The following is a 282,418-nucleotide window of genomic DNA, read 5'->3' on the forward strand; positions in this document are numbered from 1 at the left end:
TCTCAATGGTCCTGTTAAGAGCAGTGTGTGCAGCTCCTATCAGACACTAACCTTGCGTTTCTTCTAATCAAAGCACTTGAAGACATTGAAAAAGACTTCTAGTCGCTTGTCATTGCTTAATGTTGTTGAAGCTGACACCCTGGGATCCTTCAAGAAGCTGCTTGATGAGATTCTGGGATCAATAAGCTACTAACAACCAAACAAGCAAGATGGGCCGAATGGTCTCCTCTCGTTTGTAAACTTTCTTATGTTCTTATGTTCTTATGTCCGGTTCCTCGCAGCTGATTGATCTCAATGTCAGGTTGGGTTTCTTACCCAGATCATTCCATGCATTCTTGAAGAACTTTTTCCTCAACACAGAGACCTTGAGAACAAACTCCAACAGGTAGACTGCGAGGAAGCTAGCGTCCATGACTGAGAAGAACCAGCCTGGGCAGGGAGAGAGGAGAGAGGAGAGAGAGAGAGGAGAGAGAGGAGAAAGGAGAGAGGAGAGAGGAGATAGAGAGAGAGAGAGAGAGAGGAGGGAGAGGAGAGAGGAGAGAAGAGAGAAGACAGAGGAGAGAGAGAGGAGAGAGGAGAGAGAGGAGGGAGAGGAGATAGATAGGAGAGAGGAGAGAGGAGGGAGAGGAGAGAGGAGAGAGGAGAGAGGGAGAGGAGAGAGTAGAGAGGAGAGAGAGGAGAGAGGAGAGAAGAGGGAGAGGAGAGAGAGAGAGATTATGTTATTTCATCTTGTATAAAACAGTATAGTATAGTTTATAAAATACAAGCAAGAAGGAACCAAAATATATTGCTAGTGTTGACATGAGAAAACAAAGAGTCGATCCACCCTCCAAGCGATGGTGCTTTCACGTGGAAAGCCAGTCTGGACCACTTAAATACCACAAGCGCTCTTGTGGGTGTATCATGTCACCAGAACCCCTTGATGGAATTAAGCCTTATTTTTGCACAGTAAAAGGGAAGCCTCACTGAGGGGCTTTAAGGTAATATGGAAATGTTTGCCTTTTGTTTCTAGTCCTTACCTCCCCGTACTGCCACAATGTCGAAGGTCTGAGCCACCAGCGTGCCAGTGTTGAGCACCACGATGCCCAGGATGAAGTTATCGAAGTAGCGGGAGTTTGTGAAGAGGCCAATGATGTGGTACAGAGTCCGGCACCGACCAATCAGAGTCTCCAGCCAGCGATTCAGCCAGCGGTACTTGTAGTTCGGGGGGCGGGACTTCCTGCGGGAACCTGAACCACAGAACAACCTCAAAGTAGAACACGCCCTCAATATAGCAAGCGTGTGTTTCTCTGTTCAACTGGTTTTAGCTCACAAAATACTTTCAGAAATCTGACCCGGTTTCCATTCTGTATAGGTTTCAATGATTTTGCCGATAGGATTAGTTCAAATATGTATTTAAAAATAAGAATAATAATATTTATTTTTATGTATGTATTTTTTTGTATAAGTAAATAAGAACACAAGGAGACCATTCGGCCCATCTGAGCTTGTCTGGTTCCGAGCAGCTGATTGATCTCAGAACTTTGTCAAGTCGGGTCTTAAAGGATCCCAGTGATTCAGCCTCAACAACATGACTAGGTAACCCATTCCATCCCCTCACCACTCTCTGTGTGAAGAAGAGTCTCCTACCTTCTGTCCTGAGTCTATTTCAACTTAATTGCCATCTATCTCTATTTCTGTACTGTGCTTAAGGTTAACTGTGTCAGCTCCTTTTAACATTTTACACTTTTGCCATAGAAAACTCCCTATTCAGCCCTCAGTCTCTAGTTTCAACAGAACAGTGTGTTACTGGATCTGATACAGCGTTCACAGGTAAAAGGCTTTCATTATATCTTTAGCAGAGGTTTCTTGATTAGGGAAAGTCCTTGGCACACTTTCTCAATCTGATTATCCCGGTTACTCTCTGATGAAGCCACTCGCTGACATGCTTATCTCCTCAGGAAGGGGAGCCCTCTCTACAGCTCTGGCTTGCACTGTACCTGCGCTTGGTTTGAGATGGTGGGCTGCGTGGTGAGGGTGGGTCCGGATGGAGGGTCTCCTTTGCTGGTAAAGGTTGGGGATCCCCGACGCAGCACTGGAGACCCCAGGAACTGCCAGGGAGTTCATTTCAGAGAAACCTGGGGAGGACAGTCAGAAGTCTTGAGCCATTGTACAAGCAATATTCCCCCCTAGTGATTCTATTAAACAGTTTTATACCGTTACTAACTACAGCAGAGCACCGTGACTACAGTATTAGTTTTACCTGAGAAATCTCGAACTGAATCAGTTCATCTTGTGTTTAGGTATTGAAATGGTTGCTTGAAGCCTTTTTTTTTAAACCATTAGAACTCCCCAGTGTTCTTGTTCTTCAGTGACATCACAATGGAACCCAGTGGATCGGTCACAGGTTCCGGAATGACGTAACCAAAGACAATGGACAGCAAGTTATCATCTCGCATAGATTTGATTGGCTCTTGTAATGCTGAAATGTGAATTTCCCGATTATCCATAATTCTGTAGTTAGATATATATATAGGACGTTTCGGACAAAAGCCCCTCAGCTGTGTAATAAGAAAAGTAACCAGTGCAGTAAATATAGTATTTTTCAAGGTGCTATAAATAAAGGGTACTTTTTCATAAGGGGGAATTCTATTTCAATTATTTTCTTATAGTTCTGACACCACACAGACAGACAGACAGACGCAGTTTAAATGAGACTCATTCGAGACGCGCGTCATCAAAGAAAGGGTTTAATAATTCTCATTAAGGGGGGTTTAGTAAAGAGGCGATTGATGGGATTAGTTTGGTTTCCTGTCTGTTCTGAGAATTCAGACTCTCTCTCTCTCACCCACACACGCAGAGACTCGCTTCACGACCAGCACAGAGAACAGAGTTTTACAGATCTCTCTGGACAGAACAGGTGCGGACCGACAGACGGACAGACACACAGACACGCAAACAGAGATGACTAGCTGACAGCACAGGTGACACGCAGAGGTCCGACAGAGAGACCGCGATCGAAACGTGAACACCACGTACTGGTACGCAAATCGGACAAGCGCGTCGGGTCACGCAGTTAAAAACTACGCTCAGCTTGCTTGAAAATGTATTTATTTATTTATTTTTTTGGACAATCTATTTTTAATGTAATATAATGTTTTAATATGTTGTTCCTGCTTCCTTACTCTCTGTTTTATCAGATTAGTGTAAGGAATTCGCATAACTTGCTATTTATTTTCGTGTTTGGCATACCTTTGCAGTTTACCTAATCGCAGCTTGACTTGTTTAGCTGGAATAGAACCGGTACGTTCTCGTACCTCCAGAGGCTACATTACATACAGTGCACGCTTTTACTTTGCAGAATTGTCAAGGTGAGAATTTACTTACTAGTATTTATATATATACTGGGACACGTTTATATATATAAACGTGTCCAAGTCCAAAAGGGTATGTTTGTACGGTTAATTCTTCTCGGTTTCCTTGCTCAGCGATGTCTTCCACCCCGCTTCTCCCCCTCGCTTCTCGCACCCCGCCCCGGCTCTCTCCCCGAGGGGCGCAGCCGCCGGTGATCCAGCTCCAGATCGGACTGTTCCGGGAGCTGGTCTCCATCCCGCGGCCACAACTCTCCTTCAAGACCGTCAAGAAGCTGGCCTTGGAGATCATCCAGAAAAAGGTCAGACCTGAACTCAATGACTTATACTCATATGAATCAAACCTGACCCTTCGTCGCTGTGGGCCACAGTTACCAGGGCCTTTGGCACCAACGTGATCTATTCTTTCATGTTCTAAAGCAAATAAAACGGTTTCAGTATTTGAGTAAAAAGACAAGAGGCAGTAGAAAATAAACTAAGAAACCAAAATGTGATGCAGTGCTGTAACTCTGGCTCCCCAGTAGAATGCAACGGTATAATAATTAGAACTGGACAGTAGCACTTCATTTGAACCCTCAAACATTAGACGCTGTTTCTTTAAGGGCTGGGTTCCTGCTAGCTCTGATAGGGGGCCCGATGCGGTTTAATTTTCCGTTGTTGCACTGAAACCACAATCGCTAAGCTTGTGTAGCAATGAGAGCTTCATATGCATCACAATGATTCACTTTCCCACACTGCCCTTTACTACAGAGAAGTAACAAATGCACCGTTGGGACCCTTGTACACGTTTCCCGACAGTAAAAGCACAGTAAAGTGTAATAAAGCACAGTGAAAGTATGGTAAAGCATAGGCAAGCATTGTAAAGCACAGAGGTCTGGTAAAGCATAGGCAAGCATTGTAAAGCACAGAGAGATCTGGTAAAGCATAGGGAAGCATTGTAAAGCGCAGAGAGGTATGGTAAAGCATAGGGAAGCATTGTAAAGCACAGGGAGGTCTCGTAAAGCATAGGGAAGCATTGTAAAGCACAGAGAGGTATGGTAAAGCATAGGGAAGCATTGTAAAGCGCAGAGAGGTCTGATAAAGCATAGGGAAGCATTGTAAAGCGCAGAGAGGTATGGTAAAGCATAGGGAAGCATTGTAAAGCACAGAGAGGTCTGGTAAAGCATAGGGAAGCATTGTAAAGCACAGAGAGGTCTGGTAAAGCATAGGGAAGCATTGTAAAGCACAGAGAGGTCTGGTAAATCATATTTTAAAAAAAGGTAAACTAACCCTTATAAAAGTTTCCCATAGTAAAAGCACAGCAAAGTGTAACAAAGCACAGGTAAATCGTGGTAAAGCATAGGGAAGTCTCGTGAAGCAAATAGTTTAGGGTTAGGTCTGTGCTCAAGTGTAAAAAGGGGGGCTTTTAATCTGATTGACTCTAAGCCAGCTCAGGTCCGAGTTGTAAGTACAAACACACTACAAGATTAGTGCTATTGGTGTCTGTGAAGCCATCCCTTAAGGTTTAACACTTATGGAAGTCATGAACTAAATAATTCGAATAGCAGGGTCTGGCGTTGTGAATGAGCTGCAGGTTTAATGGTGTAGAAACAGACTGTGTTTTCAAAGTCTCCCTGGACTACAGTTATATCAAAGAGCAATGCCATGCCAACAAATAACTTTATTTAGTTCATAAAACCTTTGAAGAAAGCTTTGTGAGTAGGCGCCTAATTGAGTCAGGAAGTTTGCTGTTTTCAGAGTTTTGTTTTGCTGTGCGCCAAAAAATATTTTCCACTGTGCATCCCTCCCACCCCCAAACCACACACACGCACACGCACACGCACACGCACACACGCTGCCTCCCAGTCACCAATGACCTGGTGACCTGAAACACACAGAACATCTTTAACATCACAATGAATCTTAAACAGCCAAGAACAAGATTATGACCTGTATTGTAATACATTTAAAAAAAACTATTAATATTATTATTTATATATTATTATTTATTTGGCAGATGCCTTTATCCAAGGCGACTCACACAGGTGTTACAGGGCAGTTCAGGGTTACAATGCAAGATTCATATTTAAATACAGTGTAGTTTACAGTAAGTGCAATAATAATACTACTAGAATACAATATGAACTAGGATGCAACAAGTTAGGATGACAGCAAGTTACATTTATAATTACAGGAGGCTGTGTGGTCCAGTGGTTAAAGAAAAGGGCTTGTAACCAGGAGGTCCCTGGTTCAAATCCCCCCTCAGCCACTGACTCATTGTGTGACCCTGAGCAAGTCACTTCACCTCCTTGTGCTCCGTCTTTCGGGTGAGACGTAGTTGTAAGTGACTCTGCAGCTGATGCGTAGTTCACACACCCTAGTCTCTGTAAGTCGCTTGGACAAAGGCGTCTGCTAAATAAACAAATAATAATAATAATTACAGAGTAGTGCATAGCTGAGGACCTAAAGGGTTAAAAAGTGAGCCTAGTTTTAAGAATTTAACCATGGGTCAAAAATAGGAATAAGTCTTTAAAATCTTAAGAGATCGATCAGCTGCTATGTGTTTAATAAGACACACCTGAGCTTGTTACCTGGATTCTGGCTAATCAAGTGCATAGTAAAACCTGGAATGGACGAAGGTGCTCTGCAAAAGGATTCTCATTTCCATCACTGCAGTGCATCTTTTAAACTGCAGGTGGCGCTGTCTCTATGAGATTCTTTAAAAAGAAAATCGCTAATGCAAAAAGTTACGAGTGTGTCCTCAGAAAGATGAAGGATTTGCAGTGCTGTTTTGAATGCATTGTGGATGGAGCATGGGCTAGGTGTTGACAGCCTTGCTGTTCTCTGCAGGCTCCAGAGTGTGTCCTCCTGGCTCTGACTGATAAGATCCTGCTGTTCCGACACGCCCCGAGCTCGGAGAACGTCCTGCAGCGGCTGGGCGGGAGCGATGTGATCCGCGAAGGGGACCTCGTAGAGGTGGTGATGTCAGGTACGGGGGGAGACACACCCCACAATCCTGCCCGTCTCCGAGCAGCGACTACAGGAAGGGGTCCATTACCAAGAACGTACAGAAGTCTAAACGCTAGCCAGCCGATAAGTGCTTAGAGTTTTATCACTGTCACAAATATGCATGTCAAATCTAGTTGTCTTTTTGTAATTAGTAGTAAGTGTACTGGAGCAATCTAGGTAAAGTACCTTGCTGAAGGGTTCAGCAGCAGTGTCCCCCACCTGGGATTGAACCCACAACCATCCGGTCAAGAGTCCAGAGCCCTCACCACTACTCCCACAGTGATATTATGCATAGTGACAATGTTCTTACTGTGTAAATCTTTTTGCATGATATATGTAAGAAAAGGGTTAGGGTTATATCATGCAAAAAGATTTAAAATGTTTAAATGGGTTGGTACGAGACTGCCCCCTGTGGTGCAAATAAGGAAGTGCACAAAAGGAAGGACACCAGGCTTGTCACTGCTTGTGCAAAGAAGCCTGGCTCTTTTGCACAGGAGCTCAGATCAGGGCAGAACCTGTTGAAGCTGTGGAATGTTGAGTTCTCACGGAATGTGTCAGTCAGTTTGCCCCTCCCCCCTCCTTCCCCAGGCTCCGCCTCCCTGGCTGGGTTGAAGCTCCGCCCCCACGTCTTGGCTGTCCACTCGTATCGCTCGCCGACGTTCTGCCATCACTGCGGAGAGATGCTGTGGGGACTGGTGCGCCAAGGGTTAAAATGCGAAGGCAAGTCTGGAGACTGAAGCTCTCGGTCTGTCTCTACGCCGCCACTGCTAGATCCTGGTGCAGGTTTAGCTGTGAAATCCTTGTGTTGCAAAGGCAGTTTTTAGCGTGTGTTTGTGTGGTTTAGTATTGCATTTTATTTGTGTGCTGGTGTGATTAATTGTGACAGTTTGTGTGGTTCAGTGTTTGTGTGGCTTTGTTGACTAGCAGTGTGTGCATCTTGGTGTGTCTTCAATAGAATGGCTGTGTGTGTGTTTGTGTGTGTGTGTGTGTGGGTGTGTGTGTGTGTGTGTGTGTGTGTGTGTGTGTGTGTGTGTGTGTGTGTGTTTGCATGCCTGTGTGTTGCATGCCTGCGTGTGTGTGTGTGTGTTTGCATGCCTGTGTGTTGCATGCCTGTGTGTGTGTGTGTGTGTGTGTGCGTGCGTGTGCATGCCTCTGTGAGTGTGTGTGTGTGTGTGTCTGTGTCACTGGTGTTTGGTTCAGCCCTGTCTCCCCCTCTCAGGCTGTGGTCTGGACTTCCACAAGCGATGTGCCTTCAAGATCCCCAGTGACTGCAGCGGGACCCGGAGGAGGTGTGGACCCAGCCTCTCCCTCATCCCCACGGGCAGAACCAGAGCCGCCTCGCTGAGCACCCAGACAGGGGGCAGCCTGGAGGAGGTAACGGGTAATGCAGCCCGGGACAGACAGGCTGATTAATTACAAAACCAGCCCAGCAAACCTCTATCCAGGAATTATTATTATTATTATTATTATTATTTATTTGAGAGATGCCTTTATCCGAGGCGACTTACAGGTGTTACAGGGCAGTACAGGGTTACGATGCAAGCTTCATATTTAAATACAGTGTAGTTTACAGTAGAATACAATATGAAATAGGATGCAACAAGTTAGGATTACAACAAGTTATATCTACAATGACGTAGTAGTACAATAATACATTAGCTGAGGTCAAGCAAGTCCAGTACATAGTAGGAGGGGTGGATCAAGAGATCTACAAGCGCAGTCTAAACAGACGCAGTTAAATCTGTTAACTATTTAATTGATAGCCTCTAGACCGAAGGAAAAGCCACCTGCAGTTAGGTATCAGGACTCCCATTGTGTAGAAGTGTGAGCCATTCAAGATTATCCTGTGAGCCTTCTTAGTAATAGTTAGTTCTACAGTAGAGAAATGCTGTGTTTTAGATCTTTATTTTTTCGTATCTTTTCATGATCATGTGTTTTCATTTTTGACTGTGAAATCAGGAGCTGCCCTTCATGGGGCTGGTGGCTCCAAGCGATCAAATACATTAAAGGAATTCTGTCCTCCGATCTGTAGGGGGAGCTGTTGTCTTGACGAGGGAGCATGTAGTTCGACAGCTGGTTACATTACCTCTCCCTCCCCCCTCCCAGATCAGCCGGTCGAAGCCGAGCCGTCGCTCCAGGGCCCCCTCGTGGGGGGGGCGTCCCGTCTGGGTGGATCACCGGGAGCCGACCCGGGTTCAAGTGCCGCACAGGTTCCACATTCACACCTACACGCGCCCCACTGTGTGCCAGCACTGCCAGAGACTGTTGCTGGGGCTTTTCAGACAGGGCCTGCAGTGCTCAGGTGAGGGGGAGACCTCTTTCACACAGGCTGCGACCAGCTGAATGGTACTGATAGAAACTGATCAATACACATTTCGTTAGGAGTCTAAAACTATAAATTCAGCTCTTAGCGAGAATGGATTCAGTTGCAGATCATTAAAAATCCTGGACGAGACCGATGCTGCTTTAAATCCCTCCCCTCTCCTGTCGCTCCTCCAGATTGCAAGTTCAACTGCCACAAACGCTGCCTGCCTCTGTTGCCCAGCGACTGTGTGGGAGAGAGAGGCTCCTTCAATGGCGAAGGTAAGAGAGGGTCCCGAGACCACAGAGAGAGGGTCCTACCAGCTATAGAAACCACTGAAGCTGCAGGCTTGGCAAAGGAAGGTAGCTTTTTAGAGGATCTCCGAAAGATCCCACATTTCCAAGGTGTTCTACTCAGAGGAACTACAGAGGAACTGACGGATCAGCCAAACACACCAACCCAGATACAAGATCCAACGCTGGGAACTTCACCACATAAACACGGCAGCTCTCCTGGCTTAGATTGCTTTTCTTATTGTTCCTCATCTTAAAGATGTCGAACATTTACTAACGCAGCACACATACATTAAACCATTAAACATAATACAAGCGTCAGGCGTCCAGCGAGCTCAGAGCGGACACCTGCATGGCTGGCCCTTGTCCTTCAGAAGCTGTTAGCTCTCTGAAATCCGCTCTCGAGTTCCTGGTTCGGTTCCTGGGATCGGAGGACGTCCGCTGAACCTTCAGATCCCCTGAGCTGCGTAGGGAATTCCACACTGATGGAATGTAATTGGACAGTCTAAATTAAGTAAGCACACAAATAAACAGCTAAAATGATCATACAATCCGATGCAATCTCTTGGTGTCTAGTTGCAGATGCTGAAATGACCTCCTGTCCGTCCTCTGATGCGGAGGAGGATCTAGACCCGCCCTCCCACAGCACCCTATTGGTGGATTTGGACGAGCAACCCAGCTTTGAGCAAGACCCATTCGCTGAGCCCGGGGGGGCGGAGCTACAGCCACCAATCAGGTAGCAGATCAGAGGTGGAGGACTGCTTATGACATTTTAGGATGACGCTGTTAAGATCCTCCACAGTTTAGATCATTAAACTGGTTGTTTCTCAGCCGTAGTTAAAGCACAGCAAAGTATAATAAAGCATAGTGAATACACTTTAAACATAAGCAAGCATTGTAAAGCACAGAGAGGTATGGTAAAGCATAGGCAAGCATTGTAAAGCACAGAGAGGTCTGGTAAAGCATAGGGAAGCATTGTAAAGCACAGAGAGGTCTGGTAAAGCATAGGGAAGCATTGTAAAGCACAGAGAGGTCTGGTAAAGCATAGGGAAGCATTGTAAAGCACAGAGAGGTCTGGTAAAGCATAGGGAAGCATTGTAAAGCACAGAGAGGTCTGGTAAAGCATAGGGAAGCATTGTAAAGCACAGAGAGGTCTGGTAAAGCATAGGGAAGCATTGTAAAGCACAGATAGGTCTGGTAAAGCATAGGGAAGCATTGTAAAGCACAGAGAGGTCTGGTAAAGCATAGGGAAGCATTGTAAAGCACAGAGAGGTCTGGTAAAGCATAGGGAAGCATTGTAAAGCACAGAGAGGTCTGGTAAAGCATAGGGAAGCATTGTAAAGCACAGAGAGGTGTGTTAAAGCATAGGGAAGCATTGTAAAGCACAGAGAGGTCTGGTAAAGCATATTTTAAAAAGCATGGCCAACCATAGTAAATGCATAGTATAACTGTGGTAAAAAGAGGAAAACTGCAAAATAAATTCTGGGTCAGCAGCCCCCCCCCATTGTAATGCTGTTGGTTTGTTCCTAGCCCGTGCTTCAGCAGTAACATCCCTCTGATGCGGGTGGTTCAGTCTGTGAGGCACACCAAGAGAAGGGGCAGCGCCGTGCTGAGGGAGGGCTGGCTGCTCCACTGCAACTCCCAGGACCTGCTGGTGAGAGCGAGGCAACAGCGCTTACTGTTCTCTCCACATCAAACACACCCTGCCCTGAAAAATACCCCTCACGCCTCCCAGCCACCAACACCGTGCTCCGGACAAGAAACCCAACAGCGGCTGACCTACTAGAATAAATTAAAAAAAAAAAAGAATCTGACTGCTTGATCATTGGGTTTGTGAAACCAGCCTGTAAGCACCAGTGCACTTACGCAGTCATCCAATGCCTAATGACTGTCATTTGAAATGGAGCATTATCAATTTAATCAATTTAAAAAAAATGGCACCCTAAATCAGTCTGCAAATGACGAAGCCGTCTGTCTCTGTGCTGGGGTTTTAGAGCTGGGTTTTAGTGCCAGTTCTTACTGTATTGAATGGCTTGCACTATTTCTACACTTGCTTAGATTCACGAGACACATAATTCATTGACATCTCATAAACCAAGGTCCTATTGGAAGTGACTCTGCAGCAGCAGTTGTTGATGATGCAGAGTTCACCCCCTAGTCTCTGTAAGTCACTTTGGATGAAAGCGTCTGCTGAACGACTCATTAATAATGAAATCCCCTTCTCTTCACTGTAGAGAAAGCGACATTACTGGCGTCTGGACAGCAAGTGCATCACTCTCTTTCAGAATGAGGGCGGGGCCAAATACTACAAGGTAAGAGGGCGTGGGGGCAGGGCCAAGGATTACAAGGTAAGAGAGCGTGGGGGCGGGGCCAAGGACTACAAGGTAAGAGGGTGTGGGGGCGGGGCCAAGGACTACAAGGTAAGAGGGTGTGGGGGCGGGGCCAAGGACTACAAGGTAAGAGGGTGTGGGGGCGGGGCCAAGGACTACAAGGTAAGAGGGTGTGGGGGCGGGGCCAAGGACTACAAGGTAAGAGGGTGTGGGGGCGGGTCCAAGGACTACAAGGTAAGAAGTGTGGGGGCAGGTCCAAGGACTACAAGGTAAGAGGGTGTGGGGGCGGGTCCAAGGACTACAAGGTAAGGGGGCGTGGGGGCTGAAATACTCAGGACAGCGGCTTTGCCTGGTTTGTAAATGTTCTTATATATTTTTGAAAGGGTTTTTTCTGACCTCTGCAATTTGAATATAAATACATTTTGAAGAGTTCCTTGTATAATAAGACAGACCGAATGATATTTTTTTATAGAGCAATACACTTTTTTTATGCTCTTAAGCCATGTCGTATCTTGACGCCCTGTCCTGTTTGCTGCTCTGAGATCAATTAGCTACAAGGAACCGGACGAGCTTAGATGGGCCGAAGCTCATTTTTCTTATGTTCTTATTGGGAGCATTCAGTCATTTAATCTGGTAATAAACTCAGGAGACACGAGCAAACTGTTGCAACACCCTCCAACAAGTATTGGGACAGATCAATGCCAGGGAGACTTGGGGTAGGGCATGTGTTGCCCATTTTACCCCCACTCAGCTCCATGGCTTACTAAACATCTTGGGACCATTGATACAGAAAGACAGCCTTCCTAATAGAGCCCAGGCTATTCATTTAGTATTTATATACCACAGGAGGAGCAGTGTGGGATATTGTACTCTATTACATGATGCTTTCTATACAGAACCACTAAGGAGTTTTATCTAACACAAACTGTCGTAAAACTACATTGCACCATTCAAAAAGTCAAACTCACATTCAGGACAAGAAACCTTCAAACAATGCTTCCTGTTTAGTAAGGAACAGAAAAAACCAACAGCATACTAGAGCAATTTATAGACTTGTATCTCAGAGTGCACAGACCCAAAGCAACCTGATATAGCTGTTTATACTCACATAGTACCCAATGCAGAATTACTGTTACTTAAAATAGAGAGTCGACGATATAAAGGGAAGCACGGCACATTCTAAACATATGGCCGTGTAACAGATTAATTGCCCCATGCAGCGTACAGAAACTGCATTATAGGGTTAAACTTCACCCCCTCTTGTCTGCAGGAGTTGCCCCTCTCTGAGATCCTGCAGGTGCATGGTGCAGAGGAGTTATCCGTCCTGCCAGCAGGGGGCAGCACTCACTGCTTCGAGCTGGTCACAGACACCCTGGTCTACTGCGTGTTTGGAAGCCGGACGCATTCAGCACAGGGCAGCAGAGCCCCAGATACCAGGGCCTGGGAGAGGGCAATCCGGCAGGCACTGATGCCCATCCACACCCCCTCCAGCACGGGCACAGAAGGGCAGGGTAAGGGGAACAAGAACAGCACACCTTAGAAAAAGCTTCCCATAGTAAAAGCTAAACTAACCCATAGCAAAGTGTAATAAAGCACAGTGAAAGCAGGGTAAAGCATAGACAAGCATTGTAAAGCACAGAGAGGTCTGGTAAAGCATAGGCAGGCATTGTAAAGCACAGAGAGGTCTGGTAAAGCATAGGCAGGCATTGTAAAGCACAGTGAGGTCTGGTAAAGCATAGGGAAGCATTGTAAAGCACAGAGAGGTCTGGTAAAGCATAGGGAAGCATTGTAAAGCACAGAGGTCTAGTAAAGCATAGGGAAGCATTGTAAAGCACAGAGAGGTCTGGTAAAGCATAGGGAAGCATTGTAAAGCACAGAGAGGTCTGGTAAAGCATAGGGAAGCATTGTAAAGCACAGAGAGGTCTGGTAAAGCATAGGGATGCATTGTAAAGCACAGAGAGGTCTGGTAAAGCATAGGGATGCATTGTAAAGCACAGAGAGGTCTGGTAAAGCATAGGTAAGCATTGTAAAGCACAGAGAGGTCTGGTAAAGCATAGGGAAGCATTGTAAAGCACAGAGAGGTCTGGTAAAGCATAGGGACGCATTGTAAAGCACAGATAGGTCTGTTAAAGCATAGGGAAGCATTGTAAAGCACAGAGAGGTCTGGTAAAGCACAGGGAAGCATTGTAAAGCACAGAGAGGTGTGGTAAAGCATAGGGAAGCATTGTACAGCACAAACTACCATACTTTTAAAAGGGAGCTTTGAAGAAACCAAAACTTTGAAGAAACCAAGTCAAGCATATAAACTGTACACGAGCTGAAACGTTTGTCTTCCTGACAATTTCTCGTAGGTTTTATTTTCTGATTGATCACATTAGCACATATTATAAAGCTGTACCCTAAAGGAGTGCAGCAGCATGTCAGTGGCATTCATCACGGGATCATTCACAATGGCTATCCCATGTTTCTGTTCTTTATCCCTGCAGTGTCCAACATGCAAGCCCAAGAGAATATGGTAAGTGTGTTTTTTTGAAAGGTGAGGGATAACGGCACTAGCACAGGCAGAGAGAGAGAGAGAGAGAGAGAGAGAGAGAGAGAGAGAGAGAGAGAGAGAGAGAGAGAGAGAGAGAGAGAGAGAGAGAGAGAGAGAGAGAGAGAGAGAGAGAGAGAGAGAGAAAGAGAGTCATCTTCTAAAGGATTCAGTGAGCGTTTCAGACTCAAATAGAATCATCTTCTAAAAATAATTCCCAGGGTTACAAACCCAAGACTGTAACTCCCTTCCCTGCCATTCAGTACTGGGTCTCTCTCAAGCAGACAGACAATTGTGCTGAAATGTGTCGTTGAGGTGGATTATACAAATTCCCAAAGGGGGCTAAGCTGAGACCACCAAACTCACAACCGTCCCCACATTGCCTCTCCCTCCGTCTTCATTAGCCTTGCTGTTGAGGGAAGGGGGTAGTTCGGTCTGCGTGTACCCATCAGTGTGTGTGCGTGTGTTCCGTGCCGAGACCCCGAAATCTCACACCGTTTTCAGTTCCCACGGATCACTAGTCATCCTAATAGTCACATATTTACAGCACAATAACGAGACAGCTAGTTATTAGCAGAAATGAAGCTGTAATTAGTTAATCTCTGTGCAGTGTTCATGGAGGATCTTGAATGCTTCTCAAAGCTCTTATTTCATCTTGCCTTGGCGTGTGTGTGAAGCTAAACCTTGCTGATGCTGGCTTAGTTTCTCTTTGTGTCAGCAGTATTCCAGCCAAGGTCAGTTCCCACATTCTCAGTTCCTTGAGCAGTAAACACCTCCCTCCGTCCTCTCAGCTGTGCTGAGCCACAGTGTCCTCACATTATCTGTTTAACCTTTCACCTTACAGCCCACCCCTTTGACGCTCAAGAAATTAGCATCACAGAGCAGTTCATGTCAATGAATGGATCCCAGGGATGGAAATAAGACTCCTATTGCATAGCGGTTTCACCCACTCCAGGTTTTACTACCAGTCTGATTAGCCACAGTGGGTATAGGTAACAAGTTCAGGTGCGTCTTATTATGAAACTCATAGTAAAAACCAGGCATGCTATGCATTACTTCCATCCCTGGGATCACTGCTTTGTCAAGTATCAGAGTTCATTTTTCTGTTTGTGATGTACCATAGTATTTCACCTGTGCTTCTGTTTCCACACCAGGACTTCAGCAGTGTCTACCAGATCTTTCCTGATGAGTTACTGGGATCAGGCCAGTTTGGAATAGTCTACGCAGGTAAGACCCGGACAGGGAATTGTCAGGCATGAAATTCATTCCAAAAAATCATTCTGCATTCCACTTATTCTTGCTAGCTTGATTAACAAACTGCAAACCATATGGAGCGCCCCTAAACCTTTATGACCTCAATCATGGGGCAGCAGTGTGGAGTAGTGGTTAGGGCTCTGGACTCTTGACCGGAGGGTCGTGGGTTCAATCCCAGGTGGGGGACACTGCTGCTGTACCCTTGAGCAAGGTACTTTACATAGATTGCTCCAATAAAAACCCAACTGTATAAATGGGTAATTGTATGTAAAAATAATGTGATATCATGTAGCAATTGTAAGTCGCCATGGATAAGGGCGTCTGCTAAGAAATTAATAATAATAATAATAATAATCAGCAATTATCAAATCAAAGCAAAATATATCTGAGAGAAATGCTTAACTTTGACTCTATTAATGCATGATTTACATATACTGCTAGAGCGCTCTGCAGTGTTGAGAGTGGAGCTCTCTTTCCTATACTACTAGAGCGCTCTGCAGTGTTGAGAGTGGAGTTCTCTTTCCTATACTACTAGAGCGCTCTGCAGTGTTGAGAGTGGAGTTCTCTTTCCTATAGACCTCTATACAGCTCTGCAGTGTGGAGAATTGAGTTCTCTTTCCTATACTACTAGAGCGCTCTGCAGTGTGGAGAGTGGAGTTCTCTTTCCTATACTACTAGAGCGCTCTGCAGTGTTGAGAGTGGTGTTCTCTTTCCTATACTACTAGAGCGCTCTGCAGTGTTGAGAGTGGTGTTCTCTTTCCTATACTACTAGAGCGCTCTGCAGTGTGGAGAGTGGAGTTCTCTTTCCTATACTACTAGAGCGCTCTGCAGTGTTGAGAGTGGTGTTCTCTTTCCTATACTACTAGAGCGCTCTGCAGTGTGGAGAGTGGAGTTCTCTTTCCTATACTACTAGAGCGCTCTGCAGTGTGGAGAGTGGAGTTCTCTTTCCTATACTACTAGAGCGCTCTCCAGTGTTGAATGGAGTTTATAAACCTAATGGAAACACAAAACGGGTACAATCTAAGAAACTATTTGTCAGCTGCAATTGTCTTTGCTGTTCAGGTAAACACAGGAAATCTGGCCGTGACGTTGCAGTCAAAGCTATCGACAAGGCCAGGTTCCCCAGCAACCAGGAGAGACAGCTGAGGAACGAGGTGTCCATCCTGCAGGTGAGAGACCCAGGCAGGGGAGTGATCCGAGAGCGCAGCCAGCACGGATCAGAAGCACAGGCACAGCGTGCTGCAGTGCATTACAGGGAACCCGTGTTTTGGCACAGTACTAGAGCATTTTGTTCAGGTTGGAGCCCAGCTTGTTTTCCACAAACAAAACAAAACATTGAACTAAATCATGAGACATTTCAACAGAGAAAGAAAGACTATGTAACCGTTTCATTGTCTAATACTGTATAATAAATTAAAACGTGCGTAGAAATACATTACTGTATTAGATTAGGTTACTAGTCTGCAGTGTTGAGAGTGGAGTTCTCTTTCCTATATTACTAGAGTGCTCTGCAGTGTTGAGAGTGGAGCTCTCTTTCCTATACTACTAGAGCGCTCTGCAGTGTTGAGTGGAGTTCTCTTTCCTATATTACTAGAGCGCTCTGCAGTGTTGAGAGTGGAGTTCTCTTTCCTATACTACTAGAGCGCTCTGCAGTGTTGAGTGGAGTTCTCTTTCCTATATGACTAGAGCGCTCTGCAGTGTTGAGTGGAGTTCTCTTTCCTATATGACTAGAGCGCTCTGCAGTGTTGAGAGTGGAGTTCTCTTTCCTATATTACTAGAGCGCTCTGCAGTGTTGAGTGGAGTTCTCTTTCCTATACTATTAGAGCGCTCTGCAGTGTTGAGGGATCTCATTCCTTGTTCTGTGTGTTTGTTCAGAGCTTGCATCACCCGGGGGTGGTGACCCTGCAGGGCATGTTCGAGACGGTGGACCACGTGTTCGTTGTCATGGAGAAGCTCCACGGGGACATGCTGGAGATGATCCTGTCCAGCGAGAGGGGGAGGCTGCCAGAGAGGAGCACCCGCTTCCTCGTCACACAGGTCAGTGCATCAACCACCTCTCCACACAGCGGCACTGCACTCCTACTGTGAATAGGTTGACCAGTCACCACTTTAAAAAATCTATATGAATACATGAATTGATAACGGCTGGTGCTCGATTTTGTGAGCGTACGATTTCGTAAGACTTTGCCCTCCGTGCGCTATATTTTAGCGGCTTGGAATTTTTTAAAAACTGTTTTATTAATGTTTTAAAATATCATTTATATGTGAATGGATTGCAACCGCAACATTTGAGACTGCTTGCTTCACAATGACTTAACGGGACGTGCGATTAGTCGACTATCAGTCGACTATAGCTAGCCTATATCTATATATATATATTGTGTGGAGGAAAGGTGTAGTCCAAGTGGGTACAGGACTACACCCCCCAGAATACACCTTAACTACAGCTGTTTCCCATCCCAACCCCGAGGCATTCTGGGGGCTGTAGTCCTGTACCCACTTAGACTACCCCTGTCCTCCACCAACTCTGCCTCAATATCTCTCTATACTATCTCTCTCAGATTCTAGAAGCTCTGAGATACCTCCACTTCAAGAACATCGCCCACTGTGACCTCAAACCAGAGAACGTGCTGCTGGCGTCCGCTGACCCCTTCCCACAGGTCAGAGCACACTTCCTGCTTCTCTCCCATTGGCTCTGCACTATTGTGATCTCAGTTACCTTGGTTCCAAACCAACAAACTTCAGCTGATCTTTAATTATTACATTGAACCGACATGTTCAATGAAATAATGAAGGACCACCTGAAGCAGACAAACATTTCAGGTAGTGCCTCTATCAGCGTCACCACTCAGCAAACAAAGGTAGCAGCCAAAATATTTATCTACTTGACTTCAGCTCTATTTGTCTGCCTCTCTCCCTCCTGTATCCCCTTTATCACCACCCCACCCCTCTTTCTCTCTCTCATTCTCCCCTGCGCCCCTTTCTTAACTGGTTAGCCATTGATGTTAAAGATACCCAGAAAACATGCAGGATTGTGGCTCTCCAGGACCAGAGTTGGCCTCCCCTGATCCAGTGCCTTCACCGTGTCTTGCTCCTTGCTCTCTCCTCCCAGGTGAAGCTGTGTGATTTCGGTTTCGCCCGGATCATCGGTGAACGGTCGTTCCGTCGGTCGGTCGTGGGCACGCCGGCTTACCTGGCCCCCGAGGTGATCCGCAGCCACGGGTACAACCGCTCCCTGGACATGTGGTCCGTGGGCGTGGTCCTGTACGTGAGCCTGAGCGGCACCTTCCCCTTCAACGAGGACGAGGACGTGAGCGAGCAGATCCAGAACGCCACCTTCATGTACCCCGAGCAGCCTTGGAGCCAGGTCTCCCAGCACGGTGAGGGGCTCAGCTGGGCAACCCTCCTGCAGGGGGACTCTGGGACCCCTCGGGGGCTCATTTCCAGCACTTCACAGCTGTGGCCAAAAGTTTTGGGCTGATATCTTTAATAAAGGTCACTTATGGAGCCCCTTTAGAGTATCCTGGACTGGCTGGTACAGTTGGGCTCAGCCCGAGAGAGTGAAGGATCGCAATGACCAGTAAGGTTGGGGAAGAAACCAATACTGCAGCAAGCCTATTAGATTTAGCTTTATACACAGCATGTGTGTTGTATGAAACTGGATAAATATGCTGCGTGCATTTCATAAGCAGTGATGTAAATGTTACTTGAATGTGTGTGAAGCCTGCTTGTTTATGATAATGGGGATCACAGCACCTCCACTCACCTCACAAATAAAATCCATTCCCTCTTCCATTCACAGCCATCGACCTGATCAACAACCTGCTGCAGGTGACGGTGCGACGGCGGTACAGCGTGGATAAGGCTCTCGGTCACACCTGGCTGCAGGTACACGACTATACCACCCGCTGTACAGTGAGGGGCTGCAGTGAAATGTTTAGCATCACCCTGTAGAAAGAACTCATTTTGCTTCATAAAGTTGAATGAAACCTGCTGACTAATGTTAGGTTTAATATATTGAATGACACAGCGCTTTGTAGTTTTCCATATACTTCATGAAAAAATTTAAAAAGGTGACATTTTGAAATCTGACATATAATACTACTGTACTACTAATATGGCTTCCGGTATCATTTTGTAGTTTCTTTGATTACATGATGTTGAATAAAAGATCTAAATTATGTTCATATAATTCTAGGCGATGCGAAACTTTTGGCCACAGCTGTATACAGTACATTGAAAAGAACATCCTTTTTAAATACAGCAGCTCTCAGAACGCCTCAAACACATCAACAACACTCCAGAACAGTTATTTCAGTTCACTTTCCAAAAAAGAAAAGCCCCCATAGACACCAAATGTTGTTCTTCTACAAAGAAAAATCCTAAAATAAAAACGAGAGTAAGTAAACACCAAGAAACAGAAGCCCCACTGCCTCTCCCTGTCTCTCCTCCAGTGTACCGGCCTCTGCCTCTCCCTGTCTCTCCTCCAGTGTACCGGCCTCTGCCTCTCCCTGTCTCTCCTCCAGTGTACCGGCCTCTGCCTCTCCCTGTCTCTCCTCCAGTGTACCGGCCCCTGCCTCTCCCTGTCTCTCCTCCAGTGTACCGGCCTCTGCCTCTCCCTGTCTCTCCTCCAGTGTAACGGCCTCTGCCTCTCCCTGTCTCTCCTCCAGGATTTCCAGCTCTGGTTGGACCTGCGGGAGTTCGAGACCCGACTGGGCCGGCGCTACCTCACCCACCCGAGCGACGAGGCTCTGTGGCAGAGCCACGCTGCAGAGAAAGGCCTGGCACACCCAGCGCACTTCATCACAGAGCAGAGAGACAGTGAATAAACCAGCTTTGAAGATTGAGGTTATAGAATCTATTCAACTGAAGTCTTTAAAATCTTCAAATGAGTCGACAAAGTTAACCAGAACCAATACTTTAAGAGCAGCACAGAAGCCAGGAGCAGAGGATTTGGAAATGAAGTGGAGACTGAGGGAAGGAGACGCTTCTTCACACAGAGAGTGGGGAGGGGATGGAATGGGTCACCTAGCCGTGTTGTTGAGGCAGAATCACTGGGATCCTTTAAGACCGAACTTGAGAAGGTTCTGAGATCAAGCAGCTGCTCGGAACCGGACGAGCTTAGACGGGCCGAATGCTTCTTCTCGTTTGCAAATGTTCTTAATGAAGCTTGCATTAAAAACCTGGAAAGAATGGAAATGCTTGCTACGTCATTGTGAATCGTATTTCCAACCCTGAGATTGCAACACGCATTCCCATACATTCAATCAGTGCACTGACAAAGAAATAAACCAACACTGAAGTGTATATTTGTTTAGATTTGTTTTTATTATCCAAGGTAGATGTTCATTATCTTTATTATTAAGGCTTCCGTGCTGTTACAATGGAAGCAAGCCAAGGCATTTGGGTAAAACACAGAAGGGAAAAGACCCAAGTAGTGAGCCATGAGTGTTGAGCAACTCCAACACTGATCAGATTAACGATGAACCACTGCAATGCGGCCTCATGAACAGCCTACTGCTACAGGCTTGGAGACCGTAAAAGAGAGGCAAGGAGATGAGCCACAACTGGCAGTGATAACCTACCGAAACATGGGGTTCAAATATATATTGTGTGGTTTGCCTAGAAGGGAGGGCTTCTTTGCTCAAAGTTCTCTGTACAGTATCTCTCCCTCTGTGCTTCCCCAATCCTCCTATGCTTAAGTAAACATGACTGTCAACCTGCATCGGATTGTGTTTAAGTAATTAGATGTGTGTGTGTGTGTGTGTGTGTGTGTGTGCGTGCGTGTGGCACAGACCTGTCGTCAAGTCCCATTTCAGCTTCTGAACTGCTGCGTTTCCACTGCCCTGGAACCTGTTCTCAATGAGAGCTGTGCAGTTCCAGTGAAATGTCTAAGCAAAGCAAAACTCAGACTGCTGTGTGGTGAACGTCCCTAATCGGCTTAATATATGATACTGCTGATGATGGCTTGCTTACAGGACACCATGCAGAATTTGAAGCCTCCTGCAGGTATAACTAAGTTGCTTAAGAAGAATAGCTTACAGTCTGAGCACAGTATTACTAGACAATGGAAACACTGCATCCTAACATTAAATCCGTCCTATTCTCAAACAACGGCTTCATAACTTCCCAGCACCTTCAAGCCACGCCCCCTTTCCTCTCTGGGGGCGGGTCTTATATCACCATTGGTTACCGTATCCTCATCATGTGATCATACATGGGCTGGAGAATTCAAAGCTGATCTCCATTCGTTTACTTTGCTTGACCATTGTAAAAGTGCAAGGTTCCTGTAACCAGGTTTACAGAATCTCATCTTCATTAAAAAGGACTTGACTGCAAGTCTAGATATATATATATTTCTGTGTTTATTGCAGCGAGGTTAAGGAGAAGTTACATAGATAGCATTTCTAAAAGAACACTGCATGCATCTGCAAAAATAATATAATCCAATGTTAGGCAAGGCATTTTATTTCTCGGTTTCCATTATTTTTTTTAAATCACTCTTAAACTCAGCCTGCCCTGATCACAGTTTACAGAATTTAACCAGCTAGAATTGCAATATGGGGTATTTCTAAAACACAGCCAGTATGTACTGTATATACCATATAAGCAGGTCCCTACTTGAATGTTGTAACCACATTATCCAATCAGAAGTAAATTGAATCTGCTTTTTACTATTTGATCACACAGCCCCTTGAATAAAGTAGATTTTTCCTGATGACATTCTATGATAATGTTTCTACATTCTAGCAGGGACCCCAGTAATTGCATACATTGGTGGTAGAAGTGGGATATTTCTTTGCCAACAGAATTGCTGGCAGCTATAGGATCACTAGACTTGTGTATTCTTTTTTGTTTCTTGTTCACTAAGGGGGAGGGCAGGTGTCTGAGCAGCGATTCTTTGTTTAAGGGTGGAAAGGGAGAAGGGGATGGGCAGGGAGAAGGGGGTTTACAAGTCGCTCTCTCCATAGAGTGCGCTGGAGAAGGACATGTAGTCGAGAGCCCCGTTGACAGAATCGGATCCGATGTACTTGGTCATCCTGCTGATGCAGTACTCTGCCTGCTCTGGGGGGAGCTCACGCCTCAGCTCATCCACCGTGATGTACGTCTGAGAGAGACAGAGGGGGAGAGGGAGAGAGAGAGAGGGAAAGAGAGGAGAGAGAGAGAGAGGGGGGAAGACAGAGAGGGGGAGAGAGAGAGGGGGAGAGACAGAAAGGGAGAGGGGGAGGGGAGAGAGAGAGGGGGAGAGAGAGACAGAACAGAGGGGGAGGGGGAGGGGAGAGAGAGGGGGAGAGAGAGAGAGGAAGAGGGAGAGAGAGGGGGGAGAGAGGGAAAGAGGGAGAGAGAGGGGGAGAGAGAGAGGGGGGAGAGAGAGAGAGGGAGCGGGAGATAGAGAGAGAGAGGGAGAGATTGAGAGAGGGAGCGGGGTAGAGCGAGAGAGAGAGAGCGAGAGAGAGGGAGAGAGCAAGAGAGCAAGAGGGAGCGAGAGAGAGAGAGAGAGCGAGAGGGGGAGAGAGCGAGAGAAGGGGAGAGAGCGAGAGAAGGGGAGAGAGCGAGAGAGAGAGAGAGAGAGAGAGAACAAGGTTTATCAGTAACACAGCCGCAAGCCAATACAATTGGTTTTCATACAGCGCCTCTCATAATGGAGTTATCACAAAAGGCGCTGAACAATTAAGAATAACCCAAATCAAAAAAGTCAGTTTTATACTGCTTTTAAAAATGAGCGAGAAAGCGATTTGGACAAGTGAATACTCAGGGAGCAAATTCCTGAATCTGGAAGCGTGATTAGAAAAAAAAAGTTCTTCCGCCCACAGAGACGAGGCAGAAAGAAGGAGCAGGGTCGGGGTCAGTTCCTGTTTTTCAATTCCAATTCCAATTCCCTTTTAATCAATTCCAACACATCGTTGATCGAAATTACAGTTATCAGTATTCTGTTAAAATGAGCTTCTCACAGTGGCAACTAATGACTTCAATTGAAGTTGCTGTTTGTTAGTTAATTAAAATTGGCTACAAAAGGAAAGCAGTTGAACAATCTCAACCATCATTATGTCTCTAAAATATCAATTCCAGTCCTTCGAAGGAATTGGAATTGGGAATTGATTTTAAAAAGGTATTGGAAACAAAACTGGAATTGACTTTCAACAGCCAGTCAAGTTGTCGGTACAATGAGAAAGTAGGACTTACTAGGCTGTAGAATTGCGGGGTCCCTATTAAATATATATCTTTAAAAGAGGGTTCCTCCAAACAAAAACGTTTGAGCACCGTCGGTACCAACGGCCTGGATTCTGATCAACTCAAGTGCTAAGAAACGTCCTTTGCTTAAGCCATGGTGGTAATCTTCCTGAAAGAGCAGTCTGTGAATGGCAAGGCGCTTCGCCTCTCACCTTGTCTGAAGCCAGGATCTTGAAGGAAGCCATGACCTGCTCGGCGGTGTCCGTCTCACCCGTCTCTCTGGTCATGAAGTCGATGAAGGCCTGGAAGGTCACGACCCCTGTGTTGTTGGGGTCAACCAGAGTCATGATGCGGGCAAACTCCACCTCACCCTGGGAGAGAGATGGAGAGAGGGAGGGAGGGAGAAAGTAAGTGAGAGAGTGTTGGGGCTACCTGAATGTTGTAACCACGGCATCCAAGTTGAGCTGCAGTAAATTGAATCTGCTTAAATACTTGAGTTACTTTTTACTATTTGATCACAGAGCCCCTTGAATAAAGTTTATTTTTCCTTAAAAAAACTTTTATAGATGACATTCTATGATAACGTTACTACTTCATTCTAGCAGGGACCCCAGTAATTGCATACATTGGTGGCAGAAGTGGGATCTGTTTCCGCCAACAGAATTGGTGGCAGAAATAGTATCACTATACTTATTTTTTTTGTCTTGTTCACTAAGGGGGAGGGCACGTTACTGAGCAGCGAATCTTTGTTTTAAAAAAACAATTAGGGGGTTTATTTTTCCCCCTTTTCAAATCAATAAAAATCAGAGCTTTGAACGTTCGATCAAACGGAGGCTCTGATACTGTGACTGGGGTCTTTGTCTCACCAGATCGTAGCCCATGGAGATGAGACAGGCACGGAAATCGTCTGGGTCCATCATTCCATTCCTCTTCTGCAGGGGTGAGAGGTCAGAGGTTAGGACTGGAACAGGCAGGAGGTAACCGACATAACTTACACACTTCCATAACTTACACTCAGTGTCTCAGAGTCTCTCAGTGTTAGTTCAGTCTCAGAGTCTCCCAGTGTTACAGTTCAGTCTCTCAGTGTTAGTTCAGTCTCAGAGTCTCTCAGTGTTACAGTTCAGTCTCAGAGTCTCTCAGTGTTAGTTCAGTCTCTCTCTCTCTCTCTCTCTCTCTCTCTCTCTCTCTCTCTCTCACCCGGTCGAAGTGGTTGAAGGAGGCTCGGAACTCGTTCAGCTGCTCCTGGCTGATTCCCTTGGCATCGCGGGTCAGGATCTGGTTCTCCACCTCGTTGATGGTTCTGGCGATGGTGGTGAGGAGCTGCTCCCAGCCCACACGGATGTGCTGCGGAGAGGAGAGGGAGAGAGGGGACATAGTTATTCTCTCACCTCCTTGGAGCTGTCTGTGTATAGATTCGTTATTAGTTTGCTTGCTGCATGAGAGGAGAGGGGAGCGCTAGTTGGGGAGTGTGTATCGGGGTACGTCCTTGTTGAAGGAGGGCAGGGAGGGAGGGAGGGAGGAAGGGTGTATATAGCGTGTCTCGGTACCTCCATGGTGTAGTTGGTGTGCTTGTTGTCGAAGATGAGGGCCTCCTGGATGAGCTGGTGGTCTCCCTCCAGCTTGTCGATGTTGGATTTGTAGTTGATGATGTTCTGCTCGTACTGCTTCAGCTGGTTCATCTGGTCCTCCAGAGAGCTTGAGATCTCCACCGAGATGTGTCCGATCTCCTGGAACACAGAACAGCACGCCAGGGTCACCCCACTGCTCAACTCCCATGCATTCAAATATTGTAACCAACACAGCTTGAAATGTATTCAGTGGCAAAAATGATCATGTTCACATTCGTTCATAAAACAGGATTTATATACGACTGGATCAAAAAGATGTAAAGCAAATCAGTGCACGAATGAGGTCTGAAATCAATAACACCCATTCTACTGTACAGTAGAGACAGTAACTCTCCTTAATAGGAGATTGTGCATCAGAGCTCCTTTCAGAGTCAATTAAAGAGTAAATGCATTGAAAGCAAACTTCTGTAGTAAATGTATTGCACTGTGAAGTGGAACACCAGGTCAGCGGTGTTTGTATCTGAGCTCCTGCTGTACCTCCATCTTGGTCTGGATCCAGGGTCCGATGATGTTGGCCTGGGCAGCGAACTGGCGCCTCAACCTCTCGTTGGCCTGCTGGCGAGCCACCTCCTCCTGCAGCATTTGGTCTCTGTGGGGGACAAGGTGCTTGACCTGCGGGAGGGAGAGGGACAGGGGGCGGGGTCAGAACGGTACTCTAACAATGGGGAGTCCCAGAGAGGGGGCGGGGTCAGAACGGTACTCTGTAACAGTGGGGAGTCCCAGAGAGGGGTCGGGGTCAGAACGGTACTCTGTAACAATGGAGAGTCCCAGAGAGGGGGCGGGGTCAGAACGGTACTCTGAAACAGTGGGGAGTCCCAGAGAGGGGGCGGGGTCAGAACGGTACTGTGTAACAGTTGGGAGCCCCAGAGAGGGGACGGGGTCAGAACGGTACTCTGTAACAATGGAGAGTCCCAGAGAGGGGGCGGGGTCAGAACGGTACTCTGAAACAGTGGGGAGTCCCAGAGAGGGGGCGGGGTCAGAACGGTACTGTGTAACAGTTGGGAGCCCCAGAGAGGGGACGGGGTCAGAACGGTACTCTGTAACAATGGAGAGTCCCAGAGAGGGGGCGGGGTCAGAACGGTACTCTGAAACAGTGGAGAGTCCTAGAGAGGGGGCGGGGTCAGAACGGTACTCTGTAACAATGGAAAGTCCCAGAGAGGGGGCGGGGTCAGAACGGTACTGTGTAACAGTTGGGAGCCCCAGAGAGGGGTCGGGGTCAGAACGGTACTCTGTAACAATGGAGAGTCCCAGAGAGGGGGCGGGGTCAGAACGGTACTCTGAAACAGTGGAGAGTCCTAGAGAGGGGGCGGGGTCAGAACGGTACTCTGTAACAGTGGGGAGTCCCAGAGAGGGGGCGGGGTCAGAACGGTACTCTGTAACAGTGGGGAGTCCCAGAGAGGGGTCGGGGTCAGAACGGTACTGTGTAACAGTGGGGAGTCCCAGAGAGGGGGCGGGGTCAGAACGGTACTGTGTAACAGTGGGGAGCCCCAGAGAGGGGGTGGGGTCAGAACGGTACTCTGTAACAGTGGGGAGTCTGGTAGGGCAGCAATGATACTCACAGCCTCCCACTTGTTGACGATGTCTTGGGGGGACAGGTTGGTGTAGGGGTTGATGCCGGACAGCTTGATGCCGTAGGTCTGTGCGATCTTCACAATCTCGTTCTGGATCCCCATGGTGGCCATGCGCTCCTTATCAGCCTCGGGCAGAGTGGCTTTGAACTGCTCGTGTGCTGTGATGAGACTCTGAGAGCAGGGGGAGGAGAGGGGGGTCAACACAGCCAACTACACCCACACACACACACACACACCCTCTCTCTGTGAACATGTGGTGCAGCTCTCTCTCTCTTCTCCTGGATCTCCTCCTCTGCACTATGAATGGATCCTGCAGCTCTCTCTCCTTTCTCCCCTAATCTCAACCCCCCTCGTCTCTTTCCTCTCTCACCTGAATCTGCCGTTATGAACATCTCTCGATCTCCGTCTCCCCCTCTCTCTCTCTCCCCTCCCAACTCTCTCACTGTCTCTCCCCTCTCTCTCTCTGTCTCTCTCTCCCCTCCCTCTCGCTCTGTCTCTCCCCTCCATCTCTGTATGCCTCCTCTCTCTCTCTCTTCTCCCCTCTCTCACCTGGATCTCCTCGATGCTGTGCACTATGAACATGTCCTGCAGGTCCTCCATGGCTCCATCCATCCAGTTGTTGAAGGGCGCCGCCCTCTTGGCGAACTCCAGGTACAGCTGGTCGATGGTCTCCCACAGCTTCTCAACTCGCTGCAGACAAGAACCATGACATCACCCCGTTAAAAAACCATGACATCATCCAGTTAATAACCATGACGTCAGAGAGGTGACATGAGAAGGAACTGAAAAGCCAGCAGGGTGCTGCCCTACCTCCAGGGAGTCTCTTCTCTTCTGGGTCAGGGTGCCCAGGCTGTCCCACTGGTCACAGATGCCCTGGCAGCGGGCATTCACAGTGGAGGCGTCATGATAATCCAGCTCACTGGAACACAAGAGTGGGTTAGAGAGACAAACCCCATCCCCTGATTAGCCAAGCCCCTCCTCCATTCGAGATAAGTTCCTCCTCCAACTAGCAACATGCCCCTCTTTCACGATAGTGCGAAAAGTCACCATCACCCATCTCCCCATCTCTCTCTCTCTCTCTCGATGTCCTGTGAGATGGAATGAGTGCCACTCTGCCCCGATTATAATCCAGGTCACTCTGAAAGATCCTCTCTCTTCTCTCACCCCCTCCCTATCCACTTTTCTTAGCCCCACCCACTTTCCCATCCTGTGTGCCTCCTTCTCTCTCTCTCTCTCTCTCTCTCTCTGTGTCTCACTTGAGCTCCTGTGCGATGGCTGCGATCTGCTCCACTCTGTCCTGGTGTGCTGCCAGGTCGCTCTCAAAGGCCTCGTGTTTCCTCATCAGAGCACGGATCTCCATCAGGGAGCACGACTCATAATCCTTCTGAGACAGCAGGCTCTCCTTGCCTGCAGGGGGCGAGAGCGAGTCAATACGGCCCCGTGATCACACCGCACCAGCCTGCTTACCCCATGCTACACCTCAATATACCCTAGGATAACAACAGTGTGTCCCAAGAGGAGCTAAAGGACAACCTCCCTCAGCCAAGCCAGTAGGAGATACTGTACACTGGCCTGGTCGATCTCATTATACCTGTATTTGAAATGCAGAGGTCAACTCCAAACTTGCAGGGGAAGCACTGGCAATGGTAATGTTAATATAAGGGGTGGACTCTAGTCTCTCTCTGGTCCCTATGGTATCTGGTCCCTCTCTGGTCCCTCACCGTTAGTCCAGGACTCGTGCAGGGAGCACTTCTGCTTGAATTTCTCAGCCAGGTGATCCAAGCGTTCCAGTCTGCGAATCTCAGTGAGCAGCCACTCCTCATAACCCTTCTCCACCTGCTCCAGACCCTTCCAGGCGTTCGCTATGTCCTGCAGGGGGAGAGGTGGTGGGGGGGAGGGAGTCAGACAGGGGGAGTCAGAGAGGGGTTCGGGGTGTGCGGTTTGGGGGGTCCTCTTACCGAGACCATCTTCCCCTCGGAGGGCATGAAGGCGGGCCGGTTGCTCAGCCTCAGCTTGGTCTGCAGGGTGTTGAAGTTGATCTCCAGCTGGCATTTCTCCTGCACGCGGGGGGGCTTGTGCACGCGCCGGTAATCCCGGAAATCCTCCAGCTTCTGCTGCATGGCGCGCATCGTCTGCTCCGCCACGCGGTTCTCCAGCCACGGGATCGTGCGCCGGATCCACTCCAGGAGCTGGAGACAGAGAGAGAGGGAGAGAGAGAGGGAGGGAGAGGGAGAAAGAGAGAGAGGAGGGAGAGGGAGAGAGAGGGAGAGAGGGGGAGAGAGAGAGAGCAGAGAGACAGAGAGAGAGAGTGGAGAGATAGAGGAGAGAGGAGGGGGAGAGAGAGGGAGAGTCGTGTCTTAAAGGATCTCAGAGATTCTGCCTCAGCAACATGACTAGGTAACCCATTCCATCTCCTCATCTCTGTGTGAAATAGTGTCTCCTTCCCTCTGTCCTAAGTCTCCACTTAATTACCAACTGTCTTCTGCTCCTGGTTTCTGTGCTGCACTTAAAGCATTGAACAGAAGAAAAGTTTGGGACAGAGAAGAGGTCGTTCATCCGCCCCTACTAGGGACATCAAATTGAAAAGCCTTTTTTTAAATATTCTCAGTGTTTTAGATCCTACTACGTCACCCGATAGGCTATTCCATGCATTTATAACTCTCTGTGTCACAAAGTGCTTCCTACCTTCTGTTCTAAACTCGACTCAGCTTCTATTAATGCCCTCTTGTTCTTCTCTCTGTGCTGAATTTGAAGTCATGGCTTGGGTTGACTTTATCATGACCAGTTAGGATTGTAAAGACTTCAAAATCAAGTTTTTTTGTATTTGTATTAATGGCTCAAGCCTAGAATTCTAGGTGATGCAAAACATGTGGTCACAGCTGCACACAGAACTCCTGTGAAAGGCTGGAGTAACCATGATCCTAGTTTTTTTTTTTGCAGTGCAGGGTTTGTTCCCAGTTTGCCCCCCGTACCTCGCTGGCCAGTTTCTCATACTCCTCCATCAGCTTCTCATTCTCCTGATTGACAGCCAGCACCTTACAGATTCTGTTAGCCGCAGTCTCAGCCTGGGGGGGGGGGGGGAGAAAGACAGGCATTGAGAAAACACAGCGCCCCCTACTGCACAGCAAACACTATGGCGCACAGCTGTGTTAAAAAGGAAAAACTGACAAACAGGTCTTGGTGTAACCGAAAGGGCGGTAGGGGAGGTCGGAGATATTATCACGTTTTAATCTATAACAAAAGGATCTAAAAAAAGGCAGACACATATCACAATAGTGCATGGGATGTTCCTAATAGGGCTACTTAATGATAAACTGTTTTATTAAAAGGACCAATCTTACATGAGATAGGGAGAGTATGCATTCATCCCTTCTTATACAAGAACCACCTGGTAAACTACAGTATACTGTGTTGGTCTTGTGTCACCATACAGACAATACGTACCTCCATTACGATACGCTGTGTAAAGAAATGATCCTGATTCACTCTTTCTCTCGCTCTCTGTCTGTCAGTGTGTCTCTCAGTGTCAGTGTGTGTCTCTCTCTGTGTCACAGTGTGTCTCTTACCTGTTCTGCCCCAGCGAAGGCATGGTAGAAACAGGACACGTAGGTCATGATGGCTTTCTCGTCGGGCTTGGGGGTGTTCACAATATCTGACAGAAAACACACACATTCATCACACAGCATGTCAGAGAAGGGGTTAAACTCCTAGCACGGTCACCCCAGAACCAGCGGTCTGCAAAGCTGCAAAACCTCGGAGAGACCACGGCCTCTACACATTTCTATAACTAACAGCTAATATGCAAGGACTTATATACACCACTGTGCCCGTGTTCCCTAATGAGCTGGCCTAGGGATCCAATAACATGATTATGGAAGTTACTAGAAAATTCTTTAGGGCAAAAATGTAATTAGCCCACCAGGGCAATTCAGGGATGGAAATAAGACTCCTGTTGCATAACGGCTTGATCCACTCCTGGTTTTACCATGAGTTTAATAACACAAGCCTGTGTTACATATACACTCCGGCTGATCAAGCGTGTAGGAAAACCTGGAATGGGTGGAATTGCTATGCAATAGGAGTCTTATTTCCATCCCTGCGATTAATCTGTTTCTGAATGTTTCATTTAGGCTTGCAAAACTAAAGCCATGGCATTCACTAATTGTTTTCCCATGGTTCTGAATATGCTTTACCAGACCTCTCTGTGCTTTACAATGCTTCCCTATGCTTTACCATACCTCTCTGTGCTTTACAATGCTTCCCTATGCTTTACCAGACCTCTCTGTGCTTTACAATGCTTCCCGATGCTTTACCAGACCTCTCTGTGCTTTACAATGCTTCCCTATGCTTTACCAGACCTCACTATGCTTTACAATGCTTGCCTGTGCTTTGCCATGCTTTCGTTGTGCTTTATTACATGTTGCTGTGCTTTTACTATATTGAACTCATATAAGGGTTAACCAGACTGCTCTCTGCTCTCACCCTCAGCATCCAGCATCTTGGGGATATCCAGGTACTTCTCAGCCACTTCGAAGGCAGTGTTCAGGTTACCAACTGGGTCATCCTGGGAGAGAGATGCCTGTTATTACTCTCTGTAAAAGCTGCAGCATCACAGCCCTGCCAATGGTTTAGAGTCGCTTTGTGTTTCTGTTTCAGCTGTCATGAACAGGCGCGCTGTGGCCTCAACAGAGCTCTCAGAATCATGTCTGCTACCCTCCGAGTACATCTGGCACACCAGAGTGTAACCATTAAACTGTTCCCCCCTGCAACAACCCTAGTGGGTGTAAAATTACATCTGTAGACATGATTTTGAGAGCTCTATTGAAGGCACAGTCATGCTTTGAACTTCTTTCTTTTAAAAAAGTGACCAGGGAAACAGAAAGTCATAGAAAGTGAAATACGTTCGTTAGAATTAATTCAAATAAAGCTGATTAACAGTTATTAACGAGCTAACTAGCATGTTGAAATTGAAAATGGTTAGTTAATAAATTACCCACAATTCAAAAACACCACTAAAAGAAATTATAAATTGATGACTTTTTTTTTTTAATTTAGTGTGTCCAGTTATAATTCCCCCCCTGATTTTCTCCCAATTTGGAATGCCCACTCGCTTTTCTCCTCCACGCAGCGGCCGTCCTCCGATCCCACGACCAGCCAGCTTCCTTTTTCACCCAGGAACTCGAGAGCGGATTTCAGAGAGCTGTCGCCCTCTGGAGGATAAAGGCCAGCCCTGCAGGTGTCCGCTCTGAGCTCACTGGGCGCCTGGCCAGCAGGGTCCGCTGTAGAGCGATGAGGAGAAACAGCCCAATGGCAGCGACAGAGCCAATGCGATGCTCCCTTCGGAGTCCCCAGAGAAAAATCAATGACTTCTAGTCAAGATGTTTGTCGCTGAATTCTACAAGGTTCTTATAGTAACACTGCTTAGTGAAGATGTTGCGACTGGTTTATCTAGTTAAGAGCTGGGGAGTGAGGGGCTTGCTTTTCAACTCTGATTCCATGTTTTCAATTTGTTAAGGCACTTTCTCGCACCCTTGTGACGCAGTGTTAGTGAGCTCGCTGCTGGCAGTGTAAGAGAGGCACCTTTCTCAGTTTGGAGTAGTCGATGAGGTCGGGTCTGTGTCTGTGAATGAGAGCGCACAGCGCCAGACCATCCTTCCAGCTGACAGGGGCAAACACGGCACAGCCAGGGAGAGGAGATCAGCCAGGGAGAGGAGATCGACCAGGCAGAGAGAGAGAGAGAGAGTACAGGGAGAGGAGAGGAGAGAGGGAACAGGGAGACAGGAGAGAAGAGGAGATCGACCAGGCAGAGAGAGAGAGAGAGAGAGAGAGAGTACAGTGAGAGGGGAAGAGGGAGAAGAGAGACAGGAGAGGGGGAGGGAGAAAGAGACAGATGGAGTACAAGCGAGAGAAATGTGGAAAGAAAGAACAAAGGGATGATAGTAAGAGTAAGAAAGATAGAGAAAACGAGACAGAGCGAGGGAGAAAAGAAAGGGATTAGATTGGAAGTCAGGTGAAAATAAACTGAAAAAAAGGTGAAAAAAAAGCATTTCTAACTGAAGACAGGAAGAGTCCAGATTCAAAGTGTTGAATCTACAGAATCACAATGAGAGGGTTGAAAAGACCAGGGGCAAAGGACTAGCAAGGAATTCTTTTAACACAGGATTTTAAAAAGTAACACAAAGGAAAAAACAGACATTATTATTATTATTATGAATTAGTCAATTTAGCAGACGTTTTTTTCCAAAGCGACTTACAGAGACTAGGGGGTGAACTATGCCTCGTCAACAACTGCTGCTGCAGAGTCACTTCCAATCGGACCTCATTTGTTTTACGTCTCATCCGAAGACTTCTTGTGGAAATGGTCTTGTTTCAAATTTTTTTTCAGTGCCACTAGCATGTGATCAAACTACATTTTACACTTCGTTTTTTCTTGTAAACAGGTAACTCTGTATGAGCCAACATCCTTAGTAAAGCTACTAAGGTGTGGCATCAACAGCTCTACTCAGCCCTACTGAGGTTGGGACCCGTACGTGCTGATCCTGTCTGTCTGTCTGTCTGTCTGCCTGCCACACTCTACACAGTAACCACGATAACTGCCTTGATGTTGCACCAGATTGCATGTGAGTGTAATTAGAACTGTTCAGCATTAAAACAATTATGAGGACCCTCTATAGGTCGGGAAAGCACACAGTGAAATAGTGACGGCTGACCTCGTGTCTGAGGTCGTCACATGACGGTGATCGTGACATCATCATGAAGGGAGCGGCTTCAGACGGATGGAAGCGCTTGTGATCCGTTCACATATAAAATGATATTTTGGAACTTAAAACACATTTTAAAAATCTAGCACGGTGTTTATGAGAAGAAGCCACGCCCACCTGATGTGGAAGTTCTGCACGTTGACATTCCTGTAGGGGGCAGTCTTCCTCTGGCACCACAGCAGCAAGCCCTCCTTAGCCGAGGTTTCTGAAAACACAGAGCGAGGAGAGCAGTCAGTGACACACGGAGAGCCGAATTCGCAGAGCCCTGCACTGCCACACAACAAGCACAGCTGGCCCGGACTTGAACTACATTAAGAAGATCAGAACATTCAGCAGCTCATCCAGTTTCGAGCAGCTGATTGATCTCAGAACTTTGTCAAGTCGGGTCTTAAAGGATCCCAGTGATTCAGCCTCAACGACATGGCCAGGTAACCCATTCCATCCCTTCATCACTCTCTGTGTGAAGAAGCGTCTCCTTCCCTCTGAGTCTACACTTAATTGCCAACTGTGTGTTCTCTGGTCCTGGGTTCTGTACTGCACTTAAAGTATTGGTTAACTAAGCCAACTCCTTTGAAGATTTTAAAGACTTCAGGTCATATCCTGCATGAGATAGCATTCGGTAGCCCAAGATCAGTGGTAACGCAGGTCTGAATACACCCCCCATCCCCACCCCCACCCCCACCCGTGGCCCCACTCACCCTCTACGGAGATGTCCTGGATGGCGAAACGCAGGATGATAGTCCAGATCATTCCCAAGGTCATCTTGCAGTTTCCATCAACGATCTCTGAGGGAGAAAAAACAGCAGTCAGTCACACAGCCATCCTTTATCATACTGCTGCAAACACACAAGACTGCTGGGTTTGGACAGACTATCAGCTGGCCTTCAAACATTACAGTTAAAACCCCCTAACCCCCTCATACCAACAGCCAATTATCCAACAGCCCACAGTTTCATACTGAGGTTCTGTTATAACTCAATAATGGAACGCCAAATAAAGCATGGCGGAGGAGGTAGTCTCATGCTGGATGTTACGATGGTGCTTGAGCAGTTTTTGGTGTACACAGCTCCTCACCCTCTGCTCCGATGGACACCAGCTTCACCCCCTTGCTGCAGATATAGTCCAGGGCCTTGTTGACGTTGGCGATCTTGTGGAATCGCATCTTACCCTTGTCAGGTTTGGGCAGCCTCTCGCCTACATGGAGACACAACAGTAAATCAGACCCGTGCTGTACAGGGCAGACAGACCCCTGCTACAATTACAGCCAGTACAAAGCGGACTGTTTTTGCTGTGACTTTTCTAACTTCCCTTGAAACACATTTTTATTGGTTGGATATACCAGGTACTAATGACAACCTTAAAACACGTTTTGATTTGATGAATATATATACTGTACTAAATAATTATAAAATGAGCAAACATACGTGTTTCGCAAACACACAACAGAAAATACAACAAGTTTAACTTGCCAGCATTCAGAGACCTTTTCTTCTCAAGATCTTTATGTACAGCTAGGGCCAAAAGTTTTGCATCGGCTAGAATTTTAGAATGGAGCCATAAATCAAAACAAAATAAACTATATGAAGATAATTTAGATCTTTTATTTAACATCATGTAATCAAAGAAACTACATAATGAGGTCGCAAAAGTCTACCGGAAGCCATAATAGCAGTACAGTAGTATTTCATGTTAGATTTTGAAATGTCACATTTTTAAATTCAGTTTTTCGTTAAGTATATGGAAAACTACAAAGCGGTGTGTAATTCAATATGTTAACTTAACATTATTCAGCAGGTTTCATTTGACTTTATGAAGCAAAACTAGAGGGTGATTCTACAGGGTGATGCAAAACTTTTGGCCACAGCTGTAGTATCAGGCACTATTCAATATCTGGACAACTTTCAGATCATAGTCGTATAGTTTTGTGTTTTAAATTTCTTGTTGGTTTAACAAGATCAGTAGCAGAAAGCGCCACAGACTAGATCAATAGCCTGGTTCAGGACCGGGCCAGAGTCAGATGGGCAGTGGAAACAGGTCAAGTCTTACCGGAGATGACCTCCAGCAGCAGCATGAGTTTGAGTCCATTCCTGAAGTCCTCGTCAATGTTCTCGATCTGCGTGCCGGCCTTGCGCAGGTGAGAGTTACACCAGGCTGTGAAAGTCTGAGAGACAGAGACAGAGAGGGGTGAGCGGGACAGCCATGCTTAACCCCTACAGCAGTGCTTCTCAAACTTTTTGGACCACGCCCCCCCTTCCTCTTGTCTGTGGTACTCGATGCCCCTCCCCCTGTCCTCCACACACATCTACATACACTGTGGGGGAAAAAAAACAAACAACATGCCTCTGGCTTCTCTGCTGCTGTTGTGTTTGTTTCTTTCGTACGGATCAGCCACCCATCCATCGAAACAAAAGCAAACTTAACACTGCAAATGATGTGTCCAGCACTCACTAATAAAGTAAGCTGATGAACTACGTACCTCACCATAGATAGCAGTGGACTTCGCCCAATGATACGCAAGCTTAAATAAAAAGGCACCAGTCAGATGCACAGCGCCCTCTAGCAACTTTGACAAGCCAGGAGGTGTCCGCAGTAAGATTTGCTTCAAGTTATTACATATAGGTTAAGATATGCGCGTTAATCAAAACAAAAAACTTCTCCCAACCCCACCCCCCCCCCCCGCCCCCCCCCTCCCCACGGGATACATTCTGCGGACGACCAGATCTATCCTGTCAATACATTTTAAACCTGTTTCGTGAGTTATCAAGGGACCCAGGGTACACCAGGGAATACCAGGAGAACACGCCCCACACCAGGGTATACCAGGAGAACATGCCCCACACCAGGGTATACCAGGAGAACATGCCCCACACCAGGGTATACCAGGAGAACATGCCCACACCAGGGTATACCAGGAGAACATGCCCCACACCAGGGTATACCAGGAGAACATGCCCCACACCAGGGTATACCAGGAGAACACGCCCCACACCAGGGTATACCAGGAGAATACGCCCCACACCAGGGTCTACCAGGAGAACACGCCCCACACCAGGGTCTACCAGGAGAACATGCCCCACACCAGGGTATACCAGGAGAACACGCCCCACACCAGGGTATACCAGGAGAACATGCCCCACACCAGAGTATACCAGGAGAACATGCCCCACACCAGGGTATACCAGGAGAACATGCTCCACACCAGGGTATACCAGGAGAACATGCCCCACACCAGGGTATACCAGGAGAACATGCCCCACACCAGGGTATACCAGGAGAACATGCCCACACCAGGGTATACCAGGAGAACACGCCCCACACCAGGGCCATGCCAAACCCAATCGGGGAGACTGTGTCTTTAAAAGCTGAGACTGGGGGATGGTTGGAATGCTCCTGCCCATGAAATTTGATGTAGCGTGGAAGGAGAGACAGGCGCACAGATGTCCCTCCTTCAAATCAATCCCTATGCCACACATAACCAAATTTAGACAAGGGCCCGGGCCAGGGCCGGGGAGCAAGGAGGCTAAATCAGTCCGCTGTGGGACGCCCAGGAACAGCTGAGAGAGGGGCAGGATTCCTGAGTCAGCCCCCCCACCCCTCCTCCTGCCAGACTCCCGCAGCGACATTTAGTTCCCTTCCACTGACTTTCAATGGAGACATTTTTGATAAAAATCAGTAAAGGAAAAGATTGAGTTCCTCCATCTGTCTGCACCTATTGATTCAATATTTTTTCAGTTCTCTAACCTGTGTTATAACTGCGATTTGTAAAGTTCAAAAACACTAAAAGAAACTTAAAATTCAGTGACAAACGTTTAGACTGGAAGACTTTTTCAATGTCTTGGATAAAAGTGTCTACCAAATAAATATTATTATTATTTATTTATTACAATTGTTACAGGATATCACATTATTTTTACATACAATTACATTATTTTTACACATTATTTTTACATACAATTACCCATTTATACAGTTGGGTTTTTACTGGAGCAATCTAGGTAAAGTACCTTGCTCAAAGGTACAACAGCAGTGTCCCCCACCTGGGATTGAACCCACGACCCTCCGGTCAAGAGCCCTAACCACTACTCCACACTGCTAAATAAATAATAAAATAACCTGATCACGAATGTGGGCAAAGTTTGATCAAATCCAGGCCAACAGTTCGAGATACAGCTTTTAGTACCTCAAGAATCTGTATTGAAGAATGACTGTACCAAGTTTCATCACAAATGAAAATCAGCAGGTCTAGTTACAAAAAAGCATGTTCTACTGTCTGCATTCACGGTATGTCGAATAATTTCTTGTAAGTTTTATAAAACTTATTACAAACTTTTTACCAGCTCAACCAATTACAAACTCTGACACAGATTACCGAGCAAGGGTTGCTGGTGAATGAATGGAAACCAGTAGGCTTATCAGTTGCAAACCCCCCCCCCCCCCCCCCCCCCCAAAAAAAAAACTGCTTCCTGTCTTTCAGGTGACACTATGGAAGAGTGTGGCAAACACACACCAACGAAATACATCTGACTGCAAAGCAAACAGAATTACTGAAAGAACCCACTGCCCCCTCTCACCCTCCTGGTCAGCTGTGCTCCATTCTAAACCTCACCTACATCTGTCACTGTGATGGATCATCACCCTTCACAAAGCATTTGGCTGTGTATTCATATCCAGGCAGGGTTTATATTAGCCGATCAGTCCACCTGCTCTCTGGTAATTGTTAGCAATGGGAATGTGTGCCTCGTGTCCTTTGCTTATTAACGAGGGGGCAGCCTGTGGTGCTTCAACCCTGGATCAGCATGGCTGGTCAAACCTGGGATGGACGACCTCCAAAGAAAAGCAGGTGTTCAGTCTGCTGGTGCTCCCTGGGATAAAAAAAAATCCTTCTACATGTTTACTGCAGTAATATTGCCTTCTTCCAAGGTTAGATTACGCATTCACCTTATTTTAAAAGGTTTGCCCTGTTTTTTTTAAAATGCTTTACCATACCTCTCTGTGCTTTCTTATACACAAGACAACACAAGCTAGCATCTTTTCTCTTGTTACAGCAAAGTGCGCTTGTCTGAAAGAGGGGTGCAATCTTGCATTTTGGGATAACTCTCGGTGCTGTAAAATGCTCTAGAAATTCAGTCATGTCTAATCAGGGTATGGACTGATCAAATCAATCCCTAATCATTCTCTAACACCTTGAAATAATCCAATTTTCTTGTGATTGTGTTGCGATAGCCCCAATGGTCCAGCGTTGCTTACTGTGTACACAGAAACCCAGACCAGCCACAAAACAACCCCACAGATTATACCCTGCGCCCTGGAGACCTGACCTGCATATCAGATCCACAGCTAACATTAGAGGAGGCACGTGGAGGAGGTATGGGAGAGATCCACTGAGCTCAAACACCCTCAAAACCCTGACCGGAGGAGAGCCAGCCAGCTTCACAACACTCTCCAAACGACCAGAGGAAGGGATTGCTTATTCACAAGCCCCTCTTTGTGGGATCTAAGCGGTGGACGAAAGGGGACCCCTTTCAGCCATGGTATGGCTAGCTAACCAATGTCTCAATGAGGCTGGCAGCCTGGACAGCCTTGCAGTGTTTATTATTAGGCTTTTCTAGCTAATAACCAGCAGCAAAACAGCCTGAAAATAAACTAGATGCCAAAAAAGGAGCTTTAGTCACACCTGAACATTTTGCTATGAATTCAGGAACTCATTTTGTCCTCTTGAGATCCAGAGATGGATTCATGTCCTTTCTCCCTCTCTCTGTGACTGCCTGGAGTCAGAGTTATTGATTTTTTTTTTTAGTTATTAAATTGATTATTTTTTTGCATCTTGTTGGTTTATATTTCCTTGTCGTCTCTGTTTATTTTTATCAATCTTCGTTTGAAATTAGTGAGTTATTTTTCACGGCTTGTCTTGCCTACAGACTTGTCTTCCTCAGTCGGTGTGATATTTCGGAGAGTTCAGTACAGAAGTGCTTGATGTATTCATGTTTGCTTACTAAAAAAGTGAATGGAGAAACTCTGCAGAACAAGCAAGAATGAAATAGTTTTGATCACGACTCTGCTCTGCTCCGGATAATCATGAAAACTCAACTCAACATACTTCAATAGCAATTATAAAGAAATAATGTACAGTTTCCAACATTTACAAATGGAAGATAACAGTAATTACATTACTGTGCCAGCAACACACATTGAAATGTTATAAAACAATACAAAAACATGTGTTTTCATTACTTTGTTCTCTCTCTCTATCTAATATAGGGTGAGCATTGAAATATTTAGGAACTCCATGCTTGACAAAAAGTACCAACTGCACAAAAGCAAGTCTATGGATACAACTGCAAGACAAAACTAATCAAATTACAGCCGACAATTTGAGAAAGTACCCAGACGCAATGCCACAAAGATGCCAAGCTGTTATTGAAGGTGGGCGTGCTAAATATTAGCATCAAAGACATTCAGACATCGCTGTGGTTTTAGTTTTGAATTCGTTTCATGCAAGGTGAGTTTGCAAACATGAATAACCAGCTTCTGTAGTAAATTAATATTTTTTTTGTGTGCAAAGCTCAATAAATCACAAATCTTGAGGTGTTAATAAATTTGCACACTACTGCATATGCAGAAAACGTGTGCCCTGTGCCATGCGGTCAAACCACCGCCTGCTCTATACCCTCTTTGCAGGAGATTCCATCTCCAGGGAAGGGTAATTAAGGACTTTGTTTCCAGTAATCATTTCTTAATGACTTGCACCTTAAACACATCTTTGAAACGCTCACATTAGAAATGTCTTTCTATGACGTCTCCACAGTAATATGAAAAAGCAGAAAAGGTCACTATTCTTTGCAAAGTCTTTCATTTGGAATTGTCAGGGAACGGAACTAGAAAATAAACTCGCCAGCCAGCAGGACAGAATCGCTCTGCTGTACAGACATCAGTTATACATTGCTTTCTGATTTATATCAACAAATATGAACATGGCTATTTCTGCCACTGTATACAGCTCTGGCCAAAAGTTTTGCATCACCTAGAATTTTAGGATTGAGACATAATTTAAAAAAAAAACAAACTATATGAACATAACTGATTTATTTTATTTAACATTGAGTAATCAAAGAAACTACAAAATGATATTGCATAAGTCTACCATAATACAGTATTTCATGTTAGATTTAGAAATGTCACATTTTTTCAATTGTTGTCAGTGTTTCTTGAAGTATGTGGAAAACTACAAAGCGGTGTGTAATTCAGTATGTTAACGTAACCTTATTCAGCAGGTTTCATTCGACTTCATGAAGCAAAATGAGTTCATTCTACAGGGTGATGCTAAACTTTTGGCCATAGCTGTACATGTCAGTTTGTTTGAAAACCATGTGCCCCACCATCACTAAATAATAATAATAATAATAATAATAATAATAATAATAATAATAATAATAATAATAATTTTAAGTCACGTTCCATTGAAAACAATATAGTCTTCGGATCACCTCTTTCTTCTCTAAGTGTCATCTCACGCAGTATTTATATTCCAACACATTCTAGATCACTTGTGTTACTAACATTGTAATAAAACTGGTGTAATCTGTATTAAGTGTTCAGACTGTGTTTTAAAAGGGTGCCATACCATGCGCATAATCTATATTAATATAACAATAAACATTTAGCAGAAGCAGAATTAGCAATAATGCTTCCTGATTGTATTCAGCTGGGGCTGTTAATTAGTCGATAATGATCGCAGTATTTCAGACCCGGCAATAACTTTGGTTTGGGTCCCTTACTTGCAGTTACAACAATAGCAGCGCATGACCCTGCCTGCTTCTGCAGCACGCTCCACGCTTCCAGCGCTATTAATAAAACAGAGATGGCAGGTTATTGATTATCACATTATCAGGGAGCTCTCAGCTGCCAGCTTCCCAGCACTGGAGAGAGAGAGAGAGAGAGAGAGAGAGAGAGAGAGAGAGAGAGAGAGAGAGAGAGAGAGAGAGAGAGAGAGAGAGAGAGAGAGAGAGAGAGAGAGAGAGAGAGAGAGAGAGAGAGAGAGAGAGAGAGAGAGAGAGAGAATGAATGCATCCAGACTTATAAAGCACTCAGCAGGGCTGACTTGAGAAATGTTAGAACGAACTTACTAAATACATTAAGAAAACTGTTCTTCTGCTTTAGAGGCAAGAACATGTTGGAAAACTGAACCATGTGGTCGGTTTTGTGGTTTGAATTCAAATTCAATGGCTTTGTTCGCCTTTATAGTGCAATTGTTTAACTAGACACTTTTTCAGTGTCTTCAATGTGAAAAAAAAACTTGTTTGTCATTGAATTTATGAAGTTCCTTTTAGTAATGCTACACCAAGCAAATCTGACCAATATTGCCTATACGCAGAATTGGTATGTATGGATTTTTATATAGTTATAATTCAAATTACATAAAAAAGAAAGTCTTAATTAGATAAACTAGTTACAGAATGTATTTAAATTATTTTTGTGAAAAAAAACAAAAAAGCTTTATTTTTCAAAACTTTAACAAACTTTTGCCAGTTGAACTTTGCATAACCCTAAAAGACTTCAAACTGCAAACAGAATATAAAAAGGGTGGAAACCCCCACAGGGAATAAGAGATGTACTATTTGAAGCTAGATGGATGAGAGGAGTAATGTATACACAAGAATTCAGTTTCTGTTCTGTGCCCTTAGAAATGCTTTAATATGGATAATTTGCAGGCCGCTGTAAAAACTTGTAAAATAAATAAATGTTACTGTAACGTTATTGCATTTTTTTTTTTTATTTGGAAAACATACAATAACGAAGTATGACAAAACGAAATGCTAATAAAACGAAGGCCTGGACCAAATCAAGACTTTGACCCACCCAAGAATTGCAAATTACAAACCTGGTACTGAGTGTTTTTTGTTTGTCCGAAGATTATTCCTTCTACCCCAGAAGGAACCCGCTAATACTGGGTTTGTAACTTGCGATTAGCAGGTGGGTCAAAGTTTTGATCTGGCCTAAATGACAAGGTTTTCATTTCTAAATTTAGCAGTGGAGAGAGTCACAGATGGCTTTCGAATCTTGCGTGAGCGCTGTGGTTTTATACAGTGCCACCAGAGGGCAGTGTGGAGTAATACAGGGGACCAGCAAGCACCACTGCTGCTAAACTCCTGTGACGTCACCGTGCATGAACTACAAGGCTACCCAGATGGGCGTTTACATTCCCTGAATAAATACAAATCCTGCGCTCTGAAACCCTGATTATCGCTGACCCATCCGACTGAATCTGAATTAGAATGTCACAATCCTGGCTTATAGCTTTTAAAAAGGACCCCATGAGGGTTGGAAATAAGACTCCCATTGCATAGCGGTTTGCTCCAGTCCTGGTATTACTATTATTAAGACACACCTGAGCTTGTTACATATAAGTTGTGGCTCATCAAGCTCATAGTAGTAAAACCTGGAATGGATGAAACTGCTGTGCAATAGGAGTCTTATTGCCATCCCTGCACATAACATAAGAACATAAGAAAGTTTACAAACGAGAGGAGGTCATTCAGCCCATCTTGCTCATCTGGTTGTTAGTAGCTTATTGATCCCAGAATCGCATCAAGCAGCTTCTTGAAGGATCCCAGGGTGTCAGCTTCAACAACATTACTGGGGAGCTGGTTCCAGAACTTCACAATTCTCTGTGTAAAAAAAGTGCCTCCTATTTTCTGTTCTGAATGCCCCTTTATCTAATCTCTATTTGTGACCCCCGGTCCTTGTTTCTTTTTTCAGGTCAAAGAAGTCCCCTGGGTTGACATTGTCTACACCTTTTAGGATTTTGAATGTTTGAATCAGATCGCCGCGTAGTCTTCTTTGTTCACGACTGAACAGATTCAATTCTTTTAGCCTGTCTGCATACGACATGCCTTTTAAACCCGGGATAATTCTGGTTGCTCTTCTTTGCACTCTTTCTAGAGCAGCAATATCCTTTTTGTAACGAGGTGACCAGAACTGAACACAATATTCTAGGTGAGGTCTTACTAATGCATTGTAAAGTTTTAACATTACTTCCCATTACTTTCAGCAGTTTAAAATCACCAAACTTTGTTATAAGGGTTTCTAGAAGCCTCTCCCTTTCACTTCTATACCCTAATTAAGTTTACTTCCACTCCGAAATACCTGCATGAGCTCACCCACCCCCCTCCCCCCCTCCTCCCTCCCCCACAGAGGTCCTGACGCTCAGAGGCAGTTTTTAGAAGCTGCCCTACAAGGACCTGGCTTCTGGAATAGAAACTGCCATCTGATCATCTGTTCTCTCTCTCTCTCCTATTTCCTTGCTCCCTCTCTGAGTTCCTGTCCTTTCAACCCTGAAATCTGCCCAGTCAGCACAGACCCCCCCTTGACATTTTCAGCCACACTGTTTTTTGTAAGGGGAGGGCAGGAGGAGGAATGCTTGCATCCAAATAAAAGTGGAATTTAGCTAACAAAAAGGTTACAATGTCCTGCGCATAGCTTTTCTTTATGTGCAACCGTTCTGTAGCAGAGCAGCAGACACGACCAAATTAGTTATACAGAACTTCAGAAAACTAGGTTGGAAAAACGTTTTGGTTTTACACACCGATGAAGGACCAGCAAACGCTGATCAACTTCACTTGTTTTTTTACACCTAAATAGTTAGACAGCTTTCAAATCTTTTTTGAAGAGAAAAAAATGTTGCATTATTAAATTTTTAATAGTTATGGATTAAAAAAAAAACAAGCTGCAGGTAATAGGACTGAATAGATAAACACTAAAAATCTACTGGAATACATATTATATATGTATATGCATAGACATGCAATTCAAAATATATTTCACACGTGCATTGAAAAATGATATATATAATATATACACACACACACACACACACACACACACACACACACACACACACACTTTGTATGACATTATGTCCTAATATATAATAATATTTATATGTAGAAATCTATTTACTTTCACATTAACATTTTGAACTACAGGGTGATTAGAAAGTAGGTTTACCACATCAATGATCTACATGGTGTGTTGATCACACTGTAGTTCTCTTATGGCTATAAATCAAACACACTTTTAAACTGTCACAGGTCCTACATGTCTAGTGGTCAGTATTATAATTAATAAATACACGCCTTCATTTATCATCATCAGGTGGTTTTTTTTATTCTTTTATTAGAAAATGAAAATTGCATTAGAGCAAAACGCCTTTGAAAAGCTGCCTGTCTGAGGGTACATTTAAAACATTCTTCTTACATTTGGTAACTTCACAGTGTTATAGCCAAACTGCTAGTCTTTCAGCAGCCTCATTTTTCCCATCTGTAATAATATAACACAAACTAGGGAAGGTTTCTATTTGAATGATTCCAGTGACGACGGTATGAGATCAAGCGAACAGCCGTCATGACAAGACCGGGAACAGTATCGCTAAACAAGAGGACAGGTGGTTCACAGCTCTGCTGAAAGGTCACGGGGTCACGTGACTTTTCTGGAACCAGGAAGACAATTTCCTAACAAGGGTCGCTCTACAGTACCGAGAGGAAACATTGGCTCAAGAGCTGTAACAATTGCAAACACCAGAAGAGAGTTGAAAACAAGATACTCAAAACTGCGTCAATATGTTTTTTAATCAGTTATCAAATGACACCCAAATGTTATCCATAGGGTCTATAGGAAGCTAGAAATCCATGACACACCGTCTAGTGTGACAGACAGACAGACACACAGACAGACAGACAGACAGACAGGGTCGGTACAGGTTCACATTTTGGACCAAAACACTAAAACATTCCAATACTGTTTTGAATGTGTTTTTGGTTTTATTTCTCGCACTACAGTCCCAATATGAGTGCTTTTATATATAGTTTACATACAGACCTGTCTGTCTCGCTACACTGCTTCAGTTCTGCAGATCTTTACTGGGGTCTTGCAAGAGTACTGAGTACCGAGTGGGCTTATCTTCCATAGCCTTGCATGGGAAAGATAACCACACTCAAAATAGCAGAGCAGTAAGTTCATTTTTAAAAAAAAAAAAAGTGTAAAGCTGTCCGCAGGCATTGAATGACGAAAAATGAATCCCAGGGGCCTGTTTTGCAAAAGAAGCCAAAGACGAGAAGAGCAGAATGCCTGTCTCCAGTGAAGAGGAGCAGAATGTGGAAGCACCGGTCTGTCTCCAGTGAAGAGCAGAATGTGGCAGCGCTGGCCAGTCTCCAGTGACGTTCTCCGGGCTGGTCTACAGAACTAATTGTGAGCGACAGAGTCTTAAGCCAGCATACACTATGTGGCCCATGTTGTGTGTGTTGGGGCTTTATAGGGATGCAAATACAGTCGGAATCTGTTTACACCAATGTGTTTCTGTTGTGACGATATTCAAAAAGACAGCACTGCATTTCTAAAGTTTATTTTAGCATTTCTAAATGCAGCGCTATTGAGCGCTCAAGAATTAAGAATGCTATACATACTAATGCAGAACCTTTTTAGGGTAAAAGAGTCAGAGAGATGACCCGTTCTGAAAGAGCCACAGGAAAAAAAGCACTCATTGGAAAAACGTTTAGTTTACTGAAAAACTGACTAAATAGCAGCAAAAAAAGAGAGATACACATAGTTAAGGTTTGACCAGACTGCAGTAGGTCTGTACTAAACATGGATCATGAAATCAATTTTAATGCATGCTGACTGCATCTGTTTCTAGCAAAGACTCCCATTTATCCTGCAGTCTGGAAACCTATAGGTGCCTTGAATAGTATACCATGGACAACAGGCATAGTATATTAGAAATATGATGTAGAAATACTGAAAAAGAACCCTCAGAAATTCAGTGACAAACGTTTCGACTAGAATTTTTTTCAATTTCTTTAAAGACATTGAACCCCAGTTGAAACATTTGCCATTGAATTTAAGTTGATTTTAGTATTAAATTAAGCACTACCAGAGTATGTAATAGCTATAGTGAGAAATATGATGTGTATATTACTTCAATAAAAAAGAAAAATATCAAATATTAAAATGTAAAACAAATATCAATAAAGACAGCAGTGTAATTGGGGGGTGAAACAGTGCATTGTGGGAATGCAGCTTGTGCTCATCAGCCGCAGTGCATTATGGGATACCTAGAAAGGAACGCCAAGCAGCCCTCATTAAAATGGTTCTTTTATTAACAGGATCTATTTTCTGAAAGATGACCTAGGTGGAGGATTAGGGCCAGATCACAACCCGGTGCAGCACACCTTGCACGCCAGAATGCGTCAGATGATTCGTGCCTTGTGGAAAGGGCTCCAACTCACGAGCTATTTAAAGAGTGGGGTGCAGGGACCTGGGCAGTGATACAGTAACAGACTACACGAAAAAGCGTGCAGACCGTTACTTAAAAACAAAATAAACATTAGCTATGTCATGCTTGTATTCCAAAGTTCATCATAGCTAATGGAAGGCATTGATGACTAGACTAGTTCTGTAACATCAGTGGCGCATTTTGTGACTGTGATCTAGTCTTGATTTTATGATATAGATTATATAGATCTGTTGCACGGGATATAGGAATTATACTGCTGATAGTGCAGTGAAATCTCTTTTACTACGAGGTCAGTAGCAGGCTACAGCACTCTATAGGCATTTTGAAGCATTACAGGTCAGCATTTTCCTTTTCTAGAACATACTGTATTATGGCCAAATGTTTTGCATCCCCTATAGAATTAACTAATTTTGCTTCATAAAGTTGAATAATGTTAAGTTGACATATTGAATTACACACCAGCGCTTTGTAGTTTTTCATATAGGCCTACTTCACGAAGAATGGACAAAAATTGAAAAATGTGACCCTTTGAAATCCAACATGAAATACGACTGTTACGGATTCCGGTAGACTTCACCCCCCCCCCCCCCCCCCCCCCCCCCCCCCCGCTCTAATTTCGTAGTTGCTTTGATTACATGATGTTAATATCAGCTCTAGCTGTATACGGCTCTGTTTAACAAGAGGTGCCAGTGCAAATAATATAAATGAAATAAAAAACACAGTTTAACGAGTAGAACGCTCAGAACAATCAATTCTGAAAATTAAAACAGCTTTTAAAAAGTACCAAATAAAAATAACATTAACTAAGATAACTCTATTACATTATTGAATTGCAACACAGCATAAAATACCCCCTTCAAATTATTATTGATTTGCACAGATTTTCACAGATATTCAACCTATGCTATAAACTGGAGCGTCTCCCCACCTACCCCCTTGGAATGGGTCTAAAAAGCAAAAGCAGGACTGAAGGGGCGACACTGCAACCTGTCCTGGAGATTAAAATAGCGTACAGGGTCGGTGGGCGGCTGTGTTTGTTTTTTGTATGTGTGTATTTAGAGCTAGGGCTGCCAGCTCCGTCTCACACCTCCGATGCAACAACCCTTCAGCTCACCTGCTCTGCAAACTCACCTGGGCAAAGCGCGCTGTGCGTGGACACTCCCCTATATCCAGCACCGTGCGTAACGAGCTCGGATCCCGAGCGCCTGTTTCCACCGCGTCCGCATAGATCTCAGCGCCCCGAAATAGATGCGGTTTTTATATATAACTGATCAGTCCAAGTGCTTTCCCATAAGGAGCCGTCTATTTTTAGCCACGCCAGTCAGAAATGTTTTTTTTTTTTTTTTAAAGTTTCAAATTAACACTGGAACGTGATTGGTTTACAGGGCCTACATACCGCGCGTGTGCGTAAGGGTTACACAAACGCAATTTAAATAACTCTGTTTAGTATTATTAAAGTATTGATCCACACATTCCTCTCTCCACAGATACTCTCGATCAGTCTGCTGCCGTGTGTATCCACTTCACTCTATTGGGTTCTGCGTTCTAACTTACTATTAGGTGTGAATATATTAACTTGAGAACCTTAGGCGTGTATCGACATTAATTGCCAGAGCGGAATGACACGGATTATATGGAGATAATGTAACTACTACTTCAGCCTATAGGCTCGTTGTTTAATACATGTCAAGGAGGCTGTGTGGTCCAGTGGTTAAAGAAAAGGGCTTGTAACCAGGAGATCCCCGGTTCAAATCCCACCTCAGCCACTGACTCATTGCGTGAGCAAGTCACTTCACCTCCTTGTGCTCCGTCTTTCGGGTGAGACGTAGTTGTAAGTGACTCTGCAGCTGATGCATAGTTCACACACCCTAGTCTCTGTAAGTCGCCTTGGATAAAGGCGTCTGCTAAATAAACAAATAATAATAATAATAATAATAATAATAATAATAATAATAATAATAATTATAAGTGTTTGACCACTAGGCTTGATATTTGAATCCGCTCATTTAAATTCACTAATATGAAGTATGCACAAAGGTAGCCCATACAGTGGTTCTGTTTAGGACCATTCGGTTCCTCGTCTTTAAAATCTTAAAAGGAGTGGACTTAGTTAACCGAACCACTTAGTTAACCGAAGCCTGCCTGCCTGTATCGGGGAGTTCTCTGTGTTTTGTGACGGTTCGTCTCTCGTGTTGATCTTAAGAAGTTCACAGATGCCCTCCACGACAGGTGGAAGGGCGATATTAATTTCACTGTGAAATGAAACATGCTCTATATATACGCACAGTGAGATCACTCCCTTAGCACGGCGACGCGGTTGTGTTTATGGAAGGTGCTGTAATGTTTCACAGCTTCGTGTGCGCAAAACTACCGTCGTGCAGGAGACATGCTCGAGGGGCGGGGGTGTTTACAGCTAGCGAGTGTGCTATAAACGTGTACATAGCTATAATTTACAAAGCGGGGAACCTGCTTTTCTTGCCAGCGTGAGCGCGTATCCCCGGACAGGACGGCAGGGAAAGGAGTTGCAGTCTTGGGTTTGTAGCCCTGGGAATTATTTTTAGAAGATGAGTCTATTTGGGTCTGAAACGCTCACTGAATCCTTCCTCCTCTCTCTCTCTCTCTCTCTCTCTCTCTCTCTCTCTCTCTCTCTCTCTCTCTCTCTCTCTCATTTAGGGGAAAGGTTTTTTTTTTATTTCCAACACTATATTAAGGAACACAACCCTTTTATGTTTGGTGGAAAGTTGGTAACTTTTAAAAACACGTAACTTTATCCCAACCTCTAAGTAACGCGATCTCACCGCGTGGCTCCTTACAGACTCGCTGAGCTGATGTCACTTCGGCCAAATTGTCACCTCAGCCTTACATTTTAATTTTTTTTAACGTTCAGGACAGCCGGCGGGCTGGGCCGGTGTAGACCCCTCCCCTCCTCTTCTGTAAAGAAATACTCTGAGCCCGTTTAAAAATGCGAATGCGCGACAAGCACATTTCAAACAGGAGCCGCGTCTTGTCGAAGACATCGAAACAGCTGATTGGATCGCTTTCTATATTTACTCAGGAGTTTACAAACTGGGCGTCTCGCCTCCTTTCAAAACCAAAGGTTAAAAAAAACACCTACAGAATAAAGAGGCTGTTGAATGCAAATCAGTACCCACTGTACTGTGAACGATTCATATTAACTCGGTTTTCTATTCGATTTATGGGTAGCCTACATTCATTTGTAAATACACGGTGAGGTTTATTAAAATAATAATAATAATAATAATAATAATAATAATAATAATAATAAAGTTTCCGAACTGTATTGTTAATTATTAATTTAACTAAACACATTTACAGATACACCCAAACAGTTCATAAAAGTAATGACCATCTGCACCACGTATTATCTCACACACACATTATATATATCGCTATTTACTTGTCTAAAGTTTCTTACTTGTATTTAGAATATATTTTAGATTTAATTAGATTACATATTATATATTAAAGCACAGATTCTGTAATTATTATTGCTGTCCTCCAAAGTGTATGCCTAGCACAGTGTATGCTGCAGTGTTTTCCTACAGAGTGCAGTATGTGTAGTTTGTGTGTGGCGATGCCAAGCCTCGCTCACCGCTCACCTTCCTCTGTTGTTTCTCCCAGGCCGGGTCAAGCAGATGATCGCGGTCCCAGTCATCCTCCTGGGTCATGTAATCCTCCGTCGACACCACATAGCTGGTGGTATACTGCACTTGGCTTTCGACTTGTGTCATTTCGCCTCTCTTCTCTCTCTCTCCCTCTACTGCCCTGATATTAAGTTCTGAACACAGAAGAACGCTAGTCTCCTATCTAGTTCAAACTCCAGCCTTCAGTACTCTGACAGCGAAATAAAAGACCCTCCGAGCTACAAGATTTCTTTTTTGCTTGTTTGTGGTGCTTCTCCTGCCCCGCTGGTGCTGCCCCTTGCCAGTCCTGAGCTCCTGGTCAGAAGTGACACACGTGACCGGGCCTCAATAAGTAGTACCCGCCCGGCTGCAGGGGATCGGGTTCTACCTTAAAATGGGCAAGGGGCGGGGTTAGAACGCATGGAGGCCACACCTCTTAAGGGGCTGGCTCCTGGGTTGAGTTAAAGCAGCTGTTAATGCCCCCCCCCCTATATGTGTAAACACCTAGCTGTCCATCACAAAGTGATGTCATGTTTGTTTGTGGCTTTACAATTTTGCTCTTTTTTTTTTTTTTTTTTACTTCCCTTACATGCTTTCTTTTCAAGAACCACTCTATAGCTTTGTGAAGTCTGGACAAGATTCTCTTTCTGTGTCAGACTCAGTCTAAAGGAGTACGGACTTTTGGTCAGGCCACGGGCCAGTGGTACTCAATTCTGCTCCTCGTGATCCAGTCCTGGTTTTTACTCCAAACAGGTTCTAAAATAGTTAACTGCACCTGCTGAGAGTCAATGAACTCCTTCCGGACCTGCTTGGAATGAAGACCAGGACTGGATCTTGAGGACCGGGGTTGAATACCCCGGTCACAGGCTAATGCCAGTGGAAACAGAGCTTTTGTGTGCTCACGAACACGGGTTCAGTTTCTAAAGCTAGAAACACAGCTTATAAAACCAGAACCCAAACCAGCAACATGCTACCCCTTGAGCTCTCTGTAAAATAACAGAAGCGAGCTCAATGCAAGAAACCAGACTAGAAACGAGGGCACAGATTATTTTTTTTGTTCCAACAAACTTTATTGACAGTAAAAGACAAAAACAAGGATAGATTTACCTGCATTCGTCTATAAAACAAACCATACCACAGTTAGGTCATGTTCATTTATCCTTGAAATCTAGTTGCGAACAGAACATTTTTGGTATTATATATCTTAACAAACGTGACCTAAAGATAACTCATGAAAAGGTTTCAGTATCTTCGAAGAGGCTGCGCTGAATAGTTGACAAGAGCACTAAAGTGAGAGTCGACCTCAGAAGCTGGCAGTTGACTAACCTCTTACCTGTACATTCCATCCCAGTGGCTCCCAGTTAAAGGTGTCGTTTCCCAGCAGAGACTGGAGTTCAGGGGTCGGAGTGGTTCACCAGTCCTCCAAGCTGCAGGGATCTTTGCAAAACGTTGTTGCTTACTGTGACTGCAAGGTTTCCAGCTACCTTTTAGAAATGAATCATGTATCCTTTACTGAGATATCTACATAATGCAGTGCTGCCCAAACACGGTCCTGGAGAGCTATCCAGTAAGTTTTCTGGTCACCCTAAATCGCTAATTTCTAAAGACTGGGAACACATGGAAGTTATTGATCAATTAAGCAAATAACTTGTTTAATTAAGGGAACTCTGGTCTTTGGTCCAGTTTACATGCTGGGAAAACGTCATGATTTGTTTACTGTCATGACTTATTTAAGGTGGTATGGTCTGGATTACAATTTTAGTTAGTTTTGGTTTATGTTTAGTTTATGTTTGAATACAAATGTAATACATTATACAAAAATCAAATAAAACATGAAGTTTCAAAGCAGGAATTGTTAAATTAAACAAACCAAAATGATCTAAAATTATAATTCAGCCGTACCACCTTAAATAAGTCATGACAGTAGACCGATAAGTCATGACATTTTCCCAGCATGTAATCCAAGCCATTGAGAGCTGAAAAGGGTAGTTCATTTTTTTGTACCAAACAATCTCTAAATGACTTCATTTAATGAATCACCTACTTGATTGACCACAGTGAAATTGTTCCAGGTGTTAAGAAATTGATGATTAAAGGTTAACCAAAAAACCTGCCGGATAGGGGCTCTCCAGGACCGGGTTTGGGCAGCACTGAAATAATGTATACAGGGGTGTCAAACTCAGGACGAGCTCTCAGTTACTCAGTGGGTCTAATTATCTGATTCATTTGACAAATGCAACACTTCTCTTCAGTCCTCAACTTGTTTTATAGGTTGTGTGAGCAAGTGTCCTATATATCAGTGTTTGGTTCACTCAAAATAATTAAACTTTTTTTTTTTTATCCAATTAGTGTCTGAGCAATAAAGCAATTGGGTTGCTTCACAGACAGAGAGCTTCCCAGTGTGTGTAAAATACTCTCTTGCATTAGGAAAGACAGAGAGCTTCCCAGTGTGTGTAAAATACTCTCTTGCATTAGGAAAGACAGAGAGCTTCCCAGTGTGTGTAAAATACTCTCTTGCATTAGGAAATCGGATGGGGAACACAATAAAAGCACAGGTAAGCTCTCATTAGAGCGATTCCCGATCTGTGCAGCACGGTTGCTTTGCATAGTTTCAATCCTGCTTGGATTTTGACATTACTGAACACCCCTCTGGCGGCCAGACGTTGTATTACAGCGTCACTGTCCTGGACATTTTTCTTCGCTTGTCACCCTCCAGTTTCCTCGAAGCTCCGACAGTGTTGCAGAAATTAAGAATCCGTGGAAATTAACCGAGACAAAAACGCTAGTAGATGCTTTCCTTTCTTTCTTTCTTAAACTTTACAAATACTTTTGCACTAAGCTGTTCCATTTGATTTCACGCAGGGCAGAATAATGTATTAAATCACTGTATTAGGAAAATAAACTATTTTTTTCTGGCTTTGAAATATAAATATTACCTTTTTTTAAAATGCTTTAAAATTTTACTGCTGTGTAAAACCGATTTATTTTCAAGCACAAAGTGGCTTTGTAGCCTAGAGACTTACATTGTTTCCATAGCTTTAGTGTCTCATCCTAAAAATAATATATAAAGTGGCACGGAGCGAGACACAGGCGTACACGAGGTTAGTCTAGGGGTCAGTGGTATCCTCACTCACTCCTGTATCTTTGCTGTTCTCCTATAGTAAACAGATCTGCAGCGTTGAAATTGAATGGAATTCTGAGGATGTACAGAAAACCCATATTTGAAAGATCTTGCTGTTAATGATCCTCGCAGAGGTTACAACATTCAGCCACTGTGTGGTGCTGTGGTCTATGGTGATAGCCTATTCAAATGACTAACAACATTTTTTTATATCAAATCTGAAAGAGAAACTAATTTACTGTAGCTGGGAAAAGGTACCCACTTCAGCTATAATATAAATAAACAAACAGTAAACTTATTTTAACAAAAGATGAGTATTTATGAAAAACTGTCTTCTGAAATATTGAAAACTCATTTTCAATATAGTGGCATTTCAATTTATGGCAAAAATAAATAAAACTTACTAGAGGGCAATGCGCCAGCTATCTTCTTGAAACGAATCATTTATCCTTTACTCAGATTACTGAAAACTATTTCATTTTGGGGGGGGGGGGAGGGGGGGGGGGGGGAGTATAAAGAGAAAAAAAAAGTGTAAAAAGAAAATTGCAGCTTTAGTCAAAATATTTGAATATTCCATCATTTGAGGGAGTAAAGATTCTTTTCACTGACCTTGAGATTGAGATGTATGAAGGAAAGGGGAGGAATCTGTGAGGCAGGCAGGCAGAGCCTGGGCACCTGGCACTGTGGGCAGCACAACTGCCTGTCAGTTCATATTCAGGGATTTCACAGCATGCAGCAAAGGAGACTGATGCAACAAGCTCTTCATCCGAAGGGGCTCTGGAGTGAACACATGCATGTTCTTGAATAGGAAATGAAGTATTGAAACACACACACAAGGTCCAATGCAACACAAAGCAGCTTTCAAGCAACATTTTGCAGGTGGCATTCTCGAATAAAGTCTGCTTTAGTTGTGCTGCACTGAATTGGTCACCTGTGACTAGCTGCCTGAAACAACCTGTGTTACATTGTCCTGTTGAGAGGCAGCGACGGCGGCTCATTTGCGGCGGTCCGGTCAAGGCGGCGGTGGGGGTGGGGGGGGATCTGTATTCAACGACCATCTGGACCCCAAAAACAGCGGCGACGGAACCTGCGCCTGGTCAACCACTATGATAGATAGGGCTTGAATTTTCCATCTCCATTTCACTGAAGTTACTGAACACTACAATACAGGTCACAGAAAACATGACGCGACCTTCTTTTGCAGTCATACATTTCCACGTACAACTGAAACCCTCGTATTAATTCCAGAAGAGGCAGCGTGCTCTTGCGTTTAGTTAAAGTAATTGTAGCTAACAAAATAATCTAATTTTACCTGTCATGCACTCCCCTATATAAATGTGCAGTCTTGAAAGAAACCCTACACTTCAATTTCCTTTAGTACCGACATTATCGTTATGAATAAATAAACACGAAAGAACCATGCATAACCACTCATCACTCCCAGACACAAATAATAATAATAATAATAATAATAATAATAATAATAATAATAATAATAATAATAATTCAAGCCCTATTTATAATACTGATCAGCATAGTCTTTATTATGAACAAAAAACAAAATCTCAAGAAGGTGATGTGCTTGCAACAATCTGCACAAGAAAAGCCTCCTCTTCCTCTCCTTTTAACTAACAGGTGCACACAATTCAATAAACACAAAAAACAAAATTCCCCACGGAGGCTAAGACAGTTCAGAAATCCCTGGTTAGCTTCGCAGACGGACCGTCCAGCCCAGTCTCAGAGAACGCAGGTCCACAACAAACCCAGGTAGGCAAGCGTGATGCACGGAGGGTGATGCACTCAGAGTTCAGTGAATGTCCAGTCCGTAAGCCGGCGAGCAATGTCAGATGAAATAATACAACAACGACAAACATTTACAGCGCCTTTGACCCCATGAACAGCTGTGCACTAAAAGCAGCTTTAAAACAAATGTGCTTTTTATTGCATGGGTCGTTCTGACCAACAGACAAGTCTCATTGTGGATTGAATCTGTACAAGACAGCTGCTGCCGGATCACAGACAAGTGCAAAGCAATTAGGGGTGGAATGATTCACTGTGTATCGATGAATCGCAATACTCTCCTTCCATGATATGAACCCATCGTAACAGAGGTAGGTATCGTTTGTATCGCGACACAAGACCAAAAGCACAGCACAGCTCGCAATGTGATTCCTGAACCAATAACAGGTGCGTTTTAAAGTTGGTATGAATACATATTGCCTAACCTAACAAAAGTAGGTGGGTCTTTAAATGATCATTTGATCTTTGCATCAGGACCAGCCCGTGTATCGGGTATACATATCGTGACAGAAGCGCATCGTTACACCCCTGGAAGTAATGACATGGCGGTGACCTGTGGACCAATCAAAACTGCGAACCCTCCCTGGGCGGAAACCAAACCAGCACAGCACTGGCTGTGCATCAGGGCATGAGACTGGAATGAAAGAAAAATACCCTTATTGGATTTGGCATTGTCCTGCAATTACCCAGAAGCACTGCCACACGAGCTATTAACTTACTACCCAGTTGTACTAAAATAAAACTTGCACAATTCTGCATGTTTTTCGTAAAGAAGTCTTGAGTGTTACCTTGTAAATATGTGTTCTGCACCACAGGACGTACGTGCATGTTTAAAAATATTGCATCCAATGAAAGCATATTTTCTTTAGGCATGATTATATTCATTGTTAATTATTATTATCTAAGATACTGCAGATTATTCTTCCCTGAGCTCCCCTCACTCCCCATCTCAGATAGAGTGTAAGTACAGGCAAAACATGAGTTAAACAGCATCTATCTAAACACTTGTTCACACACAGAGAGGTGAGGGGGTGGGTGGGGTTGCCTAGGCATGTTACTGAAGCTGAACGTTGACAAAATATTGAGATCAGTCAGCTACTAGAAAGCCGATGAGCTTAGACAGGCAGCCCCTTTCTTTCGTAAATTTGTTTCTTATGTTAAAACGTCAGAGGGATAATGATCAAGTTAACCTTGGGTCTTATATGATCTTTTAAGTACAGCTGTGGCCAACAGTTTTGCATCACCTAGAATTTTAGGATTGAGACATCATTTTTGTACAAAAATAACTATATGAACATAATTTAGATCTGGTATTTCACATCATGTACAGAAAAAAAACACTGAATTAAACTCCACAATATTGCTAATTTGGTTTGGAGGGGACTTCTTAAATTTAAGTATGTTGATAGCAAACATTTGTCCTTGGTCGCAAGTAGAGTCAAAATTCAATAAAACTAACGTGAGACTAGGGTTGGGGAAACCAATGATTCCAGAGAGCTTCGGAAAACCTCTCTTTGCACCAAAGGACAAAAAAAAAAAATCTACAGTGCTTAAAAGAAATAACTTTAGTTTATTTATAAAGTATCCCTAAAAAATAAGATGGGTATTTAATGTATTTAATGCATGAACAGTGATCTTGCACCAATAAAAACATGCACGGCTGGTTTCATAGACCTCGAACACAAAGCCACTTTTTCAGGAACAGTGGCTTGAAACCTGGTTCCGGGAGACCTAGTTCCAGACAACTTTGCTGCATCAAACCCCAAGTCTCCCCTGGAGTGCCGTGCAGTGGCCTGAAACCTGGTCTCCTGAAACCAAGTTCCAAGCCACACAGTGGCTCCGTGTTCCTGTCAGCTTTAGGTAGTCCAAGCCTAGTGCTAATCAGGGTCTGTGAAACGAGACAGAAGCGTTGCATGAAACGTTTCAGATTCTCTGCGGTACAGTGTGTGTGTTTGTTCTTCTCTGTTTTGTGCTATTTATTGCTGTTTCCTCTGCTTTTTCCAGGACAGGTTTTATCTGTAGAACACTCTCACATCACTGGCCCGATTCACTTTCTCTGCACTCAGTCCTGTTTCTCAGAAGTACCCTGCCCTATGCCGATATTTCTTGCAAAAGCGACGGCATTTTAAGCTGCTAAACATTCCCTGAACTAGTTAAGGGAAACTGTCAACCCTTGCTTTCTTAGCAATCTGTAATAATTTCAAGACTGACAGACACAGTTTAACCTGTGTGCTACTTGGGTAGTGTAGATGGGACAGCATGACTGATTGCATTACTCCTGTGATAAAAAGTCAGATCGATTTGTCAGAGCAGGTTAGAAGCAGCCGGCACCTTTATATTAGCAACACATGTCGACAAGGTAGTTCTGTGTAACACACGCAGGACTGGGGTGTACAGAAAGTGAATGTGTACAGCTCTGTGTTACCATCGACGCCCCTGGAAAGCACAACACATCGTCACCGCATCAGCACCACATCACGTCACAACCCCCCCGCAGGGGGGTCGCGGTTCTCCGGCGAGTGTCGGCGGAAATCGGGGGGACAGCGGCGGGCGGAGGGGTCTTCATACGGCCTGGGAGCCACCGGGCGTCGGAGAGAGGAGTAAGCAGCGTGAGGAACAGCAGCAGGAGGAATGTGGTAATCAGTAAAAAACCTGGAGAGGGAGAGGAAAGGAGAAGCAAAACACGCGCACACACACACACACACACACACACACACACACACAGAGAACCAAGTCAATACTGCGGGAACCCCCTCACCAGGGAAACAGAGAAAGAAGACTCATCATAAAGAGGGCTGCTTTCTCCGTCTCTCTCCTCCCCTCTCCCTCGGTGTGCACATTTAAAATAAAGAGCAGTACAAGTTGAAAATGCATTAACGCTCAATGAACCTGCACTACCCATTACGCCACGGAACACCGCGTGGCAGGAACAAAACGGAGATTCTTACAAAGGCCAGAATGGCCGATTTCTTATTACATTCTCCAGACAAATGGGGGATTTAGTCATCCTGACAGCTTTATATAGCAGAGTGTAAACACCTGGGAAACACGCCTCCTGCATACAGATTTCAAACCCCCCTGCTTCTACATCACTCCAGTTCCCTGCTGGGCTTACCTGGCGAGTTTCTTCTGGTAGCTGATGAGCTCCTCCTCTGCGGAGGCGGGGGTGGGCAGAAGGGCTCGTTTCCTCTGGTACTGGAAGCCCCTCTCTGCTCCCCGCTCCTGAGTCCCGTAGTAGGTGGCGGCAGCGGCAGCAGCGGCGGCAGCAGCAATGGCAGCCGCTGGGGAGCCTGGCTTCTCCTGCTGCTGGGCGTAAAACTGCGCCTGGGTTGCCTCAAACACTGCCTGGGCGGAGGGATCCGCCACAGGGACTGCGCTGCCAACTGCCCCGTAACTATAGGCAGGTTCTGTCACTGAGGCACTGTATGCAGGACTGCTGGCTCCCCCCGCTGTGCCGCTATAAACTGGGGTGCTGACAGTGGCGGCGTACCCCTGATTATCTACCGTGGCGTAGAGCTGGTTGGCCATGGCGTTGAAGGCGGCCGCGTTAGCCAGGGGGCCGTACACGTGGTCAGGCACAGTCCGGTAAAGCAGAGTGCCGTCAGCCCCGTAGGCAGGGCCGTACATGGAAGTGGGGTAGGCGGTGTAGAGGGAGCTGGGCAGGGCGTGTCGGACCTGGTACTGGGGAGGTAAGGGCACGCCGGCTGCCATAGCCTCGGCTTGGTTCTGGTAATGCTCCAGCACTGTCTGGGGCTGGGTCTGGAGCTGGAGCTGGAGCTGGGAGAGGGGGCAGTCTCCGGCGTAGTGCCCCGGCTTGCCGCAGCTGACGCAAGGGATTTTGCCCGTGGACGGGCGCTTGCTGGGCTGAACCTTGGAGAGCTCGACGGACAGGGGTCTTCCTTTGTAGCGGGTCCCGTGCAGGGCTTCGATGGCTTGCAGGGCAGCCTCTTCACTCTCCATGTGGACGAAGGCATAGCCTGCAGCACAGGGGAAGGGTTACAGAGGAGCGTTGCTGTGTTAGGGACAGGGAATGCTGTGCATGTTCTGCAGTCATCCAAGTGGTTCTTTACCTCTCACAGGTTGCGAACCTTCATTCTTTGCACAAAAATGTTCAGTTTTGAAAGGAGCACGTTATACATTTATCGTAAACTTTTTCATTTTAAAAAATGATATCTGGTACTGCACTTACTTCAAGAAATCTCAAGCCATTGCAAGCCATTCTTTCAGTAAGTGTTGCACTTGCTTGGACAGTGAAATTGTCGCCCAGCCCTTCGCTGACATCATGTTTTAAAATGAAGATACACGTGTGCTATAATATATGTTTCTTTGCACAGTTGTAGCTCATGGAAGTGCAAAATGTGTAAGATTGATGGAATTACAGTACTGTGGAAATGTATTAGAAAACCTCAAGATGTGTCTTTTATACACCTAATTTCCGGTCAGTAATCAGCGATATAGAAACACTTGTGTGAAAATGTTAGACCGTTTGGTGCTTTAACTAGCTTTTATCTTAAAACAACTTTTAAAAAGTCTCCTGCATTTTATCATTTGTGGCTCTGTGTTCCTTTTCTCTTATAAATGAATTGCCTATTAAAGTCATCTATTAAATTAGACAATTACTAATTTGCCTATTTTGACAATTTTCCACGATTTCCAGTTCCAGTGGTTTGATTTCATCTGCACAACAAATCACAACTACAGAAGCAATGGGGTGTTCTGATACAGAAGCAATGGGGTGTTCTGATACAGAAGCAATGGGGTGTTCTGATACAGAAGCAATGGGGTGTTCTGATACAGAAGCAATGGGGTGTTCTGATACAGAAGCAATGGGGTGTTCTGATACAGAAGCAATGGGGTGCTCTGATACAGAAGCAATGGGGTGCTCTGATACAGAAGCAATGGGGTGCTCTGATACAGAAGCAATGGGGTGTTCTGATACAGAAGCAATGGGGTGTTCTAATACAGAAGCAATGGGGTGTTCTAATACAGAAGCAATGGGGTGTTCTGATACAGAAGCAATGGGGTGTTCTGATACATAAGCAATGGGGTGTTGTGATACAGAAGCAATGGGGTGTTCTGATACAGAAGCAATGGGGTGTTCTGATACAGAAGCAATGGGGTGTTCTAATAACACACTACAATCACTTTAAAGACTTACCCCCTCCCCCCCAATACAGAAGTCAAAGACACTCTGAGAAAGAAAAACATTTCCCATTGAATGCATAGTTTCTTTTAGCCCAGCTACACTAGTAACCAAGTTTTAAAAGTGCACAACCCTAACGAACAAGACCCAAGGTCGTGAGCCCCCTCACCTTTGACCTTGTCGCACTCCAGCACTTTTCCGAAGGTCTGGAAGAGCTCCTGCAGGTCGGGAGCGCTGCAGAGAGCCGCCAGGTTCCCCACGAACACCTTGGTGGAGTTGCGGGGTCGGCCGCGAGACTCCTCCACCACCAGGTTGCGTCCCCGGAACTCGCGGCCGTGCAGCTCCTGGACGGCGCGCGCCGCCCCCTCCCGGCCCGCCAGGTGCACGAACGCAAACTGCCGCAGGACGCTGCAGCTCATCACCGTGCCGTAGGGCTCGAAGACAGCAGCCAGCTCGTCCTGGGACGTGTCGGCAGACAGGTTCCCCACGAAGATCTTCACCGTGGGGACCGTGTCTGTGGGCGTCAGGTCTGCGGGCGTCAGGGAGGCTCCGTATGTCATCCCAGCTTTCGTGATTCCCGCATCCATGCTTCAGCTTCCACCTTTCTAAATACAATAAAGGTCCATTACACAAAAAGAACAGAAGACCATATAAAAACGTTCGATCAAGAGGCCCGTCACAGTCAATGGCTTATTTCTTTGTATTGTGGCCGATTGATCTCAAAACCTTGTCAAGACAGGTCTTAAAGGATCCCAGTGATTCAGCATCAACAGCATGGCTAGGTAACCCATTCCACACCCTACAAATCTGTCTCCACTTAAAGAAACTGTAGCAAACAAAATTATTCCTTCAGTATTCCTTGGTTTGCACTTTCATCAGCTGCAAAGGTGCATTTTTTTTTTAAAGGAGCACATGTTTACACATTATTTTTACATACAATTACCCATTTATACAGTTGGGTTTTTACTGGAGCAATCTAGGTAAAGTACCTTGCTCAAGGGTACAGAAGCAGTGTCCCCCACCTGGGATTGAACCCACGACCCTCTGGTCAAGAGTCCAGAGCCCTAACCACTACTCCACACTGCTGCCCCAAGTTATGGTTGCACTTCCTGGGTCATTTCACCTGAGCAGTGGCTTCAGGGTCAAAGCATGTGACTGACTTGAGGGCAGCTGGTTGGTTTATGACAGGAAAGAAGCCATTGAAGGGGCGGGGTCAGTTTCTCCCACTCTGACTGAAAACATGGCTTGCAAACAGAGATTTCTTTAACCTAGTGTAGTACCACATATATGTTTTAAAATTCAAATACAAATGACATTGGATTGTTATTCTTGTATTTTCAAACACTTTCCGTGATCCCCATTTGTTTGCAAAAAAAACAAGTGATATACTGTAGCATGCGTCTGTACTTGTACCTGTGATTATTGCTGGTCTATTTAGAATAAATACACATCTTAATGTGGGGAGTTGTTAACGTTACTTTTTAGTGTAACTGTAATTAACTGCAGCATAAATTGTAACTAATTGTACAAAAATAGCATTCTAGGGCAGCAGTGTGGAGTAGTGGTTAGGGCTCTGGAATCTTGACCGGAGGGTTGTGGGTTCAATCCCTAGTGAGGGACACTGCTGCTGTACCCTTGAGCAAGGTACTTTACCTAGATTGCTCCAGTAAAAACCCAACTGTATAAATGGGGAATTGTATGTAAAAAATAATGCGATATATTGCAAGTCGCCCTGGATAAGGGCGCCTGCTAAGAAACAAATAAAAATTTCAGAAAACAATGCTGCGGTATTGCAATTATAATTTACACTAATAACAACCACATTTTAAGGAGGCATGGCATTTACTTTAAGAGAGGCGTTACTTTTCTGATGCCGGTTGTGATCACATGAATATGAATGAAGGCAGAGGAGCGGTCAATACCGTGCACAGGGTCACACGCAGAGAGGAAGCTGCGAGTGACTGCAGTCTGCAGCCGCTGTGGACAGAGCACACGCCACTAGCAGTATATTAATAATGCATATTAGACAGCAGGCTTGTATCCTACCTTTTAAATAAACTACACACTCAAATTTACCCATATCAAAATTTAGATACTGTGCGAGTGGCCGGCGGGTACTGTCTGTTCCGTACCTTGTCCAAAGAGAAACGTGAAACTGTCCCACGTGTCGAGATTCCTGCACCAGAGTGACCACAGCGAATAAGAAGACGTTTTATTTATGCGTGTTTAAAAAAAAAAAAACGTAAGCAACATTTAATACAACTTTTTAAAACGTTTAAAGCAGCTGTCTCCTTGTTACAGTATTCCAACTATAATTCAGGCATAAAAAATATACTGTACCGCACGCGGTTCGGGAAACAGCTTTAAAACAAAACAGAACAGTGACTTGTATAATTTCTGTACTTGGTTTCCAAGTAAATAAGGTTAGGTGACCGTCACAACCCGATACATTATGAAAATATATGCGCCACCAACCCCATCTTACCTTTAAACTTTCCCGTAATCCAAAATGGCCCGCCCGCTTAGTTCACTTTTTTTTTTTTTTTAGATGGATGGCATTCTAGACCAATCGGAAGGCGAGTTGGGTGACAGAGGAACGAATAGAAAGCGAGTATTTTTTTTAAGTCTCGCGGTGTTGACCCGACTAACCACGCCTTCCCCCAAGCGCAGGTCTGGTTTCCGGTTATGTGAACAGCGTAAAAAAAAAACATTTTCTGAAAGCCGAATATGATATAAACAAAACGTGCTTGTTTTCATGACAGTAGTTTTTTTTATTAAACTGATATCGGAAAGAACCGAAGCGAATGCATACCGGTAAGTTGCAAAGCACCGTTCGATAATTAAACTATGAAAGCTGTGAGGTGTGACTAGCGACTGCTGCAACAGAACAGAAAATTACAGCACCGTGATTTAAAATTATATACTTTCAATTTTAAGAAGAAGCCAGCTTAATGACGCGAGGATGTGGGCACATTAAACTAACGTGTTTGGATTATTAGCCTAGCTGTACAGCCGGTACAGTAGAGAATCTTGCAGAACTGGTTACTACACTAGCGATAAATAACATGCATACTGGAGACGAAGCAGCCTTGCAAAAACTTTGCTCTCACAGATGCAAGTATTAAAATAATAATAGTAATAGATACACGCTAAATAACTAAGAAACTTTTTTTTGTGCCTGCAGCCAGAATGCACCGATGAGGAATGCACATCTTTGTAAGTGCTGTTGTGCAATTTTAAGACGATTTCCCTGTACAAATCTGCACGCGAAAAGTCACACTTGATTGTGAGTGGAAAGCCTTCCATTCGGATAAAGTAGAAAGCCGTGGGTATCTTCCTATGAGTGGACCTGCTCAAGGACCTTTTGTTAAAACACTATTTTAACATTTCATTTGCGTGCAGCGAAACCAGCTACCCCAGTAAAAGTTGTACCAGCAGCAACATCTGCCTGATCCTCCTTTTGAGAAAATCCCGTTCACGAGACTGGTCCTAATAACAATGGGCTCCTCGGTTAAGAAAAGGACCTCTCTCTCCCTCAGGGAGAAAGTCCGCATCCTGGCAGCCATCGACGCCGGCACCTTGCCCAGGATGGGGCAGAGAGAGCTGGCCAAGCGTTTCGGGCTGTCCCAGCCGAGCCTCTGCCAGATGCTGAAGAGCCGCGAGGCCATCCTGCGGGACTGGGCCGCCAACCAGAACCCCGAGCGCAGACGGCGGCGGGCGGGGAAGGACGCGGAGGTGGAGGGGGCGCTGCTGCGCTGGTTCCACGAGGCCCGGCCCGCCCAGCATCACCTCTCCGTCTCCTCCATCATGCAGAAAGCCGAGGCGCTGGCCGCGGAGATGGGCAAGAAGGACTTCGTGGCCACCGACGGCTGGATCTCTCGCTGGAAGAAGCGCAACAACATTCGGTGCGGGAGAGGAGGGAGGTGCGGACGGGCGGTGGGGAAAGAGGAGCAGGAGCAGGAGCAGGGCTGGCCGGCACAGTCTCCTTGCTTCACCCCAACGGCTGATCTCAACCAGACAGCGCAGGTGGCCAGCGGAGACGGAGGGGTGAAAGAGGAGCAAGCTGAGGATGGGGCTTATGGAGAACCCTGCCAGGGGGCCGGTGAGCTCTGCCCAGCCCCTCCTGCTTCGGGGGACGGTACCCTTGAGGGGTACCTGGAGAAGATATTGGTGGACCCGGAGCCCCCCACTTCAACGCAGGCTCGATGCTGCTTGGCTGTGCTGCACAGGTTCCTGGAGTCCAAAGGGACGGGGGATTATGAGAACTTCCACAGCTTGCAGGCTCAGGTGCTTGGGCTGGCGGTGAAGGAGGAGAAAACTGAAGACTGAGCCAATGCCCAAGTAGAGAATTGAATAAAGGATCATGGTTCGGTTGCCTTTTTATCGTAGTGTTTACTCTCTGCAAAGACCCTCCTATTGACTGATTGGCTGCACAAGGGTATTCGAGCATTTTCATTGGCTCAGGGGGCGTTTGTAATTTCGGACTCAATCGTGAATGTTCAAACATGTGAGCAGCCCTGCAATATTCAGTTTATCTTGCAGTTTGAAATGGATCATTTGAGGACATTGTAGCAGGGAAGTAATATCATTTAAAATGCATGAGGCAGGGTTATTTGTTTTAAGTTTGTTTGGATTAATTGAATATCATTTTATAACAATGTAACGGGGGTTAAAAAAAAAAAAAAACATGTTTCTGGATCACGGATATCCAACCCAATTCAAAAGTCATATAGTTATAAATGTGTCTCTTCCCTTTATATGATGTTTGAACTCAGTATCCCCGGTCTGTCAGTTAATTATTTAAAACATACTTAAAATGCATGAAATACATTTACTTGAACACAGGACTTTTTTATTGCTTCCCTCCATTTCGTTAACTTCATCAACCTTCCTCCCAGCCCCTCAGATCTAACAACTAGGCCACACTGCCTACCTCCCTCCCAGTCCCTGAGCTATAATCATTAGGCCACGCTCACAGCCTGCCTACCACCCAGTTCCTGATCTTTAACCACAAGGCCACACTGCCTCCTCCCTAGTCCCTGAGCTCTAACCACTAAGCCTCTCTGAAAATAAAATACATATGCATTTTAAGAAAAAAAGGCTACTGTAAATAAACAGTTGGTAAGAAATTAAACAGTTTTGCAAAGATATGAACGAATGCTGTGTCCTAACGTCACATGGTGCGGTATGTGTCACTCACAGGGAATGCTATTCCTCCAGTTGTGTGTGTGATGTTCCACTAGTAATGATTTCTGCTGTGTAAAACCGTCTGTGAATAAACTTTTTTTTTTTCTTTTGAGAGGGCTTCTAAATAACTCTGTGTCATGCTGCTAGTTCTCAAAGCAGTCACCCGTTCCACTCAAGTCATTCTGCACCTTTTAAAATGATTTTAGCTGACACAATAATTCCAGAAATTGAACATATTGTGCAATTTTCCCATAGTATAGGTCTCTACTCATAAAAGTCCCAATTTTGAAAGAAACACATGGGATTGTTATTTTAAAACATGATAGATGGTACTACAATAGGTTTTAAAAAAATAACCAGACAGTATTGCTCTTGTCCCTGTTGACTGGCATGCTTTAAATCAGTAACATGCTTTGACCTTATAGACACTGCTGAGGTGGAACAACCCAGGAAGTGCAGGTATAACAGACTTCCTGAGAATAAGGCATAGAAACTGAGAACTTTCTTTAGTACCAGATATCATGTTTTAAATGTTTCTTTGCACCTTTTAAACCTCTGATCATACAAGTGTTAAAGAGCCAATATCATTATTAAACCTGGTTGTACAAACAGCTCTGGCCAAAAGCTTTGCATCAGCCTATAAAATTAACTCATCTGGCTTTATAAAAGTCGAATGAAACCTGCTGAATAATGTTACGTTAACATATTGAATTACACACCGCTTTGTAGTTTTCCCCATATACTTTGGGAATGGTGCTGTGTTACATACCAGGTGATTGGGAGAAACCTTCGGACCACATGCGATTCATTAAATAAACCACAGATCTGTTTGGAATGCAATCGCTTTTAATTCTTATTACAAAATAATCAAAACGGTGGAATGCAACATCTCAGTGCGTTGCTGTTGAAAGAATAACAAATGAAAGGTTCTGGTAGTCACACACAGTCTGGACGCTTGACTTTTGGTAACTGATCCCTGATTCGTAGCCCCAAAAAATATACTTAGCCGAGATTGTAATGACACACAAGCACACACATACACCAATGAACAGCGATGGACATCAAAATGGGTAATTCACTTCAGTTTGTTTTATAATAGGCCTGCTTTTCAAATCACTTCTCCCTATTCCTCCCCCAGGCACCCTATATATATTTTATTAAGTTACTTGCATGATTGTCAGTTTCCTCCTCGTGAGTCACTCTCAAAAGGATTTTAAGAAGAAACTGCGCTCAATTCCTTGTCTACCTTTAGGGGTTAAAAAAAGCTGTTAAAATCTCCACCCATGTCCTTCACAGTTCAATATTATCTCCTAGTAGCATTGCATGCCTTGCCAGTGCAAGAACCTGTTAACACCTCATACAAAAAACTGAACCCCATGAACTTCAAAACGTGTTTTTCTTCATTTAAAAAAAGTGGGAGTTATTAAGTTACTTGCATGATTGGAGCGACCCCTGATTTTAATTGATCTCTTTTTTGATTTTAGTTTAAGTGCTTGAGATCAGAGCAGGTCCGCCAGAGTTCTAAAGGGGCAGGGCAGCTTCAGAGGTGTGCCGCGTGCTGATTGGGTGCTCTGCGTCCTGGGCCGGCCAGGGGGCGGTCTCTCTCCTCCCAGAGGGTGACCCCGTCGCAGCTGCAGATCTGTTTGGGGTTCTGGAAGAGTCCAGCGGCGCGAGCGATGATCCCACAGGCCAGCCTGCAGAGAGGGAGAGACGCAGAGACTTGAGATTCGTGAGGACACCAGCAGTGACAGATGAGAGCTTGCACTGCAGCCCACAAAGTCCTGTACAAGGGTCTATACTCATAGCATCCACTCTGACCTGGTCTGACGTGCTCAGTACGGCCGGAAGCGTGGTTTCCTCAGCTTCAACAAAATTCAGAACAGAAAGACTAAAAACACAAGACACCATTCTTCAGCAATCTCTCCAATCCAAAAAAGATTTAGAAGCTATGGAGATACAGAACCACCCTCTGAGAGAGTTCTACACTGCTGTCCAGAAACCTCTCTTTCAGGGTTTAGTAAAACGTGTATGGACCGGGTATTTCGGGTTTTGTGGTAAGCTACCTCCCCCTCTTGTTGATGTAGTGTCCTTCTAGGGACAGCCTTTGTCTTCGAGCAATATAAGTCCCCCTCGGGGACAGTTTTCCACTATATACCTGAAGGTACACGTGTGTCCCACAAATAAATATAATGCTAACTTTCTTATTTTTGCAATGAGGTGCACGAAACAGGGTTTCGAATTTACTAACAGGCTGGATCTGGTCATCGAAATTGTCAGTTTCCTCCTCGTAAGGATTTTAAGAAGAAACTGCGCTCAATTCCTTGTGTACCTTTAGGGGTTAAAAAAAGCTGTTAAAATCTCCAACCATGTCCTTCACAGTTCACTGATTTAGTGAACCAGCGAGCGACCAATCACATCCCAGACCTGAGGGGACAACACGCTGGCATTCAGAGCTGCTCGAACCGATCTCCCCACTATCCTCACGCCAGAACAACTTCACTTATACAGTACAGCGCTCCCTGTCCTAAATCTGTCTCCACTTAACTGTGTTCCCTAATCCTAGTTTCTGTTCTACACTGGAACTATTGGTTGAGGTTCGAATAATCGTTTTTGATCAGCTCTACTGGCAAGAACAACAGAAATGACCGTTCTCAATGGAACTGTCTTGACATGGCTGGAGCAGCACAGCTTCACCTTGAGCTGCTGGTCCTCCAGTCTGAAGACCGCTCTGCCCTCGGGTCCCGCCAGGATGTTTCCTAGATCTCCAACATGCTGCAACACACAAACACACACACGTGTACTTTTAATGTTCCTCATACGCAACACGCAGGTCCCTTTCGTTGTGAATCTGCTGTTTAACATTGAAAGGACTGCTAAATCAAGGCTAAACAAAGCTGAAGAAATTTTACGAGCAAGTGGAGGCCATTCGGCTTATCGCCACTCTCTGTGTGAAGAAGCGTCTCCTTCCCTCTGTCCTAAGTCCACTTAATTTCCCCATTTGTGTCACCTCTGGTCCAACTCCCCAGTAATGTTGTTGATATTGACGCACTGGGATCCTTCAAGAAGCTGCTTGATGAGATTCTGGGATCAATAAGCTACTAACAACCAAACGAGCAAGATGGGCCGAATGGCCTCCTCTCGTTTGTGAACTTTCTTGTGTTCATATGTTTCTGTACTTAAATAATTGGTTAGGGTTAACTTTGCTAACTTCTTTTAGGATTTAAATACTTAAATTAAACCACCCCTAAATATGTTTTGTTCTAGGCTGAATAGATTCAGGTATAAATAAATATTTCTTGTACAGTGAGTATGACTGTGCGGTGAGGAGGGAGTGCAGTACCCTGTCCGACTCCTGGGGGGCGCCATGGGGTTTCCCAAAGGGGTTGAAGTGCCCTCCGCAGCTGAAACAAGAACAAACAGCAGTCAGTGTGTATAACCCCAGTGAGTCCCTGTACAGGTGTGTATAACCCCAGTGAGTCCCAGTACAGGTGTGAATAACCCCAGTGAGTCCTAGTACAGGTGTGTATAACCCCATTGAGTCCCTGTACAGGTGTGTATAACCCCAGTGAGTCCCTGTACAGGTGTGTATAACCCCAGTGAGCCCTGTACAGGTGTGTATAACCCCAGTGAGTCCAGTACAGGTGTGTATAACCCCAGTGAGTCCCTGTACAGGTGTGTATAACACCAGTGAGTCCATGTACAGGTGTGTATAACCCCAGTGAGTCCCTGTACAGGTGTGTATAACACCAGTGAGTCCATGTACAGGTGTGTATAACCCCAGTGAGTCCAGTACAGGTGTGTATAACCCCAGTGAGTCCCTGTACAGGTGTGTATAACCCCAGTGAGTCCAGTACAGGTGTGTATAACCTCAGTGAGCCCTGTACAGGTGTGTATAACCCCAGTGAGTCCCTGTACAGGTGTGTATAACCCAAGTGAGTCCAGTACAGGTGTGTATAACCCCAGTGAGTCCCTGTACAGGTGTGTATAACCTCAGTCAGTCCTGTACAGATGTGTGTAACCCCAGTGAGTCCTGGTTCAGTACCTGAGGCAGTCGTCTGTGAGGTCACCGAACTCGTGCACGTGGAGCCCGTGGGGACCAGGTTCCAGCCCGTCCACAGTGCCCTCGATCAGGCAGCGATCCTCGGAGACCTGGAGGAACCGAACCACCCCCTGAACCAGGTTGGAGCCAGAGAGCATCGCCACTGCAGCACCCAGGTCCTCTACCAGGGGAGAGGGGGAGGAATAGAGAAAGAGGGGAGGGAGAAGTGGAAGAAAGGAGGAGGGAGATGGAGGAGAAAGGGGAGAGGAGATGGAATTAAAAAAAAGGTCTTGATTAAACCAGAAAAAAATGCCTTTCATTAAATCTATAACACAACAGCGATCAATACTAAACATGATTGCAAACTAATACTCAACTCTTCATCCTCACTGAGCTCACTGTGCAATTTTAAAGTGACACAAAACTAAGAGAGTGGGTCCGGGTGTTCACAGTGTAAGAGAGTGGGTCTGGGTGTTCACAGTGTAAGAGATTGGGTCCTGGTGTTCACAGTGTAAGAGATTGGGTCCTGGTGTTCACAGTGTAAGAGAGTGGGTCCGGGTGTTCACAGCGTGAGAGAGTGGGTCGGGGTGTTCACAGTGTGAGAGAGTGGGTCTGGGTGTTCACAGTGTGAGAGAGTGGGTCTGGCTGTTCACAGCGTGAGAGAGTGGGTCTGGGTGTTCACAGTTTGAGAGAGTGGGTCGGGGTGTTCACAGTGTGAGAGAGTGGGTCTGGGTGTTCACAGTGTGAGAGAGTGGGTCTGGGTGTTCACAGTGTAAGAGAGTGGGTCTGGGTGTTCACAGTGTAAGAGATTGGGTCCTGGTGTTCACAGTGTAAGAGAGTGGGTCCGGGTGTTCACAGCGTGAGAGAGTGGGTCGGGGTGTTCACAGTGTGAGAGAGTGGGTCTGGGTGTTCACAGTGTGAGAGAGTGGGTCTGGCTGTTCACAGCGTGAGAGAGTGGGTCTGGGTGTTCACAGTTTGAGAGAGTGGGTCCTGGCGTTCACAATATCAGAGCCAATCGCCTCCTTACACTGAGGAACTCGAGAGCGGCTGTCTGGAGGACAAAGGCCGGCCCTGCAGGTGTCTGCTTGGGCTCACCAGTAGGGGGTGCTGTACTCACTCTGTGCGGCCGATCCCACTCCCTTTAGCACCGCCCTCCGCCCCGTCTTCTCAATCAGGTCCTGCACTTCCTGTGATGTCAGCGTGGTGTCCACCAGCACTTCCTCTCTCTGCAGGTCAATCTCCACAGACTGGACACCTGCAACAGCCCACCAACACGACTCACTGGACAAACACAGCAACAAACGCCATTCCAGCTGGGGCTTTGCTACTCTTTCATTTTATGAAGGAAGAAAGTTTGAAGTCTGCAGCTCTGGCCAAAAGTTTTGCATCACCCTATAGAATGAACTACCTTTGCTTCATAAAGTCGAATGAAACCTGCTGAATAACGTTACGTTAACATAGTGAATTACAAACCCGCTGTGCAGTTTTCCATATACTTAATGAAAAGAGCTGACACATTGAAAAAATGTGACATTTCTAAATCTAACACGAAATACTGTACTGCTGTTATGGCTTCCGGTAGACTTTCTTTGCGATATCATTTTGGAGTTTCTTTGATTACATGATGTTAAATAAAAGATCTCAATTTTGTTCATATAGTTTTATTTTTTAATTACGTCTCAATCCTAAAATTGTAGGTGATTCAAAACGTTTGACCACAGCTGTATAATTACACTGGAATTTCAAATTACAGAGTGCGCAGTTACAGTGGTAATTGACCTCAGGTTCTGATGCCGTCTCAGATAATGAGAGGCAAGGACATGGATTTTAGAGCTCAGTTAGCAGTGAAATACTGCAGCATCCCTGGGAGGGTCTTACCTGGCGCCCCCTGCAGGGCGTTCCTCACAGCGCTGCTGCAGCTGCCACACGTCATCTGAACAGCGAACTCCAGCTGTCAGGAGTGAGAGCAGAACAGGGACTCAGAGACACAGCAGCTGAGAGAACCACAATCACACAGAACAGGGACTCAGAGACATAGCAGCTGAGAGAACCACAATCACACAAAACAGGGACTCAGAGACACAGCAGCTGAGAGAACCACAATCAAGCAGAACAGGTACTCAGAGACACAGCAGCTGAGAGAACCACAATCACGGAGAACAGGGACTCAGAGACACAGTAGCTGAGAGAAACACAATCACACAGAACAGGGACTCAGAGACGCAGCAGCTGAGAGAACCACAAGCACGCAGAACAGGGACTCAGAGACACAACAGCTGAGAGAACCACAATCATACAGAACAGGGACTCAGAGACACAGCAGCTGAGAGAACCACAAGCATGCAGAACAGGGACTCAGAGACACAGCAGCTGAGAGAACCACAAGCACGCAGAACAGGGACTCAGAGACACAGCAGCTGAGAGAACCACAAGCATGCAGAACAGGGACTCAGAGACACAGCAGCTGAGAGAACCACAATCACACAGAACAGGGACTCAGAGACACAGCAGCTGAGAGAACCACAATCACACAGAACAGGGACTCAGAGACACAGCAGCTGAGAGAACCACAATCACGGCTCCCACGCCTATAAATACCAACACATTCAAAACCAGGGCTGGGCCGTGGAGCTCCTAAACCACTGTCAAAATGCATAGGTCATATACACAGCAGTGTGCACATGTATTAGAACACCCCACGCTTTGTCATTGATCTCCTTTACATACCTGCCTGCATGAAAACCTCTGGGTGTGAATTTCAATTTCCGCTCAGTAATCAGTGATATAGAAGCAATAAGCATTCATGTGTAAAAATGTCAGACTGCTTTGTGCTTTAATTAGGCATCTTAAACAACTTCTAAAAAGTCTCCTGCATTTTACCATGTGTGGCTCTGTGTTTCTTTTCTCTTACTATTTGAAATGAATTGCATGTGTGGCTTATTAAAGTCATCAATTAAATTAGACATAATCACTAATTTGCCTATTTCTAAATTTTCTCAAGATTTTCAGTTCCAGTGGTTTGACTTCATCTGCGCAACAAATCAATACCACAGAAGCAATGGGGTGTTCTGATACAGAAGCAACGGGGTGTTCTGATACAGAAGCAATGGGGTGTTCTAATACAGAAGCAACGGGGTGTTTTGATACAGAAGCAATGGGGTGTTCTAATACAGAAGCAATGGGGTGCTCTAATACAGAAGCAACGGGGTGCTCTAATACAGAAGCAACGGGGTGTGTCTGATACAGAAGCAACGGGGTGTTCTGATACAGAAGCAACGGGGTGTTCTGATACAGAAGCAACGGGGTGTTCCGATACAGAAGCAACGGGGTGTTCTGATACAGAAGCAACGGGGTGTTCTGATACAGAAGCAATGGGGTGTTCTAATACATAAGCAATGGGGTGCTCTAATACAGAAGCAATGGGGTGCTCTAATACAGAAGCAATGGGGTGTTCTGATACAAAAGCAATGGGGTGCTCTAATACAGAAGCAATGGGGTGTTCTGATACAGAAGCAATGGGGTGTTCTGATACATGTGCACAGGACTGTATGCAGTGTCTGTACAGTGGTATGTGTGCAAGGTTCTGTAAAAGAGGAAGATGCAGCTGTTACACAATGGACATATTTACAGCAAAAAAAAAATATTTTTAATAAACGTGTAATCTGTCATTTCTTAAAACACATGCCTAAGGTTTCACAGCCCCTGTTAACACTAGCCTAGGTAATCCAAGACTAGTGTTCATGTGGGGTTTTTTTGCTGTAATGTGTGTTTTCCATCCCTCATCTTTCATGATAACTAAATTCACAACCACTAACTTTGTACTTAGTGCTCCTAAATGCACAGCCTGTTAAACTGAACACGGTGGCGTCAGCCACTTCACTTGTTTTTATTCGAGGTAAGGGGAATAGTGCTGCTGTAGCTAACTTTATAGTACTTGTAACGTGTACTGGTATATTTGTATTACATTATTTAACAATTACTATAACGTTGTGTGTCACTCTCATTTATAATTAATTTAATAGTTACTTTTCCTCGGTGTATGTAGTCGTACTGTGATGACATTTAGCATAATAATATTATTACAATAACTGTTTACTATCGGAGGCTCGTACTGATGTAAGGTGGTCGTTTATCTCGGCATAAAAATTGTATTCAAAATGTTTTTTTTGTTTGTTTTAAATAACTGTCTTCAATGAACTCGTTCTCCGTATTTCGAGTTTTTAAACATGCGCGTATCTGAATGCAGTGACAGTACCATTGCTAGGTACTGCCGAGCGTTACTTAAACTACAGCAATAAAGTCAAGCAAAGGACGTGCAAGCTGTACGCAATATTCATGACAGAGCTGATCTATCTGTTATTTAGAGATATTAAATTGTGATAAACCTTTGTACTGCATCTTCCGTTCTCGGCCATTTCTGCATGCTCGCTGCGTTGTGCGTCTGTGCAGTACTGAAATACTTCCTGCCCTCACAGGAAGTTCCCCGTCGCCAGACATCTTAGTAAGGTCAAATAGTGTATGCCACCCGAAAGATGCAAAGTGTTTAACAATATTTAATTATCAGAATGTGTAAGGGACTGTGTAGACTGCATGTGCTGGCTGGTACACAGTGTAAGGGACGTGTAACGAAACCTGCTGGAACAAATCACCTCTACATATCAACTTATATTAATTACATTGCAGTCAATTACCACAGTAACTACGGAAGAAAGATCCAATACGGCTGGATTCAGATCAAGAGTCTTTTCGGATAAGAGCAGGTGCCATCTTAAACAGTTATTTAATTAAACCTGGTTAGTTTTTGGTTAAGACGTATGTTAATCCATAAGAAAGTTTACAAACGAGAGGAGGCCCCATTCAGCCCATCTTGCTCGTTTGGTTGTTAGTAGCTTATTGATCCCAGAACCTCATCAAGCAGCTTCTTGAAGGATCCCAGGGCGTCAGCTTCAACAACATTACTGGGGGTTCCAGACCCTCACAATTCTCTGTGTAAAAAAGTGCCTCCTATTTTCTGTTCTGAATGCCCCTTTACCTAATCTCCATTTGTGACCCCTGGTCCTTGTTTCTTTTTTCAGGTTGAAAAAGTCCCCTGGGTCAACATTGTCAATACCTTTTAGGATTTTGAATGCTTTGATTGCCATGTTAGGTTTTGCATGCTGGTCACAAAAATACAGAAATAAGAAAGTCTTAAATAAGAAAGCCAAGGAGGCTATGACAAGGTTGTATAATGCAGTGATGAGAGAGAACTGCATTCAATTTCATAGAAAAAGGACGAGTGAAGACATAGTGACAGACCATCCACGTGACCTGCATCTCACAGGTCAGACCTGCAGATGGACATTAAAACCTGCAGACCCGCGACAGCCATTGTGCAACCCACAAAATATAACCGATCTGTAAGACTGAAGGTCAATCTTGGCTGGTTCCAGGCCTCAGCGCTCAGCGCAAGACTAGAGTGTGAATAAGCAGATGAAGGTAAAAAGTGGATTAAACTGTTTTAGGTTTATGTAAAAAAAAACTGCAGTTTATCATTATCAGCACCTGATGGTATGTACACTCCATTCCTTGATGGGTTTTCAAGTTGCAAATTAGATCATTTTTAATAAACCCATTTTGTTGTTTTCTTTGATTTTAAATGGAATAATTGAGGTCAGATTAATTAATGTCCAAAACGTCATCATCCGCTACAAACAGTCTGGACAAACTTGGGACCTATAGATACTGGACAGATCAATAAAAAAAAAGTGCTGGAGTTTTAAAATCAAAATCACAAATGCAGGTCTTGACCACCAGGTGTAAACTTACAAATCACAACTAGAAAATGAAGACAGCTGAAGCGCATTTCAATACAGATACACGGTCAGCAGTGCGCTGGGTGAGTTGCAGACTGGTTTTTATGAGGGAGTTCTTTTTTTTTTTTTGTTATGTACAACAGAAGTGATTTATCAAGGATGTGAATGATGAATGAATGCCAGATTACATTCTGCTGCCACAGCACTGTGAATACTGATGTCAGGCAACTGCTTTCATATTATAGGTGCTACTTTTTCACAGATGCATTCGTATTTCTTTCCACAGGATACATCATAAAGGCCAGTTTCACTTAAAAGTGCACAATCTTCCCCAGTCGGGTCCTCTACTTTCCAGTCATCAGGCGGTTTGCCCCAGGATCTGTAAGTAAGAGAGGAATGATGGCACGTCAGAATCAAACCCAACTTCATGCACAATGATGGGGTTGATAGGCATGTATAAAATCGCACTGGCAGACAGGCTGGGCTTCCCTATTAAACACTGAGATACCGAGTACAGTCGACCCTGCTGTTGAAGTTGCTAGTAATAGGGTCCAACAGTCCTTACGTTGTACTCTCATTTAGAGGCGTGTTGTCCAACCAGCGCCAGTCCCCTTCTGTTACCACATCAGTGAGTCCAACCCAGTGGAGTGCATTGATCTGTTGCTTTAAGAATGCCTAAACAGAAAACAAACCAGTTACAAGAGTTCTCCTGGCTGCCAGTGTGTATATATATATATATATATATATATATATATATATATATATATATATATATATACATACATATACACACACTAAGAAGCAAAGAAAACAGCGATGTCAAGTTAAATTTCCTTTTGAGTTATCATACCACAGCCGTTCCTAAATATTTAAATGTTTACCTGAAAAACAGTCAATGCTACATTGTAGAATTTTTTTTATGTCCACCTTTTAAAGACATTCCATTTTCACCATCAGCGAATTATCAAACAAAACAAAAGCAGACAGATGTATTTGTAATTATTTTTTTTTAAACAAATACAACAGGTGTATCCATATAGAATGCAGAGATCAACGACGTCATGACTTCCAGAACTTGATCTGAGCCCCTCACTTTGTTAACAGGACTGCAGTACCTGCTCCTGTGAGCTCTGTATAGTCACCAGGTCTCCCCCAGCAGAAATGCAGGCATCCCGGCTTGAATTCCAGGTCAGTTTGTCCAGTGAGAAGTAGTAACACATGTCATTGAACAGCACCCAGTTCTTTGGACACATGTTACAACCGTTCTCTGAAATAAAAAAAAACGTATCTATTAGTTGTAGATATCTGTAGCTTCATTAACATGCTGTCTGTAAATCGGGCAATTTTCAGGGGGAGGGGGGGATTCAATTGTGACTATATTGACATCAAAGCAGAAACTTGACATTTTTTTTCAACTGCCCCAATGAAACAAATCTGTATTTATCTACTTTTATTTCCTAAAAAGAACACAAGAAATTCAAGGCCAAGAAAAGGCCATTCGGCCCATCTCGCTTGCTTTGAGGCCAGCGGGGTATGTTAGCACTCAGAGGAGAGGAAAAACTAAAACCACTAACCAGGCCCGTCCATCCTCCAGGCGGCTAGCTAGAGGTCTTATTGTGGTCACAAAGAGGGTTATACAATACTGTTTATGATGGCATACAGTCTTCTCTTGAAGGATCCGTGAGTCTCTGTTTCAACAGCTGTCCTGCAGCCTGTTCCAATGGTTCACAGCCCTTTCTGTGACAAAGCTCCCATCGGACCCAACTGCCCTCTCTAACATACTTACTCTTCCAGTCTGCAACAGTTTTGCTCAGGTTGTGGTGCTCTGCAGTTATCTGATCCAGGCTGAAGCTGGTTTCATGGTAGTCTTTACGTGTTCTGAAGTCTGAGAGAAAAAGGCAACTTAACGGAAGATACAAATCAGAGTTTATGACTCCCTGCATGAAGTGAGGGGTGGACTAAAACATTGGCATGGCAAGATCAACTCAAGAGACAACAAGAAAGCAATCCTGTTCATCTTGTCTTACTAAGGCATTAGCCAAAACCCTTGTCTACATTTTCTTGAGCACGCACAGCATGTCATGCAAGGGATAACACACAATAGGGCGTGGGTCCTGTTGCATTAACATAGGGCGGTGGTTGGGTTGGAGGCAGGAAGCAGAGTTAACGGAACACAACCCACAAGCCCTGGAGAGTGTTATCCCGCTTAGAAAACATACACAATAATACATAGAAAAAAAACTTTTATTTTTAAACGAACAATATTATTGTATATTCTTCCGCTTTGGGGGAAAAATAGTCCAGCAGACACGGTTCAACTGGAGTTTTTCAACATTTATAAAACCAATAATACAATACTATTTTATCCCAGCCGGCATCAAAATAATTAAATTTAGCTCTCTGTCCAGCTACTTCCCTCAAATGCCTGAAGCTAGTTAAAACGAGAGTACACGTAACCCAGAACGTGCTAGACCCGGGGGAAGGGCAAAATTTAGTTGCAGGCTTTGCAATGCGCTAGGCTGCGACGGGGGGTAACTAGCCAAAACGGCTAAATTAACATTAAAATACGGCCAAAAACTTAGCGAGTGTAAATACAGAAACTGCTTTTAGCAAAAATGATCGAGAAAAACAAGTGATAAGGCACAACAGAGTAGTAACAAAAAACTACACCCAGGCTCTCCGTTGCAAGTTTAATACGTTGTGTATTGATAATTTATTAATCGATCTGTAATTAGACAAAAAATAAATAAAAAGGTTCTGCCGTGCATTAAGCTATATTTAAAACCCCTCAGCAGCCAATCACCGTGCAGCATCAGAACATTCCGTAAATAACTTACCCAACCTTTAAAAACCATTTAAAAAAGTTACATTTTTGCTTCTCAAACCCTATCATGGCGATTAAGGGTGTTAAATTATCTAAGACTATCTTCCCCTAGGTTAGACCAAAGGAGTAAATTGTCTCAAATTTCCTGGGAAAACCAATACTTCAAAAGTTCAAGCATACGAACTTTTAACATATGAGGTGTATCAATTGACAGATGAGGTGTATCAATTGCAGATTATTGAATGCTGAATAGCTAGCTGAGTAAAGTTCTGCAGTTCACAAAGTTACAGAACTGCAGTACACAAAGTTACAGAATGTCATTAATCAGTGAAAAATATTCAAAGGGTTGAATTAAACAAATCTCAGAGCTTCCCAGGTCAGGGTAATGCTCTGTGAACCTGTCTGTAATCAAACCAGTCAGCAGGAAGTCATTGTGATAAAAAAAATTTCAGAAACTCACAAACTCAGCCTACTTTTTTAAATTTACTGAAACATTACCAACACATTTTAAACCAAGTAAGTTTTCATTTAGTTGTCGGGCAAAATCCAGATTTTTGGAGACTAATATACCTAACAATGCTCACCAAAAATAATTAAGAAACGATATCTGTAGGACTGCTTGGTGGTGAGAAATTAAATGTTAAATAACACATTTCATGAAACTGGATTTGTGTGTGTGTGTGTGTAGACATTGCAAGAGACTCAGCACTCCGACCCTATACAATTTTGACTTCATTACCATCCTTGTCCGTTTTTTCAGGGAACACAAAAAAGATACAATGTCAAAAATACATAGCTTAACGGGCTGTGTTTGATAATAAACAGGCTTTCATTTAGATGTACTGTAGTTGGTTTTGTTAAAAACAAAACAAAAAATTACAGTATCTAAAACTGTTTAATGATTAACTGTTTTATATTACAGTAGCTGGTCTCGTTCGCGTTCTTTTGGCTGCATTTTCGTCAGGTGAAACTGAAGGAAGCGCTGTGTAACTGCACAATAAAGACTGCGAGAAAAACAAAACAAAACAAAAACGCAGGCAGTGACGGATATTCAGATCAATTGTAAAATTTAAGGAGATGGGCTTTGTATCAGATAACTGGTGACGCAGTCGGAAATCGCGTGTGACGGGTAAGTGCATTAATTTGTTGCGTATATATTTAATGGGGATTGATTTTATTCTGAAGACAAGGACCGTAAAACGTGACTGACCTGTATCTGAGGAATGATGGCTGACTTACTTTCAAATTCAGATCATCATATCATCAAAACAAACGTGAACAATCCTAAGCACTTTTTAAAATTATTTTTTAAACAGTTCAGTGTACTCACAGAGCACCCCCAGGGCTATATTGACTGCCAGTAGCAGGCAGCTCAGAGCTGCAAGAAGCCACACAGCCCAACCACAGGAAGCTGTTGAAGAATCAGAACTCCTTGATACTGAAAACAAAAGAGAGGAATGAAATACATCGAGACATTTCAGGATCATAGGGGGGCTTCTTGAAAGTGGGGGTCACTAACAAAACAAAATGTCACCAGTGCACCCCCCTCCACGGGCCAGGGAGGTGAAAATCTGATGACCATAGAACAGGATGGAAATAATAACTGCTACAAGAGCCACAATTCACATTTCTATAGCGCCTTTCATAATAATAATAATAATAATAATAATAATAATAATAATAATCTCAAAGCGCTTCACACACAAATCAACAATTAAAGCATTAAATACGGAATTTGATTTTTATATAAAAAAAAGTTTGTAGAAACGAACAATTAAAAGTGTCTAAAAACAAAATTGGAATTTATAACAAAAAAAAAAAAACTAATTGTAAAATGAGAAAAACCTCAGATAAAAATCCAATTTATAAAAATGGAACAATTAAAAACAGCATTCATAAAAAAAAGGCAAAGGATACTGGGAGATCGGTAGTTTAATGAATACAGAATAAGTGATACAGCATTTATTTAAGACTTAGACTAGGGTTGACGGGGTTTTTTTTCGGATTTATTTGCTTTAAGTAGATTTTATTTATCGATTTTTTTTTGTAGTAGTACTGTAGTTGTAGCTCTACAGTACCTCCAAACTGTACATTTTAGGGTGTTTGAAATGTTGGTTTGTGAATTATTATTATTTATTTCTTAGCAGACGCCCTTATCCAGGGCGACTTACAATTGTTACAAGATATCACATTATACAGATATCACACTATTTTACATACAATTACCCATTTATGCAGTTGGGTTTTTACTGGAGCAATCTAGGTAAAGTACCTTGCTCAAGGGTACAACAGCAGTGTCCCCCACTGGGGATTGAACCCACAACCCTCCGATCAGTCCAGAGCCCTAACCACTACTCTACACTGCTGCCCTGAATAGTTAAATACCAAGCTAAATTACTCAATCTTAAATGAATACATTAGTTATCACTGTGGCATCCTCTAAATGTGAACTACATGTGAACTATGGAGTACGCCAGAGAAAAATTCCCCTCACTCATCCCAGTCATTCTTTTCTTTCTTTGATTTCCTCTTTCTGTGTAAGTACAAACACAGTGTTACGTAGGACTACTTTGCTTTTTATAGTGTGTTCAATTGTTAAAGTTCCTGATTGCACCACTAAATAAACCTGCTCTCAGCAGTTCTTAACACAGAGCTCAATTGTCTATTTGGGAACCCACTGCACAGAATCGCTTCTGCAAATATGTTAGTGACTGGGCATGCGCGCTATAACTGCGCGAGACAAGACTTCAGAATACCATTTCAGTGCAGTTTTTTTTTTTTTTTTACATCTTTCCTCCATTTATGCGCCACAGAATCGGAGGCAAGCCCCATTCGCGCTGTGATCAGAATACAGCCCTAAGATTTTTAGTTTATAGACAATAGATTTTTAGATGTTTGAGTTAATAAAAAGTTTTTAAAACATAATGTCTTTTCCTTGAGAAACTATATAAAATAAAATAAGCTTTTATTTTTATTGTTTTACCTAATGACACACATCCAATTTTCATTAATCTATTAATTGCTATTTCCTAAAATTGCACACAGCTTTGTAGTTTTCCATATACTTAACGAAAATCTGACAAATTGAAAACATTGGACATTTCAAAATCCAACATTAAATACTAGACTGTAAGACCGAGTGTTTAACTTTAAAACACTTATTTGTCTAACTTATCATTCTAATTTAGGATTTAAACACCCTGTGATGTTTATTTTGTAAACTCTTGGACGTGTTTGTAACTTTTTTTAAGCATTTGTAAGCGTTTATAGCAGCGCTGGTGTTTAAAATCGAAACATTAAACTTGGCAAAAGCGGCACAGATTAAACACGTAACGTTTAACAATTATCCGAAATAATTGTTTAGTCCCAAATGACTAAACACCAGTGTGACACCTGATGACGTATAAACACTGCTGTTTAGGAACAGAACGTTTCTATTATACTATACACACATGCCATTTAGATATTAGACGCGTCACACGTTCTTTGCTTTTACAGTGCACTGTACTACGATTATGGCTTCCGGTAGACTTTTACGATATAATTTATGTAGTTTCTTTGATTACAAGATGTTAAATAAAATACCTAAATTATCTTCATATAGTTTTTTTTGTTTGTTTTTTTTGTTTTGTTAATAATTTCTCAATCCTAAAATTCTAGCTGATGCTAAACTTTTGGCCCGAGCTGTACATTTCTGACCAAAATACACAAAATACATGAAAAATCAACAAAAGAGAAGTCAGGACATTTCAAGAGGATGTGGTTCATCGTGGCAAGATTGAAACAGCTCATGAAGTTACAGATGACTGGGGCAGCAGTGTGGAGTAGTGGTTAGGGCTCTGAACTCTTGAGCCCTAAGATGGACAGCACTTAAACCAATGAATTGGTTTAACACCAGCATATGGAAAGACAAGCATCACCCAACACTCCTGGAACCTGACATTCTTAATAAGGTGAATGTGAATAGCAAGCTTCTTGACAGCTGGATAGGCAGCTCTTCAGACACTGTACGTGGGGAATTGAGTCTGCCTCCACTGTATGACAATATTAATAATTGGGGAGCCAGGTTCATGAAAAATCACATTGTTAGTTGGATGGGGAAATGTAAATGCACATGTAAATAATTATATTATGTGAAGACTGTTTTAGACTACCAATAATCTGTATAATAATTAGAACTAATGGTAGCACATGCTAAACTGGAAAATGCTGCAATCTCACTGTTGGGTAGATTGTCTATGGAAAGTTCCCAGCCCAGAATAAAGAAAAGGAGACTCCCACTCTCTAAACTAGGAGGCCTATCCTTGCCTCTTCTTGAGAAATATTTTTTCAGCTGCAAGGCTAAATTCGGTCCAATACTGGACTTTCAAATATGTTAATGACTGTTTGCCCACATCATGAAATCATTTGGAAAACAATCTGACTATTCACATCTCCTAACTGGTCCCAAAGAAAAGTGTTTAAACATTTACAATAATATGTCTGACAATGCTTTTTAAAAAAATGATTATTTGAAACCGGAGAACATATCAGTCCACAAAAATAGATGCAACTAACAAGGCCTTGATGTCACAAATTCACTGTTAGGAAGAACATCCATCCTGATAATAAGAACAATAAAATAATAATAATAATAATAATAATAATAATGGTCATCATAATAATAATAATGGTCATCATAATCTTTGTTAGATAGCGTCTTTCATTATAAGGATCTTAAAGCTCTTCTTAAGAAAAAGCCATAAAAAAAGACCATGCAACTGCAGATTGCAAATAAAAACTAATAGCCAAACACTTGTACCCTTTTTACATGCAATATAGTATCACAGATCACTGAAATAAGAAACAAGCAAACATTACAAATCGGACAACATAGCAGATCACAAATAAAAAATAACTTGACACAATGTATGCAATATAATAAAGAACAGAAGGGTTTATATTATAATCTAGTACAAACAGGTGTGCAGTGTCTTATTAAACACTGATATGATATTAAAATAACTTTCACTATATTATAAGCTTTCACAATTATTTTCAGCAAATCAAGAGATCTTGCTAGGAATGCAGCGTTGGTGGCTGCACGAAGACAGCTTTGGCTCTCCCAGGCAGGAGTGCTGGATGGATACAGCTTTGCTGGATCACCCCAGGTCACACTTTTGGTCCGGCGGTAGACGAAATGCTACAGCAGTCGCAGCGTGCAAGGGAATCCACCAGGGAGTTGGTGCACCTTCTGCCAAAACGCCCACCGCCACCACGCAAGCCTGCAGCACAGTGGCACCCAAGGCCACAGCTGCAGAAGAAACAGGCAGACCCGTCCAGAGACAGCCTGCTACCGCTTTCCACGGGGGCAGGCATGCTTTTAAACGCCCTTTGCCTAGACAAGAGACACAGGCTGCGCCGCAGTCAAAGGACCAGCACCAGCCCCAGGACATTGCTGTCACAAGCCCATGGCTCATCTTAATGTTTTTTTTTTATTTATACTTATTTTTTTCAGTATGGAACATTACTGTGACACAAACGGTCCTAGCTTGCAATTGGGTTGTATGCCATGTCCTTGCGACAGCTTGGGCATACTCACCCATTGTTAATATTCCCTACTTGAAAAGGAATGTTAGGTTATTATCATAATCCTGGTTCCCTGAACTAGGAATGTTAACAATTAACTTCGGGGTTGTGGTATTGATGGTCGCAGTCTTGAAAGAAAAAGGCATTGCTGGGGGGGTCTGCTATTTTGTGGTTGTGGGGCGGAGCTGCAGCACCAGCAACCTGCTCTAGTGAGAGTCTTTGGTATAGAGTTTTCAGCTCGGGTGTCTGGGGTTAATACCATTTTTTTTTTTTTTTTTTTTTACAGATCTGGACAAAAGTTTTGCATCACCCTGTAGAATTAACTCATTTTGCTTCATAAAGTCGAATAAAACCTGCTGAATAATGTTATGTTAACATATTGAATTACATACCACTTTTGTATTTTTCCATATACTTAAATAATAATTTATTTATATATTTTTTTAATGTGACATTTCAAAATCTAACATGAAATACTGTACCACTATGGCTTCCGGTACACTTTTTTTTACGATATCATTTAGTAATTTCTTTGATTACATGATGTTAAATAAAAGATCTAAATTCTGTTCAGTTTTTTTTTTTGTTGTTAGATGTCTCAATCCTAAAATTTTAGGTGATCCTTTGGCCATAGCTGTACATTTCTGACCAAAATATGTAAAATACATGAAAAATCAAGAAAAGAGAACAAAGGCAGGACATTTCAAGAGGATGTGGTTCATAGTGACAGCAATGAAACAGCTCATGTGGTTACAGATGATAACTCACTGCTGGGAGGGGGGGGGGGGGGGGGGGGGCTCATTAAGTCTGTCTATTTTCAGAAGCACATAAGAATTTACAAACGCCAAAAAATGTGTTTCTTAATAACACCACCACACGCATTTGTTCATTGTTTAGATTCAGTGTGGAGTCTCCTTTATCACAAAACAAACACTTCACCACAATGTCTGGACTGTGTTTGTGTGTAAATGATTAACAAATCTATTTCATGTCGTTTTCAGTACCATATTCTACACAGCTGAAGAGCTTTTGCTTGAAACATACTGAAATATTTTAATCATTTAAACTCTTTGTGTACATCAATTTTATTTTTTTATCATGAACCTTCATTTTTGTACACTGCAGTTCAACCTTCACTGATATATGCAAAACTAACAATAAATAATCTTGTAATCGTGCATTAGATTTCACTGTAAAACATCTCAACCCATCATTTGTAGACGTTTAACAGCGGTCTCAAAATACAGGTTTGTTAATCAGACGCTCACAGAGACTTGAACTGAACATTTGCTAAAACACAGCAATGATAATAGCTCTGCTCTGACTGGCTAGCCTCAACAAGTGTGCAATCTTACTGGTTGCCTACAATCTCTCAGCCAGCACGCAATACCTGCACAAGGACGGACAGCACTTACCCTTTTGCTGTGCCTCGGGTCTCTGGGCTCGTGGCTGCTTGATGGCCATGTTCTCGTATATATGATCTGAGGGCTTGTCAGCCATCTCCATAGCTACTGCTTCGTGAGAAGTGGCAGAACTGACTGAGATAGAGGAAGTGCTGGCTCTTGTATTAATGATGCACGCTGAAGGGCATGGGCTGCAGCAGTATCTCTCAAATTAAAACATTTAAACCACATGGATGGCTTGCACTGTACCACCTACTTAGACCATTACCTTGGTGCTAAATTGGGGTCTGGTTCAACCCTAGTTATTTTATTACATTTTATTAAACCTTTATTTTACTAGAAAATCACTTTGAGATTAAAACCTCTTTTATTTTCAAGTGAGACCTAGGCAAGAAAGGTAGCAGCAGTACAATAAAACATATTTACAATACAAACATATAATTACAAAAATAAAATACATTTAAAACAGACATGTCATACTCAATACAATAAACAATCAGTGAAATCCATAAGTGACAAGGGTAATAAACTACTTATTATTCGTTTATTTAGCAGACGCCTTTATCCAAGGCGACTTAGAGAGACTAGGGTGTGTGAACTATGCATCAGCTGCAGAGTCACTTACAACATCTCACCTGAAAGACGGAGCACAAGGAGGTGAAGTGACTTGCTCAGGGTCACACAATGAGGCAGTGGCTAAAAACAAGCATAACTCTCACGTAGATAATCATGCAGCTTACTCTTGAATTGAAAAGTTATTTGGGACTGCAAGTTTAGACTGTAATTTATTCCAAGACCACTGAGCAAAATAAGCAAATGATCTTTTAGCAACCTCAGTACGCACTTTAGGAACTGTAAAATACAGAAGTGAGTTAAACCATTATCATTAAATTGGTCTAAATTAAACCCTATTCCATCGTACCAAACACTTGAATTGGTTGGACATACGGAAAGACAAGCATCACCCAACACTCCTGGAACCTTAATAAGGTGAATGTGAATAGCAAGCTTCATGACAGCTAGATAGGCAGCTCTTCAGATACTGTACATGGGGAATTGAGACAGCCTCCACTATATCCTCTCCACTGGGGGTTTCATCACCAGCGTGGGAATAATAAGAGATACCCGGCCCATGACATTAGAACTTACTGACTGCTCTGAAGCAAATGCGTTTTGACTTCAGGGTTCAGTTTCAATTCCCTAGTTTATCTCGCTCTAGAGGCATCGGCTGGATTCCACAAAGATCCTTCTTTACTGGAGGGTTTGTTTCTTCAACAAGGAGAGCAGGAACAGGGTGAACAACAGGAAACACTTTGCGCTTTCACTTCCTCCAGAACGTTTAGCACTTCCTCTTTCTCCTCATCCAATGGCCAGGATTAAAACGTTAGGGTCTGTCTCGCTGTCTGCATACAGACTTGCACCAGGAGCATTACTATGATTTATTTCTTAGCAGACACCCTTATCCAGGGTGACTTATAATTGTTACAAGATATCACATTATTTTTACATACAATTACCCATTTATACAGCTGGGTTTTTACTGGAGCAATCTAGGTAAAGTAACTTGATCAAGGGTACAGCAGCAGTGTCCCCCACCTGCGATTGAACCCACAACCCTCCGGTCAAGAGTCCTAACCACTACTCCACACTGAATTGAGAGCTAATTCAACACATTACCAGTGAAGAAAAACATGTTCACAATTGAAGAAATGACAAGACAGACATTTTTCAATCATTCTTTTTCAATGTTGTTATGGTACACTTCTTTTATTTCTTAATTTATTAAAGTTAACATTTTTATAAAAAAAAACAATAAGAAACAAACACCAAAAGGCACACACTGAACATTTTTTGTCTAAAAGAATTTATGATCTTATAGATTTAAAAACTTATGACCCTTTGATCTGTATTTTTGTTCACATTTTCTGGGATTTTGTCTGATATCTGTTAAATATTTGATTGAATAGACATTATTTATATATATATATATATATGAATGAGAGAGAGAGAGAGAGAGAGAGAGAGAGAGAGAGAGAGAGAGAGAGAGACACAACCAACCATTCTGTTTAAAATGTAAACTTTGTGTGGACACCCATTCTTTATTTTTTTCATCAATGTACACTGCAGTTATACACACGCATATATATGGGTCATTCTACAGAAAGGGGACAAATTGGGGTTGCAAAACAACCAGAATGAAACAAGAAATAATGTTAACGGCCTAAACACAAACTCAGCTGAGCTGACATTTGTATCTTTGTTCAAATTTGTTTTAGCACATAAATCTGTCGTTACTGTAACAACTAAAAACGGCTGTATAAAGAATATACAGCACATTGATTAGGCATTATGACATTACACATATTAGTGAAAATATTTTCAAAAAAGATACACTTTACTTAACAAATAAAAGGAGTTGTTTAGTTTTTGCACTTGCATCAGGTTTTGTACTGATATTTAATTAAATATGTTAGCAGCATTTTATATAGAACCCACACCCCTTTGCTAGCATAACCTCCACTCGTGCAGTTGTATTTACTACAATAACTATTGTTACGGTAATGTCAAAGACTTAAAATAAATATTTAAATACCTTTTATAATGACACTGCCCATTTTTTTAAATTAGAAATCGTAAAACTTTAAACCCCATGAAAGCATGTCACACACACCTTAAATAACAAATGAGGGCTCAAAACTTATGTAAGCACTACATTTTTTTTTTTTTTTTTAAATAAAAACACAACATCAATTCTTTTCAAAGAGATTAAAGTACTGACTGGGACTAACTGGTGATGATCGGTATAGCACTGCTGAGTAAAGCACCCATGTCTTCATTTGTCAGACGTCTTTATCCCAGGTGACTCACACAGGTGTTACAGGGCAGCGCAGGGTTACAATGCAAGCTTCACATTTAAACACAGTGTAGTTTACAGTAAGTGCAAATAAGAATACCACTAAAATACAATGCGAGACAGGAAGCAGCAACTTAAGATTACAACAAGTTAGATCTACAATGATGGAGTGCAGTCGTGCAAGGATAGTGCATTAGCTGTGTCTAGTCTGTCAGACAGCGTGCGTAACCTCAACTCACTGTCTGTCTCTTGTCAGTCAGCCTGTCAGTTTGGCATGTGTCTACTTTTTTTTCGGGAAGTCCTGCAGTTGGGAGAGAACGTCCCCTGTGGTCAGAGTTGTGACCTTCAGCCAATGAGGCATGACGCCTTACAATTTGGTGTAACCAGTCTCAGCCCACTGATGAGAGAAGGGGGGTGTTTGAGGAGCGGAGGAAATCTGTTCTACGGGTGATAAATATGATGTGAGAAGTGACAGCCTCACGGTTTGAATTCTTGATTGTTACTATTATTAAAATGTATGTATTAATATTGTATTATGTAACTTTGTTTTTTTAAGAATGGTTTAATTTAGTTATATATATATATATATATATATATATAATTTCTTTTGCAATTTGTACAGAACTGAACATAATTGTGTTTGCTCATGAGTGCGGGAGTGTGTCTGTTTCTAGTGACTGTTCTGTTTTCACACAAAGAAAATTAATCCAGAAGATGGCGTCCTGTTATATTCACACTGAAATGCATAAAAATAAAGAAAGGTGAATTTAACCCATTAATACCAAATGCATTTCTTTGAGGGGAAGAAAAAATTCAGCACAAAAGCAGTGGTGTGTTTTTTTTAGGTATCATTTGATGCATTAACTTTTGCAATGAACAATTGACACCAATTGCCATTACATCATAAACATAAGGATAAAATGAAATAGTTACACTTTAGCACGTCACCTTAGTTTTGCATTAACACTGAAACTCTAATTACATTTTCTATTGCCGCACCTGTACAGTACACAGAATACAGCGTGTGTCTCCAGTTATAGTTGAAATCTAATTTTCACCAGTTTAGTTTCCCCCCGGGAGGGGAGTGCACCGTTCCTGGAGGTACTGCAATACCAGGTCGATGCGTGGAGTGGACGGAGCAAGCCCCTCTTCCATCTCCCAGTTCCAAAAATCAATTTAATATATGGTCCCCAGATAGGGGACGTATCAGATATTAAACTGATAAGAACAGATACTACACTTGATCTTAGCCAAAAGGCCGAGAAGCGATGCTGAGCTGCCCTCGAGACGAGGGCCCCCCCTCCGCTCACTCCTTCACCAGTTAAGGTGGGAGGGACGTATGCAAGTATTTCAACACAGGAACAAAGCCACACACAGCAACGCATGTTATATTAACTTGTAAAGCTGGAGTGTGCTTTAGTTTTTAAACAGGACTTTATTCGGAGCTAAATCAACCCAGCATTCCAAACAGCATAAACACGCCTCCCTATTATTGCATCACAAATACATGCGCAAAGCTGCTGCATGAAGGCAATGTTAACCACGGCACTACAGTGCCACCCGGTGGACACACTGTGAGCTACAGAAAGCATGTATTTAGCACAAGCTATACTTATATAATTGTATACAATACATTTAGACAACGTTTGCAGTTAAAATTAGAGCAAGTTATCATAATATAGTTGAAGAGAATTGAGGTAGAGGTCAGTTAATGCTCTAGAAATTACAAAGCAGCCTGTCCTCTATTACAACACTGGCACTTAATGGGTTATTTTGAAGTAAACTTAATTCTGCATCATCCTTTAAAGATCACAGAAACTGGGTCAAATCAGCCATAAATCAAATCAGCCACACATCAGGGGTGTCCAGTATCAGTCCTGGAGGGCAATACTCCACTCCAGGTTTAACAGGCAAAGGAGATAATTAACTACAGGGTCTGGGTTGGTTCAATTAAACAATTTAGAACATGGTTTGGAACAAATACCAGGAGTCAAAGTGCTACATTCGGAGAAGAAATGATCTAGGGGCAAAGTCGGGCAATAATCAAATTAATTAACTTGCAGAAATTGAAATTAAACTTCACTAAAACAGCTCTTCACAGAGCAATTGACATTACAAGGTGCAAAAATTGCTGTGGCGCCATCTGTTGGATGCAACAAGATATTGCAGCTTAATGCTTACAGTTCCAGCAAGTGTTCATACCCGGGAACAAGCAGCCTGGACAAACCACACACAAGGCTTTTTTTTATTATTATTGATTTATTTTGCTATTTTCGAGTTCTACGTAAATCTTTTTTTCGGGGCTTTAGGTTTTTACATACAGTATGAAATGAGTGCTTTCAGTTACTTTACAAAACACGTATAGTAATAACTGGACTCAGCTTGTACACTTAAGCTGTACCTTCCTTGCTTTACACCGGTAACACGCAGCCAGGACAAACCACACACTATCCTACTGAAATTTCCTAAACACTACATCTATTTTTCACCAGTTTAGTTTCCCCCCGGGAGGGGAGTGCACCGTTCCTGGAGATACTGCAATACCAGGTCGATGCGTGGAGTGGACGGAGCAAGCCCCTCTTCCATCTCCCAGTTCCAAAAATCAATTTAATATATGGTCCCCAGATAGGGGACGTATCAGATATTAAACTGATAAGAACAGATACTACACTTGATCTTAGCCAAAAGGCCGAGAAGCGATGCCGTTTCGCTCTCGAGGCGAGAGCCGCACCTCCGCCGAGATATTTCCCCGTCACGGTGACCTCACACTATCCCCTCCACAGCTGCATTTTAACACAAACATCGACACATACTAACAAAGCACATTCCTGACGGTTGATACAAACTAGACGTGTTACATTGTTTAGCTGTATAAACGTTATTTAGCAACCCCCAGCATGCCGTGCGGTCTGTATATTTGAATAACCCCGCCCATTACAATGACGCACACCGGATTTCGGTTTCTAGCAATTTCTCTCCTTCAAGCGACGCATTTGTAAAAAAAAGTTTAATAAACCAAACCCGACACCAATAAACTGAGGAAAAAAACGCCACTTAATATCAATACAATAAATTTTGGGCTAGTTTACCGTTTACAATACCCCCAAAAAACAACTCTCTTTCTATTGATAACCCAAGTATCAGTTATAGACCTACTTCAAAACTGAAACAAGCCTCACTAAACATAATGTTTAAATACAGCAACCGATATTAAATTACTACAACTTACAATAAAATACTGCGTACCGTACATGTTCCATTTTCTAGTACGTACATTATTACAAAATTAAATACCAGCACATGGTAGTTTATTGAGAACATTGAAATGGTTCAATCTAATTAATTTACTGGAGAAGGCCCACAAATAACGCATACGTAGCTGGGCCGACGGTAAAGTAGAGAGCTCCAAAAATGTCACAAAACTTAAAATATATTGTACTAAGGCGAACTAAATTTAAAATACCCGCAGAAAACAAAAAAAAACACCCAAAATAAATAATAAAATATATACTGACTTGTCTGACAAGAAAGGTTTCGACCGAAATTCAACACTACCCCGGAGACGCCGAATTCAGTCAGAAAAAGCGTGTAATGTTGCTTTAAAAAAATAAATAAAACGTTTACAAAATACTTTAACAAAGTAATAACAGTAACAATAATGATAATACGTCAAGTAAATATAATTTAAAATACGTTTTAAATCGTCCCTCGTTTGACGCTCCTCGTCGCTCCCCGCTCCCGCGCTGTCCTCGAGCAAACAGAACCGCGACGTCACAGATGTGTTTTATGATAATTAGAGAATTAAACGATTATTGAGATTCCAAATGGATTTACTCAGTTTTACTTTACAACACGTGTAGGGCATTTAGAAGCTCGTGTTCGGCGCTTCTACCGTCATACTCAATTATAGATTCAAGTTTTACACATTTTAGCTGCCCAAAATGTATGTTTTGTTTCATATCAGTATTTATTTATTTATTTATGTATTTATTTATTTAAACTTTTAATTTAACCTTTCTGACTCGTTGATAGTACCACAGTTGTTGATGTACCTGTGAGACAATTGGTCAGAAACGTATTTATTTTACACTACGAGCAGGTTAACTAAAATAAAAGCTGGCCCACACGAATCTATCCTACAATACATCAAAACCAATTGCCATTATTTGATACACACTAAATACACAAACTTTTTAAAACGTCACTGTCGTTTCGTATTGACACCTAAACCTCCAATTGACTCTACAGTACTATCCCACACACCTGTACAGTACACAGCACCGATCACGTGTCTCCGCTTATTATTTTTAAAATGTATTTTTCACCAGTTTAGTCCCCCCCCCCCCCCTATGAGTTTTATTATGATTAATAAAGGTTTAAAAAACAGTTGCACCAAGTATTTAGACATGTATCTAATGATTTGTAATGAGCAGAGCAGGACTGCAGCAGTGCAGTTCAGTTACACAGCCAAGGTATTCCCTTAAGCTTCAGGATTCAAGCAGTGTCCAGAGAGCTGTCCCTGAAGCTCTGTGAACAGAGCCATACTGATATCAGAGCTTCACACCAACCGGGGCAAAACACACCCACCTCAGCTCAGGAAAATAGCCTATAAATTAAATATATAAATAACCATGTCTCTCCATATTATTAATTTATTTTGTCTTTTTGTAAATCCCCCCCCCCCTCTCTCTCTCTATATATATATATATATATGCTCTGTAAATGCGTTGGCAACACTTGCATAACTTTGTCATGCCAATAAATCTAATTTTGAATTTGAATTTTTAAGGGACTCTGCAGGTCCACTAGATAGGGGCTGCAGATCCACTTGCTGACAGCAGAGGGGGCAAGCACCACTGTAAGAGATAGGGGCTGCAGATCCACTTGCTGACACCAGAGGGGGCAAGCACCACTGTAAGAGATAGGGGCTGCAGATCCAGTTGCTGACACCAGAGGGGGCTGGCACCAGTGTAAGAGATAGGGGCTGCAGATCCAGTTGCTGACACCAGAGGGGGCTGGCACCACTGTACGAGATAGGGGCCCTGCAGATCCAGTTGCTGACACCAGAGGGGGCTGGCACCAGTGTAAGAGATAGGGGCTGCAGATCCAGTTGCTGACACCAGAGGGGGCTGGCACCAGTGTAAGAGATAGGGGCTGCAGATCCAGTTGCTGACACCAGAGGGGGCTGGCACCAGTGTAAGAGATAGGGGCTGCAGATCCAGTTGCTGACACCAGAGGGGGCTGGCACCAGTGTAAGAGATAGGGGCTGCAGATCCAGTTGCTGACACCAGAGGGGGCTGGCGCCACTGTAAGAGATAGGGGCTGCAGATCCAGTTGCTGACACCAGAGGGGGCCGGCGCCAGTGTAAGAGATAGGGGCTGCAGATCCAGTTGCTGACACCAGAGGGGGCTGGCACCAGTGTAAGAGATAGGGGCTGCAGATCCAGTTGCTGACACCAGAGGGGGCCGGCGCCACTGTAAGAGATAGGGGCTGCAGATCCAGTTGCTGACACCAGAGGGGGCCGGCGCCACTGTAAGAGATAGGGGCCCTGTAGGCCCAGTTGAACACATTGCCCGATCGTCGCATCTCAATGGAGGAGGTCGCTTCGCAAAAAAAGCATTGCGAGCGGGCATCACACACACTACCCGATGAAACCGCAGGAAGGGTCACACAATTTATGAGTTTTTCCTGATGTTTGACTTGCCCTGGATGCATAAAGTACAGCGGCAATGGAGCGAATCAATAGTTGAAAATATAAGGCTATGGCAGTATTAATATCTACAATTCTGACTAGAAGGCAACGTGATCGTGTTTATGACTGAGACATGCATGTGTTGTCCTTCTATTAAATTATACACACACACACACACACACAAGACATTCCATTGGTTTATATACACTGTCCGTACCGGTATCATTTGAAAACAAGTCTTGACAGCCCCATAAGCATTGTACTTTTTAACTATTAGACGAACTATTTACAGAATACTTCAAAACTGCTGCTAGGACCATGATTTATATATCTATTTATTATTATTATTAACGTTATAATTAAATTATACCAAATCATTTTTTTTATTTAACGCAGGGAATGCAGGGAACATATACCGTGTCACCGAAATGCTTTATAATCTCAGCAAAAACATGTATATTTGTTTTCACTTCATTTTAAATAAAAACGTTGCATTCTAGGACTACAGAAGTTTACAAAGCAGTGAATAATGTTAGGTAGAGAGATTTTTCGTTTCTAGCCCACTTTCACGAACGGGACTGCTTACCGGATTCGAACTGGCTTCAGATGCAGTCCCAGTAGCTGCCCCCAGAGGGCGCTGGCACCAGTTGATATCTGTGAAGCCATTCGCGTATCTCAATCCCAACTGAGAAACGTGTTCACAGTAAAGTTTCGCCCCAGGTTGAAAATCCTCAACCTCTAATCTCTGGCAGGGGTGAGTGCGCCCCGAGTTGAAACTTGCAACGTGTACCAACTAAATGTGTTTTTAAACTGGCCAAGCCTTACATTTTTGATTAAACAAGCTGAGCTTACAAACGAGGCCACAACATATTAATAAGCGACTACTCTTTATTCAAGCTATAATGAAAAATATGCTGGACACACCTTATTACAATCGTTCTGCGCGACTGTATTCACATTAATAAAGAGGAGTCTCTTCTGCTTTGAAATGAAAAAAAGACTTGCGATTTAAAAGCCCAGACACCTGTAAATGAAATCAATGTTACTATTAACACGTTTCTCAGCGTGAGATTGAGAGACACGAACGGCTTAACACAGGTATCAACTGAATTCTTAAAGGAGAGTATTAAAGTTAGGGCAAAGCACAGAAGATCAGCAGCCCTGTGTAACTTACTGACTGCTCTGAAGCAAATGCATTTTGACTTCGGGGTTCAGTTTGCATTCCCTAGTTTATCTCAATCTCTAGACGCATGCAGCTGGATTCCACGAAGATCCTTCTTTACTGGAGGGTTTGTTTCTTCAACAAGGAGAGCAGGAACAGGGTGAACAACAGGAAACGCTTCACGCTTTCACTTCCTCCAGAACGTTTAGCACTTCCTCTTTCTCCTCATCCAATGGCCAGGATTAAAACGTTAGGGTCCGTCTCGCTGTGTGCATACAGACTTGCGCCAGGAGCTACATGTACAATGCACACAAGTGAATTGAGAGCTAATTCAACACATTACCAGAGAAGGAAAACATTCTCACAACTGAAGAAATGACAAGACGGACATTTTTTTCAAACATTATTATTTAAATTCAAATTAACATTTGTGGAAGGGAAAAAAAAGTTGTACAGCATTCAATGATCTAATTAAACACATTATCCTTGAAAACAAAAACATCCTCACAATTTCAGACCAACATTCAATCATTATTATTAAAATTCTCTTTAAAATTAATATGGCGGGGGGGGGGGGGTGGGGGGGGGGGGTGATCAGAGGAAACCTTGGGGATCCCGGTGAAGTCAAGTCGGAATTATTTGTTTATTTAGCAGACGCCTTTATCCAAGGCGACTTACAGAGACTAGGGTGTGTGAACTATGCATCAGCTGCAGAGTCACTTACAATTACGTCTCACCCGAAAGACGGAGCACAAGGAGGTGAAGTGACTTGCTCAGGGTCACACAATGAGTCAGTGGCTGAGGTGGGATTTGAACCGGGGACCTCCTGGTTACAAGCCCTTTTCTTTAACCACTGGACCACACAGCCTCCCTATGTAATGTTTATGGCACACAAATCCTATTTTAATTTATAACATTAAAAGCCAAAAAACAAAACAAAACAATCCACAAAAGCAAAATTCCACAAAGATAAAAAACAAACAAACACCATTCTACTTAACCAAGCATACCCACTGCTCTTAATGTGAAAGGAGACCGAATGCTCCAAAAGTTTAGGTTTTTAAATTCATAAATAATCATTTTTTTTGGTCTCACCTACACTGCGGAGTAACTAGCTTGCTTGCTCAATATTGCAAACTATGTGTGCTCTGCTTCCCGTGCTGGAAATACACTAAGTGCTAGAGAAGTGGGAAGCGACGTCATGCTTTCGTTACATTTCTTAAAACTGCCTCAACACCATTAATATCAAACTTAACCCGAGGGAAGCTCATTTTAAAAACACATTTAATACAGGAGGAAGACTTAAAATTACCCCTTTTTTTTTTTTTTTTTTTTTAAATCTATCTTCGGTAATTTGGAGAAAAAAACCCCAAAAAAACCTGCCAGTACCATACATCAGAAATACCGTTAATTCTGCCCAGAATTAGCAAGCAGTAGACCCTTAAACTTAGCAGTATTGCAACTACAGTACAGCCAAATACACAGCGGAAATTAAAATCCATTCAACTTTTCAGAGACATTTCTTTGTCAGCTGCCTCTGACCTTTTTTCAAACAGTTTCTTGGGAAATAGTCGGCAAGAAAGCCTGAAATGGATTTCAGCAAAACACGCCACCGTACACAGGAGGGCACGTGAAAGGGGCGCGGCTCAGCGTGGCATTCACTCCTTCAGTCCGCTCCCATCCAAGACGTTGCCGGATCCATGTTTTCCAGTTCTCCACAGCGGGAATTACAAATCAAGAGTTTGAGCCTGCCACCACTCTGAAGCCTGCACCTCACACAACGCAGATAAAAAAAAATAGATCTATATATAAAATAATCTGCTACAGACAACTGCAAACCTGAGGAGTCCCGACAAACCATGCTAGCCGTGTAAACAGCTATTTGACTATTAACACCCCCAGTCTATATTCACATGCTGCGGGGGCCAGATTCAGCGCCCATGGATTAATTTCAAAAATAAAGAAAATCACAAATGTTCAGTCCGCTGTCAGTGAGCGCGTCGATTTGTATTTTCTACTGTTCGGTGTCTTCTTTGGCTTGGCTGCTTTCCACACTATTTCTCTTCAGCCGCGTGAATTTACAAGCTTTTGTAAAGTTGTCTGGACTGTCCGAAACTGGGTCCACGCTCCGTACAGCGATATGTATTCTATCCTGATGGAGCTGCGTGAACTGATTCTGCAGATCAAGCTGTGCACAGATGAGGGTCGCTGGTGTCGATCGGGCTGATTAACCGCTCAGAGTGAAACAAAGAAACAGCTGCTTGGGTTTGTGTGGATCGCCGTTCTCCGCAGTCTAAGAAATGCAGAGACCATCACAAACTCAAGCAGCTGTTTCAGTACCAGTTTCACTCTGAACGGTAAACCAGCCAGACCGTCTGTGCAGAACCCCAGTAACGGAATAAATCTCTCAGTGCAGCTTTACTGTGCGATTCTAGAGTTGGGCGTCTTTGCCAGGCGAGTCAGCCGCATGAATAATTCTCTGGCGGATTCTCAGGCTTTGTCTCCGACCAAAACCTTTCCTGCTGTCTTCAGAGCGACGCAGAGCCTCTCTCTCGTGAGCCATCCGGTGTTTCCTGAAGTACTGCAAGCCATTGAAGGTCCTCCCACAGTCGTCGCACACGTAGGGATCATCTCCCCTGTGATTCTGCAGGTGTTTCTTCAGGCTCTCGTTGCGGCTGTAGCTCTTGCTGCACTTGGGGCAGTGGTAGGGGGTCTCTCCGGTGTGGGTGCGGTAGTGCACCTTCAGGTTCTGCAGCTCGTTGAACCCGCGGCCGCACTCCCTGCAGCGGTAGGGGTTCTCGCCCGTGTGAATGCGCTGGTGTCTCCTCAGGCTCTCCGGTCGGCTGAAGCGCTTGCCGCAGTCCCCGCACTGGTAAGGGGTTTCTCCTTTGTGAATGACCTGGTAGTGTCTCCTCAGGTGACCCGGCTGGCTGAAGCTCTTCCCACAGTCGCCGCACTGGTGAGGGGTTTTGTTTTTTTTTCCCTTGTTAGTTTTCCGCTTCGATTTCGACATCCGCCTGCGGCGTTCGGGAGGAGGTGACGGCGATGGCGACGACGACAGATTGTCTTTCCTTTCCCCGTTTCTCGGTTGAAGTTTTTCTCGAGTCGTTTTTCTCGTCGGCCTCTCACGGCCCCGCCCTTGATTCGCGTCCGCTGTGGAAATCACAAAACAAAAATACAAGTGGTGTAATTTCAAATGACATTTTCTTTGTCTTTTTTTTTTTCTATGAGCATTTTTTTTTTCCCAATGAAGTGGCTCTCGTTGCAGTTACTGAAATCCGGTGTTATTTTAGGTGAAGATGCTTTAACTAGGAGCTGCTCTTCAGTTCTAGCTGCCTGGCATAAACACGACACCTACCTGACTAACTTAAAATACAAATGCAACATGCAAAATACCTGCATACAGTCGTTTGCAAGCACTTGTGCGCACACACACACACAGAGGCTGGTGATTAGTGTTGTAAATCAAACCCTGACGTTGACATCAATTATCATGCAAATTCTAACGATGATTATCGATTATGGAGTTAAAATGCTTAAAAAAAACCCCTCACAGTAACAGCTTTTAAAGGAACAGTAAGTCTTTTTCTAGAGCATGGTATAAAACTAAATTCAAACAAATCCCGATGTTTTAAGACACGTTTGATAAATACATTGGCTTTTAAATACAGCACTCTCCAATTTTCATATTCCTGCCGTCACTAGCCTTTGACTAATTTCCAGTGTAAACAGAACGTTAAATTAAGGAAAAACAAAACAACCCCACTGTCCAATGGACAGTGTGCCACGGCTGCACTTCACTTTTTGCTGTCATATTTTAATCAAAACTTTACATGACTTTGCATAGCCACTTAGATTTGCATTATCTTCAGTGAATGCAACTACATTGTCATTTTTCCAAACAGCACAGGTAGCCTACCCTTTCCTGCAACGCAACTTTCCACAGCGAAAACGCCGGATGATCATTTTGCGTCTCCATACTTGAATATGTATAATATCTCTTTCACACATGTGTGGATTTATTATTAACTGACTATATTCCTGATGTGATTATAAGCTTGTTTCAATTTCAAAAAGAAAACTGGACAGGATTTTTTGATTGACACTTAACAGCAGCCAATAACCACTCTGGGCTCTCCTCACTGATTGGTAGATAAGGGCATCCTGGGTGGGTTTAGTATTCTAGGAGAACTCAACTGATACTGTTAAGCGAGTGAACATTTTGCGAGTGTCCAAAATTGAATATTCGATTAAAATATTATTGATTTGTTATCGTGGGGTCCCGAATGATAAATAATTAGATTATTATCGTTACAAGCCTACTGGTGATCATGGGATTTACCCAGGACACTAGAAGCTCCCAAACTCAGTCCAAGCACCTTCACAGACTAGTCAAAAATGACTGATTTCAGGCAGCACTGCGAAAGAAACGAGCAGAAGAGAGTAAGGGGACAGTTGAAATCACATCTAAAAGAAAACAGACACATTTTCTAAAACACAGAGGTGCCATTTCACTGCGTACTGAAGCGAGGGCTAGAGGGCACACCGAGGAAAACTGGGATTTCAAATCCCAACCAAAGTGGACGGCAGATTACACAGCGAATAAAATTTATTTTTTTTAAAAAACACACCACGAGGCTGATGTGCTTGTGCAGACATGAAGCACTGACGGTACAGGCCAGTGACTTCCACACTTACATGCCACGCTGGGAGCAGACGGCACGGGGCTGTCTTCCTTCGCAGTGTTCACACGGCCTGGTTGAGCGACGTTCTCCGCAATGCTGTCACACGGTCGCTCGAGGGGCTCCTCTTTAACAAGCCTCAGCTGCGAGCCATGCCTTGCCAGGCAGTCGCACTCGATTTTAAGGTCCTCTGTTTTCACAGGGACCGATAGCAGGACACAGGCCTTGTTTTCACAGTGCTCACACTCCTCTGCGGGAGCCTCCTCTTTGATCCGGGCAGAGCAGTCCAGTTCTGAGCACTCCCCTTTGACTCGGGCAGTGCAGTCCAGTTCTGAACACTCCCTTTTGACTCGGGCAGGGCAGTCCAGTTCTGAACACTCCCTTTTGACTCGGGCAGGGCAGTCCAGTTCTGAGCACTCCCTTTTGACTCGGGCAGGGCAGTCCAGTTCTGAACACTCCCCTTTGACTCGGGCAGTGCAGTCCAGTTCTGAGCACTCCCCTTTGACTCGGGCAGTGCAGTCCAGTTCTGAGCACTCCCCTTTGACTCGGGCAGTGCAGTCCAGTTCTGAGCACTCCCCTTTGACTCGGGCAGTGCAATCCAGTTCTGAGAACTCCCTTTTGACTCGAGCAGTGCAGGCCAGTTCTGAACACTCCCCTTTGACTCGGGCAGCGCAGTCCAGTTCTGAGCACTCCTCTTTGATGTGGGCCAATGGTATTTCATGGTTCTTCTTTTTGCTGGTGACACATGCCAGCGCATGAGCCTTCTCTTCACAGTGGAGAGAATCCATCTTCTAATCCTCACTTCTCCAAGCAGAGCACTTGCATCGTCAGCACCTGTGTCAGGAAGAGTGTCAAAGTGTTTAGAGCAGCACCATCACACACGTGTTTTTTTTTTTTTTTTTTTTTTTAGTTCATAGGATTTCAAACCTTACTCCTCCTGTATGTGACCAGATAAAAAAAAAAAAACCACATAACAGACCAGAAAAGCAAACCCGTTTTATACAAATGTGCCTGAACCAATTCAAAAGGTGACAAGCCAGAGAGGATTCAGAACGGTGCGGTCTCAAAAATGTGTAACCCTAACTGGGGAAGTATTTCAGTGTTGCACTCTCTACTGCGGTTGTTCTCAAACTGGGGGTTGGGTAACACAGATCTCTCCACCACCATCAAATGCAGATAAAAATACGTTGTTTTTTTTTTTTTTAAATCTGTAATATAATAAGTTGCATGGTATTTGCAAAGGGATGATAAAGTTCTACCTCAGTGAGCGAGTTCAGATTCGTGGGTAGGTGTATAACAGCCACATTATTAAAAGTTTCACGGTAACGATTACCGTTCAAACAATTGGGTGAAGCGAGTTATAATTCATTAGAGACAAACAGATATTGCGGTCCAGACATTCGCCTGTAGACCCACATGCTACACCAAAGCAAAACGTCTACAGAAGGTCTCAATACTCACGGATTAACCGTACTGCCCGCGACATTCATCGTCATACCTTTAAACTCGTATTTATCTCGATTTTTATTTTATTTTTTACCTCAAAAGCCAGGCGACTCAACAGCACAACCCGCAGTCACACACGCACATACTTTATAAATGATAATGAATTAAAAACACCAGTGAAAATACAGCCTGCTTTCATGTTTCATAAAGAAATACCGATAAATGTTACTAGAGCAACTTTATAAATGCTGGGCGCCTTTTTGTTTTGAACATTACAAACGCAGCGTCTCCTGCTGAAACTAACTTCCAGTGTCAGTAGCGTGCTTCATATATTAGTATTAGTATTATTATTATTGTTGTAACTTACCTAAATTTAGTTAAAAATCTTGTGCGCCATCCCTGAGACGGAAAAAACAACACCACCATAGTCACTTCTCGCTAACGGCAATGGCGCGCTTGTGTACTAACATGTTAGTTTGTTATCGCCACCTACCGGAAAGCTGCAGATTGCACCTTGGGGGAGGTCATGTTACCATACACCAGGGGTGCACAATTCCGGTCCTGATCCCTCCTGGCTTTTGTTCCAACTGTGTTCTAAATTACTTAATTAGACAAATAATTGGTAATAATTGGTCCAATTAAGTAATTTAGGGCAAGGTTGGAACAAAAGACAGGAGGGACACCGGCCCCTCCAGGACCGGAATTGTGCACCCCTGCCCTACACTAAAGAATACAAACGAGCACTGCTGACGTACACGGGCTCTGAAGGGATATGCAACTGTATTATAATAGGATTTTGTTTTTTATAATAAGCTGAAACCTCGTGATTTGATGTAGGACTAGAAGGTGTGACCGGAATTAGAAAGCACTTGTTTTCCAAGAAGTCTGTTACTGCTTACTTCCTTGTTCATTTCACTCCAGCAGTGTCTGAAATCATGTTCGGTTAATGACAGGAAAGAACTAAGGGGTGGGGCCAGTTAACCAAGCAAGTGCAACACTGACTGACAGTGTAGAACCACATATCATGTTTAAAAAAAAAAAAAAAAATCATATAGCATGTGTTTCTTTCAAAACTGCACACTTGAGACCTATGTAACCAGTCAAAGTGCACTTATTGAATCTATAGAATTAGGTTTAAAGATTCATGGTTATCTCGTTGTGAAGGCTAAATGAACTCTTAGTTTTAAACTGCCTTTTAACATTAGACACAAATCATTTCAAATATAAAATTATATATATATAATACCATGCTTATTGGTAGTTTCACGAATCCAAAAGAAATGGATACAATACATAAAAAAAATCATAATATTTATTGTTTCAAATAATAATGTTTCTTTTTTGCAGTTTAAACCAAATCAAAGTAAATAACCTTTTTATTACATTATACTAAAACCATTTTACAAAGAGAGACAATACATCCTTCATGGTCTTCATCTTACAGTATCTTCAGGATCCTGTGATCTTCACACACCCATTCCAGAAAACTCACAATGAACCGGGACAAAAAGGGAACTGCTGGCACCCTGCCTGCCCGCCTAGTGATTCAATCCCAACTAACATCAGGTATTGGTATATATTATTGTATTCTACTGCAGTGTGGAGTAGTGGTTAGGGCTCTGGACTCTTGATTGGAGGGTCGTGGGTTCAATCCCAGGTGGTGGGACACTGCTGCTGTACCCTTGCGCAAGGTACTTTACCTAGATTGCTCCAGTAAAAACCCAACTGTATAAATGGGGAATTGTATGTAAAAATAATGTGATATCTTGTAACAATTGTAAGTCGCCCTAGATAAGGACGTCTGCTAAGAAATAAATAATAATAATAATAGTATACTGTTCTGTACTATTGCACTGTTCTGTATTATATTGTATTGTATTGTATTGTACTGTACAATAGATAAACTGGTCCCTATTGCCCGGCTGCATGTTCTAAATATCTACACATGTAGACTCAGAGAGGATTGGGTTCTGGACTCTCCCCCAGGTCCACAGCGCCCCCTCTGTTCAGTTTGTGGCTCTTGCAGCGCTGGTAGGTGAGGGAGAAGCCGGAGCCTGACTGTTTGGTGAAGTCTTGGGGGCGGAGCTGCCGGAGTTCCCCCTCTTCACGAAGGTAGACCCCGTACTGATTGGGGTCCGACACCCGGAATTTGAGAGCGCAGATCTGGGCCAGCGTGTCCACTGTGTCTGTGGAGCTCAGGAGCACCGTCTCCACTGTGCTGCAGTCAGAGTCCCGGAAGACGACACGCACACACCTCTGCAGGGCACAGAGACAGGCATCAGAAACCACACCCCCACTGGAACCAATCAGCAGCTAGTAACCACGCCCCCATTGGAACCAATCAGCAGCTAGTAATCACGCCCCCATTGGAACCAATCAGCAGCTAGTAATGATGCCCCCATTGGAACCAATCAGCAGCTAATAACCACACCCCATTGGAACCATTCAGCAGCTAGACGCCCCGCCCTCATTGGAACGTCTCAGCAGCAGACACTTACAATCTCGCAGAGAGTGTATACAGATATAGCCAAAAGCTTAGCATCACCTAGAATTTTAGGATTGAGACATAATTTAAAAAAAACAAAAACTATAACATAATTTTAGGTATTTTATTTAACATCATGTAATCAAAGAAACTACAAAATGGTATTGATATCTGGTATCTACCAGAAGCCATAATCATAGTACAGTACCAATTTTTGTTAAGTATATGGGGAAAACTACAGTTAACATAACATTATTCAGCAGGTTTCATTCCACTTTATGAAGCACAACAAATTCATTCTACAGGGCAGTAGTGTGGAGTAGTGGTTAGGGCTCTGGACTCTTGACTGGAGGGTCGTGGGTTCAAATCCCGGTGGGGACACTGCTGCTGTACCCTTGAGCAAGGTACTTTACCTAGATTGCTCCAGTAAAAACCCAACTGTATAAATGGGTAATTGTATGTAAAAATAATGTGATATCTTGTAACAATTGTAAGTCACCCTGGATAAGGGCGTCAGCTAAGAAATAATAAATAATACAGGGTGATGCTAAGCTTATGACCAGAGCTGTACTTTAGGTCAAAGAAAGCTCTCAGGTTCCATGCCTTATTCTTCCTTGGTTACTGACTGAAAGCATGTCAGTCAATAGAGGAAGCAGCTGGTTGGCCGATGACAGGAAATAAGCTGCGGAAAGGGGCGGGGCAATGACCAAGAAAGTGCAACACTATCTGAAAGCGTGGTTTGCAAACACAATTATTTTAGTAGAGTAACCGGTATTTCTTTGAAACTGCACAGACCCATATCAAGAACGGTGCTGTAAAACAAGTAAGACTTATTTATTAACAACACTTTAATAAGAGCTTAATTAGACACACTCTCAGCAATAATGTCTTGAAGTGCCTAATGAATCTTTTGATCAGTTTCGTTGAAATGCCTGCTGTGACAGTGCTGAGCCCTAGGGGGCAGTGTTGTCACCTGTCCCTGACGGAGGGGCGGTGTGCTCTCGTTCCTCCGGCGCCGGCTCCACTCTCTCAGGGAGTCCCGGGCCCCGCGGGTCACTGTGCTTCTTCGGAGCTGCTCTGGCTGGGTCTGGATGAGGCACAGGCTGGCATAGACACTGGTCAGGTAGTACCCACCTGGAGGGCAGAGCAGGAGGGCATTATTATTCATTACTGTATTATGAATTAGTCATTTAGCAGATACTTTTGTCCAAGGCGACTTACACAGACTTGGGGGTGAACTACGCATCAATAACTGCTGCTGCAGTCACTTACAGTAGGACCTACGTCTCATCCGAAGGACGGAGCACAAGGAGGTGAAGCGACATGCTCAGGGTCTCAGACAGGGAGTCAGTGGCTGAGCCGGGATTTGAACCTCTTGCTATCAAACCCCTTTCTTTAACCACTGGACCAGCAAGCCTTCTTGAAGCATTACCCACAATCCTAGCTTGTTCCTTGTGTTTTTTTTGTATGGCTAGAACCAACACAGGTCCCTCTTTCTGCACTGCAGAGCATGTCTAAAGAGGACCGTCCACGATGATAATCTAGACATTGGGGGGAGTGTTTGAAAACATTCCCTGAGGTTAATAAGCTCTTCGGAAAAAAACTAAACTTTCCAACCTTTTCAAAAAAAGTCCTAGGTTTCGTGAACTTCAACTTAATAAATCGAAATTGGCTTTGATAAGGCAGTCCTAAACACAACCTGTTTTTTGAATAGGGGCCATTATTTGTAACTTGAGTGGTGAGGGTATGGAGTGGGTTACCTAGTCATGCTGTTGAGCTCAGTAATACAGACACAATAAGCACTTGTATGGGAAAATCTTAGACCACTTTAATTCTGCATCTTAAACAACTTCTAAAAAGTGTCATGCATTTTACCGTTTTTGGCTCTATGATCCTTTTCTCTTACTGTTTTAAATGAATTGCATACATGGCCTATTTAAGCCCTTAATTAAATGAGACAATCCCTAATTTGCCTATGTTGTCAATTTTTCCAAGATTCAGTCACAGTAGTTTGATTTCATCTGCACAACAAATTAAAACTACAGAAGCAACGGGATGCTCCGATACATTTGCACACTGCTGTAGATGTCAAGTGTGCAAATACGAAAGAAATCCGCATTTTAAATTTTGAAACCTGGTGTAGGAGGTACTAAACTAGGTTAAAACTCTGTCTGCAGGGCTTGCTTTCAGATAGTCTCGCGCTTGTGGCTGTACAGTCCTCTCACCTTCTCCCGTCAACAGAGAGGGCCCCAGCAGCTCCATCATATACTCCACCTCCAGGGGGAGCTGTGGCATGTCGCACTGCACGATGGCGTACGAGAGGGCAGGCAGGAACTCATCTGCACCACACTCCTCTCCTGTGGGGGGGGGGGGGTAACAGGGAAAGGAGTTTCTTGTATGCACTGCAGGGGGGACACTTTTAAGACACTTATGAGAGATATTTCAGTAATTGCAAAGATCATAAAAGGGTGGCGGTATCACACAGGGATGTCATTTGAAGCTTTGACATTTTTGGGTGCACTAACCTGGCCCTCGCTTCATGGCAGTGTACACACACTTGCAGGCCTGCAGCAGCAGCAGCACTTTGTCGATGGGGGAGTACGCTTTCTGCATCAGCACCAGCTTCCTCCGAACCCTAGCAATGCCCTGGGGGTCCGGCACGCCCACTCGCACCCCGAAGCGCTCCAGCGCCCCCTGCTGGGCCACACGCAGGCTGTCCTCCATGCGTTGAGTGGAGCCGTCGCGCGTGTGCAACTCCTGCAGGCAGCCGTCGATGTGAGGCTTCAGGGGCTTGAGCACACAACGGTACAGGGCTTTCTCCAGGACGAAGTCTGCAGAGAGGGAGCCATTCAGGGCAAATGAAATGATTGCTTCTGTATCCAGAGGTTAAAAACAATGTGGCACTGAAACGGTTAATGTGCACTGGACACAAGACTAGAGAAGTTATGCTAAGTTTATCCAATGCTCTAGTTAGACCCCACCTAGAACACTGTGTGCAGTTCTGGTCACCTCACTACAAAAAAGACATCATTGTACTGGAGAAGGTACAGAGAAGGGCAACTAGGCTGATCCCAGGACTCGATGAGCTAGGAGGACAGGGTAAAAGAATGAAATCTCTTCAGCTTAATTCCCCTATAACTGTGACTTCCTCCCCAGTCAGTAGTTTTTCGCTCTTTTTTCTGTCTGCTTTTCACTCGTGGGCTTTAAATATTAGCACCAGACCATCCAAGTGACCCACAAATTGACATTGAAACTGTGCTGTATTACACTGTGCTGTGCTTTTACTGTGGGTTAGTTTACCATGGTTTGTTTTTAATATGCTTTACCATACATGTGCTTTACAATGCTTCCCTGTTTTTTACCATACCTCTCTGTGCTTTACTATACCTCCCTGTGCTTTATCATACCTCTCTGTGCTTTACAATGCTTCCCTATGCTTTACCAGACCTCTCTATGCTTTACAATGCTTCCCTATGCTTTACCAGACCTCTCTGTGCTTTACAATGCTTCCCTATGCTTTACCAGACATCTCTGTGCTTTACAATGCTTCCCTATGCTTTACCAAACCTCTCTGTGCTTTACAATGCTTCCCTATGCTTTAATACACTTTGCTGTGCTTTTACTGCAAGACCTTTTTATAAGGGCTGCATAATGACCCAGATTAATGGCAGTATCTTGGCAGCTACAATCTCATGAACCCATCGATTTCTTTCTCGTACCCATGTCCTCATCTGTGATGAGCGCCTCGATGGGGGGATGCAGCTCTCCGCAGCCCAGCAAGAAGCTCTTTGCCTGGGTGATGAAGTTCCTCACGGTCTGCAGCAGGGCGGCGCTAGAGTCCTCGGACCCGCGAGTCTCTCGGGTCAGCGTCAGGAAGTCCTGGACCAGGGAGCCGAAGCTGGAGCGCCTGTCCCGAGAGAGCTCCTCCACCAGCCGGGACACCCTCTTCTCCGGGGCGAAGAAGGAATAGAAGGCTTCGCTCATCTTGCGCAGGGTGGAGACCCGCGGGGGGGGCCGGCGCAGGGTGGGAGAGCTGGTGCCCCGCGTGAGGGGGGGCCGATCCGAGCTCAGGCTCTCCTCCGCCTCCTCCAGGCTGCTCAGGGAACTGCTGCTGTCCAGCTCTCTTAAGGAAGGAGCTCGGCTCTGATCCAGAATCAGAGCTTCTCCTGCGTCTTCTCCTCCTTCTAATACCTCAGTTTCAGGACCCAGCTTTTCAGAAATCCTCCTCTGGAACGTTATTAAATACTTTGTTAAAAGACACAGAGCTAAGGATCACTAAGGCTGTATTTTTTTTTTATCAAGGTTATCAAGAATTTCGAAGAATTTGCCCATTGCCGTGTAATATGTAGTTCCCAGTGAAAATTCACATTTCTGAAAAAATAGTGTAGATTGTGACAGAGTAGGATATGCTTAAAGAAATACTCTGGACCACAGCAAGTGAAATGAAAACAGGACGGTGTCTGTAGATTCATTTATAATACAAAACAAAACCCTAACTCCCTCTTTGGAGTATTAACTAAACTTTTTTGCTATCCGAAGGTCAGGCGGCTACACCACTTACTGATAACTAATAACTGCAATTATCAAAGATCTTTTTACCTTTTTTTTTTTTTTTCAAAGTCTCTGTGCAGGGCTCTCTGCCTTATCAAAACCGCAGGGCTCACACAGAGGCAGATAGACAACTACCAAACATTTTGACCTGCTTAAATACCTGTCTGCTTAAATCACAGGCAGGTGTCCCTCATTATATTGGAGCCAGGTGTTATTCATCCCAGCTCTAATTTCAAGCCCCAGGGTATTCTGGGAGATGTAGTCCTGATACTCATTTCAACCACAGGACTACATTTTTTCCCGCCCCCTTCTCAGCCACAATATAAATGTTTTTTTTTTATCACTTAAAAATAAATTCCTTCTTGCTGCACTACCTGCTACACTGCATTTAGGAACCTGGCAGCCGGTTTAGTTTGCTTTAAAAGCGAAAAAGACATCAGCTGCATCAAAGATCGGAGAATCTTTCAGCTAAAGATCGCTCTGTCCAATACAAGACGGGAACATTTCACGTGTCTGTTGTTATTTTTACATGTTTATATTTTTCTGATAATTCACTAAATCTAATATAAATATATTTAATCGTGAAACATCTTGAATCTATTTTTAGACTGTGAAATGAATGTCATTTTTTGTTTTTACCATGAAAATACAGCCCTAATCATAACCAGTTTGAAATAGTTCAAACAAGCATGCAAATTGATGGATCCTTAATTGTTTGAAATAGCAAGACCAAACCTATAATGTAAAAGTTCATTTCACCTGCTGCAGTGGTTTGGGCGTCTGGTACTCCTCTTCCTCCCCCTCCTCCTCCTCCTCCTCCTCTCCGGTGGGTGAAAGCACGCTCGCCCCCTTGAGGAGCCCCGCAAACTGCCCCAAACTGACCTTCCGGGTCAGCGCCACCAAGGGCAGCTTGTACTCCGAATCCTGCTCCGGAGATGAGGGGGGGGTCTGCTGCTTCCGGGGGTTCCCTCTCGCCCCCTTAGCCAGCAGAGGGGGGGGCGGAGGGGGGGCGGCAGGGGGAGACAGGGGGCTGGAGGTCTCGGTGGAGACCCTCACTTTGAAGCTGCGTTTGAACTTGTCCCGTTTGAGCAGCGCCCCCTGGTGGCTCTGCTGGGACTGGAGGAAGAGCGGGTTGATGAAGCACAGAGCCCCCCGGCCCGAGCCGTAGTCCAGCTCCTGGGGGCCACGGGTTTGGAGCGGGCAGAATTCCCTGAACAGGGACGAGGGTCCCACGGGGGTGGCACAGTCTGCAGGGTCCAGCGGGGGGAAGTCCGGAGGGGGGGGCCCGTTTCGAGGACCCCTGAAATTCAGAGCGGAGCTCCAGAACTCTGTGGGGGGGAAGACGGGAGAGATGGGAGAGACCTTTCCATTGATTGCACAACAAATCAAAACTACAGAAGCAATGGGGTGTTCTAATACAGAAGCAATGGGGTGTTCTAATACAGAAGCAATGGGGTGTTCTAATACAGAAGCAATGGGGTGTTCTAATACAGAAGCAATGGGTTGTTCTAATATAGAAGCAATGGGGTGTTCTGATACAGAATCAATGGGGTGTTCTAATATAGAAGCAATGGGGTGTTCTAATACAGAATCAATGGGGTGTTCTAATATAGAAGCAATGGGGTGTTCTAATACAGAAGCAATGGGGTGTTCTAATACAGAAGCAATGGGGTGTTCTAATACAGAAGCAATGTATTAGTAATGAGTAATTGCAATTAGGTTGCAAACACCATAAACGGGTCAAGAAAATCCAGTTTGAAGCTATTGGGTTGCCTTAGCAACCCCTAAGAATTCTCAGCTGTGTATTAGAACGCTGGCGCGCTGCACGTTCCGTTGGAACTCTCAGACCGTACCCACGCCCATGTGAGAGATGGCCTCCAGTTGCTTGTGAGACGTCGCCTTGGCGATGGCTTCAGGCAGCGCCAGCGGGTAGGCAAGCACGTCCCTGAAACACAGAAGCAGAACAATCAGCCTCCGCTTGCGTCCAAGCCAGTAACTCTGCATTGGGAATGAACTGATAGCAGCTGGGGGGCATTCGTGGAATACAGGAAACGACTGAACAGAACACAATAATTGCAGCACAAGTGTTAACAGCTACTTGAAATGCTGAATTTTGAACTGCACTACACTTGGTTTGGAACACATTTTGGCAGCATGCTGTGAATGGGTGTTGTGTGGGTTTGCAAAGTCAATCTGAAGGATGGTGTATGAAATAAAAGAACGTGCTACATTATGAATGTCTCAAATGCCATCTGCTTTCTGACAGACCCTTTACCGTTGAAATCAGGTGACTCCTGTCTCATGCAATTGTCTAATGATAATGTTCAAGCAATACGTGGATAACTTCTGAGGACTGGAATCAATGAAAATGAAACGTTTGTCTAAGCCTTTGTTGAGATCACTCCTCCTTCACACAGAAGTACAGAAATCATCGCGTTTCCTTACAGAAGGTAGAATGGGGTCCTCACCTGCTCACACAGTAAAATGAAACAAGGTGGCACAGATCAGGGAAACTGATAGACGAGGCTTCCAGGGAGAAGGCTGAAAAACAGGGAGCACACGTTACAATGGAGAGAAGACCAATAGGGTTTCCTAATAAATCACCTAATGTATTTACACTGAGCAGACTGGGGTTCTTTACAGAAACACAAAACATGTTCATCCTGCAATGGGCTACTTAAAGGGAACGTCTTTTTCAAATTTGCAGGAACGTGAAATTAACCCCCGAAACCCTGTCTATACAGACGAATCATCCCGAACTTCACAGCTGACTTTAGAAATGTTAAAAGAAACTTCAGCGACGCGACGATATGAGGATAGTTGTTTTTTTTAATCTAAAATTTGGCATTTGAAGTGATCTCATTTGTTTTAGTATTTCTAAATGTGAAAAAAAGACCTCAAAAGCCCAAACTTTGTGATTGAATTTTATGAAGTGTTTTTTCAAACATGCCCTGGTTGTAAATCTGGACTGGAATCTTCTGAATTCGCTGTCTGGAATGCGTGGCTTTTACAAGCAGGCAGCTTTTGACTCTGCAGGTTTATTGCATGCATTCTTTCCACATGATGAGTCCTCTGGACACACCTAGCCATTAGTTTAAAGTTTACCACAGTAAACTTGCATGGTAATTTAGCAGTTTTCCCCCACAGTTATCCTATGCATTTACCATAGCTTGCTCAGAACACCACACCTCTCTGGTCTTTACATCACTCACATGTGCTTTACCACATTTACTGCACTGTGCGGTGCTTTTACTACAGAAACCTTTATAAATGACACTCGAAGCAATTGAAGACGACATAGCACACTTTGGGTAATTTGAAACAGCATCAACTCTTAAAAGATGTGACAAAAAGAATTATTAAATTCATAAACTCCACTGGGGGAGGGAGAGAGAGAAAGCGTGCTTCTGTGTACTGTACCTTTAAGAGGAGGATCACATGTTGCTAATGGTTATCTTAACTGTGTACAGCCAAGCTCAACAGCACTAATTATAGAGGGAAGAAACCTTTTCTTAATTATACCTTTTGATTCTTAAATAACAGTCTATTATTCAACTTGACAGAGACTTTAGGTGTGTTAAGCTGCAGTAAAGTATCAGGTTTCTTTTATTAATTGGAGTACTGGTTAGGGCTCTGGACTCTTGCCGGAGGGTCGTGGGTTCAGTCCCAGGTGGGGGGGACACTGCTGCTGTACCCTTGAGCAAGGTACTTTACCTAGATTGCTCCAGTAAAACCCAACTGTATAAATGGGTAATTGTATGTAAAAATAATGTGATATCTTGTAACAATTGTAAGTCGCCCTGGATAAGGGCGTCTGCTAAGAAATAAATAATAATAATAATAATAATAATAATAATAATAATAATAATAATAATAATAATTGGTTCTCTGTATTCAACTGGTTCTCTGTACCTTCTAGGGTCATTCTGAAGTGAGATGACCAGAACTGGACACAGTATTCCAGGCAGGTTTAACTTGAGCATTATATAGTCTTAGTATAACTTCCCTAGACTTTTTATTGGACACTTTTGGGACCTTTGATGAGTTCAAAGTGGTTTGATCTCTGTCCGCTGCCAATGGAAGCAGACGGGACAGGAAAGCGCTCCCAGCCTGGTCTCAGCACAGGTGGCAGCGTGGGCAGCGTGGGTACTCACTGCAGTCCTTCTCTCGGATGATGAACTGCCCCACGAACCCAGGCATGGTGTCGTCCGCCAGCCTGACACAGAGCACCTTCTTCTGGGAGGTGGTGGACTTGCGTACCAGAAACGTCTAACAGGAGAGACACAGGCATTAATTCAGAGCCTCTACAGTGAAAGAAATGTTATAGCAGGCATGCATTTTCATTTTCACTTTTATTCCTAAACGCAAGTGTAAATTATACAATGGCTAGGATCGTGCCCCTATTCATTTCAATGGGCTATGTGATGTCATAGCCTTAATCTCAAATCGGTTCTCTTTAAACCTATTTTCGTTAGTCATTACAAATTCAAATGACCTCATAGACTTTTTTTTATAATCTCAATGTGGCTCTCCAGGGTGTGTGTCGCGGTGGGAAGGAACTGGCTCTGCCTCGGGACTCCCGAAACTACACTGCTTCATTATACAACGCGGCTGGTTAGAAACGGAGAGCCCGTGTATCTCCCGGCTCTGTGTGCCCCTCTTACCCCCGGAGGCTCCCTCTGCAGGATGTGCAGGGCGGTGGCAGAGTTGATGGAGAGCTGCATCCACACAGAGTGCGTCAAGAGGAGGCGGTCCAGCACGCTGATGCTCTTGAGCGACCCCCGGTGGACAGGCAGGGGCTCTGCAGCCTGAGAGTCGGGGAAGTCATAGACAGGGTCCTGCTGCATCTAGAACAGAGAGAGACTGAGAGCAGCACCCGGTGGAAATGCACACAGAATCACCAGCAACGTGCAAGAACATAAGAGAGGAGGCCATTCGGAACACCTGAGCCTGTCCGGTTCCGAGCAGCTGATTGATGTCAGAACCTTGTCAAGTCAGGTCTTAAAGGATCCCAGTGATTCTGCCTCAACAACATGACTAGGTAGCCCATTCCATCCCCTCACCACTGTAAGATACTGAGAAATGCTATAGGTGTTTCCTTGCTAGTCTTGCAATATTGTGTGGCCTCATATCTTCAGCTATGGCCAAACGTTCTGCATCACCCTATAGAATAAATTAATTTAGCTTCAAAAGTCGAATGAAAGCTGCTGAATAATGTTACGTTAACATATTGAATTACACACCGCTTTGTACTTTTCCATATAATTAACGAAAAACGGACACATTGAAAAATGTGACATTTCGAAATCTAACATGAAATACTGTACTACTATTATGGCTTCCGGTAGACTTTTGCGATATCATTGTGTAGTTTCTTTGATTACATGATGTTTAATAAAAGATCTCAATTATGTTCATACAGTTTTATTTTTTATTTTTCATTATATGTCTCTCAATCCCTGTCTCCCTTGAGAAAGACTTCTAGTCGAAACGTCTGTCATTGAATTTAACAATGAAGACACTGACACAGACTTCTAGTTGAAACGTTTGTTTCTTTTGACCTTGAGTCTGACATCAAAGGAATAAGTGATTTTGCAGCTGGCAGTGTAGTGCTGTCAATGGGAGTGTTTGTGGTGTTGGGTTATCAAAACTGTACTGTGCGATGTTATTGCACGAACCCTAATGAAAGCGAATGGAAGAGAGTTATATGATATAGCATGAATTATACACAAAGCTCCTTGTATATCTGAACATGTGCGGCAGATATAACTCTACTCATGCTTATTGAGAAACGGTGTTTGTGAGCTGATAACTCCACAGTTAAAACTCCATTCCTACTCTATAAACCGGGTAAAAGCTTTTAGTATTCACCAGTCGGCACCCTGCGGTGAACTGAGCTACACTGCGTAGGTGCTGAGGAGTAATCAAACACAACAGCGGGCGGTTGCCATAGTAACCCGGGCCTGCACATGCTTCACAGCCCTCCCACTTGCTTACAGGCGTGCCCAGCCTTCAGGCAGTGGTCCTGTGTAGGGAGAGATCTCGTTAAACTGGAAAGGCAGAGCTCCCTTCCTAAGATTAATGTGGGGCTCAACCTGTCAGATACCATCCAGCTGAAACACGGATTCAAAACACAGAAAATGACTGTATAACGAACAATCTCTGGGGTTGTAAAATATTGGATTCATTCTAGCAAATTTCCTCACAATGCGGCTCCACTGAATCACAGTCAAAATACAGCAACGTTTTGGTGTGTTTTTATACATGAAAAGAAAATACTGCGTCCGAGTGTAGACAGGATAAATCTCCTTTTTTTCATACATTTCTTCGCTACTATTTAGACAAACTCTTTTAGCTCCAAGGATGGGAATAAGACTCCTATTGCACAGCAATTTCACCCATTCCAGGTTTTACAACAAGCTTGATTAGCCACAGTGTGTATAGGCAACAAGCTCAGATGTGTAAACAGTAAAACCTGGAATGGATCAAACTGCTCTGCAACGGGAGTCTTATTTCCATCCCTGCAGTATAGGAATTATTTAAGAGCACTGAAATTAACAGGGATCTATAATTCATGTTATTATTAGTTTATTTAGCAGACGCCTTTATCCAAGGCAACTTACAGAGACTAGGGTGTGTGAACTATGCATCAGCTGCAGAGTCACTTACAACAACGTCTCACCCGAAAGACGGAGCACAAGGAGGTTAAGTGACTTGCTCAGGGTCACACAATGAGTCAGTGGCTGAGGTGGGATTTGAACCGGGGATCTCCTGGTTACAAGCCTGTTTCTTTAACCACTGGACCACACAGCCTTTGTAATTTGTAAAGGGGTACTATTCCAACAGCAATAATCTGCCAGGAGATTTATAAAGGCGACTTTCTGAGCAGGCAGAGCTAAAGACAGCTGGCTTGTCCTGACAGTTATAAGGCTGTTGACACTCTGGCAAGCCAGAACCTGGGATTTGGAACTAAGGAATGCAGACCGTCCATTGTAGAGAAACTAGCTAGAGCCTGCCTCTGGCTTCATTGTCATTGTAAAGGGCTGAGTGGAAGGGAGGAGAGACCCAGCACTGAGGGAAGCTTGTCTGGGGGCAGTAGAGCCCAGTACCAGGATTATACATACAGCCATGGACAAAAGTTTAGCATCACCTAGAATTTTAGGATACAAAAAAAAAGTACATGAACATAGATCTTTTATTTTACGTCTGGGTAACAAAAATGTACTGTTGTGTTTTTTTTGTCGTTGTTGTTTTTTTGCAAGGGGACGGTGTAATTCACTGAAGGTCCTGCAGAGAAAGTTAACAAATGGACCCTGATTGGGCAGCTCAACCCAGCCACTTCCCACTGCAGCTGGTTGATTGGTTAATGGCTTGACCAATGACCTGCCCTGTATTAACAAGACGCTGTGCTCAGGAGCTCAGTGAGTATTTCAGTGTGCAGAAAGCAGACAGTGTGGTCCATTGGTTAAAGAAATGGGCTTGTAACCAGGAGGTCCCCGGTTCAAATCCCACCTCAGCCACTGACTCATTGTCAAGTCACTTCACCTCCTTATGCTCCGTCTTTCGGGTGAGACGTTGTTGTAAGTGACTCTGCAGCTGATGCATAGTTCACACACCCTAGTCTCAGTAAGTCGCCTTGGATAAAGGTGTCTGCTAAATAAACAAATAATAATAATATTAATAATAATAATGATGACAAGTTGTGTTTTATCTCTATCTTCTTAACTAAGATGTTTGCAAATATTCAGAGAGGTACTAATAGCAATTTCTCAAATACACTCGCGCCTGTCATATCCGATCCTGTTAGATACGACGCACTCTATTAACCGATGGACTCTGGCACGTGTCATTCACACAGGCTGCCATGAGCTGAACGGTAACGATAGAAACGGATCAATGCGCATTTCATTGGGAGTTTAAAACAGTGAATTCACTTGCAGATATGAAAAAAAGAAATGCGTTTTGGGGAATTCAATTTCACTTTTTACACGCTGTCACTTCATGTAGCTGCCCAGTTTAACCGCGTTCAATAACAGAAAACAAGCAATTAATAGAATTACTGCAGCTTTAAACAGCAGAAACGAGATGTTTTGTTGTGTCAGACTCGGATACAAAAAAAGGTGTCGGATTACTTTGGCACACCCGGGGAAAGCACATTAAGCGCTGTTTGGAATGCTGTTTTGTAAAACATTGTATAACAGCGCTTTGTTTTGCAATAGTTGTGACTGATTTCCTTGTGTATAGGCGTCGTGCAGGACCGTACTTAGATCTGTTTAGACACACTCATCATGGACCTGACATTGAAACTACAATGCAGCATAACGACTCACTCTGAGATCTGATATTTTTCACATATGACAGGTTCCATTCTGCTGTGTGTTTTAATGCCATTGTTAAAATAGCCATTGATCGGTTTCCCCTTCTATAACACTCCCAACTGAACTTTGTCAAGTCTTAAAGGATCCCAGTGATTCAGCCTCAACATGGCTAGGTAACCCATTCCATCCCCTCACAGCTCTCTGTGTGAAGAAGTGTCTCCTTCAGTCTCTGCCGGAGGCCCATGGCTGAAAAGCAAGACCCAGCCAGTCCGAATCGAGCTAAAAATCAGAATTAAACGCAGGAGCACAGCCGCTGTACAAACCTCAACACCAGAATTGTGTGATGACAGTGGAAACCATTTCCAGCTGTCTCTGCGTGTTTTATTCAAATGCCTGATCATAATTTTTGGCAAAATGCAATTTAAAAAAAAAAGAAAAACATAAAAAAAACGAGTAGATCAAGCATTTTTTTTATATGGCTGAGATTAGCATCAGTAGAGCTCTGGACAAAGTCACAAATCTGAACAGGGTAAGAATATAACTTTTTTTTTCTTTTATAAACAGACGACTTGATTTTCAACTTAACTTTTATAAATATGTATTTCAATTTTAAAAGCTAACAACAGTCTACATATGAAGTGCTGTCAGTAATTATATTTTCATATATAAATGTACAAGCACTCTTTTTACTGTAAATATGATCCATATCAATGTAATTATGATTTCGCGTTTCACGTCCACCAAATATCGCATCACAAGGTCCCATTTTTTTACGATATTATTATTATTATTATTATTATTATTATTATTATTATTATTATTATTATTATTATTATTAACTACAGCATGTGTTTATCATGTCTCTCCTTACATATTCAGGTTTTTATCCATCTGCTTATAAACTTTAAACTATGGATAAAATCAACAGAAAAAAAAATCCTCAGACTAGTCTTGCCAAGTGTAATAATGTCGTTTTGAATAACGCCCTGTCACACATTTACCTGAGCGGTCTATAATTAGCGAGGCAGCCTCGTGTACTGACATAAACATCACGTGATGCCCCGGTCCTTACCTGCGGCTTGTGGCGGGTCCCTTCGCCCTGTCTGGGGAGCTCCTTTGCACGGCTAGCCACACTGAAGCCAGGTTAAGCAGTTTGGTCAGTTGCAGCTCCTGTCACTGACTGTTGTGTACACGTAGCAGCCTATACTGTATTACTCAGACCCGACATGTCAAGAATCGCAATGCGCGCACGTACCTCATTTGACATTTCCATGGCTTCCTAAAAAGTTGCCAGCGCGTCCCATGAGAATTGAAGACGGGGTCACCTGTGTTCCATTCGCACGTCGGCTCCCTAACTTAATCAAAAAGGATGTCTCCTCAGCCACGTGGCCAGCTCCGTTTCCCAAACTCTTCCTTGTTCTCTGACCCAGAGAGTGATTCACACTTTACTCACTCTTTCTGTTACGTCTGTTTATTCCATAAATCACCCTCAAGGTTTCACCCGTAAAGTTGTTCTTTATCAGTGCGCATGCGTCTGCTGTCAAAACTGAGAAAGGAGGACGTCATTCCTCTGTACAGATTGGGGTGGAACTGTCAAAGCTTTCCTGTTTATTTCCGAGGAAAAGAAAAAATCGGAAGTGTTTCTCGTAGTCGGGGCGTAATTGGATAACGTCCAGGGGGTGCTACTGCTAAATAATATGATTCATTATTTCAACATATACGTAAACACATGCACAGGAATTTGCGAATGGAAAAGTCCGAGTATTCTGAACTACTAAACTTGCACTATCTATCTATCTATCTATCTATCTATCTATCTATCTATCTATCTATCTATCTATTACATAACTATATATATATATATATATATATATATATATATATATATATATATATATATATATATATATATATATATATATATATTTTTAGGAGAGGTGGGGACAACTTGTGGACTAGCTGCAGAACACGTGACTGCCTGCCACGGTCTGAGAGACAAAAACGAATCTGCTCTACAAATACATTGTCTCTGTTTGTTTGTTGTTTGTGTGTTTTCATACATTGTCATTGCTTTGGCAAAACTTGTTTGTTCTTATCATGCCAATAAAGCTTATTGAATTGAATTGAATTGAGAGAGAGAGAGAGAGAGAGAGAGAGAGAGAGAGAGAGAGAGAGAGAGAGAGAGAGAGAGAGAGAGAATTCAAAACCAGCAACAGCTCTCTATCCAAGGAGAATCAGGATTAAACAGGACACTCATCAACCACTAGAAATACTTCATGAAGAAGAAAAATCATTGATAAAATGAAAACGTACTATTGTAATAATTATTAAAACAGTGAGTTTTCAGTTTATCAATCACTTTTCTTCTTCATATACTATATATATATATTATTTTTTAGCAGACGCCCTTATCCAGGGTGACTTACAATTGTTACAAGATGTCACATATTTTTTTTACATACAATTACCCATTTATACAGTTGGGTTTTTACTGGAACAATCTAGGTAAAGTACCTTGCTCAAGGGTACAGCAGAATTGTCTCCCACCTGGGATTGAACCCATGACCCTCCGGTCAAGAGTCCAGAGTCCTGACCACTACTCCACACTGCTGCCCTTAAATCTATCTATCTATCTATCTATCTATCTATATATATACTGTATATATAGATAGATAGATAGATAGATAGATAGATAGATAGATAGATAGATAGATAGATAGATAGTAGATACACACACACACACACACACACACACACACACACACACACACACACACACACACACACACACACACACACGTTCTTAAATGTACATTAATTATGTTTTTTTTTTTTACCTGTTGAAACAATAACACTGGGGTTTGGTCTTGTATAATATAGACACTTTGGGTGATCTAGCCTGTGTTTCACATCTCTATGGCAGGCAACGAGAAGTGAAGAGCAGCTCCTGCACTCTATCTCAGTCACCTGATCACATATTCCTGTTACATACAACAACACCGTTTGAGTAACTGCAACAGGCACCACTAAACATGCCAAAGATAATGTCATTTGAAACGACTTCCACTTACCTTTAATCGATGCCTTTTATTGCTATAGGAAAAACAGTCAACTTGAACCGGCTCGTCAGGAGAAAGACTTTGATGATGTAAGAGGCTCGTCATTGCTGTGAGCACCCACACAGTGCAGGGGACCAAATTCAACAAGTAAGCAGAATGCTGGCGCTACAGCCAAAAGTGTAGAGCACAAATCCAAGGAAGTCATGATGAAGGTGTATAATGCACTGGAGAGCCCGCACTGAGAATACTGTGTCCAGCTCTGGTCACCACAGCACCAAAGGAACAGTGTGTGAAGCATCCAGACTATCCCAGGGCTTAAAGGAACGAGCTACGGAGACAGGTTGCAGGAAGTGGATTTGTTTATTGCATTACATTTGTTAAAATCTGAAAAGGAGCTGACAAAGTTAATCGTAACCACAATTTTAAGCGCATCACAGAAACCAGCACCGGAGGACACAGCTGGTAAACGGAGACAGAATCCAGTGAATAAAACGTTCATAAGCTTAGTAAGGTGTGCGTTTGCAGCTTCTCTCCACAAGATGGCAGTAGAGCCTACGAGAATGCTTTCATGCGTGAGACGAAAACCAGTTTAATACAGTATTTATTATATATTTTTTTAAATGCGTTGTGTATCACCTCCATTGTTTCGTCTGTTTGAAATGCCCAACTCGAATGTCGCTGTAACCGCTGGAACGCACTTACCGCCGGCTCCAGAGCTGCGTATCCGCGTTATTGTTTCTGGAGTAGACTTATTTGAATAGAGCCTTGCAGATGGGATCGTCTTTTTACGTTGCTAAAAGTGTTCCACAGTTCAAATTTATAAATGCAAACAATTGTTTACTTTTGTGTTGAAACCAAATCACAATATAAAGAAAAAAATGGCATATCCAAAAAATATATATTTTACCCCCTCTATGATGTATTTTCCTGTTTGAAGCCATGCTGTGCGTTACTACCCATTCTCCACCCTGAGACCAGAATTATTATTATTATTATTATTTATTTATTTATTTCTTAGCAGACGCCCTTATCCAGGGCGACTTACAATTGTTACAAGATATCACATTATTTTTACATACAATTACATTATTTTTTCACACATTATTTTTACATTCAATTACCCATTTATACAGTTGGGTTTTTACTGGAGCAATCTAGGTAAAGTACCTTGCTCAAGGGTACAGCAGCAGTGTCCCCACCTGCGATTGAACCCACGACCCTCCAGTCAAGAGTCCAGAGCCCTAACCACTGCTCCACACTGCTGGCCCAGAATGAACCTGCTTGCAGAGGGAGGGGGAGGGTATCACTGGAACAGCACAGTGCTTGACTAGCCATTCTCCACCCTGAGACATGAATGAACCTGCTTGCAGAGGGAGGGGAGGGTATCACTGGAACAGCACAGTGCTTGACTACCCATTCTCCACACTGACAGAACCTGCTTGCAGAGGGAGGGGAGGGTATCACTGGAACTGTATCACAGGAGGCTGTGTGGTCCAGTGGTTAAAGAAAAGGGTTTGTAACTAGAAGATCCCGGTTCAAATCCCACCTCAGCCACTAACTCATTGTGTGACCCTGAGCAAGTCACTTAACCTCCTTGTGCTCCGTCTTTCGGGTGAGACGTAATTGTAAGTGACTCTGCAGCTGATGCATTGTTCACACACCCTAGTCTCTGTAAGTCGACTTGGATAAAGGCGTCTGCTAAATAAACTAATAATAACAGCACGGTGCTTGACTACCCATTGTCCACACTGAGACCTGCACAAACCTGCTTGCAGAGGGAGGGGAGGATATGAGTGGAACAGAGAATGAGGTTCGGAATGGGGCGGGGCTCAGGAGAGAAGTTAAAACATTATTAAAGCAAAGGCAATGGACACCGAGGTAAGTTTTGATTACTGTCTTTATTTATTTCAGTAGCATTGCTGATTGATTGAAATAAACGACCAGAAGACACTACTAGAAGCAGGCTGACCCAATGTGGGGCAAGGCAATTCAAAACGGGTTGTTTTTCTATTCTTCAAAGAGCTGAATAAATAACATGGAATAAAACAGACAATCTGAGGAACAAACTGGCCCTTGAACCCCCCCCCCAAAAAAAAAAAAAACAACAACCTCAGGACAGGGTTGGGGAGCCCTGTATTAAGGTAATGCCACTGAATACAAAATTATGCATTTATGACTACTGTGCCAAACCGTCAGGACAAATGCTGGCTAACCCAATAGTGGGTACAGCAACACAGTGACCAGGCAGTGTTTCTACAGTAGCACATACTTTTGAATTTTTTTTTTATTTGTACTATATAGATATGCACTGCAATTAGGAGTTCATTTGAAGTCTTAGTAAATATGTTTTTAAATCCTGTGTGCATTTACAGAGCTGCAAAAACAGAAAACTTACAAAAGCAGATTCATACATTAAAAATGAAGTACATTTTACTCCAAATCCTTTTTTTTTGGTGCAAATTTTGAAAATAACTCTCAGCGTGTTTTTGAAATTCTTTATCATCAGATCAGGGCTTGACCCAACCTACACCCTATTGACAATGTTATGGCAGGTGCTTCTATTATTTTGTCCAAAGGCCGCTGGAATAAAAGGAGTTTCACTTTCAGTATTTTTACCTATCCAGTTTTTGTAGAATGTATCTGTGTGTAATAAAAATAAAACAGATACAAAAATGCTTGCTAATATGTTCCCAGTAAATATCGTCAGGGCAGACAGACAGAAATTAAGCTCGCTGGCTTCTATTCCCTGTGAATGCAACTGTACAAAGCTGGTGCAGTGGTCCTGCTGAACACAGAGTTAGAATAGACACATATGGCTCTAAGTAAATGTAATGTAATAAATTCAGATTTAGTTTGTCATTGTTCTGAAGACAATGAGAAAGACTTCTAGTCGAAACGTTTGTCATTGAAGTTATTAGGTTTCTTTGTGCTTAGCTCATCAGTCAACTAAATCAATGTCTCGCTTGACTGCAGTGCAGTGTCATCAGGTTACAAGCGCTCCATAAAAATCTGTGATCCATACGCAGTCTTCTAAAGAGGCATCTGCAAGCGGATTCCAGATTCATTAATAAAGTATCTCTCAAGGACCCCTGAAAGATTAATAGCGAATTTGCATTCTGACGAATTCTGGAACACTAATAAAAGTTCTGCCTACAGTATGAGATGTGTTTTTTTCGGCTGCAAAAGCATATTTTCTATAAAATTCACTGAATGTGTAGCACTGGAGTATCTGCAAGGAGCGACAGATAAATATTCTCCAACAACAGCTTCAATTAAATTACCATTTAAAAAAATCGAATGAACCTTTACCATAATGTGTGCGTTTTTCATAAAATCTGAGACCTACGAAATGATGGCAAATGTTGTTAGCACCACGTACTTTAATTGGGGAGAAACATCGTTTTTCAAGTATGCAAATTAAACTGCTGTTTCTTTGTAACAAACACCAAGTAAAAAAATATTGGATGGAAAGCTGCAAAACATTTATGAAAACTGACAGCACGTTGTAAATCAGGCCAATGAATGGCTCCTGTAGTTGCCACTGGTTTGGTTTTTCGTTAAGACAGGATATCGTGTCGGATATCACCTCCCTGTAATGAGTCGTTGTTGACCTATGAGTATAGCGTTTCAAGGAATTTCAAATCCCCCTTTAAATAAATAAATAAATAAGTAAAACCCACACCGGCCATCTTCCTCAATCCAAACCCAATTGCTTCGTCATGCTGCGTTTCCATCTGCTGCTGAGACTGGTTTAAAATCAGACCTGTTCATTTCCATCAGCAGCGGAGCTCAAATCCATTTGAATTGGGGCTCAGTCTGTCTGCCTGCCTGGCTGTCTGCCTGTCTGTTAGGATTGCTGGCTGCGTTGCAACATGATGTGCAGTTATTCTGTTTTACATGTCGCTAGGCTTTGTCTATGTATTTTCTTTAACTCAGTGTGAAGGCAAGCTTATAGAAGGTTACTGAGGATATGATATCTGGAGTTTGTCGTGTCTTGTACTCTTCTGTACCAATGTCTGTGTCTCGTAATCTCTTGCAGTAATATGTCTTATTAGCAGGGTGTGTGTCTCAAATGCATGGATTGTGTCTGTTTAGCTTAGAAAATTACAGCTGATCGTTTTTTAGGTACTTAAACCTGATCTTGAAGTTTCTAAAGCTGCTGCCAGCTTGAATTTCACTGTGGCTCGTGGTAAATTCAGACTACCATGTTTCGGGTGAGTAAAAGTTTACTGTACTTGGAGTCAAATGTACAATAAGAAATGCACTGTCCATAACTGTTCAATGAATTTTCGTACCATAATTCCGTCCCTTAAAGTCTAATAAAGAAACAAGTTTCCAATTGCCTTTAACACATTTCAAATATTAAGGATTTGGTGAAGGGATCCTTAGCTTTACTTCCAGAGAGAAGTTTTTGCTCTCGTAACACCCAGTCCCCCATAACCCAGTCCGGGAAGCAGTTTTATTGACCGACTTGATAGTTAACTTACTTGAAAGCTTTTGGGTGGCACAGAGAGAGATGCAGTTTGAAGAATAAAAAGCAACACAGTATGCATGCCACAGGCTAATGATTGAGGAGGTGGGGGAAACAGAACACAAGGAGCTGGCTTTTGAAACATGGACCCCTCCTGAGAAGGTCCGGAGAAAGAGGGGGCTGCCCATCAGATAGGTCTCTTGGGTAGATGCCTGACAGAACCGGCACTCACTCCCACGGACGGTGGCGCTCGGAGGGGGTAGTTCTTCCGGTAACGCAGAGACTGGCTTCTCAGCAGCAGCCGGGTGTACTGGACCTCAGGGATGATGAGTTTGAGGCAGGGATCAGAGGCCGCATTGCGGGTGGAGTTGTACGGAAGGTCGTAGCCCACGATGGCCACTTTGGAGCTGGGCTGCCAGGGCCGGAGGTCTTTGTTCTTGATCTGGGATGAGGAGCGGAGCTGGGGGAGGCTGCCGCCAAAGCAGCCCCTGATCAGCCTGTCCTGAGCTTGCCTTAGGAGATCCACCTCCTTCTCCACGCAATCCAGCCCCAGGGCTTGGAGCTTCTTCCAGAAGGTGGCGTTGAAGTAGTCGTAGAGCTTGGCGTCCAGGGAGTTCCACTTCCGGATCTTCCCGGGTAAATCGGGGCTCATCTTCAGCTTGGATTCCGGGGTACGCATGTTGAGCTTCACGTAGAGAATGTCTTCCAGGTCCCAGGAGAGCAGGCGCCGCAAGAGAACGAGGGACTCGTCAAAGTACTCTGAGATCATGACCAAGGAGAAGATCTCGTCCATCTGCTTGATGAAGCCGGTGATGTACGAGTCGTCCGCCGGGCTGTGATCGTTCTCCCCTCCGAGGTCGAAGAGGAGAGTGTTGTGGGCGAACATGGAGTTGCCCGCGTCGGGTTTGTAATAGCGCTGAGGCTCCGCCAGGAAGGCCTCCAGGGACCCGTTGGGGACCCGCTTGAAGCTGGCGCAGTTCTGGTTGTAGTAGCTGAAGAGAGACTCGAACATGGTGGCTGGCTCTCGCAGGATGGTGAGGTAGAGGGTGTCGTTGGGCAGGAGCTTGCGAAGCTCCTGCTGGTTGAAGCGCATGTGGTTGGTGATGACCTGGGCAGGGACGGTGTGCGGGTGAACGAAGCGTACCGAGAAGCTCCAGGGGTAGCGGAACTGGTGGTCGTAGCCCTGGAGAGGGAGGGCCACGGTCAGGTTGTGACGCTCCGCGAAGCGGAACAGGATGTTCTGCACCGTGCTGCTCGCCGTCTTGTGCGTCTTCAGGAAGGCGATGCTGGTGTGCTTGGCCTTCGTCGACTGAGGAGGGGGGGAGCGGTGAAACGGACAGGATAAGTGGAACGACATGACATTCCTGAGGAGGAGAGAGAGAGAGCGAGAGAGGGGAAATCCAGGGGTTTTAATAAGAGAAGCTAGCGGTTTTAGTAACCAAGCAAGTGCAACATTAACTGAAAGCATGGCTTGCAGACAGAGATTTCTTTAAGTTGGGGGGACAGCTCATTTGCATACCTCTGGCAACTGGTTAGATAAAATCTCTCGGTAACAATCTGTGACGGTAAATCACATCTAAACCCATTACTGACCTGTAAAATAATCAGGCAGTAGTTTTATAAAAATTGCTTGTTAAATAGGGCCCAGTTATTTTTGTTAATGGCTGCAAATTACTAACATATTTTTTACCAATTGATTCGTTCAGCACATTTGAGAGCAATATAGCAAATGAGAAATGCACAACAGGTAAGATTTATGGATTTATTCAATCTGTTATTGATTGTTATTATTATATATTGAAGACATATTTAAATACAATGCACTAGAACAAAGGTTCAGTAAATTAGACCTTGCAAAATTATCTTTTAACAACACGGCCAATTATTATTTTTCCTGTATTTGATGCATGGGTGGTTTTGTAAATGTATTAAAATCGATAAACAAAATAAAAAATAAATAAAAAATAATATTTTTCTGATGCTGTAATGGTAATAATGCCCAAGGGCAGGGGTGCAAATCTTTTAGAAAATTGTTGCTAAACTCTTTTGAAAGTTTAGCACCAGAGAGCCTACTGGTGCTAAATGATTAAGCCCCGCCCTAATCAAGCCCCTCCCCCTCTCTTCAATGAGTTTTTAGTGTTTTGTGGTGGGTCATGTGAGCAGCCCCACCCAATGAAAAACAATCAGCTACGGTTGCTAAGGAATAAAAAAAAATTGCCGCCAAAATTTTATGTTGCTGCTGCTATAGGAGGTACCCTAGCCGAATGTGCACCCCTGCACTGCCACCCTGTAGTGTGTGGATGGTGAAGGTGGGTGGAAGGCTGTGTGTTGGGATCCTACCAGTTGAAATGCCCTCCTTGGTGCAGCATCAAACTGAGGCAGCTCACAGCAAGAAGCACCAGAAAGATCTTCAGCCGAGACATCTTCACTACAGAGAGGGAGGAACACGCAGTCAATCCACAGCTGTGGACAACAGTTTAGCATCACCCTATCGAATAAACTCCTTTTGCTTCATGAAGTCGAAAGAAACCTGCTGAATAATGTTACGTTAACATACTGAATTACACACCAGCGCTTTGTAGTTTTCCATATACTATACGAAAAACTGAATTGAAAAACGTGACATTTCGAAATGTAACATGAAATACTACTGTACTACTATTATGGCTTCCGGTAGACTTTTGCTATATCATTTTGTAGTTTCTTTACATGATGTTAAATAGAAGATCTACGTTATGTTCATATGGTTAAAAAATGATTTCTCAATTGTAAAATTCTAGATGCAAAACTTTTAGCCATAGCTGTACTGCACTAGACGAGAGAGAGAGAGAGAGAGAGAGAGAGAGAGAGAGAGAGAGAGAGAGAGAGAGAGAGAGAGAGAGAGAGAGAGAGAGGCTGATCATGAGAATTCACATGCAAAACACATTAATAATCACACACAAATAATCTGGGAAAAACAACATAATACCTTCAAACTCTCCTCTGGATCCAAAGGGATCTCGGTAGCTTTCTATAAAGCCGATGTAGCTGAAAGACACATTTTACTCCCCTTTCTTGCATTTTTCTGACCATATGAACTAAAGTCAATTATATTCAGGGGAAGCTGTCTTTAGGTTTTAGTTGAAAGAGCATGGATATATACTTACATGCAACTTTGTTACAAAACAATTAGGTTGTACAAATATTCGGAAAAAATAGTCCCCAATGTTCTTTCGCTGTTTCTGCTTTTTTAGGAGTGTGTATTTGTGACTGAGAGCGAATTAATCCTAATCAACAATCTCCCTCCTGACCAGTGAGGGCGCTGTATAACAGGAACAGAGCACCCCGGACTGGATGGTTTGGCAGTTCATTCCAGGGTCAGTCGGAAGACGACCATCCAGGAAGGGGGCGGAGTCACAATACTAGAAGTCAGCGCCTTACTGCAATGTGTCAGTCATGGATTGGAGGAGATTGCACTCGCTACCAAAGGGGGCGTGACTGAAGATATATTGGGGGATGTGGCCGAGCGATCTGTTCCTTTGTTATGGTTGTGAAAGACCTCTAAAGGACGGCAAAAGCCGAAAGTAACCATGAGTTTTTGTCGTGTTGTATCTGTCTGTCTATCAATTGTCACCCTTATCATTCATAGAAGACCAAATCTGGGAGCTGTTGCTATTCAGCCAGCATCAGCCCCAGACTGCACTGCATTACACAAGGAGCACTCTGTGTTGTGATTCGGGAGCGTGTCTGTGTACAGTGTGTGTTGTTGTTATTTCAGGACTGAACCCTGTGGTTTTGACTGGCTTTACACATCGCTGTGTATAGTCAGTCTTCTTATTTAAAGCAACAAAAATAGCTTCGTTTTCACCATTGGAACTGTTGTTGGATTGTTGTTCTTAAGCACTGCACCTCAGTGCACTACAAACCACTTTGCCACTGTATTTGATCAGTGTTTGCCGGTTTTCCAAGTTTGTTTGTTGCCATTCCAAGACAACATCTTCTAAATGAACAGAAGAAACCACACTGGGGATATACAACACTGCAAACGATGGCAAAGCAATTTAAACAGCTGGTAATCCAATACCTGACGAAGTGCATTCATTGGGATGAATACAAGGTTTGCTATAGGCAAGACTAGAGAAAGGTGCTTTACAGACTCTGGTTCAGTTTGTCTTTACATTACAATATGGGAGCTTTTCGCTGGACAAGTTCCCAGATCACTTTTCAAGTTCAAATAAGAACATAAGAAAAGGTGCGAACGAGAGGAGGCTGTTCAGCCCATCAGTGCTCATCCGGTTCCTAGCAGCTGATTGATCTCAGAACTTTGTCAAGTCGGGTCTTAAAGGATCCCAGTGATTCTGCCTCAACAGCATGACTAGGTAACCCATTCCATCCCCTCCCCACTCTCTGTGTGAAGAAGTGTCTCCTTCCCTAAGTCTTCACTTAATTTCCAAGTCAATACTGGGCAGTTAAAATCTTTAGCAGTTCCATTACAATACAAGGCATTAAGATTTAAAACCCATTTTATTACCTCCTATAGCGCAAGCAACTTTAACTTTGTCCCCATTTAAAAGGAGCGCCAACATAACCTTCAAAATCCATTTTCTAACCTCCTACAACCCTGGCATCGTGATCACTGCCCCCTCTAATGCAGGGCTAACATCAGCTTTCAAATCCATTTCTTACCTCTTAGCTGCTCCTAATGGAAGCTAGTGTGGCACAGGTCACAGACAGCTCAAATCAGGAATTCATTCAAAGATAACTGTCAGAAAATCAATATCTACTGTGGAACCCTCTATCAGGGCCAGTCAAAGATGTGGCTCTTTGATGGGATGGCCTTATGATGTCCCTTTTCTGTAAAAAAAATGAATAAATAAATAATGAATGCCATAGGATTTGGACTATTTTTAAAAAATCCATTAGCCATCAATGGCTATCAATAAAAACGACCACTTTATTAGGACCAGTCTATTGGATTTGGCATCTCCTTGAATTTGAGATTAGGCTGGTCATGTGATGTGACTTCCCTGCTGTAAAGCTGTGGGAGCAGCACGCTTGCAAACAGTCTACCAGGACTGGGGAAAGATCTAACAGCTTTGGAGAGATAGTGGGGGCACGTGGAGCAGGAGCCACAGTACCTAGAATTTTAGGATTGAGATATAATTAAAAAAACGATATGAACATAATTTAGATCTTTTATTTAACATCACAAAATCAAATAAACTACACAATGCTTTTGCAAGTGTCTACCAGAAGTCATAGTACAGTATTTCATGTTAGATTTCGAAATTATTATTTATTTCTTAGCAGACGCCCTTATCCAGGGCGACTTACAATTGTTACAAGATATCACATTATTTTTACATGCAATTACATTATTTTTTACATACAATTATCCATTTATACAGTTGGGTTTTTACTGGAACAATCTAGGGTAAGTACCTTGCTCAAGGGTACAGCAGCAGTGTCCCCCCCACCTGGGATTGAACCCACGACCCTCCGGTCAAGAGTCTAGAGCCCTAACCACTACTCCACACTGCTGAAATGTCACATTTTTCATTACGTGTATGGGCAACTACAAAACAGTATGTGACTGAATATGTTAACAAGGTAACATTATTCAGCAGGTTTCATTCAACTTTATGAAGCAAAAGGAGTTCATTCTACAGGGGGATGCGAAACCTCTGCCCATAGCTGTATACCGCATGGTCCAATCAAATAACACGAACTACAGAATATCCTACAGAGAAGGGAGTTTACAATAGGCAGCTGTACAAGGACAAAGCCTGCAGTGTACAGCTTAGTGTCCCCAAGGAAACGTCTCATTGCTATGCATTTCTGCAAAAAAAAGATGAAAAAGCTTCTAAAAAAGACAGCAGAGTCTGTATCCCGAGTCTATACCCTGAACACAGTCACGGTAAACTTAGAGTCCTGTAAGCTGAGCTGAGGGTTTTGTCAGATAAGCATTATTAAGGATTCCTTACCATCAGATCGAAACTCAAGACAGCAGCACTGACCATTACTGTTCAATATCCCCACACTGCAGTACAACACTATCGCCTTACAGAGATACCCGTACCGCGCACTGCAGCTTCTCTTTCAGTGTCCTGCAATGCCTCTCATAACGCTGAAGAGAAACCAAATGCAACAGAGAAATCCCAGCTGAAGTCGTCTCGGTTTTAATATTTATTTATTTAGTTGTTTTGCATCCCCCGATAGAATTAAACAATTTTGCTTCATAAAGTCGAATGAAAGCTGCTGAATAACGTTACGTTAACATATTATTATTATTATTATTTATTTCTTAGCAGACGCCCTTATCCAGGGCGACTTACAATTGTTACAAGATATCACATTATTTTTACATACAATTACCCATTCATACAGTTGGGTTTTAACTGGAGCAATCTAGGTAAAGTACCTTGCTCAAGGGTACAACAGCAGTGTCCCCCACCTGGGATTGAACCCACGACCCTCCGGTCAAGAGTCCAGAGCCCTAACCACTACTCCACACTGCTGCCCTATTGAAATACACGCCGCTTTGTTGTATACTTAACAAAAAGCTAACATGAAATACTACTGTATTACTTTTTTTGCGATATCATTTTGTAATTTCTTTGATTACATGATGTTAAATAAAATATCTAAATTATGTTATTGTATTTTTTTAAAAATTATGTCTCAATTCTAAAATTCTAGGTGATGCCAAACACATACAGTATGGGAGGTTTGCTCAGTTTATTATATAGCCCATTCCAGTCCTGATAAAGTCGTCCGTAATTGGGAAATATTAAAAACCCTAGGCTTCAAAATCCCTGTTGTGTGGCTAGCCCCTCACACTGAGAGCGGAATATAATAAACTAAGTGCTGATAAATGTGCCGATAAAGACGGCTGCGAGACGGAGTTAGTGAAACATGACAGCGACAGAGACAGGGAGATATAAACCCGCACTGGGCCCTCTCTTCACTGGGATGGGTCTCCATGGAGACCCGCTTTCCATTCGAGGCGGACCGGTCCTGGTTGAGCTAATCTGTTTCATGAACTGGGAACTGAGGGGGGTCAAGTGACACGGCTATCCGAGGCCAGTCATGCGCAACTCAATATTATATTCAGGTTTGACTGCATTTCAATGTTACCTGTGTGTTCGCAGCTCATTCCATTAGCCCTGGGATTAGTCTGTGTGCTGCTCCAGTACTTTGATCGGACATTAATCTACGCTTGTTGTGGAAAAAAAAGAACTGCTTTTCTTTAAATATCTCAAGCTGTTAATTATAATGTGTTGAAATTAGGGCTGTCAAGCGATTAAAAATCTTGGTTTTAATCGCATATTTCATTGATACAATTACTGCATCCATCTCATTTAAATTTGTTTTATTATTGACGCTATTATTATTATTATTATTATTATTATTATTATTATTATTATTATTATTATTATTTAGTTTTATATTTACAGTTCAGTATTGTTGTTAAATTGTTTGAACCAACTGCTAAATCACAATGGAGTCTGTTTATTACTCACCTTACTGTATTTACAATTATCAGTTATAAACAGATGTTTTTCATTGCCATTTTAATAATAATAATAATAATAATAATAATAATAATAATAATAATAATAATAATAATAATACTTTAAAATGATCTTTTATTAATAACTTGAAATTGCCTAAATAAAACAAAACATTCACAGAGTAACAGTTATATCCTCCATAATTGTAAATAACATTATTTAAAATAAATATGGTTATTGAAATAAAACAAAGCTACACAATGTTACTGGGTCTGCAGTCAGTAGTTATCCAATAGCTTGATTCATGGCTTTGCAGCGATCCTGAATTTCTAAAAGACGGGTTTCATTTGTTGTTGTCTATAGCAGAAGAACTACTAGAAAGTGTATTTTGAGAAGTGAAAACATGTTTAGCACGCAGGTGGTAGAGCAGACTAGATGCCCTTCTGTGATACTGGAACTCACTTTGACAGTAGATACAAGGAACCCTCTTTCTATCCAATGAACCGTCAGAAAATTTTAAAAAAATAAAACAACTTCCCATTCACAAGTCCTTCAGTGCGAGTGCTTTGCTGCATAATACGGTTCCGTGACTAATTTTATATTCAAACGATGACGACACGCATTCAGTCCTTGCATGCACTAAAATGGTGTCGCAGAAAATTAATTCTGGTATGCTAAGAGGGACAAGGCAGGAGAAAATTAATCTCCCAAAATATGTACGCGTTAATCAGTTTATTTCTAAGTGATATTACAAAAATGTACTGCCTAACTATTCTTGATACTGCCACACAGGGCTGAGGAAGTTACTTTTAAAAAGTAACCTGTTACCATTGTAATTCCAATTGTAACTAGTTACAGTAACTTATTACTTTGAAACAGTTACTTCTCAGGCACAGTTTACAGAGATATTGTTTTGGGTTTGGTCAGGCTGCAGCTGGAAATATTCTTTGAAGATCCAGCTATCGAAGCCACTCCCTCCCTCCTCTGATGCTGTTTTCCAGCAGGATGATCTGAAAGGCACGTTCGTGTGACGTGTAGGGTTTGACTTGCACTGTTGAAGCGCTTTCTGGTTTCCATGTTATGCATTAGCTGTAGTCCTTTAAAATAAACAAACAGTTAAAGTGTTTCCCATTTTTTCTGCGACAGCGCTATAAACTCACTTCCTTCCTGTGTTACAGGTAATAGGTTCCCCTCTTTGAACTTAGGTTCCATGCTGCATATTTCTTTTTAACGTCCCCCTTGTTTTATTAGTAGTAGCAGAATTATCACTGGCCCCCTTTTCTTGTGTTGAGGTAGTAATGTTTTTATCTTGTTTGTTTAAATACTTTTTAAGGGAACTCATATAAAAACTTCGGACACTTATTCCATCTGCTGGACGTTTTGGATTTAAAGCATTTTTAAGCTTTGGTACTATGCGATTATCTTCTATTTTCTTCCTGAAATCATATAACTTCCTGTGTGAAAAGTCACATGATTGCAGCAAAGGAAGTGGTTTTGTACCAGGAAGGAGTAGCACATTTCTATAGCATTGTCTATGAGAAAGAAAAGTAAAAATGTAGTTTTAAACACCAGCAAAAAGGGGGAAATAGTATCACCAGTGCTAATAAGGCAAAGGATTTTATCTTAGATGCCTTCGAACGCTTACAACAGCAAAACAGATGAGCCATTGACAGCTTTTTAAAATGAAAAATAAGAATCGCTTCCAAGATCGGACAATAATCTTGGTTTTAGAAGTTCAAGCCCAGATTTCGCTTGGATTAGAAAGCAAATTCCTTTTTTAAACACAGAGAGCACTGTGGCGGGATGGAATTCGCTTCATCATTCCCTTGGGAAAAAAAATCAATTTCCTCTCTCTCTCTCTCTCTCTCTCTCTCTCTCTCTCTCTCTCTCTCTCTCTCTCTCTCTCTCTCTCTCTCTCTCTCTCTCTCTCTCTCTAGCAGAATAGTTTTTCCACGAAACCGAAGATTAATATCAATATTGATAGGTCATATAAGACGATAAAAGGTCATTCGTGTTTTGTGCCTACAGACATATTATTATTATTATTATTATTATTATTATTATTATTATTATTATTATTATTATTATTAGTAGTAGTAGTAGTAGTAGTAGTAGTAGTAGTATATTTTGGCTACATTTCAGAGCAGTACATCTTATTTGGCTCGTGTCGTCTCATGCAGAGTACCAGCTGTCAGATTCTAAAGACACGGACAGAAGCATGAACTGTGGACTGTGTTATTATTCTTTTTAAATAAAACACAATTTATAATACAATTAATATGTGCAGTTAACCCCGTCTCTTACGGTTCAAGATTCTTGTGATGAACTTTGGGTGTCTGAATCGCTCAGCTTTCCCTAAGCTTTATCATACCTATCTGTGTTTTACAATGCTTCCCTATGCTTTACCAGACCTCTCTGTGCTTTACAATGCTTCCCTATGCGTTACCAGACCTCTCTGTGCTTTACAATGCTTCCCTATGCTTTACCAGACCTCTCTGTGCTTTGCAATGCTTCCCTATGCTTTACCAGACCTCTCTGTGCTTTACAATGCTTCCCTATGCTTTACCAGACCTCTCTGTGCTTTACAATTCTTCCCTATGCTTTACCACATCTCTTTTGCTTTACAATGCTTCCCTATGCTTTACCAGACATCTCTGTGCTTTACAATGCTTCCCTATGCTTTACCACACCTGTCTGTGCTTTACAATGCTTGCCTATGCTTTACCATGCTTTCACTGTGCTTTATCACACCTTGCTGTGATTTTACTAGGGGACACTTTTGTAAGCCTGAAGTTCAGAAGCTGCTCTTCAGTTCTAGTTGCCATTGACATTACAAAGGAGCTGAACTGTCCCTTGTTTAGTAAATGACCATTTAGTGCCCTGCTGTGAACTGCAAGGCATTTAGCTTCAAATACATGTGATCGATTCTTAGTCAAATATCGCTTGTATTTGCTGGAGGTGATGAATTCTGGGGTCTAGATTTAAAGGTAAAGCAGACTTGGGAGTAGATGCTGCATTTCATTATGATTGCATGAAAGCATTCCTGAACCCCCTGCTGTGTTGATAAGAAGCTCATTGCTTTACCTGTGCTGTATCTCACGTTGTCAGTATCGCAGAATAATTTTGTCAGTGTCCCTGTGAAATAGAAAAATAGAAACAGAGAGTTTTTTGCTCGGCCAAAATAAAAGGAGTGCAGGAGATCTGGGAACGTGGGCGGGTGTGTGAGAGAGTGACAGCTGCAACACCAATCAAAGCCACTCTCTTCAAAGCAAACAGCCTGTCAATCAAGCTGTGTAAGTCAACAGAGGCAAGGTCTGGCTGGTTAGCAAAGGGCTTGACTGTCTCTATGTGAAGGTAGTGCTGTTTAATGATGGAATGCCACAGCTAAGAAGGGAAGCATAGACCACTAGGGGAATCGAACTGATGGAGGCTACAAAGGGGTTCAAATCCCTAACAAGAGGGTCCGAGTGACACTGCTTCAATAACCCAGGACACTGCTTCAATAACCCAGGACACTGCTTCAATAACCCAGGACACTGCTTCAATAACCCAGGACACTGCTTCAATAACCCAGGACACTGCTTCAATAACCCAGGACACTGCTTCAATAACCCAGGACACTGCTTCAATAACCCAGGACACTGCTTCAAATTCAGCACAGAGAGAAGAGCAAGAGGGCATGAATGGAAGAGGAGTAGAGTTTAGAACAGAAGGTAGGAAGCACTTTGCGACACAGAGAGTTACAAATGCATGGAATAGCCTACCAGGTGAAGCATCTAAAACACTGGGAACATTTAAAAAAATGCTTTTAAACGAGTGTGCTAACAAGGGACGAGCCTTGACGAACCTTTCTTCTGTTTTTATGTTCCTCGCTGCTGCTGATTGATCTCAGAACTTGTCAAGTCGGGTCTTAACGGGTCTCAGTGACTCTGCCTCAGCGACATGACCAGGTGACCCATTCCATCCCCTCACCACTCTCTGTGAGATGAAGGGTCTCCTTCCTTCTGTCCTGAGTCGCCACTTAGAGTTCTACTTAATATAATAAAGAAAACTTTTGCAAAACCTGTTTGAATCCCCACTCTGATGAATCTATTTTAGTTCCACACAATACAAACCACAACATGATCTCCTCTCCTCAGCTGTGAAGGCATCTACTTATTCGGAGGGGAACAGAGCCCCTAAATGGAATTTAAACCTTCTGCATCAGAAAATCTCCAGTCCTAACTTCAGCTGGGCTGAAATCAATAACAAGCTTGTCACGAACATCCCTCCCCTGCTGCCACTGCTGTAAATTCAAAACTAGAGCTCTCTGTATGAAGGCAGCATGTCCCACTGGTGCCAAAAGTTTTGCATCACCTAGAATTGTAGGATTGAGACAAAAACTGTATTAGATCTTCTATTTAACATCATGTAATCAAAGGAACTAGCGGAATCCATAATAGTCGTACAGTATTTCATGTTAGATTTTGAAATGTCACATTTTTTTCAATCACATTTAGTATACGGAAAACTCCAAAGAGGGTGCGTAATTCAATATGTTAACGTAACGTTATTCGGCAGCTTGCATTTGACTTTATGAAACTAAATGAGTTCATTCTACAGGGTGATGCAAAACTTTTGGCCAGAGCTGAAGAGCAGTGTGTACAGAACAGTAAAGAATAGGAAAAGGCAATTATTGTAAATCTGATCCATCCTACTTAAGACTGGCATTGGGTAGTTGTTTGTATGATGGTGAAGTATATTAAAATGATTTGTAAACCCATAAATATTTGCGAGCTTTTTATTATGTGTTTTTCACATATGAAAAAAAAAACGCAAACATTTTTGGCACAAATATCAAAGTTCACTAACAATACATACTTTGATATTGCAGCAGGTCGCCAACATATCTGCAGCAAAATAGGTTTTATGGGTGTGATTCGCCAAATATTTTGGTGGCAAATATTTACAGTATGTGGAATAACTCTAAGTGTTCTCAAGACCCCAAGATGGGTACCACTGTACGTGTGGGACAGACTGCTCATTAAAATCATATTGTTAAAAGAGGAGATCTTTATCTATTCAGAGATACCAAGATATTTAGTGAGCAAGTCGTCTGAGTGAAGTTATCCAGCAACAAACTCCCCATCCCCAGCTGTGCTGCTTTCCTAGAAAAAGTGGGGAAGCTATAAAAAAGGTCAACAAGATGCTCAGATATATAGTGAAAAGTGTTGAATTTAAATCAAGGGAAGTAATGTGAAAACTTTACAATGCATTAGTAAGACCTTATCTAGAATATTCAGTTCTGGTCACCTCGCTACAAAAAGGATATCGCTGCTCTAGAAAGAGTGCAAAGAAGAGCGACCAGAATTATCCCGGGTTTAAAAGGCATGTCGTATGCAGACAGGGTAAAAGAATTGAATCTATTCAGTCTTGAACAAAGAAGACTACACAGCGATCTGATTCAAGCATTCAAAATTCTTAAAGGTATTGACAATGTCGACCCAGGGGACTTTTTCGACCTGAAAAAAGAAACAAGGACCAGGGGTCACAAATGGAGATTAGACAAAGGGGCATTCAGAACAAAAAATAGGAGGCACTTTTTTACACAGAGAATTGTGGGAGTCTGGAACCAGCTCCCCAGTAATGTTTTTGAAGCTGACACCCTGGGATCCTTCAAGAAGCTGCTTGATAAGATTCTGGGATCAATAAGCTACTAACAACCAAACAAGCAAGATGGGCCGAATGGCCTCCTCTCGTTTGTAAACTTTCTTATGTTCTTATGTTCTTAAAAAGGAGAACATTTCTGGAAACGTCTTGCTCATTAAAATATCTAGCATATTTTTTTAAAGAGGAAACAATTATCTATTCAGAGATACCAGAGTATTTAGTAAGCAAGGGGTCTGAGGGAGGAAAAATTGGCTTTTAAATCCCCCCTTCAGTTCCGTGAATCATTTCTTTTTTCCATCACTGGTGGCGGTTCTGAACATGTCTATTTATAAATTCAGAGAGACCAATCATTTGAACTAGTTTGCTGCCAATCCTGACTCCGCACTTCATAGGCGAGAGACCATTCAACAGAAATCGAAAAAAGGGATTGATGCATAATGTATATGTTTCAGGGGCTTTACCACATCATGACAAATACACAGGCAGCATTTCAGCATACAGTACTTCATGAAGACAAGCTTTTGTTTTTAGCTGAGAGTTATGAGTCATTGCAGATTTCTATGCAGAGTTATAAGTGGGTCACCCACAGTAAAGTTCAAGCCTTTAGGGTTTAATACCAGTCCTATTTCTGGACTTCAGCATGAACCATTTCACAATGCATAGATACATTACACGGTACACGGGTGTAACACGTAACATGTGACCATTGTTCTCAATTACAGTCAATTCTTATTTAGACGAACTTGGATTAAACACTTTTCCTGATGCTACACAATTTCGACATGGTCCCGGGTAAATCACTTATTATAAATGACTTCTCATAATACCAATTCATTTAATCCTCCAGGGATGAAAAATGAGAATATCCCATGATGCATTTCAAGTTGCCATAGTGCTCATGCATCAATTATGTTTCCATGAAGTAAAGAAATCAGTGAAAAAAAAAACTTGCATTATCCTTGCAGACAAAGCGATGGATTTCACCGTACAAGAAAAAGAAAAATGTTGCTGCAGATTGCAACGTTCCGACAAACACTTCTGAAAAACCAGGATGCGATTATACAGGCCTGATTGTGGCCCAGGATTTTTAAAATGCAGGCTTCACAACACAGATTGTGAACGGTACTGGATCCAAAACACAGTGCAGCACCATACAAGAACGAGGAAGAGTTTTGTGCAAGACCCAGCGAAGTTTGAAACGTTACCCAAATGACCATCAGGAAAAGGGTCACTTGTTTTCTCGTTTCTTGTCACAGTCAATCCTGGAGTCGCTCCTATCGTACCCCTTGTGAAAGGCTGCTGTTGTCAAGTGGAAAGCATTCCGATTTGTCATGCAAACGCTGTGAGATGTGGAGGCAGCATGTATCCCCTGCAGTTAATAAACACAGCAGACCCCGGACAGGATGTACAAAACAACTGATCATCTTTTTGTTCTTTATGAGGAGGAAGACAAAAGGGTGTTTAAAGTCAAGAAAATTAAGCAATGAGGAGAAAGCGATTAAATACATAAGAGAATGTAATAACGAGAGGAGGCTGTTCAGCCCATCAGCGCTCGTCCGGTTCCTAGCAGCTGATTGATCTTTGTCAAGTCGGGTCTTAAAGGATCCCAGTGGTTCTGCCTCAGCAACATGGCTAGGTAACCCATTCCATCCCCTCACCACTCTCTGTGTGAAGAAGCGTCTCCTTCCCTCTGTCCTGAGTCTCCACTTCATTTCCAACAGTGCCCTCTGGTTCTGCACTTAAAGTACTGGGTTTGGGTTAATTATGTCAACTCCTTGGCATGCATAAACCAATAACAAACCTGTCAAAACCTGTCAAATCCTTCATATCTAATAATGACAAACAAATCACACCCTACTGCACACAAAAGGCTCCACTTAAGACCTGTTGCCATTTCCACAAAGCACTATTAAAAGACTGATATGATTAATGAGATAGTGTACAGGCAGCTGTTCACATGAAGCTGTAATAGGGCAGCAGTGTGGAGTAGTGGTTAGGGCTCTGGACTCTTGACCGGAGGGTTGTGGGTTCAATCCCCAGTGGGGGACACTGCTGTTGTACCCTTGAGCAAGGTACTTTACCTAGATTGCTCTAATAAAAACCCAACTGTATAAATGGGTAATTGTATGTAAAATAATGTGATATCTGTATAATGTGAAATAATGTATAAGGTGATATCTTGTAACAATTGTAAGTCACCCTGGATAAGGGCGTCTGCTAAGAAATAAATAATAATAATAATAATTGCATCTGCTGAAACTGATAAAGCATAGATATGTGTCACTAAAAAGTGCTTGAAAGAACTGCAGTCTTATGTACAGTTGGGTGGACATGTATTATTTTGTTATATAGCATTTAGACGTATAATACTGCAAAACATTGAGACATTGTCAACTGGTCTTTTACAGTCTTTAGTAGTGTAATATTACATGGCTATCCTTCTGTAGTGCAGGCTTAGTAAACGCATAGGAAGGTGTATAAAGCACAGTGCCAGCATGGTTACACACAGGTTAGCACAGAGAGGTGTGGAAATGCATTCCAAAAAAAACATGCCCAATGCATACCATGGGAAAAAGCAGAGACAACTGCAAATATACTTGTTAGGACAACGTGCATCCGTGTGCCTGACTAACAGGCAACTTGCAACATTTGATCATTGGTGGACGTTGCTTTTCTCTTACTGTTAATGTTTGCAATCATTAATCTTAATGTTTGCAATCATTAATTTGCCTATTTTGACCATTGCAGCTCCAGTGGTTGGCTTTCATATGCACAACGAATCAAAACTACAAAAGCAATGGAGTGTTCTAATAAATATGTACACTAGTATATATATACAATCAATACATTATTACATAACACAGTTCAGCGCCGGTATGGATACACATATGATTAGCTAATGTATGTGCATTTTAAGAACCGAAGCAATTTCCATTACAAATACAACGTGCGGGTAATACACCTGCTAAGAGACGCGACCCCCACAGACAGCGGTAACCTTCACGCAGCTCGGGCAGTCTCAGCACACAGACCGGCCCCCTGGTTGTATTCTAGGCTGTACAGAATCCATCACGACTGGGATTTGAAATTAATCTTTAATAGTCCTGCGGGAGAAAATTATAACCGCAATATCCGCTCAAATAAAGTCCAGAGACCGCGGCAACAGCAAACACCAACAATAATAATAATAATAATAATAATAATAATAATAATAATAATAATAATAATAATAATCCTTACCGCTTTATCCTCTGTGCGAATGGGGTTCAGTGCTGTATTTGGTAGTAGTCTTCTACTGCCAGCCTATAGTAATATTGCGGTCTTCGTTGAGAAGGAGCGAATTTATTAATACTAATAATAAATAAATAGATAAATAAAAGACAGAAAGAAAGAAAAGAAAGGAAGGACCAGTCCGGACTGCTACATCGTTCACGGGAAAGCCGCGGTATCTGCCCCCGTGTTGGCTCTCACTGGAAGCCGCGTCGCAGGACCGGCTTTGCTGTCATGGTTTTTCCTCGGTCAGTCTGAGGGTCAGTGGAAGCGGCTGGCACACACAGCGGACAATACCTGTGGTGGTGCTACCTCAGCCTGCACCTGTGCTGTGTTACTCGGGCTGGACGCAATTGTCATTCGGACGCGGCGAGGACAAAGTCTTGTATTGTGTTTCCCATCCCTAAATAGCAACGCGTTATTATTAAAATGCACGGACTGGCGCCATGTTGCAAACCCCCCAGCTGGCTGCTTTCACAGAGAAGCGGTTCTGACTGTGTATTATTCATGAATTATTCCACCCCCACCCCCTCACCCCCTCTCTTTTTGCTCAAACGCACGGGCCACTGCTGGCAATTCCTTCACGTAACGATGTTACATATACGAGAGAAGCAGTAAGTGACTTGTTCTGTCTACAAATCAATGTTGAAAATATGTTAAACATGTATTAATAATGATAATTTGCTGGGGACACCTACAATTCTGAAAAAAAAAAAAAAATCTTATTATAAGGGATATTTTTCCAAAATATAAATTTACCGGTTCAATAAACAACAGGCGTCAACGTAGCATAAACTCAAAATTAAGGATTTTAACTTAAGCGGGCATACGAGAACTGAAAACAACACACCGTTTTGACATAAAGGACTGAATAAGGACGTTTGATTCTTGACCTGTGTGCCCAGATAGATATATCAGTAATAACCACGAAATCAAATCACGTGTACAGTATGTAACCGTAAAAACCTACTTATTATAAATAAAGTTTAACGAAATGAAATATAGTCAGGCGACTCCCTGCCCCGTCTCATACCCACCGCAATTCGTGGTGCTGTTTCGACATGGGTAAGTTGCGTACTGTAACTAAATATAGAGTCTGTTACTGTGCTGTCTCTCTGAATTCAACAGGGGTCTATGAGCAGCTTACCGCCATCGTCCGACCAGAATCCTACAGCAGCCGACACCTGATCGCCGACTTCTGGGTGTATATCTGGGCTGGGAGCTGTCTGTGCGCACGCTGTTCTGTCTTTGCTGCTTGTCTGGGAGAAGATCATGAAAAGATTCAAATAACAGATCCAGTCTCGACTGTACAGACGCATCAGGTGTGACTGGCTGTAGTTTTAAATATATACCAGTGCACCCCCATTGTGTTCTTCTATTAGTTTTAAGTATTACAGAAGACACCTAAAGATTTAGAATCAATTTCTTACCTCTTATTAGCAATGGCAATATTGTTACCCCATACCCCCACTTCAATATTATAGAGTTGAAGTTACTGAAAAATGTAGTCTGATTACAGTAATGAGTTACTCCCCAACACAGACCAGCATTCTGACCTCACTTGCATGCCAGGTAAATCAGTAGCAGACAGACTCTATGCTATAGACTCAGGAAGATATTCTGAACTGGGCAATTATGTGCTCCAATCCGCTGTGGGCACTGCTGGTAACGCTGTGGTCGGCTAATGGTTTTTGTGGGGGTGATAGACAGGGATTCTAATGGGGTCCCGGTGGGATTTGAGAATAGTGTCTATAAATGGTTAGTGATATGATACTCCTTTATTAGCAATGCCTTGTGTTTTCCAGTCTGTAAGGGATAGAGTTGATTCCGATGCTTTCTCAAGTTGTGGGAGAGTTCTTTTTCCACCTATCCTGTTTCCCTTGATTAAGTGGACAGAGAGAGGCTGTAATTATATGCAAGACAAGAAACTAGAGAAAAAGAAAGTGGGTCAGATCTCAGAACAGATTGGGTCGGGTTCCCCAGGACTGAGGGCTCTTAAATAGACCCAGAGACGGATCTTCAAAAATGAGACACAGTCGAACATTTGTTTTGCTTAATAGACAGCTGCGCACTTTGTACTATTTAAGACCATTCAGCCCATCTAAGCTTGTCTGATTCCCACTGTCCCAAGTCCATTTAATTCCCAGCTGTGTTCTCCGTCCTGGTTTCTGGGCTGCGCTTAAAGTTTTAGTTCGGGTTAACTTTGTCAAGTCCTTTTAATTTTTTATGATGGCTGATGGCAATTAATGACAATTCTGAAGATCAATGAACACACATTAAAACGAGAGATTACAGATAGTTTTTTGTAAGACAGTTTTAAGTTTTGATGTTTTGGAAGTGAAAATAAAAGGATACTCAGTTGAAATCTCATACACAACTTGTTCTATGCTTGTTGGTAAGCGATCAACATTGCATTTCTGATGGATAGACAGCTGGACAGATGCAATGGCTGAAAAATGTATAGCCCATTTGTTTTGTTCGGAAATACAGGACAATGTAACCTTTACTGGTCTGGAAACACAACAGGCTTTCATTGTGTTCAATGACAGCTGCAATTTATAAATCAAAGACTAACAAAAGAAATCGCACTGCTTCTGGGGTTCAGCTTCATAATAAATGAATGTTTCACTCCCCACTATCAAGCTCAGCTTGACACTAAAATATAATTAGAGTCCGAAGCAGAAACACACAACGCCATCTAGGAAAAACATATATTTTTTTAAACGTTTATTTACCAAGGAATGGTCTTACATTGTACTGATACAGAATATACTGCTGGTCCATTTTTTATACACAATATCAAATCTGGAGTCTCATAGCGTATCAAACATTACTAAAACAAATCAGCATTATTAAACGTTGCAAAACATGGCTTTAAAACTTGGAAAAGGAGTAGAAAAATTAAAAACAACACCAAATATAGAAAATCAAACCTTATCAATATCAAAATCATGACCACTGTAATCGAACACATAAACAAAAATCAAAATGATTGGCTGACGATCTGTACCCTGTTTAGAATGGGCCTGGTTGCACACTCTGTACCCAATGTCATGAATAGGCCCTTCTTACACAAACTGAGCAAGTGATCATTTCAGTTAGCGATGATCCGAGCGTGCAAATTCTGAAAGTGCGCAGCTTCATAAGCAGACTTCTATCACCCAGATACAGTGTGGAATATCCCTGGCTTCTTGTTACCTCTTTAGGACTGAGCTTTGCATTTAAGACATAGTAGCTGCATTAATGAAGATTATCGATTGCTACAGAAGTACCATATGTGACACTTGATCATAGAATTACTAACTATGACAGGTCCTGTATTGGAATAATTCAATATATATGTATGTATATATATATATATATATATACACATATATACATATATACACACACACACACACGTGGGGCTGGTCTTAAAAGGTGTACTATCCCATCTTCAGAAAATGTTTAAGTGATCCCATAGCTTAATAACATGGTTTCATTTATTAAGGAAGACTAAGCTATTATTATTATTATTATTATTATTATTATTATTATTATTATTATTATTATTATTATGCTACCGTTTTTCCTCTGATTTTCACCCAACATTTGCCCCAACTTAAGCATCTGAAAATATTGATTTACACCTAGCACACCCGACTTTACATTCAGAAATTATAATTTCTATTAAAGGTTATTATTTGCTTTCAGGGTTTATGATGAAATCTCCTGAAGTAGTTAATTATCTCATTTTATCAGAAGAACCTGGAGTGGAATATTGGCTCTCCAGGATCGGGATTGGCCAGCCCTGTTATACACTTTGCCTTAAGCTGAAAATGCAGTTTAATATCCCTGTTGAACATGCAATACGAGAGTAAATGCGAGCAAAAGGAAATATGAGACGGCTGTGATAAGCGTGGTTATAGTATAATTTCTCGACCTTACCAATTTAAAAATCCATGCTTTATTACAGCACCGTGGAAAAACAAAGCCCATTATCATTTGATTAAGTTATGTTGTATTAGTATCTCCTCCACAGTATAATGCAAACCTCTTGAAGTCTCATATTTTCCACACCAAGAAATTATTAGACATCACTGTTCGTGAGGCTAGAACACACTATATTGAGCCTTTAGCTGCTCAGTTTAAACCCAGCTGAAATGAATGGCATGCTGATAAATGGTTTGATAGCAGTTAAAACCTCCACCTTGTCTTGTTCATACATCCCTTGAGAAGGTTTCTCCCATCCCGTTACTGGTTCCCTACACCTGCTCCATTCACAAGCCAATTCAAGCCCTTGGAAAGGCCGACACACCCCTATCAGTAATGGTACACTCCACACCTTGAGGGAGCAGCACAGGGATGGAGTGCACCATTCCTTATGGGGAAGGGGGGGGGGGGGTTGCTTTAAATCTTGAATAAATGGACTCTCAACACTGAAAGAGTAGCAATATTTTAAACTGGAAAAATCATTTCAAAAAGGTTACATCCTGGTTTTACCAGGTTGTATAGCACCCTGCAATGAGGAGTACTGATTCTAGCAGTGTTCTCTCAACATTCAATGGAGGGGTGGGATTACACAGTAATGGGTACAACCCTGAAAGAAAATGCAGCCCTAGTCATCACAGTAATTTAAGTCCAGTTACAAGCTAAAGACATGCAAAATGCTATACGTTTTCATGTTTAAAAAACAGCTTGATCTGGGTGTGTAATATATTGCCTATTCGTATGGTCTACATTCACTTCAGTCATCAATCACATCCTGGTGAACCCTGTGGTCTCAGTAGAGCTTTCAGAATGATCTGGAACTCTAGGGTGTAACCGATAACCTGCCCCCCTGCAACACTCTGCCCCCTAGTGAATGGAAGAAATAGCGCATTTGTTCCAAGTGGTATTTCATACTGATTTATTTCTTCTATCCACTAGGGGGCAGAGTGTTGCAGGGGGGAAAGGTTAATGGTTACACCCTGGTGTACCACATGTATTGGCAACAAAAAGAATACACCAAATGACTAAATTGAGACATGCGTCTTCTTGGTGTCTTATAGCTTTGACTCAAGAGATGTTTTATACATCGTAAGATCCCTTTGACGGGAGAAATAACAGACACAGCACTGAGGAAGGCAAACTCTGCTTGAGTATTTTTTTTTTATGATTGATGTGCAGTTGATGGTTGAGGTTTATGAACACAGCCCTGGGAACTTTTCCGAAAGGCACACCATCCATCCTGGAGCAGGTTTGGGGTCCTGAGTTCTTGCGTCGAGGTGAGGATTAGTACCAAAACACAAAGAAAAAACAGCCCGACATTCCCCTGTCTGATCGGTTAAAATCACCACTCCAGGTTTGATCTTTAAAATATATTTAAACCCCTGAAGGTACACAAGGAATTGAGCGCTTGTTGTTCAAACGGTTTCTTCTTAAAATACATTGCAGAGTGACTCAAGGATCACCAGATCCAGCCTGTCGGTACATTTGAAACTCTGTTTCATGAAGAAATAAGGAAGTTACCAACATCTTTATTTGCGGGACACATATGTACCTTAAAGAGTTCAAAAAAATAAAAAATAAAGTCTGATTTAGATTTCCCAGACAATACTGACAGTCTGTTTATAGTTCAAGGGATTATATATATATGCTTGTCTGAAGAATCCTAAATGCCTTCTTTATTCCATTCTAATCATGTGACAATGTGATGTTACAGCTTTGCCTGCCCTCACCTACTCTGCATTTATATAAGGACATAAGAAAATGTACGAACGAGAGGAGGCCATTCGGCCCATCTAAGCTCGTCCTGTTCCTAGTTGCTGATTGATCTCAGAACTTTGTCAAGACGGGTCTTAAAGGATCACAGTGATTCTGCCTCAACAACACGACTGGGCAGCCCCTTGTCATGTTGTTGTCAGAGGGGAGCATCAAAAAGCGACAGAGTACTGATGGCACTGTGGGGTAAAGAGGATTAATGACCACACTGCCTTAAAACAAAAGGATGGCCTAATAACAAATTATTATCTAGGTAACATATTTGTAACTTAATTTCCCCCACATTAATTTATACATCCCCAGTTACTGTAGAGGTACTCCTTCTAGCCTTACTGTCTGCAGGAGAAAAGCAGGCGCCACGTGTAAAAACAACTGACATGATTCCTTCAATTATATTAGAACAATTAGTGAAGAGTTTCGTAAATATATTACAGTGTGTATTAACTAGGGAAACCGGTCTGGTTGAATTAAAAAAAACCTGGACTGGGTTCCCAACCAATCAGAAAGGGGGGAGGGGGCTGGGCTGTGTCTGAGAGGTGGGTGGGGTCGAAGGTCGCGGGAGGCTTTACCGCACGGTCACGCCCAGTTTCTCCAGGATTTTCACGCCCTTCTCCTGGTATTCCTGCCGCGTCATCCAGAAGGACTCTTTATCCTTCATGATGTCGGCGAGCACCGCCCCCCCCAGGAACACCATGTGCTTCCGTCGTGGGGGGTCCTCGATGCGGATTTTAAATTTCTGTCGGGGGAACACAGACAAAAACGACAAGCTTTTTCAATCAAGGGTTTAGACAAAGAGGAGGAGATGCGATACCTCTTATTGGAGTAACTAAACAAAAATTAATCACAAGCTTTCAAGACCTCAAAAGGTCTCTTCAGGGGCGTAAAACCTTCAGAAATGGAAGCCCTATTTCAAAATAACAACCAAATACAACCCAAGCATTGATAAAACTCCTGTTATCATGTGTGCGTATTTAAAGAGTAATTAGTTACGGGATGGAAATGTTTTTACATTCACCATCATGTTTCTGTTTCAGTCATCATATCCTCCAGTAGATGCAAGAAACACAAGACAGAACAGATTTTGTACTTCTTACATGGACTGGGGGCAGTGTTGCAGGGGGGACAGATTAATGGTTACACTCTGGTGTACCAGCTGGAGTTTAGACATGATTCCGAGAGCTCCATTGAGGCCACAGGGGTACTTTCCACCCCTGCACTGAAACCGAAAATTATACAAAGTGACTCTAAAACAAGAATATATTTTGAGATATTTCAAAATCTTTCGAAAGCGCTCTTAAAAAGGGATTGTAGCTAACAAAATAGTTAAATCTTACCTCAAACGTGTATTTTCATTTTAAAACACGAAGTCAGGTACAACACTACAGTAGGTTAAAGAAAGTTATCAATTGGCGTGCCTTGCTTTCCAGGAAGTTACTGTCACCCCAGCAGGGTGTTCAGGGTCATGTTACTGGTTCACAGCATGCCAGTCAGTAGGAGAAGCAGCCGATTGGTTATTGGCAAGCCAGCGAAGGGGCGGGGACAATTTCACCCTCCATGTGACATGTGACTACTTGGAACTGTCTTCCAATACAATTCCAGATCACCAGTCCAGATTAAAACCCTCTAGTAGATAGCGAATGCAAGTAAGATTTCTGATACCCGAGCCCCTAGGGTGTGTGTGGTCACGGGCGTGTTGCTATGGAGACGGTACTCACAGACAGCTTGTCCACGTCTCCCTTGAGCACCCTCTCCAGGTAGAGCTGCTTCATCTCCCGCTCCAGCCGGGACGGCAGCCCTGGGTACATGGTGGAGCCTCCAGACAGGACGATGTGCTTGTAGAACTCCGACCTACAGGGGGCGACACAGACCGCACTCAACACACTGCAGCTTACCAATCACCAGGACAGAGAAATGGGCTTTTAGTTGCACTCTTAACCTGGACTGGGTTCCTAACCAATCAGAAAGAGTGGGGTGTCTGAGGTGGGCGGGGTCAAAGGAGGCTTGATAATTACAACAATTCTTATTTCTATAGCGCCTTTCATCACAAGGATCCCAAGCGTTTCACACACGCACGAGAACAATTAAACTATTAAAACAGAAACGGTCGGATATAGAATTTGATAAAAACAGGCATTTATAAAAAATAAAAAAAGATTTAAAAAATGTGGGTTTAATTATAAAATTAGAAAAACTAAAAGATAAAAAGCTAGTTTGTAGAAAACAGAAATAAAAAAAATAATTTTTATAAAATTGGAATAAAAATATTAATAAAAAAAATAAGGAGGTAATAAGAGGCAATGCAAAGGGTATTGAAAGACTACACCAGGGTTTCCCAGTCCTGGTCCTGGGGACCCCCTGTGTCTGCTGGTTTTCATTCCGACTGAATTCTCAATTAATTAAACTGATAATTTGCTTAATTAGACATTTTTACTTGTTTTCAGCTCTTAAAAAGGCATGAGAACCACTGGACTAGAGAGCTCACAGAACACTCAGGCTGGCCTCTCAGCTGCCCCCTGCTGGTTACCTGGTGTCGATGTCGGCAGCCTGGATGGTGTTGAAGAGCAGCTCGGCCACGCCCACCCCCTCCACGTTGATGAGGTGCGGCTGGAACAGAGCCTCGGGGGCCTCGAAGCGCTCGCCCCCCACCTTGATCACACGCCCGTCCGGGAGCTTCAAACACAGCAACACAACATGATGTCACAATCCTACCGGACATGGGTTTCTTTCAAAAGTGCACCTCTCAGAACTATACAGTCACATGGTGTGGGAGGGGGGCAGGCTGAATATGACATGAGCTTCAAATTAGATTCTCTTCATTTTTTCCAGCCTTTATTATGCTTATTATTAATGAGTCATTTAGCAGACGCTTTTATCCAAAGCGACTTACAAAGACTAGGGGGGGTGAACTATGCTTCATCAACAACTGCTCCTGCTGCTGCAGAGTCATCGGAAGTCTCATCGGAAGGACGGAGCACAAGGAGGTTCAGTGACTTGCTCAGGGTCACACGCAGTGAGTCAGTGGCTGAGCCGGGATTTGAACCTGGGTCCTCCTGGTAGCAAGCCTTTTTTCTTTAACCACTGGACCACCAAGCCTACCTATGTTAGTAAGCACCAGAGCCATCTAGTGCAGACTCTGTGCTGCCAGCAAAACAAAAGAAAACTTGATCCATGGGTGATGTCCACTAGATGGCGCTGCCACTTGGTGGAATTACTTACTGATTTATACATGTTAACTACCGTCTCATTTTCATAATGTTAAAGTGTAATATGAACAGCGCCGTGCCATTTGTAGAAGTAAGCAGGTTTTTAACCTTGCAGTAAAGTGGGTGTGTTTTGGAAGGCGAGGGGACACATTGAAAGGCACTGACCGTGAAGGACTCCACCAGCACTGTGGTCTCCTGGGACAGTTTCTGCTCCTGCTCGATGTTGTATCCCACGTAGCACAGCTTCTCCTTTATCATGCGCACCGTCTCAAAATCCGCGGAGTGGTTGAAGGCATAGCCACGGAGGAGCAGCAGCTATGGGGGGGGGGGAGTACGGGTTAGAGAGGCTGGGAGGAGTACGGGGTAGAGCGGCTGGGAGAGGAGTACGGGGTAGAGCGGCTGGGAGAGGAGTACGGGGTAGAGCGGCTGGGAGAGGAGTACGGGGTAGAGCGGCTGGGAGAGGAGTACGGGGCAGAGCGGCTGGGAGAGGAGTACGGGGCAGAGCGGCTGGGAGAGGAGTACGGGGCAGAGCGGCTGGGAGAGGAGTACGGGGTAGAGCGGCTGGGAGAGGAGTACGGGGTAGAGCGGCTGGGAGAGGAGTACGGGGTAGAGCGGCTGGGAGAGGAGTACGGGGTAGAGCGGCTGGGAGAGGAGTACGGGGTAGAGCGGCTGGGAGAGGAGTACGGGGTAGAGCGGCTGGGAGAGGAGTACGGGGTAGAGCGGCTGGGAGAGGAGTACGGGGTAGAGCGGCTGGGACAGGAGTACGGGGTAGAGCGGCTGGGACAGGAGTACGGGGTAGAGCGGCTGGGACAGGAGTACGGGTTAGAGCAGGGCACTCATAGTAGTAACAAGTTAATTCCCAACACTGGTCATGTGTAGGGTGTATCTTATAATAACAGAAATAATTTCAGACAGAGCAAAGACAGAAAACATCTCTCTAACAATCACACACTCACTACACACAAACCATTGACAATGGGAGGCTGAGACAGACAGACAGACAGACAGACAGACAGACAGACAGACACCTTGATGAGGTAGCGGGTGATGTCTCGGCCGGCGATGTCCAGTCTCCTGGTCAAGTGGGGCAGAGCGAAGCCTTCGTAGACCGGACAGATGTGGGTCACCCCATCCCCTGAGTCCACTACCACCCCCGTCAGCAAACCTGCCAGCATTGCAGTCAGGGTTGTTAGTGTCAAGTTTTTAAACTCTAAACTAATTGCATTGTAGCACCTCATAGCACTATTTTGTTTGTTACAGCTATAGCCAAAAGTTTTGCATCACCTAGAATTTTAGGATTGAGACATAATTAAAAAAAAAACTAAAACTATACAAACAAAATTCAGATAATTTATTATACATCATGTAATCAAAGAAGCTACAAAAATGATATCGCAAAAGTCTACCGGAAGCCATAACAATAGTACAGTTAGTATTTCATGTTAAATTATGAAAGGACACATTTTTCAATTGACAGTTTTTCGTTAAGCATATGGGAAAACTACAAAGCGGTGTGCAATTCAATATGTTAACAAGGTAACATTATTCAGCAGGTTTCATTCGACTTTATGAAGCCAAATGAGTTCATTCTACAGGGTGATGCACACCTTTGAGCCACTCTCCTGTACTGCTGTAATGAAGCCCTGATGCAAGCTTACCTTGTGCATACAGAGTGAGCACTGCCTGGATCGCAATGTAGACTCCATCAAACTGGTATGTCTCAAACATCACCTGCAACAGGAGAAGCCACCAGTGACATTAACCACGGCTATAAGGAATACAGTGAAGACATCCTGAACACAGACTCTTTACTAACCCTGTAAATGACTGCGTTCTGTGTTACGAGGAACCTGCATTCACTGGTCGAATCGTAACTACATAAGAAAGTTTACAAACGAGAGGAGGCCATTCAGCCCATCTTGCTCGTTTGGTTGTTAGTAGCTTATTGATCCCAGAATCTCATCAAGCAGCTTCTTGAAGGATCCAATTAAGCACCACATGTCAATATCATTGTGGAAATTGAAATAAACTGCAGAGATATGAATACTAAAAATCGACTTTTGTATTGAAAATGTGTCACGCAAAAAAATTCAATGTTCAGCTCTGGTCAAAAGTTTGACGAATCACTCTATAGAATTAATTGATTTGGCTTCATAAAGTCAAATGGAACCTGCTGAATAATGTTACGTTAAAATATTGAATTACACTCCGCTTTGGAGTTTTCCCCACTGACAAATTGAAAAATGTGACATTTCAAAATCTAACATGAAATACTGTACTACTATTATGGCTTCCGGTAGACTTTTGCAATATAATTTTGTAGTTTATTTGATTACAAGATGTTAAATATATAATATATATATATATAAATAATTTAACATATTGTAATCAAATAAACTACAAAATTATATTGCAAAAGTCTACCGGAATTCCCTTTTAAGTCTTCATCCTAAAATTCTAGTTGATGCAAAACTTTTGGCCACAGCTGTACATTTACAGCCCAAAACCACAATATTGTTTTTCTTGCATAGCAAACCATTTTAAAACACAAAAACGAAAGAAATGTATTTTTATTTCACAATTCAGAAAATACTCAAATTCTTTGCAAAAAAAAAGGCAAACCAATTAAAAAACGAAAGAAAACGGTTTTCAGAAACAGAAAGAAGTCACCAGCTATACCCCAATCTGGTCTGGTGTGTCGACTCGAGATTATTAACCCATCAACTGGACCCCTTTAAAAGTGACTAATAAGAAGAATATATACAGGGAGCTGTGTGTCTGGTAAACTCTCCAAAGGGAGAGATGGTTTAACGGCTGGTAAGCTCTCCAAAGGGAGAGATGGTTTAACGGCTGGTAAGCTCTCCAAAGGGAGAGATGGTTTAACGGCTGGTAAGCTCTCCAAAGGGAGAGATGGTTTAACGGCTGGTAAGCTCTCCAAAGGGAGAGATGGTTTAACGGCTGGTAAGCTCTCCAAAGGGAGAGATGGTTTAACGGCTGGTAAGCTCTCCAATGGGAGAGATGGTTTAACGGCTGGTAAGCTCTCCAAAGGGAGAGATGGTTTAACGGCTGGTAAGCTCTCCAAAGGGAGAGATGGTTTGAAGCCTACCTCGATGATCTTCTCACGGTTCTTGATGGGGTTCATGGGCGGTTCAGTGAGCAGGACCTTGCAGTTTCGAGGCTCAATGTTCAGCTTCTCTGCCGAGAAGGTGTAGTCCCACAGGTGCTTCATATCGTCCCAGCTCCGCACGATCCCGTTCTCCATGGGATAGTTCACCTCCAGCATGGAGCGCAGCTCACTGGCCTCGTCCCCCACCATCAGATCCTGAGGACAAGGGAGGGGAGAGGAGAGGGGAGGAGGGGTTTGGAAGAGTGGATCGGCAAAGTTGAGAGTAGGGTAGGAGAGGGGGAACAGGGTGAGAAGAGGGTAGGAAGGAAGGGGAGGAGGGGGAGAAGATGGAGGAGAGAGGAAGAGAGAGCAGGAGAGGGAAGAAGAGAATGGAAAGGGGAGAGGTTGGGTGAAAGAGGGAGAAGAAAAGGGAACAAAAAGAGGAGTGGGAGAGGGGAAGAGGGGTAGATGGGGAGAGAAATGGGAGTGAGGGAGGAGAGGAGAGGAGAGGGGGAAGGTCGCGAGTACAGAGTTAGTTTCAGTCACGGTGGAGATTAAGGAAGACTGGACACACTTTGAGGGTCATAGTGCATCTCTACTGCAAGCACTGATACTCTGGGAGAGATCAATGAGAATCAGAACCAGAGAGGAGAGAGGAAAGCAGGCAGGAGGGAGGAAACACACAGAGAGACACACAGACACACACACACAGAGACACAGACACACAGAGATCGGTCGAGAGACAGAAAGAGAGAAGAGGGAGAGGAGAAATGGGAGGGTGCGAAGTCAGAGAGACTTACCAGCAGCGATATTCTTGTAATGGAGTTAGAGAGAGAGAGAGAGAGAGAGAGAGAGAGAGAGATCGCCAGTCAGGCTGTGCAAGAAGCAGCAAAGCTAGTGGGAGACTGTAGCGCAATGCAGCAGCCACTCAAAGAGTTCCACACCCCATTGTGCTTAAACATGAATACATCGTGATCCACACCATGAACCCAGCGTGTGAAACTCAATCTCATCTCATTCCCAGTATCAAACTGGGGCAGGCTACAATCAACTCTGTATAATATTTTGTTGCATGATTGCTATTTATAAAATGAACCTCCAACATTTCCCTGGCAGTAGAATATATTCCCAGCCCTCACAATCTGCCTACATCGTTCTGCAGTAGGAGATTTAAAACCCACCCACGCATCCTTCACATTGCACACTCATTCAGGAACTTCATATAGAGTTAGAGTTTCACCAAGAGGAGTCATTTCCCCCATCCAAGCTCGTCCGGTTCCGAGCAGCTGATTGATCTCAGAACTTTGTCAAGTCGGGTCTTAAAGGATCCCAGTGATTCTGTCTCAACAACATGACTAGGTAACCCATTCCATCCCCTCACCACTCTCTGTGTGAAGAAGCGTCTCCTTCCCTCTGTCTAAGTCTGTCTCCACTTAATTTCCAACAGTGTCCTCTGGTCCTGGTTTCTGTGCTGTGCTTAAAAGTATTGATTCGTTTTTGTCAACTCCTTTTAAGATTATAAAGACCCCCCCAATTCTTCTTTGCTCCAGGCTAACCCGAGTCAGTTCTTGCAGCCTACCTTGATCTCGATGTTGCCCACTTTGGCGGTGGAGCGGATGATCGGTCGGCCCACCAGAGCCGGGAAGATGTGTTCTGGGAAATTGGAGCCGGCGAAACCGCACTTCACAAACTGGGGAGAGAGAGAGAGGGGGACAGATCACAGCCTTTCTCTTTACACATTAAAAAGGGACTGCAGCTGGCAAAATAATTCCACAAACCAGTTTTGCAAGTCTTGTAATAGAGGTCCGAAATGTGCAGTTTTGAAAGAAACTCAAGTTATAGCAAACGTTCATTTTCATTTCGAAACATCTGGTACTAAATTCTCAGTTTCCATGCCTTGTTCACAGGAAAATCGATTACAAGAGGTCAGTTCATCTCAGCGATGTTACTGGCTGAAAGCATGTCAGTCAACAGAGGAAGCAGCAGCCGGATGGTTGTTGACCGGAAAGATTAAAAGAGGCGGGGATAATGCCACTCTCCAGGTTGATCATGCAAGTGCAACACTAACTGAAAGCATGTCTTGCAAACAGAGATTTCTTTAAGCATGCGTAGTACCAGAGATCACGTCTGAGACCTACACAATCATTAGATTGAAGTGCACGACATATACATGCGTTTTACGGATTAAATAATTATTTGCTAAGCTGGCCAACTATTCCAACGACACCTGCTTCTGAAAAGACTCCTCGGTGTGACTGTGTGGAAGTGAGGTGTTGCTATTCTTCGCCTATGGCTCCTCTTCTTATGTGTGCTGCAGTTAAAAAAAATCTCAAAGCTTGCGTTTTCTAGGTCATTTGACTTCAGCAGTATCATCAAGGCTGAAGCATGACACTGGCTGCAAAACATGTCAATCATTAGTGGAATCAGCTGGTTGGTTAATGACAGGAAAAAAAGAGCGTTGAAGGGGTGGGGACTATTTCACTCTCCAGACGATCTAGGAAGTGCAAGTCCACTACCTGAAAGTATAGCATGAACATATTTTTAACCTAACGTAGTGCCAGATATTTTTTTATGAGAATCCACGTTTGCTGTAACGCGTGTTTCTTTCAAAACTGCACATTTGAAACCTATATAAACGATGATGTCAGCTACAATTGCTGTAACGCTAACTCGCTGCGTCACTCGAGAATCCCAACGCTGCATAACTCTAGTGTGTTGATATATAATTGCTCTCCGTGGTGTTTTTGATGCAGGTATAGCCAATGTAATCTGGCTCAGAAGTTGTCTAAACACCTCTGGAATTCAAAACCTGAGGCTGCAGAATTTGTGTGCACAGACACAGACTGTCTGGGAACTGCATCCAAATGCAACAGATCTGCCTTAGCTGAAGAACTCCCCCGGTAACATGAAGAGATTCATTACTCCAATTTGTGTGCAGGTTCCTGTTATTAAATTGCTCCAGATTACATTTTGTTCAGTTTATTTGTTTAATTTATTTTTTATTTAGTGTGCCCAATTATTTACCCCCCCCCCCCCGATTTTCTCCCCAATTTAGAACGTCCAATTATTCCCTACAAACAGCTGCTCAGTCCAGCGGCCGTCCTCCGATCCCACGACTGAGCCAGCTTCCTTTTCTACACCCAGGAACTCGAGAGCGGATTTCAGAGAGCCATCGGCCTTTGGCCAGCCCTGCAGGTGTCCACTCTGGCCGGTAGGGTCCCCTGTAACGCAGTGAGGAGAAACGGTCCCTGCTGGTTTTGCCGACTTTGCACAGCCAGGTCACGAACCTGCGCTCCCCTGACTGTATGACCCACCCTGCACACCACACGGCCGTGCCTTCACCAGGGGAGCCACTCAGGGACCCCATTCAGTTTATTTCTACTGATAAGACATTTGCAACAGTTCTGACTAGAGCAGTTGAATATTGAGTTTTGAAAAGCTCTTTCTGTAAGTTGCCAGCACTTCCCCATTTCTCTGACACTTCCTCATTCTGGTCGGTGAGTTTCCACGGCAACCAACAGTGTTCCTTTCTGACCCTTCACTGAGCGGAGGTTTGTTGGAGGCTGGGTAACTACGCACTGGAACCTGAACACAGCCCCGTCATTCTGTCCAAAGGCTTTTAATAGCACTTCTCCTTGTGAAATAAAAACGAGAAGTCGCAAAATCATAAAGTCCCTAGTCACTTCCTGTTGTGAGCTTACTGAGGTGACCAATGTGCCCTTGTATGGATGCAGAGCTAGTCTGTACACAGGCACGTCCAAACCGATGCAGTTATAACTTATCTTCCACTATGGAGCAGCGGTAGTTAGTTTCACTTCAAGCTAGAAGGATAATGCTAGCTTGCATGTCAGTGACATCCATCCACCGCAAAGTGCTGAACACACGCGCGGAACAATTAAAACCCGTCTAATACAAAGTGTGATGAAACAGAAATTAAAAGTCTTCAGACAAACATTTAATAAAATTGGAATTTTAAAAAAAATGTAATTGTAAAATTAGAAAAAAAAACGAAGATAAAAAGGCAGTTTGTAAAGAAAGAACAATTAAAAACAGTATTAAATTCACACATTTTTCTTATTTATTGATGTGTGTACAATTTAGCCTCCTTATACAATAACTTCGGTCATAATAATAATAATAATAATAATAATAATAATAATAAACACGACCAGACAGTCGGTTAACTTCTGGAAATTTTATAAACAGCGCACTTTAGACTTCGTATCGATTATATACTGGGCAGACTGCATAAAAACCACAGCCACGATTTACAGCAGCAGATTTAGCACTGCAGAAAACCTGTGAATTTCACAGTAAAGAAGTTATTTTCATGGATTAGCTTGTCCCAGCACGACCAGTTCTGAGCAGCATACCGCACACCATTGCTAGGGGGTTCCCCATAGGCTGTACAGTTGTATATTACTTTATTATTATTATAAATTACTGTTTCTTTTAATGATTAACTTGCAGTAAATGGGTTCTTATTGAATCCCACGGCCCGTTGTGTGAAAAAAAAACAACTTCTCGTTTTTTTTCACTCAAAATACTTTACATAAAACAATGTCAATACATACTAATTCGTTTTTTATGTGTTATTATTAAAACAACACTAATTTCCATGCAGTATCAATTAATTTAGTCACACCCACTACTCATCAAGCTTCATGAACTTGACTGGCACTTCAAATAAATGAATAGTCACATAAATAACATTGCAGAACAATGAATGCACCTTGTTAAGAAACACATCAGTAACCCACACTGCACTGTCCTGTCCCGTTTGCATTGCTCAGCAGTGCCGACCCAGCCCCATCCGTTTGCACAATTCATACCCGTGTGAATTAAAAACACACTCACCCCGGTCCCATTATCACACACGACCACACGCCTGCCCTGACTGTCCATAGCCCGCCGCGCTGCGTACTCACGAATTCCTTCTGAATTGTATAAAAATATAGATTCTTTATTTGTTTTTTTCCCCTCTTACTTTCTCCACCCACTCCCTTCAGATTTTTTTTAGCCAGTTTTCAATCTCCTGCCAAAAGGCGGAAACGGATTTTATACTCTCAGGCAGGGAACGTAATATCCTGCTTTGCTACCGAGTTGTTTTTCTGTGGGAGGAATTTGGTGGAAAACTGTTTGCATTAGCCGAACAGCGACGGAAATACATTAATGCATTTTGCACAGTGCGGCTATTGAGCGAGTCGGCGATTTAAAATGTAGCAATGGCACCGAGATTGTATTTTCTATTAAACTACTTTGAATACAGTATTTGTGTTTAACAAAGGTTCAAAACATAAGCATGTTTTATTATGAAAGTACGGTTGAGCAGCTATAAAACGCGAGGGAATGGGAATGAATATTTGTTTGAAATAAAGCCTTGCATCTTCTTTGAAAAGGGTCTGCAAATTCTAGAGTACAACCAACATCGTTCTAGACTCTAGAACTGTACTGGGAGCGCGCTTTCTTGTCTACCAAACTTTTAAAAACTCCGAAGTTGAAATCCATTCTGCCTAAACAAAAAAACGTGTCCCGAAATGATCGTTTCATGCAACAGTACAGTTTTTAATAAAGCACTTGATTTCACAGTCAAGGTGCATTCAAAAAGGGTTTCTTTCACAGACTGGTTCCCTGCATGACTTTTTCATGCAAAATTTTCAAAATTAAAAGGACTGCTATTCTGACCCCATGCTGGTAATCTCTCCCTGTATCTGAGAAACCAGCTGCTTTACAGTCACGAATTTGAAACTATTGCATGAAACAAGCATAAAAAGGATTATGACAGCGAGAAAACGATTCAGCCCATCCAAGCTCATCAGGATCCTAATGCAGTAGCTGATTGATCTCAGAACTTTGTCAAGTCCGGTTTTAGAGGATCGAAGTGATTCTAGCAAATAATACGACGTTCAGGTGTTCATTTGAATTGCGTTTACTGGAAATGCATCCGTTAATCTTGGTGAAGCTGCAGGTAGTGCCTTCTGGAAAATATACACTAAGAAAAAACAGCGGAGAATTCAATCAGTTTTATTGCAAGTGTCAAACTGGTCTTCACAGTGAGATTAGTTACGTCATGGCAATTGATTAGTTTGTAATCAGACAGAGATGGTGGAAGTGACTTGCAGCAGACTCTGTAAACTATATGAATGCTCAGTCTGAGAAATGGGACCGATTAGGGATTCTGTCATGTTTTTTAAACAGGATGTTGGGATGGTTACTTCTCCATTTTCCAGTACATTGCATTATCGAGACTGATTCGACAGTGTGTGTGTGAGGGATTTAAGATGGAACACAAAAAGAAAGACCCAAACCTCTCGTAGTAGTACTATAAATTAGACCTCCTCCAGTCTGAAAATGTTTAAACTAATAAAATATCCTCCCACATTAACAGTTTTTTTACAAATGCACACACCAAAAGAGATTTTGTTAAGTTGTTTGTTTTCAATCGCATGTCAAATAGTTACTGAGATCACTGCGAACCGCTACCTGTTTGTGCAGAAGCACCTGTTGTATGTGGTTGACTACCAGCTGGTTTCACAAAGACAGATTAGCACTAGTCTTGAAATTCTTTACCTAAAGTAACATCAGGCAATCCAAGATTAGTGCTAATCGGGGTCTGTGAAACCAGCCTGAAAACAAGACATACAGGAGAGTTAACAACTCTCAGGCTTTTGTCCTTAACTTAAAAAAGAGGCTCTTTGTCCCTGATCTTAAATCAAGGGAAACAAAATATGAAACCCACTGGTCTGATCATGAAACAAGCAGCAGATAATAGCTTATGCCCCAATTAAACACCCCCAGTTATGACGCTTGCAGCCAGAGCCCACCACCAAAGCATTTTCAAATCAGAAGTAGGCATTCTTTCATTCACATTAGCTGTGCCGTTTCCCTACAAGTGAGAGACGAGAGCAACACAGTTTCCTCTACCAGCGTCACGCAGCCACAAGATACGCAGGCAAGTCTTTTAACATTACAAAATCTGTTAGGTGGACAAGGTCAGGGATCTGCAGAAAATGACCACTGCTGCAGAGAATATCAATGCTATTATAAACCAAACAAACATGCAGTTTATCCAGTTAGATTTTATATCAGGGGTGTCTAATCCCAGTCCTGGAGGGAAATTCCGCTCCAGGTTTAACAGGTAAAACTTTTGGGAACTTTACGGCAGGCAAAATTATTTAAAAAAAAAAAAAAGAAAGAAAGCTGGTTGCAATTGATGTTTTTATTGGTAGGTGCTAGCGTCATATAGAAATGTGCCAGTTTGCACAGGAGAGTGGGGATGAAACCCAACACAATTCACAATGGCAATCGACAGAGCATGGTGAAAACTGGAGGGTACAAAGAGGGCAATGTGCAAAGGAAAAATGTTTGACAGAGACGCTCTGCAACGCACCGTTTGGCCACTAGAGGGCTGTCCAATAAACCATTTAGTAGAATTGAAAACCATGCAAAAACAGCAACGTTGCAGGTATTATGAATCGCCCTGTGCATCTGCCATGAATAATTAAATCTTGGGTCTGTAATACTTAGTAACCAGGAGACCTCACCCACATCAGCACTGAAAGTAAAGCACACACACTTCTGAACTGAGCCAAACCGCAGTGCAGCAAAAACGACGCAGTCATTTGAAATCGTATATGAAACCAAAAACACATCTGAAAGTGCCTGCAAGCCTCTTTTGTCTTTAAAATGTTAGTAAAAGGCTGGGGGTCCTATTTTTAAAATGTGAAATCAGTTGCTGTATTTAGCTCTGCTTCTATTTATTTCAATCAACTGACAATACAATCTGAGGATGAATCTAATACTTTACTCGGGGCACTGAGAATCTAGCCAGAATGCTCATTCGCAATGCAATTAAACAGGAGCCTTCATTTTAGTAAGCAGAACAAAACGCAAAGGAAAAGAAAACTATTTTTACAAGGTCCTTCTCCTAGAAGATCCTTATAGCTGTTTTTAAAAGTGCCAGCAAATAGCAGTGTGAAAACTGCAAAAAAAGACCACCTGAATATAGGAATTCTGACAATACCCCTGGCCCTGTCTACAAAGACCCCAGCAAGTTACATGTGCAGTTTGATTTCATATGCTCAGCAAATCACAACAGAAGCAATGGGGTGATCCAATAAATTTGCACACTGCTGTATTTGTCCATGTGACTGGTTCAGTACGTTCTGCATTGTCCTTTCGTTTGCTCAGTTTTAAGTTGTTTGAATCAATCCACGCAGCCAGAACTATCCCACAATTCCCTGAAGCAATCATGCATGTAAACTATTTTAAGCTGTTCAGATAACTCCATGAAAGAAATAAACATTCTCTTTTAAATCATTCAGTGGAGGTTTATTTAAAACTTGTACGTAAAATATTACAGCTGGAAATAAGCTATGTCCATCATCATCATGCAGCATTTTTACCAGGGTCAACTGATTAAACTGATAATTTCCAAATCAATAACACTAATTGGTAATCAATTGTCACTCGGGTTCTCTTTGTTTTGTTATGTGTTGCTTGTTTAAAAAGCTGCTAGGAAATATAGCAGCGCTGTCATTATAATTGATTGAATCAGTTTGAATCTTGATGTGTGTGTGTGTGTGTGTGTGTGTTGGAGTGGCACCCGCAGTGAGTGCTCAGCACCAGCAGGGGGAGTCGGCTCGACTCAGCTCCAGCAGCTCTTTCTCCAGCTCCTCTCCGTCCTCGTGGAATCTCTCTGTGAACGAGCGGATCAGCCCGGCCGCGCTGCCTTCGTACTCCAGCAGCTCCACAGCGTCCCCTAGTGGAGAGAGACAGCTGTTACACACAGCACAGACACATACACAGGCACGCTGGACTGATCAATGCAACGTACAGACCTCTTGGACAGTTCCCCCCAACGCTGCCTTTGCGTTGCTTGGGTGCGGTCCTGTTGGGCACAATGCTGTTGAGCCAATAATTAAACAGTAACTCCCAAACTTATTATTTTGGGAGAAGTGGAAATTACATGCCATACAGATTTATTTTAGTCCAGTTTTTTTCCCACAATTTACAATGTCCCACACCACAGCAACTCCGCTCAGGAGAACAAGTAGTGTAGCAATCAAAACATTTTAAGTGGGGGGTAAACTTCGCACTAAGGGAACTTATTTTCTGCGTATTCGACCCCTCACCTTTGACCCGGGTGTTGGCCTGGACGAACATCTTGCGCGTCTCTTTCCTCAGCAGCACGGTGTCCCGCAGCTTCAGGAAGTTCTCTGGCTCGCTGGCCGTCACTGCGGAGTAGCGCTCGTACAGGGCCCTGCCTCCTTCCACGTCCGCCGTTGACTTGTGAACCTGACAACAAACAGCTAGTGAGCAAGGAAACACTGACCCAGCAGAAACAGAACAGAGAACACACACACAGGGAGCTCGCTCGCACGAGCACGGCTGCACCAGTGCTGGGTTTCAGAACTCCCCCTTGCTTAGGGATGTTCTTGAAATGGCCTGGTAAAATCTGCTTTGAATTTGATTGCTGTTCTCATCACAGCATGGCGTCGTCAGGTTTACTAACAGGAGTGGCTCATGTAGATAAAGAAGGAACCTTTTTTATTTTTTTTTTTATATCAAACTCTTGGCTCCTTGTAAAATATTAATCGAAGATAGTTCTGAAACTCTGGGTGCGGCGCTAGTGCGAGTTTCAAGCCATGTGCATTTGATATTAAATATGATGAAAATGTAGATGGTATACTATCACAACCTCCAGACCCTGCTCTCATTCAAGTGCACAGGTTCAGAGGCATTGCTTCCACAGAACCCCATTGGCAGGATATAAACGCTGCGCATTGGTTTTGAGATTTCAGTCCGTTTCTGCAGGGCGAGTCCCCTGTGTGTGTCACGCAGTGCTGGGGTGCTGGTACCTGCAGTCGACACAGGAACCTCGCGATGGCAGGCTGGCCCACGCTCCTGATCTTGCTCCGGTCCAGAGAGATGATGGCGTCCGGCCTGCCGTCCGCTCCGGTGGTGTGGCGCAGAGTCACCAGCCCCTCCCCCGCCTCCAGCAGAACACGCAAGATCACGAAGCGAGCCTGCATGTGAGCCTGCGAGAGACCGAGACACAGAATCAGATAGTGTGGCAGAGAAAGAATGAATCTAGGTTATAAATCTCCCTCCCGACCTGTGATGACGCTCTGTAAAGGGAACCGAGTGCCCCAGGGATAGGTGGAAGTCGGTCATCTAGAAAGGGGGCGGAGCTACGGAACACCAAGTCATTGACCCGGTAGGGAAGCGATGTGGCAACCTCGGATTGGAGGAGAAACAGTTGCACTCGCTAACATAAGGGGATGTAGCGAGGTGATCTTTTCCTTTGTCATGGTTAAGATGAACCAGAAAGGAGTACTGTGAATTACTGGGAGTGTTTTGTTTGTATTGTCATGTGTAAAAATCTACTTAGACGTTCTTGTTAGACGGCTAACGTGATCCCGGAGCTGTCACTTAAGGCCAGCACTAAACCCGGACAACAGTGCACCACTGTACACGGATAAATTGTATTTCACCACAAGCACTTTACACTGACTCTGGACTTGTGAACGTGTGTGTCTTTGGGTGTGCTCTACTGTGCTCTAGTGTTAAAAAAAAAAACATTTTGATTTGTGCTTATTTTGAAAATAGGTGCGGTGACAGTAATTCTACCCAGTGTGTGTCACTCCCTCTCTCATGACAGCTGGACTGTGTTCCTCCTCTGGAGTGTTCTTACTCAGAGTTCTATTCTGACATCACAAGGTCGGTCCAGCGTCATGTTGTGCGCCCTCCTCACCTGTCTCCAGCTCTGGCTCTCAGGGGTGTAGAACTCGAGTCCCAGGAGCCCAGCTCTCACCATGGCGAGCCAGTTCACGTAAACCAAGTCATCAGCATCTGTGCCCTCGTGGCCGAAGATACTGCGGACACATACACAGTACAGGGAGCAGAAATCCATAAGCAATCGTATTTCACAAACATTTACCTAAAAATACATATCTCTTTCTTTTTTTAAAAAGGAGAACCTCTTACATTTTAATAAAGAAGTGGCATAATTCATTGAGACTTAAATTTTGATATTTTATTTAACAAATGTAAATAAAAAGGAACTACAAAATGATATCGCTCATTTTTCGTGAAGTACCTGGAAAACTACAAAGCGCTAAGCAATTCAATATGTTAACGTAACATTATTCAGCAGGTTTCATTCGACTTTATGAAGCAAAACTAGGGGGGTGCCAAACTTTTGGCCATAGCTGTATGTGAAAAATCACTTAAATGAAGGTTGTTAACTGCAGCCCTTAAAAGCTGTGTCTGGACAGAGGAGTCCTGGGTGCCCACGAGTCCTGCTGGGAGCCTCTCACCTGAGCACGTGGCTGTTGAGACACAGGTAGAGCCCCACGCACTCCGCCCGGCACTCCTCGTACGAAGACGCGATGGTGGAGAACTTGCTGTCCCACGTCTCGCTGCCTTTATACCAGCTGGAGATCTGACAACAAACACAGGCAGCAGCACTCACTCTCTCACTCAGTGAAACTCAGTCCTGGGCTTCACAAACCCCCTGGGTTTGTAGACAATTGAAATTAGCAGGAGTTTGAGCAGGGTGAGAAACTCACACTAGCCCTGCTGCTGCTGCACCCAGTCCTGGGGTTCAGAGCTCCCCTCAATGAAGTCTAGTATTATTATTAATATTGAAATGATCAGGAGCCAGGAGTTTGAGCAGGGTTAGAAACTCACACTAGCCCTGCTGCTGCTGCTGCTGCTGCTGCACCCAGTCCTGGGGTTCAGAGCTCCCCTCAATGAAGTCTAGTATTATTATTATTAATATTGAAATGATCAGGAGCCAGGAGTTTGAGCAGGGTTAGAAACTCACACTAGCCCTGCTGCTGCTGCTGCACCCAGTCCTGGGGTTCAGAGCTCCCCTCAATGAAGTCTAGTATTATTAATATTGAAATGATCAGGAGCCAGGAGTTTGAGCAGGGTTAGAAACTCACACTAGCCCTGCTGCTGCTGCTGCTGCTGCACCCAGTCCTGGGGTTCAGAACCCCACTGGTTTAGGTTATTGAAATGATCAGGTAGGTGTGTTTGAATGACGAGGCCCCTGGTAAATCTGCTTTGACTGAACCGATTCTCCCCACAGAATGAATACGTCTCACCAGTCGTCTGTAGGATTATTAAAGAGCTGTTCGTGCAATCACAGTGCTCTCTCGCTGTTTCGTGATTCAAGGACTCACGACGTCGACAATAAACTGGTATGTTCTATTTAAGATAAGAGCCCTTCAGTAATTCTCTGCTTTCAGTATTTCACACTGTGTGGATGCGCAAGTCAGGTAGCGAAACACAGGGAGTGTTGGAAACTCCTGCCAGCTGATAATTTAATAATATACTTAACTGAAGGTAGTTCTGAAACCCAGGACTGGGTGCAGGGCTAGTGTGACATTAAAGCCATTTGCAGAGAAGTCTATGTGTTGACACAGAGACTTCTACAGTACAGTGAAAAAGTATTTGCCCCCTGTCTGATTTTCTGTATTTTTGCACATTTTTCACATTGTATTTGGTCAGATTGTTTTGTGGGTTGTAGTAGTATATTGAGGGAGTCGGAGAGAAATAATGACACCAAAGTTTGGTGCTTCTTTCATTTGTTTGGTGTGCAAGGTAATCAAACATGCAATCTTCAGGTGTGAAAAAGTCATTGCCCCCCCCCCCCCCCCCCCCCAAAGTTAACTCAACCCAATTAAAGGGATAATTAGGGTCAGCTGTTTGAGTATGTTGGTTAACCAGTCCTGATTTGGGCCAGCCCTGCCCAATATAAATCTGACTAACTTTGGCCCTTACCATCAGAGTGAAGTTGTCAGCACACAGGTTCTAGAGGCACATCATGCCACGAACAAAAGAAATTCCTGAAGACCTCCGGAAAAAAAGTTGTTGAGGATCCTGATCTTTGATTTGAAGAAACAGTTAGTATTTATTCTTGTAACTATGCACTCACCAGCTCCCCGGTTTCAGGGTTTCTCACAGTCTTCTGGTCAAAGTTGAAGTTCCCCTTTTCATCCTGAAAGCAAAAGATGCAATAAGCAGCAGCCTGGGTACAACTGACACCAAGAAAGAACCGCTGTCCGCTTTATTACAAAACCCTGTGAAACCTGCAGGCTAGGACCGAGTTTCTCCACTCGTACACGGCTGGATTCACAGCACGAATATTGGTCTACCTTACCCAAGATGAGGTAGTGCAGACACTAGAAGGAAAATAATGTGTGAAGACTCACTTCATTGGTAGCGAATACCACTTATCTTAACTAATGCATTCTTCCTGTTCAGACATTACTTTCACATCCTGGTGACTTTTTCAAACTTGTTCAAAGCCCCCCCCCCCCCCGGGCCTGTAGAGCTCTCAAACATGTCTTAAATACAGCTGAATCACTACATTGTAATATTAACCTGCCCCCTGCAACACTGCCCTTAGTGATTGTAAATTCATAGATCTGCAAGAAATACATCAGAAAGAAATAAAACATAGAAACACATGTGGTTTCTCTTCCATGTTGCAGAATGACAATTTAACTCTGTAATGCCCATGCATTTTTGAAATGGGAAAAGCTACTTTATTGATTTATTTATGCAACTAGATGCTGTTTCTTGCACACATTTAAAAAATAAATTCTGTCCTGCAACACATAATGTACTACGTATGAAAAATTCTGGCTTGTGAGGCTGGATTTAAAAAATAATAATACAGGGGGGTGGCTACAGAAATAATACAGAAATAAGCATTACAGGGTTAATGCTACACTCTGGGGCACAATCTGAACTCAGAGACACGTGTTTGAGAGCTCTGTTGAACACAGGGGTCCTTTATATTTTATAAAAAAGCAAGCCGGATGCAATGACTGAAACAGAGAGTGTTAGAGGGAAGTAACCACGTTACTGCATCCTCAGGCTAATGCACTAGCCTTGCACTGCTAATATGTCATCATAGACATCTCTTGTAATCCTAACTTGTTGCTTTCTACATTGTATTTTAGTTGTACTATTGCACTTACTGTAACACTGTATTTAAATATGAATCTTGCATTGTAACCCTGTACTGTCTTGTGACACCTGTGTGAGTCGCCTTGGATAAAGGCGTCTGCCAAATAAATAACAATGTCGTTTCAGAATGGCCCCTGCTCAGTCGGGGGTCGCTGCGCCCCACTCACCTGAACGAAGAGCTTCCCACTGCCATGCCCCAGCAGCTCATGCAGGCCCACCTGCACCTCGAAGGAGGGCCCCTTCCACGCGACGTACAGGTCCTGCCCAACGAGAGAGAGAGAGAGAGAGACGTGCACACAAAGGGTTCCCGTTCAAAATCAGAACTTTTTCATTGTTCATCCTTTAGACTACATGATGTTAAATAAAATATGTTGATGCTAAACTTTTTATCCAGAGCTGTGCACAAGGGGAGGGTGGGTGCAGCAGGGCTAGTGCGAGTCCAGCCCCCTGTGCCTACCTTGTCCTCCTCTTGCAGGAAGGTGATCTGTTCCTTCTTGGTAGCGTACGCCACGGCCAGCACGTTACCCAGAGACACGTTCTTGAAGCCATCAGTCTGCCGGATATCGTCGTCTGAAAACACAGCGGCGCAGCATTAACACGCAGCCTTCCAGGGACGAGAAACCCAGCCACAGTGCTGCATTGGGATCAAGGTCTCCACGGGCGAGGGTCCCTGGTGTTGACTGGGCTGATTCACCATTCCTAGTGAAAGGAGTGAAGAAACAGCTGCTTGGGTTTGTGTGGATCGCTGTTCTCCGCAGAGTCTTAGAAAAGCAGCGATCATCGCAAACCCAAGCAGCTGTTTCTTCACTTGGAATGGTAAAGTTAGCCCAGTCAACACCAATGCCCTTCATTTGACTGTCAGGACCTGATTTATGCAGTTGAAGTGTATATAGTGCAGTTTGAACAGGGAGCACTCACAGTTGAAGTGTATATAGTGCAGTTTGAACAGGGGCACTCACAGTTGAAGTGTATATAGTGCAGTTTGAACAGGGAGCACTCACAGTTGAAGTGTATATAGTGCAGTTTGAACAGGGGCACTCACAGTTGAAGTGTATATAGTGCAGTTTGAACAGGGGCACTCACAGTTGAAGTGTATATAGTGCAGTTTGAACAGGGGCACTCACAGTTGAAGTGTATATAGTGCAGTTTGAACAGGGGCACTCACAGTTGAAGTGTATATAGTGCAGTTTGAACAGGGGCACTCACAGTTGAAGTGTATATAGTGCAGTTTGAACAGGGGCACTCACAGTTGAAGTGTATATAGTGCAGTTTGAACAGGGAGCACTCACAGTTGAAGTGTATATAGTGCAGTTTGAACAGGGGCACTCACAGTTGAAGTGTATATAGTGCAGTTTGAACAGGGGCACTCACAGTTGAAGTGTATATAGTGCAGTTTGAACAGGAGCACTCACAGTTGAAGTGTATATAGTGCAGTTTGAACAGGAGCACTCACAGTTGAAGTGTATATAGTGCAGTTTGAACAGGGAGCACTCACAGTTGAAGTGTATATAGTGCAGTTTGAACAGGGGCACTCACAGTTGAAGTGTATATAGTGCAGTTTGAACAGGGAGCACTCACAGTTGAAGTGTATATAGTGCAGTTTGAACAGGGGCACTCACAGTTGAAGTGTATATAGTGCAGTTTGAACAGGGGCACTCACAGTTGAAGTGTATATAGTGCAGTTTGAACAGGGGCACTCACAGTTGAAGTGTATATAGTGCAGTTTGAACAGGGGCACTCACAGTTGAAGTGTATATAGTGCAGTTTGAACAGGAGCACTCACAGTTGAAGTGTATATAGTGCAGTTTGAACAGGGGCACTCACAGTTGAAGTGTATATAGTGCAGTTTGAACAGGGAGCACTCACAGTTGAAGTGTATATAGTGCAGTTTGAACAGGGAGCACTCACAGTTGAAGTGTATATAGTGCAGTTTGAACAGGGGCACTCACAGTTGAAGTGTATATAGTGCAGTTTGAACAGGGGCACTCACAGTTGAACAGGGAGCACTCACAGTTGAAGTGTATATAGTGCAGTTTGAACAGGGAGCACTCACAGTTGAAGTGTATATAGTGCAGTTTGAACAGGGGCACTCACAGTTGAAGTGTATATAGTGCAGTTTGAACAGGGGGCACTCACAGTTGGGGATGTTGATTCCAGCGGGGATGCCGCTGCCTGCGAAGGTCAGCACATCCAGGGACGTGAAGTCGGGCTTCAGGAAGAGATCCTTCTCAAAGTCAGCGGGCCAGGGCAGCTCCGGCAGCAACACCTCCGCAGAGCTCACCAGCTGGGCAAAGCGGGCGCTCATCGCCTTGTTAACCATCGCCACAAAACCTGAGAGAGAGGCAGTGAGAGAGAGAGATAGAGAGAGAGAGACTGATCATGAGAATTCACATGCAAAACACATTTATAATCACACACAAACAATCTGGAAAAAACAACATAATACCTTCAAACTCTCCTCTGGATCCAAAGGGATCTCGGTAGCTTTCTATAAAGCCGATGTAGCTGAAAGAAGCAAAAGACACATTTCACTCCCCTTTCCCAAAGGTAGGAACCACCAAAAACACATCTCTACACTCAATATTGCAAAGTATTACATTTGAAAATGCAACTGCAGCATGCTGTTTTTCCAATTATACAAAGAAACATTTTAAACAACCTTCCGAACTGATAAACAGCAGCAAGCAACGTGAACAGGAGGCCGTGTTGACGGTACGCGGTTTGAAGGAGCAGATTCATAGATTAGGAGTGCGGTAGATACAGTTGGGCCAGTCTATAAAAACAGTAGGCTTGCAGCGTTGCTAACAGACTAACGGCCAGGCTTTTGTGGGGATGATGGGTCTGTCATAATACACGCGATCCTCAAAGTGTTGGGTTTACCAGCAGTGTGATATTGAAGACTCAGTCTGTCATGTGTTGGGAGCCCTGCCTCTGTGTGTGTGTGTGTGTTTGTGTAAAGGGAACAGAGTGCCCCAGACTGGATGACCAGGTATTACAACATTTGAGAAAATGTCTCCACAAAGAGAGTAACTCCTTATGTGGAGTTTTGTCTGACTGGAGTTAGCAATATTAAATAAAAAATATAGTGAGAGTCAATGAGAAGTCCACACAAATATAGGAATGCAAACTTGTGTATGTGTGTGTGAAGAAAAAGGTGCGTTTCAACTTTCAGAAGTTACACACCTACAGCATAAACATTTAACGTTATTCAGCAATGTCACACCTAGTTTTAAACAGAAATCAGATAACGACCAGTTACCTAATTCTCTGGGAATGGAGATTGTCTGTCATCAGGAGAGGATTCAGGTAAGCTTGTCTCAATCGCACTAACGAGTGCCTGTCTTATATATCCTACCTAACTTTGTGATGTCATCTTCCACTGCGCTTCTCCAAACACTATCAATTGCTTGGCGTGAGTTATGATGTCATTCCGGACACATATGAAGGTCTAAATGTTGAGTGGAATACCGAGTAACATAACCTACAACTGCAGCTGAGCTCCACAGTGTTATTTCCTAGCCTGTGATGAGGTTCACAGGTGCTCTGCTCACCTCTCTACGATGGGACCCTTGTCTTTGATCCAGTAGCGGGACCCCTCCTTGTGTGCGTCGATGGATCCGAGAGTGAAGCTGCGACTGTACTCCTCCAACATGCGTTTCTCGTTCTCATTGGCAGCGTAGGCCTGAGGGGGTGAGACAGACAGAGAGACACCCAAAATCAAGGATCTGTCAGACTCCTATTGAATTCAACAAAGGAGGATATCTGTGCTATTAAGACGAGGTTTGGATTCTCATGAGAAGTCTAGAATTACTTAATTCAAAACTGTTGGGCCAATAAACCCAGAAGCACTCAAACCATTCTCGTTAGGAAGTTATCTGCCACAACCCATACAGGAAGGTAAATTCGTCTAGTAAACTTTGTTATTAAAATGTAAGCAGCATTCAATGTCATTTTAATTGATTTTTTTTTTGTATATAATTTCTTTCCTGTTCTATGGGGTTTGCAAGCATTCCGAGAGGTTCCGAGTTCTGTTGCTCCCAAACTGAGAAATACATTCTCTCTCAATCTACTGTACCCGTCTGCTTTGAGCTTGTCTGGAGAATCCTAAGTGCCTGGACTGAACAGCCTTCCCCGTTCCATTTAAAATCATGTGACAGTGTGACCTTTCACCTCTGCATGTTTATGTGAAGAGCAGGTGGGCGGAGCTGAAATGGTGTCACACAATTCGAATGGAAGGCGGTTCAACCCTAGCATTTAGGATTCTCCAAGAATCACAGAGAATGGTTGCAAACGCAACCAAAATAGTAAGGACAATCCAGACTGATAAAAAGGCATTTGAAGCTTTTAATAAAAAGAAATCCACTTTTTCTTTAACACAAGCTTGGTTCCACACACCGTGGCTTTCTTCAGGTTTTCCGCTACTTTCCTCATGAGCGGCGCGTAGTCTCCTCTCAGCACCCTGAAGCTGGCGCCCTCAAACTCAAAGCTGCCACACTTATTGTCAGCTTCTCCGTCCACTGCAGCTGCTGCAAGAGAAGATAGAAAGGGGCAGCATGTGACGGAGGACTCCACTCACTCAAGTCTCAGAACAGCAGAGAGAGAGAGAGAGAGAGAGAGAGAGAGAGAGAGAGAGAGAGAGAGAGAGAGAGAGAGAGAGAGAGAGAGAGAGAGAGAGAGAGAGATGGTTCTGTAGATTATGGACATGCAAGTCTGGTTTATTCACTTCTGTACACTGGAAATGCAGGGTCATGTAAACGTTTAGAGCCACAGGACCAAAGGGACATTGTGGCCCTGAAGCCCAAAGTCCAAGCAGACTGATCCCAGGGCTTACAGGAATGAGCTGTGAAGAGAGGCTGGAAGAACTGAATCTATTACCCTGGAATAAAAGAAGAATCAGGGGTAGGGGCTTGATTGAAGTCTTTAAAATCTTAAAAGGAGTTTAAAAATACCAATACTTGCACCTGCACAAACGAAACAACCTCTCTCACTAACGGGGCAGTCCGGATGTCTAAAGCCCTGGTCTAGGGAAACGTGTATGGTGACCCTAGCGTGTGGATGCACCCCTATTGGGATCTCTATGTGCAACGTTCACTGGATACCCCAGTCTCTCCAAGTCACTCACCTTCCTTGACAGCAGAGGCCAGCCGCACCTCATAGCAGCGTTTCCCATCGGCCTCCACCGTCTTAAACAGGCGCGTGTTGTAGGCACTCAGATTCTGCAGGCAGACAGGAATCAATAATAATTCAAATCAATACTTACACCCCGTTGACATTTTTAAACAGAATCTGGTAGTTTTATTGAAGTATTAAACCCTGGATTTGCACTTGAGCAGAGCTACACTGCAAAGTTCAATCAATTTAACAACCAACACTCCGGATCACATAAAAAACTAAAGAATGGCTACATTTAACATCGTGTTCTCCTCTGTACCCCAATGTGAGCTCCCTTTGAAATCCCCAACGAAGACCAGAGACTTCACACAGTCAGCATGCGACAGGGCTTCTAAAGCAATTACCTTTAAGAAACGTGAAGTTGTTCGGTATGAATTAAATTGAATAAAACGTGTTAATTACTCAACACAAGACAGCGGGTCCCCTCGGTTGCCCTTCTCTACACGATTACTGAGCACCAGTCAATAACAACGTGACCGTGCGGCTGATCAAACTAACTACAAACACTCCTGTTGTAGTTTGTATTCTTTCCATATAAAAACCGTTCGGCTTTCACTTTGTTTCCTTACAAATGCGTCACCCTTGCAGTGAATTGTGGGATTGTTGTCCTTGGCAAGGCATTATCTCTGATTCAACTCAGCGAACAAATCCCAGTTTGCACAGCGGTAGCTCTGGAGTTTGGTCTAAGGAAACATTGTGTATGCGTTCAGGCCTCGGTACAGCAGTAAAAATACCAGCGCCCAGGATGAGAGGAAAATCTGCTCCCAAATTGGCTTTAAAACACTCAATGCGGACGTTAATTGCCATTGATTGGTGCTCAATTTTAAAAGAGGAAGGAAGGTCAGCTTTTCTTGTTTTGAAATTGACAAATGATTTACTAGGTTTGTTTGCATTTATTTAATACCTACCGACAAACGCTTCATAAAGGAAATTACTCGCAACACACTAGTGTCAGCACAGGCGCAGTGCACAGTACCGCTCTGCAATGACCCTGATCGCTTAACCCTTTGCGGACCCTGTCCGACATCATCAAAAAGACGTAAAAAACAGGTCTCTAGTCGTTTTTTCTTCGGAAAAAGCCGAGAACCATTCAATGGCCGAGTGAGACCGATAGGAGCCGAGAGAAGCCGAAAAAAAGGGGCGTATCTCATGAATACAGATAGCCCCGACACCACATAGATAACACAGACATACACAAACAAGATAGCTGCTTCTGCATCCAGCGCTCAGAGAACATCACAGACATTTACAGAGCTTTTTTTAGATGTTATAGTAATAAAATAATGACTCGGATCGCATTATTGAGGAGTTTAGGGCAGCAGTGTGGAGTAGTGGTTAGGGCTCTGGACTCTTGACCAGAGGATTATGGGTTCAATCCCCGATGGAGGACACTGCTGCTGTACCCTTGAGCAAGGTACTTTACCTAGATTGCTCCAGTAAAAACCCAACTGTATAAATGGGGAATTGTATGTAAAAATAATGTGATATCTTGTAACAATTGTAAGTCGCCCTGGATAAGGGCGTCTGCTAAGAAATAAATAATAATTTGGTGACAAAACGAGTGATCAGGAGATGATTTATCGGTATGCACGACTATGAAGAGGTATGTGAAAAATACAGCGAACAAGGGGTGGGGCTGGAGATGCAGTACTGAGTGTCCTGTTGATATGCAGAGCCTTTTAAACCTGTTTTACTGTGAAAAAAAAATAATTTTAAACAGTGCGTCTAAAATAAACTGTGCGTGTGAAATTAAATTGGACCCGACGCGCCTGAGACGCTGAATAAATGGACCGCAAAGGGTTAATGCACATACCTTCGAGTCGAGGAACTTCTGAGCAAGCTCTGCATCTTCCAAACCGCAATTCCCTGAGAAGTATGTTGTGATCCCCTGGACAAGCAGAAATCAATATTATTACTGCATGAAATCACAAAACAGAACAGCCGAGAATGAACTGAACCTCACGGGCAGGAAGGCATAAACAGGATGTATGTGCCTCTTCTCCGAGTCTGTGAGTACGAGCGTGCGAGTGTGGAGAGCTCTCCTACCTTGTCTCCCAGCCCCAGCTGTTTCTGCCTCTCCTCCAGGGAGTACATGCGGTCTCCGCAGCTGCTCCACAGTGCCTCCATCTCGGAGGGGTTATCCTGAAACGCCTGGCTCTGCCACACCAGGGCTTTCAGCTTCTCCTGCACCACAGCCAGGGAGACGAGACACAGGGGGTTAAATAAATACCTCAATGTAGAAGTGAATCTGCCATTGACTGGTACTCCATTGTAAAGGTGAGGGAAAGGCAGCTTGTGAGATATGGATTCATGCAATACAGGTATTGGCACTCCCCTGCTGTATAGTGCATAACAGGCGAGATTTCTGACAGTACTTTGTTAGCTGCTACCACACTCCCTGTGCATCACAGACCTTAGGTAAGTTTGGGATGAACTTGGTGTCTCCGAAGGACTTGTAGTTCCCCATGTTGGCGTAAACTCCTGCAGCATACACCAGCAGAGCCTGAGAGCAACGCAACGAGAAAGAGAGCAAGAGAAATGTTCAGTGAAAAATTGCCCATTCATTCCAAACAAGGACCAGAACTAAATCTAACCAGGGTTGCAAATCCTGTCAATTCTGACTGCGACCAAGGTCACGTAAATCATACTTTGATTTAGTATTACTGTTAACCCCTGCAGTGTTCCGTGAGCATTCTGGAACCTCTGCAGTGCTCCGCGAGTATTCTGGAACCCTTGCAGTGCTTTGAGAGTGTTCTGGAACCCCTGCAGTGCTCCGCGAGTGTTCTGGAACCCTGGCAGTGCTTCGCGAGTGTTCTGGAACCCTGGCAGTGCTCCGCAAGTGTTCTGGAGCCCTGGCAGTGCTCTGTGAGTGTTCTCCAGGTGCTCCCTGTGTTTCTCTCACCTGGTACTCCTCATCGGAGAGGCTCGTGGCCAGGCTCTGCAGCTCGCTGGGGGGCTGCGCGCGGAACAGCCTCTGCAGCAGCACGTAGACAGCAGGGGACTCTGGGGAGGTCTGCAGCAGCACAGCCAGGCCCCCGTACCAGGAGGCCCGCGAGATGTAGTGCGCATAGAGCTGCTCCGACGGGGACAACAGCTGGAACGCCTCCCTGCAGTCCAGAGGAGAGATCCCAACGTCGTTGGGGAGGAAGTACTGGGAATCAACCATCTCCAAACCGGGGCTTTAACACAGCAGCAACGGGGCAGGGTCCTTCACTCGCTCTGTGGGGGAAACAAGTTCCTGCTTCATAGGACAAATGTTTCGAAACACGTTTATGGTTACTGGTAATGTAGGTAACCAATCAGAAAGGAATGAGCTATGAAGACAGACTGACATAACCGAAGAGTCTATTCAGCTCAGAAGAAAGTTTTTAAAATCTTCAAGGGAGATGACAAAGTTCTAGCCCATATTTTAAGCACAGTACAGAAACCAGGACCACTTATATTAACACAGAGAATGGGTTGCCTAGCCATGCTGTCGATGCTGAAGCACTGGGATCCTTTACAAAGCGTTGAGAGCAATCAGCTACAAGGAACCAGGCGAGCTTATGTGGTGCTCCTCTCCTTCTTAAATCTCCTGTTCTTATGTTTTATTTAAACTGCCATATAGAGAAAGAGAGGACCGCACACTCAATTGCGCTCCAAAATATCTTTAATTCATAAAAACTCGTCACAGAAGTGTTGGGTGACAGAGTTAAATACAATAGCGGTTATAAAGAACAGGTGAATATATAATTGCACCTATGTGAAGTACATCCGTGTGCCAATTAGTCAACAGTTTGCTTCAATGTCGCCAGAATATTATTCTATAACACGAGAAAATCTACAAAAAAAAAAGTAAGAAAATTATAAATGATAATCAGAAAGGCTTGCATAAAATTTATAAAACCTAAAATTCAATATAACCACCAATAGAAAAGAGAAACACAAGTTAACTGAAAATGTTTTGTGTACATTTAATTAATACAGAAATACACAAGGGCAATGTGAGACCACATAAATCAGATATATTAAAGCGTGTATTTGTAAAATAATCTAAATTGTCCCCTCTCCTAGGTGAATACGAACGAAGAGTATTCATAGCAACTATACAACGAACTTCATCGCAGAAACTCGTTGTGATGTTGGTATTGCACCACAATACAAAACCGAAAGAACAACATGTCTCTGTCGCAAACGCGAATACTACTGTCGGGTTTCAATCGGTGGCTGGGGTTATTTTTTCGCTATTTTATTGAGTAAAAAGCCGTTTCAAGTTTTAAATCCCTTTACAGTATGTCCATTTTTTTTTTTGTCAGGGAGAATTCCTTTATACTGAGCTGTCGCCGTTTTTATATATATTAGATTTCGATTACTGAACTCAGTTAGAAGTAGACCTTTGGTCTTTGGCTCGTGTTATTTTTTTACACATCGAGCATCTAGAAAAATAAACCTTTGCAGTGTTGTCTAAAGCAGTGAAAATAATGAAACAGTATTTTTCAATCCGATCTTGACTCACACGCTGTACAGCACCAGAGTGTATAACTATGCCAGCTGTGTATGATAAAACGATACTTTAACGCAATGTTTGCACAGTTAGAATAAATGTTTGGCATTATCGTCACAATGCAGCCTGCCCGCTACTTTTAACGGAATAAATAAGTGTTTTAAAAATATAAATGCATGCACCTCGTTTACTCACCGGGCAACACGCTCGGTCAAACTGCACTCTCACGCTCTCACTCACTTCCTCCTCTCTCTCTCCCATTCATTGAACTGCATCCTTCCCTTCAACCAATCACACAGCGGCTAGAAAACAGACAGGTCCCTAACCCAATCACCAATCACACACGGCATGACGTTATAGTCTATCAAAACGCCGGCTGAGATCCGACGTTCAGTCAAGTTAAAGTGGTATTTTTCCTGTGTTTGATTTCTATATATTTGACCTAATACAGGTTTTAATGATGACAAACCTGTCAGAACTTCGGTTATTTATTTATTTATTTTTTTAATATGTGTAACGTAACCCAGAAACGTTATGTACCCTTGAGCAAGGTACTTTACCTAGATTGCTCCAGTAAAAACCCAACTGTATAAATGGGTAATTGTATGTAAAAATAATGTGATATCTTGTAAGTCGCCCTGGATAAGGGCGTCTGCTAAGAAATAAGTTATTATTTTATGCAGCGTAGACGCTAAATGTATTTAGCACTTTTAAAACGCATTATAAGCAACTAATACGGTTTAAATGCATAGCGTGGATAGGATAGGATAGGATAGGATAGGATAGTAGGATAGGATAGGATAGGATAGGATAGGCTAGGATAGGCGGGCGGGGGGGGGGGGGGTCCCAGGAGGATTTAATTGAACTGTATTAGCATGCACATAGGGTGCGTTCTCGACACGCACACTTTTGTCATCCTGCACAGAATCAGAGCAAGTAGCCAATGAATTTGCAGAATCTGCGCAGATTTTGCAAAGCCTGCCTCTCGCGAACGCACCCATAGTCCCGCTGCTGTAAAATGCGCGGGTGAGCATGGAGAGTGACTCGCTCAGTGAAAGACTTGTACCGACTTGTTTATCTGTCGGGTGAATCTGTAGGTATATTTATTTAACACACTATTGCCGTTAAATGCTAGAAGTATCTTAAATGCTTTTTGACTATTGTTGTGGGTCACCAAAAAAACAAGCAAACAAAAAACGTGTTTAACTTGAGCTGTAATTAAAGGGGTGACAAACTAAACGAATGCAAAATTAAATTAATTATAATAATATACATTTCCAGTCATTACAGATTGGAGCCTGTTTGCAGTAAACTATTCTGCAAACTCTCTACGACGCATTGGCTACTGTTTTGTATTTAAGTGTGGCAGCAGTGTGGCGTAGTGGTTAGGGCTCTGGACTCTTGACTGGAGGGTTGTGGGTTCAATCCCTGGTAGGGGACACTGCTGCTGTACCCTTGAGCAAGGTACTTTACCTAAATTGCTCCAGTAAAAACCCAACTGTATAAATGGGTAATTGTATGTAAAAATAATGTGATATCTTGTAACAATTGTAAGTCGCCCTGGATAAGGGCGTCTGCTAAGAAATAAATAAATAATAATAAGTTAAATGCAATTAAAAGTTCGTTTAGTTTATTTATTATTTTACTTTCAATACTCTTTCAAACAACGAGTAGTTTGTGATTAAAAATGTTTTTGTCAGTTTGGCTCCTTGGTTAAGACCAGGGCTGAAGAAACTGTAATGGTTCCGGAAAATGGTTAATTAGAGCGAAGGGGCATCCTCACCTAGAATGCTGTTTAGGCGCGTTTGCAAAAGTCTGGTGTGTTTTTGTGCAACCGAGAAAAGTCTGTTAAGTCCAATATTTATGGGCTGTAGAGGTCGAAATTCGAATTATTTTTAATGTGTTTTAAAAAATAAACTCTTTCAATAATGAATTATATTTTATACTGTTATGATAGCGTACTCTAATTTTCTTGCTATGTTTAGGCGCGTTTGCAAAAGTCTGGTGTGTTTTTGTGCAACCGCGAAAAGTCGAACAGTCCAATATTTATGGGCTGTAGAAGTCGAAATAAACTCTTTCAATAATGAATTATATTTTATACTGTTATGATAGCGTACTCTAATTTTCTTAACAGCAAAAGTCTAAATGTAATGTATCCAATTTCATAAATGCAGCTTGTGTTATGATTTTTATTTTCAGAGAGAAATTTAATTTGGTACTAAATGCGTTAAACAGAGTGTTCACACTGGCAGTATAATCTGTACTGGTAACAGGAATCGCCCAAAAAGCTGCTTTTAAACCACAGGCATTCATTTTAATGTGTTTTTGTATACTGTAAAGCCATAAATATTTGCAAGCCTTTCATGCGTTTTTCGAGTATGAAAAATAACTGCAAACATTTTTGGCACAGATATAAAATTCAACTAACACACATTTCGTATATTGGAGCAGGTCGCCAACATTTCTGGAGAAAAATAGCTTTTATGGGTGTGATTCAGCAAATATTTTGCTTGCAAATATTTATGATTTTACAGTATTTTTTATTTATTTTTTTCGCATCAGGTACAGCGGCAATGAATCCAGCAGGGGGCGTAGCAAACAAACTTTGGCCAGATGTGGAAAATTCGTTTTCCGTTCCCCCAACTTGGAGACGGTCTTTCGGAGCGACTTTAACAAACATCCCGGCTGCGGAAAACGAGAGGAGACCCCCAAACCGCTTGCGTTTGAAGAAGAGGGGTGTTTTAAAGAACCGTAGCAGAGGAGGAGACGAAAATAACATTGAAACTGTTCGAGACGGGACGGGGGCTGCCGTGACACCCGTGCAAGGCAATGCAGGGCGCAGCGCAGGTAGCAGGGTCGGTAACGAGTCACTGCAGAGGGGCGACTCAAGCAGGGAGAGCGGTTGGGAAGAATCTCCTTGTGTGAAACGAAACCGTCAGTGCTTTATAGCCAGGGAACACAGAGAGGAGAGCGCCTTCCTGACTGAAGACGAGGGTACTGATGAAGAGTGTGGCACAGCCAGCCATGAGGTACCTAAACATGTAGGGCTACCAGACGTCCAGGGAAAATGAGGACTGTCCCAGTTTTCAGTTTTTTGCCCCGTAAAATGTTTTATAAAATACGAACCTGAAGTGTATGTTTTTGCCATTTTTGATTTGGTGTATGACAAGTCTTACATCTTGACTTAGAATCACAAGAAAACACAGTTTAAAAGATTAATTAGCATACAGGAATGAGTAGTTAAATTGATACTGCATTTTTTTACTTAAACACATTTGTGTTGTAAAAAGTGGGGGGGCAAATGTCGTCGCCCCCCCCCCCCCCTTGCCCCCTTACTTTTTACAACATAAATGGTTTTTAAGTAAAAAATAATTCCGCCAATGGTTCTAAGCTTCTAGAACTGAAGAGCTGCTCTTGTACCGCTAGTCAGAGCACCTTAACGCTGACTCAAAAATCAAACTTTTGAGTGCAATAAGAACCACGCAGAATGACAGCAAACACCAAGGTAAGAGCACACTAAAAAAAAAAAGAGATGGACTGTCATAGGATTATGCTGGCTGTGGCTGGCTCTTCTGGCTGTGAAGGCTGGACAGCTCTGTTGTATTGTAACGTGATGGCCTGTCTCTTTCAGCACAGTGATGAGGAGGAGAGTTGCAGTGACTTCATTGAGGACAGTCCCCACGCTCCTGAAGCGAGCCCCTGTAACCACGGCATCCCAGAGTTATTCCAAGAGCATGGGATTATAGGGTGTAAGTATTTATCCACAGCGATCAATGAAACTAAAACAGGTCTTTGTAGCTCAAACTTCAAATGCGTTTTAAGTATGTAATGAAAAACAGAAGCAATATAGGCATTGGATACCAGTGACCATGAACGATACGTGGGTAAGAAACAACATTTTCTACATGTTTTGTTTTTAAAGGTTTTATATTTTCAAGTGTCATTAACTCCTATTTTTCTCCAAATCAGAAAAATAAGACCCAAACAACTAGGTGATATAGGGCTCCCAAGCTCCCTCAAGTTGTCTGTTTCACATTTGGTAACATGTTAATGTGAATTTTTATCTCTGTTAAAAAAATAGGGGGTGGGGCTCCCGAGTGGCGCATCCAGTAAAAGCACTCGCTAGAGTGCAGGATGCGCTCTATAGCCTGGACGTCGCCGGTTCGAGTCCAGGCTATTCCCTTGCCGACCGTGGACGGGAGCTCCCAGGGGGCGGTGCTCAATTGGCCGAGCGTTGCCCAGGGGGAGGGAGGGTTAGGTCAGCCAGGGTGCCCTCGGCTCACCGCGTACCAGCGACCCCTGTGGTCTGTCCGGGCGCCTGTGGGTTTGCCTGTAAGCTGCTCCAGAGCTGCGTTGTCCTCCGACGCTGTAGCTCTTGGGTGGCTGCACGGTGAGTCCGCAGTGTGAAAAAAAAGCGGTCGGCTGACGGCACACGCTTCGGAGGACAGCGTGTGTTCGTCTTCACCCTCCCGAGTCAGCGCAGGGGTGGTAGCGGCGAGCTGAGCTAAACAAAAATAATTGGACAGTAGTAAATTGGGGAGAAAACAACAAAGAAAATTAATTGCCGACTATTAAATAAAAAATAAAAAATAGGGGTTAAAGACTGGAGGAAACGCTGAAAATATCGACCTTAATGTATGAAATCGAAGCTTTACAACACGACTGCAAAGACCGGTATTCCAGTGAATTTAAGCATTCATAATTCATCAGCTGTTAGGTATTTTAGTTTTGACATCTTTTAACTACAGAATGACATGCAAAAACCATTTCTCCCTCATAAGTTACACACATCACATGTATTTTCCTTATCTTTTCAGTGTCATCCCAGAGCTTCCAGGTTCACTTCCACAAGGCAGTTGAAGACTTAACTGAAGAAGTCAAGGGGAATTTCCTGTCTCAAGCCCTGTACGGTATGCATCCATAACTAGGACAATTGGAGCTGCTTACTAAATATTAGTACATTGTCGTTGATATGAAGCATCCTTTTTAATATCCACAGAGAAACGGCTTCCTGGCCATCTGGCAAATGCGATCCCTGCAGAGGTAGTGTCAGAAATGACTGAAGAGATCTCCACAAGGCTGGACAGCAAGCTCTCCGAAGTGTTCTTCGTGCTGTCGGGAAAGATCGATTCTCTCATCCGAAGAGTTGCAAGAACCGAGAAATCCATTGAAATGTCATTTCAGAAGTTAAGGGAGCGTATTGAGGGTTCTGAGAACTGTGGACACAGAGAGAACGTGAGGATTCTCACCGTCGCCGATAGCAACCCAGGACAAAACGCGGTCGCGTTTTTTTAAAACACTCCACACTGAAAAGGTCGGGCAGTGTACGTTTGTGCACCAGACGAGGCTGTTGCTTACTAATATAAAGACAATCAGGGTGATCTAGCTACATTATATATATCAGTGGCAAGCACCTAGAACTGAAGAGCAGCTCCTGAACTCATGTGACTAATAGGGTCTCCTGTAGCGCGATGTGGGGTCCCTGACGATTTCACCTCCCTAACCCAGAACCAGAGCCAATGCTCCCTGTGGACTCCCCATCGAAGACTGCTGACTTCACACAGCCAGGAACCTGCGCTCCCCTGACTGTATGACTCCTCCTGCACATCACGAGGCCGTGCCTTTACCAGTTGAGCCGCTCGGGGACCCCTGCGCTCCCCTGACTGTGTGACTCCCCCTGCACGCCACACGGCCGTGCCTTTACCAGGGGAGACCTTGGGGACCCCTGCGCTCCCCTGACTGCATGACTCCCCCTGCACACCACACGGCCGTGTCTTTACCAGGTGAGACCCTCGGGACCACTTTATGACATTTTGATATACATGTAGTTATCGCAGAGTAACTGCTTTCATTGTCGTGTATTCTACAGCATGCACATGGACGTACCCAACAACTACCGTAGGAAATTCTAGATCTGTTTCGCCTCAATTGTGATTTAAAATGACATTTAAAAATATCAATGTGTCATAATACAGTATATACACGTTTGTCTGTAAAGTTCTTTTGATTTCCTGTTAGTGTTCCAGAACCCCCTGCAGTGTTTATAAGAAACTCCTTGCTTTACCTTTTGCTGTATCCCATGTTGTCCATAAAGCAGCAATTGTTTTTCAACAGATCAGTTTCATGACTGGAAAAATGCATCATTTAATACAAACCTAAATACCAAGTTGCTATTTTAGTGACTAAAATATTTGTCTTCATTTCAATCTAGAACTGTGAAAGTGTCCCAGATGAATCAAAGTCTTGGAGGAGGCGTGTGAAATGGGCCGAGTGTGCACAAATATCTCATTCTCTGGAGCTTACTATAGCATGGAAACACTGGAAGAGTATGACCACCAGCAGCAAGGTAGACCTGGTTATCATGTTGAAGTGTGGTTTATACACTCCTAGAAACGCAAGAACATTTACCAACAAAATCTTCGGTGCTCGTCCGGTTCCTAGTAGCTGATTGATCTTAGAACTTTGTCAAGTTGGTCTTTTTTTAAAGGATCACAATTCTGCCTCAACAGGACTAAGTAACCCATTTCATCCCCTCACCACTCTGTGTGAAGAAGCGTCTCCTTCCCTCTGTCCTGAGCCTATACAGTAGGAGTAATTGTATTAATTATTATTATTATTATTATTATTATTTATTTCTTAGCAGACGCCTTTATCAAGGGCGACTTACAATTGTTACAAGATAGCCCATTATACAGATATCACATTATTTTACATACAGTTACCCATTTATACAGTTGGGTTTTTACTGGAACAATCTAGGTAAAGTATCTTGCTCAAGGGTACAACAGCAGTGTCCCCCACTGGGGATTGAACCCACAACCCTCCGGTCAAGAGTCCAGAGCCCTAACCACTACTCCAAAGGATTTGTTTAGCAGCCGCTAGAGGGAGTCATTGCACTCTTTAATCCGAGGGATGTGTTTATTTAATCAAATCATTATTTTTATTTATTTTTTTGTTTCACTCTTGCTTTTTAGAAAAAAAAACCAAGATGTTTTCCAGGATGAAGCTGATCATCTCTGGAATAGACTCTAATCAACTCTTGATCACACACAAAGCGATTTGATTGGCACAAACGTGAAAGCGTGTTTTGTTGTTGTCCATTTTTATGATATAACATTGGAGTGGTTCTTGTTGCGATCACGACAGTACTGTGTTTTTTAAGGTGATTTCACAGCTGTTCTTCAGTTCCTGTTGCCTGCCATGAATACAACGCCTGGATCAGCCAGTCTGTTAGGAAGCACCTGCACCAGCTAGTGAACATCATCGGTGGATCTGTGCTCCTGGTCTAAAGCTGAGGGAACACGGAGCCACTGTGTGGCTTGGAACTTGGTTTCAGGAGACTAGGTATCCGGCTTCTGCACAGCACACCAGGGGAGGCTTGGGGTTTGATACAGCAAAGTTGCCTCAAACTACGTCTCCTGGAACCAGGATTCAAGCAGCTGCTTAAGGCTGGAAAAACTAAACTGAAGAGCAGCTTCTGAACTGTGTTGAAAAGCAGCTGACTTATAGAACCCCCTGCAGTGTTTACAAGAATCGCATTGCATTACCTTTGCTGTGTCCTGTGTTGTCCGTATAGCAGAGTTATATTATGAAACATGTTGCCAATTCTTTTACATTTTACGAAATACATTTTGCATCATGTCCCCCTCCTAATGTATTCTGTATTTTCTTTATCAACAGTACCTATGAATGTCAGTTTTTCTTTAACTGATAGAGAAAAATGAATTAGAAAAGTACTATGATGTTTTTAAAGGAGTGATTAACCATTGGAATTGTTTTAGTAACATTATTAATATTTTAAATAAAATGTATTTTTAACTATTGAAATACAATCTCAGACAAACCCACACTCCAGCCTAGCAGTCTAACAACTGAGCTCCTCAAACCCACTGCCTTCCACACTGCAGCCCAGCAGTCTAACCACTGAGCTCCTCAAACCCACTGCCTTCCACACTGCAGCCCAGCAGTCTAACCACTGAGCTCCTCAAACCCACTGCCTTCCACACTGCAGCCCAGCAGTCTAACCACTGAGCTCCTCAAACCCACTGCCTTCCCCACTGCAGCCCAGCAGTCTAACCACTGAGCTCCTCAAACCCACTGCCTTCCACACTGCAACCCAGCAGCCTATCCACTGAGCTCCTCAAACCCACTGCCTTCCACACTGCAGCTCAGCACTAACCACTGAGCTCCTCAAACCCACTGCCTTCCACACTGCAGCCCAGCACTCAAAGTCCCAACCTTTTTTTCCCCCCAGGACAGCAAACCACATGTAAGATTTAAATGAAATTGTTGCCGCACGATCACTGCAAACGCATATAGGAAACCACAAGCAGTTCACGATGCATTATGCAAGGAGAATGCACCTCCCACTAAAGATAAGCACAGTGTCTGCTTTTACAATATCAGTGATAGGAAAGCTGTACAGTAAAGACAAAGTCTGTGGTAATGTTCCTGCTGTCACATGCCAACATTTGAAATGGTAACTAATGCCTAACTCAAAGTGCTGAGCATTAGGGTTCGAAAGGCTGAGCTTACTACTTGCTTGAAGTGTGCCACACAAACTTAGACATTAGTTGAGAAGTATCTGGGCAAGTTAGGAGTCAAGCTGAAATCTGTACGTTGATTGACTTCTACAACTCGTGTGTTTTGTAAATGACTGCAGCTGTACATTTTTACAAATACTGTTACCTTGGTTGAATTATAGCCTATACATGTGTAGTTATTAGGGCTGATTTTGTGGAGTAGATCCCCTTTGAAGGTGTTTCATGTTGTTGGGTATCGCTTTACATGGAATAAAACTAGTATTTCAAATACAAGGTGATAGACAAAGTGCTGCAGACCTGCGCAGAGCCGCGTGCGAGTGATTGCCTTTGAAAAGTGTCAAGTTGTTATTAATGAAATGGAATGAAATGTGTTCCTCAACACAAAACAAAGTGTTCCCTGTGTTGCCCTTGTTTACACAATCACTGCGTAGCAATGAAGAATCTGACAGTGCGGTTAATACAGAACCTCTCGTGAGCAAACCGACACCACTGCTTTTATCAGAGCTTGTTTCTTACCTTCTATTAAATCACTTTGATTTCACTTTGCTGGTTTCCTTAGACATCTCTGCACTGAATTGTGGGATGTAGTCCTGGGCAAAGAAATACATATCCCAGAATGCCTCTGCACTGCGGTCTAAGGAAAAATCACATGTACAGGTACGTGACAAATCAGGTAACTTCCTTATAGAAATAAGAGCCAGCTGTGGTGCGGGCCCTTATTAAAAGAAAGACAAGTTGGATCTAGAGGGATTGCACTATCAACCACCCCGAATGATTGTAAACATCATAAGAAGATTAGGGAATAGTGTATTGGAGACAAATTCAATTGCCTTTAAAGATCATTTGGGAAGGGTGTAGACAGCATAATGTAATACCATTCCACCAGTGGCAGCCTTATCCCATTGGAGCTGCCCTATACTTGCACTACCATTGCCCCTTAGTGCAGATGCATTGCTATTGTAGTGTCACTGTCTGTCTGCATTGCCATTGAAGATCACTAGGGAGGGCCAGTCCCCTACATTCATTGCTTGAATTCTCAGTGACCTTGTGGAAACTCTCACACAATAATAAAACCATGTCCATATGAAACAGAGCTGCGAGTCTTCAAGTGTTTCCAGCACAAACAGGGGAGATTTATATAAGCCTGGATAAATAAACACGGTCTCTGTTCCCACTGCAGTAAGAACATTTCCCACAATTGTCTTGAGAAACAATCGGCCAGAAGACCATTGGAGGACAAGGGAGAGGGGCTCGGTCTGCGGCTGCCTTGCTCATGCAGAAACAGAGGCACAGGTGCTCAATAGCCTCCTTCACACAGACCAGCTATTACGGCTCAAAGCTGGCATTGAAGTGGCATGCTGGGCTGGGTGAATTGCCTTTAGTTTCAGGTTAAATAGATTCAGTTCTTTAACCTTCGTAGCTCAGTCCTTAAGCCCTGGGATTAGTCTGGTTGATCTTTGAACTCTCCCCAGGGTCACGATGTCACTTTGGTGCTGGGGTGACCAGAATGGAACAGTATTCTCAGTGCAGGCTCACCAGTCCGTTATACAACCTCATCATAACCTCCTTGGATTTGTACTCTACACTTTTGGCTATGTACCCAAGCATTACTCCTTTAATCCATCATAATACATTTTAAATATGAGTTCATTCCGGGTCTGAAAGTTCATGTAGTCATCTTCAGGTCATGTAGTCATCTTGTTAGGAGCCACTGTGTATCATTTTAAAACTTCTGTTTCCTTAATAGGGTTATTTCTGACATGCACTTTCTTGCACAGTGTTATATTCTGGTGTACCTGCTGTACTGGGAGATTAGACATGGTTCAAAGTAAATAAAGTGATTGCAGCTGCCAAAATAATTCCACAAATCGTACATTTTATGCACTTTGTTATACAGGTCTCAAATGTGCAGTTTTGACAGAAACACATGTATTTTTATTTTGAAGCATGCTACTGCACAAGGTTTAAGAGATCCCTGTTTGCAAGCCTTGCTTTCAGATAGTGTTGCACTTCCTTGGTCACCTGGAGAGTGACATTGTCCCCGCCCCTTTAATTGCTTCTTTCCTATCATAAACCAACCAGCCACTTCCCCTACTGGCTGACATCAGCCAGTAACAGAACCCAGAAGACACTGCTGAAGTGACACAGGAAGTGTAACAGATATCGTGAAATCAGGACAAGGAAACCGAGAACTTTCTTTAACCTACACCAGATGTGTTAAAATGAAATTCCACGTCTGCTAGTTTCAAAACTGCACACTTGTGACTTACTGAGATATTGCACAGAATAGGGTTCATTATTTTGTAAGCGCGTTAATATCATAATATTTCAAATTGCTCTTTAAATCTTGGCTGTTTTTTTCCACAGGATAGAAGGTATCAAAACGGATTCTCTGTGCTGTTTTGGAGCGTTAGGTTTATTGTTCACTCTCTGATTAATGTGGCTTGACTGGGTGCCAGCCAGCCAGCCAGCCTCCCATCTATTTTTGCCCTCGCTCACAAGCATTCCTCCACCAGTTCCCTAAACAGGAAGCCCCCTGATTGCGTTATTAAGTAATAAACTCTTTTGCCCACCCAGAACTAGTTTCATCTACAGGCCGGCTATTTTCATGTCTGTCTAATTAGGAAAGATAAAAATTGCACTTACGTGACGACTTCTGCCAAGCAGAAAAAAAGTCTTTCAACAGACAAACGTTGATGAATTCTGTAAGCTGCTTCCCAGCATAGTAACACTTGTCATCATTGGTTTTTTAAATACAGCTAACAAAATAATTCCAGTAAATCTTACACAATGCTGTTTGTATTACCATCGCTTTGTAGATCATCACATTTTCCTACATGGAAGAGGCTCACGTTGTGTGAATCTATTTTTTCGTTGCATTTGTAAAGAACGAATCCCACGCTCTTAATTTCTTGATACGACTTTACCAAGTTGAACGATAGTATCTGCAAGGAGCGTTAGATAAATATTCTTCGCTGACAGCTTCAAATAAATCACCATTAAAAATAAAAATTCTCCTTTACCATAATGTGTGCATTTTTCAAATAGGAAAATCTGAGACCTACAAAATGATGGCAGTATATACGAGGTAAGATTTACTGGAGTTATTTTTTTTAGCCTTGTGTACTTTAAGTTTCATTCACAGTAGCCTGTGTATAAATTAACAACTTGGTAGAAGCGTGAACTATCGCAGTTTTTTCTAACTGCTTAAATGCACTTTGTATCATGTTCAGTTTCACTGGTGACTTTTGGAAACTCAGGCGTTTAAAGGACTCTTCAATAGAGTTCTTAGAATCATGTCTGATGTTCCGCTGATACACCACAGCGTAACCATTAAACCTGTCCCCCTGCAACACTCTTTAAGAAATACAGGACCTCTTTTCTTAGCTCAATGTTTTTTTTCTGTGGGGCTCTGGACTCTTGACCGGAGGGTCGTGGGTTCAATCCCAGGTGGGGGGACACTGCTGCTGTACCCTTGAGCAAGGTACTTTACCTAGATTGCTCCAGTAAAAACCCAACTGTATAAATGGGTAATTGTATGTAAAAATAATGTGATATCTTGTAACAATTGTAAGTCGCCCTGGATAAGGGTGTATGCTAAGAAATAAATAATAATAAAAAATAATAATGGGATGGGACTGACATTGATTGATAAGGAAATGGACGAATGAGATGGGGCCATTTGGCCCATCTATGCTTTTTCAGTTCCAAGCAGCTGATTGATCTCAAAACGTTGCCAAGTCGGGTCTTAACGGATCCCAGTGATGCTGCCGCAACAGCATGACTAGGTGACCCATTCCATCCCCTCACCACTCTCTGTGTGAAGAAGCGTCTCCTTCCCTCTGACCTTAGTCTGTCCCCGCTTAATTTCCATGCTGTCCTGGTTTGTGTGCTTGAAGTCTCGGGTTTGTCAACTCCGTTTAAGTTGCTTAAGACCTCAATCAAGTCTCCCCTAATTCCTCTCTCCCATTCAGTGTACCACGGCCCGGTATTGTTGATGTTATTGTACGTTTATATAAGCATTGAAAACGGTTGTTTTGATTGAGATGGAGCCTCTACTGCAGAACATTGAGTCTGCTCGGGGTTTGAAAACAATTAGAGAATACTTTGCCATCAGTGGGTCTCTAATGGCTTGGGGTCTGCTCTCTGAGGGGCTGCGATTAGGGAGGGAGGGATGGCACGCCGGTCACGATTACAAACAGATCATCAATCATCCGCTGTCACTGGTAATGAACGCTCTGTCCTGTGAAGTCTTGTGAATATCAGGGGCAGTGAATGTAGCCTGAGGTCTGTCTACACACCCACAGCAAGCACATCTCAACCTGGATCTGGGAGTCTCTGCCAACTTTCTCACATATCTTCCTTAGGTGATAGCGAAACTGGTAGAATGAACTCGTTTGGCTTCATAAAGTCGAATGAAACCCGCTGAATAATGTTACGTTAACATGTTGAATTGCACACCGCTTCGTAGTTTTCTATATACTGAATGAAAAACTGACCAAAAAACTGACATTTCGAAAAATACTACTGTACTACTATTATGGCTTCCGGTAGACTTTTGCGATATCATTTTGTAGTTTCTTTGATTACATGATGTTAAATAAAAGATCTAAAATTCTAGGTGATCAAAACTTCTGGCCAAAGCTGTAAGTTATTACTTTGAAGAAAACATTGCTTACTACAGTTACAGATACTTCTCAGGCACAGTTTACATTTTCCAGCGATAAAAACCGTGTTCATGTGACAGGTTTGACTTGCACTGTTGAAGCGCTTTGCAAATTTCAAAATGATGTGTTAGCTGGAGTCCTTTTAAAAAAAATAAAAATGTAACAAAAAGTAATTTCATTGTATAAAATGTAATCCGTTACCTGTATGAAAAATAAATCATTACAGTTACAATACAAGTTACTGAAAATTGTAATCGGATTACAATAACGCATTACATGTAATTGAAACACAGACCAGACAGTAAAGCACTCTAATGAAGGATCTATCAGCCAATCAACGGGCTGAATCGAATTCTCTGTGCTTTACTATGCTTTGCTGTGCTTTTACCATGGGGTAGCAATGCAGTAGACTTTGAGAAGAGGGCTGGTTCATTATCTTCACTGTGCTTTTACCAGGGGATACCAATGCAGTAGACTTTGAGAAGGGGGGCTGGTTCATTATCTTCACTGTGCTTTACTACACTGTGCTGTGCTTTTACCACAGAGTACCGCAGTAAACTCTTAAAAGCAGAAGGCCTGATTAATAAGCTTGCCTCAACCAAGAGTCATTAGGAACGAGCAGGCTGGGAGAGTGAAAGAAAATGGAATTCAAACCACAGGAAGTAAATTTCAATAAATCACCAGAACTTGACAACTTTTGGGAAGGCAAAAGGCCTTTTCTCAGCTGCCTGTCTCCACAGTACACAGCCAGCCGATGCGATAGGGAGCAGGGAGAAAGAGGGAGGCAGACCCAGAGAAGATCCCAAACCAGAACGCCAATTCTGAGCACAAACTGGAACTACAAACTGGGATCATTTTGAAACCGGGCAGCTGAGTCGAGTGGGATTGTTTTACGGCACAGCTTGAGAATACAACAAAACAGCACTTCCTGGACCTGCGATGGAAGCAGTTTGACGGTTAAATGATCATTTGGACTCTCTTTGCACAGCGCAGATATAAAACTGCAAACAGCGGGGAAAAAATGGATTCGATTTTAACTCCAGATGTTGTACCTTTTTTGCGGGCAGTACCCTAGTGTGCAGTGATAGCGAAACCTTTTTAAAATACTGGATTCAGTTAATATTACTGTTTTGCGGGTATTTACCCTGATTCCAGCTGACTCCATTATCCACACTTTCCAGTTAACAAGGGAATCCCGAGCTCTTTCCGGCGAGGTGCAGCGAGGTCAACGCTTCGTCAGGGTTAGAAATGGCCAGTTTGGGATTGGAAGTCGTCCCACGGGACCGCTCGCTCTGACCGGCTGCCCAAAGGACTCCTATAAACCTCCACTGGCTTGCGTTGTCTTGGTGAGTTTGTGGAGCAAACAATTTACAGGGCAGCAGTGTGGAGTAGTGGTTAGGGCTCTGGACTCTTGACCGGAGGGTCGTGAGTTCAATCCCAGGTGGGGGACACTGCTGTTGTACCCTTGAGCAAGGTACTTTACCTAGATTGCTCCAGTAAAAACCCAGCTGTATAAATGGGTAATTGTATGTAAAAAATAAATAATGTGATATCTGTATAATGTGATATCTTGTAACAATTGTAAGTTGCCCTGGATAAGGGCGTCAGCTAAGAAATAAATAATAATAATTTGAATAGCAATGAAATATAGACTGCAAGCAGCTCCTAGTGAAATATAAAGGAAGGGACTATCCTGCATTGGGCCTATAAAAGATGTAGTATCAAATAACCTTTTTTTTTCAAATTTGAAAAGTCCTCTCTCTATTTCATAACTAAAAAAAATGGTCAATGTTGCCTAACAGTGAGTTAACCATGTGTTTCTTAGTAAACACAGAAACCAGGGCCAGAGGACACAGCTGGACATGAAGTGGGGACTTTTGAGAGGACAGGAGAGTGGAAAGGGTATGGGATGTTTGTCTAAATCACTGGGATCCTTTAAGACCCGAGATCAGCCAGTTAATAAGAACCGGACGAGTGCAGATGGGCCTTCTCTCGTTCTTAAATGATCTTATTTAAGTTGTGAATTCCTGAGCTCTGAACCTTTTAAAAGCTGCAATAATGATAGCTTGATAATCGGAGTGTGTGTGTTATTATTTGAGTTGTTTCCAGAATTTGGAATCTGATTTGATCAGGCTTTGATTCCACTCGGACATACAGAGAATCAATCAGGTTCTGCTGAATCACTCTTAAATAAAAAAAAACTTTACACATTAGAAAGGAAATACATTACCGTTTTTTATATGTGTGATCAGTTAGGAAAGTGTAATTGATTTACAATCTGTCAGGTTAACAGCTATTTTTTGGGGTGAAATTATTAACCCTCGTTTATACAAACGGTATAATTTTTTCAGACTTGCAGCATAACTAATATTGAACAACTTAGACAAAAAGTTAACTTACAAATAAATAGTGTCCGTTTTTACTGAATAAACCCTGGGATTTACAAAAGCTATAGGTCTGTATTTACCAATTCTCATCCAAAAAGTGTCTCACTCAAGCGTAGGAAATTAGCGATTACACTAAGAAAATCTTTACATCCGGTACATACATTTATTTGAAATTGTTATAGTGTAATATGGGGCTGTCTGGTTAACAAACTGAACTTACTCATTGAATGCAATGTACATTTTAGTATGGCAGTGTAGTACTTTAGATTGTACTCACTGGCGGCAGAACCGCGGGGGCAGGGGGGGCACTCACCCCCCCCCCCCCCCCCCCCATGAAAACACTGGGGGGGCGGGCGGAAATATGTTTTTGCCCCCCCCAGCTCTGAGTCGGAGCTTCCCTTTAACCTGAAAAAGATTTACAAGAAGACAGGTCAGGTTTTATAACTCCCCTCTAAACCACAAATTAATAGTTTTTAAATCAGCGAGTAAAGTGGGTGTGAATTTGCATGAGCGGCTTCAATGAGTGCGTTTAATATGGGTGGAGAGTCTATCAGGATAGCATCATAACATGTATTAAAACCGTATTGCTTGAAATTTTACATGGTAAACACTATCAATCGAAACAGCGCGATTCCGTCGTTGGAGAATTCTGCAGTCACCCGCACTCTTTCACGTTTAACCTTGGCGGTTGGAGTTTCTATTTAATATTTCTTCCTGCTTCACACAGTCCTGCGCAGACAAGTACAGCAAATCAGCAAGCTGTTAGAGTTCTGATTGATTGGTCCTCCCAGGAAGTCATTCCCGCCCCCCGGACAGGTGTGTGCTTTTAGTAAGTAGTTAGCGAAACAATTCAATTCCTTTAGCGACAATTCACACTCACTTCACATGTTCAATAAAATCAATGAATTTGCGGTTAGAGAGGAGATGAAAAACCTCACCTGTCTTACAGTGTCCCCGAATTATGGGGCCTGTTGGCAACCCTACCTCTGAATGTCGTCAGTGTCAGCAGCAGCGATAGCAGCTAGTCTCCGGTTTGAATGGCAAGATGTAGAAATCAAACAACTGGATGCAGACTGATTACTTGAATAAACTTCACGAACACGCTGTGAACACGTTACTGAACAAACAGCACGATCAGCACTAACACACGCAGTCTACTGGATATTTTTAATTTAATTATTACCACTTTTTTACTTTCGCAAATAGATTTTAGCACCTGCTTTCAGCTCTTAAACAGTTCTAGAGTTCAAGTTAGCTACAATATTTTATAAGCAATTTGAACTGTGCAACTGTTTAAGAGCTGAGAACAAGTAAAAAGGTCTAATTAAGTAGCTGATCAGTTCAATTCAGGGTCTAGTTCAGTAATTGAGAGATCGGCTGGAATGAAAACCAGCAGACACAGGGGGTCCCCCCAGGACCAGGATTGGGAAGCACTGCTCTAGGGGAATCACTTGATCACATGTGTTTCTGCACAGACAGCATGAATTCAAGCAAAAACAAAGCCTGCAGCAGCAAAAAAAAAAGGTGTTTGTCGGTGCTGTAGACCATGCTTGAAATACTGGGAAATACTATAAATGCACTGGATCAGTCTACAAAGTTTGCTGGATTTGTTTTTTTGTGAGCGATTTACTGTAAAACATTTCTGCTTATACATGTGTATAAAATTGGCATTAAAAAAGAATGCTAGTTATTTCACGTTTCTGCCATTTCAGTCGGGAGTGTTATGAAATAAGAATATGAAGCGCTGTTTGTGACCCATTTTTAACCTTCATAATTATGACAATAGAACTACATTTCTGCGATTTTTTTTTCATGCTTTGGTCGCAACTGAGCTGCATGTTTTCAAAGATCTCGCCGAGATTTATGTAGGGCTTTAATTATTTTCAGTATTAACTCATGAATTGTGTTTCGGTGGGAACCCTAAAAATAGCACAGAGGAAGCTTCGCCCCCTAATCGTAAAAAGCTTCCGCTGCCATTGATTGTACTGAATATAAAAACATTGTGTTAGTGTTTAGAGGGAACATGAAGCCACTGTTCAGGAGACCAGGTTTCAGGCCACTGCACGCCACACCAGGGGTGACTTGCGGTTTGATACAGCGACCTCAGACTAGGTCACCTGGAACCAGGTTTCAAGCCGCTGTTCCTGAAAAAGTGGCTTTATGTTCCCTCAGTTTGACATTTTGTTCTTTGCACCTTACACCATGAACATTCATAAGCCGCTTTCACGGTACTGAGCCATCTCAAAAATTCTTAAATTAGTACTGTCGCTATTCCGCTAACGAGGAGAGCAGGGCCCCGAGGGGGTGGAGTGTGTTTAGGGCTACACTCCTGAGTGAAATAAACACCAGGGAGTATTCTGTTTATATATTCAATCTTTGTAATGGAGCTATTTTTAAACCTGCATGTAAACAGCTGATATCAGATGATTACTTTCCTTTGATCAATCTATGCATTTGCTGAGCAATGCAGCTTAATTCGGATGAGTGTGATTCACCTCCCGTTTGGATTTAAATGCAAGAACGCAAGATTCCAAAATATGATGCGACGTAGAGCCAGAAAGTGGTACATTATCAGAATGTGGTACATCATCAGAATGTGGTACACCGTCAGAATGTGGTACGCGTGCCCGTTTAACGCCAGAAAATGGTGAGCTGTGATTGGTGACGGCACAAAACACTACGAACAAGACAAACTGTTGTTCACCCACAAAATCGGATATATGTTTACCATTTTAGATAACCCAGTTTGTTGCTCAGTCATCAGTTAAAGTCACATACATTTGCTGAATTGTGAAAATCATGATATTATAAAGAACTTTAAGGGCCAAACTCAGTACGTCGTACCCAGTTCAGACGGGTGTTTCCGTGTTCTCTGAGCTAAAATCATTTGTGCATGCCCGGGCAAGCGCAGTACGAGGTGTACCACATTTTAACACGTACCACAAAATAACACCACACCAGTAAGAATTCATGTGCGACAGCCGAATATGAAAAAGTTATCCGATGCTAGGCATCCCAACGCTTTGTTGTATAAAATTAATTAACATACTGATAACAAAATATATAAATACATAAAAAAAAAAATTCAAGAATAAAACAATCCGATTCAACCAGTGTTAAAACTGTGCATACTTATTTAATATTCATTTGTCACTTGAAAACAGTAGAAAATATTCTAATAAGAAGTTAACATGTTATGAAGCCGAGTGCCCTGAATACAAAACCCTAGCCATGTACACTACAGGCTGGCAAGACAACAAACAACAGAGCTGGGACAAGTTCAACACACGGCCCTTTAATTGGGCAATTGCATCTACCAATCCGTTCCACTCAGGCATGGCCAGTTCAAACACAGAGCTGAGAGACCGGGCCGGCTCTCTCCTGGGAGGGTAGGAGTCAAGAGTTTACTATGAGGGCAAAACAACGCCAGCCAAAACAAAGAAGCAAATGCTCTGGAATCAGCGACTGCAGTTTAACCCATCCCTTCCACAGCTGCGCGCTCCCATTGCTGCCCGTTCTGTGCTCGTAAAACCATTCTAATACAGCATTATCAAGGTACTTGGTCTCCGGTTTTTATTTTAGAATACATCAGTTTATTAAAATCAGTGAAATCAATGTCTTTGCCAGTTTTGCAGGTAAATATCAGGGAGACGGTCAGAAAAGCAGCTCACCTGTTTCTTCTACTCTCTGTGAGTGCAAACCATGTGAAGCTGGTGCAGTTAACACCCCATTGCTTCTGTATTAGAACACCCCATTGCTTCTGTATCAGAACACCCCATTGCTTCTGTATTAGAACACCCCATTGCTTCTGTATCAGAACACCCCATTGCTTCTGTATTAGAACACCCCATTGCTTCTGTATCAGAACACCCCATTGCTTCTGTATTAGAACACCCCATTGCTTCTGTATTACAGCACCCCATTGCTTCTGTAGTTCTGATTTGTTGTACAGTTGTTTAAGATCCCTAATTAAAGCACAAAGTGGTCTAACATTTTCACACGAGTTTCTATATCACTGACTACTGACTGAAAATGTTTAATTCTCACAGGACCGAGCAGGTAGGTATATAAAGAATATAAATGAAGGTGTTACTTCTAATACATTTGCACTCTACTGCACTTCCAGGTGTGAACCCAGGGGTGTGCAGTAACTCCACATGCTTGAGTGGAAATTGGAAAACACTGACCTGTGTCTTTTGAACAGGAGTTGACAACCCTGGAGAATACAGGGCTTTAACTCAGCACAGAAACCAGGACCAGAGGACACAGGCACAAATGAAGTGGAGACAGACTTGAGGGGATGGAATGGGTTACCTAGTCATGTTGTTGAGGCTGAATCACTGGGATCCTTTAAGACCCGACTTGACAAAGTTCTGACATCAATCAGCAACTATTATTATTAGTATTTGTTTATTTAGCAGACACCTTTATCCAAAGCAACTCCCCTCACACTGCAAGCAGGTTTGTGCAGGTCTCAGTGTGGACAATGGGTAGTCAAGCACCGTACTGTTAGTTTATTTAGCAGACGCCTTTATCCAAGGCGACTTACAGAGACTAGGGTGTGTGATCTATGCATCAGCTGCAGAGTCACTTACAACTACGTCTCACCCGAAAGACGGAGCACAAGGAGGTGAAGTGACTTGCTCAAGGTCACACACAGCGAGTTAGTGAGCGAGCCGGGATTTGAACTGGGGACCTCCTCCTGGTTGCAAGCCCTTTTCTTTAACCACCAGACCACACAGGCTCCTATAAGGAACCAGACAAGCTTAGATGGGCTGAGAGGCCTCCTCTCGTTCATACATGCTCTTAAATGAGCCCCTAGACTATTTGCCAGTATGTGACACTGTATGAACCAATATGGTCTGCAATATTAAAAACAGGGAGTAATATATAGATATATATATATATAATTTATTACTTTTCTAAATGTGGCTGTTAGTTTTTCAGCGCTGTCTTGTTGTCTGTGTTTGTAAGGCCTGCAACTCCAAAGGAGCTAAGAGGCAGAACTCTCAAAACCAGAAGGAAACTACGTGCAATATTATAAGCCATGTGGCTGCAGAAAGAATGCTGTCTGTAAACAGAATGCTTCGAAACGGTATAAAAGTGGTGCAAATGTGCTGCCATGTGTTACATTTTCCTGTTGGCATATTTGAATACCAGTATGGTAAATTTCATAATATTACATTAGTACACAAGACAACAAATGCTTTATAGTTGCTGCTCATAGGATCCAATGACTTGAAATAAAATATACCGGGCTGGTAATAGCGTTGGGGTATATGCACGCCTGTTGAGTGGAGCAGTGTGGAGTAGTGGTTAGGGCTCTGGACTCTTGACCGGAGGGTCGTGGGTTCAATCCCAGGTGGGGGACACTGCTGCTGTACCCTTGAGCAAGGTACTTTACCTAGATTGCTCCAGTAAAAACCCAACTGTATAAATGGTTAATTGTATGTAATATATATATATATATATATATATATATATATATATATATATATATATATATATATATAAATAATGTGGTATCTTGTAACAATTGTAAGTCTCCCTGGATAAGGGCGTCTGTTAAGAAATAAATAATGAGCAGTGAATGCGAAAACTATTTACATAACCAAGACTCGTATTATCCAGCCGACAATACTGGTGCTGTCACTAAAGAACCCAATGAAAGCTGCTACTACTAGCTAATTGCATTTCTACCAGCTCACCACAAGATGGCGACGTTTCCACTTGTCCAGCTCCAGATTTAAGTTAGCTGAACTGACAGCAGTCATCCACACCCTGACCACCCAAGTGAACCTCATTTCCAGAGTCACATATCCGCAAATTAACATTAAACCCTGCAGACCCACAGCAGCCATTGTACAACCCGCACAAAAAGCATGCCATGAAAGGCGCTATATAAAAATAAATTGATTGATTATTGATCATTGGTTATTTTAAAATGATCTAATTTGCAGCTTGAATTAATGTCAACGTGCGGGTCACTTGAGTGGTCTGAGTTAAACTGGCGATTTCAATTATAGAGGTGTACACTCAAGGGTACACTCAAGGGTACAAGTGAAGGGCTCTAGGACCCAACGGGTCCCTGTGTCTGCCCTGGTCTGCATAGGCAGGACTTAGCTGTCCATCTTCTTTATTAATGGGCTGTCAAAAGCAAGCCTGCCTCAGACAGAGTCTATTCTAAACCTGCTATCATCGAATCACCTGAGTTCTCTAAACACTAAGAAGTCCTGCAAAAAAAAACGACTGCTGTAATTTCTTTGCAACGGATTGGAAAACTTTTTAAAACTTTTTTTTACAAATGAGCGAAAGAACAGGCAAGAAAAGGTGAGTGACATTGAGGATTTTTCTAATATTTTAATAGCTTGGAAGGAATGGATTTAAAACAAAACAAAAATAGTTTATTCGGTCAAACGAATACATTGTGAATGGTCACCTCTTAAAAGTACTAAATCCGTTTTGCACAGCATATAAAAAATTACAGTGTAATATATATATATATGGGTTAATGTATTATAAATGATTGTGATTTTGATATTGTAGACCGAAGCAATATCAGTTTAAATACCCCGGGTTAATTTATTATGTAAAAGAAAATTGATAAATTCAGTGACAAACGTTTGCACTTGCATTTGTTATTACATTGAGAAATACTAAAACAAACCTATTAAATTCAGTGATAAACGTTTTGACAAGCAGTCTTTATCACATTAAAAAAACACTAAAAGAAGCTTTATAAATGCAGCGACAAACTCTTGGAAGAGAGAAGTCGCTTTTAATGTCGAAGATTGTTTTTGTGTGTGTGTGTGTGTGTTTCCAAATGTCTCCAGAACTATTGAATTTAGAAATACTAAAATAAACTTAACAAACGACAAACGTCTCGACTAAAGTTTGTAAAGTTTATTTTAGTATTTTAATGGATGTCTCATAGTTATTGATGATATTTTTTCTTATTTTTGATTTTACTCAGTTTTAGGTTCGGTGCCCTAAAATGTATAAACCTGATTTTTTTTTTTCAGAACTCGTTTCACTAAATACATATTTTTATGGCATGCGGTAATATTGTATAGTCGGAGCTGGATTAATACAGAGCGTCTGTAATGTATAGATCATTAAACGTGACCCTAGTATCCTCTATGAGAAAAACAGAAATGATCGAAATAGTTAAGTGATATAAAGTACCTTTATAACCGTTTAGCATTGTAAAAGCACCGGAAAGTGTAATAAAGCACAGCGAAAACAATGTGTACAGTACCGTAGAGGGTAAAGCATAGGCAAGCACTGTCAAGCAGTTTTTAAACTTTCTTCATTTACATGATCATTTGGTGAGTACAATACTAGTTGCAAGCTTTCTACAGACTCAAATCTAACAATTTGAACTTGGAAAAAAAACATCTCAATAAATACATTATTATTATTATTATTATTATTATTATTATTATTATTATTATTATTATTTATTATTATTATTAATATTTATTTATTTGGGAGGGGTGAGGATTGACTCGAGGAGGGGGGAGGATTGACTCGAGGAGGGGTGAGGACTGACTCGAGGAGGGGTGAGGATTGACTCGAGGAGGGGTGAGGACTGACTCGAGGAGGGGTGAGGACTGACTCGAGGAGGGGTGAGGAGTGACTCGAGGAGGGGTGAGGACTGACTCGAGGAGGGGTGAAGACTGACTTGAGGAGGGACGAGGATTGACTCGCCAATTTTTTTACCCTGGTTTTTCTCCCCAATTTAGCATGCCCAATTATTATCTGTATCCTCGGCTCACCGCTCGCAACCCCCCCACCGACTCGGGAAACAGAGGCTGGAACACGCGTCCTCCGAAACGTGCTCCTGCCAAGTCGTCATTTTTCGCACTGCAGATCCACAGCAATGCCACCAGACCTATAGTGCCGCAGGTCAACACAGATCTTGCGGCTCCGCTGCAGAGCCACAGGCGCCCTATCGGCCACAGGGGTCGCTGATACGCGGTGAGCCGTGGATTCCCCTGCCGACCTAAGCCCTCCCTCCCCGGGCAGCGCTCAGCCAATTGTGCGCCGCCCCCTGGGAACTCCCGGTCACGGTCGGCTGTGACATAACCTGGATTCGAACCTGCGATCTCCAGGCTGTAGGGCACATCCTGCACTCCACGTGGAGCGCCTTTACTGGATGCCCCACTCGGGAGCCCCAGGAGACCTACATTTTAAAATGAGTGTCCAAAATAAATGAAAACGTGCTACAATCATTACTGCAGCGGATCATGTGAAATAATTTGAAAGCCAAATATATACCAAGTAGTAGTATTAAAATTCATTAAAAACACAGCAGGACAAAAAAGTGCTAAGCAAGGGTTTTAAAAAGTCTTGCATCTTATTAGCACTACAATCACACGTACCCTTTTTCTTCTGTTTGAAATACTGAAAGAAAATGTACGAAGGAGAGGAGGCCGTTCGGCCCAGCTAAGCTTGTCCTAGTAGCTGATTTATTAAAAATAAATCGCAGTGATTCAGCCTGTTATGTGTGTTCTTTATGATTATTCATCTCTCATCATCTTACTAAACTATTCCAGTAAAAAATGCTTCTAAAAAAGCACGGCTGACTGAGGAAGTGAGGTGGGGGATATATTTCAGTGATGCACAAGCTCTAGCGAACAGTGCTTCTCATGGGCAGCGCAATGCTAATATGCTTCCCCCACCCAGATAATTATACATAGAGAAACAGAAAACAAATGATATAAACTGAAGCAATACATAATCATACAGAGCACACAAGAGAAGATAGCCTGTAAGGCATTAAGTATTAAAAAAGATGTACAAAGATCTGACCAAAAGTCTAGCATCACCCTATATTAATAAAGCAAATAAATTCAATTGATTAGAAGTTATTTGAAATCGAAAAATGATTTCCCCCTCTTCGTGGTTGTTTTTTGCATGTGTGTGTGTGTCTCAGTATTTTGGTAGGGTGCTTCAGTACAGCTGTTACGTCAGTATGCACCAACCAGAACACAAGGTGTAGAACACAGAGTCCATATCAGAGAAAGAGACACGCAGCAGAGCATTCGGTGTGTCACAGATAACAGCAGCCCCTCCCTTACACACTGCGTGCGGGGGGATCCGCTGACGTCACTGAGACTTATCAGTGCTGAGCGGGACCATCTGCTCAGGGGGATAGAGGGGGTTGTTATTTTACTGGACTGGGGGGAAGAGAGGGGCCAGGAGTTCTACTGTAGTGTTGTGCCTCTTTATCGTAACATCAAACACTCAATCAGAAACTTTGAGGTTAAACAAAACTGCACAGAAAGTATAAAGGCAGCTTCAAAAACATCCGGCTTCTCCAAGTCTGTGTGCTTGAAACGCATCCAGATCTTCCATCCATATCAATTAAAACAACAGTGCTGAGTTTAGAATGCTAAAAGAACCTGATTACATTCAATCATATATTTCCACCAGACTTTGGCTTCTAGTGGAAATGTTTGTCATTGAATGTGATAGGCTTATTTGCCTATTACAATCGGTTTACTTTCCCCTTGCTGTTTTATATCGTTCTGATTACTCCTTTAGCGAGCATCGAGATGCCTTGAGCTAGTCTGTAGTGCCGGGAATGAACAGCTTTCTCATTCGATTCAAGTCATGTGACCGTGTGACCTTTCAACTCTCCCAGCTCCACCCGCTCCTTGTCTGTATAAATAGGTAGGTGAGGCTGGCAGAGTTCAAAGGTCACACAGCCACATGCTATCAGAGAACAATTCAAACTTTGGAGAAACCCAGGACCACTCGGAAAGATTAGAAACACCATCAAATAAGAAGGAGGAAAAAAACAACAACATAATGTTAGAGATCTCTATAGAGGCTACAGGTTTTTTTTAAATGTCACCAGGATGTGATGTCATACACTCAGGATGTGATGTCTGAAACAGTTACAGCAGAACCTCAGAGTTACGCACACCTTGGGAATGGAGGTTGTTCGTAAGTCTGAATTGTCTGTAAAAAAAAGTCTATTAAACGGTACACAGACAAGAGGAAGGGGGGGTCCAAAAACTGAGAGCCGCTGCTCTAAACAAGTTGATTTGAACAGTTGTTGGCGTCCTGTTTCTCTGAGACCTTCCTCTGGGCACAGAAAGCGGGTGTGTTTAGGGTGCTGTTTTGTGGAGCCCTGTCGCGTCGCTGGGTATTTTTAGCATCAGGCTTCTTCACAAGGTCGCCGGCAAGCTTTTCATCCCCGCACTTCCTCATCAGCTCTCCCTTCCCTTCGGTATTGTTCTGCATTGGAGAACGCTTTCCTGAAATCAGGCGGCTCTGCTGGAGATCAGGAAGCAATGCACCATACACGGTTTTAACTCTCATTCAAGTTAAAACGCAAAATGTTACCTGAAAATGGTGCCACAAAAAGACTTGATTTGAGTTACTGGGATTACAAATGTCTTCAGAGCATAAGAGCATTAGAAAAGGTACGAACGAGAGGAGGCCATTCAGCCCATCTAAGCTTATTCGGTTCCTAGTAGCTGATTCATCTAGAAATGTATCAAGTTGGGTCTTAAAGGATCCCAGTGATTCTGCATCAACAACATGACTAGGTAACCCATTCCATCCCCTCACCACTCTCTGTGTGAAGAAGTGTCTCCTACCCTCTGTCCTGCGTCTCCACTTAATTTCCAGCTGTGTGTCCTCTGGTCCCGGTTTCTTAAAGGTTCAGGTTAACTATGCCAACTCCTTTGAAGATTTTAAAGACTTCCGTGAAGCCCCTCCTATTTGCTCCAGGCTAGATTCAGGTCTGCCATCTTCATAACTCATTCCTTTAAGCCCCGGGATGAGTCTGGTTGCTCTTCGCTGGACTCTCTCCAGTTTTAATTCAGCAAGCCTTTAAACGCAAGCACCTCCTTATTCTCTCCAAGCCAGAGAGACTCTTCCGTCCTCCACACAGCCCCTGCCCCTGCCCTGTGAATCATTGCCGGTGTTTCGATGCCTGAATCCCTGTGTGTTCCTCTGCAGGGTGTGCTCGGAGAGGCGGAGAGAGAAGTCCCGGGCCGCGGCGCAGAGCCGGAGAGGCAGGGAGAGCGAGATGTTCACAGAGCTGGCACTGCAGCTGCCCCTGCCCCACAGCACTGCCCTCCACCTGGACAAGGCGTCCATCGTGAGACTGACCCTGAGCTACCTGCGACTGCGAGCCCTGCTGGACACAGGTGAGCAAAAGAATCCCAATGGCCAGCCACCAGCATGGCACGCTTTCTATTATTCCTACTTAATTGATCTAATAATTTGTTCAATAAGACATGCTTAATATTTTCAAGGTCTTTTGCAGTGGATGATTTCAGAAATGCACTTGATTTAAGGTACTCTACCTATAAAACATTTTGAAGCCTGGAGAGATGTGTTAAATGTGTCCAATTAATCAAACAATTAGGCCAATTAAGTAATTGAGCTCGGGGTGGAACAAAAGCCAGAAGACGGAGGTTAAGAGACTTGCTCAGGGTCACACACAGTGAGTCAGTGGCTGAGCCGGGATTTGAACCTCCTGGTATTAAACCCTTTTCTTAACCACTGGACCAGCAAAAGACTGAAGTGAAGTGCTGACCCATATTAAAGCTGAGCACCACGAGACAGAAGTGACCACTGTCCTATCGTGCAGCAGGTGCAGGCGATCGCAAGGCGGACAGTGAGGACAGAGACACAGTCCCGGGGGCGTCAATAGAGGGGTTCCTGCTGCTCATCTCCCAGAGCGGCCACATCGTGTACACCTCCGAGGCCGTGGCCAGCCACGTGGGCATCCACCAGGTACCACGCACTCGCATCACCTAGAATTTTAGGATCATGAAATCAAAGCAACTACAAAATGATATCGCAAAAGCCTACCGGAAGCCATAATAGTAGTACAGTAGCATTTTATGTTACATGGTAAAGCATAGGGGAGCACTGTAAAGCATATGGAAGCACTGTAAAGCACAGAGAGGTATGGTAAAGCATAGGGAAGCATTGTAAAGCACAGAGAGGTATGCTAAAGCATAGGGAAGCATTGTAAAGCACAGAGAGATATGGTAAAGCATAGGGAAGCATTGTAAAGCACAGAGAGGTCTGGTAAAGCATAGGGAAGCATTGTAAAGCACAGAGAGGTCTGGTAAAGCATAGGGAAGCACTGTAAAGCACTGAGAGGTCTGGTAAAGCATAGGGAAGCATTGTAAAGCACTGAGAGGTGTGGTAAAGCATAGGGAAGCATTGTAAAGCACAGAGAGGTCTGGTAAAGCATAGGGAAGCATTGTAAAGCACTGAGAGGTCTGGTAAAGCATAGGAAAGCATTGTAAAGCATAGAGAGGTCTGGCAATTAAAGCAAAGTTAGTGTGCAGATTTACCTGGTAAACTTATTTTCTTCTTCAGGAAGCAAACCCAACAGTAAATGAAGATGGAAGTTATTCATAAACCTTGGCATACCTGTTGTGATTGAGTTGGACCAGAGAATGCAATGATGATATTGAACTTCTAGTCAAAATGTTTCCTTTCTTTCAGTGTTTCTCAATTCTTTTGTTTCAGATGGAGCTTATCGGGCAGAGTGTTTTTGAGTTCATCCACCCCTGTGACCAGGACGAAATGAACGAGGCTCTGAACTCTAAGCAAGGTACCTGCTTTACACCGGCTGAATTAGAAAGCAGAACAAACCCAATACAGCCAGCCTCAAAAAACTGTCAACCACAACGCCAAACACGGGCTCAGTTTCACTATCAGACACAGGGCATCTCCCAGGCAGCTTCCCCTGCTCCTCGCGTGAAAAACTCTTTGGATTTGAGCACCCTGGGAAAACTATGTGTGTCAAAGAGATATCTTACGCTTTCATCAGTGTTGTGAGTCAAGACTGAAATAAACTGAGTCAAGCAGACCAGCGTTTCAGCTAGTGCCTTCATCAGTGTTATTGAGGTCAAAGTACAATAAACAAAAGTGGACACACGTCTTTGCTTCATGACTTTTCTTCAAGGTTTCCCTCAGTATTTCCAGGGTTCAAGCCTGATCAGTGTTGGCGTTGTGTTAGACTAGGCTCGTGCTCACAGGCTGTGTCGGGCAGTATCTGAACCTTCCCTTTCTCTTCTCCAGAGCCCTCAGTGGTGGGGAGAAGGCGGGACTGTGACTTCTTCCTGAGAATGAAGTGCACTCTGACCAATCAGGGCCGCACTGTCAACCTCAAATCAGCTTCCTGGAAAGTAAGCAAACAAAATCAATTTTAATTCCCATGTAACAAATCAACCAATCACAGTTATGGATCTGTGTATCCTGTATACTGATGAGGAGGTGTGCATTATATGTACCTCATTACTGTAATCTGATTACATTTTCAGTAACTGTGGTGATTCCTTTTTCACACAGCTAACTGAATCTTGGCACGGATTACATGTTCTGTGAAAAATAACTTAGTTACTTTTAGTTATATTTTAAAAAAGCACTAAGGCTAACGCACAGCAAAATCAGAAAGCGCTTCCACAGTGCAAGTCAAACCCTACACGTCACACGACCGCGCTTTTCAGATCATCCTGCTAGAAAACAGCATCAGAGGAGGGAGGGAGTGGCTTCGATAGCTGGATCTTCAAAGAATATTTCCAGCTGCAGCCTGACCAAACCCAAAACAATATCTCTGTAAAATGCAAACTGTGCCTGAGAAGAAACTGTTTGGAACTGTAACTGGTTAAGTAACTCTAGGTAACTTGTAACTGTAACGGATTACAGTTAAGTAACTGAGAGCTCGGGGTGGAACGAAAGCCAGAAAACGGTTTGACCCCCCCTGGTTTAGAGACTCCAGTCAAGTTGAATAATATAGTCATTTCTTAGTGTTTTTGGTATACAGTTTCCGTGACAGTGTGATATCTGTGTAATAACTCTCCCTGCTCAGGTCCTGCACTGCACAGGCCACTTGAAGCTGCCCTGCCCCTCACAGACCCCCTACGGGACCCCCAAGGGCTGCCTGGTCCTGCTTTGTGAGCCCGTGCCGGTCCCCAGCAGCAGTGACTGCAGCCTGAACCCCAACACCTTCCTGACTCGACACAGCATGGACATGAGCTTCACCTACTGCCACCCTAGGTCAGTGCGACCTACTGTACCTTAAAGGTGCTTCTTAAACGCGGGGTGCCTCCTGCAGTGAAAGACCTGCTCCCGATTGAGATCACTGACACAGAACTGCTTTTCTGTCCAGGGTGAAGGATTTGCTGGGTTATGAGGAAGGTGAGCTGCTGGGACGCTCAGTGTATGAGTTCTGCCACGCTGTGGACACGGACCACGTCAGGAGGACTCACCACAGCCGTAAGGACGTCCATTCATCCTTCATTCATCCATCCATCCGTTCCTTCGTTCATTTACCAACTAGACCAGCTGTTCTCAAACTTTTTTCTAGCTGGGCCGCCTTTTGAAGTGACTTAGGTCTAGCGTGGCCCCTCTGTGCACAAAATCCATTACTGACGTAATATAAGAACATAAGAAAATGTACCGATGAGAGGAGGCCATTCCACCCATCTAAGCTCGTCCGGTTCCTAGCAGCTGATTGATCTCAGAACTTTGTCAAGTCAGGTCTTAAATGATCCCAGTGATTCTGCCTCAGCAACGTGGCTAGACAGCCCATTCCATCCTGTCTATTTCCAGTTAATTACCAATTGTGTTCTCTGAACCCGGTTTCTGTGTTGCGCTCAAAGTATTATAAAAGTAATAATGAATCTATGGTGTGCATGTCCTATAGAATTAATTTTGCTTCATAAAGTCGAATGAAACCTGCTGAATAATGTTAAGTTAACATATTGAATTACACACCGCTTTGTAGTTTTCCATATACTTAACGAAAAACTGACAAAAATGTGACGTTTCAAAATCTAACATGAAATACTGTATTACTATTATGGCTTCCGGTAGACTTTTCCAATATCATTTTGTAGTTACATGATGTTAAATGAAAGATCTAAATTATGTTCATAAATGTCTCAGTCCTAAAATTCTAGGTGATGCTAGACTTTTGTCCATAGCTGTATTTTTCTGTCTGCAGTGCTCAGTAAAGGCCAGTCCTCCACCGGTCTCTACCGTCTCCTGGCCAAAAGGGGCGGCTACGTGTGGGTGCAGACCGACGCAGCGGTCATCTACGACAGCCGGAGCGGTCAGCCACAGAGCGTGATCTGTGTCAACTACATCCTGAGGTGAGCCACTGTGCAGCCAGCTTTACCAGCTCCGAGTCACACTGAACTCTCTGCCTCTACCCTGTCCAAGTACAAACTGCTAGGTCAGTTTACCAGTCTACAGCTGTGGCCAAAAGTTTAGCATCACCTAGAATTTTAGGATTGAAAAAAAAAAAAACTATATGAACAAAGTTGATATTTTATTAAACATCATGCAATCAAAGAAACTACAAAATGATGTTGCAAAAAAAGTCTACCAGAAGCCGTAACAGTAGCACAGTATTTCATGTTGGATTTCGAAACGTCACATTTTTCAATTGTCAGTTAATTCTATAGACTGGTGCAAAATTTTTGGTCATAGCTGTGTATCTCTCTCCCTCACCTCAGTGGTCGGGAGGAATCGGAGGTGATTTTCTCATTGGAGCAGACAGAGTCTCTTCTCAAGCCCCGCCCCTCCGTCGCCACGGCAACACCCGACGACGCCCACCTGCTCTTCACCGAGCTGTGGGAGGAGCCCGATGAGCTGGCACGACTGGCACCCGAGCCTGGCGATGACATCATAGCGCTGGACTTCGAGAGCAGCGACAGGGGTGAGAAGATATCTATATATGAGTTTACAGTGCTCTGCTTTCAAAATATACATGAGAAAGAACTTGATACTAGAACCAAAAGAGGGAATTCGCAGCCAGTGAAATAATAGAAGGGAAAACGTTACGCCCAACTGTGCAGAATAACGCTGTAATTCTGTCGAGGGGTTCTGCTGACATATAAACCACGAGAGCGCAAGCTGGAGTGATTTATCAATTTCACCAAAACCCAGGAGCTGGCACAAATTAGCTATATACATCACTTAAAGATACAGCAACCAATTAGCAAAAGATCATAACACAGTGTTTTAGGGAATACTACAAAACCTAGTTATAAAATTCGACCATCGCTGTGTTACCCAAAAGCTTTTCCTTTACTGTGTTGAATGTTTCTTTCACCTTGCGTTATTATTATTATTATTATTATTATTATTATTTATTTCTTAGCAGACACCCTTATCCAGGGCGACTTACAATTGTTACGAGATATCACATTATTTTTACATACAATTTCCCATTTATACAGTTGGGTTTTTACTGGAGCAATCTAGGTAAAGTACCTTGCTCAAGGGTACAACAGCAGTGTCCCCCACTGGGGATTGAACCCACACACTGCTGCCCTGTTATTAAGTTACTGGGGCTGTTTGTGTTTTTATTTTGGATCACATGATGTCCCTTTTAAAGTTATTCTTAATTAAACTCCTGGAAAAGCGTTGGTTGTGAAACAAGATCTCTTTTAGTTTTGTTTTTTTTCTCCTGTAACTTGAATGAGATTCTGTTTCATTGGTAATGTAAAAAAAAGGCAGCTCATTAATGTTCAAACCGAACACAAAAAAGCAAGTGAACTTAATTTGATTTAATTAAACGTAATTAAGAGAAATCCATTATTTGCAAAACAGGTTTTCTGCAACAAGTCATTAAGATTTTGAATCAGTGGGGGAAATCAATTTAACTTTTTGTGTTCGGTTTGAAATAACAGTAAGGAGCTGCCTTTTTACATTATCAATGAAACAGAATCTCATTCAAGTTACAGGAGAAAAAAACAAAAGTGATCTTGTTTCACAATCAGCACTTTTCCAAGAGTTTAATTAAGAAATGGAGTCGGCTCAAAATAACTTCAAGGCGAAAACCAGCACTCCAAGACCAGTGCGCTGAAGAGCTGTCTGGCACTCTGTGTTGCAGAGTTGGAGCGGTTTGATGTCCTCCCGGTCTACTGGGCTCCCCTGGGGTACGGGGCAGAGCGTTGTGGGACACAGACCTCCTCCCCAACCCCCTTCAGGGGGTACCCCAACCAGGGGTCCTGCGAGACGTCAACAGAAAGCTGCAAGGTCACTTCCTTTTCTGTAAGTCACTGTGGAGCAATTGGCATTGAGATCTGCCTGTCTGTCTGTCTGTCTGTTTGTACAGCCATGCACCTGTCTGTCTGCCTGTCTGTCTGTTTGTACAGCCATGCACCTGTCTGTCTGTCAGCCTGTATAATTAAGAAGTTGTCTGTCTGTCTGTCTGTCTGTACAGCCATACACCTAGCTATGCATCTCTGTCTGGCAGTCTGTATAACTAAGAACCTTTCAGTCTGTGTGTATGTCTATCAATCTGTATATTTCCGCACCGGTCCATCAGTCTGTATAGTTATCCATTTGTCTGCACTCGTCAGCGATACAATGTGGTTCATTTCATGAAAACTTTCTAAATGTAAAAGTGCAAAGTTCAGCAGTGTTTGAAAATTCACATCCAAAAAAACGGAGGATCCCACCGCGCCGTGTTCCCCTGTGCAGGATTCCGAACCCCCAGAGGAGAACCCACACAGCCAGCCGGTCCTGCTGATAGAACCCATGTTTGAGCCGAGGGAGCAGAACCAGGATAAGAGCCAGGTACAGTACAGCTGCTCACACCTGCATCCCAGCTGGAAGGAGCTGTTTGATCGTAGCCTGCAACAATGTTTGCTTCAAGCACCGCTGCATTCATTAAAGGTAATGATACCAAGTGCATCAGAAAATCTACGAACGAGAGGAGGCTGTTCAGCCCATCTGAGCTCGTCCGGTTCCGAGCAGCTGATTGATCTCAGAACTTTGTCAAGTCGGGTCTTAAAGAATCCCAGTGATTCTGCCTCAACAACATGACTAGGTAACCCATTCCATCCCCTCACCACTCTCTGTGTGAAGAAGTGTCTCCTACCCTCGGTCCCGAGTCTCCACTTCATTTCCAACTCCTCCGCTCCTGGTTTCTGAGTTGCTCTTAAAGTATTGGTTCAGGTTAACTTTGTTCACTCTTTGAAGATTTTAAAGACTTCGATCATGTCCCCCCCTGATTCTCTGTTGTATGCTGAATAGATTCAGTTCTTTCAGCCTAACTTCGTACGGACCTACGACCTGGATGTATAAAAGTGCTCAGTGGTTTCCTCCAGTCGTGTTGAGTGTATTTCTCGAGAACTCTGTTGTGTCAGGTCTGCGATAGAAAGAGAAGAGAAATGATTAGAGATAGCCACCGAACACTAATAAACACATTGAAAGTCATTCAGTCGAAAATAAAATAACACACAAAACGCTGACATAATAACTACGTGTTGTGGTTTAAATGTTTCAGAATGTTTTGTCATTGACATTGTGAGTGAGCTGCACTGCAGGGTTCTTGGTGTAGTTGCTGCTGATAGATTCCCATGGAAAGATGACTTGTGATACTATAACTGCTATAACTGTGTGTCTTTCCTTTAGGAGGACTTGAGTAAGCTGGACTTGGAGACCCTGGCTCCATATATCCCTATGGACGATGAAGACTTCCAGCTGACCCCCATCAGTGAGGGGGCAGAGGAGTGGGGTTCGGGGCAGGGGGAGGTGGGGGAGGCCAGCTGCTTCACTCTCCCCTCCCTGGAGCTGAGAGAAGAGCGGTACACAGCCCCCACCTTTCAGGGGACCAACCTACCCAAACACCCCAGTTTCGGGGGCCCCCTCTGCCCCCAGGTTCCCCCCAGAAGTCAGCAGCGAGGGGTGCTGTGGCCCTCTGACCCCCCTTTCAGCAGGGCTATCAATGGGACCCCCCAGCGCCCAAACTGGCTTCAGCAGACCCCCTGTTCTGCAAGGACCTCTACAAATATCACACTACAAGAAACCAGGTACGCACTAGCAACATTGCCACTTGTTCCCCTTTAAATGAGCTAAAACCAAGTCTTCAAAATCTATTTATTTTCTCTTATTAGTACCAGCAACATGATTACTGGTTTATATATTTTTCTTCATAAAAACAAAAATAAACTCCTGTGTCTTGCAGGAACACATTGGAGGAGTACTTCCATGGAAACAGTTGTCGGGTGAACGGAACACTCAGCCTTAGCAACAGCCTGAAGAGGAGACCGCAGAGTTCTGTGTTCCAGTCCAGCCAGTCGAACACAGAGGTGCGTTGAGCAGCAGAGAGGCACACACCTGAGCGGGGGGCAGTGTCTTACTTGAGGACCAGGTCTGGTCTAGGCCTTCAGTGTTTAAAAGTACAGTCACTGCAGAACTACCTTTTTCCTTCGAATTTAAGATGCCCTCAAATTTAAGATGCAGCCCAAATTTACCACCCTCAATTTGAGGAAAAAATAAAACATCAAATAAATATGCATTTACAAAGATACAACCTCAATTACGCTGTTGTACAAAACTGACAATTCAAATTCAAAGGAATACGGTATTTAAACTACAAGCAGCACAAATATACTGAAATAAACTGCTCAGATAACAACACCAATGAATAACATACTGCCTGAGGTTCATGTTTACTGAATCGCTAACCGTTTAAACCGACTAGAGCTTCAATTTGAAAGTACAGTAGTGTTGAGAATAGAGAACAAACGCTCCCCCCCAGTCATTCAGCACGGTTAGTAAAATAATCATATTTAGCTTCCCACTGAATTTGTGAGACGGATTACTCATTAAAATCCTCAGCATATTTATAAAGAGGAGACAATGATTCAGAGATATCAAGATATTTAAGTCAAGTCCGGTATCAATGTGTTTGTGTTTCCTCTGGCTCCAGTGCACTTGTGAACATCTGGGGGAACCAATCCACTGGAAGAGAATCAAACTCCCTCTGAGGACCAATCAAAACACCGCCTGCATTCCACAGACAGAGGGAGACGCCTGCTGGTGGAGCTCAGGTACTGCACCCTCAAACTTGCACAATCAACAGCGATACAGGAGAGGCATCTAGATGAACAAATTTAGAGAATTTATCCAGTTCAGATTAAACTTGCTTCGGACAACCGTGAGCACAATTTACTGAGAGTATCCAAATCTGTGACTGTGATCTGTCTATCACACTTTATTTAGAGATCTACTTATCCAATTGCGATGAAAAGAGGCCACTTTTGTAGGTTGCACACTGTTAAAGCCTATAGCCTAGAACAAGGAGGAATTGGAGGAAGCTTCATTGGAGCCTTTAAAATCTTAGTTGATCTAGTTAACCCTGGCCTTTACTTGAAGCGCAGTACAGAAACCAGGACCAGAGGACACAGCTAGAAATGGAGACTCAGGACAGGGGGAAGGAGACACTTATTAAGTTTTTTTCATGGAGCGCCTGTATTGTTGCCCAGGTCAGACCCCTTGTCATTGGCAGACAGATCAGAGAGGCACCGTGCCCTGGGGGCCGTGGGCAGGAGCAGCTACAGCGGGCACGGCTGACCACTGCAGTGCCACCCAGCCACCAGACCCCACTCCCTGGAAACCAGGTGGGTTTCAAGCAGAACGGGGCAGAAACCTGGCCAATGAAACTCCATGTCCTCCAATGTGAAGCGTTACACGCGGGTCACAAGAATGCTAGCTTCAGATACCGAATGGGTGGCATAGAACTAGGAACAGGCTCTCCAACAGAAAGAGAAGGTGTTGTAACAGATTCATCGCTGTCAGTAAACTGATAGTGTGGATGAGTAATCATACAGGCAAACAGAATGCTTGGGTTTGTAAGTGTAGAGCACAAATCCAAGGAGGTCATGCTGAGGGTGTATAATGGACTGATGAGCCTGCACTGAGAATACTGTGTCCACCACAGCACCAAAGAGACATAAGAACATAAGAAAGGTCTGGGAACGAGAAAAGGCTTGTTCTTCTCTCTCTGCTGAATTTCAGGTAATTACATTGTGAGACATTGTGGCCCTGGAGAGAATCCAGCGAAAAAGCAACCAAACTAGAATTCCCTCTCTGTCTGTCTCTCTCTCTCAGAGCTGTCCTCCTGTCTGCTGTCCAGTCCTGCTGACCGCTCTGTGCTGCCGGTGCTGACCCGCTGGGAGTGCGAGGTCAACGCCCCTCTGACCGCTGCGTCCCGCCTGCTTCACGGGTCCGAGATCCTCAGAGTGCTGGACCAGCTGTGTCCAGACTGACCACCGAGATGGCGTGAATCACCACGGCAGCGTCAGGACCACCAAACAATACCACTGGACGTGCTGGAAGACCGAGCAACACTTCTTCCAAAATAATAAGCAGTATACGTGTTTAGCATCATGTAGTATTTCAATCCTATAGTATATCGGTGTGCCGGGGGTAAGAGTGCAGTCTTACCTTATAAAAGTTTACAATGGTAAATGTGCATGGTAATTCTGCAGTTTTCCCCAATGCATTTACCACACTTTAACATTGTTTACCATTGTATGCTTTACTATACCTCTCTAGGCTTTACCATGATTTCACTATGCCTCATCCATTGTGCTTTTGCTATGGTGGACTTGAAGCATGGAGATTCCTAACTGCCAGCCCCACCTCCTCTCTGTTCTGTATGCACGTGGTGTAGGTGGGGTTGGGAGAGTTAAACGCTCACATGGTCATATGAATTGAAATGAGAAAGGATGTTCAGTCCTGGCAGTTAGGATTCTCCAGACCAGATCAAAGCAGCTCTAAGGCAGGTACAGGCAGGGTTAGAGAAAAATGATAAGAGATTAATAATGGAGCAACAGAACTCAGAATTAGGACCACAAGAGAATAGTAGGGAAATATATAAAAAAATAAATTAAAAAAGAAGCATTTAAAATGAAGCTAATTACTATCTAATCTCTTATTACAATTACTGTAGGCTGTGTGATTTCACTATAGATTTGATTATAGAAGACATACACTACACAACTCTATACAGTATACTGTAGGAACGCTTTTAAGGCACAGCATACAATATTATCATGATATTACACTCCTCCGGTAAAGCAGTGTGCACGTTTATTAGACCACCCCATTGCTTCTGTATCAGAGCACCCCATTGCTTCTGTATTAGAACACCCCATTGCTTCTGTATCAGAACACCCCATTGCTTCTGTATCAGAACACCCCATTGCTTCTGTATTAGAACACCCCATTGCTTCTGTATCAGAACACCCCATTGCTTCTGTATCAGAGCACCCCATTGCTTCTGTATTAGAACACCCCATTGCTTCTGTATCAGACCACCTCATTGCTTCTGTATTAGAACACCCCATTGCTTCTGTATCAGAACACCCCATTGCTTCTGTATCAGAACACCCCATTGCTTCTGTATTAGAACACCCCATTGCTTCTGTATCAGACCACCCCATTGCTTCTGTATTAGAACACCCCATTGCTTCTGTATCAGACCACCTCATTGCTTCTGTATTAGAACACCCCATTGCTTCTGTATCAGACCACCCCATTGCTTCTGTATCAGAGCACCCCATTGCTTCTGTATCAGACCACCTCATTGCTTCTGTATTAGAACACCCCATTGCTTCTGTATTAGAACACCCCATTGCTTCTGTATTAGAACACCCCATTGCTTCTGTGCTTATGAAATCAAACCACTGGAACTGAACAGCTTGGGAAATTGTCAAAATAGGCAAATTAGTAACTGTCTAATTTAATTGATGACTTTAATAAGCCACACATGCAATTCATTTAAAATAGGAACACAGAGCCACACATGGTAAAATGCAGGATCATTTTTAGAAGTTGTTCAAGATGACTAATTAAAGCACAAAGCGGTCTGACATTTTCACACGAGTGCCTATTGCTTCTATATCACTGATTACTAAGCGGAAATGTACATTCTCACACCCAGCGGTTTCCATGCAGGCAGGTATAGAAATGGTATGAACGACACATCTTGAGGTGTTCATATAAACATGCACGCTGCTGTAGATAAGACATGGATTGTGATTTTTTTTTACTTTTTTAAAAAAATCAAAGTCTGTTTTGAATAAAGGGATCCTGGCAAATTAAATAATTCTATTATAATGATATGTGGTTCCAGTTTTGGTTGAAGGCTTCCTTTGGGAAAGTCCGCCCGTCCCTTTGGCACCTTGTTCATTACCCTTCTAGCTGCTTTCCTAACAATCGAGGAAGTGGAACAGGAACTGCATGAAACTAAAGCATGCAAATTGAGAACTTCTGTTAACCCTGGGATGAGGTATCCGTTTCAATATTAAAAATATACATTTTGCTGTCGAATAAACTTGTAATACTTGCAAAACAAATGGACTCGCTCAAAAGAAAAATCATTAGATATAACTATTTTATATCTGATATCCATCAGGTTTTTTTTTCTAGACTAAACCAGAAATAGTCTAGAACAGAAGATATGGATATCATTTTTCAATATTTAAAAATTTACAGCAAGACCGTATTTGTTGTTATGCATGGTTTTTACTACTGATCAGATTGTGTTTCATATAATAATAATAATAATAATAATAATAATAATAATAATATATGTATTTGTATGCACTTTTTAATAATGATAATGATACAGTGTTTTATTGAAAAATGTTTTACGTAATTGATTATCTTTCTGTATTATCATAATAAAAATCACAAAACAATTCAGATTAAACTAAGACTTTTTTTTTCTGCGAACACAAACAAAGCATTCCTGTGTTATAATGTACTGCTGATCAAATGCTTTGTAAACATGAAGTTCAAATGGAAATGCGAACAAGCAGAAGTGTGATCTAGCCAGAAACAGCAACATTTACAGGCAACACCTTTTTAATGGAACTGGACTGAGAACCATAGAACACAGCTGTTAACCTGTCATGACGTCATTACCGTTCCCTATCATGACGTCATTACGGTTCTTTATTTATTTCCTGAAGATTTTTGCACTACACCACCCTGGCACCTCGTCACTTCCTGTGCTGTAGGTGATTTAGTGCAGTCACAGCGTCGCAGGCAGGGAGTGATTAGGCTTCATGATTCTTGATTTGAAACATCTACATATCTGCAGAGCTCTTGAGCACCAGGAATAGGGGTCCGTGCTCATGTTTCTAGTTCTACAAATGCGTCAAGTGTAGTTTAAACTTTAAAGGCTGGATAGCGCTCCCTTTAAAAGGGATACTTCAAATCGACCACCAGGGGGCAGCACTAATAAGATGAAGAGACGTGTGTGTACCATGTGAATAGAACGAATATTAAATGAACTCTCTCTGCAAAACATGTATGCAGTTGTTGCTGTACTTTTAAATGCTGTGAATTTTTTCGACTTTCACACGATTTGATTGGCTCTTGTAGCTAACATTTGCATATCTTGATTACCCATAATTCTACAGTTACTGTTTGCTCCCACGTTAACTCCTTATATTTATTTACGCGTTGTTTGCTGTGTTTTTATTTTATTTGTTTGTTTGCTTTTAAAAACTGTTTAAAATACAAAATCAGTGGTCCTGTCCTATTTTTTTAGAATGCGACCTGTCTTGGTGGACTTCACTTGAAAACTGGAAGAAGCTGTCCGAAATATAACAGAAATACAGAGATGGAAATAAGATGTTGCATAGCAGTTTCACCCATTCCAGGTTTACTGCAAGCTTGATCAGCCACATTCCAGGCAACAAGCTCAGATGTGTCTTATTATTAAACTCATAGTGGAAACCAGAAATGTATCCTTATTTCCAAACCCTGAATTACTGGCTTTTGTAAAAGGAAGCACCTTGACTATAATCAGACCCTTCCCGCAGTTCATATTCTTGTCAGAGTTAATAATTGCCCTAGCAAGTAGTTTAACAAGTCTCTGAACCACCTTGCAGTTTCTAACAATGCTCCCGCATTCAATATTTGCATAACCTGTTCAGCACGCTTAAGTAAACAATGCCAGCTCAACAGTGTGTTTGATTACAGTTGCTGTGACGTACAGCGTGACGTGTGTTTACTCAGAACCTCCACCTGTTGAGAAGTCTGAAGTTCTGTATCTGCATGCACAAAGTTTGAGAAGATGGAGAGTGAGGAAAACAGCCGAACAACTCTGAGCAAGGTACTGTAACTATCGCAGTGCTCGGGAAGTCTGTTAGAATATTAAAAAATGTACATGTTTTTTTTTTTTTCTTCAATTCACTGACGCAGTAACAACCCCGCAGTAAAATGACCGTATATAATATATCACAATCATTACAAAATGAAACGTCGGCTGTATTTCTTGCAGATTATCACAAAACATCGTTTTCTTTATGTTGTCATGTAATCAAACCATGTTAAATGTACAGTTTTTTTATATAACACATATACCCGCAATAGCCATTTAAACATATGATGTGCGCATAATCAGAATTATGAAAAATTATGATCCACAAATCTGTTTGTTTTATCTTTGAATGGCGTTAACCCTAATAACTCTGCTGTCAAATTTCTGAGCGCACTGCTACAGTGTTTTGTACTTTTTTTTTAAAGTGAATATAATATAAAAACCGAAACAATTCAACAATTTGTAACAGTTATCGGTTATATATTTAAAATGGTTAGTCAAGGGTTAGAAGTTATAATAATTAGAACGTTTAAATAGCATTTATTGTTACCTGAAAGTGAAACCAAGTGACGTGTTTAAAAGTAAATCAACGAGAGTGTTTCCCACAGGGAATGTTTTGACAACTGCGCTGTTCCAACCGCGATTAAAAAAAAAAAAAAATACTTAAAACTGTGAGAATTTCAGTTTTCCCAGGACGTCCCATAACCCTCGCCCTATATAAATAGATTAATACATATTGTAATCACGCTATTGCTACTGCAGTGTCGTTACAGGGTGCTATCAGATTGCATTGCTGCTATGGGTGTGTCTGTTTGCTTGACTTTTATAAGAGCATTAAAACACAGCGTTTATATCCTGCATTCCTTAACTGTTACATACAGTCCTGGTTAGCAATTCTATTCTCTCCTCAGGACTCTGCGGAGGGTCATCGCAGAGCGGACCCGTCTCCGGTGGTCCACGTGAGGGGGCTGTTGGACTCGATCACGGAGGAGGAGCTGGTGGAGGCGCTGCAGGGCTTTGGAGCAGTCAGGTACGGGTAGAACCGGGTCCACGCTGGCTGTGTTACCCAACAATGAATGCAGAGAAACGCTGCACAGTAATTCTGAAAGAAATCTAACACAGTTCCGGATCCCTTGGGAATGGAAGCAGCTTGTAAGTTCTGAAATGTCTGTAACTCTGAAACTGAGTTTTCAATGGTTGTAATAAATGTTCACACCTGCTATCTACACCCTCAATCTGGAGAACAAGGATACAGCACAGTCATGCAACACTCACAGTGTTCAGATTTGACAGACTTTAAACCCGGAACTGTACATATTTAACTCACTGTTGAAATTGGAACTGGAGCAAAAACACAGATTTAAACATCCAGGAAAACCTGGGATAACGTTCTGCTGGTTTTTAAACAGAATGCATTTGTACAGCTTGCTCAGTCATTCAGCCTCCTTTGGCTTAAAAACAAACAAACTCTGCTTTCTTTAAAACTAAAATGTTTCCAGTAAAATTGCCCGTACTTGCTTTGAAATCGGCCTCACCTCTGTCTGGATACATTTGTTGGCACAGTAATGTTGCTTCTCTATGACCAGCACGCCTCTTGCAGGAGCGCCTATCTGTGCATTGCATGCATGGGTGAGTGATTGCACACTCCCGGCTGAAAGTGGGGTGTTCGCTAGAGTGGTCACCTCGGAAGTTGGCTGTTCATAACTCTGAGGTTCTAGTCAACAGCGAGTGTGTTTCGTCCTTTACAGTAATGTCCGGCTACTGCCCAGGAATCAGGCCCTGGTGGAGTTTGAGAGCTTGTCGGCCGCGGAGGACTGTGTGGAGTCAGAGGTCACAATCTCTGGACAGCTGGTCTTCCTGAGCTTCTCCACCAGCAGCCAGATCAACGAGAGGGCGGAGAGCGGGAGAGAGCCCAACCACGTCCTGCTGTTCACTGTGCTGAACCCACTCTACCCCGTCACCACTGTGAGTGCCTGCAGACTGCAGCCCCTGTCCACATCTCATCAATGCTGGGCTTTTTTTTTAAATCCCTTCAAAAGGACTACACATTTGCACTAGAAGTTTGTTAGTGCAATCCTGCTCCTTCAGAAATGATTTACTGCTATACCAGGGATGGAAATAAGACTCCTGTTGCATAGCAGATTCACCCATTCCAGGTTTTACTACGAGCTTGGTCAGCCACAGTGTAAGGTAACAAGTTCCAGTGTGTCTTATTAAACACAGTAAAACCAGGAATGGATCGCACTGCTATGCAACGGGAGTCTTGCTTCCATCCCTGCTATGGGCTGATCTATCCATGCAGTGATAGTGGTTTTTATTTTTCAGGACATGTTGTATCTGATCTGCTGTCCTTACGGTGAAGTCTTGAGGATTGTTATATTCCGAAGAAACGGTCTCCAAGCCATGGTGGAATATCCTTTACAAACACAGTCCATTTCCCTTTCTGTTTTATATCTGTTTAATAAGTTGTGTGAGAAAATGTGCGAATCAGAGGACAGCTTTTTATTGAGAGGAGTTCTGAACCCCAGGACTGGGTGCAGCAGCACCAGCAGCAGCAGGGCTAGTGTGAGTTTCTAACCCTGCTCAAACTCCTGGCTCCTGATCATTTCAATATTAATAATAATAATACTAGACTTCATTGAGGGGAGTTCTGAACCCCAGGACTGGGTGCAGCAGCAGCAGCAGGGCTAGTGTGAGTTTCTAACCCTGCTCAAACTCCTGGCTCCTGATCATTTCAATATTAATAATCATACTAGACTTCATTGAGGGGAGCTCTGAACCCCAGGACTGGGTGCAGCAGCAGCAGCAGCAGGGCTAGTGTGAGTTTCTAACCCTGCTCAAACTCCTGGCTCCTGATCATTTCAATATTAATAATCATAATAGACTTCATTGAGGGGAGTTCTGAACCCCAGGACTGGGTGCAGCAGCAGCAGGGCTAGTGTGAGTTTCTAACCCTGATTGGAAACCAAGCCGGGTTTCAGGTTCTTCTTAACAGCTGTCTGCAGGTTTGACTGTGTGGAGACGGCCCAGGCGGTGAGAGCGGTTCTGCAAGGAGCAGAACTCTTCTCGGGCTGCTGTTCACTGCGGATCGAGTTTGCTAAGGTACCAGCAGCACACTGTACAAGCGCGGGCCGTGGCACTCACACAGGGAGCTCCGACTACAGGAGCAATCCACAACCACTTTATTAATCAGATATCACATGAGAAGAACAACCAAACTGTCAAACGATTTTTTGGAATCTATATAATAAATACAATATTCAGTGTTTGGAAAGAGTTGCAAATCAACAGTATGATGGTCACTCTTGAAGTCAGGACTTAAAGGATGTGTTGCAGTAAGAATACCTCTGTTAAGAAAGGGGAACAAGACTAAAAGGGTAAAATATGCACAAGAACACAGAAATTGGACTATGGAACAACGTTGTCAATGCTTGTCTTCTTTCTATTCCTTAAGGCTATTATCTTCAAGTATCGCTCATCCTTGTTAGACAGCTTTTTGGGTCTTCCAGTCCTTGCAGATGATGTTTCTCTGTGCTTGTTGATTATGCTTCGGATACCACACCTTGAAAATCGAGCGATGGGAGCTATTTCACTCAATGTTTTTCCTTCTTTATGCAAGTCAAGGTTGTTATAATGGTAGAAAACACTAGTGGAGGCTTTGAGTAAATTGTTGATGCTCATAATGCATCAGAGTAGAAAAATGCAACATGTCTAAGACTTTTGCACAGCAGTGTGTATATGTATGTTCTGTTTCTGTGTTTATTTGTCGGACACCCATATTGTAAGAATAAGTGTTGTTTTTATTTTTATTTAAGACCGAGTTTTTGTACAGTAGTTCAAAGTAACATTACAGTTCAGATGTAAGGTTGTAGTTCATGCACGCCCCATAAGTTAGCATTAAAGTGTGTACAGTATATATTGGAAGTGCTCACGACTTCAAGGTAACGTTGCATCTGCAGTGCTGCTTGCAATGAAGCTCTCGTATTGAGTCTGCCTCTCTCTCCCCAGCCATCGAAACTCAGCGTGTTGAAGAACGACAGCGAGACGCGAGATTACACCGTCCCTCCCTTCTATAAAGCAGGTCAAACTCTCCTTCCACCTACAGTTACAGCTATGGACAAACGCCTTGCAGGACTGAGAGACATCATTTAAAAATATATATAAATATGAACATTATTGAGATCTTTTATTTAACATCATGTAATCAAAGGAACTACAAAATGATATTGCAAAAAAGTCTACCGGAAGCCATAATAGCAGTACAGTATTTAGATTGCAAAATGTCCAGTTTTTCCAGTATATGGAAAACTACAAAGCGATATGTTATTAAATATGTTAACATGACATTATTCAGCAGGTTTCATTCGACTTTATGAAGTCAAATGAGTTCATTCTATAGAGTGATGCAAAACATTTGGCCAGAGCTGTAGGTTCACTGCTGAATTACCGAAGACTTTCCCCAGTTGATTAATGGCATTGATTGTTAAATGACGTTTCACAATCTGCAGCATTAGTAATGGATAACGCTGATGTCTGTATCACGAATCTGTTCCCCTCCCCTCTCCATGAAGATGAACGCGCAGTTTATCAATAATTCCCTGTTCTGGAGTCACAGAGCTGTAATTCAGTGACGTTTGTGATTTCAGAAGCACAGACCAGGCCCGCCTTGCTTGGCCATCACCCCTCTGCTTTCCACGCTGCGGTCTACGGTAAGAATATTCAATTCATATCTTTAACACTTATCTGTTTAGTGACAACATTTTCACACGAGTATCTGCTTCAATATCACTGATTACTGAGCGGAAACTGAAATTCTCACACCCTGAGGTTTTCATGCAGGCAGGTATAGAAAGGATATCCATGACAAATCTTGAGATGTTCATATAAACTTGCACACTACTGTAGGAATCACGTGGATTATGATTTTTTTTTTAAATGAAAGAAGGGCTGGCAAATAAAATAATGATATTACTCTACTGGGATCTTCCCTTCGCTAAGTTGCAGTTTTAGCAGATATTGTAGGGAACCTATTATAAAAATGATATGTGGTTCCAATTTTGGTTGGAGACTTACTGTCTTTTATTCGGTATCCCTCTTTCTCATGTATTTCCACAGGTCGCCCTGGTCATTACAGCGCCCCCAGACCCCTTTTAGAGTCGATGAGGGACCCTGAGTCGCTTGAAGCTGGCATCCCGTCTCTCCTGAGCCTGCCCATGCCGCACCGCCTCCCCTCCCATGGCCCCCCGCCCCCCCCGGCCCTCGGCAGGGTCCTCATGCTGCACGGCTTGGAGCCCAGCCAGTTCAACTGTGAGAGAGTCTTCAACCTGCTCTGTGTCTTCGGCAACGTGGAGCTGGTGAGAACACGGGAGATTCATCATACAGGAGAGATTGATCATAAAGGAGAGATTGATCACACAGGAGAGACTGATCACACAGGAGAGATTCATCACACAGGGGAGATTCATCACACAGGGGAGATTCATCACACAGGGGAGATTCATCACACAGGAGAGATTGATTACACAGGGGAGATTGATTACACAGGAGAGATTCATCACACAGGCTGGAGGGGAAACACCAGTGGGACTCATATACAGCTCTGGCCAAAGGTTTTGCATCACCCTATAGAATACATTTTGCTTCATAAAGTCGAATGAAACCTGCTGAATAATGTTACGTTAACATATTGCATTACACGCCGCTTTGTAGTTTTTCCCATATACTTAACGAAAAGCCGTCATTTCGTAATCTAACATGAAATACTACTGTACTGCTATTATGACTTCCGGTAACGATATCATTTTGTAGTTTATTCGCTTTACATGCTGTTACAGAAAATATCTAAATTATGTTCATATCGATTTTAAATTATGTCTCAGTCCTAAAATTCTAGGTGATGCAAAACTTTTGGCCATGCAGCCCATCTCAGCAGCTTTTGTAATTGAACCTGTAACTCTCCCGTTTCGCTGCAGTAATCACACGGTCGTGCCTTTAACAGATCAGTACAGAGCCAGCCCTGTCTGGCAACCCATAGTAGCCCTACACCCTACTGACCAATTTATTATCTGTCTGTGGGATGTTTTGACTGATTCCAGGCCCCGTTTTTCAGGTGAAGTTTCTGAGGAATAAGCCGGGTGTAGCTATGGTCCAGATGGGGGATGAATATGCAGTAGAGCGAGCTGTGATGCATCTCAACAACAGTGTGATCTTCGACAGCAAGATCGGAGCGTGGTGAGTGCTTGATCTGAGAGTTTCAGAACACCACACGCAAACCACAACACAGCCCAGCACCTGTTACATCGCCATTTAGTGGCAATTGACCGAACATGACGGAAGCAGATAAGAAATATAGAGCATTGTTTTTCCAAAATCCCCCCCACACACAAATCATTGCTTTTTAGTGACATTTCACAGGAACGCCACAAAAAAGCAAAGTTAAGTTTATAAAGTTATTAACAGCAACCACGTGACCAGAGATGTGGGCAAAAAACAGCCCAAAAATAATACTGTGAGTCTGGGAGACAATTCTTTACTGAACGTCACTTATAAAAGTTGACCCCAGTCAATGTGCATGGTGACTTTGCAGTTCTGCCCCATGCTTTCCCAGTAGTTATACTTTACATTGACTTTATTTTACTAGTTTTCTTTCAATATGCTTTGCCCTAGACAATGCTGTTAGTCATTTTGCCTAAAGCCGCAGAGCAGGGTAAATAATACTGGGCTCATAAAACAACACTGTATTCTGCGGATCTTCCTTCCGTAGCGTCTCCAAACAGCCCGAGATCATTCCAGGAAGGTCCTTCGAGCTGGAAGACGGCTCAAGCAGTTACAAGGACTTCTACATGAGCAAAAACAACCGCTTCACCAGCCAGGAGAAGACTGCCAAGAACCGCTTTCAACACCCCTCCCGCACCCTGCACTTCTTCAGCGCCCCACCAGAGGTCACTGCAGACAACTTCGAGGAGGTACATTGGCGGCTTGGTGGTCCAGTGGTTAAAGAAAGGGGCTTGTTACCTGAGGTTCCCAGTACAGTCACAGCTCAGCCACTGATTCACTGTGTGTGACCCTGAGCAAGTCTCTTAACCTCCTTGTCCTTCAGATGACACGTAAAACCTAGGTCTTATTGTAAGATGCATAGTTCACCCCCTAGTCTCTGTAACACTGTAAGCGTTTGCTGACTGACTGACTGACTGACTAATTAATTAATTAATTAATTAATTAATTAATTAATTAATTAATTAATTAATTAAACAAACAAACAATAATTAATACTGCAACTGGGGTTACCAGACGTCCCTGGAAAACTGGGTTTGTCCCATTTTTCAGCCTTGGTTTTTTTTGTCCCGGTCAGAAACATTTTGAAATTGTCCCGGTTTTGCTATGGCATTCACATTATCCCATGCTTAAAGGGGAACAGACAGCTGATCTATTTGTTTCTAACCTGACTTGTACATTTGACATGTTTTGGTCAGATGACAATAGAAGCATGAATTTTCTATTGTGTGTTTGTAAATGTTCGGTGGCTCCACCTAACCAAGCTGATAGTGTGGGAGAAATCCACTCTCAACTTGATTAGAGGCAGCGACTGAATACTTACAAACACACAATAAATACACCCAATGATTGTGTTAGTATTATATACATTATTTTAACGGCATCGATGAATTGAAGAAGAAGAAATGCAAACGTCCCAGTTTTTCACTCTGAAGCTCTGGTGATCCTACCTGGGATCACTGTGGACAGCGAGTTCATGTTTGAGAGCAGAGAGGTGTCTAATTGGTTCAATAATGTGTGGATCTATTTCCTTCTAGGTCTGTGATTCACTGAAACTGCCCAGTTTCTGCTCTTGTAAGATTTTCCCTCCAAAAAGTGAGTATTTATTTATTTATAAATCACAATAACCCTTACTTACTACCTTACCCAGCCAGTAATGCGCTCACCCTGAGGATTTCTGAGGTTAAAAATGCTACAGGCTTTATTCTGCACGAGGTACCAACCTTAGTAGAATCAAGCAAAGCTAATAGAATTTCAGCTGTGGCCAAAAGTGTTGCATCACCCTATAGAAACTAAAAAGGGGGCTGTCCCGGGAAAATTGGGACAGTTGGTAGCTTTATATAGAATTGACTAATTTTGCTCCATAAAGTCAAATGAAACCTGCTGAATAATGTCACGTTAACATTCTGAATTACACACCGCTTTGTAGTTTTCCATATACTTCACGAAAAACTGACAAATTGAAAAATCTAACATGAAATACTGTACTGCTATTATGACTTCCGGTAGACTTTCGCGATATAATTTTGTAGTTTCTTTGATTACATGATGTTAAATTAAAATTTCTAAATTATGTTCATATTTTTTTTTTTCCCCACTGTGTCTCAATCTAAAATTCTGTGTGATGCAAAACTTTTGGCCACCGCTGTGCCATGTGTAAAACGACACAACAACAGTCAAATGGTTGAGGTACAAATAGTCAAATTGATGGAGTTAGAATATATATGATAATGCCTGGTGCTCTACTTCTGAACCTACTGTTTCGTAACACTGTGCTACATTTTAAAACGACTCGGAAATTATTTGTTAAACTATTAACCCATTAAGTGCCATGGTCCTCTTTTGGTGCAACCCCTACTACTCGGTACAAGAGGTATATGCTAAGCTGTGAAGTGTGACACACAGACAGACTACATCTCAATGTCTGGTATCTGTATCTCCTGACAGATAAGAGCAGTTCTGGGCTGATCGAGTGGGACTCCATCCCTAAAGCAATGGAGGCTCTAGTGGTGCTGAACCACCATCTGATGAGACAAGCAGGTAAGAGCCAGTCCAGCGTTGCTCTTCCACTCGACTCATTTAACATGCGCTGCACCAGGGATGAGAGTCGGCACGCCTAGTTCTTACATAAATTTTCCATGCAACTTTTTACATGCGAGCTTCTGTTTGAAGATTGTGATTTTTTTTTAAATGTCTCAATTCTAAAATTCTAGGTGATGCAGAATGTATGGTCCTAGCTGTATACTCCGTGTGGTAGCTACAGAATGCCTGGGACAGCTAATTGTAGCCTGCCCTGGTAATCGCTAGAAACACGCGATCAAAAAGTCTGTGTTTATTTGCTTCACAGCCTTATTGTTTGTGGTCAATAAAAGTAAAGAAGAATTGTTATTTCTGTTTTTATTGCAAGTTTTGCACAGTAGTTCAAAGTAACATTACAGTTAAACTATAAGGCTGTAGTTCATGCGCACCCCATAAGTTAGCATTAAAGTATGTCCAGTATTTATTGAAAGTGACTTCAAGGTAATGTTGCATTTTACTCACTCAAAATACATTTTATTCACACTAAATTGACTAAATTGGAAAGTAAATTACTCAGGTGAACCCAAACCTTATCTGGAGTGCTGGTACTGGTGATAATGAACACACGTGTAAAAATTGGTTGAAGTGTTTAATTGTTCTTGTGACACTATTGTATTTGGGGAGATCGCTGGGACCCTAAAACAAGCATTGATAAAAAAAAAAAGTTTTTAAAAACCTGTGTGATTAAAGCACGGGACGGTGAGACCTGCTGAGGAAGCACGATGCTCAGTTCAGTCTATTTGGGGATTTATTTCAAATTGCATCACCGGTAATAAAACACGACATCACTTAAAAATAAACATGATCTCGTATTAAACCCTGAATATAATGGACACATGAAATCACGTCCAAACTGTATTTCTCAGTAGTTTTCATATGTGGTTTATAGTTTAACAAAAGCCTGGGTGTTTTGCAGATCAGAAAGTTCCCTACACCCTGCGGCTGTGCTTCTCCAACGCAGGGGACAGAGAGTAGAAGAAAGAAACACGACATTGCAGTCCGACTGGAGGAGACACATGGAAACACTAACTGGATACAAGCGGTACTCTGGCACAGTGCTTTAGTGTGATTCACAGGACAGGCAGTGACCACAGCCCAGAGAATCCAGACAATACAACATGAACTAAAAACCAGGAAGGCGGCAGTCTGTGTGGAAACACATAGAAATGGGGCGACCGAAGCCAAAAAGGGTTTTGTTCTGTACAAATGAGCCATGTTTTTGTTTTGTTTTTTATTTAAAAGAATCTAGTCAGATTATTAGCTCATTATTCTGAGAGTCGCTATTCAATCACGCTGCACTGTATGCTGTTCATTTTGTATACTGGTAATTCCCTGCCCCCAAGCTCAAAATAGCTTGTTAGATTTTTTCCTATCTTTTAAATAGCTTGGATTTCTTTAAAAAAAAAAAAAAAAAAAAAAACACCAAATGTTGTGTCTTTATTTCTTCATAAGCCTGTGTTGCTTTGGCTAGGAGTTTAGATCTGTTCTTCAGTTCTAGTTGCCTGCCATAGACATCTGTAACATAGGCTAGATGAGCACATTTATATAAGTTAGTGCCAGCACCATCTAGTGGACACAAGTATTGCAAACTAAACCAAAGGAAACTTGTTCTGCAGTGTCTGATCACTAGATGGCGCTGTCTATCTTACAAGAGTCTATCACATCACTATCAGGTTCTGTTATGTATTATAGACATTTCAGATGGCTGTATCACATCAATACCAGGGTCTAGTGCTATATATTATAAAGACATTTCAGAGGGCTGGATCGCATCGATATCAGGGTCTAGCGCTGTATATTATAAAGACATTTCAGAGGGCTGGATCGCATCAATATCAGGGTCTAGTGCTATATATTATAAAGACATTTCAGAGGGCTGGATCGCATCAATATCAGGGTCTAGTGCTGTATATTATAAAGACATTTCAGAGGGCTGGATCGCATCAATATCAGGGTCTAGTGCTATATATTATAAAGACATTTCAGAGGGCTGTATCGCATCAATATCAGGGTCTAGTGCTATATATTATAAAGACATTTCAGAGGGCTGGATTGCATCAATATCAGGGTCTAGTGCTATATATTATAAAGACATTTCGGAGGGCTGAATCGCATCAGTATCAGTGTCTAGTGCTATATATTATAAAGACATTTCAGAGGGCTGGATCGCATCAATATCAGGGTCTAGTGCTATATATTATAAAGACATTTCAGAGGGCTGTATCACATCAATATTAGGGTCTAGTGCTATATATTATAAAGACATTTCAGAGGGCTGGATCGCATCAATATCAGGGTCTAGTGCTGTATATTATAAAGACATTTCAGAGGGCTGGATCGCATCAATATCAGGGTCTAGTGCTATATATTATAAAGACAGTTCAGAGGGCTGTATCCCATCAATATCAGGGTCTAGTGCTATATATTATAAAGACATTTCAGAGGGCTGGATCGCATCAATATCAGGGTCTAGTGCTATACATTATAAAGACATTTCAGATGACTGCATCACATCAATATCAGGGTCTAGCGCTATATATTATAAAGACATTTCAGAGGGCTGTATCGCATCAATGTCAGGGTCTACTGTGTATAATATACGGTTTTGTATTTTATTGAATCTTACAATAAAAGTAGTTTTGTATGACTTCACCTTTTAACATTAGTGGCAAAAATTAAATAACTCCATGCACAATTTTGGATAAAAATAATTCATTTATTTTAAGTATTTACAATAGATATATACAAAAAAGAAAAAAAAATGGTTGCATTTTTTATTTTTTTTTTGTCCTCCAAAAAAATCTATGGAGGCGTGTTCCGTTAGGAGGTAAGCGTGTCAGTCATTTTGATGGACAGCCATGTGACCAGTTAGCCACGCCTACTCCCTGTCCTTAAAAGGCACAGGGTCATTAATAAATCAAAAGCATGACTGTTCTGTCACCAGATACTTGAGAAGTTAAACCTGCATTAACCAGATAGCCAACATGTTCGGTCAGTTCATGCCCCCTGTGTCTTCAGGTTTTCATTCCAACTGTGTTCTCCATTACTTAATTGAACCCTTAATTGAACTATCATTAGCGTAATTAGACCGGTTTAATTGTTTTCAGCTTTTAAACAGTTGGAGATTTCAAGTTAACTATAAAATGTCAAAAGTAACTTGAAATCTGCAACTTTTTAGGAGATGAGAACAATTAAAAAGGTCTAATTAAGCAATTTATTAGTTCAAGTAAGGGTTTAGTTAAGTAATTGAGAGCTCAGTTGGAATGAAAACCAGAAGACACAGGGTCCCCCAGGACCAGGGTTGGGAAGCCCTGGACTAGAAGCTTGTAGAGCAGTGAACAGCTCTTCTGGAAGAAAAAACTGCAGCCTTATGTCAGCCATCTTGGCTCTTCTGGTGTATAGTTTACACAGGGGGTTGACTCCATTGTTTGAGCCACAATGGAGTCTTTTCCTGGAAAAAGAAACTGCAGCCCTGTAAACGGGCTGTTCCTTATAAAAGTTTACCACAGTAAGCTTTACCCAAGGTTATAGTATACATTTAGCATAACGTACCATGGTTTGCCATGTTTCTTAATATGCTTTACCAGACGTCTCTGTGCTTTACAATGCTTGCTTATGCTTTACCTTACCTCTCTGTGCTTTACAATTCTTCCCTATGCTTTATCATACCTCTCTGTGCTTTACAATGCTTCCCTATGCTTTATCATACCTCTCTGTGCTTTACAATGCTTGTCTATGTTTTACCATACCTCTCTGTGCTTTAAAATGCTTACCTATGCTTTACTTTACCTCTCTGTGCTTTACAATGCTTACCTGTGCTGTACCATACTTTCACTGTGCTTTATCAAACTTTTACCATGGGAAACTTTTAGAAGGGTTCCCTCACATGACTGATTTACAGAAGCAGCTTCCTTGTTTCAAGCCCGTTTCAGTCACAGTGGAGGAGATCGATCAGCAGGTGCTTCCTCAACATAACATTTCATTCCACCGTCAAGAGATGTAAAATGTGCTGCACTTTCCAGTCCGAGGCTGGGCTGCAGAGAAAGAGCTGTCCTGTAAGCCACACTGTATGAAGTCTCATTCACCGCCCCTTTCCAATGCCGGTCCTGGCGGTCCGGGGGTCTCAGGGGTCGAAGTCGCTGTCGCTGCACACAGAGATGTTGGGGGTGGAGGTCCCACGCTGCTCTGTGCCGGTGCTGCAGTCGCTGGTCTCGGGGCTCCCTGGCTGAGGGGGGGACCCCTGCTGGAGGTGGGGGTGACAGTCCTGGGAACCAGAGGACAGGAGGCTGGAGTCCTGCTGCAACCTGGGAACCAGAGAGAGGGGTTCATATAATTACCCCCAAATCTTCACATGCAAAACAAATAGGCATCTTTGTCATTCATATCCATTATATACCTACCTGCATGAAAACCTCAGGGTGTAAGAATTTCAATTTCCACTCAGTAATCAGCGATACAGAAACAATAGGCCCTCGTGTGAAAATGTTAGACCACTTTGTGGTTTAATTAGGCATCTTAAACAACTTCTAAAAAGTCTCATGCATTTTACCGTTGACTCGTTGCATGCGTGGCCTAAAAAAGTCATCAATTAAATTAGATCAATATTAAATTTGCCTATTTTGACAATTTTCCAAGATTTTCAGTCACAGCGGTTTGATTTCATCTGCACAACAAATCACAACTACAGAAGCAACGGGGTGTTAGAATAAATTTGCACACTGCTGTAGGCGTTGCTGTTGTGTTAACATGGAAAAGCTCTGCGTAAACACTGCCACCGACATTTACATTTGAGAATGTAAAAATCAAGCACCTAACAGTGCACGTCGCTCGAGTGCATTGTGGTGTAAAAAGCTGTTAAATGGCAGAAAGAGGGAGAGCAATGCGAGGTTTCAATCCACTTGCCTGTTTTTAGCTGAAGCTGCGCGATCTCGTTGCCGTCGGTTCTTGAACCAGTTGCCCACCTGTGTGGGGGTGAGGCCGGTGGCCTGGGCGAGGTGTCGTTTTCGGGAGGGGTTGGGGTAGGGGTCCTGCAGGTACCATTCCCTCAGCATACTCCGAGTTCGCTCCTATAAAACACACAAACAATAGGAGTTACTGTCATAACTTTGAATATCTTCTTTGAATGAATCAGATAAATCAATGCCACTGTAACGCTCTGGAAAATACCAGGATACAATGACCTACAGCACAGGAAGTGCTAATGTGCAAGTTTCTAGTAGTAGCATTTTTTTTTTTATAACAATGCGACATGAATTTAAACTGGGAGTCAAATAGAAAAGTGACAGTCCACCTCAGACACTGCCCATTGACTAATCTCTTTAGTTGTGGTTGCAATCCATTAGCATATAAATGATATTTCAAGACATAAATAAATAAATCCTAAGCAGTTTAAAATACAGCGTGCAAACAGCAAAGCGTTCCGTAACCTTCACAAATAGAGCGCCAGACATTATCAAATACATGATGCAAGACAGCACTTAACACAACAGCTCCATACACGCTCTCCGCCAGGCACATCCATTCACTAGATAGGTCTTGAATGTGCAGTTTCGAAAGAACAACATTTTAAAACTTGATATCTGGTAAGTTAAAGAAATCTCGATTTACAAGCCATGTTTTTAGACTCTTGCACTTCCTGTGTTACCTGGAGGGTGAAATTTACCCCAACTCATTCACTGGCTTCTTTCCTGTCAATAACCAATCGGATTTTGTTAGCAGCAATTTAAATTTCTTTTTTTTTTTTTAAACTGGCGACTACTCAAATTCATAGCAGTCATACCCTTAATTTAATTCTCTCTCTGAAGTCACAATCATAATGTTTTAATCTACTGAGACCAGCTAAAGCTGCCACAGGGAGTAATCTGCTTTCATATTAAGCGGTGTTTGTGGATCATTCTAAGCCAGCGACACATTGGTAACGATTGGTAAAGAAGCTTAGGGAGCTCCGGGTATCAGGTGATGAGAACTGGTAAAGCACGCCAGCTCCACCTGCAATTACCGGCAGTACCACAAGAGGGCAGTGTGTGACACATTCAAAAACTTATTGTACAAAAGGGTTATGAAACAGACTACTGTAATATGGGAATACAAAAAGAAACTTACTACATTCTTAGACAAACGTTTCAGCTAGTTTTTTTTTCCCCAGTGTCTTTGAAGACTTCTACCTGTTCTCATAGCGCATTGAGTCCTGGGATCAGCCTAGTTCTCTGTAGCTTCTCAAGTGCAGTGGTGTATTTTTTCAGTGAGGTGAGCAGACTGGACAAAGCATTCATGCAGGGAGCCCAATTATATAGTGAATAAAATGTCTATGAACTAGACTGCACTGGTAGATCTCCTGATCCGCCCCTCCTGCTCTGCACTGGACTTGCCTGACCTCAGCACCATGTTACTGGATCCTCAGCTGATGCGCTATCCTTGCACTATTATCATATCATTGTAGATGCAAATTGTCTTAAACCATAATTTTTTTTTGCATTTAATCCTATACTTTAGAGTACTGTAATCTGTCAAGTGTTATTTAATCTGTAGTATTTTGTATTTAATTATATCCTGATGTAACTATCACTGACACTTATCTGCTCAGTTATTGAATCGTATTTTGTCATACTTGTACTTCCTAGAACCAAAGTCATTGTATTTATCTTGCTCTTAATTGTATTATTACTTGTACTGTGATTCTTGAAATGTATTTTTGTTTATGACTAAGTCGCCCTGGATAAGGGCGTCTGCTAAGAAACAACAACAATAATAATAATAATAATAATAATAATAATAATAATAATAATAATAATAATAATAATAATAATAAACACCCCGTTGCTTCTGTATTAGAACACCCCATTGCTTCTGTAGTTCTGATTTGTTGCGCAGATGAAATCAAACCACTGGAGCTAAAAATCTGGCAAAATAGGCAAATTAGTGATTATGTCTAATTTAATTGATGACTAATAAGCCACACATGCAATTCATTTATAAGAGAAAAGGAACACACAGCCACACATGGTAAAATGCAGGAGACTTTAGAAGTTGTTTAAGATGCCTAATTAAAGCACAGAGGTCTAACATTTTCACACACGGGTTACTGACCAACAATTAAAATTCTCACACCCAGAGGTATGACAAAGCATATTAAAAAAAAAACATGGCAAGCCAACTACAGCTCTGGACAAAAGTTTTGAATAACCCTATAGAATGAACTCATCGTGCTTCATAAAGTCGAATGAAACCTGCTGAATAATGTTACGTTAACACAGTGAATTGCACACCACTTTGTAGTTTTCCATATACGTAACAAAAAGACTGACAAATTGAAAAATGTGACATTTTGAAATCTAACGTAAAATACTGTACTACTATTATGGCTACCGGTAGACTTACAATATCATTTTGCAGTTTCTTTGATTTCATGATGTTAAATATGATTTAGATTATGTTCATATAGTTTATTTTTTATTTTTATTATATTTCAATCCTAAAATTCTAGGTGATGCAACACTTTTGGCCATAGCTGTATGGTAAATGCGTAGTAACTTTTATAAAGGGGACCTAAAAATGGAGAACTGGCTTTACCTTGAAGCAGTGAGTCTTCTGTTCTCCGTCCCAGATGGTGTGGGGCAGAGGGAACTTCTTGCGGATGCGGTACTTCTCTACGGGCCCTAGGGGGCGCCCTCTGAGTCTCTCAGCCTCTCGGTAGTGGGCGTCCAGCCACAGGGCCTGCAGCTTGCCGTGGGAATCTCGGGTGAAGCGGTGGTTCTGCAGAATCTGGTACAGAGCTTCAAAATTGCCACTATGAAAAGCCACCAGCGCCCGAGCACGCATGACTGACTCGTGGCGGTTCAGGGCATCGCTGGCAGAGCCTGGCACGGGCGTGGGCAGAGACCAGAGGAACCGCCCCAAGCGCTCAATATCTCCTGTCTCCTCGAGATTCTCACAGACCCGAGCCACCTGGTCAGGGGTGAAGATGGGTAAACCAGGGAGGGGGAACATAGCTCCGAAACTGAGCAAACAAAATAAAAGTGTCTGTATGCCAAAAAAAAAATAATAATAATCTTAACTCATCAGTTACTCATTTTCCAAAGCGGTTTTAAGAAGACAGGAGCGATCCTGCTTTGGAATCCAATTTTCTTAAAAAATCTATGTCCTTTTGTTCGCGCCGAACGATAATCCTGGCCCTTAAAGTCCAAGCCGTTACAATCTAAAACAAAAAGGCTTTCTCGTGAAAAAGGTGATATGGTTAAGCACGTTTTCTTTGAAAGGCTAAGCCAAGTTTCTCCAAGGAATTCCAAAGTCTTGTTGCCCAGAGTTAGCTACAGAGGAACTCTGTCCTGTAGTAAAAAATAATGATGATACGTACGTCCCTCTTCACTACCTGTATTTATATAAGAGGTCCCATTAGCTCTCCTGATTGCCCTGTGGGAGGAGGCACAGGGATTACCTCTCCCGGTCATTAGCTCCTCAGCAGGGGCTCTAGTGAAGTCACATCGGCTTGATCTGTTTGTTAGGCTTAGCTGAAACTAGAGGGACTGTAGAAATAATTGTTCATTCTGCAAGACCAGTTACTAACAGGTTTTGCAGGTCAACATTCGAATCCACGTTAATATAATCAAATATCCCATTCACTCGCTCATCGTGACTAGATACAAATCTTAAAAGTAGTTGGCATAGATAATCCAACCAGAACCAGAGGATCCAATTGGAAATTAAGTGGACAGAGGGAAGGAGACACTTCTTCACACAGAGAGTGGGGAAGGGATGGAATTTGTACTTAGTCGTGTTGTTGAGGCAGAATCACTGGGATCCGTTAAGACTCAACTTTGCAAAGTTTTAAGATTAATCCATTTCTAGGAACTGGACGAACACAGACTGACCGAATCGCCTCCTCTCGTTCGCATATTTTCTTATTTTGTTGTGTATGTACAGTGGTGTGCAAATTCATTCGAACACCTCATTGCTTCTGTTGTGTTAATTTGTTGTGCAGATGAACTCAAACCACTGGAACTGAAAATCTCGGAACTGGAAAAATTGTCAAACTAGGCAAATTAGTAAATTGTCTATATATAAAACTGCCCCAAAGCAAAAGCACAGCAAAGTCTAATAAAGCACAGTGAAAGCATGCTAAAGCAGAAGTACGCATTGTAAAGCACAGAAAGGTATGGTAAAGCATATACACATAAATAAATAAATAAATCACATGGTAAACTACGGTAAATGCATAGTACAAATGGGAACGCAATTCTAAGTTTATCTATCAGGGGTAGGCAACCTTGGCATGTCCAGTCCATTCCATTCCAGGACTTTGTTCCAACCAGATCCTTCATTGTCTAATTGACCTCTGTTGGAACAAAGTCCTGCAATGGAATGCATTGGAAGTGCCAAGGTTGCCTACTCTAGTATATATGATATGTACTCCATAGAAAAACAGATCTGCTTTCCATCTTTAGTTTATGCACTCCAGGGGGTTATGATGTAACCCCGTGCTTTACTTTGTGTGAGAGTCATTAGTGTTGAATGACCCACAGTGTTGGTTAATGGGCAGGTTCTGTGTTTGCTGAATGGCAGTCTCATTACCCAATGCTTTGAGTAGTGCCTGCATGCAAGCTAACCATTGTAAAAGATCTGTGAATACGCAACCTTCCGACAAGCTTGTCAATACAGTGGCTGTAGAATCAGGACTCTAATTAAAAACTTTGAGGGGAGCTTAGTAAATAGAAGACTGACTATTAGAATGCAAATACTGAGGCACTGGAAATTACTCAGACAGTTACCCTGAGTTTCAATAAGCATCGTTTTAAATATTTGTACTAAGCAAAGAACATTTGAGCAGTTTTTACATTTAACATAGCAGAGATCATAAATACAGCAGTGAGCACATTTATGAGAACACCCCGTTGCTTCTGTATCAGAACACCCCATTGCTTCTGTAGTTGTGATTTGTTGTGCAGATGAAGTCAAGCCACTGGAACTGGAAATCTTGTAAAAGTTGTCAAAATAGGCAAATTAGCGATTATCTAATTTAATTGATGACTTTAATAGGCCACACATGCAATTAATTTGAAATAGTACGAGAAAAGGAACACAGAGCCATACATGGTCAAATGCATTTTAGAAGTTGTTTAAGATGCCTAATTAAAAGCACAAAGTTCACACACGAGTGCCTATTGCTTCTATAACACTGATTCTCACACCCAGAGGTTTTCATGCAGGGAGGTATATCAACAGGATATACAACGACAAATCTTGAGGTGTTCTGATGCATTTGTTAGAAGGAATGGCCTTTCAGTAGTAAGTCTAGCTCTTAAAGGCCACACTTTGCTGGTTCGTTGACTGGGTCTAATAGACAATGTGTATTCCGAAAGGGCAAGCATACAGAATTCACTTGAAGTATGTTTTTTGATTCCAATAAAAAAATACTCTAATTTCAAATGGTCCGTTTTTTGTTTTTCCCTCCCAATTTTATGTTCTTATTAAAATGCCCATTAATAATAAAAATCACAATATATACGTTCACATGTCAGTAAGCTAGTTGTGAGAAATCTAAACTGCCCATTAAAGTGTGACGGAACAGAATTCCTTTAGAGTCTGAAAGAAATTGAAAAGTGAAAGCAAGTTCTCCCTGGAATAAATAAGCAAATAAATGTGTAGGCCAGCTGTGCTCGTTTGCAGATAATCTTAACGAGGATGCGAGTCATTCTTTAATTAGACACCACCAACTGTGAGCTTCTAATTCTCCCAAAATGAGTATCACTCACTAATCTAGAGTTAACAGATATCCAGAGAGAAAAAACGGGACATTTTATTTCTTCAATTCATTGAAGCTGTAGAAACTCTGAAGAGGTTAAAAATAAGTATATAATAACACAATCATTTAAAAATTAAACATTGTGTTTTAGTGATAAAAATGAATTAATCAAAACACAAGGGACTTGTGGAACTTAAAAAGGCTACTTTGGCTTCCAACATAAATTAAATTCCAAAAAATAAATACAAAATTAAATAGCCATGGTCCAGGAAGTTAAAACAGAACATTAAAACAAGTTTATTTATTTTCTTTTTGTACAATAAATTACTGTGCTGTCAACTTGCTGAAACTTTGTCTCCTGAAACCAAGTTCCAAGCCACAAAGTGGCTTCGTGTTCCCTCAGCTTTAGGACGCAATTACCTTTGCTGCACACCAGTTCTGTATCAATACCTGTCACCATTTTACCGTTTCCATTTAGAGATTTATGCAAAAGTTACAGCTCACAAGCTGCTTAGTGCCAGTGTCCCAGTGCAGGTGTGTCTCTGTCAGCAGGACCCCTCCCCTAGTGCTGTCTCCCAGAAGGACCCCTGTGTTCAGCCCCATGGTTTGGGCTCAGCTTTCCTTATTATCCTGCTGGCACAGCTACTGAATATTCACTTGGGAGCCACCCTGCTTTTGAGAAGAGCCACAGGCCTCCAACAATGAAGCATTTGCATTGGGGAGTGGGAGATTCAGGTATGAGAACAGCATTGTCAATGACTCTCGCTACCCGCTTGTTCAGTCTGCTTGTTCGGTCCCTGTATCATTGAGCTCACACTGCAGTGTGGTAGAAACACAGAGAGCTTTATAGGAAAGACAGCGGACACATTTCTTTCATTCCTAAAACCTGGGCGCACTGAACTGTGATCAACACAACTCTTCTCATGTGCAGCTACAGCCAAAAGTTTTGCCTCAGCTAGAATTTTAGGATTGAGACAAATTTAAAATAAAACTATATGAACATAATATAGATATTTTATTCATCATGTAATCAAAGAAACTACAAAATTATATCGCAAAAAAAAGTCTACCGGAAACTATAATTAGTACAATATTTCATGTTAGATTTCCAAATGTCACATTTTTCAATTTTTCATTCTATGGAAAACTGTAAAGTAGTATGTAATGTATGTTAAAGTAAGATTATTTCAGCAGGTTTAATTCGATTTTATGAAGCAAAATTAGTTCATTCTATTGGGGGGGGGGGGGGGGGGTGCTAAACGTTTGGTCAGAGCTGTACAGTAGTTACACTAAAAGAAACTTCACTGAAGACAATGTGAAAACAATCTAGTCAAAAACGTCAAAATGAATATGTAATATTTAACACACCTGTAAAAGCTGGAACGGTGGCACCTAGCTGTTTTCTACCTGGCACTGCAGCAGCATCACTAAACTGTTGTCTGACCCAGATTACATTTCCAAAGAGGGAACCATAAGACAGCAGTCTCCTGTTCCTGAAATGTACACATGTTTCTGTTGACCAGTTCCTTTTAACCTATAGTCGGCTATGGATTACAGTGCAAGAGCAACACAGGTTACAGAATGAGATCTCAGGAGGCTATTAGCTGTCAGACTCATTAGCTGGTTAGCTGTCGATACCCAATGCAGGTTCTGCTCAAATCAGTCTCCTTTAAAAGAGACATTAGCTTCAATCTATTTTCTTTTTTTTAACCGTCCTTTTAAATTTAAAGTCTGAGGGTGAGCATCTTAAGCTGACAGGAATACAAAGCCACTTTGTGGTTTGGAACTTCGTTTCAGGCCACTGCACAGCACACCAGGGGAGACCTGAGATTTGATTCAGCAACCTCTAAAATGAGGTCTCCTGTAACCAGGTTTCTAGCCACTGATCCTGAAAAAGTGGCTTCATGTTCCCTAATCTTAAGAGTGGTTCTCATTGCACTCAAATACTGTGATGAGGTGCTTTGACTTGAGCTCAGGACCTTCAGTTTTAGTTGCCTGCCATACATATAACGCAGGCTAGATAAGCCAAATCTGACCCCGTAGGGGAGAATGGCAGGCGGGGACAAGGGACGAGCCATGATGGCAGAATGGCCTTTTCTCGTTCCCAAACTATGTTCTTATGCAAGTTGCTTTATATCTAGACATGCTGCTTCGCCCCTGGTGACCCCTGGAGTCTTGCCTGAGCTAGGGAGGCTGCGTGTCTCACTGGGGAGAGCAGAGAGACAGCTCTGTGTGATATTTTGTAAGTCTCAGCTTAGTGCCATGTCTTTACTCATTACTTAACCGTGCCTCTAACAAATCTGCCAGCCGTCACCAGATTAACACTAACAGCTCACCACACCGGCGAGCAGAAAAAAAACGAGATTAACACATCACCCGAGATTGAGTTATTCATGGGCGTCTCATCTCTTTCACATCAGACAGCGCTTCGAGAATTTTCTGAGGTTTCAGATCCTAAAACCCATACCCATTACTCAACGCTCAATAATGCTGCATTGAAAAAGTCATTGAATCCATTTCTTTAAGTATTTCTGAATCCTAAAACCAATATTGGAGACAGACAGCTACAGCCTAAAGTTTTGCATCAATTAAAAACGATTATAATTATATATTGTGTGTATATTATATATATATATATATATATATATATATATATATATATATATATATATACACACACACGCACACACACACACACACACACACACACACACACACACACACACACACCTTCTAAAGTCCAAATTCCAGTGCCTCAAAGTGGCAGGAGGGCGACAACGGGTTCTCTAGATGAAGTACAGCGGGGTCCCCTGACTCTGGCAGGTTCAACCATGCTGTGAAAGCTTGAGTAACATACTCGGCCAAAGTGGAAGGGTCACTCACCAACCCACCTGGCCAGAGTGGTGAGTTATGGCCAACCTCCCATAACTCACCAACAGACTTCAAGATAAATCTGACTTGGCACAATCAAACAAGCAAGCACGATTCAGGAGTGGATTTAGCACAATGGATCATCTTCAAGTTGTACAGCAAGTGATTCAAACCAGCAACAAGTACGAACTACCACTTTGCTTGGGATTCATCGACTAAAAAAAGCCTCTGACTGTTTAAAAAGGAAATTGAGAAAACAAAGAGACTTGATCAGCACCATATACAAGAATGTAACATCCACAGTAAGAATCCATAAAAACAGCAACAAAATCAAGATTAAAAAAGGAGTTAGTCAAGGAGATAATTTCCCCAAAGCTCTTCACGGCCACCCTAGAAGACATTTTCAAAACACTGGATTGGGAAAATAAGTGACTGAAGATCAATGGAGCCTACTTGAATCACCTACGTTTTGCTGAAGACATCCTCATATTTACAACGTGCCCAGAAGAATTACAAACAAGAATACAAGAACTACACAAGGCTAGCATCAAAGCGGGTTTGAAAATGAACCTGAAGAAGCTCAAGTCATGTTCAATAAATATACCACTCCACAGGCAATTGAAGTCAATGGGCTCACGCTTGAAGTCAATAACTACGTATACTTAGGACAGTTTGTTTCAGCAACAGAGAACCAAATGTGTGAAATCAACAGAAAAGCAAAAATGGGCTGGAGTGCGTTTGGAAGATTAAGTATGGTTCTGAAAGGGAAACTATCCTTATGCCTCAAGAGGAAAGTCTTCAACTAATGTGTGCTGCCACTGCTAACTTACGGATGCGAAACCTGGACCCTCAACGCAAAAATTACAAACGACTCAACGGAGTATGGCAAGATGCATGCTGGGAATAACAAGGAAACAAGAAAAGGAAGGAATGGATAGGAGCGAAAAAACTGAAATGGCAGTGTGGGGCGGACATGTAGCAAGAAGAACAGACCATCACTGGACCAAGGAGATACTAGACTGGATCCCAAGAGATATAAAGAGACCAAGAAGAAGACCTCCAGGAAGATGACAAGATGAAATTAGAAAACACATCAAGAGCAACGTAGATGAGGGACGCAGCAGACAGGCTTGTGTGGAAGAATCTTGGGGAGGCCTTCATCCAGCAGTGGATTGAAAAAGGATGAAGATGATGATAATACACACACACACACACACGAGCATAACCTTCTATTTAACATTAGGTAATCAAAAATAGCTACAAAATTATAATCGGAAAAGTCTAGCGGAAGCAGTGATAGTAGTATAGTATTTCATGTCGGATTTCAAAATGTCACATTTTTCTATTTTTGTCAGTTATGTCATGTATTCCTTTCATAGAATAATGCACCCATGCAGAATTGAATGGTTCAAGGAGTGTGACGGATCTCAATCCGATTAAGCAGGTGTAGGATGAACTTGGAAACCTCCCGATACTCTGCCCTCTGTACCAGCTGCATGAAATATGAATGAAATATGAACGGATCCCTCGAGACACCTTCCAGCATCTTGTAGATTCTATTCCATGTCAGGTGTATTTATTTATTTTAAAAGGACAGTTTAATAAGTTTGTAATGAACACAGTTGAACTATAATATGTTATTCAAAGCTATGGAGGTTATTGGGGTGACTAACAAGCAGTAAAACAACAACTCTTTCCTAAAATTATATGAAAACCATGTACTGAACGCAAAAAACTATGGAAATCATTTGATTCAGATAAAGTAAACAAAAAGGCACCAGTACCTAAAACTGAAAAGCAACTACATTAGACCAGACAGACAATGATATGTACAGTAAGACCAATACATACAACCCCACCCCACCACCCCACCCCACCCCACCCCACCCCCCAATTAAAACCACGTTTTGCCGTTCCTTGACTGGCCTTAATAGAATTTTTTTACTGCAGTTTAGCGGCTCATAGAAAGTGTTCAACAGGGAGGAAGGAGGTTTTTGTGACACACACAGAGCTACTTCTAAACATAGCCTCTCCTTCTTCTGAGAACTGAGAATATAGACAGGATTAACGCTTAATCTGGAAGAGGATTAGCAAGACTGGTTAAGTCTAGCAAACCCTATCCCCTCAGCTCTTTAAAAAACTGCTAGAGCAACACCACAAGGTTAAAACTGAAGAAAGAGCTAACACATGTTACGTCAATCATTTATATTGAATGACGTCATTATATATTGACTCAAGAAAAGAAAGAAAACATTGGTTCATTTAAAATGATCTAATGTGCAACCTGAATTAAGAACCTATCACTGAATGGAGTGTACATACAGATGTTGATAATGACAAACTGCAGGTTTTTTTTTTTTTTTTTTTTTTTTTTTTAAGATCCCCCGAACAGTGATCTTACAGATCGGTTTTATTTTGTGGGTTGTACAATGACTGTTGCGGGTCTGCAGGTTTTACTATCAATCATTATTAAACAGCAAGATATTTCAGTTTTTTATATTTTTTTAAAAAATATTTCCCAACATAAAACCAATGTCACCTTACAATAATTGATTTTGAGTTTCAGTGTTTTAAAATAAAATATTAAACAGAACGAAATTTCAATGTACCATTTGTAATTCAGTAATATGAGAGAATTGGTCAGGGGTCTGAATACTTTTGCAAGGCACTATATATTGTAAACGAGCCTTGCGGCTCGGGTTCGTTTTGCCCTTTAAAATACCGACCAGACACAGAGATGGAGGGTTTGAAAGCGCTTTTGCGCTAATTTTTAATGCAGAACAAAATCAAACAAACACAAAATAAACACCTAGCTCTCTACGAGCACTAACTAACACACAAGAACACCCTGACTACAAGTGGGACAGCTAGGCTGTTTCCCCACTAAACAATAAACAACAACCACACAGGTTTAATACCGCACCTTTTTTCCTCACAACTGCCAGGACGCAGAGTACTCCTTTCTGCCTCCTTCTCAGCAGTCTTGAGCAGACTGGCTGCCTCTCTTAAATACCCTGCACCTGGTACTAATTTAACAATGGCTACCAGGTGCAGGTGAAACCACTTCCATGGTAAATATTTCTTTTCTGGCCGTCGCTTCTAGGCAAAATTCCCATCTTATAGCCTGCAAAAACAGTTTCTGTATTATATTACACTTCAGACCTACAGCTCTGGCCAAACCTTTTGCATCACCCTATAGAATGAACTCATTTAGCTTCATGAAGTCGAATGAAACCTGCTGAATAATATTGCGTTAACATATTGAATTACACTCCGCTTTGTAGTTTTCCCATATACTTAACAAAAAACTGACAAACTGAAAAATGCGACATTTCAAAACACTTTAAAATAACTGTACTACTATTATGGCTTCTGGTAGATTTTTGCAATATCATTTTGTCATTTGATGTGAAAAATGGTTCATAGGGATCTATCTATCTAGAATTACTTATTTACCTTTTTAATGTCTCAATCCTAAAATTCCAGGTGATGCTAAACGTTTGGCCACAGCTGTAGTTCCTTCATACACCAAATCCAGCATTTAAGAGACCCTTAAAAAGTCCATCACCTGGATCTTATTAGTGCTTTTGTTTCACCTGTTTAAACAGCGGGAGAATCAGTCGTCGACTTGCTGCTGTTATTTAACAATAATCAACACAAAAGCTGCTTGCTAAGAGCACAGCACACAAAGCACCCCTGAAAATCACCAGCCAATATCCTTTTGTCAAAGAAGGACAATTCCTAGCGCTGCATTGTTGCGCTACTCACTCTGAACAGAGGGGAGTCATGATTAGTTTGTGGAGTGCATGGCACAATTAATACAGCTTAATAAAGCACCCCCCACAGACTTAGCTGTGGGTTTTACCCTGGGGGGTCTGTGTGCTTGTATCTCTCTTCACCTCATTCCTTTTTCCTATTCACAAACAGTGGGGAGGAGAAGCAATTAGATTTATCTCCTAATAATCCAGCCCCATTCAGTAAACAAAATAGGCCAAAACACACATGCACACTACCACTCAGCCTGGGCTAAGACTGCCGCGCTAATCACTCTCAACATCCCCTCATTAGGACCTCTATGGACCACAGCACCCACGCCATTGTTTAAACAAACAGGCCCAATCAACACATTGTCTCATTTCAGGAAACTGGGAGGGAAAAGAAAAAGGGATCACTACTTTTTTTTTTGGAATCTAAAAGTATATTTAAAAGTCCCGTATATGAGTGAATCCCCATATGGTTGCCCTTTCAGAACACAAGCAGTGTTAATAGAGCCAGTCAGTGAACCAGCAAAGTGTGGCCTCAATAACAGCTAGCTGTATTACTGAAGGGCCATTCTGTGAAACACAGAATTCCAACAAAGAATGCCACAGTATTTGGGTTATTTAAAAGTTCTTAGTCAACTTTTTTTTTTTTTTACTTAACAGTATTGACCAGTGTAAACACGTTGTGGTTTTTCTTTAATGCAAACTGTTCTAGTTTCTAAAAATATATATATATATATATATATATATATATATATATATATTATATATTATTAAATAAAAATGTGCAAATAGAACATAAGAACAAGCTCACGGTTCCTAGTAGCTGATTGATCTCAGAACTTCGTCAAGTCGGGTCTAAAAGGATCCCAGTGATTTAGCATCTACAGCATGACTAGGTGACGCATTCCATCCCCTCACCACTCTCTGTGTGAAGAAGTGTTTCCCACCCTCTATCCTAAGTCTGACTCCTTTAATTTCCTGTGTCCTCTGGTCCTGGTTTTCATGCTGTGCTTAAAGTATAGGTTAGGCATATTTGGTTACATATAAAACTATTAGACAATTCAGAAGATTTAAAAAAAAAAAAAAAAAAAAAATCTGAAAGTGGAAAAATTGTGTTATATTAAAAAAAAAAAATACTTCTAATTGGACCACATTTTTCAAAGCCTTAATTCCAGTCTTTACATAACTCCTACTTTTAGAAGTAGACAAAACATCTGTTAATTTAACAAAACTAGAACCGGACAACTAAGTGATATATTTCAGGTGCCTTTAGCAGTCTGTTTGTGTTCATTATGATGACGATGTAGCTGCAGAATATGGAGAATCTGTGGAAGACTGTGAATTCAGTGGGAGTCTGCGAATTCCATGGGAGTCTCTGAACTAAAGAGCTGCTCTTTATTTCAATTTTTTCTGCCACAGACAAAGGCAACACAGGCTAGATCAGCCAGTGTCTTCATGCCATCTAGTGATCTGCCACTTTGGATCAAGGTTTTCTTTTGTTTTGCTGGCAATACACTAGCTGTGCACTAGATGCTGCTGGTGCTTACAAAAGACACTTCAGCTGATCTAGCCTACATTCCATACGTCTATGACAACTAGAACTGAAGAGCAGCTCCTGAACGCATAGTTAAAGCTCTATGTTTTTCATGGTTATCATAGATTTCACGATTTCCGGTAAATGTACCCATTGCAGTGTAATATGTAGTTCCAGGTGAATTATACAAAAAACAGTGCAAATATAAATTTTTATCATTTAAATAAATACAGCAAACATTTGCCTTCTTGACGCACTGCCTGTTACACTGCATTTACAAATTTTGAATGGGGCAACCCTTTTTTTCTGCTTTAATACATATTACATCTAAAAATCGTGAAATATCTTGAAACACCTATTTTTAGACCATGAAAAACCACGAAATAAGCCATTTTATACAGTGAAAGAAATACAGCCCTAATTATAGTCAAAGCACCTCAGCACAGTATTTGAGTAAATGCAATGACCACTCAGGGATGATTGTAATGGGTCCTGTTGCTCCTACAATATTAAAATGATTATACTTTTTCTCTAAATCTCCTGTTACCTGGCTTGGTGTTTGCTGTGAGCTTCACTGGAGATCCTAAATATCTGCACTGCCCCTTATCAAAGTTACTCTGGTGCCAGCGTGCCATGTGGTCACAGCGGGTCAGTGAGGCTGCTGGTCAGTGTGGGTGTGAGGACAGTGGCAGGTGTGCAAGACAGATCGGAGCAGGATAACATCCATAAAGGATCTCGCTGAAGCAGGATTTAACAAGCATTAAAGTATTAGGTGACAATAAGCTGAAGCATGAAGCCGTTTAGCATTCCTAAACAACTTAAATAACACCTGTTATACCACGAGATCATCAGAGGTTAGCGTGTGGAGGTTGTCAAATACCTCCCAGTCCAAGACCCTGTGACAGAGAATGAGTCCTAGTCAACAATCTCCCTCCCGACCTGTGAGGGCGCTGTATAACAGGAACAGAGTGCCCTGGACTGGGTGGTTTAGCAGTTCATTCCAGGGTCAGTTGGAAGTCGGCCATCCAGAAAGGGGGCGGAGCCACAATACCAGAAGTCATTGCCTTAATACGGTAGGCAATGTGTCAGTCACAGATTCAAGGATATGTGATTGGACTCGCCACAGACAGTGCTTCTCAAACTGGGGGGGGGGGCGCAGTATGTATCCTGGGGGGGGCATGAGGTTCAGGAAAAAAAAAAAAAACGTAAAAATGATATTAAAAGAATAAGTAGCAGGGTTATGTAATATAGAAGTACAACTGTTTATATAACTGACCTGTAATTTGTCTTTTCCTGACAATTTCTTAAACTTTAAAGTGTTTCAAAGCTGTTTTCAAAGTGGCCGCTCCAGTGCACTGGGGTTTGAGATCTGTCCTCTAAATCACTGCAGGACAATTAAAAAAAAGAAAACATAACAAGTGCTCTGGCTTTTCTGTTCCATACCACATCATGGATCGTTATGGCTGTGTTACCAATGGGCAATAATCCTTGCACTATCAGTGCACTACAGCGGACATTTTGAAGAGAGCTTTGAAAATGGACTAAAGTCATGTGTAAATCTCAGATGTATTATATCAAGCTCTGGCAAGAGAATATATAGATATGTACTGACCTATAGTTAACCTATGGTATATATTGTAAGGTGATGGCTGGGAGAGAAGCACAGTGACCTGTTTAACACAAATTGATTTATGACCAGTTTCTTAACAGATCAAGGGGCCCCAACCTACTTCAAAAGACATGTTTTCAGTATAAATAGGACGGGAAGACTGCCCTTGTAGCTCTCTTGATCTACCCCGCCTACTACGCACTGGACTTGCTTGACCTCAGCACCACGTTATTTGTTTATTTTAGAAGATGCCTTTATCCAAGGCGACTCACAGGAGACTAGGGTGTGTGAACTATGCATCAGCTGCAGTGTCACTTACAACAATGTCTCACCCGAAAGACGGAGCACAAGGAGGTTAAGTGACTTGCTCAAGGTCACACACAGTGAGTAAGTGAGCGAGCCGGGATTTGAACTGGGGACCTCCTCCTGGTTACAAGCCCTTTTCTTTAACCACCGGGCCACACAGCCTCCTATGTAATTTTAGATATAACTTGTTGTCATCCTGATTTGCAATCCTAATTATATTATTATTTGCACTTACTGTAAACTACACTGTATTTAAATACTAAGCTTGCATTGTAACCCTGTACTGCCCTGTAACACCCATAATAATAATAGTGGTTAAATGTAATAAGAAACACCACAAAGGCTCCTGCCAGTAGACTTCCACACTGGTTCTAGTCCCTCTGTGTATTAACTAATGCCAGCTGTCTGTGTATGGACTAGCAGATGCAATAAGGACGGACTGCAGGAAACAAAGGAGATCCCAAAGGACTAATCCTGTAATAACCAATAGCTTATAGTGCCAGTTTAAATGGAAATCTCCCATTAATCTGACAACCGCTGGTCTCGGATAATTGCAGCACAAAAAGATACCTCCACTGTCAAGTGTTAGATCTGACACGAGCCGATCGATACACTAACAAGCTCATAGCAGGATCATAAACTTCAAATCCCACACGGCACGCCCACTGCATTACAGCTGTAGCAATACGGAGTATAAAGTAATGACAGTGTAGCTGTGTCGCAGAGAAGACAGAGGTACTTAGTGCTGCTAAGTCGAATAAAACCTGCTGAATAATGTGACGTTAACATATTGAAGTACACACCACTTTGTAGTTTTCCATATACGTAACGAAAAACTGACAACTGAAAAATGTGACGTTTCACAATCGAACATGAAATACTGTAGTATTACGGCTTCCGGTAAACTTTTTTGCGATATAATTTTGTAGTTTCTTTGATTACATGATGTTAAATAAAATATCTAAACTGTTTATAGGTTGTTTTTTTTATATATAATTGTCTCAATCTTAATTCTAGGTGAAAAACTTTTGGCCATAGCTGTATATATTTGTAAAGAAAAGTGACATCGCAAATAGAGAAAATAAATATTCAGTCTTAAGAAACCAGGTCATGCAAAAAATAGCAACCTTCTTCAGGATATATTTTGCATAAATTGTAACAAAATAAAATACGTAGGAGAGACAGGTACAGCATTATATGAAATACAGTATCACCTCTCAAATTTAAGAAATAAAAAGTAAATGAACCAACACTTTATAAAAAATGAACAGAACGTGAATGACCTGCGATTTGTAGTTTTAGAAGAAATAAAATAAGAATTAACGACAATACATGGATATACCAGGATGCCTGAAGGTTTAAATAGAAAGGAATAGTAGATCACTACATCATTAACTATGTATCAAATTATATCACAAAGACATAAATAGATTTAAGTACCTCCAGTGTTTGTTTTCTAACACACTTTCCCTTGACAAAGGTATGTTAAACACACCAAAACGTCGGGAAGTTGGCTCTTTTGAGTGAAACCGTATATTTATATCAGTGTGTTGAGGTGCTTTCTCCTGGTTTCAGAGCTGCTCTTCAGTGCTAGTTTCCTGCAGTAGACACACGTGACCAAGGAAGTACAACACTATCAAAAAGCACGGCTCGCAAACAGAGATTTCTTTTAGGAGGAGCACCAGACTGCAGGTCTTAAAATGAAAATACAAAACCAAAAATCCTTTCAAAACCACGTAGCTAACGGAAACACACAACTGGTATGATTCAGGAAATTATTTTCTTGGCTACAAAAGGAGGGAGCAATGGGCGGGCTCACAGTCTTATACTGCAGCTGTTAAGCTGAGGGCGCACGAAGCCACTGTGTGGCCTGGAACTTGGTTTCAGGAGACTAGGTGTCAGGCCACTGCAAGCCACATCAGGGGAGACTTGGGGGGTTTGATAAAGCAACCTCTCCTGGAAACAGGTTTTAAGCCACTGCGCCTGAAAACGTGGCTCCGCGTTCCTTCAGCTTTACGGTCAGTCTTGTGTCCTATGTTTCTTCCCCTCAGCTTGCTAATCTCTCCTCCCCCCACCTCCTGCCCCCTTTGGATAACACCCTCCTGTTAGCATTAAACAAACAGCAGACCCTAATCAACTCTGTCATAAAGCTGCCTGCATCCCTCATTAGCAGCACTTCTCAACCTGCCAGGATAAGCCCCATTTTGCCTCCCCTTCAAACCAGCCTCTTACCAAACACTCCCCCACCTGCCTTCTGCCACTTGAGATTGATTCCCACAATTGCATCAAGGAGGCTGTTGAAAATGTCCTGCTTACACAGAGCTGGGTGTACAGGAAAGCTGGTGTGAAAACGTGCTTATTGTTATTGGTCGATCTTGTATAGGATTTCTGGGGACAATGAAAGAGATTTACAATCTGCATCTACGTCGCCAGCTTCCACCATCGTACGAGTTTGAGATTGCGTCTCCGTAATATCCACACCCCCCATGGTCAAAATTCAAATTAGAGCTATCCGTATGTGAAAAAATGATGCAAACAGTATGAAATAAGAATTAGCAAGTTACATTGGACAGACACCCTCAGAATCTCCTCAGTAACTTAAACGAAGAAGTTTCATGTCAATTGGATGAGCACTTTACCAGATATACGTACGTATGACCACCTCATGCCATTCACAAACACGCAGCTACTTACAGAAACAAAAGTAAATGGGGTGTCTGCCTCACAATGCAGCTTCTATGGTTTCAGGCCACCTGTGTTTCCAAGCAGGTTCTGTTTCTGTTTGCAGTGCTGGGTATTGAGCAGGGATGTACCAATCCAGTTCAGTCTAGTGCAGGGTTTACCAACCCTGGTCCCAGGGACCTCCTGTGTCTTCATTCCAACTGAGCTCTCAATTACTTAACTAGACCCTTAATTGAACTACATTTGCTGAATTAGACCTTTTTAATTGTTCTCAGCTACTAAAAAGTTGCAGCATTCAAGTTACCTATAAAATGCTGTAGCCAACTTGAAAATCTGCAACTGTTAAAGAGCTAGAAAAAAGGTCCAATTAAGCAAATTAGTTCAATTAAGGGTATAGTTAAGTGATTGAGAGCTCAGTTGGACTGAAAACCCGAAGACACAGGGGGTTGGATCAGGGTTGGGAAGCCCTGGGTAGGGCGAAGGGTATTGGTGATTCAATAACGAGGTGGTAACAATAACCAACCCAGCTCTAGGGGTACTTAAGAGTTGAACTGATCAGAAACATTGATTAATCATCTGTTCGGGGTCAGCCATGATCAATAATACCTAGATCATTTCCAACTGTTGTATTTTACATATAGCTATGGCCAAAAGTGTTGCAACACCCTCTATGTAGAATTAACTCATTTTGCATCATAAAGTCAAATGAAACCTGCTGAATAATATTACGTTAAAATATTGAATTATATACTGCTTTATAGTCCAAAAACTGACAAATTGAAAAGTGCTACATTTCAAAATCTAACATGAAATACTGCACTACTAGTATGGCACCAGGTAGACTTTTGCGATATCGTTTTGTAGTTTTTGATTAGATGATGTTTTTGATCTTTTTTTTTTTTTAATCCTAAAAATCTAAGGGATGCAAAAAGTGCCTAACCTTTTGTCTGCTTTGTCAAGTCGGGTCTTAAAGGATCCCAGTGATTCAACCTCAACAACATGACTAGGTAACTGTGACAGGTGGCTTGCTGTGTGCAGGTGTAGTTGGTGCAGTGTTCAGGAATAACACACGAGACAGTGAAAGTTCAATAAAACAGCTCTATTTGGCCGGGTTGCGTGTCAACAACACTTTAATAAGCATAGGCGCTACACAGCAATGTGTATCGCTCCGTGCAAAACAAGGGTTTCAGTCCCGAAACAGTAAGACACTAATAACTAACACACAACACAGATTCGGTCACTTTTCCAGATAAGGAGTGCTTTTTTGTGCAGGTGTGGTGAAATAAAACAGTTCATGAAGCAGTAGTGCAGTGTAGTCTGGGTTTGGTGCTGGCTTGTAGCGACAGCTCCCACTTAGTGTTTAGCAGTCTAACAATGAAATGACAAAACAGTTAGAACAAAACACTCACTTCCATCTCCTATACGTGTCCTTACGGTAACCACATCAAAAGAAAGAGATTACATCGTCACGCCCCCTGTGATAGCTAGTCCAATCACATCTCCTCCAATACATGACTGACTCTTCACGTACTGCATTGGGGTGATGACTTCTGGCATTGTGACTCCGCCCCCTTCCTGGATGGCCAACTTCCGACTGACCCTGAAATGAACTGCCAAACCATCCAGTCCGGGGCACTCTGCTCCGGTTACACAGTGTCCTCACAGGTCAGGAGGGAGATTGTTGACTAGGATTTATTCACTCCCTGTCACAGTAACCCATTCCATCCCCTCACCACTCTGTGAAGTAGTATCTCCTTCCCTCTATTCCAGGTCTGCACTTAATTTCCACACTGTCCTCGTTTCTGTGCTGCGCCTAAAGTATCGGTTAGGGTTAAGAACCTTTCTCTGCACACAGAACACAGGGAGATTGTTAAGCCCCTGTACTCCCCTTGTGGAGCTTCACATTTCTTCCTTTAGCCAGGGTGAAAAGTGGCTTTGACTTTAATTAAAGACTATTTGTTAATGACTGCCTTTAAGATTTTGCATATCCCTAATCTGTGTCCATAGAAGGCGCTTTAAAAATTGAGTTAATTAGAATTCAACATTTCCCAGACCAAGATTGAAGAGGATTTTGCCTTTTTTTCCCAGCGACTTACCCGGAAATCTTATTACGTGGTTCCACCCCTCCCCTCCCACACACCCAAGCAAAACAATCCCATTCTCTCTTCAGCGCATTTCATTCAAGTCTACCAGGTTAAGGGTCTAGATTCAGCAGTAATCACATTTTCAGTTATCAACTACAAATGATGTTCATTCAAACCTCTACTGGAGATTGGGACTTTATTGAAGTCTTGTGAAAAAGTTAACTGAAGATAACCAATACTCTAAATACAGAATAGAAACCAGGACCAGAAGACACAGGTCGGAGATTAAGTGGAGAAATGGACAGAGGGAAGGAGACACTTCACACAGAGAGCGGTGAAGGGATGGAATGGGTTACCCAGTTGTTGAATCATTTGGGCTCCAACTTATCACATTGAGACCTATTAGCTACTAGGAACCAGACAAGCACTGATGGGTTAATTACCTCCTCTTGTTTGCAAATGTATGCACCATAACTATAAACTAAGCCATAACTATAGCTGAAACTCTTGTCAAATCATTTGTACAAAGTTCGTTTGGGAAGGGTATAGTTAGCATACTGTGTTACCACTCTACCACTGAACATTACTATAGCAAACATGTATTTTTATTTTAAAACATGATATATCAACTATATAAACGTGAAACAACTTCCACAAGAAATATTTCATTTTTGGCCATCGCTTGAAGGCATCATTTCTACTTCTAATCCCTTGACCTTTAAAACAATTTACCAAAGACTTTGTATATCTCACCGGACAATTCAAAATCCCTTCCAATTCATACACATTGGAAACTATTAAAGTGGCAGACACACACACACATATGGGTAATGGTGCTATAGACAAGGACCCCTTAATGATTGACCAGCTAAGTTGCTGTACTGGGCTAGGAAACGAGTGTGGTGCTTGGAGGGGAGTCCTTCAACACTTCCCCCACCCCCCCACCCCAAAAAAAAAAAATCCCTTCTGTTTGGTGCAACAGCCTAATAGGGTTTCTGCTGAAATCCTCAAGGCGTAAAGGCAGGTCAGGTCAGGTCTGAACAACTTCTTGTGGGATTGTGATCGGCTCAGATCTTTAGAAAGCTAAGTAGTAGGGTCAGTCCGGGACAGCACATGTAGAAGCTTAACTCCATCCATGCTTTCTAAAATGGGCATAAGCAGAAACGCTGTAGCTTATTAAAATAGCAAATGATCTGTAGCTTTGCTCCTTTTTTTTATAAAATAAATCACTCACTTTTCAGAGTGTTTGACTGAGGTTCTTCTTCGGAACCCTTTCAACTATACAACAGGTTTCAGCACTTTCAGTTTACAAGTCATTTCTGAGCAGCTGAGCTGAGCTGAGCTGTGATTGAGTGGGGCAGAGATACTGGGATCCAAAGCCAACAACAGGAAAGCAAGCGTTGGGTATTATTATTTGTTTATTTAGCGGACGCCTTTATCCAAGGCAACTTGGAGACTAGGGTGTGTGAACAATGCATCAGCCGCAGAGTCACTTACACCTACGTCTCACCCGAAAGACGGAGCACAAGGAGGTGAAGTGACTTGCTCAGGGACACACAATGAGTCAGTGGCTGAGGTGGGATTTGAACCGGGGAACTCCTGCTTACAAGCCCTTTTCTTTAACCACAGCCTCCTTCAGAAGATGGAGACGCAATCGAAAGACTATGCAATACTATAATATCTGTATAATACTATAATAATGGAATGTAATTAAAGTTCAGCTACGTTTGCAAGGGTATTATGTTTCATTCATCCATTACAAGTATTCTATTAAATTTTGGATTGAAAACCACGTTCAGATTTTTGTTTGTATAACTGAGGCTTGTTGGTGATTGTTGAACAGCACACAGCACTAAACCAAAAACCCGAGTTTAATTGCACCACGTGTTCTAAATTGATGAATGTTATCTTTGAACCAATCATTGAACTAGCCGATTGTCACTATAAAAGAACACTTGTGAATTCGCGTTGTCTTTTGGTCAAACATTCCAAGAGCATGATGCAGCCCACAGCAAAGGAGGATTTAAATACATTTAAATGGTATTTTAAATTTACAAAATGCTGGTATTTAAATTTTGAACACAGGAATTAGACAATTTAACACGTATGGTAAACTGTATTCAAGTTGTATCAATCTATTTTATGTAGCGCCTTTCATAGTGGACCACCATTACAAAGCGCTTTACAAGATGCAGTAACAAAACCATAATACTTAAAATCCAGAGAAATGCATAATACATGCTATACAGTAAAAAAAAAAAACACACACATTAAATACAGTGGAAAATGCATGATACATGAAATAGTAACAGCAACACAGCAGCTAGGAAGGGCAACCAGAGAAGTGTTAAGTCAAGTAGTACACTGGGTTTGTGGTGGTAGAGCGTAGAATAGATGTGTCAGTTTTGTTCTGAAAGAGGAAAAATCATGACAGGGAAGAGGAGAGGATGAATGGGAGATGGATCTGTCGGTGTCTGGATGGATGTAGGATTTGCTCAATGGTCTTAAAAGAGAACATTGGGTTTACCGTGTCCCATAGTTATGATTTCAGAGAAGTATTTCACCCTGGCAGCGGCGCGCGCACGGCTGTAGCTTGCAAGATGGTTGGCCCAGATCTGTGTGTCTAACAAATATAGCTGCTTTGTATCTTTTATAATTTAAAGTATTTTGTAATTAGGTATTGCAGGTACAGTATATGGTAAACTTTAAGTCACTTTAAAAGTAGCACTCGGTAATATGTCCAAGCTGACATAATTGAACAGTAACAAGTCCACAGAAGTAAGAGCCTCTGTCAATTTTAATATTTATATGAATTTACTGAACAGAAAATTAATCCTTGCAGCAGTTCTTGGTACCATTCTAAATTACTCAGTACTTTCTTGCTTCCTATATTCTGAAGGAATGCTTATATTAAATTTCAAATGAAATATAAACTATCAAATTAACAGTTTGTTGCTTGGTGGCAACATTGCAAATTGATTAACTTAAAAGGTAATTATTTTTACCATCTCTGGCAGACATCTCCATTGTGGTACATAACAGTTTAGCTTTTTCATGTTTTCCTCAGAAAGTGACTCCCTCTCTTCCAAGTAAAGTTTTATATTTAATAAAGGTTCTCTGTCTACAGAGGTAACAGGGGAGATTCAAGGTAGGGCAACCTCTGCTACTTTGGGCACTCTTCCCTTCATGACCTTCCAGTAAGTTGAAAGATCCAGTGGATCAGGGATGGGCTCATTCAGAGTGTTGCGTAGAACCACCCATTGTTCACACACAGCTCTGGTGAGGGGTGGGCAAGAGGTGTCGGCTTCTGTACTGATCACCGTTTTGTTGCATGGCTGGAGTCGGCCTGGGATCAAAACACACACATTAGTCAAAACACTTCTTTTGCAGGATGGACATCCCACCGTTTGGAGAATTTGGTAAAAAAGCAAGCTCATGTAGATTGTCCAGGATATTTCTCTTCTCTCATGGTAAGGTCATCCAAAAGTGTTAGTTTCTTCACCACACCCACAGGTTTTGGCTGTTCCACAATTCAATAGACCCCAGGTCTTCCATGATGTTGAAAGCTGAGACAGCTGTAGGGTGCTGGGTACCCTCAAAATATGGTCAGGGCTGTTACCAGCTTCAGACATGAAAGCTGTCAAATTTCAGCAAGTCAATTTCTCCTGACTTAAGTAACATCAGAAGGTTTGTCACAGCCTGTGCTGATTTTTCTTTCAAAAAAGTCCTGGTAGTGATCAAATGTGCTCTGCATGGTATTTTACTGCCTGAAACCAGCTATTTCATCTTGTAGGTATTGCTTCAGGGGGACAGACTTTTGTGGTGTGCACATCTTTGACTTCAGAAAAGCAACCCATCTTCGCTTTCTGAAGACTTCATCCAAGTAACTAAAGATGCCACATCGCTAAAGTGAAAATGCTCCCATGTCTCGCCTATCGGATTGATTGTGACAGACATGTCACTTTACACTGTTGGGCATGACACATTTCAGTGCTGCTCTGTATGCTTTGATACAGTGTACTGCATTGTCAGTTAACATCCCAAACATCACTGAGGCCGAGCTGGTTCCCATGAATAGGACAGTCAGATAGTACTGATCTTCAACACCTGAAAAATAATTATTCCGTTGTCAATTTCTACTTTACTTTTTTTACTGGAGGATTTCATTAAAAAAAAAAAAAAAAAAAAAACACACACCACACAACTTAATTCAGTAATGGGAAGAAAAAAAACCACTAACTTAATTTTATGCTTACAGGTGTTTTGTTTGGGTGTAATGGAAGACCATTACATTTCCCAATATATGTTAAATAAACGCTTGACTTAAGCATTTTATAGAATAGCTCCAATCCCAATACTTAGAAAGGGGTTACAGCATCTTAAGTTTTTTTTTTTTCTGAAATTATCTGCACTAAAATCATGTAAGTGGTTAATATTACTATTTGTTTATTTAGCAGACGCCTTTATCCAAGGCGACTTACAGAGACTAGATGTGTGAACTATGCATCAGCTGCAGAGTCACTTACAATTACATCTCACCCGAAAGACGGAGCACAAGGAGGTGAAGTGACTTGCTCAGGGTCACACAGTGAGTCAGTAGCTGAGGTGGGATTTGAACCGGGGATATCTTGGTTACAAGCCCTTTTCTTTAACCACTGGACCACACAGCCTCCTAATATGTTCTATACATAACCGATGTTTTCCTAAAGGACACAATAACAAAAAAGCATTTACTTCAGCATCTGTCATTACTTAAAAGAAAAAAATTTTAATAAAAATATAACACACAACTTACCTATGACAATTATTTAGCACACTGCAATCTTTTGGATGTTCTGTGTGGATTCTTGTGCAGCATCTCCAGTTTGGTTTTTGGACCATGATAGTTTATGTGGTTACTTTCAATGTGCCAGTATTTGGCAGTGGATTCTGGAAGCTGAACTGTGAGATACTGCACAAATCAGTTCAGTTAACAGTTTTTGGTTCATTTTTTTTTTTAAATGGTGGGTGGAGTTTATGGAGCATTGTGACTCTGTAGTGGCCTGGTGGGAGGGGTTTAAGGTCAGGACGTGGCTTTTGGCCCAGAATTCTTGTAAGGTTTTCAAAAGGTGTCAGGAATAAAAGTAGGTGTGGGATGTGCAGAGGGAGTTGGAGGATTTGTAAATGAGGGAGAAAGGGGGGGCATTTTTCATTGTTAAGGCACAGGTACTTAAGGGGCAATTGAGGGAAGTTTTTGGGGAGAGGGCAAGCACTTTGGGTGTCAGGGAATTCGTAGAAAATAACCAACATTTTTAAAAAATAAAAAAACAAAACAAAAAACAGGTGAAGGAAGCACAGAGGAAGGTGGCAATTAAGGGTTTGAAGGGGAGGGATGGGAGCACAGTGACCGACGCCAATGGCATGCTGGACTGTGCAGGGCTGTTTTATCAGGAGCTCTTTTCTGAGATCAGGGGCGAGGAGATGGGGGCCTCTTTTTGGAGAAGGTAAAGGTCAGGAGGGGAGAGGGGTTGGAGGGGCCAGTCACCCTCCCAGAGTTGGGGACGATTTGAAGGGCATGGCAGATAGGAAGGTGCCGGGGGGTAGGTCTCCCTAAGGAGTTGTCATGTTTTGGAATGTAGTTGGGCCTGTGTTTTTAAAAGGTGGTGGGTGAAATTTTTAGCACCGATAGGTTAGGCAAATCAGTGAGGGTTAATTTCTTCCCTTTTTTTTTTTTTTTTTTTTTTTTAAAAAAAAAAAAAAGGGGGGGGGGGGTGAAGAGATTTGAGGAACTGGAGGCTGGTCACGCTTTTGTGAGTGGACTATAAATTAATAGCAAGGGCCCTCACTGGGTGTCTGAAAAGGGTCATGGCCTTTATCATCTGTCAGGATCATAATTGTGGGGAGGTCCAATGGAATTTCCTTCTAATAAGGGATGCTATTGCTTGGACCGGAGATAAACGTTCCTCTCACATTGGTTAGCTTGGATCAGGAGAAGGCGTTTGATTGGCTGAACCAGAGGTTTAAGGTTTTGTTGCATTTTGGGTTTGAGGATAATTGTTGTTAGGTGGTTAAAGATAATGTACAGAGAGGTGGGGAGTGGGGCGATTGTAAATGGGCACTTTGGGCATTTGATCTCTCTGGGGCGAGGCAGGGCTGTCTGCTGTCTCCACTTTTGTATGTTTTATATATGGAGCCTTTCGCTGAGGTAATTAGGGACAATAAAAGGATTGAGGGTCTTAATACCTGGGAGGGGATGCATCTCCGTAAAGCTTCTCAGTACACGGATGACACCACCCTTTATTTTTATTTTTTTTTGTTTCTAAAAACTTCGGACCAGAGTTTGCAGATAATTGAGCCATATGCTCTAGCCTCTGGGTCAAAACTTAAAACGGGCAAAAAAGTCTTCTTTTTGGGGTCTTGGGTTGGAAGGGAGGGAGGATACACCAGGGGGTTTGCAAAGGTGCAGTGATAGTTAAATGCTGAGGTTTTCTTTTTACCACAGGGGGAGTGGAGTTAGTAATTAGGCAGGTAGGTTAGCTAGGGTAAAGCTTGTTTGGTTTGTGGAAAATTAGGAAATTGTTACTTATGGGCAAGTGTTGGTTTTAAAGCAGACTAACTGCTTTATTTGGCCAGGGGGTGTCAGGGTCAGGGGGTGTTATTGGGGTTCCAAAGGAGGTGTGGGGAAGGTACAGCCCAAGGGCCTGGATAACAGACTTGAAGACCTGAACTGGCTATTGGTTCTTGGAAAGTTGCCAGTGAGGGAGGTATTATACTGTCACAAGATGACAAGAAATAAGTTCTGTCCCAGAGGCATATGCATTGCTGAGGAGATGATAAAGCATGTGTTCTGGGACTGTGCATATGCCAAGACAGTGTGGGCAAAAAATGGGAAGATGCTTTGATTTGGTTTTGTTTAAATTTGTCCTATAACTTGTGTGGGAAGGTTCTTTTGAATGGGGTTTCAAAACAACCATTTTTACTTTGGGTAATTTGGAAATCAAGAAATGTTTGTTGAACACAATGGAAAACCGATTGTTGTGAATCACTTATGTGGGAAATTAAGGGATGTTTTAAAATGGGTGTTTAGTGCAGCTAAGGAGAGGTGGATATGGCTAGTGTACTTGTAAAAACTGTGTCATTGTCTGGTTTGTTTTTGAATATAATTCGAACATTTTGTTTGTGTGATTTTTTTTGCAATGGTTTTTGTTCTGTAGGACAGGATTGTGCAGTGTTTTCTTGATTATGTAGAACATTCAAAATAGTTTTTTTTTTTGTTTGTTTTGTTTTTTACATAAAACATCTGTTCAGTAAAATATCCAATACATCCCTTATCTAGGGACCATATATTAAATTGATTTTTGGAACTGGGAGATGGAAGAGGGGCTTGCTCCGTCCACTCCACGCATCGACCTGGTATTGCAGTACCTCCAGGAACGGTGCAAAGTGTTCAGTTACACTAACTTACGTCTCTCTTTTACTAGGGCTAAATGTTCATTAATGCTTGTCAGCTTTTTTCTGCCTGTAAAAATGTTGCTGAATCAGATGCAATTTGTGTGATTGTAATGAATTATTTACTGTATAGTAAATGATTTTACACACCAATGTTGTCAATCTTTAATAGAAATTAAAATGTTTTAGTAATATAGTCTAATGACATACAATCATACAACATTGTAGTATTGCAAGGTCTGTTTTGTCAGTGGGCCTAACATTAGCCATCGGTTAAAAAAAAAAAAAAAATACACCCCACAACAAAATGACAGTTAATTTAGTAAACACCAAGTTTTGTTTGAACAGGAACAGGAGTTTTGTCATGTAGCCTATGTACCTAGGATGGAAAATAAAATTATTTGTCTAAAAATAAATGAAATAACAAAAGCGCATAATAAAATACAAAGTGCATCAGTGATTGCCGCGCATCGTGGCCTTAGTTAGTAACCGCAGCAATGAGCTCAATTTTGTCCATGACTGAAAATCGTGCTTTAACCCTTAGCGGTCCATTTATGCAGCGTCTCACGCGCGTCGGGTCCAATTTATTTTCACATGCGCAGTTTAGAAAAAATAAATAAATAAAAACATGTTTGTTACACATAAAATGACACCAAGTTAATTTTAAACTATTTATTTTTAGTAAATATATCCGATCAGCTTATTCCCTGGGCTCGATCCAAATCCCTAAACATAGTACTAGTAGTAACCTCCCCTTAATTCTAAACAGCGATCCACTTTTTCCCTGGTCTAATTACGCCCCAGGACACCGGTATTGGACACCCCTGATCTGTGGCTGATTTGACCCAGTTGCTGTGATTTTTAAAAAGTAATGATGCTGTAGAATGAAGTTTACTTCAAATTAACCCATTACGTGCCAGTGTTGTAATTGAAGACAGGCTGCTTTGTAATTTCTAGAGCATTAACTTGTTCTAATTTTAACTGCATAAAAGTTGTCTAAATGTAATGTATACAATATAAATACAGCTTGTGCTAACTGTTTCAGAAATGTGGTACTTCACAGGTTAAAACACATGCTTTCTGTAGTTCAGTTAACCACAGCACTACAGTGCCACCCGGTGGATAACATTGCTTTTAATGCAGCTTCAGCTCAGCTCATGTATTTGTGACGCAACAATAGGGAGGTGTGTTTATGCTGTTTGGAATGCTGGGTTGATTTAGCTCCGAAATAAAGTTGTGTTTTAAAAAATAAATAAAGCACAATCCAGCTTTACAAGTTAATACAACATGCGTTTGCTGTGTGTGGCTTTGTTCCTGTGTTACAATGCTTGCATACGTCCCTCCCACCTTAACTTTAATGGGGCAGTAGTGTGGAGTAGTGGTTAGGGCTCTGGACTCTTGACCAGAGGGTTGTGGGTTCAATCCCAGATGGGAGACACTGCTGCTGTACCCTTGAGCAAGGTACTTTACCTAGATTGCTCCAGTAAAAACCCAACTGTGTAAATGGGTAATTGTATGTAAAAATAATGTGTAAAAAATAATGTAATTGTATGTAAAAAATAATGTGATGTCTTGTAACAATTGTAAGTCGCCCTGGATAAGGGCGTCTAAGAAATCAACAACAGGTGAAGGAGTGAGCGGAGGGGGAGCCCTCGTCTCGAGGGCAGCTCAGCATTGCTTCTCGGCCTTTTGGCTAAGATCAAGTCTGAAATAAGCTAATGATCAGGTATATGTGGCTTGACCGCAATACCCGGTGGCTTTATTTCTAATGAGAGGTAATCAAACCCGGTCAGCGTCTTGGGCTGGACTGAAAATATTCAGCAAGATTCTTTTGGAGAGGCAGCAGGGAAGAGATGCCAGAGAGGAAAGTCTTTATAAAGACTGTCATCATCGATTGCTTGGGAGTACAGCCTGAGATGATCTTGTGTCTTCAGAGGAACGGGACGGAGAATTACGTGGACGTCACCATGGTTGGGGAGACAAGTTTTAAAGAATTTCTGCAGCAGTGTAAGGAGAAGGAAGACGATGCTCCACTTTCTAATTTTAAAGTGAAGTCACTGAGCCGGAACAAATTTCAGGGTTGTGACCGTACATATGTACAACCCTCATGTGACTGATTCCACGGTTGGACTGTTTTTATGCAGGTATGTAAAGGTGATCTCGGGGGCCAAGTACTTGAGGGACGAATTTGGAATATGGACAGGGAAGAGGCAGTTCCAAGTTCTGCTAAATGATGACGAATCTGGATTTAGTGGGTTTTTTTCCATCCACCAGCAAATTTTTCAATTGGGGCAGACAGAGGATATCTTTTTTACTCTGGGCAGCCCAGTTTCTGCAGGAAGTGTCAGAGTTTTGGTCACTTGGGAGTGGTCTGCTCTCAGGAGAGATGCAGGAACTGTGGTGAGCTGGGACACACAGCGTCCGGGTGTTCCAAGCCCAAGTGCTGCAATGCATGTGGAGCTTTGGATCACTTGTTCCGGAATTGTCCCCAGCGCAAGCAAACCTATTCAGACGCTGCAAGGGGACGGGGAAGGTCGGAGGTAGATGACAATTTCACCAAGGGAGGAGGTGTTGGAAGACACAGGGCAGTCTTTTTCGATCCCAGGTAGCCAGGAGGGAAAGGAGGGAGATGGGGGTGGCTGATAGAGGTTCCAGAGCACAGTGAACAGGAGTTGTTAAGCAGCGGAGAGCGGAAAGGAGACGGGGCGATGCAGTGGGGGGGGGGGACACTCCTGATGCAGAGCGCGGCGGACAGGAAGAGCCCTTTGTTCTGCAAAGACAGAAGAGAAAGAAGACTAAGGAGGAGACAAGAAGTACATTCTCGGTTTCTCGGGAAACAACCAAGAAACTGGCGGTAATGAACCGCTTCGAGGTGCTGGGGACACAGGATGAGTCAGGTGCCGGTTCTTCACAGTTGCCAGTTCCAGTCACTAGGGGGGGGTGAAGTGTCTTCTCCCTCCCAGGTGCCGGACACAGGGGGAGAAAGAGATAGTCAGTCAGAAACAGTGTGTTTATCTCCTTTGAGCCCAAATCCATACATGTTGGGGACATTTTTACGTAGAGAACAAAATGAACAGGACTATGTGGATACAGGAAGCATGGTCTCTTCCTAGGAGATTTTGGAATTATCCACAAATATGGGACAGTGAGTTTTCTTTTCCAATTGTTTAATTATTTTTGGTTTTCTTTATGTCCTTAAAATGTATTTCAATTAACACAAGAGGGTTGAGGGATAACATTAAGAGGGCATCGGTTTTTAATTATTTGAGTTCTTTGCATTTTTCCATTTGTTTTTTGCAGGAGGTGCACTTGAAAGATGCCTCTGATATTTGTACAGTAAAGAGTGGAGAGAGAGTGAATCTATGTGGAGTGTGGGGGGCAGGGTGCACTCTTCAGTGGTGGTAGTATTAGTAAAAGGACAAGGAGATGGAGGGGATACAACCTGTCACCACTGCAAGAACGCATTCTGTGTGTAGATGTGAACTGGAGGGGGCAAAAATTAAGATTAATGTCTATGCGCCTACTGAATTGGCAGATAGTGTCACAGTTATGCAAGATTTACTCATGACAAATAGTAATGTATCGCCTGATAAAGGGCATAACATCTCCAATGTGGTTCACTGACCAAGGGGTTAAAACTGACTGTAAACTTCAAAAAGGTACCAGCATTTGGGAGCAGGTATTGGAAATTTAACTGAACATCGCTTCTCAGCCTTTTGGCTAAGGATCAGGCGTTTGGCTTGGCCGCAGTGCCCGGTGGCTAAACAGTTGAGTAGAGCGACGAGAGTATGCCCCAAGACAGTTTTTAGAGAAGGGTTGGAGCGAAGAAAACTTAGATTCTGGAGAGGAATCATGGAGGACGAAGAGATGCCGATGATAGAGGAGTTTATCGAGAATTATAAAAATCGAACTGCAGGTAGACTTGGGCCAAATCCTGGGGATAGAGAAATATCTGGAAGTGGCAATGAAGTGTAAAACCTACTTCACACAATTCAGGGAGAATTGCAGAGAAAAAGGGGAAGAAAACCCGCTGAACAAATACAGGGTAAAGTCCAAGGAAAGGAATAACTTTAGACTTAACGGTAAGTCACAGATGAAGTCTTTTTGTGCGATTATGTGGACATACAATCCGCACCCATGTATAGAAGAGATAGATATGGGGTATAGAATGGGCAAAGGCAGTGAAGTGCTGTTGAGGGATGAAAGGAGATTTGAGGGGTTTTTACATCCACCAGCTACCTTTCGAATTGGACGAGTAAAAGGTTATCTATTATACTTGACAGCCTCAATATTGCAGGATGTGTCATGAAGGGCAGAGTAGATGCAAGAAACAGAAATGTTTGAATTGCAAGGAAAGTGGGCCATGTTGCATCAGCTTGTCCAAAACCAAAAGCGTGCAATGAGTGTGGAGCAACAAACCATCTGTATAGGGAATGCCCAAATAGAACCTATGCAAGTGCCGCAAAAGGACAAGAGAAACAATGGAGCTAAGGCCCATTGAGATCGTTCTGGAGGATATACAAAACTCCCTAGCATACCCTGCTGGACAAACCGAGGAAGTAAAGGAGATGGGTTCACCTTCTGATACAGCGCTTTTGGAAGGAGACAAAGGAGAGAAGGAATAAGGAGACTATTTCAGATTCAGTGCTAGCTGGACTGCCAACTTTGGGGGAGGGTGAAGAGGAGAATGGACATATGAAAGAAAAGAGTGTGAAATCACAAGGTACGATAATTCCAGATACCATTGAGAATAGAAAGCCCTGGGGTAAGAGTAGTGGAGGAGCAAGATAAAGGGAACCTTGTACCGGGAACCATGAAACAGAAGCTGGAAGAGGGCAACACCAAAGATGTTACATTAGTAATTTCAAACATGTTTGAAGGCTTACCTGAAATAATATTATTATTATTATTTATTTCTTAGCAGATGCCCTTATCCAGGGCGACTTACAATTGTTACAAGATATCACATTATACATTATTTCACATTATACAGATATCACATTATTTTTACATACAATTACCCATTTATACAGTTGGGTTTTTTTTACTGGAGCAATCTAGGTAAAGTACCTTGCTCAAGGGTACAACAGCAGTGTCCCCCAGTGGGGATTGAACCCACAACCCTCCGGACAAAAGTCCAGAGCCCTAACCACTACTCCACACTGCTGCCCCAGATATTGGATATGTCACCTGGAAATCATTAATAGTTTTGTTTGTTTTTTTACTGAAATAGAGGAAGTTAAAAAGGGAAAGAAAGTATATTTAAAAACATGTATGCTAAAAAAAAAACTTTTCAAAAAAAGGAGCCAGATGAAGAGAAGGGAGATATTTTGTTGGAGAATAAATAGAATACTAACAGAAGAGAATAGAAATTAATTGCAGGGGGAGAAAAGAGATTAAAAGAGCTCTATTTTCTACGAAAGGGACCAAGATGCCAGGAGGGGATGGGTTACCAAAAGAATGTTTTGTCTGTTTATGGGAGAAAATTAAAAATGATCTCGTAGATATTTATAGAGGTGTACAAGAATGGAAAGCTAACATCCATGAAATCAGGAATTGTACATTTAAATTTATAAAAAGAGAAAAATAGAATTGGAGGCCAATAACCTTATTAGGAACAGATAACACCTTAACCAGAGGCTAAAGCTAAGGAATGTACTACTTATAAGAGAGATACCCGTTTTGTGTTGAGATAAAGGGAGGATTTGCACTTAATATCTCTCAAGAGATTTTGTGAGTTGATAGCTTTCATAGCAAAACAGAACACTGAGATAAAAGCAGCAAATATTCTCTCCCATACAGACTGCACCAGGTAGGGTACACATTCCCAGATGAAGGAATACAAAGAGTGAATGACCCCACTGAAGGTTGAAATTAAATCAGATGTTATCAAAAGAATTAACACTGCACTTGATTTTCTTCTAGCTCACCGCTACCACCCCTGCGCTGAATCAGGAGCGGTGAGGATGAACACACGCTGTCCTCCAAAGCGTGTGCCGTCAGCCGACTGCTTTTTTTCCCCCCCCCCACTCTGCAGGCTCACCATGCAGCCAACCCAGAGCTACAGCAGAAGAGGACAAGACAGCTCAGAGTAACTTACAGGCTAGCCTGCAGGCGCCCGGCCAGTCTACAGGGGTCGCTGTTGCGCTGTGATGCAAGAACACCCAGGCCGACCCAAGCCAGCCTGTCTCATCGATCACCACTGAAATCTTCTCCTCCCATGGACTTCGGCCACAGCACCTGTCTTTTCCAGAATGAGGAGGACTGGTAAACCCAACAGACACGGCCTCCTATAGGGAGAATATTTTGAATTAAGGACGAATAGGACACTTGGGTGCAGTTAGGACACAGCTGCAATAAGAGGTATAAAATTTCCCCCCCACCTCCCCCATTTTATACATAATTAGTCAAACACTTCGGGACTGAAACTGCGGATTTAGGACAGAATATCAAACAATTATTCACTTTTAATTCCAAGTCTTTCGATGCACAGAACAAAACCTCTTCAGAAACACACTTATTACCGCAAATAAAATTTTATATCCAGAATAGTCTGGATTGTCATCTCAGTATCAATGTGCCATTTAAAATGTTTGCATCAAAAAACATTAACCAAGAAAAAACTATAACTAAAACAAACTTAATTATAGCCAGCATAAAAATTATCCAAAGGAACTTTAACTTTGTGGCTTGGCACTTTCTGTAGACTTCTATTTTCTTCCTTGGGTTTCTTTTGCTGGTCAGAAATGTTTCAATTGGACTCAAACAAAAGGATAATCTGGACCTACAGTACTCTACCAAAATATAAACACATTTAACCAGCCGCTACTGGTATCAACCAAAATGCAGCATTGCGATTTGTTTATCAGAGCATTTATACTTCACCGATTAGTACTGAATTATATGACAAGTTGAAAACGGCAAAGTTCATGAGCAGCACCGAGATTCTTTAGATACCAACCTGCAACTGCAGTGTCCATTACCCTCCAGAGCTGCACTGCATGGTCAGGGTATCAGAGCCTGCAATAGAGGAGAGATACAATGCATGGAGTCTCACTCCCATTCACTGCTGCACAAGTTTCACATTCAAGGACTTGCTGTGTTCAGATTTAAAGGTAGCATCATCTTGAGTTCAGACATATGCTTGTCTAGTATTGAAATCATCAGGACAGCAGATAGGACACATTCACCAGTCTACAGGACAGTGTGTATAGTAAACAAGATCAGGTGTGTTATGTGTTACTCACAGCAAACCAGGAATCGATCACATTTCCATCCCTGTGAGCAATATAAATCTAGACAGTCCATTGTGGAATGACAAATGCTGGTTGATTTTATAAACTAAATAGTCAGTACTGAAAAGCAATCCATTAAAAAACACCCCTCGTGCTGACCATCTTTACTGCCAGAGACGTGTAGAAATAAAAAAGCACTAATAATGCAAATCCTGCAACCAATCCGTCGGACAGGAATAAGCAGAAGCACGATTTAAAATGTGCAACAACATTTAAAAAACTGGTCTGAGCTCAACTCAGTACCAGTCAGTCATGAATTCTCAGACTGGGCAGTAATACAAGTCATCACACAAGACGCAGACTCGGAGAGAAAGCACACCAGCCAACGAGGTTTAAAACTACAGGTACTTCTATTGAAAACTAACTTGACCTGGCTGTGTTGCAACACAGCACTGTGAAACTCTCCACTACAGGGCTTTGAATGTAATCTTATGACAGACTTGCTTAGTGCCATCTGTCGGATGGAACAAGCTACTGCAGCAAAGACCCATTTGTGATTAAATAGCCTAGAAACAAAGCCAGGACAGGTTATATAGTCCTACCATAAACTGCAAGAGTTTGAAGTCTATTTTTCACCAGTTTAGTTTCCCCCCAGGAGGGGAGTGCACCGTTCCTGGAGGTACTGCAATACCAGGTCGATGCGTGGAGTGGACGGAGCAAGCCCCTCTTCCATCTCCCAGTTCCAAAAATCAATTTAATATATGGTCCCCAGATAGGGGACGTATCAGATATTAAACTGATAAGAACAGATACTACACTTGATCTTAGCCAAAAGGCCGAGAAGCGATGCTGAGCTGCCCTCGAGACGAGGGCCCCACCTCGGCTCACTCTTTCAACAGTTAAGGTAGGAGGGACGTATGCAAGTATTGTAACACAGGAACAAAGCCACACACAGCAAACACATGTTGTATTAACTTGTAAAGTGGAGTGTGCTTTATTTAGTTTTTAAAACACGTCTTCATTCATTTCGGAGCTAAATCAACCCAGCATTCCAAACAGCATAAACACGCCCCCCTATTATTGCGTCACAAATACATGAGCTGAGCTGAAACTGCATTAAAAGCAATGTTATCCACCAGGTGGCACTGTAGTGCCATGGTTAACTGAACTACAGAAAGCATGTGTTTTAACCTGTAAAGTACCACATTCCTTAAAAAATAGTTAGCACAAGCTGTATTTATATGATTGTATACATTACATTTAGACAAGTTTTGCAGTTAATTAGAACAAGTTAGCATAATACAGTTGAAGAGAATTGAGGTAGAGGTCAGTTAATGCTCTAAATTACAAAGCAGCCTGTCCAACACTGGCACTTAATGGGTTATTTTGAAGTAAACTTCATTCTACAGCATCCTTCCTTTAAAAATCACAGCAACTGGGTCAAATCAGCCACAGATCAGGGGTGTCCAATACCGGTGTCCTGGGGAATAAGAGCAGGGAAAAAGGGGATTGGCATCTAGAATTTAAAAGGGGAGGTTATTGTTTGTAAGGTTTACACCTACTAGTACTACCTCGAGGGAATTAGTAGATCGAGCCCAGGGAATAAGTTGATCGAGCCCAAGGAATAAATTGATCGGATCTATTAACTAAAAATAAAAAAATTTAAAATGAACTTTATAAGTGTCATGTATATGTCTAACAAACGTTACAGCAACTCAAGATGTTTGTTACATATTTAACGTGCAAGCAGTACTGTAAGGATAGGTATGCGAGCGATTATCAAGAAAGTTAAAGCATGATTGTCAGACAAAATTGAGCTCCATGCTGCGGTTACTAACTTAGGCCACGATGCACTTTATTCATTATGCGCTTTGTTCTTTCACTTATTTGTACAGACAGTACTAATTTTTATTTTCCATCCTAGGTACATATGCTACATGACAAAACTTGTTCCTATTAAAAAAAGACATGTTTACTAATTTAGCTATCTTTTTTTAACTAGGATGTTAACGTTTTGTCTTTGTAAACTGTGATAGTTAATGTTAGGCCTACTGACAATATACCTTGCGATACTACAATACTGGATGTCATTAGAATATTACTAAAACATTAAATTTCGATTAAAGAATAACCTTGATGTGTAAAACCTTTTAATATACAGTAAATAAATCTTTGCGATCACACAACTACAAGTGATTAACGACATTAACAGGCAGAAAAATGGCGACCAGCATTTAACACTAGGCCTAGTGTAAAGAGATGCAAGTTACAGTATAACTGAACACACTGCATAACACAGATGCACAAAAAAAAAAGTATTCCTTTTGTCGTGACATCGTAACAATATGTACCCAGGTGCTTGTGAGAGATACTGGGGGGTTCGTTTAGAGGCTGTATGCCTTTAAGAAGAAAGGCGTGATGGGATATCAACTGTTGTCAGCTGACATACAAATGCTTAAATGCAGAGGTGCTGGATTATTACACTGCGGTTTCCTGCAAGTTATGATGGAGACCAAACGTGAGAGTACTGTTAAAATGAACAGTTACATTCCAAAAATGTAGAATAGCGAAACAAAAATAAAATGCCCTGAAAACTTAAAGAAAACAATTTAATGAAGCAATAAGCTCAATAATTAAGCTAAAAAGTGCAAAGGTTACCTTTTGTCTCAACTCCAATAACCCTACGTTATCTTTCCCCAGTCAAATCAGAGTGCCTAAATAAGCATGGTAATTTACCATAATAAAAAACTGAAATGAAAAAAAGAATGTAGCACATACATACAAAAGCTCAACCAGATAGTCAACGAAAGACAACATATTTCAATGTTGTCTTATTATATATTTAAGGTAAGGCAAGTTTATTTTCCATTAAGTGCTCCCAGCTATAATGTTCTGCCGCTCAGCTGTACAGAATTCCTGGGGAGAACCCTGCAATTTAGAACAGGGTTTGGAACAAATATCAGGAGTGGAAGGGCCAAGTTCAGAGAAGAAAAACAAATCTAGGGGCAAAGTTGGCCAATAATCAAATTAACTTGCATAAATTGAAATTAAACTTCACTAAAACCGCTCTCCACAGCCCAGTTGACATTACAAGGAGCCAAATTGCTGTAGCGCCATCTGTTGGATGCAACAAGATATTGCAGCAAGTGTTTATACCCAAGAACACGCAGCGCTTTTTTCCCCAGTTCTTATTTTTAGCTATTTGAGTTATGTAAATCTTATATATACTGTATGAAATGAGTGTTTTCAGTTACTTTCCAAAATACGTATAGTAGTAACTGGACAGTACTTTCACCATCTTTCCTTTACACCGATAACATGCAGCCAGGACAAACCACACAGTATCCTCCTGGAATTTCCTAAGTACTACATCTATTTTTCACCAGTTTAGTTTCCCCCCGGGAGGGGAGTGCACCGTTCCTGGAGGTACTGCAATACCAGGTCGATGCGTGGAGTGGACGGAGCAAGCCCCTCTTCCATCTCCCAGTTCCAAAAATCAATTTAATATATGGTCCCCAGATAGGGGACGTATCAGATATTAAACTGATAAGAACAGATACTACACTTGATCTTAGCCAAAAGGCCGAGAAGCGATGCTGAGCTGCCCTCGAGACGAGGGCCCCCCTTCCGCTTACTCCTTTACCAGTTAAGGTGGGGGGGGGGGGGGGGGGGGGGGGACGACGTATGCATGCATTGTAACACAGGAACAAAGCCACACACAGCAAAAGCATGTTGTATTAACTTGTAAAGTGGAGTGTGCTTTATTTCGTATTTAAAACAGGACTTTATTCAGAGCTAAATCAACCCAGCATTCCAACCAGCATAAACACGCCTCCCTATTATTACGTCACGAACACATGAGCAGAGCAGCTGCTCCTGAATTAGGCAATCTTGCCCACGGCACTACAGTGCCACCTGGTGGACATACTGAACTACAGGAAGCATGTAGTTTAACCCGTGAAGTACCACATTTCTTTGAAAAAATTGTAACACAATCTGTATTTATACATTGCATTTACACAACTTTTGCAGTTAACAAAAGAGCAAGTTATAATATTAGTTGAAGAGATTTTAAAAAAGATCACAAACACTGGGTCAAATCAACCATAAATCAAATCTGCCACAGATCAGGGGTGTCCAATACCGGTCCTAGAGGCCAATATTCCACTCCAGGTTTAACAGGTAAAATGAGATCATGAACTACTTGGTCTGGATGGACGTTTAAGGCCATTGCACACGGGATCCGATAACGCATCCGAATTTACCCTGCGTCTAAACAAAAAAAAAAAAAACATTCATGCATATTCCCTATTGCACCTTGCACACCGAGTTCGTAATTGTTGTACGACGGTGATGTGTCCATTTTGGAATCTAAACAAGTTCAATTTGATGTGCGTTAAATTACATTGACCAATTAAACAGCTGGGAAGACACATGGATTCTAGCAGTTCCCTGAACAAAACGGAAAATCTAATTGTGTGTGTCGTCAAACAAATTACTTTATGCTAAATCCAACAAAGACTTTGGGGGAGGGGGAAAGAAAAAATGTTGACATTGCCGCGGACTTGGGCATGAATGAGATGTATTCTAAAACATGAAATTATGAACTGATAGCATACATAAACATGTGGATTTTATGCAGTATAGGTTATTGCAAGCATATACTTTATTTAAATTGTAGTCGAGGAAGTAAAGAAACAATGGCCTAACCTGGAGACACAGAAAGAAGTGTTTACAGGGCAAGAGCACTCAGGGCTTAAAAGTCAGAAGAGGGGCAGTACATCAAAGTGATGGAAAGTATTTTTGGTACTTTTACATATATTTATTACAGGAGCGAGTGTTTGAAAAATTAAATATTGGTCATATGGTTTCTGATGCTAGGACAACCTTGTAATTTTTTTTTTTTTTTTTAATGTATTGCGTAACATTGTAGATCTAGCAGAAACTTAATAATTAGCAGGTTTTAACTTCCATCAGCGTTTGATGATCATTAAGTTTATACTACATTTAACATTGTGTTCAAAGTTAAATAAGAATTAACAGAATTGTATTTGTTAAAATACTGAAACTAGGTATATTTACTACAAAGCCTCTACTGCACATTAGCCCTCTGAAGTACGATATTAACGCATCCAGTGTGCAATGGATTGACGCACGATTTTTTTCCGATGACGGATGCTAAATGAGGTAACAGATCCAGTGTGCAATGACCTTAATTGGTTCAATTCAACAATTTAGACCAGGAGTGGACGGGGCAATCTTGGCCACCCCTTCTGTTTCAGCCAAGTTCAGATTAGAAATAATCTTAGGGGAAAGTCCGGGAAAAACATTAAATTAACTTGCAGAAATTGAAATAAACTTCACTAAAGCAGCTCTCCACAGACCAAACTGACATTACATGGCGCAAAACTGGTATGTGGCCATCTGTTGGATGCAACAAGATATTGCAGCTTAATGTTTACAGTTCCAACAAGTGTTTAAATCGGGGAACAAGCAGCCTGGACAAACCACACACCATCCTACAGGAATTTCGTGAATCCTAAATCTATTTTAGCCAGTTTAGTTTCCACCCGGGAGGGGAGTGTACCGTTCCTGGAGGTACTGCAATACCAGGTCGATGCGTGGAGTGGACGAGCAAGCCCCTCTTCCATCTCCCAGTTCCAAAAATCAATTTAATATATGGTCACCAGATAGGGGACGTACCAGACGGTTTCTTAACTGCTTCAAGCGACACATTTAACAGCTTAATACAAAAATAAAAGCCACCAGCACTAAAGGGAAATAAACACCACACAATATGGATAAAGAGTTGATTTTAGCTACTTTAGTGGTCATTAACACAAAAAAAAACATCCCAAAAGGTCTTTACTCAAACTTACGAAACACAACGTTAATATTAGAGACGTATTTAAAGGGCGTATAACAAAACAGTTTGCCGAAAGTCTTCGATTGTCTCATATCCGTGTTCAAAATTAAATACAAGCATTTAAATCATTTTATTTACTGACGTGGTACACAAGCCCACAAATGCAGTCCAAGCCTGGTCCAACGGTATGCGGTTCACAATATATTTTTGTCAACTACATTTACAAAACCCACGTACCACGTGAAGACGAGCCAAATAAAATGTAAAAAAATAAAAAAACTCACCTTTTTCGGAGAGAGTTTCCAGACACATTAGATATTCTTCATTGACGCCGAATTCAGTCAAGGAAAGCGCGTAACTTGTTTACTTAAAAAAAAAAAGTCGAAAACGTAGAATAACATAAAACAAACACAAAGTAGCTAAATATAATTCACATCCTCCTTCGCTGCAGGTTTCTCGCTGCATCCTGCTCCCGTAATATTTGATCAAAAGACAACGCGAATTCACAGGTGTCCTTTTTGGTGACAATTAGCCAATTCAATGATTGGTTCCAAAATAATTATCAGTTCACTCAATTTAGAACACGTGTGGGGCAATTAAACTCGGCTTCGTGGTTTAGCGCCGTGTGCTGTTCGACAATCACCAACAAGCATCAATTATACAATTAAAGTTATACTATAAAAAATCTGAACGTGGTTTTCAATCCGAAATTAACTGAATATCCGTAATGATGAATGTCAATAAAAGGGAACAGCTAATACCCTTGCAAAACAAAACCGCCTAATCACAATCGCTGCATTTGTTGAGTATATTTCTAATTGTAGCCAAACACGTTTTGCTGTTCACGAAAACTTGCAACAAGTTTATGCACCTTATCTTTTCTAAGCTCTCACAATCGGGTATGATAGTCCAGGCGAGCGGTTTCATAATGGCGTTTTTAAGTCAGCCTTCTTTAACACACACAGCAATAGTCTTCTGGCACAACAGACACATTGGTTTCACATTAACCTCACCAAAAACAAAAAAAAGTAGGTTCTCATTCAAACAGCCATCCAAAATAAACAATGTGTGTATTTTAATATTCACTGACATGACGTTCAATATGAAAGTTTTATGAATTTCTATTTATTTTTTTGGCTGCTTTTTGTTTTCCGCTCATGAAAAGGCTGGTAGGCCTCAGACTGACGTTAAGGGGCCGCGCGTTGAGCTGCTGGATCTAAACAAACAATTTTAAAAATAATTTCACAACCTTTTTATACTGACACGGAACCAGTACCATTATACACGAATATGAACATATTTCAACCTTATTTTTAGTGTTTCTTAACTGAAAAATAATTGCTGTCAAACCGGCATCACCTTCCAATTGCGTACAGCCCATTTCCCGCTGCTTTGGTCTTTCTGGAACTTTCTAAGCGCGAGACGCGCGCGTTAGGTAAAAAAACCGCCAACCAACCCAAAAATATATAAAATAATAAACTCGAATTTCACAGAAAATATCGTAAATCAACCAACAAAACAGAAAAACTCAGTCACTGAGAAAAATTCAATTATTTATCACGTCGGTTTTAACCTCACCGCTCACACGTTAACCACAGAGTAACAGCTCTGACTTCGCCCCTCGTGCGACGCAGATTCAGCTGTTTGACCCTCCCACTTAGTCACAGTCGCTAATTGGCGTCAATCATGACGGTTGCCTATTATGATTGGTGGAGTGGCCAGAATTTTGAGAGAGAAGAGGTGGGCATAGAAAATATTTATCTGTCAATCATAACCGTTGCCTGTTATGATTGGTGTAGCGTTAAGAAATAAAAAGGTAAATGAACCAATAGTTCAACACTTATAAAAAAAAAAATGAACAGACCATGGATGACCTGGGATTTGTAGTTTTAGAAGACATGAAAGTAATGAATGTACAATACCGAAGAAAATAAATGGTTATTATAAATAATGAAACAGTACCATAATAATAATAATAATAATAATAATAATAATAATAATAATAATAATAATAAAGTAATAAGGTGAGAAAAATTGTGTTATTTTATTGCTAATCTTAACACTGCATTTATTTTATATATAGATTTAATGACTTCACATGCTTTACCTCCTCCACCACTTTGAAGAAGTTTAAGAAATAATCCTTTATGCCACATTGAATCAAATGCCTTTTTAAAATCTATAAAGCAGGCAAATATTTTACAATATTTGTTTATTTACTAGGGTGAGTAGGGCGTGAATATGGTCAGTAGTGTGGTGTTTTGGAAGTAAGCCAATCTGACTCTTACTCAAGACACTGTGTTCGGTAAGGAAGGCCAGTATCCGGGCGTTAATGATGCTGCAGAACACCTTCCCCAGATTACTGCTCACACAGATGCCTTGGCAGTTATTAGAGTCGAATTTGTCTCCATTTTTATGAATGGAGGTAATTCGTCCTTGATTCCAGATATCAGGGAAATAACCCACCTTGAGTATTATATTGAGGAGTTTGAGCAGGGCCTCCTGCAGCTTGGGGCTGCTGTGTTTCAGCATCTCATTCGAGACGCTGTCTGCCCCGCTGGCTTTTCTATTCTGGAGGGCCTGCAGTTTCTCCTTTAGCTCCTGCTCAGTGATAGGGGAGTACAGGGGTTTCGGATTGTCTTTAATTCCATTTTAGTTTTTCACAGATATTGTTTTGGTCTAATATTTGTTCACTTTGTGGTATTGTTTCAGTTTTTCAAAATGCTCTTTCCATGTGTTTCCATTTCGAATAGCCAATTCATCAGGTTTTGATTCATTCAGTTTGTTCCAATTTTCCCAAAATCGTTTTGAGTTAACAGACTCCTCGATTTCTGTCAGTTGTTTATTGATGTGGTTGTTTTTTTTTTCTTTTTGAGTGTGTTTGTAATTATTTAATGGCTCCTAGTAACTGAGGCGGAAATCTTGGTTGTGTTTTTGATCTGATAATTGTCAAAGTTGTTTTCTTATATTCTTACATCCTTCGTCAAACCAATTCTCAATTTTTTCTTTTCAGTGTTACTAATTATTTTAAAATTAGATTTTAAAGCTGTTTAAATACATTATTCAGATTGTGTACAGGCAGATGTATTCCTACTGTGTGGGTATGAGGTGACCAGAAAGGTGTCTATTAACATTTGGATTTCTGGGTTTCTGATTGCTTTCTGGTATTCTTCTGCACTGTTTGGAGCCCCTCAGTAAGAGTGATTGAGGTTGTGCAGCTTGCTGGGCTGCATCTGTTGTTGTTTGCTCTGAGAAACACAGTGGTTTGACTGTGACGTGACAGAGGGGATTGAGGTCTGACAGTGAGTGCATGAATACAGGAGGGGTCTACGTCAGTAATGGTGTCATCTACTACACTGTTGCCAAGAGCCAAGCTGTAGGTGTATCTTCCCAGTGTCCCCTCGGATCCGACCCTTAACATTGTACAGGCCCAGGCCTTGACAAAGCTGCAGTAATTGTCTCCCATTTTTATTTATCTCCCTGTCTTAACTGTTTCTGTGGGAGCTGATGGGTGCGGAGTATAGGGAGTTTTGACCAAATATGTGGTTGTCTCTTTGTGTGCTGGTAAAGTCGGGCAGCGTGCCTGTCCTGGGGTTCAGATCTCCACAAATCAGCACATTCCCCTGGGCCTGGGAATGGCAGATCTGTCTGGAGGCTGGAAAAGATTTCCTTGTCACAGTATGGGGACTCTGAGGGGGGACTATGTATATACTGCACACAGGAAGATCTCACTTTGACGAGACAGCATCTGCTCATTTTTAACCACATGTGTGACTTTTTCTATGGGCTGTACAGATTTTATGAGCTGTGCTTTGTGCCAAATAATGATTCCCCCAGAGTCACTGTCGTGCCTGACTGCACTGTGTTTCAGGGAGGGCACTATGATCTCCCGGTAGCCTGAGGGGCAGCGAGTGGACACATCTGCCTTATGTCTCCTGTAGGATAAACAAAGACTTGGGTATTCCGGTGCTCGCATTCTGCTTGTGTGCAATATACGATCAATTTAAACCAATCAAAAGCATCTCTATTCACTTCACTGTGAATGACGATTAATTACATTCATAAACTCTAAGGTCTGTTTCTGAGGTCTCAGTATTTTTATGTACGCTGGCTGTAACTGATGATCATTTTGGACGAACCATTATAATTATTTAAGCATAAAATTAAATTAAATAGCTCCCCCATGTGGACAACACTAGAAGCAGCAGATTTAAGCAAAACCCTGTCCTTCTCTTTTGTGTTCCCTCAAGTTATGCAAGCTTCTTTGTTACCATTTTGACACGCGAGGTGAAACATTTAAAAAGAATGTCTGTACCAAGTTTCATCCCAATCAGATAAGCGGTTCTCTGGAGACCGCACATGTAAAAATGGAACTGCAGTACACAGTTTGAACTGTTTTATTTTTTTTAATCAACACTTTAATTGAACTCAAATAAGTTAACAGACAAACAAATACATAATAAATAAACACAGGTGAGGCTGTCATTCTAGGTCAATGTCATCTTTAGTTCCTAATTAGTTTTTGCTCAATTTCAAAAGAGTAGGACTTTCAAAATACTTGCATGTATACATGCTGACTTGAATCAGTAGTGGAGTTTTCAGTGTATTAAAACTAATGGTCCTGAAGAGATTTCTTAGATACTGAAAAAAAATGATTTAGCCCGGAAAACACTAGTGCCTTACCTATCTTGTCAATGAAAAACGCTCAATTTCATGTGCTATAAGTAGCTACTTTTAAATATGCTAAGAACTATTGCATACATTTAGATCAAGGTCTTTTGTATTACTGGCAATACACATGGTGTGCACTAGATGGCGCTGACTCACACTGCTATAAAGAAGCTAGCCTGCCCTGCGTTACATAATGTCTATGGCAGGCAACTAGAACTGAAGAGCAGCTCCTGAACTCTCAGCCAAAGCAACTTAACACAAATAACAACACACACTGCGTCTGGGTTCTTGCAATAAGAACCCCTCATTTGATGCCATCCTTTGATTTGTTTAATGGGTTCGTTTTCCGGTTCAACTGAAAACTGCAGATTTGTTAAGAGAAAACAGTGGATCACTGTCTTGCACTTCCTGGATCATTTCAGGACTTCCTTTTCTGCCACGCTTTGCAGCCAGTAAGCCGCTTTGAGCACAGGAAGTGCAGCAGTAACAGACTTCCTGGAAGGCATTGCAAGCAAACTGAGAACTTCCTGTAGTTCCAGTTTTTTTTTTAAATACAAATTGGTATAACATGTGTTTCTTTCAAAACTGCACCAAATAATGTTGTTCGCTACGACCACTTTAAATTGATCTCCTGTTTCAGAGTTGATGGGGCGACACAGACAGCGGCTGGTGAGATATGTGGTCAGTCTGCGATGTCCCTAACCAGATACTTACTGAAGATCCAACGAAGGAACTAGCCGGACACTGGACTGCACTGAACCGCGTTTGAACAGCACATGGGAGGAGTCTCCTGATTGTGACTGTGGTGAAGTGCAATCCATCACTCACATCCCCCATCACTGCCCAACACATGCTTTTGCAGGAGGTGGAAACGGAGTCCATCTGGTGACCCCAGACGCCATCGAATGACTTTCCAAACTCAACACACAGCTAGAAACTCTGGACGTTGCTTTTCAAATGCCACACGAGAGAGAGAGAGAGAGAGAGAGAGAGAGAGAGAGAGAGAGAGAGAGAGAGAGAGAGAGAGAGAGAGAGAGAGAGAGAGAGAGAGAGAGAGAGAGAGAGTTGATGGTATAATGACAATATTTTAACAGTACACCCCTGCCTCAGCTCTCCAAGACAGTGGAGTCTGCTGGTGGCTCAGCCCATCAACCCTACTGAAGGTGGATATGCAAAGCTGTCGTCACTGGGAATGTGCAACTGATTACTTTCCTGAAAAATAAATTCTGAAACGCTAAAAAAAAAAAAATCAATCAACCAAACGTGCAACACAAAAAGCATGCCCACTGGAAAAGTCCTTACAAGTTTGATCAAATAGATATGCAGTTTCATCCTCACTACACACCCAACTTGGGACTCTTTCGTTTAGTTTAGTCTGCTTATCCCTGCAAACAAAATCTAATCAGTTTGCTTGCTCCACACAGACACACACAGAGGACTGAAGAGACGGGGCCTGTTTGGGGTGCCCGAATCCCCCTCAGCAGCGCCGGGTCGAGTCCTGGTACTTGAGTTTCAGCCCCTCCTTGAACTGCCTGAAGAGAACTCGGTTGAGGCGGTTCTCCTCGTCCTTCCTGGCGTGAAACTCTCTGGACACTTTGAAGCCCCGGTGCACCAGGAAAGCGCTGCTCAGCACGGAGAAGCTGTAGCCAGCAACGTGAAGCTCACAGGCCTGAGATGAGAGAGAGAGGCAGAGAGAGAGAGAGAGGGGGGGGAGAGAGAGAGCGGGAGAGAGGGGGGGGAGGGGGAGAGAGAGAGACACAGAGAGAGAGAGCATGGGAGAGAGGGAAGGGGAAAGAGGGAGAGAGAGAAGAGGAGAGAGAGAGAGCGGGGGAGAGGGAGAGAGAGAGCGGGAGAGAGAGAGAGGAAGGGGAGAGAGAGAGGTGGGGAGAGGGGGAGAGAGAAGAGAGAGAAGAGAGAGAGCAGGGGAGAGAGGGAAGGGGAAAGAGGGAGAGAGAAGAGAGAGCGGGAGAGAGAGAGGAAGGGGAGGGAGAGAGAGAGAGAGAGAGAGGGGGGGGAGGGGGAGAGAGAGGGGGGAGGGGGGAGAGAGAGACAGAGAGAGAGAGCAGGGGAGAGAGGGAAGGGGAAAGAGGGAGAGAGGAGGAGAGAGAGGAGAGAGAGCGGGAGAGAGAGAGAGGAAGGGGAGAGAGAGAGGGAGAGAGAGAGAGGGGGAGAGAGAGGGAGAGGGGGAGAGAGAGAGGGGGAGAGGGAGAGAGGGGGGAGGGGAGAGAGAGGAGAGAGGAGAGGGAGAGAGAGAGAGAGGAGGGGGAGAGAGGCAGGGGAGAGAGAGAAGCATCACTGCAAACCAACAGCTTTCACAACTGCAGTCAAACGCAGAGAACCCAGTCAGAATACAACAGAGCCAATGGCAAAAGCTCTCGATAATATCACTGTGTGTTCAGATTCATCCAATGAAGAAAGCGCTTCTCTAGTTAAACTGTGTAGTGTGACATACAGAGGAGAAAGGCAGTGTGGCTTTTTCATCATAATTGAGAATTACATCCAGAGCAGACTGAACTGCACTCTCCCTCCAGTCCAGGGCAGGCTTGAGGCAGCCTTATGGAAGCTGACATTAGTATTGTAACAAATAAATGAAGCAACTCCTGTTCTAATAACTCACCTGACTGATCCTGTTGAACCCGTACTGCCTGAACCTCTCGTCGTACAACGGCACAGAGCGGCCCCCGATGTAAAACGGCTCCCAGGGGTCGACCCAGCTGAGCGTGTAGGCGACCCGGAGCTCCGTGCTGTCAGCGCCGCCCGGGCTGTGGAGGTTCACCCAGCTAGAGTAGTTGCTGGGCGCTTGGCATTTGTGGCACAGCTCCTCATAAAAGGGTCGCACCTCACCCACCTGGTAGAGCTGCAGAAGCTCCGTTTTGGTGGCAGGTATCTTCCGGGTGTGCCTTATTTCAAAAGCGGGCACAACGAACACCTCGTCGGGGCGGGGAGCTCTCCTTTTGAGGAAGTTCAGGAAGTCGTCGTGCAAGTTTTGGCTGGGCAGCATGTCAATGTCGATGACCAGGGTGTAGTCCGCGTCCAGACCGGCCCGGGCCACGTTGCGCAGCAGGTTATTGGGGTACGACACGTTGCGCCCCATGGCGTAGTTCTGAAATGTATCCCTGTGCTTCTCCAGTTTACGGAACACGTCCTGGCAGTCCTGCAGCCCGGCAAACTGCTCCCGGTCCTGCTCGGGGAAACTCGCGATCTCGCCCGAGTGGCAGATCAAATGGAAATCAACCAGCGCTTGGACTTGCGGGCAAAACTCGCTCAGGGCAAAGATTAGCGCCGTGGAGAACTTGACATCTTGCGCATGCGCGAATATGGCAACGGACAGGGCGTTTCGCCAACGGCCCAGGAGCTCGTTCAGGTGATGCAGGTTGTTAATGGAGGTGTGCGTGGCCAAGGCGAACTGCTGCGTGCGGTCCGAGCTGTCCCTCGGTTCGTGGTTCGCGGTGAATGCGCTTTTGATAATGTTTTTATAGACGCGGTACTGCCCGCTCTGGTCAAATATGCCACCGGAGGAGAGGGAGTACTTGAGCCGCTCCTTGCGGGTGTTTTTCTGGTGCTGGAAAATGCCGCGCTTCAGCTGGCTGTTGGTTTCGAAGAGCTCAGAGTACTTGTACCGCTGCTGCTTGCCGTGCAGTTTGGAGAGCAGGGACAGGTACATGAGCTGAAGGAGCGCTACAAGGAGGAGGGCGCTCAGGACCACTTTGAAAACGGAGCACTTTTTGGGGAAATGCATTGCCCAATCCAGCGGCGGCTGCTTGTTTCTGCGGGGGGGAGCGTGTGACAGACGGCTCTTTGCCAGTGTGTGTAAAATGTGTTCGTGGTGTAGTCGTTCATTCACGCATGCAGTTAGATTATATACCTCGCCTCAGTAGTGCATCTGCATCCAGCATGTCTCCCGACCGAGTCCGGCTTCGCATTATTAGTAGTATCACACAGATCGCGTTATTGAATTCTCAGGTCTTTGCAACGCTATTCCCATCACAGTCCTCCGTGCTCCGAAATAACACACAAACAACAGAGACGCGCAGCAGTGTTCATTCTGCTCGGTTGCATGAAAAGTGTAGATTTTTTGGAACAGCGCCACCTGCCGGCTGGAAGGATACACTTCTCCATGTTGTGCTTGTGAAATACATTTTCATTATTATTTGTATACATTAATAAATCACGTTACAACATAGCACGTTGTCCGAATTTACGGCCAACGTAGCTGTGACGTAATCATTCAACTATAAGTATCAAGTTGTATGATTTCTGTTTTGCTTTGGGTAAGCAATCAGCCGTATTGTGTGTATACTTTATCGATCCTTGCATTCAAAAATAATGCATTTCAGCGCATCAAACTGTAGCGTCTGAGTTCTTTTATGGGAGAAATTGAGGCATCGAGAGAGAAGACGAGGTGGCCGAGTGGTTAAGGCGATGGACTGCTAATCCATTGTGCTCTGCACGCGTGGGTTCGAATCCCATCCTCGTCGATATTTTTTATTTTTTAATAAATCAAACATATATCATATAATATTGTTTATAAAATGTGGAATTGCAACAAACTCTTTTTAATGATTTTAAAAAGTGGCATGAATTAAGCATTGTTTGTATATCAGCCCAGCACACAGGTAACGTTTCCCTATAGGAATTAAAATGCAGAATACACAACGCTGAGGAGGGAGACACGGGCTGACAGCACACAGAGCTCTCCGGCAGAGGGCAGAGGTCAGTACCCGTTTTTTTTTATTATTATAGATTTCTTACAGCAGTCTGTGAAGTATTTTTAATATTTTCTTAGATTTTTTTTTTTTTTTTTGTAAGAACGTTGGGATTCAAACGCAAATAACTTTTTGGATCCACACAAAAGTTTTAAACCATTAAAAAAAATCATTTATTTCAGGACGTTTTGTACAAAAGCACTTCCTTAGTGTGTGGAAAGAAAATGAAATACATTCGTTAATAATTTAAACCTTTAATAATTTATATATGTGTGTGTTGTTTTCTTGTTTGTGTTCAAATAACAAAAAAAAAATACAAATATCATTAAAAGAAAATAATGCCATTTCAATTCGTGACTTTTTCAGTGTGAAATGAAGAACGCATTCTCCACTCACGGGATTAGGATTAATGTTGCACAACACAGACAGGCTGCGGGAAAGTTCAGTCCTCACTAACACCCCAAACAAACGCTAAAACAAGCTAAAACATAACTAACCCAGTCCGCATCAACACGCCACCCACGCGATCCTTTTCATCAGGGAACTCCAAACCTAAAACACCCAAACCAATACCAGATTCCTGAAAAGTGCCGGAAAACCCATTACAAAAAAAAAAAAGATTAAATTTTGAGATTGAGTCGTGAATTCACTCTTGTACTCTGCCCGGCTCTCAAAAGTCTTTTCCTATTCCAAGCTGTTCAAACCCAGCCAGATGGGCGACTAGTCTGTGACTGTGGGGAAAATTGTGAGGGTCTGGAACCAACTCCCCAGTAATGTTGTTGAAGCTGACATCCTGGGATCCTTCAAGATGCTGCTTGATGAGATTCTGGGATCAATAAGCTACTAACAACCAAACGAGCAAGATGGGCCGAATGGGGCCTCCTCTCGTTTGTAAACTTTCTTATGTTCTTATGAAAATATGGAACTCACTGAGTTTCTTTTGGAGATACCATTAACTGGTTTATCCCGGTCAGAGCTGGTAATGCTGGGTTTCAATTGGCCACGCTTAAGAGGTGCCAATGATGGCTCAAGAAATAAACAGTGACTTTGAGGTCCCTTCACTGTAAGAGTTAAACTGCTGAATACACCACAAGGAATTTAAAGTACCTAGAACAGCAGAACCTCAGAGTTACAAACACCTTGGGAATGGAGGCTGAAATGTGAAAAAGAGTTTTCAATGGTCGTAATGAATGTGCACACCTGCTATCTACACCCTCAATCTGGAGAATAATACAAGGATACAGCACAGTCGTGCAATAGTGATTGGACAGGTTTTAAAATGGTGCTGTACAAATTTAACTTACCCTTGAGATCGTAATTGTAGCAAAAACGGATTTTAACATCCAGGAAAATCTGGGTTAACGCTGGGCTTGACTTTTAATTTGAAACAAAATTCATTCATTTAGCCTCCTTTCGTGATGTTTAAAATTAAAATGTTTCTAGTCAAATTCCCCGTATTTGCTTTGAAATCTGCCTCGCCGCAGGAACTCACGACTAAAAGGCCTCAGTGAGGCTTAAAATATCAAACTGTAACACTGTGCAAAACTTAGACAACCATGGTTTAATTTATTATTTTTTATTCAGTGACAACATCAAAAAGAGAGAACCCCCCGCCCCACCCCACAGATACAGTACTGATGTCTCAAAACTCTTTTCCATCCTTCTTTCTGTGGCATTAAGACTGTATTCCATTAGCCCCTCCTCCTATCTGGTCTCCTAGGAAACCCTAGGAGACGAGAACTCCGGCCCCACCCT

At 42.7% G+C, this 282,418-nt stretch overlaps 17 protein-coding genes, 1 long non-coding RNA gene, 5 other non-coding genes and 2 pseudogenes across 44 annotated transcripts in view; 7 read left to right on the top strand and 18 right to left on the bottom strand.

Moving 5' to 3' along the window:
• The first annotated feature begins 2,736 nt into the window (after positions 1–2,736).
• LOC117398532 (serine/threonine-protein kinase D3-like) lies at positions 2,737–20,772 on the top strand. Of its 4 annotated transcripts, XM_059015704.1 has the most exons (20): positions 2,737–3,020; positions 3,269–3,350; positions 3,468–3,652; positions 6,180–6,318; positions 6,927–7,058; positions 7,558–7,712; positions 8,445–8,640; positions 8,838–8,921; positions 9,510–9,669; positions 10,464–10,587; positions 11,168–11,245; positions 12,534–12,774; positions 13,750–13,778; positions 14,948–15,020; positions 16,110–16,216; positions 16,923–17,084; positions 17,609–17,707; positions 18,160–18,427; positions 18,850–18,935; positions 19,718–20,772. In XM_059015704.1, the coding sequence occupies exons 3-20, from the start codon at positions 3,470–3,472 to the stop codon at positions 19,874–19,876; spliced, it is 2,475 nt and encodes an 824-aa protein (XP_058871687.1). In that variant the 5' UTR covers positions 2,737–3,020; positions 3,269–3,350; positions 3,468–3,469; the 3' UTR covers positions 19,877–20,772. The 4 variants fall into 4 exon arrangements, with proteins under 4 accessions (XP_058871687.1, XP_058871685.1, XP_058871686.1 ...); XM_059015702.1 differs by having other exon boundaries at positions 2,737–3,350; XM_059015703.1 differs by lacking the exon at positions 3,269–3,350 and having other exon boundaries at positions 2,737–3,085.
• On the bottom strand, positions 20,357–50,465 carry LOC117418841 (alpha-actinin-2-like). Its single transcript, XM_059015701.1, has 21 exons — positions 50,088–50,465; positions 35,226–35,340; positions 34,254–34,373; positions 33,878–33,964; positions 33,297–33,384; positions 31,999–32,077; positions 30,901–30,982; positions 29,985–30,070; positions 29,391–29,483; positions 28,377–28,607; positions 28,140–28,287; positions 27,675–27,825; positions 27,229–27,337; positions 26,968–27,108; positions 26,407–26,589; positions 25,325–25,459; positions 24,767–24,946; positions 24,417–24,563; positions 24,086–24,151; positions 23,432–23,590; positions 20,357–22,155 (listed from the first exon to the last, which is right to left on the bottom strand). Exons 1-21 carry the CDS (start codon positions 50,217–50,219, stop codon positions 21,997–21,999), a joined length of 2,691 nt encoding a protein of 896 aa, XP_058871684.1. The 5' UTR covers positions 50,220–50,465; the 3' UTR covers positions 20,357–21,996.
• Positions 50,466–54,748: 4,283 nt separating this feature from the next.
• On the bottom strand, positions 54,749–62,731 carry LOC117398570 (RNA-binding protein 4-like). 5 transcript variants are annotated; one of them, XM_034915029.2, is made up of 5 exons: positions 62,308–62,654; positions 62,039–62,152; positions 60,345–60,780; positions 58,148–59,009; positions 54,749–57,684 (listed from the first exon to the last, which is right to left on the bottom strand). In XM_034915029.2, the coding sequence occupies exons 3-5, from the start codon at positions 60,760–60,762 to the stop codon at positions 57,513–57,515; spliced, it is 1,452 nt and encodes a 483-aa protein (XP_034770920.2). In that variant the 5' UTR covers positions 60,763–60,780; positions 62,039–62,152; positions 62,308–62,654; the 3' UTR covers positions 54,749–57,512. The 5 variants fall into 5 exon arrangements, with proteins under 5 accessions (XP_034770920.2, XP_034770918.2, XP_034770917.2 ...); XM_034915027.2 differs by having other exon boundaries at positions 62,022–62,152; XM_034915026.2 differs by lacking the exons at positions 62,039–62,152; positions 62,308–62,654 and adding an exon at positions 62,661–62,731.
• Positions 62,732–62,799: 68 nt separating this feature from the next.
• LOC131722810 (major centromere autoantigen B-like) lies at positions 62,800–65,474 on the top strand. The gene is made up of 2 exons (XM_059016032.1): positions 62,800–62,989; positions 63,360–65,474. Exon 2 carries the CDS (start codon positions 63,674–63,676, stop codon positions 64,502–64,504), a length of 831 nt encoding a protein of 276 aa, XP_058872015.1. The 5' UTR covers positions 62,800–62,989; positions 63,360–63,673; the 3' UTR covers positions 64,505–65,474.
• A 714-nt stretch (positions 65,475–66,188) lies between these two features.
• Positions 66,189–73,933, bottom strand: LOC117967757 (copper chaperone for superoxide dismutase-like). Its single transcript, XM_059016033.1, has 7 exons — positions 73,787–73,933; positions 71,280–71,352; positions 70,519–70,656; positions 69,405–69,582; positions 68,703–68,763; positions 68,057–68,134; positions 66,189–67,056 (listed from the first exon to the last, which is right to left on the bottom strand). Exons 1-7 carry the CDS (start codon positions 73,814–73,816, stop codon positions 66,862–66,864), a joined length of 753 nt encoding a protein of 250 aa, XP_058872016.1. The 5' UTR covers positions 73,817–73,933; the 3' UTR covers positions 66,189–66,861.
• A 133-nt stretch (positions 73,934–74,066) lies between these two features.
• On the bottom strand, positions 74,067–85,127 carry LOC117970179 (CD209 antigen-like protein E). Of its 2 annotated transcripts, XM_034918036.2 has the most exons (6): positions 85,001–85,127; positions 79,348–79,455; positions 76,980–77,078; positions 76,309–76,460; positions 75,759–75,868; positions 74,067–75,572 (listed from the first exon to the last, which is right to left on the bottom strand). In XM_034918036.2, the coding sequence occupies exons 1-6, from the start codon at positions 85,089–85,091 to the stop codon at positions 75,428–75,430; spliced, it is 705 nt and encodes a 234-aa protein (XP_034773927.2). In that variant the 5' UTR covers positions 85,092–85,127; the 3' UTR covers positions 74,067–75,427. The 2 variants fall into 2 exon arrangements, with proteins under 2 accessions (XP_034773927.2, XP_058872017.1); XM_059016034.1 differs by lacking the exon at positions 79,348–79,455 and having other exon boundaries at positions 85,001–85,126.
• Positions 85,128–88,921: 3,794 nt separating this feature from the next.
• LOC117970177 (U2 spliceosomal RNA) lies at positions 88,922–89,112 on the bottom strand. Its single transcript, XR_004662763.1, has one exon. It is a non-coding gene; the product is annotated as a U2 spliceosomal RNA (small nuclear RNA).
• Positions 89,113–90,352: 1,240 nt separating this feature from the next.
• Positions 90,353–90,543, bottom strand: LOC117398723 (U2 spliceosomal RNA). The gene has a single exon (XR_004543963.3). It is a non-coding gene; the product is annotated as a U2 spliceosomal RNA (small nuclear RNA).
• A 5,502-nt stretch (positions 90,544–96,045) lies between these two features.
• LOC117967743 (zinc finger and SCAN domain-containing protein 22-like) lies at positions 96,046–101,369 on the bottom strand. Of its 3 annotated transcripts, none has more exons than XM_059015916.1 (3): positions 101,318–101,369; positions 99,395–100,212; positions 96,046–97,849 (listed from the first exon to the last, which is right to left on the bottom strand). In XM_059015916.1, exons 2-3 carry the CDS (start codon positions 100,164–100,166, stop codon positions 97,128–97,130), a joined length of 1,494 nt encoding a protein of 497 aa, XP_058871899.1. In that variant the 5' UTR covers positions 100,167–100,212; positions 101,318–101,369; the 3' UTR covers positions 96,046–97,127. The 3 variants fall into 3 exon arrangements, with proteins under 3 accessions (XP_058871899.1, XP_034770969.2, XP_058871900.1); XM_034915078.2 differs by lacking the exon at positions 101,318–101,369 and adding an exon at positions 101,192–101,310; XM_059015917.1 differs by lacking the exon at positions 101,318–101,369 and adding an exon at positions 100,840–101,138.
• A 780-nt stretch (positions 101,370–102,149) lies between these two features.
• Positions 102,150–117,717, bottom strand: LOC117967827 (ras and Rab interactor 1-like). 2 transcript variants are annotated; one of them, XM_034915231.2, is made up of 11 exons: positions 117,434–117,717; positions 112,525–112,707; positions 112,015–112,129; positions 110,329–110,401; positions 109,714–109,805; positions 108,620–109,188; positions 107,029–107,536; positions 105,835–106,140; positions 105,535–105,666; positions 104,283–104,443; positions 102,150–103,080 (listed from the first exon to the last, which is right to left on the bottom strand). In XM_034915231.2, the coding sequence occupies exons 1-11, from the start codon at positions 117,449–117,451 to the stop codon at positions 102,778–102,780; spliced, it is 2,460 nt and encodes an 819-aa protein (XP_034771122.2). In that variant the 5' UTR covers positions 117,452–117,717; the 3' UTR covers positions 102,150–102,777. The 2 variants fall into 2 exon arrangements, with proteins under 2 accessions (XP_034771122.2, XP_034771123.2); XM_034915232.2 differs by having other exon boundaries at positions 117,251–117,717.
• Positions 117,718–121,270: 3,553 nt separating this feature from the next.
• On the bottom strand, positions 121,271–140,613 carry LOC117398543 (galactose-3-O-sulfotransferase 3). Of its 4 annotated transcripts, XM_059015897.1 has the most exons (5): positions 140,091–140,613; positions 134,286–134,336; positions 128,374–128,541; positions 126,049–126,136; positions 121,271–125,072 (listed from the first exon to the last, which is right to left on the bottom strand). In XM_059015897.1, the coding sequence occupies exons 4-5, from the start codon at positions 126,129–126,131 to the stop codon at positions 123,896–123,898; spliced, it is 1,260 nt and encodes a 419-aa protein (XP_058871880.1). In that variant the 5' UTR covers positions 126,132–126,136; positions 128,374–128,541; positions 134,286–134,336; positions 140,091–140,613; the 3' UTR covers positions 121,271–123,895. The 4 variants fall into 4 exon arrangements, with proteins under 4 accessions (XP_058871880.1, XP_058871879.1, XP_058871881.1 ...); XM_059015896.1 differs by lacking the exon at positions 134,286–134,336; XM_059015898.1 differs by lacking the exons at positions 128,374–128,541; positions 134,286–134,336 and having other exon boundaries at positions 126,049–126,131.
• Positions 140,614–144,208: 3,595 nt separating this feature from the next.
• On the bottom strand, positions 144,209–157,217 carry LOC117967870 (actin-related protein 2-like). Its single transcript, XM_034915334.2, has 9 exons — positions 157,029–157,217; positions 153,751–153,861; positions 152,172–152,387; positions 150,724–150,796; positions 150,094–150,230; positions 149,231–149,380; positions 148,387–148,532; positions 147,578–147,710; positions 144,209–146,598 (listed from the first exon to the last, which is right to left on the bottom strand). Exons 1-9 carry the CDS (start codon positions 157,074–157,076, stop codon positions 146,428–146,430), a joined length of 1,185 nt encoding a protein of 394 aa, XP_034771225.2. The 5' UTR covers positions 157,077–157,217; the 3' UTR covers positions 144,209–146,427.
• Positions 157,218–160,475: 3,258 nt separating this feature from the next.
• On the bottom strand, positions 160,476–176,113 carry LOC117398506 (dipeptidyl peptidase 3). 2 transcript variants are annotated; one of them, XM_059016021.1, is made up of 18 exons: positions 176,008–176,113; positions 174,232–174,548; positions 173,743–173,832; positions 173,376–173,513; positions 173,143–173,217; positions 171,280–171,373; positions 170,553–170,683; positions 169,709–169,839; positions 168,604–168,662; positions 168,294–168,488; positions 166,615–166,727; positions 166,325–166,417; positions 165,118–165,180; positions 163,493–163,617; positions 162,928–163,048; positions 162,032–162,211; positions 161,306–161,468; positions 160,476–160,932 (listed from the first exon to the last, which is right to left on the bottom strand). In XM_059016021.1, the coding sequence occupies exons 2-18, from the start codon at positions 174,493–174,495 to the stop codon at positions 160,790–160,792; spliced, it is 2,178 nt and encodes a 725-aa protein (XP_058872004.1). In that variant the 5' UTR covers positions 174,496–174,548; positions 176,008–176,113; the 3' UTR covers positions 160,476–160,789. The 2 variants fall into 2 exon arrangements, with proteins under 2 accessions (XP_058872004.1, XP_058872005.1); XM_059016022.1 differs by having other exon boundaries at positions 175,995–176,107.
• Positions 176,114–176,711: 598 nt separating this feature from the next.
• Positions 176,712–182,158, top strand: LOC117398497 (uncharacterized). 2 transcript variants are annotated; one of them, XM_059015963.1, is made up of 6 exons: positions 176,712–176,909; positions 178,375–178,841; positions 179,444–179,561; positions 180,630–180,722; positions 180,812–181,595; positions 182,024–182,158. In XM_059015963.1, exons 2-5 carry the CDS (start codon positions 178,386–178,388, stop codon positions 181,105–181,107), a joined length of 963 nt encoding a protein of 320 aa, XP_058871946.1. In that variant the 5' UTR covers positions 176,712–176,909; positions 178,375–178,385; the 3' UTR covers positions 181,108–181,595; positions 182,024–182,158. The 2 variants fall into 2 exon arrangements, with proteins under 2 accessions (XP_058871946.1, XP_058871945.1); XM_059015962.1 differs by having other exon boundaries at positions 176,712–176,905.
• A 7,401-nt stretch (positions 182,159–189,559) lies between these two features.
• On the top strand, positions 189,560–213,099 carry LOC117962993 (hypoxia-inducible factor 1-alpha-like). Of its 4 annotated transcripts, none has more exons than XM_059015921.1 (16): positions 189,560–190,368; positions 202,387–202,577; positions 203,024–203,169; positions 203,920–204,004; positions 204,475–204,581; positions 205,265–205,452; positions 205,565–205,671; positions 206,402–206,549; positions 206,916–207,118; positions 208,298–208,458; positions 208,891–208,986; positions 209,827–210,224; positions 210,380–210,503; positions 211,127–211,247; positions 211,683–211,817; positions 212,308–213,099. In XM_059015921.1, exons 2-16 carry the CDS (start codon positions 202,457–202,459, stop codon positions 212,463–212,465), a joined length of 2,298 nt encoding a protein of 765 aa, XP_058871904.1. In that variant the 5' UTR covers positions 189,560–190,368; positions 202,387–202,456; the 3' UTR covers positions 212,466–213,099. The 4 variants fall into 4 exon arrangements, with proteins under 4 accessions (XP_058871904.1, XP_058871906.1, XP_058871903.1 ...); XM_059015920.1 differs by lacking the exon at positions 189,560–190,368 and adding an exon at positions 197,303–197,739; XM_059015923.1 differs by lacking the exons at positions 189,560–190,368; positions 211,683–211,817 and adding an exon at positions 197,301–197,739.
• Positions 213,100–216,084: 2,985 nt separating this feature from the next.
• Positions 216,085–227,023, top strand: LOC117398510 (heterogeneous nuclear ribonucleoprotein L-like). The gene is made up of 13 exons (XM_059015948.1): positions 216,085–216,328; positions 217,228–217,346; positions 218,065–218,281; positions 218,642–218,727; positions 219,322–219,418; positions 220,325–220,397; positions 220,963–221,025; positions 221,432–221,670; positions 222,426–222,547; positions 223,080–223,281; positions 224,128–224,185; positions 225,038–225,130; positions 226,086–227,023. The coding sequence occupies exons 1-13, from the start codon at positions 216,290–216,292 to the stop codon at positions 226,142–226,144; spliced, it is 1,467 nt and encodes a 488-aa protein (XP_058871931.1). The 5' UTR covers positions 216,085–216,289; the 3' UTR covers positions 226,145–227,023.
• Positions 227,024–227,729: 706 nt separating this feature from the next.
• Positions 227,730–233,624, bottom strand: LOC131722801 (homeobox protein SIX6-like). Its single transcript, XM_059015949.1, has 3 exons — positions 232,739–233,624; positions 230,072–230,235; positions 227,730–229,473 (listed from the first exon to the last, which is right to left on the bottom strand). Exons 1-3 carry the CDS (start codon positions 233,153–233,155, stop codon positions 229,293–229,295), a joined length of 762 nt encoding a protein of 253 aa, XP_058871932.1. The 5' UTR covers positions 233,156–233,624; the 3' UTR covers positions 227,730–229,292.
• A 19,535-nt stretch (positions 233,625–253,159) lies between these two features.
• Positions 253,160–272,345, bottom strand: LOC131722806 (uncharacterized). Of its 3 annotated transcripts, XR_009320042.1 has the most exons (5): positions 271,571–272,345; positions 265,147–265,205; positions 264,286–264,475; positions 255,284–255,460; positions 253,160–254,864 (listed from the first exon to the last, which is right to left on the bottom strand). It is a non-coding gene; the product is annotated as an uncharacterized LOC131722806 (long non-coding RNA). The 3 variants fall into 3 exon arrangements; XR_009320043.1 differs by lacking the exons at positions 253,160–254,864; positions 255,284–255,460 and adding an exon at positions 259,997–260,955 and having other exon boundaries at positions 271,571–272,341; XR_009320041.1 differs by lacking the exons at positions 253,160–254,864; positions 255,284–255,460 and having other exon boundaries at positions 263,119–264,475; positions 271,571–272,342.
• On the top strand, positions 258,007–258,183 carry LOC117398729 (U2 spliceosomal RNA; annotated as a pseudogene).
• On the bottom strand, positions 266,078–266,268 carry LOC131722814 (U2 spliceosomal RNA). Its single transcript, XR_009320047.1, has one exon. It is a non-coding gene; the product is annotated as a U2 spliceosomal RNA (small nuclear RNA).
• On the bottom strand, positions 268,825–269,015 carry LOC131722815 (U2 spliceosomal RNA). The gene has a single exon (XR_009320048.1). It is a non-coding gene; the product is annotated as a U2 spliceosomal RNA (small nuclear RNA).
• LOC117967896 (U2 spliceosomal RNA) lies at positions 270,997–271,201 on the bottom strand (annotated as a pseudogene).
• A 3,322-nt stretch (positions 272,346–275,667) lies between the features above and the next one.
• Positions 275,668–280,043, bottom strand: LOC117967769 (beta-1,4-glucuronyltransferase 1-like). The gene is made up of 2 exons (XM_059015946.1): positions 278,575–280,043; positions 275,668–277,626 (listed from the first exon to the last, which is right to left on the bottom strand). The coding sequence occupies exons 1-2, from the start codon at positions 279,694–279,696 to the stop codon at positions 277,435–277,437; spliced, it is 1,314 nt and encodes a 437-aa protein (XP_058871929.1). The 5' UTR covers positions 279,697–280,043; the 3' UTR covers positions 275,668–277,434.
• A 310-nt stretch (positions 280,044–280,353) lies between these two features.
• Positions 280,354–280,435, top strand: trnas-gcu (transfer RNA serine (anticodon GCU)). The gene has a single exon. It is a non-coding gene; the product is annotated as a tRNA-Ser (tRNA).
• A 1,788-nt stretch (positions 280,436–282,223) lies between these two features.
• Positions 282,224–282,418, bottom strand: part of LOC117967728 (prefoldin subunit 2-like) — a 3,955-nt gene continuing 3,760 nt past the window's right edge. Inside the window, exon 4 of the mRNA XM_059015892.1 lies at positions 282,224–282,418. This exon is cut by the window's right edge and continues 157 nt beyond it. Within this exon, the coding sequence (XP_058871875.1) occupies positions 282,390–282,418 (29 nt within the window). The 3' untranslated portion in view covers positions 282,224–282,389.

The sequence above is a fragment of the Acipenser ruthenus genome, chromosome 51, assembly GCF_902713425.1.
Source record: "Acipenser ruthenus chromosome 51, fAciRut3.2 maternal haplotype, whole genome shotgun sequence".
In the NCBI taxonomy this organism is placed as follows: domain Eukaryota; kingdom Metazoa; phylum Chordata; class Actinopteri; order Acipenseriformes; family Acipenseridae; genus Acipenser; species Acipenser ruthenus.

What these genes read in the sequence shown, in the direction of transcription:
- LOC131722810 (XM_059016032.1), top strand. Translation starts at nt 63,674, where the DNA reads ATGGGCTCCTCGGTTAAGAAAAGGACCTCTCTCTCCCTCAGGGAGAAA.
- LOC117398543 (XM_059015898.1), bottom strand. Translation starts at nt 126,131, where the DNA reads ATGTCTCGGCTGAAGATCTTTCTGGTGCTTCTTGCTGTGAGCTGCCTC. An exon ending in CAAGGAGGGCATTTCAACTG is followed by an intron (nt 125,073 to 126,048) that starts GTAGGATCCCAA and finishes TCTCCTCCTCAG; the next exon opens with GAATGTCATGTCGTTCCACT.
- LOC117967827 (XM_034915231.2), bottom strand. An exon ending in CGCCCAAACCACTGCAGCAG is followed by an intron (nt 107,537 to 108,619) that starts GTGAAATGAACT and finishes ATAACGTTCCAG; the next exon opens with AGGAGGATTTCTGAAAAGCT. An exon ending in CATCACAGATGAGGACATGG is followed by an intron (nt 106,141 to 107,028) that starts GTACGAGAAAGA and finishes CCCTCTCTGCAG; the next exon opens with ACTTCGTCCTGGAGAAAGCC.
- LOC117398570 (XM_034915026.2), bottom strand. Translation starts at nt 60,762, where the DNA reads ATGGATGCGGGAATCACGAAAGCTGGGATGACATACGGAGCCTCCCTG. An exon ending in GGAGTGCGACAAGGTCAAAG is followed by an intron (nt 59,010 to 60,344) that starts GTGAGGGGGCTC and finishes CCTGTGCTGCAG; the next exon opens with GCTATGCCTTCGTCCACATG. An exon ending in TACCAGAAGAAACTCGCCAG is followed by an intron (nt 57,685 to 58,147) that starts GTAAGCCCAGCA and finishes CTCCCTCTCCAG; the next exon opens with GTTTTTTACTGATTACCACA.
- LOC117970179 (XM_034918036.2), bottom strand. Translation starts at nt 85,091, where the DNA reads ATGGAGATGGCTGACAAGCCCTCAGATCATATATACGAGAACATGGCC. An exon ending in TATAGCCCTGGGGGTGCTCT is followed by an intron (nt 77,079 to 79,347) that starts GTGAGTACACTG and finishes TTTTTCTCTCAG; the next exon opens with ACTTCAGAACACGTAAAGAC. An exon ending in AACTGTTGCAGACTGGAAGA is followed by an intron (nt 76,461 to 76,979) that starts GTAAGTATGTTA and finishes TTTTTATTTCAG; the next exon opens with AGAACGGTTGTAACATGTGT.
- LOC117967743 (XM_059015916.1), bottom strand. Translation starts at nt 100,166, where the DNA reads ATGGATTCTCTCCACTGTGAAGAGAAGGCTCATGCGCTGGCATGTGTC. An exon ending in GTCTGCTCCCAGCGTGGCAT is followed by an intron (nt 97,850 to 99,394) that starts GTAAGTGTGGAA and finishes TGATTTCCACAG; the next exon opens with CGGACGCGAATCAAGGGCGG.
- LOC117967870 (XM_034915334.2), bottom strand. Translation starts at nt 157,076, where the DNA reads ATGGACAGTCAGGGCAGGCGTGTGGTCGTGTGTGATAATGGGACCGGG. An exon ending in GCTCACTCTGTATGCACAAG is followed by an intron (nt 150,231 to 150,723) that starts GTAAGCTTGCAT and finishes CAATGCTGGCAG; the next exon opens with GTTTGCTGACGGGGGTGGTA. An exon ending in GCTGCCGACATCGACACCAG is followed by an intron (nt 147,711 to 148,386) that starts GTAACCAGCAGG and finishes CGCCCCCTGTAG; the next exon opens with GTCGGAGTTCTACAAGCACA.
- LOC117398497 (XM_059015963.1), top strand. Translation starts at nt 178,386, where the DNA reads ATGAATCCAGCAGGGGGCGTAGCAAACAAACTTTGGCCAGATGTGGAA. An exon ending in GTGGCACAGCCAGCCATGAG is followed by an intron (nt 178,842 to 179,443) that starts GTACCTAAACAT and finishes TGTCTCTTTCAG; the next exon opens with CACAGTGATGAGGAGGAGAG. An exon ending in AGAGCATGGGATTATAGGGT is followed by an intron (nt 179,562 to 180,629) that starts GTAAGTATTTAT and finishes TTATCTTTTCAG; the next exon opens with TGTCATCCCAGAGCTTCCAG.
- LOC117418841 (XM_059015701.1), bottom strand. Translation starts at nt 50,219, where the DNA reads ATGACACAAGTCGAAAGCCAAGTGCAGTATACCACCAGCTATGTGGTG. An exon ending in GGTGTCCATCGGAGCAGAGG is followed by an intron (nt 33,965 to 34,253) that starts GTGAGGAGCTGT and finishes TTTCTCCCTCAG; the next exon opens with AGATCGTTGATGGAAACTGC. An exon ending in ACAGCATCGAGGAGATCCAG is followed by an intron (nt 26,590 to 26,967) that starts GTGAGAGAGGGG and finishes CCCTGCTCTCAG; the next exon opens with AGTCTCATCACAGCACACGA.
- LOC117967769 (XM_059015946.1), bottom strand. Translation starts at nt 279,696, where the DNA reads ATGCATTTCCCCAAAAAGTGCTCCGTTTTCAAAGTGGTCCTGAGCGCC. An exon ending in GGTTCAACAGGATCAGTCAG is followed by an intron (nt 277,627 to 278,574) that starts GTGAGTTATTAG and finishes CTCTCATCTCAG; the next exon opens with GCCTGTGAGCTTCACGTTGC.
- LOC131722801 (XM_059015949.1), bottom strand. Translation starts at nt 233,155, where the DNA reads ATGTTCCCCCTCCCTGGTTTACCCATCTTCACCCCTGACCAGGTGGCT. An exon ending in AGAAGACTCACTGCTTCAAG is followed by an intron (nt 230,236 to 232,738) that starts GTAAAGCCAGTT and finishes TGTGTTTTATAG; the next exon opens with GAGCGAACTCGGAGTATGCT. An exon ending in GCAGCTTCAGCTAAAAACAG is followed by an intron (nt 229,474 to 230,071) that starts GCAAGTGGATTG and finishes TCTGGTTCCCAG; the next exon opens with GTTGCAGCAGGACTCCAGCC.
- LOC117398532 (XM_059015702.1), top strand. Translation starts at nt 3,470, where the DNA reads ATGTCTTCCACCCCGCTTCTCCCCCTCGCTTCTCGCACCCCGCCCCGG. An exon ending in GTTTGGAATAGTCTACGCAG is followed by an intron (nt 15,021 to 16,109) that starts GTAAGACCCGGA and finishes TTTGCTGTTCAG; the next exon opens with GTAAACACAGGAAATCTGGC. An exon ending in TCGGTCACACCTGGCTGCAG is followed by an intron (nt 18,936 to 19,717) that starts GTACACGACTAT and finishes TCTCTCCTCCAG; the next exon opens with GATTTCCAGCTCTGGTTGGA.
- LOC117398510 (XM_059015948.1), top strand. Translation starts at nt 216,290, where the DNA reads ATGGAGAGTGAGGAAAACAGCCGAACAACTCTGAGCAAG. An exon ending in CAGGGCTTTGGAGCAGTCAG is followed by an intron (nt 217,347 to 218,064) that starts GTACGGGTAGAA and finishes CGTCCTTTACAG; the next exon opens with TAATGTCCGGCTACTGCCCA. An exon ending in TCTTCGGCAACGTGGAGCTG is followed by an intron (nt 221,671 to 222,425) that starts GTGAGAACACGG and finishes CCCGTTTTTCAG; the next exon opens with GTGAAGTTTCTGAGGAATAA.
- LOC117967757 (XM_059016033.1), bottom strand. Translation starts at nt 73,816, where the DNA reads ATGGCCGAGAACGGAAGATGCAGTACAAAG. An exon ending in ACGGAAGATGCAGTACAAAG is followed by an intron (nt 71,353 to 73,786) that starts GTTTATCACAAT and finishes CACTCCTGACAG; the next exon opens with CTGGAGTTCGCTGTTCAGAT. An exon ending in CCCCCCAGGAGTCGGACAGG is followed by an intron (nt 68,135 to 68,702) that starts GTACTGCACTCC and finishes TGTGTGTTGCAG; the next exon opens with CATGTTGGAGATCTAGGAAA.
- LOC117962993 (XM_059015920.1), top strand. Translation starts at nt 197,714, where the DNA reads ATGAGCGAAAGAACAGGCAAGAAAAG. An exon ending in TGTGTCAACTACATCCTGAG is followed by an intron (nt 206,550 to 206,915) that starts GTGAGCCACTGT and finishes CCCTCACCTCAG; the next exon opens with TGGTCGGGAGGAATCGGAGG. An exon ending in AGAACCAGGATAAGAGCCAG is followed by an intron (nt 208,987 to 209,826) that starts GTACAGTACAGC and finishes TCTTTCCTTTAG; the next exon opens with GAGGACTTGAGTAAGCTGGA.
- LOC117398506 (XM_059016021.1), bottom strand. Translation starts at nt 174,495, where the DNA reads ATGGTTGATTCCCAGTACTTCCTCCCCAACGACGTTGGGATCTCTCCT. An exon ending in AAGGGTCCCATCGTAGAGAG is followed by an intron (nt 168,663 to 169,708) that starts GTGAGCAGAGCA and finishes TGCTTCTTTCAG; the next exon opens with CTACATCGGCTTTATAGAAA. An exon ending in GGTTCCTGTGTCGACTGCAG is followed by an intron (nt 161,469 to 162,031) that starts GTACCAGCACCC and finishes GTTTGTTGTCAG; the next exon opens with GTTCACAAGTCAACGGCGGA.